General features: G+C 40.3%; 16 protein-coding genes across 22 annotated transcripts; 6 read left to right on the top strand and 10 right to left on the bottom strand.

Annotated features, from left to right (window-relative positions):
- Window positions 1-834: 834 nt before the first annotated feature.
- sema7a (semaphorin 7A (JohnMiltonHagen blood group)) lies at window positions 835-9200 on the top strand. Of its 2 annotated transcripts, XR_013935826.1 has the most exons (15): window positions 836-1009; window positions 1224-1363; window positions 2198-2239; window positions 2337-2432; window positions 2644-2746; window positions 2916-3026; window positions 3459-3601; window positions 5025-5203; window positions 5434-5542; window positions 6296-6491; window positions 6689-6801; window positions 6902-7047; window positions 7145-7197; window positions 7271-7929; window positions 8023-9198. XR_013935826.1 is itself a non-coding variant. In XM_080475864.1 (14 exons), exons 1-14 carry the CDS (start codon window positions 889-891, stop codon window positions 7660-7662), a joined length of 1944 nt encoding a protein of 647 aa, XP_080331990.1. In that variant the 5' UTR covers window positions 835-888; the 3' UTR covers window positions 7663-9200. The 2 variants fall into 2 exon arrangements, 1 of the variants encoding a protein (XP_080331990.1); XM_080475864.1 differs by having other exon boundaries at window positions 835-1009; window positions 7271-9200.
- A 4149-nt stretch (window positions 9201-13349) lies between these two features.
- Window positions 13350-17705, top strand: islr2 (immunoglobulin superfamily containing leucine-rich repeat 2). Its single transcript, XM_080474603.1, has 2 exons — window positions 13350-13579; window positions 14310-17705. Exon 2 carries the CDS (start codon window positions 14319-14321, stop codon window positions 16455-16457), a length of 2139 nt encoding a protein of 712 aa, XP_080330729.1. The 5' UTR covers window positions 13350-13579; window positions 14310-14318; the 3' UTR covers window positions 16458-17705.
- A 302-nt stretch (window positions 17706-18007) lies between these two features.
- Window positions 18008-36764, bottom strand: stra6 (signaling receptor and transporter of retinol STRA6). Its single transcript, XM_080474610.1, has 18 exons — window positions 36599-36764; window positions 33225-33634; window positions 31903-31969; window positions 30335-30417; window positions 29226-29359; window positions 28265-28431; window positions 26813-26938; window positions 26078-26148; window positions 25125-25204; window positions 24692-24753; window positions 24060-24222; window positions 23377-23452; window positions 22833-22966; window positions 22261-22378; window positions 21690-21791; window positions 21431-21594; window positions 20127-20264; window positions 18008-19101 (listed from the first exon to the last, which is right to left on the bottom strand). The coding sequence occupies exons 2-18, from the start codon at window positions 33293-33295 to the stop codon at window positions 18866-18868; spliced, it is 1992 nt and encodes a 663-aa protein (XP_080330736.1). The 5' UTR covers window positions 33296-33634; window positions 36599-36764; the 3' UTR covers window positions 18008-18865.
- A 49542-nt stretch (window positions 36765-86306) lies between these two features.
- Window positions 86307-89637, bottom strand: cyp11a1.2 (cytochrome P450 family 11 subfamily A member 1, tandem duplicate 2). The gene is made up of 9 exons (XM_080474393.1): window positions 89296-89637; window positions 88897-89052; window positions 88466-88665; window positions 88159-88362; window positions 87871-88031; window positions 87607-87773; window positions 87163-87241; window positions 86878-87069; window positions 86307-86784 (listed from the first exon to the last, which is right to left on the bottom strand). Exons 1-9 carry the CDS (start codon window positions 89565-89567, stop codon window positions 86662-86664), a joined length of 1554 nt encoding a protein of 517 aa, XP_080330519.1. The 5' UTR covers window positions 89568-89637; the 3' UTR covers window positions 86307-86661.
- Window positions 89638-89839: 202 nt separating this feature from the next.
- Window positions 89840-94178, bottom strand: stoml1 (stomatin (EPB72)-like 1). 4 transcript variants are annotated; one of them, XM_080474397.1, is made up of 7 exons: window positions 93878-94178; window positions 93193-93299; window positions 92945-93094; window positions 90862-91065; window positions 90585-90795; window positions 90297-90497; window positions 89840-90182 (listed from the first exon to the last, which is right to left on the bottom strand). In XM_080474397.1, exons 1-7 carry the CDS (start codon window positions 94011-94013, stop codon window positions 89977-89979), a joined length of 1215 nt encoding a protein of 404 aa, XP_080330523.1. In that variant the 5' UTR covers window positions 94014-94178; the 3' UTR covers window positions 89840-89976. The 4 variants fall into 4 exon arrangements, with proteins under 4 accessions (XP_080330523.1, XP_080330521.1, XP_080330520.1 ...); XM_080474395.1 differs by having other exon boundaries at window positions 90585-91065; XM_080474394.1 differs by having other exon boundaries at window positions 90297-90795; window positions 93878-94175.
- Window positions 94179-95193: 1015 nt separating this feature from the next.
- LOC308116915 (photoreceptor-specific nuclear receptor-like) lies at window positions 95194-98853 on the bottom strand. Its single transcript, XM_080475433.1, has 8 exons — window positions 98505-98853; window positions 97789-97933; window positions 97579-97682; window positions 96984-97247; window positions 96283-96470; window positions 95949-96189; window positions 95740-95845; window positions 95194-95643 (listed from the first exon to the last, which is right to left on the bottom strand). Exons 1-8 carry the CDS (start codon window positions 98590-98592, stop codon window positions 95511-95513), a joined length of 1269 nt encoding a protein of 422 aa, XP_080331559.1. The 5' UTR covers window positions 98593-98853; the 3' UTR covers window positions 95194-95510.
- A 4380-nt stretch (window positions 98854-103233) lies between these two features.
- On the bottom strand, window positions 103234-108874 carry hexa (hexosaminidase A (alpha polypeptide); the record flags this gene model as incomplete). Its single annotated transcript, XM_080474803.1, has 14 exons — window positions 103234-103516; window positions 103629-103736; window positions 103818-103908; window positions 105219-105384; window positions 105858-105930; window positions 106018-106104; window positions 106653-106833; window positions 107046-107178; window positions 107354-107455; window positions 107542-107652; window positions 107763-107809; window positions 107975-108040; window positions 108132-108236; window positions 108628-108874. The coding sequence occupies 14 exons, from the start codon at window positions 108872-108874 to the stop codon at window positions 103453-103455; spliced, it is 1581 nt and encodes a 526-aa protein (XP_080330929.1). The 3' UTR covers window positions 103234-103452.
- Window positions 108875-110177: 1303 nt separating this feature from the next.
- On the top strand, window positions 110178-122499 carry arih1 (ariadne ubiquitin-conjugating enzyme E2 binding protein homolog 1). The gene is made up of 14 exons (XM_080475601.1): window positions 110178-110838; window positions 115040-115107; window positions 115219-115366; window positions 115836-115928; window positions 116448-116503; window positions 117287-117353; window positions 117457-117563; window positions 117675-117717; window positions 117852-117923; window positions 118049-118179; window positions 118736-118793; window positions 119069-119329; window positions 119784-119896; window positions 119981-122499. Exons 1-14 carry the CDS (start codon window positions 110551-110553, stop codon window positions 120063-120065), a joined length of 1590 nt encoding a protein of 529 aa, XP_080331727.1. The 5' UTR covers window positions 110178-110550; the 3' UTR covers window positions 120066-122499.
- A 1273-nt stretch (window positions 122500-123772) lies between these two features.
- cUnh15orf39 (chromosome Un C15orf39 homolog) lies at window positions 123773-132684 on the bottom strand. Its single transcript, XM_080475123.1, has 3 exons — window positions 132485-132684; window positions 127251-130465; window positions 123773-125040 (listed from the first exon to the last, which is right to left on the bottom strand). The coding sequence occupies exons 2-3, from the start codon at window positions 130417-130419 to the stop codon at window positions 123941-123943; spliced, it is 4269 nt and encodes a 1422-aa protein (XP_080331249.1). The 5' UTR covers window positions 130420-130465; window positions 132485-132684; the 3' UTR covers window positions 123773-123940.
- Window positions 132685-141985: 9301 nt separating this feature from the next.
- ppcdc (phosphopantothenoylcysteine decarboxylase) lies at window positions 141986-146699 on the bottom strand. The gene is made up of 5 exons (XM_080475825.1): window positions 146467-146699; window positions 145982-146077; window positions 145540-145668; window positions 145281-145449; window positions 141986-143509 (listed from the first exon to the last, which is right to left on the bottom strand). Exons 1-5 carry the CDS (start codon window positions 146665-146667, stop codon window positions 143421-143423), a joined length of 684 nt encoding a protein of 227 aa, XP_080331951.1. The 5' UTR covers window positions 146668-146699; the 3' UTR covers window positions 141986-143420.
- A 35-nt stretch (window positions 146700-146734) lies between these two features.
- Window positions 146735-152944, top strand: hacd3 (3-hydroxyacyl-CoA dehydratase 3). The gene is made up of 11 exons (XM_080475293.1): window positions 146735-146986; window positions 148073-148115; window positions 148219-148292; window positions 149560-149724; window positions 150018-150063; window positions 150566-150676; window positions 150755-150882; window positions 150997-151109; window positions 151793-151899; window positions 151976-152107; window positions 152213-152944. The coding sequence occupies exons 1-11, from the start codon at window positions 146909-146911 to the stop codon at window positions 152287-152289; spliced, it is 1074 nt and encodes a 357-aa protein (XP_080331419.1). The 5' UTR covers window positions 146735-146908; the 3' UTR covers window positions 152290-152944.
- ints14 (integrator complex subunit 14) lies at window positions 152807-158855 on the bottom strand. The gene is made up of 12 exons (XM_080475292.1): window positions 158809-158855; window positions 157753-158039; window positions 157548-157655; window positions 157249-157404; window positions 156277-156395; window positions 155639-155781; window positions 155457-155549; window positions 154346-154490; window positions 154113-154246; window positions 153707-153825; window positions 153432-153497; window positions 152807-153342 (listed from the first exon to the last, which is right to left on the bottom strand). Exons 2-12 carry the CDS (start codon window positions 157972-157974, stop codon window positions 153109-153111), a joined length of 1539 nt encoding a protein of 512 aa, XP_080331418.1. The 5' UTR covers window positions 157975-158039; window positions 158809-158855; the 3' UTR covers window positions 152807-153108.
- Window positions 158856-159518: 663 nt separating this feature from the next.
- Window positions 159519-163130, top strand: LOC308116553 (sodium/potassium/calcium exchanger 2-like; the record flags this gene model as incomplete). Its single annotated transcript, XM_080474804.1, has 5 exons — window positions 159519-160643; window positions 161083-161346; window positions 161449-161538; window positions 162590-162750; window positions 162869-163130. The coding sequence occupies exons 1-5, from the start codon at window positions 159669-159671 to the stop codon at window positions 163128-163130; spliced, it is 1752 nt and encodes a 583-aa protein (XP_080330930.1). The 5' UTR covers window positions 159519-159668.
- A 1690-nt stretch (window positions 163131-164820) lies between these two features.
- On the top strand, window positions 164821-173166 carry LOC308116957 (sodium/potassium/calcium exchanger 1-like). Of its 3 annotated transcripts, none has more exons than XM_080475501.1 (10): window positions 164821-164953; window positions 165278-166451; window positions 167362-167421; window positions 167699-167801; window positions 169019-169099; window positions 169587-169675; window positions 169824-170105; window positions 170214-170303; window positions 170696-170862; window positions 170963-172583. In XM_080475501.1, the coding sequence occupies exons 2-10, from the start codon at window positions 165438-165440 to the stop codon at window positions 171210-171212; spliced, it is 2136 nt and encodes a 711-aa protein (XP_080331627.1). In that variant the 5' UTR covers window positions 164821-164953; window positions 165278-165437; the 3' UTR covers window positions 171213-172583. The 3 variants fall into 3 exon arrangements, with proteins under 3 accessions (XP_080331627.1, XP_080331626.1, XP_080331625.1); XM_080475500.1 differs by having other exon boundaries at window positions 164855-164953; window positions 167699-167807; window positions 170963-173166; XM_080475499.1 differs by having other exon boundaries at window positions 164855-164953; window positions 167699-167807; window positions 169587-169720.
- dennd4a (DENN/MADD domain containing 4A) lies at window positions 171383-194404 on the bottom strand (the record flags this gene model as incomplete). Its single annotated transcript, XM_080475498.1, has 29 exons — window positions 171383-174395; window positions 175224-175288; window positions 175387-175549; window positions 175812-175926; window positions 176252-176636; window positions 177742-177917; window positions 178031-178122; window positions 178675-178894; window positions 179004-179785; window positions 180186-180293; window positions 181672-181794; window positions 183729-183873; window positions 183975-184103; window positions 184205-184411; window positions 184945-185077; window positions 185399-185532; window positions 187111-187131; window positions 187564-187709; window positions 188139-188357; window positions 190346-190446; window positions 190815-190990; window positions 191487-191631; window positions 191742-191800; window positions 191940-192006; window positions 192098-192336; window positions 193219-193388; window positions 193487-193556; window positions 193654-193900; window positions 194094-194404. The coding sequence occupies 29 exons, from the start codon at window positions 194402-194404 to the stop codon at window positions 174259-174261; spliced, it is 5085 nt and encodes a 1694-aa protein (XP_080331624.1). The 3' UTR covers window positions 171383-174258.
- A 19678-nt stretch (window positions 194405-214082) lies between these two features.
- On the bottom strand, window positions 214083-274798 carry megf11 (multiple EGF-like-domains 11; the record flags this gene model as incomplete). Its single annotated transcript, XM_080474567.1, has 25 exons — window positions 214083-214258; window positions 214517-214723; window positions 216099-216143; window positions 217428-217491; window positions 217586-217755; window positions 218305-218541; window positions 218645-218773; window positions 218924-219052; window positions 219722-219850; window positions 220447-220575; window positions 225510-225644; window positions 226973-227119; window positions 230007-230109; window positions 230230-230393; window positions 231507-231627; window positions 237176-237350; window positions 237848-238060; window positions 240634-240770; window positions 241495-241615; window positions 241709-241955; window positions 267035-267055; window positions 267214-267306; window positions 271709-271809; window positions 272257-272358; window positions 274692-274798. The coding sequence occupies 25 exons, from the start codon at window positions 274796-274798 to the stop codon at window positions 214083-214085; spliced, it is 3402 nt and encodes a 1133-aa protein (XP_080330693.1).
- Between the last annotated feature and the right edge of the window lie 13560 nt (window positions 274799-288358).

Consider the following 288358-nt stretch of genomic DNA (forward strand, 5'->3'; position numbering starts at 1 on the left):
GCAAGAAAATGAGTCTCTGGAGAAAAGCCATGCATGCACATATAGCAATGATACTTTTCACGAAAACTAATTACCCAAATTGCCTAAAATCATCATGGATGATTGGTCATCATCCAAGGACCAACTGATTCGATTTTGGGATGTTAACGATTAATAGTTTCCGAATAAATCCAGTCTGCTCGCACACTGGTAACCCCCCCCAGTCTCAGCCAATCACATACCAGCTTTAACACAACACAAGAGAATGTGAACCAACAGAACATCGTTTAATGATTAAATTAAATTAACTTTGCAAGGTGGCATTGACAAGACCCCAAGTGCCCGTTCTAGTTTTCCGAGTTGTGCCTGCACTAGTGGTGGTGGTGGTGGGGGGGGGGGGGGGGGGGGGGGGGGGGGGGGGGGGGGGGGGGGGGCAAAGTTATTCATTCATTTATTTATCTATTTTTTCCTTCCGTTTTTTTTCACAGAGGAACTAGTCCCGCAACACTGGGAGGACTAACACAAAAAAGCACATTAAAACATGCTGACTTTTGTTAACCGTTTCCGAAAAACTTTCGAAAAAACTGCAAATAAATTGAGCTCCAACAAGAGGCAGGCACACAAAATTTGGAATCTGGAATTTTTTTTCTAGGTGCATTTGTTGTCCTGTGTGACTTCAGCCTGAACTATATACCCAATTATAATGATCATGATATCTAATTTAGCACCTGCTTTTTATTCAATCTGACGTGTTTGCGTCACCGTCACCGTGAAGAAGTGCGTCGTCGATGCGTGCGCGCAATGGGGAGGAGGCGTAGAGACTAAAAAAAACAAAAAACGACCGTGACTGCAGCTCACACACAAGAAGCATCAGGAGAAGGAGGATAACAGAACTGCTCAAGACCGAAAATGAAGCGATTACTGTTAGGATATATTTGGCTTGGAGCGGAATTTCAACTCCTCCTTAGTGCAGGTTTGAAAGACACACCGACGCTTGGTTTGAGAAATAGTCCCAGACTTCTGAGCAAAGGTAAGGTGTCACATTCCCACCGCAGTGACTCAGGTAGCCGACCGTTAGGCTATCGATTCACAGACACGATGAGCTCTTTAGTTTTTGCTGAAATTATTTTAAGATCACCCTAAAAAAGACTCCAACATTGCCATTTTCATGGTTCAGTAAAACTTGCACACATATATTCGCCCACGTCCATGTGATAACGTGACTTTTTTTTTTTTTTCTTCAGATATTTTCACGGCTGCATTTGAATATCAAACTATTCAGGACCACAGTGTGTTGCTCTATCAGGAGGACTCTAAGGAACTTTATGTTGGAGGAACCGATTTTGTCTTGAAACTTGATGTGGATGATTATAGCATCACAGAGGTGGGTGTTCTTTTTGTGGCATTTATTTATTTATTTACATATGTATGTATGTATGTATTTATTTATACCATCCGTTGTAGTTCCTGTACTTCGAATGCTCATTTCTGTGTACTCCCAGCTTGATTTCTGTGCAGTTTTTGAGCAGGGCTGTGCCGTTTGAAGTTCATCTGGGTTTATAATTAGATGCTATTGTAACAGATGGCCTTCACAAACCCTATTGTTGCTCAAGGAGTCTGTCAGTCTGCCTGCTAGCTCCCACTGATATGGCGGTCTGAAGAATGCAAATATGTGCCTGCAAGCTGCTGATTAAACCCGACTGAAGATACCTCACAGACACATCCACATGACATGCTCAAGTGTGTGAGGATCTGGAGAACTCTGTCAGACAACCCCTGCTAATCCTAATCCTGAATTCTTAAGTTTGTTTAGGACTGCCGAGTACCGGGCAGAGAGACGGATCCTATTTTCATTAAGCGATGAGAGTCCTGCTGCAGCATGCAGTGAGGCGCTTTATCCTTGTAAAGGAAATCTGACACAAAATCTATAAAAGCTGTAAATTTTTTGTCCTGAATCGATCGCCCTGCTACTGTACAAATGCATAGGTCAAACCTCAGCACAGTTCGTTTTCAGTTAGTTTGTTTTATTTATTTATTTATTTATTTTCCATCACTTTAGTATGGCATTGCTTAATAAAATTAAACATGTTTTGGTGTTTGTGTACAAAAATACATTTTGCACAATAACCATTTGATTACGGAAAACTTGGAAAACGGAATTCTGTTCTGACTTGAAACTCAAGTTTTGCCTTTGTCTTCCAAATGATATCTTTTGCAGACATTCCCTCTGAGAACAACAGGGCAACAGCAGTGTGAAGAGGTTAGTTGCTTTAAACTAAAGTGCAACAACCATGGCGTGCTATATAGTGACTTTTCATCCAAAAATATGTCTCTGGTTTGTGCTCTTTGTGTTGTAGAACCCCTGTGAAAATGTCGTCACTGTCATTGAGAAGTTTCAGGACAGCTTATTTGTCTGTGGGACGAATGGACACAGACCCCAGTGCTGGAAACTTGTGAGTGCTCGCAAGCAACACTGAATGTCATGTACAGTCACATCTGTATAACATATTGGTGTTTTCTTTTTTGTGGCCAGCTAATTTTACTGGCAGCAGCCCTGCAAAGTTGATTTAAAGTGTCTCGCGCTTGTGGTTCTAATTAAGCTTGAATTGCTCGGGTGTCTCGGTCTTTTACCATTTTACAAGTTCATTATCTGTCATTCTGCAGTTTCCTTCAGTGCAAAACGAGACTCTTGAAATAACGGAGAGTTATGAGGGGACTGGCATCTCTCCATTTGTCCACACTCAGAACTACCTGTCGCTCTCAGTAGGTATGTCAGTAAACGCGGCTTCTTGCATAACTGCTTTACGCTTGGTTTTCAAAAGTGCATGCAGACTTGCATAATAACAGAGTTGGCAGGTGGTAGCATTTAGACAAAAATGTACTGCATAATTTAATATCTTCACATCTTTAATGTGATATGTCCTGGTTATTTTTAGAGGGGGATCTATATGCAGCGGCACCTTTGGATGAAGATGGAAGTTCATTACAGTTCAGAAGAAAAGCAGGCGGCCGGACAAATGTCTGGATGTACGACAGCTGGGTCTCAGGTGAGTAAATGTCTCCAGTTAAATAATGCATGATGACTATTGCGCTTTAAGTCCATTAGTACTGTGATGTGGCCGCATATAAATCATTCGCATGGAAGGAGAGTTGCAAGTGTGATGTATTATTTACATGGGAATGATAGACTAGTGTCATTTTCTTCCCCAAAAAAATAGTTTTTTTTGCTTTATGTGACAGAGGGTATCTTTTAGAATAAGAAATGTGGTGAAGACCAACAGCAACATCAGCTCTAATCATTCAATAACACTGACAAGCCCACAACTCCTTGTCCACCTTTTGGAAAAGTGTGTTATCTTTAGCTTTGTTTGGACGTTCTGAACTTCTTGTCCGCTGCCTCCCATCTCCATGCTGTAACTCAAACAGTGGGATGGTTTACTAAAAACAACTTTTTTCATTTTTTTTTTTTTCCCCCACAGAACCCACATTTATCTCAGCATCCTGGGTAAAACAAGAGGATGATCCTGACAATGACAAAATTTACATCTTTTTCCGTGAAAAGAACTCAGACCCAAGCCCGGAGGCTGACCCCTGGATATCTCGTGTTGGCAGAGTTTGTAAGGTACGATAGAAACCAACGACCCATTTGTTTATATCACTGACAAACAAAACAGAGGCGCTCTTTTAAATGGGAAATACAAATCCTGAGGCGAAAAACTTGAGGAGTACGGGCGGACCGGACAGGGATGGGCAGGCAGACAAGCTGGGCAGGTGGGTGGGACGGCAAACAAGGGCAGAACAGAAACACTGAACACGGGGAGGGACTGTACCACCGCCATCAGGAAATATGAGGAAACACAAAAACAAGGCAACGCATAAAAATAATAGAACTATAACAACCGTTGGAGCCAAACTATAATGTCTACTCCATTAAACATAATAAGAATATTTGTCTTGTTAAAGAGCAGTATGTCACAGTTTTTTTAAGCTACTATTACTACATGGTATCGGGTTAGTTTCTGTAAACATAAACGGCTTCATAAATTACTTCATGAATCACTAAATTGAAATTAGAGATGAACATGTAGTTTCCTTTTCACACATGTAGATCAGCACATCTCTTACTATATACAGAGCTAAATATTTAATATGTAGATTTTTTACCAAGTTGAAAATGCATTAGGTATGAATACAAATATCCACAACTGATAATATGTTGTAAAAACATACTAGCAACCCCATTTATATGGGTTTAATTCTATTTTTGCTTTAGTCCGTTTTCCTTTTAAGTTTATTTTGAGGAGAAAACATCTATATGTGTATATGTTTGCCTTCTTCGCTTTTTATTCATGTCTAGTTTCTACCTAACATCGCAACTGATAAATGATTCAATATTTTTAAAAGAGCATTTGCTGCTTTTCTTACAACAATCCTCCTTGATTCACCAGAGAAATAAACCCAAAACAAAATGCCACCATCTCTCAAGTCGGTGCCATTTCATGGTGGCGATGATTTTGTGTCTCATAGGAACAATGGTTAGATAAGCCTCCATTAGCTGTTTAATGGCGGTGAAGTTTGATAGGATGTTTGGAGAGTGACTAACCCAGTTGTTTTATGAGTGCAATAGCAGGAAATGACAGGTTTACATGTCATTAAAGTATTGAGTTAATGTAGTCATGCAACCATCTGCTGCAGGGTGTTGCCCCTCCTACTATTCAAACCAACAAATCATTCTTTCTTAAAGAACTTCCCTCTGGGAATAATCAAGCTATTCTATTCTATTCTATTCTATTCTATTCTATCCCATTAGCCTTAATCTTTTTGGATTTACAACTGTCAATGCTGTACTTGTGGTGTAAAAAGTATTTTTAACCTCCCTGTTTTACACCTGTATAAACCCAAACTTGTCTTAGAAGCAATCAGGTGTTTTGTATCCAAACGTCGCCTTATATGTCCTTATATGTCCTGTCAGTCATAATAATTGATTCATGGGTGCATTTTGAGAAAAGTCTCCTTGATGTAATTTGTTTGTCTGATTTTTGCAGGTCGATGAAGGTGGATCAAAAATATTCTTCCAAAACATGTGGACATCTTTTCTCAAGGCTCGGCTTGTCTGTGGCTTTCCTGACGAGTCGCTGTACTTCACCCGTCTTCAAGACATCTTTGTTATGCACGCTGAGAACTGGCATGACACCAAAGTCTATGCGCTGTTCACAAGCAGCTGGTTAGACATTTTCCCTTCCTCTACTGTATTTTAGAATCTAAGCAACAACACAAGTAACACACACTGACATCATGGATCTCCTCCCTATGTGTAATACTGTAAAGACAAATCCACCATCTATAATGTTTGTCCAACTGCCTCACGTCACACCCATGTTTAACTCTGTGACCTTTACAAATCTGCACTAATCATGATTTCCATGATAACCTCAGTTTTCTTGTTTTCTCCAGGAACTCCACAGCAGTTTGCGTCTACTCAATAGGAATGATTGAAGACGTATTTGAGAATTCAACTTTCAAGGGCTATGACAACGACATCCCTCAGCCGAGGCCAGGAACAGTAAGGACTTGTTTTGTTGCTATGCCGCTTTGCTGAGACAGAACCTCCTCCACTGGTTTTATTCTGGTATTTCTATTTGAGTTTTCACTCACACTCACTGTTGCCAGTTTATCGTATGTCGCGTGACTCGGTGTAATTTGGCGCCCAAATAAACACAAGCTGCATAAATCAGTGGACGCACGGAAAACGTTTCTGTGCGTTGCTTCAACATGTTCATTGTTTCCATCTAGCTATTGTAGTTATTTTCAAAAAGCCTGTTTGAATGTTACCATGTTTCCATGGAGCTAAAATGGGATCCTGAATGTATTATGGACAGAGTTTCCTTTCATTGTAGTAAAATAAAAATAACTCAACCCCCCAACTATTCAGTTTACATCTTGAAGCTGTGACTGAACTTATTCACTGAGCTCTGATTTGCCAAAACACGACACTGAAGCCACATTCTGATGGTCACACCAACGTGAAAAAGCAGGAACATACCAAATTAATAAAAAAGTGCCTTTTTATGGTTTCCTTCACTATTTTAACAACTTTAAAGAAGGCAAAACCTTGTAGGGTCGCCCCTCTGATCTCTAGTGCCCCCTTGGAAGGGGGGTGGGGGGGGTGGGTCCCTCTCCAAGGGGGCCAGTGAGTTCCAAAGTGAACTCACTGCCTTAAGAAACTGCTTTCCTGTCAGGTTTGTATACCTTAACCTGAATGACCCGCGCTCACCGCTTCTAAGCAAAGTAAACTTTGTGTCTGTGTGCTTTACAGTGCGTGAGCAACAGCAGGAGTCTGCCACAGGCCACCATCAACATCGTAAAGGATTACCCTGAAATGACGGACTGGGTTCACTCTCTGCATTATACTGCCCCATTCTACGTAAGCAGCAACAACTACACCAAGATAGTTGTGGACCGAGTCCAGGCCGCAGACCAGAACATGTACAATGTGCTGTTTCTGGCCACAGGTATGTTGCACTCGAGCAAAATCTACACAGGTCAGCACAGACTCAGGTTTTCATATTTGCACCTACCTACTTTGTCCGTCTGCTGAATTGCCATGTCATCATTTATTGTCTGTTGGCTTTTTGGTTTGTTAGGCGTATATGGAAAATAGAAAATCAGCATTATCGCTCCTGAAATAACATGTTAATTTGCTTTTCAGACTCTGGAAATATCCACAAAGTCTTGGAGGCTGGATCGGAACCTTTCATCATCTCCCAAACACAGCTCTCCAACACATCAACCGTACAAGTGATGAAGCTTGACACTCAAAAGGTACAGACGCTATGAATAGATCTTTATAAATATTCTATATTGTTGAGTTCTGGCGCAGTAAAATCTTAAGTATTTTCCTCGCTACTTTACTTTTGTTCAGAAAAGGTTAGTTGTAGGTTTTTTGGAGAAAATCTCGACTGTGGACCTCCAGAGGTGTCAGGAGTACAACAGCTCCTGTGCAGACTGTGTTCTGGCTCGGGATCCTTACTGCGCCTGGACTGCATCTGGATGCGCCCCGACCTTCGTGTGAGTGTGACGAGCTTCCAGGAGTCGCACACGTTTTTTGACGTCTTTTGATTTGCAAACTGACGCAGGTTAACATTCCCTTGATTCTGGTTCACAGCGGAGCCATTCAGAATATTGTGAACGGCGGAATAAATGTGTGCTCAACAGAAGGTAACGAACACGAAGTCATGTACACGTTTATTTATGGTTCATCGAGGTTGATTACTCATTTGTTTGTTTTTAGAAGTGAAGCCCATGAACCGAAGCAAACGGGAAACAATGTCACCACGGCCACTGAATTCGAGGACGATGCATTCAGTCCCGAAGAACGTCCCATTCTATCTGTCCTGTCCCATAGACTCTTACCACGCCGTGTACACCTGGGAGCACAGCGGCCGCAGCAGCCCCTGTCTGCAGATGCTGTCCAATTGCCTGCACCTCATTCCTTCCATGGCGCAAGAGAACTACGGCGACTATAAGTGTGTTTCTGTTGAAAGAGACTACAGGAAAGTGATAAAAGAATATCAGCTTATTGAACAAAGTCCTCCTTTTGAAAGAAGTGAGGCCTCAGCGCTTGTTCCTCGGATTGCCTGGATCACACTTCTGGCTGAGGCTGTGTGGGAGATTATCAAATAAGAGTCGTCACAAATCATTTTAAATTCCCATGACTTTCTCTTTCAATGGACTCTCTGTTAGAAACCTTAAGCTTCATGCAGTCGCAGCACAAGTACTCTCTGGTCTTTTGTCTTTGCCTTTTCTAACCAGGCCAGGCCGGAGGCACGACTGAGGGAAATCCTCCTCAACACCAGCTGAACAATTCCAACAGGAACAACCCTGCTGTGTTTGTGCTTCGGGTGACACAGCTGTGTTTGGCAGAATAGTTCGGAAACCCTCCACAGCCAGGTTCGTTTATTTTAAACCCCGAAAGAAAATGAGCTGATGAAGGTGGAGAGCAGCATGGCAGAGCACGTTCTAATAGTTTCTAATGGGTTGCAGTTGGATCAGCTGATGATCAAAGAGCATTCCGCATTGCACTCCAAGGAAGGAGCAAGACATACCGGTATTCTGAGGTTTCAGACTGTGTGTAACCACATCCCTGGAAGAATGCACTCCTCTCAAATGAAAAGATATTTGGAGGAAAAGCTTCTGGTCAGGGAGTACTTCATAGCAGCAGTGTTGGTATGTGAGCTGTTTATTCTGAGGCGAGCTTCTCATTTTTAACCAGAAGAAAAAAAAGGCTTAAGTTCCTGTGCAAATGTCCTCTTTTTTTCTACTTATACACCGTAATGACATAAGGGAAGGGCACGGGCAGCACTGAACATTCTCTGCGTTTTCCTGCTCCGTTCACACCAGCCAATAACAGTCGGTGGTGCATGTCGGCATTCGCAAGATTTGCAATTGAAACGTTAAGCGACTGATCAGATGATGTGAAGCCGACGGTTCAAATCAAACTGGACTTAAAACTATAAACACTGGAAATGTTTTCCTCAACTTCTGACCCTGACGTCGGAGGTCGATGCAGATTTCAGGTGGTTGGCGGGCCTGGGGGTTCTGGCTTTGCACATCTGCCCGGGATGTTTTAAAGGAGCTACTTTTTAACACTTGTTTATATAAAAAGCAAGACTGAGTAACTATCATCAAAAAGTAGCCATTTAATCCAACACTGGAGATATTAATCAACGCTAAAGTAAAATACTGTACAAGTGAAAGTAATACGGTTGGTCACTTTCACCAACAAAAGCAATAACATACGTACATCCACGTTGTTTTTTTGTTTTTTTAAAGCTGCTTTCTCCAAATTACTGTTGCCTGAGCTGAAGTCTTTCCCAGCTCACACTTGTCAAGTTCGCTAACATTTAGCAACCGAAGTTAAATTATTTCGGATTGTGTTGGAAACTCTCTGAATGTAATGAAGTCCTCATTTGTGTCTTTTATTTGTATTTGCAAGAGACTGAAAATGCTATTTCTTCTTTCCAAAGTTGCATAGTCTCAATGCTCTTCTTTAGATTTTTGAAAACTACAGAGAAAGATATATTTATTTTGTAATTTGTATTTTGGGTACGATATTGTGCAGTTTCATACTGGAGAGTTTTATACATTCAAGCAATATATGTCCTTATTTAAAAGAGTTATGCTGTATAAAGTATATAAATAAATGACGTTATAATTATCATTTGTATTGGTGATATTTTGGAGTTATTTACAAAATGAAGATGAACATTTCATTGCGTATACTCTCCCTCTCACAAACCCACTATTAAGTATCTTTTGTTGAAGCAATGTGTCTGTTTTAGAAGGAAATTCCTAAGTAAACTGAATTCTAGTAAGTGAGCTGCAATTAACAGTGAAGAAAATTGCAAAGATCGTTATTTTAATCTGTCTGATAATGAGGGCTTTACTGCATGTCCTGTCCTGGGGGAAAGGGAGGAAGAAAAAAAATAATCATCTTGGGATTATTTGGCTGAACTTGAATGGACTTTTTGCAGATCGTCTTTCAGATAACCTGATTCAAGTTTAATGCTTCAAAGAAAGACTGAACGTAAACAACATCTGCCAAGAGTCTCTGAATCACATTCGTTGTGGCTGAAAACTCTTTAGTTACATATATCTTGAAGCACAATAACATTGTGTTTTGGCATCCATATTCTGTGACCAAACCCTGTTTCTGTTGGATTTTGTGAGTGCATTAGTCATTCTTACTTGAAAGGAAAGCTTAGTGCCAAACCGTGACACGAGAGGGCAAACATTGTGAGGAATCCCCTCTCTGCTTCGTTGACTCATCAAAGACCACAAATCATTGTCAGTTGTGGTGATATCCAGCAAAAACAGGCGTTTTACAGATTCAGAGTCAGCACGACTTCTCGTTAAAGGCTGCTTTGTCGACTCGTGTCTGGATGTCGGCCTCAGGTCACTTTTAATGAAGGTTCTTAAGTCTCTGGCTTGAGCCGGAGCTGACGTAACACCTGATCTCAGTGCTAAGTGTTTCCTGAAGTGTCTTCATGGCCTCGATAGTTGGCTGCTGGGATGAGGTAGTGTTTGGGTGGGAATCTAAAGTCTGTTTTTTTTATCTTTGTTTTTCAATGACCTGTTGGGTAAGAGTCATTCCAGAACCTCCCTCTTTAGCTAAATTAAAAGTCTGTAGCCAGCTTATTTAGTAGCACATTTAAATGGAAGTTACATCAACAAATTAGATGATGAAATAAATGAGAGAATAATTTAAATTAAAAAAAAGATACCTATATATATGGAAAAGCAATAACATAAGCATGAAAAAAAGGATAGACAAACAGAACAGTTTATTGCAGCCTGTGGGATGATAAGGCAAAGTTTCAGCCATCTTCTATACAGCGTAGAAAATAAAGCAGGATCCACCCGGGACAGTCTGAGTCTACTCTGTTTATTGCCGGACAAACACAGACAGACGGTCACACACTTAAAAGCTAAAGGCATTCATTTAGCTGGAATGTGTGTTCATCCTCTGTGGGACAGGAGACAGAACAGACAGTAGCCTGACTGATGAATTTAGAGTTGCCGTTACAACTTAGAGATAAAGAACACATTTTAAAGTCTAATCCTAACCCTGACCGGATAAACAGGTGATATATATAAACACACATTGTAGAAGCAGAAGTTTTATAAGTTTCCATCTTTCTGTGTCCCCTTCAGTTGAGCTTACGTTTGGCTGTGTGTGGCCCCTGAACTGAAATGTATATGACTAAATGAAATCGGTCATGTTTACAACCCTGACGTAGTCAGATTATCTTATGGCAGGTCATTTAAGCCTCACATTAACATATTTGCCTTATTTTATTATCAAGCAGGAAGTTATAGAATGGAAACAACAGTGTAAGAAGTTCTTTGTGATAGCCTGTTCCTTGACCTTAATCCCAAGAGGATTTTCTTCTTGACTCCTATATCCTATGCCTGGACAGTGCCACACTGCAATCAAAACCAACAGGCAGGGTGACGGAAGCTTTTCAGTCACCCTGTCCTGCTGTAGTGTTAGGAGATCTTGACTCTGAAAGACCTTGCAGTTCAAAGTTTCCTGTTATGTCAGGAAGGAAACTGAAAAAAAAGGAACTCCGGAAGTGACAGTGACAAACAAATATAAGCACAAGTAATTTACTTCTTAATTAAGGGAATTGTGTCGTGGTTCAGTGACACCCGACCCTGTCACACCCAAAACTTGGAATGTTTTAAATGCTTGTCTGAAAAGAAAGAGGTTTGGCAGATGATGTTTGACTAGGTGAGGTGGTGCATGTTGGCCTGAGCCTGAGGAACTGCTGCTGATTTATTGTATTTTTAATATTTTAGGATAACATATGCTTCTATGAAACATTATTTACTGTCCTTTCTAACAGTGTTTTCAGAGAAAGCTCATTGTGATTAATTATCTGGGCAACTCTACCTTTTTGAAATCGACTGTACATGGTACTGACCAGGAAGCCATGTAACATTAACTTTGTGCTTCAACGTGATTGTTGTGTACCCACAGATAAAGTTAGAAAGAAGTAAATGTAATATTTAAAATAAGAATAATGCTGTCATGTTGAACATTTATGAGGGAAGAAAAAATGTGCATTAAAAATTCAACTACAACTCTGTGTTTTCCTGGGAAAACTGAAGAATCTCAATAAGCATTTCATAACAGTGCCACAGATCATGACAGCTGAAATCAGTCCTACGTTTCCAGATACTTTCATTCGAGTTTTTCTTTGTTTCATAATATGACAATTGCAACGCTGCACATTTCTCAAAGGGGTCATATTATGCTAAATTAATTTTCTAATGGTTTTCCAACAAACATATGCATCCCCATACCTGGATATGATGCCCCAGAAGTGAAGAAAGTGAAGAAATGTTGAATACAACGTTTTCGACCAACGAGACCCATGTGAAATTGTTGAAAAGCTGTATGATCTGACCCCTTCAAAAGTTATATTAAATAGTTTTTAGCAGATTTGACGCTGCTACAGAATCACCAGCAGGTGGCAGCAGTTAACTAGAAAACAGAAGACAACTCTTCAAAACACTATCCAGGTTTAGGGGGCAAGGCCGTAGCTGTAAGGTAGTGTGTGTGTGTGTGTGTGTGTGTGTGTGTGTGTGGGGGGGGGGGGGGGGGGGGAATTAAATGACTTTTTTTATGGAAAAGTTTCCAGCATTGTAATATATCACAATTACATAGCATGAAAACTGGTTGAAATGGAAAAAAATACTTATTTTAGGCATTCATCTACAACAGATTTTTATTGTATTGATCTGTACAACTTATGAACCATAACGTGCACTTTTCATCATGAAAGCTGCGCATAATGCGCACGACACGTAACGCACATCGCGTAAAATACGCACCACACGTGGAGTTCACCACCTGGAAAAATGACAACATGTAAATAAACCAGGTGAACTGCTATCATGGGTAAACTAATACTGACCCTTTTTTATTTGTTTTGTTTTGCTTCTGATCAGTTGATTCAAAAATATGACAATGCACTTGCAGTCTGTCAGCCTCCTTGTTGTTTTCTTCTGGGCGGAAACTCATAGAGAAGGTTCCCCGCTCAAGTAAAGGCTTGTCCTCTATGTGTGGAGTTTGCGTTCTCTCTCTCTCTCTCTCTGTTTTCACAATGGAAACTATAAGTTACCCACAGGTGTGAATATGTGTGACAGTTTTTGTTTGGGTTTGCGCTTTTAATAGACTGGAGATCTGTCCAAATTGACCCCGGAGGCTGTAGTGCCCTCTGAACTGTATAAATAGAAGATGGGTGTGGGTGTGTGAAGTGCAGAAACAAGTTCCACTACTGTAGGTTCACAAGAAGGGGGCAGCATTTGACCAAGAAATAAGGCCAGTGATTCCGTGCAATTCGACAAGCAATTCATTAAGGTCTGCATTGACTGAAGATTGTAAAACAAACAAACACACACACACACACACACTTTGCGTCAAACACTGGATTAAATGCAAAAAAATTGCAGATAAACTAAATATAAGGTAAGGGTTTACATTTGAAGTATGCTCAGGTTTAACATCATTAAACGTCTGTTGCAGCATTAATAGTAATGTTACTTTAAATCGGTCAGTGTGTGCAAACTCTTGTCTGAGTCCTTTAATTAAAAACAATATCCTGCAGCCAAGCAGGTCAAAGAGTAGACTTCGGTCAGAGCGATAAATTAAACATCGGATCCTTAAATTATGGATTTTCTTGGAGGGCGGAGGACCTTGAGCTTCTGTATCTTTAATAGTGAGCAGAAAGAAAGATGGGAGAGGCTGCGCGTTCACGGTTGCTTTTCTCACTCCGCAGCGGCGGGAGCGCGCAGTGGATCCCACTGCCTGAAGAGTGAAACGCGCCGTCGGTACTGCAACAGCGACTCACCGGGGGAAAAAAATGATCCCTCCACCGTCGTTCATCAGCGGTGTCCTGGTCTGCGAACGCCATGTGAACGGACCCACGACGTTCGAGGATTTTACTTTTTCCCACCAATAAACTTGTTTCACGGGACTTTCAACTGCGAGATTGTATAGTAAGGCACAGGAATCCAAGTTGATACTGTTCAGGTAAGATGATTCAATGCATAACAAGGAAGTTGGTGATGCTTAAAGATTTAATAATAGAGACCTTGAGCAGCGTCCGGATCGAAGATTAGATAAAGACAAATCACGATGTGGAAGGCTCCAATCGGATAAATTGAGGATTTTTTTTTTGTTTAGTACTCAATGCTTAGCAAACAAATAAATTAACGAAACGAATGTAAAATTGCAGTTTGCCTTTGGCGGAAAGTAAAATGCTGAGTTAATGAAAGGTTAGAAAAATAAAGACGGTTTCAGCACCACAGACAGCGCTTGTCCGGACTGGATAGTGAGACGCGCTCAGAGCAGGAGAGTCCGTCTACGACCCTGAAATCTGCGCACATATCACCCACAGCATCGTTTTGAAGGCAGACGGACATTCATAACACTATATTAGTACAACAGTTTCGGTTTTTGCATAAAAAATTGGCAAATGTAAACTTTGCCTTTGAAGTTTTTCTTTTGTGTTTTCAATTGGGAGCGATTTCAATCAGCTTGTGTTTTCTGTCGCTTCATTTTTTTTTTTTACCAGGTTGCATTGCGTTTACACGTTTTGCAAGACTTGAATAAGCAGACGCAAATGAGTTATACGGGGTATATGGAAGCATAGTGTAATGGGCACAATGGACACTGTTAATCTAAGATGTCTTATGAAACAAACAAACAAAAAACAAGGGTTGGTGATTGTTATTTAATGTCTACTGCTTGATGCTTACAGGTGCGGAAAATGGCGAAAGGACTCCTGCCGCTCCTTGCCTTGTGGACTTTAGTGATCGGCATCGTGCAGTGCTGTCCAGAGCAATGCAGCTGCCAAGATAAATTTGCTCACCACTTTGCAGAATGCGCTTACAAAGACCTGCTGGAGGTACCTGTTGGTCTCCCCTCCAATGTCACCACTGTGAGCCTCTCCGCCAACAAGATCAAAATTCTGAAAAGTAAAAGCTTCATCAACGTCACGCAGACCACCTCTCTCTGGCTGGCTCACAATGAGATCGTCACGATAGAAAGAGACTCGCTGGCCCCCCTGAATCAGCTTCGCAACCTGGATATCAGCCACAACAAGATTGTGAACTTTCCATGGGAAGATCTGCTAAACCTCACAGTACTCAACCTTCTGAAAATGAACAACAATGAAATGGTGAACCTTCCAAAGGATGCCTTTTCCACACTCACAGAACTGCGATCCCTCCGCATCAACAACAACAGGTTCACCACCATTGTGCAGGGAACCTTCAGCGCTCTCTCCTCCTTGTCCCACCTTCAGATTTTTAAGAACCCTTTCACCTGCACCTGCAGTCTGGAGTGGTTGAGGGATTGGATTGCAACAACAAAAATTTCTGTCACTGAACAAAATACAATTGTGTGTGATGCCCCAGAAAACCTGAGAGGCGTGATGGTCACAAATATTCCGAAACTGGACTGCGATGCTCCTGCTGTCACTATAACATCCCAGCCAAACATCGAGGATTCAGATCTCAATGAAGGTGTCATGGTCATCTTAAACTGCGTGACAAAAGGAAGCCCCATGCCACAGGTCAGCTGGGAGGTAACTGTTGGAGATCAAAATTATGTATTTCCTTTGCCCCCCACTGTAGAAATGAATGACAAGCCCATTAATGATAAGACAACCAGCGACAAATTCCTTGTTTTCCGAAACGGCTCCCTTATTATTCCTGGCATGAGTAAAAAAGAGAACGGTAATTACAGCTGCTCTGCAGTGAATGACTTGGGCAAGGCTGAGAGTGGGGTGAGAGTGGTCCTGACCGGAAACCAGAAACAAGAAGGCAATTCGATTCCTGATTCAACAATAGACAAGATCCGTCCTTCCAGTAAGAAGCCCTCAGACCCCATGATCTCTAAAAACAACGTGATCACCTGGGGCAAAGCTGAAGAAAAGATGAAAAGTGAACCTGATGGTTCAAAAGACAAAAGTGACAAGACTGAACAGGCTGTTAAGGACCCCACTTTTGCAAGCCGATGTGGTGTCAGAGACAGCAGTGAATACATCTCCAACCACGCCTTTAACATGAGCTTAGATGACCTGAAGCAGTATACTTTTGATTTTGGTGTTCTTGCATTAGAAGTGTCCGAGACAGAGGCCAAAGTGCAGCTAAACCCGCTGCAGATTCCCAGCAGCAAAATGAACCTCCATCTCAGTCAACCTGAAAACCAGGAGACTGTGAATAAAGAACCTGCTGGTTTGTACCAGTCATCCAGCAAGACCACCCTCGACATACTCTACCTCTGTGTGGACACTGGGAACGGTCACTCCATAGTTGAGTGGTCCAAGATAGAGGAGGGGAAAAATGCCTACCATTTCCACGGTTTACAGCCTGGCACCAATTACACACTTTGTCTCACCTATGGGGGGCAGGACTGCCAAGTCCAAGTCGTCTTCACAACTAGAAAGAAGATCCCCTCCCTGCTTATCATTGTGGTCGTCAGCATTTTCCTATTGGGTCTGGCTACTGTCCCCCTGCTGGGAGCCACCTGCTGCCATTTACTGTACAAGTATCAAGGAAAGACCTACAAGTTGATCATGAAGGCTCAGAATCCCGATCAGATGGAGAAACAAATGAAAGATTTCGACCCGCGCGCCTCTTTTGTGGAGTCGGAAAAAACCTTCAACCCGAGCGAGTTGGGCTCCGGGGAGGGAGCGGGGGAGGCCGAGGGCGAAGAGGAGGGCGACGGAGAGGGAGAGGCTGAGGGGAGCGTGGTGACCGAGTCCATCCCCGGATCCTCATCCAAAACCAACCCGGAGGAGTTCGAAGTGGGCTCGGAGTACAGTGACAGACTACCGCTGGGAGCCGAGGCCGTCAACATCTCGGAGGAAATCAACGGCAACTACAAGCAGCCAAGCCGCTGACCCGCTGACCTGTCTGCCAGTGTATTGTAAAAAAAATAGTATTGTCCTTTTTAAGTAGCCTACAGTCAAGCAGGTAACTCACACACATCGATACACGTGAAAACGGTGGCGTCTTATTTAAAGAAAAGGTGCATTATTAGTTATTTTACCTCAACAACTCTTATGATCACAGAGATTGGACGTTTGATTTATGTGACGTCTGTAGTCAACTGTACGGTTTAAGGAGCAAACGTTTACAAAGCAAGCACAGTTTGATACGGTTTATCCGACCTTAAAACAGAAAAGCAGTAAAAATGTCCCCTTTCTTGTTGGACGGACGCACGCAGGAGCGCAAACTGTGACCGGACGAGGCGCGCGACTAGGGTAAAAAAAATTAAAAATGAAATAAAAATAAAAAATGAAATTAAATAAATGGCAATAAAAGTTTACATACCGTTTAAAAGAATAGATAAACAGCTAAAAGTGCCATACCAATTAAAGCCATTTGATATGAACTGACATCAGGGACCAGCATCGCTTTTCTCAACTTGGCAGAGTTGCGGAGGAGTCTGCTCGCACAAGACCTTACCTACCACCGGCTCAGGGCTCAGCACTCCAGCTCCGCTTCTTTTGTCCGCCAAACTAGTCACAGATTTTGAGCGATTTCACATTTTTGAAACGATCCGGGATGTGTATATTCCGACTTGTGCGCGCACTGTTTCCTCCTCGTGCCTGCGCGGCGCACGGCGCGCAAGGCGGCCACCTGTCCGCTCCCCATTGAGGACCAACAGGGATTATTCTTGAACGCTTTCAGCTGTGTATTGCGTGACTTAAAATCACAGTTAAATTTCCGACTATTTCACGTAATTTAAGGCTTTAAAAATGTGCGCCTTTAAACCTCCGAACCAACGGGTGCTTGCTGTTCTCTCGCTTTTTACAACGAACGTGTCCATGGCATGTCACACGTATTTCCTTGTGTGGTTTTTATTAGTGTAGTCTTTAGGACTGTAGATGTGACTGTCTACCTGTGATGATGTAAAGCCATGTGAATCGGAAGTATTTTTCTTTTTTTTTCCTTTTCTTTTTACTACGGTAAGTTTTAACGGAGTCTAGAACAAAAGGGCGCAGTGAGCGCCTGGAGGCTTCACTGTCTTGTAATCTGATGCATATAGTGAGTTTTTGTGAACAATGTTGTAAAACGAAAACAAAACACGTGACCTTTTAAGATTTTTGATATAATTTTATGTAAGTGGAATTAATAAAACATATGAATTTATATTGAGTGTTGGATTTGCCTGGGTTGCAGTGATTCTTTAGAAAATAGGTTTAGCCTATATTGTCTGTTTTCAAACTATAAGGCAATATTATCGAGCATATGATTAAATGACGCTCCTTCAAGAATTGCATTCGGTCTATAAAACCTTCAAATTTCTGAAATGTATTGGATTGTCATGCCGTCTTCCAAAAAGCAACATAGACGTTGAGCCGGACACGTTTTCAGGGTTACAGTTGTTATAATAGTCGGTAGGCAAGTTTAAATAAATTGATGCAAAGAGCCGCATTGATTTTTTCAGTTTACTTAGATAATCAGAAAATACTGTTAAGACGTTGTGCTATTCTATTAAAATGACACCTTATATCGGAGAAATTATCCATCGAAAGAAAACACACTTGATTCCGTTTTATTTTGAGTCGATCACAACACAAGTGGTTTTTTTCTTCTCCTTCCTCAAACTGCATTTTCAGTGAAGATGCACCTACAGACAATCGGCAAAACAAGACAAAACAAGAGAAATTGCTGGAAGCAGCAAGTGGTTTTTGTGTATTTAATGAGCTAGAAATAGAACAGAAAATATATAGTTGATTTTTTTTCTGATAATTCCTATTCCACAGGTTAATTACACAAAATGTGTACAATGGGAAAAAATACAATATCCATTGTGTCAAAATAACTCATTTTGTATATGCATAAATAGTCAAATATACTCTCTGCTTCTCTTTGTGTGCCTGTGTGTGAATAAATATCCTCTTTAGAATGATGCTAAAGTGGACTTCAGATTTAGATGTTTAGTTTGGGTTATTCTTAATTTTGCAAAAAGAAAATCCATGATTAACCTAAAGGTTGATCATGTACCAATGTGCATAAACCCAAAATAAACACCTAAGTGTGTGGAATATGTGAAATGACACTGTTTAAGTGGGTAATCAGTGTCACAAACCCCTTTCTCATCAGACTGAAGACATCTCACATTAAGAGAAAAAACAAAGACACAAATTTCAGACAAATAAGAAAATCTTGATGAAGATTTCTACACAAGGCACAGAGCTATGAGGCACTTATTTCACCAAATGCAGACAGGTTTGGACCTCTTGTATCCAAACCGATACAAGCATCGGCAGCCAGTGCGTAATGAGCGTCTCAATCCTGTTCAGTTGCTTGCGGTGGCCTCTTCCTTGGCTGCGGCCTCCTTTTTGCTCCCCTCCTTTGTGCTTCGGTTGAGGCTTCCATTGACGAAGCTTTCTGCTGTCTGACGCTGGAAGTGCTTCCTGGTGCCCACCAGGGAAGGGTTGTTGACCAGGGTGTACAGGAGCTGCCAGTGCCCCCGGGCTCTCCTGGCACTGGACACTTTGTGCAGTTTTTTCTCCTGCTGGACCAGCTGGATCCCTGAGGACACGTAAACATCGAGGGTATGTCATTTATACACAAAAAAAGTGTTGTATATTAATAACCTTTTATAATTTGAAGCAGAAATGGGGAAACAACTCTTTTGTAGGCCACCTAGGACCAGCAACAGAAAGAGTAATAATAGAAAGCAATCATATTTTAATCCTCTAAGCATGCGGGAGCATATTGGACCTGCCATTTATGCACTGAAAGCTTAAGCCCCTTGGGCAACATGAATATGTAACAGGCAATTAGTGTAGCTCATCGGTGTAATCAGCTACTGGAGAAGTAATCTCTGTACCACAATAGATTATCCCGATAATGCATTGTTTTATCCACACGAACAAGCGACATCTCCACAGACTCATCTGGAACCAGATTCCACAACAGTGCACAAGTCCTCATGCCTTTACCCCCTAATGTCTCAATGTAACCTGTATCAGCGTATGTGTGGGCAGCCATCATTCACCTCCTGTTTGTGTCAGGAGCGTCACTGCCGTTAGGCAGTCAACATGACAGCTGCTTGTTTACATCACAGTAGCTTATTGTATGTAAAAGATACACCTTTTTATCACATGTTAGAAAAATAGCGAAAAGGAACTACATTGTCTTTCAATGACAGAGACTGAAGGTTCACAGTGATGATGACAGCTGATTCATTTGTGACAAATATGATTAAGTCCTGCAGCAGAACTGAAAATTATTCCAGGGTGAGACTCAATTTGCTCTTGGCTTATTAGATTAGACAATCTGTGAACTTTCATTTTGGTGCGTGCAAGTCTGTGTTATGATCTGATTATGCAGAATTACAGCGACCTGCTATTATATTTTAAACAACACTGTAGAAATGAAAGATGCCACAGTGCATTTAATGTATATATTAGGATGGGAACACATTTGTGTTATAGTTGTAACTTTTTTTTTTTTTACTGCAATTGTGCACTATTGAGGAACTTTATCCTAAAGTCCAATGTGAATAAATCTGTAGTGTGTGCGATGTGGAGGATACATTTTGTGCCACAAACCCTCTTCAGCATCCCGTGTCCTCTGTCCAGATTTGTTCTCCTGGCCCACTGACTGCAGCAGCATCCCACAGAAGGCCTTCATCACAGGGTGGGACTGGCTCACCTCAATCTTCAGATAATGAGCATAACAGCGGTAGGCTGCAGACAGACACAGGAAGGGAGGGATCACTCATGGCCAAAAGTAATAAACACATAGGGCTGCACCCCATGTTGGCTTTGAGGCAATCACACATAATGGAGGTACAATCACACTTCTTTTTTTTCTTTTTTTTTTTGAAACCACCTGCTTTTCCTGACAACAGATGTCTTGAATCTGCAGCCATTTCAGAGAGCGGTGTGCAATTAGAGTCCATGCACTGCACAGAATACAGATATCATAGAAGCATACCGAGTTGATAGGAGGCTAAAGTGAATAGCATGTAAATTCACAGCCAATAGGTGAAGCACAAAAAGTAGATTTGTTTTTTTCATGGAAAATTGCTTATGTGTGGCACACAGCATACACAAGCATAAAAGTGAGTGCACATTAATGCAAATATATAATTAAGTAGTGAAGCTGTGAGGGAAATGTAGAATATGACTGAGGTGTTTTGAACTGCAAAACAGTATCTTGGAAGGTTTTTGTGAACACACATGCAACACACAAATGAATGACTGTTAAACCTGTTTTATAGTTGAGACAGTTGACATACAAACTATCCATCTATTACATGGGCAGGATGGATTACATTGGGGGGGCTACACTACTGTGCAGGGCCAAGCCATCTTCTTAATTCGCCCCAATGTGTATGATATAATAAAAGCAGTATGTCACATGCTTTTAATGACGGATTGTTTCTGCTCTGGATCAGTCAAGTTCTTGTATGTCTTTGGTTGTTGTGTCGGATAAAGTTGATTCAAACTCATCTAGATTTCACTTATACAGCTTTGATTAAACAGTCCCTAAAGCACTTTGCAATGTTCACCCAGTAACACACACACACACCAATCGTGGCAGCTGCCATGCAGATCAATCGATTGGGAGCAATTTGGGGTTCAGTGTCTTGCTCAAAGAAACTTCAACTAATGGACAGGAGGAGATGGGTGAGCAAACCTTTAACCGGCTGAAAGATGACCTGCTCTGCCAGCTGAGCCACAGCCATCCCATAAAGTATTCTGGATTTCTCACCGACTCCTTGTGGGCCGGTCAGGGACAACCAAAGGGCTGCATGTAGCCCAGTGCATGTACAATACCCAGGTCTATCTGTGACACTTATCTACCAGGCAGTGACATGATGCCCATGTTGTTCATCATCTGTACTCACCTGGATCGAATGCTTCCACATTGCGGTTTAGAAGACTAATATCCATGCGTCCCATGTGGACAATATTGAACAGGGCTGTAATGATCAAGCGCCAGACTGCCAGCAGCACCCCAATCAGAACATTGACTGGAAACAGCAGGTATGTCAGCAGGAACAGATTACCCCTGAAATGTAAATTGAAATGCATCAAACATAAAGAGGAAAAGCAAAACAGTTGGTTGTAAACATAACTTATGTGAGAGTAAATACAGTAAGTAACCTGTTGTTTAGGTCTCGTGTGCCTGCTGTCTTTTTGATGAAGCAAAACCTCGCGGTGATGTGTTGAATTAACACAGCCAGAATAATCATCAACCAAAAGGGCCTGGAAGAGCAAAAATCAACAATTAGAAGTGAAAAAATGTGCAAATAGCTAAAAGGACACAACTGGAGTCAAGTTCAGTTTAAGTTGAGCACAGCACTAGTGATTTTATGTTTAAATATCCAGTTACTCTCTAGTTTTGCAAACCAGCTTACTTTAAAAATTTAGTCAGTCACCATCACACTCACAATTATTTCAGTTTTAATACAATAATATCAACCCTTCACTTATTTCTTTATCTCCACTAAAACTAAAAGGAAAACATATTATTTTAAAAAGGCATCCCCCTGATCCCAAGATGTTTCCTGCTGCTGTGCTGCCCCTGAAGCTCTCTGGCGCCCCCCAGAGAACGTTGAAAGCCAAAACTCTTTAACGTGTAAGATGTTTTATCGGTAAGACTCTAAAAATGAATAAAATTAGAGATTTGACAGAGATGACCGTGAGCCGCTTTTTCCGTTGTGAAGACACTCACCACATACTCCACAAGATCTGGAAGAGAATCAGATTCTGTCCGTGCAGGACAGGTATGATTACGAGGAAGACAGCGATCAGAAGACAAAGGAAGAAGACCAAAGTCTGGATAATCATGCCTGCAGGGGAGAGATCAGAGCTTCAGGCCTCACCACCAACACCTCAGCCCAGCATAGAAACAAACCTACATCAGAGATTATCTTGCTGCTCTAATATGGTCCTAGCTGAGTCACAGAAAGGAACATTTAAACAGTTTTAAGGAGGATAAAAACAAAAGCTAATGTCATGTAACCTTTAAATTAATCACTCAAAAACTTTCCCTGAGCTGAAAAAAAAAACAGTTTTATGCCAAGAGCATGAATTAAATGTGTAAAAACAGTCTTGCATTCAGAAGGAACATTTTTTCCTCTCTATTCAGTCCAAAACAAACCATTTGATGCACATTCATTCTGAAGACACACACATGTACACTTGATTGTAATCTTCAAATTCAGTCAGTGAACTAAGACAGGTTTTTGATTTTGAATGATAAAGTTATTCTCATTTTCAGTTACAGTCAATGTGTAGCCGTACCATAGAAGACATGAGCTGCCGTGTAGCTCGTGTATCCCATCCAGCAGACGAGTGCAGGCCGGGAAGCCCTGATATTTCTCTGGCAGTTATAAACATTGTAGATATCTCCTCTGTACAGCCCCTTTAGGTTCGACCTGCACCAAGAAAAACACAGCCATTACAAAGCAGTTCCACGCCATTCAAAAATGGGTTCATCACTAAACGCACATATTACACAATGAATTGAAGAAGTGATTTATTGGCGGATACAACTGGAACACAATTCAATTCTAGTCTTGGAAATCCATTTATTGTAATCCACTGTAATTTATGGTGATTGCACAGTGTTTCATTTTTCATCCTAATAGCCATTTTCAATTGTAGCAGCAGTTTACACTGGGTGCAATTCTCTGTCTACATGATTAGTACTTTATTATGTTAAAATAACCATGCAATTATAATGAAGGAACCAGAATGCAAAGCACATTCGCAATTACTGGAAAATGTGGGAGGAGATCAGTGGTTAAGAAAGCGAGCGATTAAACTGCTTTGTTAGAAGACATACCGATGCAGAACCATTGATCGCATGAGCATAGCCAGGTTGACCAAGCCAGACAGGGTCATCGCTGAGATATAGCACACTGCAGGACACAACAGCACACAACATTTAGAATGTTTACTGAAGAAGGATGTCATTTAACGGAAGCTTACATTCAATGAAAATACCACTATAATAGACACCAATCAGCCAGGACATTATATTATTAGTCTCACATCCAACACATTGTGATCCAATGTGGAGTTTGCCATCTTTGTTTCGTAGCAGTTTGAGCTCCAGTAGCTCATCTGTTGGATGGGACCACAGGGTCCAGCCTTCACTCCCCATGTGCATAAATGAACCTTGTGCCTGGTCCACTGCATCTCTGTATAGATAAAATACCACTATAGACTAGGAGAACCCCTACAGCTGCATCTTTATTGATGCTCTATCCTCACCATCGAGCCATTCTAATTTGGCACTTTGTCAGATTCACTCAAATCAAATTCACTTGTCCATTTTTAACACTTCGAGGTGTTATAATAAAGAGATAATCAGTATAATTTATTTCACTCGTCAGTGGTCATAATGATATGGCTGACTGATATACGTGTAACAAGTATAAGTGATCATGGAAAAGACTGATACGATAAACACTCTGCATCAACGTCTTCACTCATCGGCTGCTTCCACTCTTTGGTTTCACCCACCTTCTACACACCACATGTAAAAAACCACAAGTCGGACCACTTCATGTTTGTCTGGAGACAGAATTATCTTGAAGCCGGCTAAAAGGTTTGCAACATCTTCATCCACTCCCAAACGGGCAGTCTGGAGAGTTGGCACCACTCCTATGATCAGTACCAGACCCACCTAAGAGATAACAAACAGGATGTTCATTCATTACCGCAAAACCTTCCATCCAGCTTGGCTGTGTGCTGGTTGAAAGAATGCAGTACTTAGAACTGACCTCAGGGTCATAAAACAGCATAAACAATTGCCTGATAATATTTGGAGGTTTCTGAATCAAAGTCAAAGTCAGGAGGGGCGCTGCTCTGTCAAGAATTAAGATGTAGGTATCTCGTTTAATTTTAGTCAGAGACGTTTGACGTTCTGGACTCTGCATATAAAGAATATGTATGTTACAACAAAATATTTAAGTTAGTATCTAATATAACCTAAGCCACATTTTATGATTGGCATTGGAAGATATTCCCTCTCCATTTGAGCCATCTTATTCACAGTTAACCTTAACTACACCTACCAAGAGCAGTGGGATCGTTGCAGTGAAGTTTATGCTCTAGTTTACATCACATGGATTATGAGGTGTGATGGTTGTTACCTGATACATGACAATAAAAGACACAACTGCAGATACAGCCAGCTTCAGAGGAAATCGGAAAGCTGCATGAGAGGAGAGAAATGTTGGAAAACTACTTTCAGACACAACAAGTGTGGCACATAACGCACAAAAGCATCATAGTGTAACAACCAAAAATAAATCAAAGCACAACTGTGTAATTCAGTAAAGTATTAGCTTTTATATTACATGTTCAACGTTCATTCAAACACTTTCTGCCCTTCTACATATCCTCACACTCCATGTTTGCGTAGTTTATGTACAAAAGCTTTACCTATGCTATAGTGTACGTGTGAAGTTCCAACAAAATGGCAAAGATAAACACTCATATTTGGACATAATTGTGAGTAAATCTTTGAAATACCATCAGAAGAAAAATACAGGCATAAAAAAAAGATCGAGATTAGATATTTACCATCCTCTGGTGTATAAATGTACGACTTCACAGCACCAGTTATTCTTTGGAGGAGTTTGGGTTTGTCTGTGCGCGATGTGCTGAAGAATAGAATAACAAGTTACTGTCTGAACCTGCTAATGAGATTCAAACACACAGTGTTTTGTCATGTCATGTCATGTTTGTAAATCAAAATGTAGAAAAGATGCCTTGAGCCTATAGATAGCTTATTTGCTTGCAGGTACTGAATGTATTGTTTTACTCAATAAGGGAATTATCTTTAATAACGATTAAAGTTTCAGTTTCAGCCCACTTGGTTTGGTTGAAAAATCTGGGAAATCTTACATCAGTGCTTCAAAGTTGATATTTCTTGTTTACTTCTTTAATGCTTTGTGGAAATGCACCAGATTAAAGCATCCTCACTTAAACAGATCGATGCCCAATTTACCAGATCTAATATGTTCAATGTCCACTTAACTATTGATATATTAGGAAACAAAATAGTTTTTTTCCCCGAACTTTGGACATTAGCCAGGCTTGGAAACACTGATTTAATGTCGTATGTCTTTCGATAACAGTAGTAGAAAAACAAACAAACAATAAAACCCCAAAACAAATCAAATGCCTGGTCTGGACCCTGTTTTCTTCTTGTGCATGGCACTAAATTATAATCTAGTACTATTCAATTAAATTTGATATCTAAACGTCTTATTTCATTGCCTACACAGAAACCAGAAAACACTTTTTTTGTCCTTTCATGTCCATGTTGGCAAGAATGACAATAAATCTGAATTTGATTTCTATTTGTCTCCCTCCTTGTTGGCTGTATCCTGCCTTTAGCAAAGAATCAAAGGTGAATTCAGGACTGAATATTACCTTAGTAAAACCCAGCTTTGCTTTATACTTGAACTAAAAGCTAAAGATAATGGGACAAAAAAGAGACACGGGTTGCATTATAACAAATGAAATCTCACCTGCTTTTGGTGGATTTCTTCTTACTGAGGATTTTCTTCACATAGTCTCTGTAGTAGCTGCTGCTGAGATCCTAAAAGAACAAAAACTGTGATATTAGATGATATGAAACGTACAAATAAATAACTGATTTGACTTTGTTTGACACAGACGCAACAGTTTGATATTTCTGAACTCCCCAGCAGTAATCTTCAAATAAAACCATCTTTCTAAGCATTGAGGTATGGAAAAAGCCTCCTCATGATGAGGTTTACGGAGTCAGGTGTGTTCCTGTGCAGGAGGTTGGGGGTGAAGCGATTTAAACTCTTGGCAATGGCTTCTCACAGTTCTGTCACGCCCGTGCCGAGATTAGCAGCACATAAACACGGCATTGTGTCTCCTCAGTGAAAAACACAAGGCAACCTTTTCATAATCTGATCAAGAACATAACGTAAACCAATTACGTCAAATCTGCTTAAAATGATTAGCCCGCTGGTGCGTGGTGATGGACTCCACATTTTCCCTCAGCCTAGACTGTACGAACATGGTAAGCCCCGTGATTAGCAGGCAGCTTACAGAGGTTTCTCATGTGCAAAGATTTGGATGAAACGCGCATTTTAGTGAGATTTCTTTTTTTAAAAAGGTCAAGCTTACATGAGCTTAGACTATTAATCAACAAATTCGAGTCGGTTACATAACTCTGCCTGGGGAGCTGTGCAGAAAATCTGAAGGCGAGTTATCCCAGGAACTGCACTCACCTCTGTAGCACTGTGCTTTTCAGTGCCCTTCAAGCCCTTAAACAGAAGGAGCGGGTACTGGAAACTGAGGAATGCCAAGCAAGCAATTTGGGGCAGGCTGGAGAACAGGGAGTAGTATTTATGGATCTGTAAAGAGATAGAAAACAAGACTTTAAACTACCTCGTAATGTCACGTGAGAACATTTGCAAAGAAGGAATATTTCAAGCCCACTGACTCTAGACATCACTAGTTCACCCTTCTCCCTGCTGGAAATACACGGTCTATAAAACTTAAAAATAATGTTGTTTTTTTTACCCCCAGGCAGAAACCCACTCCCAAACCCCTCCCAACAAATATTGATGTGCATCAAACCCCCCAATCCCTTATTTACACTAATCATTTATTTTCTTTTATATTCCGTTTTTATTGATTTTGCACTCCCGGCCTGAGAAGCATTTCTTGTTGTTTCTGAAACAATAACTATACATTTAATTCAATTAATTGTATTGTTCTTTTATGCTGAGCGTCAGATTGGACCCTCACTGCAACAAAGAGAGCTCAGACATCCATTGACAAGAGACTGTATGTGTGCCTCACTTCCTGAAGTCCATTTTAGATATTTCTGACTAAGTTAACATGGGTCATGCAGTGTCGTAGAGTAATGGTTCGCATTGTCACTTCATAGTGAAAATATCTCTGGATCTGGTCTTTTCTTTGTGGAGTTTCTATACCCTTCCTGTTAATGCCAGGGCTTTCTCTGGTTATTCCAGTTTAGTTTATCAGTCCAATAATAAGCGCTGGAGGTAAATTGATGACTGTGAATTGCCTGTAGGTGTGTTCTTGTCTGTTTCTCTGTTTGCCCTGTGATGGTCAAACCTTTTTACATCGTCAGCTGGGATTGGCTCAAGCTAATGTGACCTGGAATGTGATACAGTGGCTTAGAAAATGGATGGATGGATGGATAGTTGCCACCCAAATGACAGCATTAAATGAAATGATTTTATGGAGAATGCTAATTATAAGAATAGATGTCAGAATGAAAGAAAAAACAACAACATTGCACAAAGTGTAGCCTGGATGTGTAAGACACACTAATTGGATTAACTGTGAGAAAAGGTTCTTGATTAAGACATGCAGACGCTGGAACTAATTGTTTTGAGGAATAGCTATTCACAGCTGTCAGGGGTCCAACGTGTTGGATGGGGATTGGGTCAGGTTCAATACTCAAACTGTGTGTCTTTAAACACCAGTATGCTTCTTTTCAAATACCATTTCTTACATATACTACAGAGCAACTTTGTTTGGTAGTCAACGAGTTTCCAAGCCAGAACAAACCTGCATTGTTTTGAGAAATAATCCTAACTCCTCAGACACACACATGAAAGAAATACTGGCAGGCGATTCTTCACTAATCTTCTGCTATGACAATCTGATTTAAATGAAAAAGGCAATGAGTGGCAATCTTTGCTTACCAGAGAAGTTTTGGGACAATCAATTTTTTGCCAGACCAGAATACCAAAGTGTGTCCATGATAGTAGGCTGCCCAACACATAGCCGACTTTATTATGTAAGGTGCCACATGCCAGGAGTGGGTAGTATAATGCGGGGTAGTAAAAGACTCCCAGGATCACCCAGTTTTCTGCAAATGAAACACAAGCGTGTCAAGACTGAAAACATCTAAAGACATTTGCATTAGTTGGACACTGACTAAACAACATTAGAAAATATTTCAACAAGTTACAATATTCAATTTTACTTCCATAGTTATTTACTAACTTTCCAAGAAACAGTACCCTGATGTAATAATTGGTTTTAGGAGCATTCATCAAATAGCCGCTGCACATTGGCTGGAAGGACTGTAGAAAGGTCAGGATTGAGTACGTCTGCTGGTTTGGTCAATCAAGTCTACTGCAGGAAGATGGTAAATGCAATCTTCATATACACTTAGTATTTTTATTTTGCAAGATATAAAAGAAATAATTCCTTTTCCTAGTTTCGTCTGCTATGCTGTGTTCCTGTTTGCCTGTTTGAAAACTTTCTATAGATAAAACAATTAAAAAAACAAACAGCTGCTGCACATGTGACTCTGCTAAACCCTCCACTGTACGGGAATTGTGTAAAGTAGCAGGAGTCAAACTCCTCACAGTTGTTTCTTATGGAAGTTAAAGCTTCTTGTAAAGCTTACTGTCAAAAGTCTGTGTCGAAAGTACAAAAACAAACCAGATACATGTGAACAAATCAATCTCTTTACGTAACACAGATGAAGCAAAAATAATCCTATGTCTTTAATCTCCAAACATGATTATTCTATTTCACCTCATTTTCTTAAAAATCGCAATTTACATAAATGCTAAAAATGTCTGTAGTTATATTACAGTCAGTGTACAAAGTGTCAGGCGGACGAGAGTGCTGGAGGAACCAAGAGAATCTCACGTTTGTTCTGGGAGTCTGTGGTGAAGGGAAGGGGATTTGGAGATACGACAAGGCCCCACAGTTTGCACAAGAGCACTCCGAACACAGCCACTGCCAGGCCCTTGTGCTGCGTATGGTCCAGGAAGTTGACCGGACTGTGAACGAAGCAGCAGGTATTTAGAGCTCACGTGTTAGCAGACTCACATTTGGATGAAACACTTCTTGAGAAATCATCAAACATGAATGTAGGACTATATTTCGATTTGCTGTTTCCGACATTTATAAGCGGTTTCCAAATGAAACTCACCTCAGTCGTTTCTCATTCATACTTCTTAGCTTCTGTCAAGCCATAAAAGTTTTACTCGGCATGAAACTGCTCATCATTACAGCGTTTATCATGCAGTTCAATAAGCACCACAAATAGAACAGATTTAAGAGTTAATGGTCTCAACGTCACTTTGGTCTTTGATTTAAAAAAAAATAAATCTAATAAATCTATGAATAAAAAAATGCCTGCACTGTATATTCTGTATTGAATCTGTATCCAGTCTCCACTTCTTCGACCAACAGTTAGCTTTTCATTGATTTTCTTATGTCATTTAAAAAACCAACCCTGAATGCATAAGTTTATACAGTTGAAAACCCAACTGCAAAAATGGCTTTGATTTGGAAAATCATAATGTATATAACTTCATGCACTAAGACAGGGGTCTGCAACCTGCATATCTGGAGCCACACAAGGCTCTTCAGCCTCTGTAACGGCTCCTAGAAGTGTTCATAAAATGCCATATAGCTAAATTAAACAGTCTATTTTCTTAATTTCCACTTTTGGCAAGATTGGTTTCTTTTGCTCTCACGGATAAAGGCACAAATGAATATCTTTTTCAATTAAGTACTGCTTCACAATCTACAGTCTTGATATAGAAAAACTAAAGCTGGACTTTTCAAAATTTCTGAAGGTGAAATATATTTTGCCACTCGGTTCATATTTGCTTTCATGCAATTGACTATATATCTGTGGATTTAAAGGTTGCAGTCCCCTGCAACCCAAATCAAAGAAACCCAAAGATAAATTCAATTAAATTAACATCACTTGATTACAGTTAAAAACATAATAAAATCAGCCTCACCTGAGTAAACCTGGGAGTCCTTTCTGTCTGTAGCCCACCTTCGTCCGCCTTGCTAAGATTGCGAGGATCAGCATAACCACCACCTGCAGGAGATTCCATCTCAGTTAGCCTCATCTGCAGAGTTTCTCTGCGGAACCCCCCAACCCCCCCCCCCCCCCCCCCCCCCCCCCAAACCTCAGTCATCAGCATCTAACATTGATACACGAGGGGGAGTCCAAGCTTACAAAAGACCACACAGACGGAGCCTATAATGAGTGCTCCACCCTGATGTGGTCTGAATGAGTCGTCATCAGTCAGGACCACTGACCAGAGAGTCCAGTGACCTGGTGTGACCTGTGACACATTTAGGGAACACATGTTCTTTAAAGTGGGATCGGTCTTTTTGAGAGGGCTGTTTAAAGGATTCAAACAGGAAACAAGAAAATAGAACAAAGCAGAAAGCAAAGTCATATTTACTTGGCAGAAGAAAGATTAAAAGATAAAAAAAAAAAGAATACAATCAATCTACAAATGTACCTACAATGACACAGAGAATCTGGGAAAATCTGCAGCTGAAGATCAAATATTCAGTCTTTCAAGCTTATTTTTGTTCTGGAAATTACTGCAAGAGCTTATAAACAATGAAAGACATTCTTCTCTGCAACTACAGTTCACACAGCAATCCACAGATGTGCAAAGAAGAAGCCAAATGAGACCACAATCCAAAAATATTGGCCTCTTCTCTAACGGTTTTTCTTTGGTTCAAACAAGTAAAATAAGATTTAAAGCACTTCACAAGCAAATGACAAAGATTAGATACTTCCATGAACACATAAGCATATTGATACACACCGGAACACATCCATGTATAAATCCTATTGAGAACTAACGCTAATTCAAAATGGACTGAGGTGAAACATAAAACTTGTCAAGCGTAATCGATCAAAATTTGAGAAATTCTCCCGACCAAACATGTCTTTTAGAGACGGCCTTGTTGCAAGGCGACGATAATTCACATTTTGCATTCAACCTCAGCGCGGCTCCACAGAAGATCGTAGCAGAATTCGGACGGCTAAACTACTGCTGCACAGTTCTTTCACCAATAGAAAACCTCTGATGCTTTATAAATTAAAAACCCTGGTAAATCAGAGGATTTAGGATTCTGGATAAGGCAATATGGCACCGTTCCAACTTTTCTTTCTAGAAGATGCCATAAACCTAAAAATATACTGACATTTCCATGTAATTACAAATGGTCTTAATTTGCTTCAGCCCACTGCTTGCTGGGATCAGTGTTATCACCTCACAACTCTTAACTTGATAAAGTTATGGGTTTTTATAATCTATTCTAAAAATAAAATACATGGGGAAAAAATAACCCCAAAGCTCTCTGGCACCTCCCATGACAGCCCCACCCCCCCACTTTGTAAACCACTGCTCTAAATAACAAAGAAACAATAGAGATCAAAGTCCTAACATCTAATGCAAGACATCATTAAAAACACTTTTCACCTGATAGCAGACTGGTTAATATATGTACTGAATGAATGGCAGCTTTACATGATGTCACATTAATCCAACAGACTTACAGATATGGCGGTGATGCATATGTGATACAGCCTGTCATCAGCAGTAGGGTCACATGGGGGAATTATTCTAAAAAGAAGAAGAGAACAATACATTCACACATGAGCAAAACAATTAATCTGCATGTTAAAACTCGAGGCTTTGGGGCTGACCTTCAGTATCCCTCGCTAAACTTTTCACATGTCCCTGTCAGGAACACTTGTGGCTGGAAACTTTGCTGCTGAAATCCCGCAGCAGAGATTTGCATTTAAACGGATTGGTATCAGCGTGACACGGGAAAACAACAAATGCCTATGTTCACGTTCCTGTGCACTAGAAGAGCAGGAATGCCTGGTCACGGGGTGCTAATCACAATTCAGACAAGGGCTCATACATCAACTCGTAGTGAGATTTATTTACGACAATACTGCACATATGAACGCTCATTTGTATACGTAAAGATGGCAGCCTTCAGGATTAAGGTTTAAATACCTCCCACTGGTCCAAACAATGTGAACATTTGTAACTGGGAAATCAAAGCGAGGGACGGTAATAACTTAAGGGTAAAGTCTAAATTCACATTTCCATAATGAGAGTGGGCTGAGGAGGATGTTTTAATGTTTCCACTGGTTAACTAGAAGTGATAACCAGAATTCGTCAGATGAACTGTCAGCTTCACATTACAACTTTTTCCATCAAACATAGTAATTGTTCCAAACGGATCTCTGCACCGTACAAACAACGTACCAATACATGAAGGTGGACACTTCAATAACACAGACTGATGCTATAGGCCAGCCCACAGGAAGTCTTGCAAAGTGTTTTTAATGACAAAGAAGATCATTATGAACGGATTTATCATTTGTTGCATTTTTAGTTGCAGAGAGAAAAATCTAGAGTTCAAAGAAAGGACGGGATTTGGGATCTGCATTCTGCACCAAATTAATGACATGCTCTTAGAATTAGACTTCTTCTCTTTGTAAAGTGAAGATTTGAGACTGGGGCGTATGTGACTCCTTACACTCTGCACGATACGGCATTTTGACATTTTCTGGAGGAAAAATATGTAACTTAGCATGTTTCAACAACTTAAACTGTTTGTTTTTTTGTTTTTTTCATCAAATGTACTCTAATGTTCTATGAAATTCTCATCCAACATCTGGAAAAACAAACATTTCCAGGTCTACCTGCAACATCAGAACATGCAAATGATATCTGTCCAACTTGGTAAATCTAAGATCATTAAATAATACCACTAATCAATTTAAATAAACTTTCCCAGATGTAAAAACTGAAGGTACTTAAATGTGAATCTTCACAAAAAAGTACCAACAAATGTACTTACTCTTTTACAATTTTGGGTGGTGGAGGACCCAGGTCTGGATACTCATAGTCCAGTAGGTAATCCTTATCCATTGTGCTTCCCCTTTCTTGAACAGGTCCCACAACTTTGGAAGTGAGAGCTCTTTAAATTAGAGCCTGTAGTGACACACAGCAGTGATCTCACTTGTCTGGAGGGGGAAGGCGCTTCCCAGGTCGCGCGGCGGACTCAGTTGCTGCTGCAGAGGAGTCCTTGTTTCCTAATGTTTGGTCGACTTTGACTGGCGGTCTGCTGCCCTCCTCACGGCCCGTATTCAGGTGCTCCGGTCCCACCGTGGTGCTGAGAGTAATGTGACAGGTTCTGGCTGCTGCGGCGGGCTGCCTCCACCCTGCAAAGGCCCGTTTTCAGCTGAGGGTTGCCACCACACCAGGAGCCTGCGGAAAAGAGGGGGGCAGTGTGTGAAAGGAGGGAAAAATGTGGATCTGGGAAGCCAATCTGAAAGGCCACCGGCGGCTTACGGGGATTACATCCACTTTTTGAGTTGTGTTATTGGACCTGCGATCAGGTGTACAGTGTTATAAAACTCCGGCTCGGCGTCTGTGTGGGCAGCTGGAAGCATCAGTTATCAGACGTTCACGTCGATAACAGGAACATACTCCGGTTGTTTCCTTCGGTCACGGTTCAGTTACTGAAGCAAAAGGTTACCCAAACTAAACCACTGCATCATGGAACCAAATGAAACAGAATGAAGCAGATCGGGCTGATCCCTACATCACTAATCAGTTGATAAGGATCAAAGAAAAGTTCACTCACCACAGCACTTTGTCTTCTGCAGATAATAAAGATAAGCACATATAGATATGTTTCCTAACCAGAGACCTGCAACTTCTTTCTGCCACACCAGGATCCAGTTTTACTAATATCCAATGTCCAAAGAACATTTTGTTAGCAACAGATAAAGATCGCACAAACAGAATATGTTAGGGGCTGAAGCGAGATTTCTAGCAGTGTAAATGATACGTGAATGAAACTGATGTAACAATAGGTGGTATAGCCGCACTGCCCAGAGGACAGGAATTTATCTAGGCTAGATCTTTACACCATAACACTGGTGTGTTGGAATTGCTGCGGGACAAAATGTTCATCTGTGAATATAGGCTGCTCACCCCCCCCCCCCCAACACCACCACCATTTTTCTTTTTAAACCAACAATCGAATATGCTTAATTCAACTCCAACATTATTTCCAGTTACTGCTAGTGAAACTTTAAAAACTGATTTATTTTGCAATATGTTGTAATCACTAACACTTTCTGATTAGCTTTTTTTTTTTTTAACTCCAGGGTCTAATATTATACTGAATTTCTCTTATATTACAGAACTGAGATAATCTGGAGAAATTGCCATCATATTCTGACTAAACGGTGGGTTTTTTTTCATTGGGAGAGATTTTACCAAAGTAATCAATAATCCAAAAAGGTTGTAGTTCAAGCTTCTAAAAACATCATATGATTTGTTAAAGGTCTTGAAATTCTCTGGACTGAGTGACCCAGGTTATCGTGGGACAACAGGTTGGATCTTGTCCTCAGTGATGAGTCCAGTAAAAACTCTGTTATATATTTACAAACTAAATCCTGACTGAAGCCCTCTGCCAAAACCCGCAATTAATTTGATAGATAAATAAGGTGAATGAAATATTATTACGTTCGCTATGTGAAAGGCTGCTCCTTTGGACTCAGACTTTATTATTGATCGCAAAGAGCCTCCAGCTTAAACATGTGAATGTTATAAAGACAGACTGAGGTCAAGGGTCCAGCAAAAGTCTTAACTTAACTGAGCTTAAATTATTTTCTCGATGAACAAAGCGAGAGCAAAAGGCTTAACATCAGCACAAGGAATTTATGCAAAATCCTCACCATCAACATTGAGAATGCACGTACTCTTCGCTGCGTGTCTGCAGCCATCGGCCTCTGCTCTCCGGTGCAGCTGCCTGAGACTAAGTCAGTTCCGCAACAGTGGCTCCACGTCAGTGGACACTCATCACGCCAGATTACAGTGGCACAACTTTAAATCGCTGCAAAATTTCCCTTCTAACACTCTCGAGAAAACACAGTTTCTCAAGCGTAGTAAGCCACCAAATCAAATGTGCTCCTAAAGAAAACGCAGCCCACCAAATAAAGGGGTCAATGAACAAAGAATGCTTTGAACAGTTGAATCACAGAGGGCCAGTTTGATTGAGCCAGACAGTTCACTTGTATCAGGTTTAGGGAGTCGGGTCCAACAGCCTTTTGGTGGGAGCGACAGTATATCAGGCAGGAGACAAATTGTTAAAACAAACTAAAGCACAAATTCACATATTAGTTTTAACAATGCAAACTGCATCACCATTTGGCACAAGTCTCTCTCTCTCTCTCTCTCTTTTTTTTTTTATCCATCCATCTGCTTTTTTTTCCCAACTTAAGGTCACAAGAGTCAATCCCAGCTGACTGTGAGTGGAGGTTTGGTACATCGTGGACAAGTCGCCAGTAGGAGGGAGGCAATTGCACAAAGACATTTAAGACCTACAGGAGGGTCAGTCACCACAGTGGGAGTTAAACCTACGGGCCCAGAGAACTTCCCATGCATGCACAGGGAGTACATGCAAACTCCTCAAAGAGATAACATAGTGGTATTACTTTATTTGTTGGTTGCACCTTAAAAGTGCTTGGCTCATCCTAAAATTCTTCAAGTCCTCCAGAACACATGGTGCTGCTGATTGGCACTCTCCCCATTACTGATCACGACATTATCAATCAGGCTCCCAAATTAAGCGTCACCTTGTTTCCATTTCGCAGTTTCACTGGATGCAGAGCAGCCGTGCAGGCTGGGTGCTCGTGCCCTCGCAGTGCGTGCTGAGCAGCTGCAGGAGCCGGGTTGGATTCGGTTTCAAACAGACATCACGGACACATTTCATGGCTTTGAAGTGGAGCTTGAGCCTCAGAACAAAAGACGGTTCCAGCCTGAGAGCTGCGGCAGGTAACCTCACCTGTGCCTCTTTGACGCACATGCACGGGGTCTGTCTGATGACGTCTCCATGGCGATTTGCTTCGCTTTATTCTCGTGCATTTAATACGTTTGGTTTCAACGCGAAACTATGCAGACACTTCGCGCAATCTCGCATATTTCAGATGACGTGCAGTGGCGTAATCGGCTGGACGTGCTGTGGGTTAGTTCAGCCACCGGTGCGCTGCAGGCTGGTCCGGCGTGCCAAGTCGATTTATAATGCTAAAGGTTTTATTTTCATTCTATCAACCTGCATGTGTGCGTCATCCTAAAGAAATGGCACTTAATTCGCTCAGTCCATCAATGCCCACTCCCCTCAGAGATACACTAAACGTGAATTTAAAGTCAGGAACTTACCTCGTGTGCGTCTGTGCCGCCTATCTCTGAGTTAAGAAAACTTCAAATGACTTTTCCCTCATGACTCCTCTCTCCCTACACCCACCTTGTGAAAGTTCAATAATTGCATAAACAAAAGAGCAGTCTCAAAAGCAACTTCCCATTTTCTAGACACCTCATCCAGTGTGAATGTGAGACTTTGGACTGTCTCTATCTTGTTGTGGTGAAACCGTCATAAAAGTGCTGCTGCATGCAAACTTATGAAGAAGCTGTTGTGAAATATACTGGTGATTAATGTGGCTAAGTTCATAATTGCAAGTTATTTTATTTAATTAATTTGTCATTTTATTTATATTTTTTCAGTGCTTTCTTTCTGAGTTTTAACTTAATCTTTACTGTGTTTATGACCATTTACCTGGAAGTTGTTTTACAAAGGTGAATTATTCCTGTCCTAATTGAACCAATTCACCAAACACATGTGATTAATGTGGAATCATGTTTTAAAAATTTTACAGCAGTTTTTGTGCAATGCAGGAGCTTCCCTATTCATATATGACTGCTACTGAGGTGACCAGTGTACAGTTTACTCAGCTGTGGTACTCAAACATGGATCCTTCTGTATGAGCAGTTCAGCTGGCACTTAAAGTTGTGCAGACCTGGGAGGGTAACAAGAGCATAAGCTTAAAATGAATTGAGTTGAACTAAAGTCACTTGTTGAGAAGTTTATTTCCAGTCGCCTGTCTGTGAGACATCAGTGGCTTAAATTTATTATATTGTTCTTATATTGTATTTGTTTTCAATTCTGCTTTATTAATTTGTTTAGCCACCAGTTTTACATTGCCTCTGGCCCTTATTAGTTTTGTTTTATCACCTGATCAGGAATCTGTGAAGCACTTTCAATTCCATTGTGAAAAGTTGTCGTATAACTTTTCCTATTAGGATTAGGGCTGTAGACTTTATGTGCCGAGTTTGCATGTTCTTTTGTGTAGGTGGGTTTTCTCTGGTTTCTCCGGCTTGCAATCCAGCTGAAGTCAACTGACGGCTGAAAACTGCCTGCAGCTGTGTGTGTGTGTGCGCATGTGCATGCGTGACAATTTATTGAGCAATATTTATTTTGCAAACTGATCTGCAGTAAATTATATTTCCATGCTCTGTGCACTCACGCCAACGTATTTGGCCAATTAGATGGCACCCTACTGCTTTGGATGCCTGACCACGAGGTAAATGTGATTGGCTGTCGTCAAAAAGTGCAGTTACAACTGCTGTAAAAGAATACTATTATTTAAATGTATTATTGCAAATTAATAAAATCCTATATTGTAATACTCAACATCATTGCATTTTGTGTTTTCACCTGATATTGTGTAGGCTGCCTTCCTTAGCCCATAATCAGCTGGCCAATGATTGTGTTTCGGCAGGCAAAGAATTTGTTGGATCTGCCTTCCTGATGTTGAGGTACAAATCTGAAGTGTTGACTCTTCCCAAGGAGACCAAACGCCTTTCTCCACATAGCAGGCCGGGATGACTTGTGAGTTCATCCCTCTCTTACTTTTTGGCTCCTGTGACTGAGTCTTAATTATTCTGACTCCAAAAATGACTGAAAAATGGAAAAGTGTGTGACCACCAGGGACAGGTCCAGATTTTATGGGAGGTACCAAGAGTTAAATGAAGGAGCCCACTCAAACCCCATGAAAGCAGAAATACACTAATTGAACAATTAAGAAGTGTATATACTTCTTCACTTTGCTTTCACTGGCTCGATGTATTTTATGTGCTCATAAAGAAGAGACATCTGACTTTTAATGCTCCACTTGGAGGGACATGTCTGGTTACACTGTACTCATCAACATCTTCGTCTTCACTGCAGTTAGTAAGCTCTTCTTTTTCATATAATGTGACATTTATTTCCCATGACAAACAGAATTATCTGCGAAGTCAAAGACGTAATCTAGTCCTACACTTCGTTTTTAAGCTTCATTTCCTTTCTCTGATAAAATGACAGGTGGGACATTCCTTCAATGATCAACACTTTGAACCAATGAAAATAATGTGCCCATTATGTTGCCAGCCAGATTAAATGCCACACCCTGCCATCGTTGTAGCTCCGCCCTCGGTTGTCATAAATATGAACTCACTTAAAAAAAATTGTTCCCATTTAAATGAGTAACTTATCACGATCTGTTTTCTTTTTATGGATGCAGGAAATCCTATCTGCTTATATATGCGAATTACGAACTCTGCACTGGAACATTTTTAATTTCATCTACATTTTGGGTTATTTTTATTCCGTTTTTCACACCATATATATATTAGAATTTAATCAAAGGTGAAATCGATATGAATTGAGTAATAGTAAGAAATATTGCTTCACTATTAAATCATAGCTGCTGTAGGCCTCCTGAGTGCAGGGGGCTAATTACTGGGGATATTTTTCTCCCGCTCAGTCTGCTGCAACGCCTCCGTCATAATCAATGAGGCTTGTAACACTCAATTAGAACATAATTGGATTTGTGCATGTTCGAGGTGGAAAAGCGCACATTTGAGCAGACATGAAAGAATAGCTTATCTCTGTAGACGGCTGCAATGAAGCTGAATTGGTCCGGCCAATTGTAAATTTCAGAAGAACTGAAGTCAGTGGAGACACATTACAACACCTCCTTTAGCACTGAACCCTCAGGTTGGTTTGATTTGCGAGGATTCAGACATATTTGATTTACAATCCACACATGAACCTAGTAAGTGTAAGGTTCATTCATACGGATGCATTCTGTCTCATTTTAGATGAAATAATACATGGCAACAACTGACTTTACATCATTCAGATGTTAAAATGACTGAAACCCAAGTGGAGCTGGTATGTAAGGTATCCTCTCTTTATGCAGAGAAATACATACATTACATTTGTAAAATATATATATATATATATATATATATATATATATATATATATATATGTGTGTGTGTGTGTGTGTGTGTGTGTGTGTGTATACATACAAGTTAGTTTTCCTTAAGTTTTTATATCATATATATATATATTTGGACCTACCTGTATGAGGCCTAACAACCACACATTTGGATACCAGTATAGGTAGATGTAATTGTTTGTAGTTTTCAGTGAGTTTTATTTACCAAGCGGTTTTTTTTTTCTGTCTCTGGCTGTTGCAGGACTCCAAGTGGCCATAGTGTAACTTGATACATCTTGTTCTAGTTTCAGTTTGATGCTTCACTTCTTTTGCTTTGCTTCTTCTGCATTATTTCAGAAATTATAAGAAACACTGTCCATATTCAGAGTGGTGGGTATTAATGTAACCTCTGCACTTTGCACGCTACCTCATGGTTTATGAAGTAACATGGCTGTACAAAGTAGCAGCTGATTGCTCTCTGTCCTGCTGGTTTATAGATTTGTGCACATGGAGATGATATTGTATACGGTTTCAAATGTCTTCACAAGAATTATCTATGCATGTGAAAGAGGGCATGATATTGGTTCCATATGGTGCTGTCGTGATAGAACTGTGATGTTGTCTGGGTGATTAAAAACACTTAATGCTTTTTATCTTCCACAGAAAAAGTAACAGGAGCAGTATTTTAGAAATTGGCTTTTTAAGTAGTTTTTGTGTGTCTGATGTCTGAGCTGTTATCACCAGGTGTGACGTAACTTTGAAATAATCAGTGGTCAATATAGTCTAATGAAGTTGGTCTCCATCTGATCAGCCAAATATTTTGATGTTCAGTGCTTGAAATTTGCAATATATCTTGCAGCCCTGATCTGAAATGATGTAGTTTATGGTTTTAGGTATCAGATTTTTTGTGTGATTTATAAAATATTTAGTGCCCGTGCTTTTTTTAATCAATAAATTAAGATGAACTATCTTGTTTACAAAGAGGTCCAATACAAATTATGCAACTGTATACAATATGCTCTTATTTACCACCCATCATATCGTTACCATCCGTCTACATCATCAGGATTTAGTTCTGTGAGGTTTAAAAAATGTAAACTGAGAATAATTACTTGGAAGAGTAAAATAATACATTGCAATGTTTTACATTTTACAGATGACATTGCATCAATGGTTACAATGAAAGTATTATACACAATTGTGTCGTTACAATAAGTCCTTGGTAAATAAGGAGACCCCAACCAGAGGCCAAAGTAAGTGTGGCAGAGAGAAGATGGGACAGAGACGTAACAGGGTAAGAGGTGACGTCTTAGACAGATCCTCAGTCCATGACAGGGCTAACACACATACACACACACAAACACCGATGGACAATCTACACACACACACATTTACATCTACAGCCATGTCAGGGTCACCACTTACATTCATATCTTTGGACTTTGGAAGAAGGTCATGATATGCAGTAAAAAAAAAAAAAGAAAAAAAATGCAAACGTGTGGGAAGCAAATTGTAACTATTGCAGCACAATTACCAAGAAATCCAGACTTCTGTTGTGAATTGTAACGTCTGATATCTTAAAGAAGCAGAAGGTACATAAAGCAAACTACTACCACAATAATGTAGTTGTCTCATTGAGTAAATATTTATTTCAGCTACATTGAGATGTAATTAGTAAAAACTGAAACACTTTCCGGCCATATAATGGATTTTAATAACACTGTCTTGTGGTAGATGAGCTTGCTTATTGCATTCTGACACATAATATTGAACCTAAACAGCCATTTAAAAAAAAAAAATAATCAATTTCCGTCATACAGGTCGTTTCTTGTTTGATGTATTACCGTACTGTTATTGTTGTCGGCTGACGGTGGAAGATTTATTTCAGTGTTTATGAGCGCTGAGGATCGGCCGTTATATCTAAGGAGTCTGTGACAAGTACAAATCTTCCTGATAGTTATTAAAGTGGTCATGATCACTTTGCCACAGACGCTGGTGTGCAGCACCCAGTTTTTCACCTTCCCACTGCAATTGCCTGACAAGCACCTTGAATTTATAGCAGCAAGGCAGTTTGAGCTGCCGGGTAATAATCCCCCTTATAGACCCGTTTGGAGAACACCTTGACAAAGACAACACACACACACACACACACACACACACGCACACACACACACACACACACACACACACACACACACACACACACACACACACACACACACACACACACACACACACACACACACACACACACACACACACACACACACACACACACACACACACACACACACCCTAGGATTTAATTTGATCCTCATGATGTGTTTATTTTAAATGACAGCTTATGCCTGCTTTTTCTATAACTTTTAGACAGTCGCTATGAGCATGCGGACTTGAACTGATAAATAAATCTTTTATCAGATTTATTTTAACTTTCAAACAACGCGTCTCAACTGGGAGCAAATACAAACGTTCTCCACCGAAGTGTGGGGTGGGCTTTCCCTGAGGAGCAGGTAGCTTTGGGATGGGGCGGAAGTGTGGAGGTCTGGTCGATGCATCCGCATGTGCTTTAGTTTGTAGCGTGGATGTGATGGATGATGTCCTTGCCATGGCCTCTGTCTTGTCACATGTGTGTTGTTGGGTGGTCTGTATGAGCATAAATTTAAAGGCGTTGGCACCGTGCTGATGGGGGTCGTGTGTGAGGGATTATTGGTTTGCTGTAGAAATTCGGATGCAGCCTTATCTTATGACCTTAAAAGCTGGAAGGGGAAAGTTCAATCACGCTGGTATTTTCTTGGACACGGAAGCAACATTCTGTTAATTTTGTCTCTTCACTTTACCCCTAAAGATTTATTTTAGATCCAGTGTTTCTTACAAGACATTGCCATTTCTGACTAAATACGCCCACGTAAGGAATTTGTGGTTGTCTGAGTTGGGAATTTCCCTCCAAAGCAGCTCTGTTTCGTTCTCTGATGGGAGATTTGCATATTTCACATCTCGTCTTTAACTGTGTGATAAAAAATTCACACCAGCAGGCCTCACAGAATCGCTCTCAAACTGAAGGCTTCGCCAAAGTCTCTCAGAAGAGCTAATTGAGGGCAGAGGAGGTTTGTTTCTCTAAGCACGCTGGGGTTTGTTACAAATGCGTTCTGTGATATTTTGTGTGTTTTGTTGTGTTGGTAATATCTTCACATGTAAGTACACATATTTGCCTTTTCTCTGACATCCGTGTGTAGTACAAATGGAAACAAGGCCCATTACAGCTTTTCTTTTTTTTTAAGGAGTGTTTATAGCGTTATTGGATTTTTTTAAAAATTACAACATTTGATGTCTTACATTGCAAATATAAAATGCTTTTTCCACAGGGTTCATACATCTAATATATGGGTATTTTGTTGTTCAGCCCAGCATCATTCCTGCCACAGGGCCCGAGTTTGGCCACTCTTGATCAGAGAAAAGAGCTTTGTGGTCTGTAAAGCGTTAGATTTTTCTGATGAATAATGTATTCATAGTCTGAGGCTGCAGACACGTCTCACTGTGTGTTCAGAGAGGCTTGACTTTCACACGTCTTTGCTGGAATGAGGCTGAATCGGGAGCTTGTCTCGGCTATCAACATCTGTGGGGAATATCCCGCAAAAAACAGCACAGGAAATTTTTTTTTTCTTTGCAATGTTTGACATTTTTCGGCTAGTTGTTGGCTTTTGTGGCTTTATGATGCTGTCTGTGTAAATACCTACACATATGATAAACTCAAGTGCTCTGCATTTTCGTGTCTCTCGATCTTGACAAAGGATATTCTGAACTTGCATAATGAAAGGAGAAGACAAACCATGGCTGCACGGGGTTCTAATGGTTCCAAATTTTGTCTCACAGATAGAATAGCAATTGGGGTTGAGAGCCTTTCTATAAATAGTTTGGATGTTTTCCATGCATTTGAGGTGAATTGTCCACATTGACACCTCCAGGTCTGTCTCTGCGTTTGCCCCGTGATGGCCAGATGACTTGTTATGTGGTCAGATGAGGCTAATCCATCCACCACTGCTTTATCCAACACAAGGTTGCAGGGGACTGGAGCCAATAACGGCTGACTATGGACAATGGTACACGCTTCAAAAATGTGCAGTCCTTCAGAGGGAGAACGCAGACAAACAGTCAAAGACACTTATAATCACACTTAGAGTTTTAAACTCACTAATTAGACTCAAACATAAGTTTTGTGTGAAGAAAAGTAGCTGGGAAAACCAGCAAAATCTTCATAGAAAGGCTCCCGAACCCAGGACCTTCTTGCTATGAGGCAAGAGTGCTCCCCGATTCGTCGTATTTAGTATCGACAAAAAACAAAATTGTACTGATTAAAAGGTCGCGACTCTTAATTTTGAAGGATTAGCCTAATTAATCTGTGCATGTCAAATCCTTTATTTGGAAAAAAAACAAACAATCTAGAACACACATAATGAAAATAGCACACTATATGACATTAATAATAAATTTAGAAATTAAAGGAGGATGCGACTGAGTATTTTTTCAAAGTAAATGTTATTGCAACAAGTTAAAATAAGATCTTGATATTCTGTTGGCTCACTCAACATCAGAGGCTTTTGTCTTCCAGCCAGGGAGTCTTCATTACTTCTACAGCAGCAATTATTGCAGCTGAATGGGATCAATACTGAAGATCACGTTGCTTCCATCGAGCACCAAAGCAATCACATCTGTTTTCCTCTCATGCTAAAAGCTTCTGAAGCAAAGAAAGAGGGTTTCTTTTCTGACTAGATCTTTTGTCATTGGAAGGCGTTTGACCCATACTTGAAATGTGCCGCTGTTGTTGTTTTAAGTTATGACAGAACCTTATAATGAGTTTTATCATATAGACAATATTCCAACACGATATCCCCAATGTCTTAGCTCGGGCTGAATCCTCAAAGGTTTACGTGTTCACTGTGATCAGTCCTGTCAGTGTTAATTCATCACAGTGGCTGAAGCTTTGAAGGCGGTGGAGTGGTCACTGCGATGATTTGTAAAAGTCAGCCGGGCACAAATGGCCCTACGACTGAGAATCTGGGTGTCAACTCAATCCCCGCGAGACTGTGGTGTGGTTACACAGCGCAGGTTCCCTGCAAAGATCACTCACGCTGGCCCCCATTTGCCAAGAAGACCACTCTGCACATGTCATTGAGTGAGTGAACAAAGACACATGCAGGCGTCTGACTCCAAAGCGAGAATGCTGGCAGTCATTAACACGATTTCTGTAAACATAATTTGACACAAAAAAGAGATGTATGAAGTGAAGTTTTGCTGTTGATTCCACAGTCAGGCTTTAAATGCTTCTGTTATTAATTGATGTAAAAAAAATCTAAAGGGATGTGCTGCTACTTTTGCTCACGTTTGTTCAATTTGATTTGCCTCGCCTCCCTGACATCAGTCCCTTAAAAAAATGTGTTTACCCGTTCCCATTTTAGTATCTCATTGTCATTTTGTCCTTTTAATTTGGTATATTGCTTGTTGTTATTATCAGTGCAGCACAGTTCCATGTTGATTCTTTTCCCAGTATATCCGGGAGTATTCATCCTGTAGTTTGTTTCTGCATTTTTAATGACTTCCCTGCTGCATTATCAGTTTTGATATCCACCTGCTGTCACAGTGACATCATGGTATTGATTCCCTTGGCAATGGCCACGGCCAACTGAGTCATATTTCCCGTAGAGGGCTGACGATAAGCCAGTAAAGAACCCCCGCCCCCCCTGTGGGCATTGTACGCGCAGGGTAAAATACATCATGTCGCCTCTGGTTTGTCACCTTTTTTTTTTTTTTTCCATTACAAGCTTTTGAAATCCTCCTTCAAAGGTGATTTCTGACACTTTTCATAACATCACAGCACTTACCTTCCCTCAGTGGGATGCTCAAGATATGATTGGATGATTTTAAAAAAGGAAAAAAAACGCTCCTCCTTGAGTCTAAGGATTCACGCAGCTCTCTCTCACATGACCTACACCTTAATTAGTATGGCAACAGATTGTCATTTGCATGCACGCACCCCTGTGAGTTGATGGGAGGTGATGTACATATGGGGAAAGGATAGCGACACTTCAGGGCCAGTTTGCTTAACAGACCCTGAAGGTACACACTCTCTAGAAGAGATGTCATTTTAGCCACTTATTCATCGTTTAGAAATTACATAACGTGTTTTACAGTGTAGGAACAGGGATAGAAAATTTTACAATAAAAAAAAGTAATTATTGATAAACTATATATATATATATATATGTGTGTGTGTGTGTGTGTGTGTGTGTGTTCACATTTACAATTTGGCTGCATCTTAAATCCCAAACCCTTCAAAAAGTCATTATTTTTCCAACCGCGCCTCATTCCCGACAAAAGATCCTCTTTATACCTGCTGGGAGTTTCTTTCTCTTGAGAACAGAGCTGCACCGCGCTGTTAGACTCCTCCTTTCATTCAGCAGCCAACAGCATTTAGACATTATATGCCTGTGGCTGTTTGCTTTAATATAAAAATGCCACGTGTGTCACAGACACCCAGCTTTGTTCTTACTTTGATGTAACATCTATTCGAGAGTATCAGTTTGGGATTTTCTTAGTCATAACACATGAGGTGTATGTCAGGGGTTTTATGCCTCCACTGAATTTTGCGTCAATGCGAGTATGAAGACAATCGTAGGAGAAGGTTCTGCTTCAGTTTGAAATATAAAATGAGAAACATAACAGCAAAATGTCATTATGGAGCAATATCCATGTATTTTTGTGGGTTTAATTGTTCGCTTTAAGGTTCCCTGAAATAATAATGATTAAAAAAAAAAAAGAAAAAAGTTTCAGGCTCATCTTAATGATCAACTTCTATGAATATGAAGCGTTTTATTTTTTTTTGCATAATGGCAATATATTGTTTCACTCCAGATTTATTTTAATAGTTTTTGCCCCGAGTCAAATGCATTATTTCAGCAGAAAGAGCTCAATTTAGACCCAAAGATCATCATCTGTATTATCTGTTAATGTGGCTGTCGGTGATACGCATGCACTCATCCAGTTTAATATCGCACATCATTGTTCATTCTGTCATTAGCCACGAACTGCAGCTCATGCAAATGTTCTCTGCAGTGATTTGCATCTGATCAATGCTCCACAGCTCTATTGTTCACTCCAGAGTATGCTGTTCTTTTTTATCTGGAGCATTCATTTTCTACCATGTGTTAGCTCGTATAACATATATTTCCGTGATAAAATAGCAGCCGCAGACACCTGGAGAAAATGGTTATTTTCCTGCGGTCCACATCGACTGCTCCTGAGCACTCGGTGTCTTGTTGATTGACAGGTAGAATCCCTAAAAGCCTCTGCTGACATGTTATTGCTCTGGGTCAGGAGCAGACAAACAGGAGTTAGCCTCCATATCTACTCTTTGCTGCCTCTATTTTTTTTTTTCTTCCCTGTCCACTATCTTTCTCCCTCCTTAGAAAATTTCTCTCCCTGCTCTGAATTATTGACTCAACAGGAGTCCCATGAGTCTGTGTTAGCGGTGTGTTGGTGTCTGTCTGCAGCAGCACAAAGCTCGTGTCAAATCTTTACAACCAAGGCAATAATTCTACTATTAAAGCATTGAACTGACGTACAGAAACCGGTCTGTCTAAGCATGTCTTTATACTGGATGCTTTCATTATAATTATACTATGTTAATATTCAAATAGCTGCTTGAAGATAAATTCAAGTGTCCAGCAAACCTTAAAAAAGCCAGACACACACACACACACACACACACACACACACACACACACACACACACACACACACACACACACTAGCAATATAACAGACCCAATAACTTCAATTAATTTCATTTAGTTAAATAATTTCACTTGAAATCTCATTTCCCACACTCCAGTCTAGTTGTGGATTAGTGCTGCTGATATTACTTCACTGTTTACTATTTGAAACTTATGAAATACTGTGTTTCCAAAAGGGTTTCATAAAGGAGGTTTGAGTGGAATCACTTCTCTCTGTTTCCTGATACTGACTCACTTGTTTGTGTTTTAAAATCTGTACCTTTTGCAATTTCAGTCAACTGCATGGAACTGGTTCCAACATTTATCAGTAAGTTGATAAAGTAGTGACATGTGAAACAAGAGAAAAACGCTGAGTTGTTGTGTTTGGAAGGTAAACACATCCAGGGTGTGATATGTGAAGAAACACAATGGGGATGTCTCTGATGGGTTGGGGAGGGGACATGTCCAATATGACCGTTGCTCATTCCATGTTCCTGGAGGCCCAAAGTGCTCTATGTTTTAGTTTTAACCCTGCTGCAACATGCCTGATTGTGATGATGGGCTTATTTTACGGAGCTGTTTATTAGATAATAAATAAAGTTGGGTCCGTTGGAGACTACTGCAGTGGACTGTATTTTGTTTTGTGCACTATTTAACTATTGTATATTTTTGTACACATTTTTAGCACCCAACATAAATGTATTGAAATCCAAGAAGAATCATATATCTGTCATATATGAGCATTGCGGGTCTTTTTTTTTTCTTTTCTTTTAAAGCCATCCATCTTCTTACAGCTTCATCTAGTTCAAGGTCACTGTGGGAGCGAAACAGAGTCTCCATGGACCTGAAGCCCGTTTCTGGCCTGTATAGATATCTACCCATCTGATTCCGAAATCCCAAAGGAAAGTCTTCAACTTGCACTTCTCTTAAAATGCTATTTATTACCTATATATGACAACATTAAGATAAAAAGCCAATTTCTCACCATCAACTATAATATGTTATTTAGCTTGGCTTCATGTTTGGCTTGATTTTGTTGTATTGCGTGACATTAGATTTGGTAGCACTGATTTACTTGAATTTTAAAATTTAACTGCGTTTCGTCTGGCCTCCTGGAGAGGAAATTACTGTGAGAGGGCAGTTTTTATCCCCTTCTGTGATAAGTATATTTCAAAGAAGAACAGATGCATGATAGATTTTTCCAATCATTTGCTTTTGCAACACAAGCAGAGATATCAGTGGGACACAGGGGGGCTTTGGTCTTCCTTCCTTTGGGAAAATAAAATAACCCTACCAATAAAGTATATTACTTGGGCCCCCGACAAATAATTGCTCTTAAGGTTTCTGGGTTTTTTTTAAGCTACATTTTTGCAGATCTTAGAGATGAATATGTATAATGGACTGAGCATATATCTTCTTTGTGTGCAAATACTAATCATACTAAATGTAATTGTGCAATTTGTGGAATGATTTCATTTAGTTTGAATGTATTTCATACTAATAATAAATACATGAACAGCAGATCAATTTACTGCATTATTATTTCAGATGTAATGTTACTGTACTAATAAGCATGCACAACAATCTACTCTGAAGTTATCCAGGGTTGAGATTGAAGGTGAAGGTTTGTCTTAATGTTTGGTTATCTGTAGAGGTTGATGGGCTCAGCCACTTTGTGACGGCTCGGTTTTCCTCTTATCTGTTTATACTGAGAAACCTGATCGTGTGCCTGGAAACTGCAGGTTGTGCAGGGGAATGTCGATGCATGCAGCGCTGAACAAGACATTACTGCTGAAGACGAATGCTGCTTCATTGTGCTCAACTAATTATTCCAGTGACAAGTGTGACACCGAGCCCCCCACCCTCGCTTTGACCCGGGCCGTGAGCAGCATTGTGCACCTCAAGGTTGCCATCTGATGTGACTTTGAATTGGCTTGAAGCCCCGCTATGAAAAGCTGCTGCTGCACATTCAACAGTGCGTGTTGGGGAAATTACCTGTTGCTTAGGAACTATTGTGACCTGATGCATGAGAGCTGACTTAGCCAAGGTCTTTCAACACAGGAATCTTTCCACAGGAATCTTTCTGACATAAAGTCAAACCTCGATTATTTATCATTCCCATGTGCAGCATGACCTGCTGAGGAGTTCCTTCTTCTGACTATTTCAACAAGATTTTGTAACTGTTGGACCGGCCCGTGTGCACCATCTCAGGAGAGCATGAATGTCTTGTTTTGCTATTGTGTGCATGTTTGTGAATGATAATGGGTTCATAAGGTGTTACTCATTCTCTCCCTAACATATTGTAACAGCGTTTCCTCTATTTGCACATTTTACAGCCGTTGAGACGAATGTGTGATCGTGCCATATTTCCATGTTATTTAGGATGTAGAGGACGAAGCGGTTCAGAGAAGCCGCCCACATTTAGCTCTGACGCCGAGGTTATTGTTGTTACTATGCGTGGTGATTTAAAAAAAGGCTCAAACAATATTAGCATCATATCTGTATTCACTTTTATTCTATTCTAACAAAGCTGGTGCTGGAATACACCATCCAATAGTTATGCTTAAACATTAAGATTAGTGTTGCTTGTGCAAAGTCTGTGAAAATGTATGCGCAACAACGATTGTGTAACAGATATCAATTTAAATATTTCTAACAATTCTGGGAGAAAAAAAAGTAAAGCTAACAATGTTTTGACAAAATGTATGAATATCATGTATTTTTTCCTCCCTGGTAATTTCAAAAAGACCCAAATGTAATGAAGTAAAAGTATTCAAATACCCGTCAATAGCACCCTGAGGTTGAATGTTCATTTGCCCCATAAAGGGTTAAATGTTTTATATATTTGAAGATGATGAAATGTGATATGGATTACATGAGCCAGATCAGAAAACGTAAAACAAAATGTTGCTTAATCTCATTCGGAGATTAACCTCATTAAGAGGTTAAAATAACATTTCCAGAGTTGTGAAATGGCAAAATAGCAAGTAGATTAAAAATTGCACATTTTCTTGTTGACATGACAATGACATGTGACTTCATAGTGAACATTAATGAAGGAATGGTTTATTTTTGGTCATAGCACAAAACATTTCAAGTCAAAAGCAAGCACGCTTTAAATGAAAAAGGAAATCATTGTGTATGTAATTAAATATCCATACTGGTATGACATCTAACAAATGTATTACAGATGATAAAACTGAGCACATGACACAAGAGAGTGATCCATCAATAATTTACATACATCTTACCGTCATATGAAGGAATTTCCAACCTTAACATGATTGGTAAATAATATCACAGAATTAATTTTTTTTTTTTTTTAAATTGTACAATAAAAAAGAAATACAAAGAGTCGCAAAACCATAATAAAGCAGACACATTTCTGTCCTGGTAGGTTATTGTTTGCAGTCGGTTCCTTTTTAAAAGCAGCTTAATTGATGTCATGTAAATGCCCAGAGGCAGGAAAAATATTGTGCTTGATTTGTGAATACCAGTGAAGTAGTGTAAAACTCGGGACCCCCCCCCCCCCCCCCCCTGCTGTGAGGAAAAGCGCTGGTCGAATGAAGACGGCAGATGCAGCCGCCATCAGTGGGGGCAGCATCAGAAGAACAGCAGCACTTCAAATGAAATAGGCATACAGTCATAAATTTTTCATCTCCAACCGGCTTTGAGGCGGTAGAGGGGGCAGGCCAGCCAGGCTCCCATTGAAGGCTTCTCTCAACAAACGAAGGGGCTCTCCGAGACAAAAGGCAGCTGGGGGAAGGGCACTTGTAACGAGAAACAATAATAATCTTTTGTTTACACTGGGTGAACAAAGAAGCTGTAAATAAAGTCGATGTTAAACATGAACATTTGCAAGCGGGAGCGACTAAAATCACAAATTCGGAGGCAACTCGGAGACGAAGCATTTTTATTTCTCACGATAACGACTGAGACAACAAGTAACCCGAATAAATAGTTAAGTCACAACAATTTGACTATTATTGCGGTTTCCTTCATCTTTGAAGAAGGAACTGAACACATTGAAATAGAATTACATTAAATGATATTGTTATTCAGTTGTCTGATATCCTATATGATTTTACGCCATCTTTTTTTTCTGTATTTAATATTGACTTTGATGGAAAAGTCCAATATGGTTGATTGGAAAAAAAAGAAAATCCCTATTATTGTGGATAGTTTAATTTTTATTAATGAGACAGTATTCCGTATTTATAGCACAGTCCATTTTATTGGATGCTATACAATGAATAATATTGAATGCCTCTACAGGTAAAAGTCACGCTGTGTCTTTTAAATTTAACCCTTTAACACATATTTAACACGCTTCTAGTCTTATTGCAGTTGAGGTGACGTAGGTTTCCTACTAATGCCGGTTTATGCATCGTCTACACATTCACCGGAATCTAGAAGTCTGATGTTGCTGATTTGAATCACGCATCTATTGTATGTGCTATACTCAAACTAACGGGCTAACAAATATATATATTATATATGTATGTGTGTCCTGCTTTATTGTTTCCTGTGTTTTATCCAACTCTTAATACCTGAGGTGAGTCAGAGATCTGAACCTCCACCACTAAAAGCATCACTGGTTAACCCCCCCCCCCATTCAATCCCATAAGCAGACAGAAGAGCTGCAGAACGGCTGCAAATTTAATGACTGATTTTCTCGGCGTCCTCCGGGTGCAGACTCTGTCTGGATGCTAATGCAGCCTGACGTCTCCATCCTTGTTTAAACTTCCCATGTTCTCCTGAATATCATACTGCAACAACAGTTTACAGGAAAGTTCAAGACAATGACTCGCGTGAACATGACTGGACCACTTTTTATCTGTACTCCAGTCTGATTCTGACCACTTACAGAAACTGGAGCACAGAGATGCTGTAACGCAGTGGTTTCCAACCTTCCTTCACTTGAAGCTCCATCAGATTGCCTCGACAAAGGTCTTGGACATCACTCTGATCTCTGACTTGTAAAACATTACAGTCAAGCCAATGCAGACAAATACTAACGAAGCACTTTCATGATAAAAGCACTGTGCAATTCCCAAGATCACTCTAGATTCAAGAAAGCATCTTATTAGTGTGTTTTTTTTCAACAATTCTCTGGCTAATCAATCTTATATATTGATTAGATATCTTTGATCATAAGGTGACCCTCTCTACCACACAAGCTACAGCCACACAAGAATAGTGTTGCTCTTTTTTTTATAGAGCAATTATTTATATTAAAAAAGAAAAAAGTTTAATCGTAACTGCTTTAACAAATCTTTTCCTATTCTTCACATCCCACTGGATCATATGAGATCAAAACAAACACAATTGTTCCTGATTCTGCCGATCACAGCAAATGAGTCCCATTTTTATTAAATGCTTATATCGGCATCTCTTTAATCGTAAGAGTTTGCCAGGCTATGGTGGAAACGTGCATGCAGTGGTGGTCGAGATCCAGCAGCGGTATCTCAAGCGAAGCATTTGTTCATGAGATTAGGGCCAGCATGGTGTCACAAGGGCAGTCAGGCCTCGAGCTGTATGACTGGAGGCAGGTGGCACGTTTCCTACATCCTCACTAAGAGGGATTAGGCCTCGGAAGGTAGAGGGCGCATATTTGATTAGCCCGTTCAGAGGTTTTGGAGGATGCAGGGCTGTTCATGTGATTAGCTTGGTATTTTGAGCCGCGGTTTTATGAACCTGTTTTATAACATATTGTGAAATAAAAACTGTGTAATTTTCCCAAAGGAGTCATTTTAGGTCTCTGTCTGCTCAGGAATGTTTAAAAAAAGGTGGCCAGACATCACATTTAGAAACTCGGAAAATAGACCTCCCTGAAAAAAGGATGATGTTACATCTCAGCTGTTGAATGAATGAATGACGCTTCTGTGTTTGATGTAAAGTACTAAACCCTTTGTGTCTTCTTGAGTCGCAGTTGTGTAGCTTTCTCTTTCGAAAGACTCCCTCAGAACTTAAACTCAGTCTTCTCGGCACATCAGACATACTATTATTCACCTGAAACATTGAAGAGTATGAATCCTGTGGGTGGAGGAGTCAGATTGTGACCTGTTACGGCCATCAGCCCACACACAGCCTCTCCCCGGAGGAGAGCCTCTTCATTGAGCTGCGCAAGCCGCCTGCCTACAGGGAGCGTGAGGCAAAGAGTACAGCACCAGCAAATAGGATGAAGTTATTGAGTAATGTTGTGTCGGCTCAGCCTCAGATTGTACATCACGTTACTTTGCGCCAAGAGCACAGAACATGATACGTCTGGGTCAAGTTTTACCAACACGTTTACAAACGCCCTTTGAGTTTCAGCATGTATGAGGCATGCTACAAGTTCTTTGGCAATCTCACTGTTTGTAACTCCAGAGAATGTTAATCTATGAATGAGAGCTTTTCATATGCGACAGGGACGTGAAATTTAACTCTTTATGGTCAAAGATTGATGAAACGGCTTTAAATGCTCTGCTCAGCCATGGTGTAGTCGTATATAGGATTACATCAATTAGCCTCATGTGGCTGATAGTTTAAAAGGAGACAGGGCTTGTTTCTTGATTTAAAGAATGGAATGAATAAATCTCCTGAATGAATCTTTACTTGAAATGATATGCTGTGTCCTGCATGGCAAGTGGGATCTTTAACCATTTCAAAGATGTTTACAATTTTCACGAGTTCATAAAAGAATCTTCTTTTTGTTGATTTATGGTTTGATTGATTTATATGAGGAGTTTGTTTGTCTAAGAGGTACGATTTAGTCAGAATCTACATATATTTCCATGTGCTGCACAACTGCTACAGCGATTGATATTAAGTTTTATAGTTAAAAACTTCCACTATATTTCATTGAAGTAACAAAAATCACTTGATGTCAATTACTGTGTTGGTAAGATGAGGTGTTCTCCTGGTAAATAGGTCTTAAAAAGTGTGTTTGTCTTATATATTTTTCCTTAGACCCTAAATATATTTGCTGTTCTTCTCTTTTGAATGCCTAATATATTCTTTTACACTTTGTATTCCATGAAGAAGTAAAAGTATGACCAACATCCAGATTAGGGATGCACCGATATGCCAAATGTAGCCGATACCGATCTCTGGTATGGCCGTTAACTGATATTTACCGATATCAATGTATCTTAATTACTGCCCTCAAACGATTAGAGTTTTTAATATCAGCTGTTTATTGAGCTTTGGCTGACGGACGGGTTACAAGGCAAAGCAAATTTATTTATATTGCACCATTCAGACACGAGGCAATGCACAGTGCTTTACAAAGGAGCCAGTCTCCTCATTAAATATGATAAATTGCTGTAGTCTTGTATGTTTGTGTCAAGTATTTCTTTATTTCTTTATTTATTCTTATTTCCACACATTAAATATCTCCAAGCAAAACTTAAAATCCTCATCAAGTCTGATGATGGAAAATTCAGAACTTTATAAAACCGCATTCCTGCTTTGCAGATTGCTCACCTTTCAAGTACTGAGGGATAATAATGCCACTCAGAATAACATTATTCCTGATGTAAAAAACAGTGGTGGGGGGCGTCTGATAAACTGTTTCACCTCACCAACCTCCAATGTATTGCTACATACCGTATAAACTTGTGATTTCCATGAAACCAAATATAAAGAATGGCTTTGTATTGATCTGCTGACCAGGCCAGAGAAAAGCTTCCATGCAGCTGATGGTTGTCGAGCATGGCTGCGCTCGTTCATGGGGTGTGGTTTGTGCCTGTTAAGTGACGCTATAATTACATGTGTGCCTGAATGGGGATCTCGATGAGTGTGGAGTGTGATCGCTGTGTATGTGGAGGGAATACTGATGGTCCAGCTAAGGAGACGTAATATTTCTGAAAACCCTTCCCTTTGTTCGAGTCCCTGCTTTATTTGCGTTTGGCTGCCTCCTCCCCTTTGCAGCAAAGGAAGCCCATTGGCGGACGGCAAAGTCACCAGCTGACAGTCGGGACCGCAACACTTTTAACTGTTGCTAAGGTGCTTTGAATGGTTTGTCGACCGTTTGCAGAAGTATCCATGTTCACCTGGTGAATGCTCGAAGATGAAGTGGACACACACCAGATTACTCAGTTCCTCGTCTGAGAGCGAGACAGACAGTCTTCTCTATCACTTGCTGTCTGGGCTGTTGATGTCTTCGGGCAACATTTGTTATTGAGATTTGACCCACATCGTGTTTGGTTTCTTTATGTTCAGTGTCCTTTACATTCGCTGCCAAGAGAAATTTGGCGAGCACGCCAGCATGCTGTCAAATAGGCCTGTTATAAATGGAACTGGAAAAAAAAATCCCAGGTTCACCCTCAGTTCAGAGCTCATGTAAAAGAAAAGCTATTTCTGCTGCAGCTGCGCACATCAGTGAAGGCTGGAGTCACAGGAGCTTCCTTTTAAAACCCACTTATGTTTTTATGCAGTTACGAAGATACTGCAGCCTTACATGCATTTTGATAAATTGATTCATCTGGGACTCACTGACATGTTTTAGTGTTTGAATTTATTTACTTTTCATTTAGCATTAAAATGAGAACGAATGCATCACTCAATCAACTGCACAGACTTGAGCATCTAAAATAATGAATATAATAATTTTTCCATTATTTGTGCATTCAACTTACAATTTAATAAGGTCAAAGAGTTTTATAATTTTGATGTATTGCCTCTTTTAAAGGAATGGGAAAACCACCTGATTTTATGACATATTCCAATATATTGAAATATATTTTTTTGATGACTGTAGAGCTGAAATGATAAAGAATAAACTCAAAATTTTATGATATTTAAAATGTACGTTTAAAGGGAATCTGTGTGTGTGTGTGTGTGTGTGTGTGTGTGTGTGTGTGTGTGTGTGTGTGTGTGTGTGTGTGTGTGTGTGTGTGTGTGTGTGTGTGTGTGTGTGTGTGTGTGTGTGTGTGTGTGTGTGTGTGTGTGTGTGTGTGTGTGTGTGTGTGTGTGAGATCATTAACACGCTTTTAGTGTTTAAATGATGTTGAAATAAATCACTCAGAATGCCTCAAGAAGAATTAAAATCTCCGTCAAACAAGCAACAAAATATGTCTCAAATCCAGATTAACCACAATGTGATTATGAAACATAAATAGAAATGTTAATGCTTCTCCTTGTCTGCGGTGAAGGGATTAAGAGTGGCTGCCATTCATTTTCTCTGTGACTTAACAACCCTGCAGCCTTTCCACCTACAGTGTGGAGCTGATCCAGGTCCGCTCACCTATCCACACAAAAACACCCTCCTTGTTTCTTTCTGCAGAACAAACCGGTGAAGACAGTATAGGTGAACGTGGCTGAACTCTGACAAGCCATGTTTTGTTGTACTTTTCTGTAAACCTTCTTCCCCTCCACCTGTCAGCTGACTGGTATGACGAACTCTCACGCTCAGTCCATGCTCGCCGCCACTTCCTCCGTCAGCTCAGTCAAACCCCATCAGCACTACTACTCCACTACTGATCCTCCGCTTCAAATTCAGGTTCACCTCTCGACCACACACCATCATTACGTCTGACTGTAGAGAAGAGACGGGAGCCGCTGGCCCCGTCTGCGATTCTGGGGGAGCTCATCATCCCGTTCCTCTGCAGCAGCGTGAGGCTGGGCTGCCTGGGACTGTTGGTATTGAGCAGGGAGGAGCGCCCCGGGCACAATCCATCAAAAGGGAGCCGTTTGCACTGTGGGAATAGACATGAATAATCTATGCTTTCTTTACCCTTTCTTGTGTAACTATGCAGTTCACATTACTTTCTCCCTTGCGCTTTCTTTAAATGTGTGAGTATTGTGTTTTGACATATAATGTAGATTTTTGGAAATTTTAAGTTTAAAGTTATGACCAAAACATTGAATATTTATTAAACACTAATCTCCTAAAAATGTACCAGAATGAAAAGCATTTAATGTTTTGTCTTTTGTCATTTTTGTTTTAATATTTATTCTAACAGTGATCAGGGTTTCATCAGAATGACCAAATGAAATATTGTGTAAGTATGATAGAATAATAATCAAGACAAAAACGAGGAACGTTAAGGCTTATTCTTCAATTTACTTTGTTTTAATCTGTGTTTCTGCTACTTTAGATGTATATTGTACCTTTCTCAGGACTGAACACGATAGATGAAATCAGAAAGCTAAAAATAGACCAGACATTTTTCAGGCTAAATCAAGTCAAGTGAATCTAGTGTGTAAAGAGCAGATTTTATGGATGAATTGGGCTTTGGGGGGCTCCTAGTTTTCAGTTTTTTTATGATGGTCATAAACATTGATTTGTGCACCCTTATTAATGGAGGACTCTCTTGAGAGCTCTGTGCTATAATCACTGTTTGTGAGATTCTCCTTTTTTTTTTTTAATACCCCCAAGACAAACGTAAGCTTCAGACCAGCCATCCGCACTATTTCTTGTCAGGTGAATTATGCAGTGGATGCTGCTGCTAAGGATTTCTCATTGTGGACAGGTTTACAGTTTAATGGACTACTGCCCCACTGTGGCAGGAATATAACTGTGCCTAAGTGCCACACTGGCTCTGATTTCCTCTGTTTACCTTTCAGTTGAGGCCTCTCTGATCAGGAGGTCAGTGACTTTTCACAGCAGCTCCACTTCACGTCTCGTGGTTTGAGGTGGGCTCGTGTCTTTTCCTATCCCACATGAGCGATTAGATGCGTTTATTAAAATTCCTGCCTTCCCCTTGTATTTAGTAGGTGAATGGATTGGTCCTTTGGCAGTGATGAATATCAAGTGAAATGCAAAGTGGGATTTACAGGCTTTGGATTCGAGCAATTAAGAAGTCAGCAAATCATTTGGCTTTAATTAGATCTTGGAATATCTGATAAGATATCTCGTCTCAGTTTTCCTTTTTTCCCGGCGAGATGAAAAAATGCTAACTTAATCAAGGGAAGTGAGAATTTCATTTTAACTGAATCATTGAATTGATCTCCTGCTCACCAGGCGGTATTGCTTAGCACGAGTTTAAATGCCGGCATGTGATAGTGCATATCTTAAACTTTCCAGCAGAGATGTCCCATGCTTGCAGATTAGGCTGCGTAAGATATTTGTGGTGCTCTCTCTACCCCCTGTCTCACGCTCTCCTCCCTTCAATACATCAATCTTGCATCTATAGGTAACCATGCAGACTTTGGACAAGCCCAGTGAAGCTTCCACAGCAGATCGTCTGCCCATCGTGTCCCATATTGTCCGTCACTGCCACTCAGACGAGTCGTTCAGGAAACCCCCCCCCCCCGCCTCCATGAGCAGTATAATCAATATGCTCTGGCTGTATTGTGCAGCTGGTGGGCGAGGCTGGCCGCCTCTGACAGAGAGGGTAAATGCACACCAGCACGCGGGCACATCCTCTAATGCACTAATGCACCTCAGGGGCCTGACATCAATTAAGATGGACAACTGTCCCGTGTATCAGAGGCTAAATGCATTGCTCACAGCCAAAATCTGCAAGGTGAATTATTGCGTGGTGCGAGGTGACTTCACCACCAACTGGACCTCTGTAGATAAAACAATGTGCATAGAAAATACATTTTTAAACCGTGTCACTTGTGCTAATCTTCTTAAGATGAAAATGTTTTCTCTTTGAAATTATTTAATTTGTTTCATTGCCAAAAATCAAATGTGACGCTGATTCCTTCATTATAGCCAGGAGCCCGTTAGTTTTGCATAAAGGTTCTGAATAAGGGGAAACAATTACGTGCCAGACCTTTTCTTGTGCAAGAGCTTCCTGACCTGCATCCGTTCCTCATTCATTCATTATTCACTACCTCACAAGCGCTCAATACTTTACACAGTCGTCAGCATGAAGAGGTTTCAAAGACCCAATGACAAAAAGCATCAACAGCTACCCAGTCACAACGTGCTGAGTTTATGAAGCACAAAGTGTGATCAATTAATATCTACACTGCTTTTATGGTTTAATTTGTTGTAAACGGTGGCTTCAGATACAGTCATTCAGTCTGTTCTGTCTCTCATTGGCAACAGGCTTGGAGTCAAACATGAGTCAGCCACAAAACTAATTTATGACCACAAGAAGGTTTAACACTGATTTTGACATTGATGCATTGGATAATTTAATACAAGATATTAATTTTGGGATTTTATTTCTTTAGCGCCAGTGTTTTCACAAGCATATGGTTTAACTGCAGAAATCTGATGTCGGAGGAGAAAGCAGATCACTGGGAGACTGATACATTTTGATCATGTAGTTTTATAGCTTTACATCTGCACGTTCAAATATTATTGGATAAAAGTTCAGGTTAGAGATTTATTTTTCATTTCTTTAACATGCAAATTACACAATGGCAACACTTCCATGTACAGAAACAAATAGAGCCTATTGGAACTGGTTAAGTCTTCAAGCAAAGAGCTTGACACACTCTCACACAACACATGCATTTTAATGGTAACTAGCAGTTTATTCTCATGGCTTAACTGCTCGTAATTCACATTAAAATATTTTGTTTTGTCTATGATTGCACACTGAACTATGATCTAACTGAATGCTTTTGTCTTGATGGCTATGAATGATCCTAGAGATCTTTATTTATTGCCTACATTTCCTCAACTAATCAGCCACATGGTTTTACACTTTACAGCTACAGAAAATCTACTCATTTTGCTTTCATTCAAAAATCCATGGAAGAAGCCATCCTGGCCTGTATTTCCAAAAACCTTTGTTGTTAATGCGTCGAGTCATTTCTCTTCTATTTCTCATGATTTAAGATTTCCTTGGAAGTATACTCCAATAACGAGAGGTTTTCTTATTAAACGATGAAGTCACATTCTGTAAACATCCAATTGACTGTAATTGGAATGGTAAAGCATACATTGTGTCTCCATTTCTGTGTGTATGTACGCTTGCTCCCATGAAACCTCTGAGTTGAAGTCAAATGTTTTCAGGCCTTTTAAAAGTGCAGTCTGGTTAAGAGCTAGTCTTTCTATTCTACTAAAAAAAATACAAAGAAATACAAGTGACGCACACATTTTCAATGACCTTCTCCTGACCACCCTCATGATGGGGCAGGTTACATCTTTACAAAATATATAATTTTTTGGGGGGGGTTAATATAATGAGCTTAACTCTTTTGTAATTATCATCATGAAGTTTAAACTAATAATTCTTTGTACACCTGTGATTTTTACCTAAGGTAGTACCAAGCCTTTTAACTCTTAGCAACCAAAGTATTCTCTAATTTTGAGCTGTGTTTTTCAAAGGTCATATCTTAAACCAGAATGTACAATTTGATTATGTCCATAAATGTTTTGGCCCGAATTTTTAAAAACATGTCCGAATGATGGAACAGTGGTTATTGCAATTTACATAATTGATTTAGCTAATGTTGAACTGGATGTCCTAACATTCATGATTATGTGCCGATGCTCCATCTCACTCATGTCTTGTGATTTTCTACTCTTTGGTGTCATACCAATACGTCTCGACTGGTTCATATACAGGACTCTGTCCCGTCTGGACACACAGGAGCTCTTCCGTGTCTTACCCTCCTGCTTCCAGGGATCTAATAATAGTAAAGCAGTTGCTAAGGTGCAAATGCTGCAACTCGATGTTTTATTTATTTTGTTCGCTCAAATGGTTTTCCTAGCCTCGTGTCAGAACCTTAATCTGTAGCAGGGATGGCAGACGACACCCACATCATGTTTTCATTTATGCCTTTTGTGAGAGGGGATAGTCATTACAAATTCATATTATTCTCGAAAATAGAGAGCAATACTCCATTTCCACAGCAGCCGTGTTCCTGTCACTCAATTTAACGTTAAGGGCAGATCCAGTATGATGGCAGCTGAACTTTTTTGATATTTATAGATTGTGTTGGGGGGAGAAAAAAAAATTACAAAACTAAAATATTCCCTTCAAAAATGATTGGAAATAAATTTTGATATTTTTTGATATGTCATTTGATTTAAAAAATTTAATTCTTCTTTCATTCTTTTCCTCCGCACATGCAGTAACATTAGCTCGGACTGCATTATGTCGTCTTGTATCACGTTTCTGCTTCCACCCTGCACACCTCACTGCACTGAGCTGACTTGTATGTTTTCATGCTCGTTTTGGTCGACTCTTAATTGTTTCCCCCCGTAAACTTTCTCCAGAAAGACAGTCATGTATCTATAAGTCACCAGATAAAATCACTGCTCCGTGTTTCTCTTGATGGCTGTAACTGAGTGCAGAGATGGGCAGGGCATGGCTGATGGCCCAGACTCATGGCGGGGATCTGGAGTCTGGAGAAGCGGCATGTCTTCCTCTCCTCGCTCAGAGAGCTCCGTTTGCTGCTTGCTATCACCGTCTGTCACGCCACAGAGCGCCATTGGTCACACACACACTCCCTCCTCATACATTTTTCTGTGCTGGCCACTGTGGCACAAGCCTCTCTTGCATGCTCAACACCTCAAAGGGGAAACATGTCATTCCTCTCTCTTCACATGGTGCTAAAAAGGCCCTGCATCCCCCAAGGAACCCCTGCTCTTCCTCTGCTGATCGATCGGCTGAAGCCTCGCCTTCATTCATCTTCCTATCTATCCGTCTTCCTGCCTTTATGCCTTGCCATCCATCTGCAGTCTGCACCACTTGCTTACTGAAAATGTCTTGATAGCCTTTTACAGTGATCAATTAGTGTTGTACATCTTTGTTTAGAATATAAATAATGAATCTTAGTGGTTTTAACAGTAATCTAAAAAGCTGGTCATCCTGCCCCCAGTATGTTATCAGCACACACAGTGATTGAGATACCCTCCCACGGATGTAAATTCTCATGCTGTAATGTATTCAGCCTGTTTGGATTTTGCTTTTCCATGCAGTTCTCTTCCTTGGATTGCTTTTTTCCTCTGCCTACTACCCCCACATGAGGCGTATTGATCGTTCCAGTACACTAATTATCCTGCTTGGCCTTGAATCTCCCGATGAACCGCAGTCAGCTTTTGATTGACAAGCAGAGATATCTTACATTACAGTCAAAAAAGGAGAAAAATGGATTTGATTTCGATAAGTGAGAGTTGTTAGGATTTGAATGTACGTATGTGCATTTTTTTTCAATCTCCCCTTTAATATTCTTATCTGGTATGTATATGTTGATGGATGTGAGTGTATAGGTTTATGTGTTTTTGCATAAATAAACATAATAAAAATCTATGTATTCATGATTAGTGTATCTTCTGTCTCTTCCTGTGCTTTCAGCGCTCTTAACTTGTCGAGTCAGCATCGGATTGTGGCTGTGTATGTATGAGGAAACTATTTACACATGCATTCATGCATATGTGACCATTCTGTACGTGTGTGTAGGTCGGTGTGTTTGTGTATGTAAGAGTGCGCGTGCACGAGCTTGTGGGCAGCAGCACAGGTTGGTACGTCCTGCTCTGCCACCATCTGTGCTCAGGGAGGCATCAGCCCACTTCATCCACACAGACCTATTCCTATAGCTGCACAGCTCTGGGGGTGTTTGTTTAGATTATGAACATGCTTTTTCTTCTAACGACAAATATCGATGCGAGTATATCTGTGATAGCCGAACTGCCATGTCAATGGTGTGACACTGACTGAGATTTCTTCTTGTGCCAAGGTCAATATTATTTGGATGAATTATGTTATCAGTCTATCTGAAATTCATACTACAATCACTGGTGTCATGTGCCATCTGTTTTCAGCTTGAAGCTTGTGTTTTGCTTCTGTGTGAAGTCAGAGAGGAGTTTGGTAAACCATGTTATGTCAGAGAGATCCCACACTGAAAAATCACAGTAACGAAGTCTGAAATGTGAAAAATACTACTCAAGTGTATTTGTAGTGATTATAAGTGTATGTTGGTGAATTGGTGAATGCTTACCTCTGCTGCCATATTGGAACGAGTCAAAAAATTACATGTTCTTCAAGAAACCAGTGTTTTTTAGTTGTATTTCTTTTTATCTTGATTTCTTTGTTGAATGAGAGTGTCGTTGTTACTTTTATGCCCAAGAGTCGTACGTTTCAATTATAGATTGTTTACAAAGTCCAGGATGTATTTTGCTGATGAATTGTTTTTATTGCAAATGGGGTTCATTTTATTTCACCCTTATAGTGATCAATACTATTTCACCAGCAGACTGGAAAAAACACACGAGTGTGCTTTTAAGTCTCAGTAAAGCAGAGCTACCAACACTCATAGATGAAGTTTAAAAATGATGTGCACATTTCATGTTACCTTATGGTGGCTTGTACAACTGTCTTGAATCAAATTGAATTTATGAGTTTAATGATACCAGTTTCTAAATGTTTTTATTTTTAATATCATCTTAGAAAAAATATTTGGTGCCTATCTCACTTCACTTCAACATCAGATGAATTATGTATTGGCACTACATTATTATTCCACATGCAGCCTTACAATGATTGAAGCTTCAGGTGCATATGTAATTGCCTTGCATAATGATGTGAGATTGGGAATCAATAAGCAGCTCTGGGGCCAGTGTCACCGGTGACCTTTGTGTGTGCTAAGAGGAGCTTCAGCCAATGACGTTCTGAGCTAGAAGGTCCCCGTGGACCAGCGCTCATCGAGCAGTGTGTAAGTGACACTCTTGGCAATCCGTGTGCTTTTCTAAACAGTGTGCATCCTGGCAGAGCGTATAGATGCATAGGAGCAGGACTGCAGTGTATGTTCAGCAAGAGCTATGGCTCCACGTCAACATGTTCATACCTTTACATGTCAGTGAGACAATTCTTTATCAAATAAATTGCTGATGAAAAGCACTTAGGTGACATCCAATGGTACTGGTTTGAAAATTAGATGACTGTGTGTCTTATCTTCAAAGATTGTTTTTATGTACCATTGATAAAATGGTTATTAGTGACCTTTTACTGAATGCTGATAATAAGTGGAAGGATTGCTCATTATAGCTGAAGTATGAAAGGAACAAGTAAATATTTCAACTGATTCATGTCAAAACAAATGAGAAAGAGGCTCCGTCGGTGATGGTTATGCCCAAACACTACGCCTTGAACTAGTGGCAACTGAAGGCAGGTAAATATACATTATAATTCAAGTCTATTTTTCATTTGCAAAGGTTTTGGTTCGCCTTCATGGTAACGAACAAACACATCTTAAAACAATTATGCTTGAGAAGAAATCTGCCCATTTGAATCTATGTGAGGAGCTAAAGATGAAACTCAAAACTACCAAAGTGAGTTTAATAAATTGTAACATAAATTTAAAAAAACCACAGCAATGTTTTATTAAAAGTTTATTTCAGATGTTTCTTTCTTTGAAATTTGAACAGTAATTTTGATACTTTTGTTTCACAACAAAGCCAGAAAACATTGCAATGGGTTCTGGGACAAGTGACTGAAAACCAGCACTGATTGCAAACATGAATAATTCATTTGCATGCAGACCAGCTTCATAAACCCTAATGAGCTGAAACATCTGTCTGTTTGGAGCATACTGCGACCCCTCTAACCCCTCTCCAGCCCAATCTTTGCCTGACCTGTCTGGCACCGCCTCTCTTCCTCACCTGCAGCCACCCTCAGAATTTCAGGCTTCTCTCTGCCTGGGAGTAAAGCTTGGACGTGCTCAGTGTATGAGGATGCACACCCCAGCGTCGGCACCATCTGCCAGCTCCCCTCAGGGCACTAGCCAGGTGCTGGGCATACTCTCGCCCCAGCTATGCCACAACAGCACTGCCTGCTGAGATCAGCCTGGCTGTGCCAACTGTTGATCGTCATGTTCTCTCACTCTCGCCCAGAGACTCTCTATTAACCCAGGGAATGGCTGAGCTTAATATAGACTCACAGTGGACTAAAGATGGACACATGAATGTGTGTAAATTATTGATGAATGCAGATCTTTTCCTGGAGCCACATGCAGTCATTGTTGCAGCTTGCTGTGTTCCTCTCCTGTGTTTTGGTGCATGTCTCCCAGGTTGCTTCCCTTGAGATGCAGACTGTGTGGCGGCTCGGTTACCATTTTGTGGAAGTGCACAGTGCTGCCATGTTTACCGGAGGTGACGCAGGGCTTCGAAATGAATCAGTGTTTAGGACTCATGTCAGACATGCACAAGTGAGAAAATGAAATTAAACTGTTGCTTAATCAGGGTTATTTACGTGGTTGTGAATGTGTGAAATATTCTAGAAGCGTTGAGTGTTAATGTCGTATGTATGTTGTTAATGCGTTCACACCTCTCCTCAACCAGGAGCTGTCTGTCTACTGGAGCTGGAGTCAGAAATAGAGCTGAAGGAGAAAAGAGTGAAGGAAGGTGAGAGAGCAGTTTAATCAGCAGTAACGTTACTGCATTTGGCCTAAGACTTTCAGAATCTAATTTTGCGGTCTCATACACAACAAACTGTGAAGCAGCAACTGTGATACCTTTCCATCAGGAGCAGCCTAAGCTCTGAAACAGTTTTACTGTAGTTCTTCTGTTGATTGGACGACACATGCCAACCTTAACTCCCCAGGGTAACAATGAAATTGGCTGGTTATGACCCAGTCACCATTTCACCAATTTTGATAGACACTTCAACCTGCAAACCAGGAAACAGCCTGCATATCTTCCATATCTGCAGGTCATCTGACTCAATCGTCCAGCTGTCACAGTTTCTCTCACTATTTTGTCCAGCTTGTAACTTCTAAACCTTGAGGACAAATGTGTGTCATTTTGTTTTAGCTTATCGGTTTATAGGATTTTAAGGACTTGTTTCCTGGGATTGCTAATGTTTCATTGAGGTTAAAATATGATAATTTCATGAAAAATTCATGAAAAAACAGGTTTTTCAGTTTCTAGTTTAATTTTGTTCTTACATGTATGTTTTGCAACACGGCCAATCAAGTAGTCTTTTGACAGTGTTTTCTCATTCTCTGTTGTGTATATGTATGCTACATGCAAAAATGCTAAACTATCTGGGAACCAGCCTTCATACACTGTAATAAGTCAACCTTGTTTTCAATCTTTTTCTTCATATAAGCAGTAATAGGGCCGCTGGCCTCACTCCTCAGCTCAGGTACTAAGAAACATGTGGCCCACTTGCCTGGAGAGATACTAAACGCGCTTTATTGCTGTTTAATAATTGCCTTTTCAACATTATTATCGTAATGAAGCCCCTTTTATGGGATTGGAGAAAATATCATTTACTGGCTCTCAGGAGTAAAGTGGCAATCTTGGATGTGATGTGTCTCGTCACCTATGTGCCCAGTCTGCGCTTCTCCTGCTGTTTGCCTCCTTTTATGAGGCCTGATTCATTGGCAAGCTGTAGCCGTATGATATTAATAGATCTCAGCGCTGTCATAGTGGCTCTCCTGTGTGTTGTTCTCATGATGTTCTTGGACAGAAGCTTACAAAACGATGTCCTACCGATCATCGTGTGAGAGTTTCGACTTTGCAAAGAATTTGTCATAACCAGAGATTCTTAGTGTCATCATCCAAACTGGGCCTTTTGCTCAAGGTCAAAATGTACAGCTGCTTGAAAAGGGACTTCATACATAATGTATACAATATAGCATTCATTGCTAATTAGCACTAACAGGAAAGGATGCCCCCTGAATTCCCCTGATTTAATTCTGATTTGCATAAATATAATGGGGCACATGAGAGTGTAAAGCCCAACGTCTGTCCTCCCCAAGGGGAGGAGGAGAGGTGTTACTCGGCTCTGCATGCTCAAGTGATAATTGTGAGAGAGCTGGTATTCTGATGCCCGAACCAGAACGTAGACTGTGTGAAGTGAACAAAGAGACTCTGGCTAACAAACTGTGATCCTGACACTTTGCTCTGTGGAAAGATGAAACTCTCAGCACCTGCAAATACACTTCTTTAATGTGCTGACATAATATTATTTTTTTAGTTTGCTGGGAATCCGATTCATAGGCAAACTATATTAGATTAATTCATATTTCAACATCTTAACTATAAAATGTTTTGCAGGATTGGTACCAGTTTTGTTTTTTTGGGGGTGAAATTATTCAGAGTATTGTTACATTTCTGTAGCACATACCACTACAAGTTGAATATAAAGTGGGATTGTTTCTTGACTTTTTTGCAGATGATTGTTGTTACAACCTAAAACATAGACCTTATTGCAAATAAGACTTGTTTTGCATGAAAGAAAATGTAAATTATTCAAATTGAGTTTTAAAAGGATATATCTTTCTTTAAATACAAAATTTGAATGTTTTACCTTATAGTTGCTGAAAAGCTGTTATTGTGGTGCCAGAACTATAAAGTAGATGGTGGAATAAGAAAATGTCCAACTTACTGTGATTCTGACACAGAATTTCATTGACAAATGAAACTCTATGTATCCTCATATATACCTTTTTCAAAATGGGCAAACCTATTTTTTGGTTGATAAATGAGCTTTTTCCGCTGGATCTAAAGACAAGCCCATAGATAGATGATTTGCTGTTAAACAAATTCAATATTTCCACAAGATAAATGTCAATACTAATGAGAGCAAATCAAGATCAAACACTGGTGATTTATCTTTGAGTATGAATGTAAAAGCCTTTGATGGAGGAGTCTTTACCAGTTGTGCTACCTAAAACTGGAAATCATTAAATGGGGGTTGAATGATGGTGGTGATTTTGGGGGTGGGGAGGATTTGTGATTTGAGGGAGTGGTGATACATTATTCACATGGGGTTGGGGCTTTAAGTGCCAAATTAATTTGTTTTTTCTTTCCAGCTGGACGGCAGAATAAATGGGCGCTGTCAGACGTGTCGTAAAGTGCTGCGCATTCATTTAGACAAGTGTTATTGCTGCATGGGAGCAATACGGTTCTAGCGAAGCAGGCCAACCTGGTGGGTGGAAGCTGTGTAATTATCTCTGGTTCCTATGATGGCAATGATTGCTGAAACACCAAAGTGGTCCCGGAGCACAGCAGGTGTGACTGTCAGGCGGCAGGTTGGTGGGCCTGTTGGCAGATGTGTCCACTTATGAACAGTTCAGGTGGCTTTGTCTGTACGAACCAGCACCTATGGTTTTGTGACGACACCGGCACATCAGTGTGGATTCATGCAAACGAACAGCAATGGAGTAAAGGCAAATTTGATTTATCATATGATTTTTAATAAGTAACTGAAACCAAAAGAGTCCCAACGGATCAAGCACCATATATTACCGACAGAACTATTCAATACATTGAGCAGTACATTGGGCTTGTTTTTTTTTAAGCTTGTCATGTTTCGCATCATTGTACAATGTTTTTGGGGAGAAGTATTAAGCAGATTGGATTTGACAGATATGGCGTGGCACTGATTAAAGCGGGCCAAGCAGATGTTTTCATTATTTTTCCTGCCATTGCTCCTAAGCAACCCTGCCAACGTGCAAATATAGAAACACAGACATCTGCTGAGTTTCAAAGGACCTGCAGAACAGGAAACGAATACTAATGTGACTGGACCGCATTTATCTGTTTGACATTCAAAAGGGCTAAACGCTCTGCTTGTTCTCTGTGATACAGAAGAAACTTTGAAACATGATGGACTTTGAGGGGTTTTAGTCTGATAGTGTGACAGATGTTTGCCAAGAGATACGGCTGCTATTGATGCTCTCACACAGCGTTGACTGACAGAGATACAGAAAGAAGTTCAGAATGAGAAAATAAAGTAGTTGCAATATCTCTATTTGTTATCTCTATTTAGTTCAACACAACATTTAATGACTTCCTTACAGACTTGGTTTGCACTGGTTTCATTAAGCCATTATCCCACAAAGATAATTTTCCCATACATTTTCAAAATATCTGAAACATTCATGGATTTGTATTGTCCTCATGTGAGTCACAGGGCCTTGCAAACTTTTCACTTGAACTAAAAAGAAGAAATGTTTCAAGAGAATGTACTGTTATTTCCCAAATCCCTCTCAATTCAATTATTTGTTCAAAAATATAGTTTATCAATCTATCCTTTGTCCTGCAGCGTCTTCGCTTCCTTCATGTGCTCCAATTTGTTCAATGTGTGATGACAAAAATAATTGATTTTCCATTTTCAGCAATTCCAAATTTCCCAAAACTATTGCACATCGATTGCAAGACATTCATGAGCACCCAAAGCTTTCTCTTTTCATCTAGTAATTGGAGGGAAAGTTATGCAACAGGTATGTGAACTGCACAACAATTGTAAAGTACCAATTCAGTGTGGTTCCAACAAATTTATCTTATTTCTTACCTCTAAATAGTTGTCAGTTTTTGCAAACCAGTGAGATCAAGGCTTTATCTGCTGCACCACTTTAGTAAACAAACATGCTTGGAAACAAGAAATGCAGTTGATATGGATTCTGTAGTGAATCTCCGGGCGAATTTTCATCAGTACAATAAACATTGAAACAGTACATGGTTGTTGTTGTTGTTGTTGTTGTTGTCATGTCTGCCTTAAATCAGACTGACAAGATAGTCAGAACAAGACTGTTTCCTTCTCAAACTGGTGAAGATCCCGTTTGAGATGATCAACACTCACTCGGCTGACTAATGAGCTGGATTCAGCACGGTCAATAGGTTGGGTTGGACGTCTTTGTTAGACAGGCCTGCCGCACCCCCCCCATCTTTTCAGGCAGCTCCCAGGGGAGGCCTCACAGACTGCCTAATTGAATCAAGTACACATGGTGCCTCCCCTTTCACAGCCTGGCCCCTCCCTGCTTGAGAGGAGGAGAGCTTCAGCTTTGATGCTTTTGTTCTCCTCAGCACCATGGACAGCACTGGGGGAGGCTTCGCTGCAACTGGTTACCTGCTGATGGATGCACAGGCACATCATCACTGGCGCATCGTTGCAGCTGTTTGTGCTACACTTGTGTGCCGATGCAAAAGATTAGTGCATTAGACCCTACAACGCTGTAAATTGCTTGTCTATCATAGGAGAGACTGCCCGAGCCCAACCTGAAAAGTATCGGGACGTATAACAGCCCATTTAATCTGCATTTGATCGAACACAGAGTAACATCCCAGCACTATTATTCATGTGTCAGTGGGCAGGTGGCCTGGGCAAGCAGAACAAACTAAGGCTCAGACAGGACTGTGTGACTGCGCATAGCTTAGCGACATATATTTCCTCAGTGATTTTCTCCTTTCTTCCTCAAACACACTCGGAGGCAGACTACATGGACACAGTGCTCATCACAGTTCAGCACCCTCGTTTCAGTAAGACAGATTGGAGTTGTGCTTCAAGGAAAAGTCTGCTTATTAGATTCCCCCGAGAGGCCAGGTTAATGAAGGATCCATTTGTTAGGTAGCGTTCAAATTGCAAGATGCAGAGCAGGCTTTGGAAAGGGGCCTGTCCCTGAGAAGCATACAGCCTCCTCCAGACTGAGGCTAATTCCTATAAATGTCATGTACGATTTATATTTTCGTAAACATGCCTCTTATACATCGTTGAACTTTTGAACTTTGATCAAATTATAAATAAAGTCCAGTACAGAGGATTATTGCCGTCCTACATTGGCTGGAATTCAAGATTCAACCATATTTCTGCAGCTTTACAGTGGAATATTTAGCAGGATCAGTAGACTGTAGTAAAGGCGCAATTGTTCTTGTGTAAAATCATTCAGACTATTACATCTGAATATTAGGTAAGGCTATGATTTGTTGCTGTACAGCAAACACTGAATCAGATACAGTTTTGTTCTCTGTAAGTATTGCATGCTTCTGGATATACCTTCACGTTGTTGTCTTTTCACAGCAAGTCTCATTATAGATATTCCTCTTTACAGTCCACTAATGGTAAAGACAGAAAGATTGATTACATTTTTTTTTATCTAGACATGGCCTTACTTATTATTAAGGCTGTTTGAGTGGATCACTGTGTGGATGTTTTACAATCGGGTCACACGTTATGTAAAAAACAAAAATCATGCAAGAGCTTGACTGAAGCAGAACAGGAATAATAAAGTTTCATCTGTACTACTTTATCCAACTCGGGGCTGCTGGGTGCTGGAGCTGATCCCAGCTGACACTGGGCAAAGGCAGCAGTCACCCTGGTCAGGCCTGAGTCCATCATTGGTTAAACACGGAGACAAAGACAATCAGCTATAGTCTCACTTTAAGATGAGATGTCCTAGACACAATGAAGCGCACCATGTACGTTCAAGTTGATCATGTCTGAGTTCCACGTCACCTCCTTGGCAACATTATGAGGTACAAGTACAGTTTCTCCACATCTTAGATCAAAACTGTGGCTGTAACCCCAAATTAACTATGGGTTATCTTGTCATAATAAAAAAAAAAATGTAATATCCAAATTGAGTTTAAAAACAAGACCCATAAATATTTCACTTGACTCCATTTCCATCCAGTAACTCGATGATTATGTTCTGCCTGGAAAGCACCGTCAAAATGAACTCTGGTCAGCTGTGTGTAAAAGGCTAAAATGTAATTGTGGGGAACAGCTGGATTAGTTCAGGCAATGTATGGGTTCGTAATGATATTAGACGGGAGTCTGGAGAATACCTTCCAGCACGCAGCTCTCATTTTGATGAGCAACCGGAAGACGTGACTGAGATATATTCAATCTCACATTGTGCAGCTTCGGTTTGCTGCAGCGCTGACTTGGGAACTGTTGGTCTTTTCTCGTCATGAGGTTTAGACAAGCGTGGGGTAGCACCTTCTTCATCCTGTTTTGTTCTTAAGTCTAATTAATTAAAAAAGAAAAAAAAAAGTGGTGTTGGGTAAAACAGTTTCAAAAACATATTTAATACAGTTCTGTCAATTTCTTGAATTACCTTGATCAGGTATGTAGAGCGAAGTGTTCCCTACATTCATCACATGCATCATTCTTTGCTCATATAGCCATATTTAAAACATGTACTGAATGCCAACCTAGATGAGCTTTCAAAAGTGTTTTTACAACATTAATCAATATCCACTCAGAGTACAGATTTCAAATTCATCAGGCTTTCTAATATGATATTGATTTAGTGCAATGGCTGCTCTGAAAAGAATCTGATTTTTTTTTTTTGTTCCATCACTCAGAACAAACACAAGCTTCACGTGAAGTCGGATAGATCTGCTGTGTAAAGTATTTCTACTCTTCCTTTGTGTGTTGTACGACTCAAAAGCGTATGATATGAATGTCAAACAGGAATAACAAGAAGTGTTGCCGTATTCTCTTCCTTTGTATTTTGTTTATTTCACCTATCCATCCACTGCTGTCTAAAGTAAAGATCTTTTTTTGACAAGGTTGTTATTGTTTTCAGAGTATATCGCCACAGCAACTATTGCACTGATAACAGTAAGCCTGTGTGGAGTGTTTTATGTATTTTTTATTGGCAGGGTTGCGATACTCCCCACAGGCCGGGCCCCGGGTTCAGATGCAGCGTAATGTATGCAGTCCTACTCCAGCAGAGCTGCAGCGTACAGTAATTTGCGGGGCCCCTGCCGCCGGGCACTGTTGTGGTTTGAGAGTATTGCAGGCTGAGGGGACGTAACGAAGTGAGGAACTGGTCCTGAATAGTAATAGCTTTACAGACACTTCTCACATATTGTAGCTGTGCAGTTTAGACAACAGTAAGGGCATCCCATTCCAGTGTCTGTCTACTCTTCACACCCAGAGGTCTGGAGCTGTGATCAGCTGAGGGCAGATGAAGTGAAGACACAGCGACATCTAGTGGCGTTTTAGTGTCACTTTGACGTTACTCTTGTTTGAGGCCATTTGTTGTTGACATTCTTTTGTTTATTCCTGATGTATAGAGAATGTTTTGTCAGACAATGTTTAGTTAGTTAGTGCAGTCTCATCAGAAACAGTGTCGGCTACTTTTTCTCAAACTTCCAAAAAAACATTTTTTTCATGCATTTTTGTAACAAACTACAACAGATTGCACCATTTAAACAATTATCCTTGAATGTCTGACTCCTCTTTATTTCCTTAAAAACGATTTTTCTACTACGCACGGCTGATTTCCCATTTCTGTGTTTAGTCTACTTTCAAATGCAGACACAGCTATTCTTCTTTTGTCAGAGAAACTGAAGACGTCAAGGAATCAACAAGGCCAGCAGGCATTTGGCACTGTCTACAATGTGGAAGCCTTAAAGTGAAATGCAGGCAGACTGATGTAGTGCATGCTGGCCTTGACAGACAAAAGCAGAAAGGAAGGCTATGGAGCAATCAAGGCGAGTGTGGGAGGGCGGATCAGGAGGGAAGGCGGTTCAGTCTGGCTCTAAATACAAGAGCTGAGTGCTGGAAAGACCTTGACGACTGAGGGTCATCACACAACAAGGTTCTGACGACTGTTGTAGCGCCGCCACAAGCACAATCTTTTCATTATTTCTCCTCAATGTGAACAAGAAAACACAAATGGCAGCCATTTAATAAACAAAAATATACATTTTCTAAAAAGCCTATCCATCACTGTACTTTCAACTGTTGGAGGCTGCTCATTAAAATAGACTCCTCAGATGGTATGGTGTTAAGGGAAATTGTAAAACTTACTTTTATATACATTTATTTGCTTTTATTTACATATGTGTACCGAGTGGGTTGCACATGTTTATTTGAAAATCCTTTACAAGTACTGTCAATATTGAAAAGACCTCTTTATTATATTTTTTTCTAAGGCTGTCATTAATATACCCTTGTTGGGTTGGGAGAAACAGAAATGATTATGTAAATTCCCAAATACACCAGGACAAAAGAATAATTACGACAGCTCTTGCTGGTCCCATTTACTGGTGTTATTTACTGCTAATTTCCCAGTTGTTTACTTCGTTCTGCTGCTGTTCCCTGATAAGGAAGTAGTGGGCTTGCAGAGAGCTCTGTGCCGTATGTTTTATTGTGCAGGTTGAGCTGGGCTGCTCTGTTTGAAGTGCTTGTATCTGTACGCCACAGCCGGAGGAAACTGTGTGGCAGATTTGCAGCTATTCTCGTATTCCCACCTCAGCCGAACGTGTAACCTCACAATCACCCCTGAATACAGATTCACTGCTGCGGCTTCACAATGAAGCTGTTTCGCAGTGTCAGCTATTGTTTAGCTTGTCTTGTATGTGCTCAGCTCGAGCTAATGGCCTGTCATCAGTCCATCTACGCAGTGCCGTCTATCAGGAAACCCGACTGAATAGCCAAACCTGCTCATTATTATCAGAGCAATGTCCTGCACAAAAAGGGTGGAAGGGTTAACATCTCCATTATGTGCCTTATCTGATTTTAGAAATGTAAATGAGGCACCCAGAGCACGATAAGTCACCCAGTTCTTTGCTGCTTGTGGTCAATATGGAGCGAATGAAGGTCTTTAACCCTTTGATGCACCCTGAGCTCAAGCTGTTAATTCCTTTACTCATGATTGATAGTCTTTTCTGTTGTTTCATGGATGCTATGAGAGATGAGTGCATCTTAAACAGCACTCTAAATATCCCTCATCGTGGCAGTAATGTACACACTCGAATGAGAAGAATCTGTAGTGTTATTATTGGGGTCCATTGACCCTTCCCTCTACGGCACTTACTCTCCTGGCTTGTTCCGTCGTGAGATGCAGGTCACTGGCTTTCAGAAACAAAGCACTCCCGAGATATTCATCTACCAACCAGACCCGGACTGGAAGTCTGGGTTTCTCTCTGAGCTCTGTAATCACACCACCTGCCTGAGTGACCTCAGCCCCGTGTTTCAGGAAGGAATGTATGGCCAGGCGTTGACGTCATCGCATTGTTTGTTTGCTCATATAAATTGAGTCCTAGTGACAGTCTTGCTAAAAAAAGTGAATGATGCGTCGCACTACAAGCACACCCACTGCTCTCTGCAGGCTTCATACCCTTTTCCAGCACTTTTAGGGTGTTGGGTGATTTTAATTTCAAACAAAAATGCTTAATTCATTTGGGTAGAAAAGTGTCATCTGCTCATGTTTTTTCTCCCCCCAACTATCTGCCTTCAAATGTCAACAAACATTATTACAAAATTAAATGTTTGGGAATCTGGCGTATCCAGATACTGTTGCAGATATTTCCTGTCACTCTCCAGCGATCTTTTGAATCACACATTAACGATTTGATGTTTCTCGGAACTATTTGGCAGCAAGCTGGCTTTAGTAAATGTCAACCGTTGTGTTAGTCATTAAGCTTCGGTTGTATAGCATTTTTGGAAAGGTCATGTCGAGCCAGCGGGGAGAACCGTCACTGATACTCTGCTGTGCTGCGGTGGCCTGGATATCAGCCCGCTGTGGGGCGGCCTCCAGGGCTGGTTCAGATGGTTTCATTCTCACCTGAAGGTCAGTGGCACTTCAGCTGCATGTTTGGTGAATTCATAGGAGAAATGCATAATTTTTCCAATGTAAACACTGTTTTTCATTCAGAACAGGAATAAATCCATTACTCATGTCAGGTTAAATCTGTAACAAAATGCATTTTCTTTGTTATAAGTACTTTACTTTTGTTTATATGGTTTTATTCTTGTACATTGACGACATGAAACAAATCCTTTAACATGGTAGTGATTGTTTGTATCTTATTTTACTGTTCTAGAAAGTTTTGATGAAAGATTTTGTTGTCCATGTAAAATAACTTTTTTTGAGCATAACAAATTACAGCAATTCAAATCATTTTGAGATTATGTATTTTTACGCACACGGTGGGGTGAATTGGAATGAAAGATTATTGAAATAGTGTTTGTGTGTGTGTTGTTTTTTTTTTGTCTCGTGAAAAATATAAAGAGTGACGATTTAGGTTGTTTGATAACTTTTCAGAATAAGACACCTTGTGGATACTTTCCACTGCTGCATCACTGATCTGTGGAATTTGAAATGTTTAAATTCCACAGATCAGTGATGCAGCAGTGGAAAGTATCTCATTTGCAAACATGCAAAATACCACAGGTGTGTTTTTTTTGGAGGGGATATTTCTTTACGTAAGAACTAACACATAAAGCAAAATAAACCGGAAGTTGGATAACAGTTTGTTTTTGACAGATTTGTTTCTATCTGATTAGTATGCGTTGTTGTTCTTGGAAGAACTCATCCCCCAAACTATCCATCCAGCTCGTTGTCAGCCCTGCTTTTACGTGCGTGCCCCTCTTTGTTTATGGAGCCTTGATGGTTTCACAGCAGCACTGCCATAATTGACGGACGTTGATTTACAGATAATCCCTTGCTCCCACTGTGGACCTGACGGGGAGTGGCATCGGCTGTCAGCCTCACGCGTCCTTGAGTCAAAGCTGTGTGTTGTCCTTGACACACACCATTCTCCCTCATCGCTCTTTATTCTCTCTACATTGCCATACTAAAATTTAAAAAAAAAAGATTTTATTCTGCTGACTTGGCACGGGTATCATCACATTCAGGGTGAAATGTAATTTTCTCAAGGAGAGGTCTGTAATTTAATTTCACTGCTATAAAACGTATTTTAGTCTCAGCTGGTTGCACCTAAAACCATTGTGTGTTATTGCTCTCTAAACTGAAACACAGATCAATTATTAAGATTTTATTAAATACAGAATTTAATAAAATCTTACCAGGTGTATCTCAGTGCTGCAATCAATAAAAGCTTTATTGTTTGGTGTGTGGACGATCATGGAGACTGATATTTAACAGCCTGTATCATTTCTCTATTGTCTTCATTTCCAGTAAATCTTTGCATTTTGAAAGCTGTATTTAAACATAACGTGTTCATATCCTTATAACAACTGATAAATGGGTTTTCATTGTACATCAGCATAAAAGAGTTTCAGGAACTGTGTTCACATCATCTGATCTTATTGATACTCTACATGAAAGTTAGCACTCAAATATAAATATATACAGCTTACAGAAGGGTATTGATAGAAAAAAGTTAAATAGAAATAAACTATAAAAAATTAAGTACACTTCTGAAACATCAGGATTAAAATTACTCTGTGTGTGCATGCATACATGCGTGCAACTATTAAATACACTACTCAAATTCATTATAATATACAATTAAATGCACTATTAGGTTTACCTGAACTAAAATTAAAGCTCCAACATATTTACCAATAGTTTTTTGCGTTTACAAAAAAAAAAAATCACTAGCATTCGACAATGTTTGTGATAATTAAAAAAAAAAAAAACAACTCTTAGAGATCTCTGCAGCGGCTCACACATAAACAGTCAGTCAAACTAACTTCATGTGGTAACACACAGAGACCAACCATTTGAACCAGTAACCCATCCCCCCCCCATTTCTGCTTCAGTTGAATGCGGTTGTCAACAGCTCTTTTACCTCTACGTCCATTAGCACACTACAAGTGTTTTCCGGTCCACTTGTCTTGGGTGTATGGGGGGGGGCAAGAGACGCCGCAGAGGGATCGTGACTTGAAAGAAAAAAAATAGGACAGAGAAGCTGGTGAAGTGAAATAGATTTTTTTGTTTATTTTTTTTTCAAACCGTGAAGTCTGGGTCAGATGAAGGACTGACGGGAAAAAGTAAAGCATGGTGGTGGACGGGAAAGGTGGAATATGTGTTGTGGGGGAGGCAGAGAAGGCTCCTGGGAGCCGCCTTGTCCTCGCAGGCTAATTGAAGCTCTGTGTGGCAGCAAACTCTGAGCTGTCACTCCCATGAAGTGCACATTGGCCACATTTTGCAGGCAGTGAGCTGAATTTTGATGATGTTCGAGAAAGGCCAGCCCACATGTGGGCACTGGACGCCCCACCCTTCCCCACTGAACCACACACACACGTACACGCACACATCCCAGTCCCCTCCTCAGCTCTCCATTGATCATAATGTAAAAGGGTTAGAGGTATTCTGAACACGAGCCGGGCCTGAAAATACACCCACTTGTGAATGGAAATGATTTTGCGCTAAGGATTTGGGGAAATTTGTGGAGGAATCTCATACATGATAATGTGATGTTCGACTGCTGGAAGTGTTTTCACTTGTACAGGTTTTCCCTTGTAGGATTAGAGAAGATTATGTCTTCTAGCAGAGCACATAGCTACAAGCTCCCAGTGAATTATTAATCATGGATTAAAGCACTCGTTTAGGCAAATATTGAACTAAAATGTGAACAGAGTAGAATTTTTATATGAAAACGCTCTCTATTTATGCTCATAGTTGTTATCGGCTGTTAACTGCATCAGGCTGTAATCTGCACTTGCATCATTGGCGGAAATGACTATTGGACAGGGGAGTCTAGTATACGTACCTTAGGGGAAAATATATTTGCCTGATGACTGATTTAGAGCATCTCTTCCTAAAAAATCCTTTTGACAAATTTTTGTGTTCACTGTCTGACTCCCTCAAACCTTATCGCCAACACTGACATGAAAATCCCCTTCCTCTCCATTCATTGGACATTGTACCAAGTTCAAGTTCTGAAGATGTCATGTCGAACACAATCCATTGCTAAAATTGCTAAAACACCAACAAAAGGACAAAAGGTAAAAGCATTGCACTGCATGAAATTTCATTATTTAATTTACTCTAAATCAAACCTTGTGCCATTAGTGTGTGTGTGCTGTTCACCAGTAATCAACCTTCCAGTTAGGGCAGTGATTGATCCACAACTATTGATATTTTCATCCTATTTGCATGTAATTAGAAAATAGCATACAATTAGTAAAGTAATAAAATGCTAACTATTTAAATAACTCCTGTCATACATGCAAAGTAGCTGAGGGTGATTCACAAGTTATCCCTCATCTTAATTTACTGCTGCATCAAATTTGACACAGAGCAGTATTTTATCTGAGTTTATAAGCCTGAGAAAATATCCCCCTTCATTACCCACTTTATCTATTTGTAGATTGAAAGGAGCTGAAGGTGATATGAGCCAACAGGAGAGTCGTGTTTGTCAGAACAAAAGCCAGTTTAAAAACCAGTTTAAACCAAATTTATTCAGATGTGATATTTTGAAAATCTTCTCCCTCCAGTTTGTCATTTGCAAACTGTTTTATAATCAAAATGTATTTCCCCTTCCTGATGTTGTTAATACATGCTCACTGGGAGCCACAGGTGCTGCACAGCATGTTGGAACTCATTAATCAGCCCCCATCAATCTGTTTATCCAGGCAGAGACATAATTCTTTAGGGGGCTGGTATTTACTGAGCAGGAACCTCCCTTTGATTTCATTGATCGTTACACACCGTCTCGGTGCATAAATATCAGGACACATGTCATTTTCATAACACTTGAATGCAAACAGCGATAGCGGCCCAAGCTCAACAGCGTAGGAAAACTGAAGCTCCTATTTCAGTCGAAGTATCAAAATTAAAATAAACGAGAACACTGATTATTATATCATGTTATGCAAATGGATACTTTAATCCTTTTGTATGACTTTTACTGTGAAAAGACAATCAACACCGAGTTGATGGTGTTTTGGATTCATACAAGATGGACATAATAATATATAGTGTGTGGATGTTTTAATTAACCCCTTATTGGCCAAGTCAACAATTTGGTAACTCACATTTCTTCCCAAACAACAATGAGACTTTGATGAAAGTGACAGAAAACATTGTAAAATAGTTCTGCTTATGACTGATATTTAGATTTTTTTTTCTCGAGATAATGCATAACTCCTATTTTGATTGACAATAGTAAAATAATGTAGCAATTCAGACCACTGGCACTCGCTCTACAATGATTTCAATGATGAAGTGCCGAAGAAAAAATGAAACTCGAGAAATAAACTTGGCCCTCTCGAAATTATATATGTAGTAAATGAATGCAGTTGTATTGTCCTAACATGGTTTCCCTGGGGGCTTCGTAGAATTTGAAATACAATATGAGAGTATTTTGTACATAACAATGGTCCTTTGCATTGGCCTGGACTGTTGCTAAGGCTTGTGTTGTGGTTACAGGTTGACTGATGCCGAGCTCAAACTTTCCAATCCACCATCTGGGATTCTTCTTCTGAGGAGGATATAAAAATCTTTGTTGGATGAAGGCATCAAAAAACATCAAATCACACAGCAACCCTGGAGCTGTAAGGGTAGGATGGGACTGTGTGGGGGTGTTTATGTTCCACTGAAAGTCTGTAGTCTGTTCTCTGAATATGTGCTGCGTGGTAACCAACTTTAATGAAAGTGTGTATTGTTTGAGCAACACTCGCACTCAAGGGTCTTTAGAGCCGTCGACTGAGAGCTCTCATGTTTTGGAGTGGGACGTGTAGCCCACTGATGTAGCTGGATGTTCAACAGATGAAGAGGCAGAGCAGGGCTGCCTCAGCAAACTGTGAATTTGAAAGGTCACAGCCACAATGTATTTGGACAAAAGCTTTCATTTGATGTGAAAGCACAGCTGGTAGGTGTAATGTTACTACAATTTATTCCTCCTACTGTGTCAGGCTTAACTTTTTAACTATTGTATGATAAACATTCAACACCTACCATGTTTGGAATTATGATGTCTCATTTCGTCATTATTATTCAACAATATGTTGCTACTACTACCAATAGTAACGATAATTCATATATCACAAATACAAAAACGGCTACTACTAGTAATAGTAACAATAGTATCACGTAATTATCACTTAATCTATCATTCTAATACAAACATGTTGCAAATACTGGTGAATGTAGAAATAATTTCCTTTTAAATGTTGTTGTTTTTTTTTTTTTTTTTTAATGTCCTTACAAGCTGTAATGACTATTCTAAAAAAAACAAACTTGTAATCACCCCTTCCTTTGACACAGAGAAATTCATTCAAAGTGGTGTTATCGCGGGTGGTAGTAACACACTACAAATCAATAAAAAATATTTGTTCACCAATTTATTCCAATTTGAAAAAAAAATGTTTCAATCACATCTTTCTCACTGGGTCACATGCAGCTTTGTTCCAACAAAATCACTCACTCAATTCAAACCCTGATTTGATTGGACAGAAACATACCAGGTGAAATAAAACAAAACAAAAAAAAAGCAGAAAAAAATCATAGGCTTAGTGTCGAGGATTGTGGTTTGCTGCTACACTATTCTGTCGGCCAGTGGTTCTAAACTTTCCATGCCGTGTACCACCTGAGAAAATATTGAACTTAAGAGGGGCAAACACATTATTAATGTAGCAAATTTGTTTGACATCTTGTTGAAATGATTGAAAAACGTTACGAGTTCTCCACTTTCAGAGGGAAACATACAACCTCCCGTCACATGATGCCCTGGCACAGATTCTGCCAAAATGCCAGTCTCTCCAAACCGGTGCGAAACCTGGGTGTCGGACCGCAGCACAGCAGGAACAGCAGATACCAGCTGAGAGGGCAGAAGCCACTGAGGGCAACAAACCCAACATAAACCACACATACCAAGTACGTCATCCACACAAGCGGTATGTATGTGATTATCATGACAGTAATGAAAATGATTCGTGTTTCAAAAAAGATATGCATTAAGTGTTACCCTTCACTGACTTTATCACGTGTGTATCTGCATCAGGCTTCCCCTCCATGGCTTTGAGGACGATCCCCACATGGCAGAGATCTCTGACCTCCAAACTAAGGTGAATGGACATGATCAATTGCTTAACTGTTCAATCAATCAGCGGGGCAATCCACACTGTCACGTCCAGTTAGTGACCAGCGACGTAGGAAGGCAGATGAGATAGGACACAATGCTGACACTTGTGACAAAATGGTGACGAGTGGAATAGATTAACATTTCTTAGTCTGATTGCTCTCGAGGACGACCAAGCTGATGAAGCTGAAACTTTGTGTGATTTATGCATAACTTGACATTTTCCTTCCCTCGCTGTGTCTTTTACTATTTAATTTGTATTCAGTGTCTTATATCAGTGGATTGGTGGAAATTTCATTTGTTTGTGCATTTTATGGTGACTTATTAAATAATAATAAAAAAAATTGCATGTGTAAGTCAGTCACATGAAGACAGCCATAATGATCAGGGCTGTGAAAAACTTAATTAGATATTTCACCCTCACACTTCTGTCTCGCTGTTTTCTGTCTGCCAAACGGTTTTCCTGAAATACCTGTATGCATGACAGCAATGCCACTTTAGTATCTTCAGATCATACTGGGAAGAGGACTCCTAGAAATCATCAGCAGAGATTTCCCTCCTGTTTTTTGACACATAAAAGGACTTTCCAGACTCATCATGGGGAGCTGTCCTTCGCCATCACGCCTGTGGGCCCCCAGCAGAGACCACCATCTCATCTACAGTCATGATTGTCACCTCATCCCTGCCCTTTCAATTAGATGCTCAATTTCACCCTGGTGTCCCACGGGAGTCACAACCACACCATCTGAGATTGGAAATCCCCCCCCCCCCAATCGACACCCCCTTATGCATGCGGCTGGACCCCGCTCTTAGGCTGCTTTTACTTGTATCTATTCAACATGATGGAGGAGGTATGTGACAGAGCAGAGGACAATGAGAGTATGCTGTTTAACAATGTCTCTATACAGGAAGATCTTCTGATATCAGCTCTGTAACAATACAGGCTATACAGCTCTATAACCCCTTTATGTTTTTCCTTCATTTGTCCATCTTGCTGAAATACTAAATTCAGCACATTCAGTTTTGTCATTGCACTCATTGGAATATAGGTTTTCACTGTATCATGTTCTTTGAATCCACTAGGATTTATTCAAAATACAAAAAACCTTTACAATCTGCAGTGTTGTGTTCTATTGTATTTCAAAAGCAACATTCATAAATAGTTTAATGACCAAACCTTTAACAGTAAATTATATAAACGCCCCACATCGCTGTTTGGCCTAAAGTTATGTCCTGTGTCTCTTCCTGATGTAAAACCAGGATAAATTATCAAGACGCTGAGCCTTGTGAAAACCTGTTCATGAAATATAAATCTGCTGCAGGAGTGTTTTTGTTCACAGGAATATCCTGTTGACTGCATCCTGAAGGAGTATAAAAACATGCAGGGTTGAGGAGACATCTAGTGGTGATCACACCAGTCGACGTCAACTCTTTTCTGAGCTTCTGGGTGTATATTGTCTTCAGCTCTGGGACACTGTTACCAAAATAAACTGCAAAACTGCCTGAAAAGAAAATTACACTTTTTATTGTTCATGGTAACTTTTCAGCATTTTGCAGCAGTCGTCATAGTACATATAAATCTTAAAGGTACATTATGCAATATATTATTTTATTTTAAAATTTTGAGAGAAAAAAACTGACTGAATAGTAAACACAATTCAGTGTGTTTTGTTGTTACTTATTAAACAACAATATATTAAAACTCTGATAGGAATTCATACAGGTTTGAAAACAAACTGGATACTACACCGGATCAATACTGCCACCTTATGTGCATAAAAGACATTACTTACAGTTTACATTCGCACCTTCCACTATATTTTGTCAGTCTCTGGAAAATAAGTATCTCCCCTACTGCCAAGTAGAAATAAAATGCAACAGAAAGATTTTTGTCTCTATTTGTAAATAGCTATTCTATTATCTTAAAAATCATACTCAAAATCAGGTTCATACTCATAGATGAAGCCGTCATGAAAGGCCTGTATCTAGAAATAGTTCAATCTGTCCGTCTTCTATACCACTTTAATCGACTTTTATTAGGGTTGCCGGTTGCCGTTGGACTGACTTTGATCGAGGGCAGCCCACATTACTGCCATTACTGCTGTTGCTTTGCTACAACTAGACTGTTTACTAGAATCTTTCCTTCAGGAGGTGGAAAACTATCGTTCAGCAATGAGTCGCATGGCACAAGACATCATAACATTGAGGACCCAGGTGGTGCTTTTGGAGGCAGAAAACAGCCAGCTCCGCACCGACTTGACTCTGCACCAGAGCCTCAGCCAGAATCTGCTGGATGACACCGGCATTGACGTCATGACCAAGGCACAGATTGCTGATAGAATTGGTAGGTAGACGTCAGATAGGCAGGGCACTGCCCCTTACAGTCAGTACTCAACAATACCAATGTTTTGTCAACACCCACAAATTAGAAATTTTCTTAGAAGTTGAGTTTAAAGACAGAAGAATGTGCTGAGTCATTATTTTCAGACAGTTAATCATCCAGCCAGATTATTCCAAGTTTCGTCCGACTTAAGGTCATTTCACTGGCAGATGAAGTCACGACGGAGAGGAAGGCTCCCTGTGCGTTTGTTAATCCTTGTGAGTGTCTATTCCCAAGCAGACTGTGCAGTTTTGTGATAAGACGGCTCATTTAGGCCATGGACCCTGATAAGCACTGTGGGTAGTACAACCCTTATCTCCTGAAGGACAGTTTGTGACCCTCAGTAAAAGGAAGTTTCCCGAAGGTCTCTTCGCCAGTATAAAAGCGGAGCGACTGGATTTAAGTCACATCTAATAGAAAATCATTTCAATTCCAAAAACGTTATTGACTGATGGTTCAATTTTATTTCTTTCAAACCTGCTCTGCAACGCCAGCATGTCAGTCATCTAAACTGTAAATGTTATTGAAAATATTGAACATACATTTCAAACGTCAATTATACTTGCTTTTCCTATTGTACATACATCTACAACAGAAAGTACAGACACGCGTACAACTGACAGATCTAATTGTGACATTACCCAGACTCATGCTGCACTGTGTGATTATTCTATCCTTTGGAAGCAACTGTGAAATTGAGTGAGGCAAATAAGGAAACCTTGCAAAGGGGCAGGATCCAGCAGCTGCAGAATGAGCTGATCAGGGTGAGAAGATGCACCAATCATAAAATAAACATGAAATTTACAGGTGAGATCAGTGTCGGTGGTTTATTACATTTCTGTCTTGTTGAATATGCAGAAGAATGACATGGAAAAGGAGCTGATTAAGCTGCAGAGAGTCCACCGGCAGCAACAGGAGGCTCTGCAGCGTCAACACAGACATCTGACCAAGATGGCGACTTTAGAGGACACGGTGAAACAGCAAGAAAAGGTGACCAGTCCCCAACACAGTCCGCTTTACACCTCTTGGTAGATTGTTTCTTACTCAGAAAGAGTCGATAAAGTAAAATGTTGGGATAAAATCTTTCTACATTTAGATCATTGAAAAGATGGAGAGAGCCTTGGATCACACACTCAGAGAGACAAATAAACAAGGAAAGGACAAAAAGCTTCAGAAGAAAGCGCAAAGAGGTACAGTATGTGAACTGGTTGGTTGACGGTGTACATTTATTTAGAAAACAATTTGAAATATCTGGAAAATTCTGACCTCTTTTTTAACACTTTCAGATGAGGCCGATCACAAAAAGGTGGAGGTGGAGTCGGCCTTGGCAGCAGAAAACAGCCGTCTTAGAAAAGAACTGGACAGGATTCATCAGACAGCCCCCGTCATCATACAGCAGCCGGCACAGGTACTCGCTGAATAAATTAAACATTCTGGACAGCATTCAGGACTGACTACAGATTAGAGGGCTCTTGTTTTGAGCAATACATTATATTTTGATCAGGCATTGTCTAGTCTTAACCGATGTGTGTGTGATACACCCCTCAGACAAAAGAGACACTGTCAGTACAGGAGATCCTGCGTTTAATAAGCAAACTGGAGGAAGCCGAGGCAAGGATCAAAACGCTGGAAGGCCAAGTAGGCAAAGAAATCTGATTTATATACATTTCATACTACTGTTCAGTTGTTCTATTGATGGGTAAGTACATGCTTTTTCCTTTGTTTCAATCTGTACAGCTCGAGGAGAACGCTGTGTTATGGGGGAGACAGAAGCAGGAAATGTTGATTAAACTGAGTGAGCAGAGACACGGGTTTGTCCGAACGTCCACAACAATCCTTCATAATGTTCCTTCAATCAGTTAGCTGGTTACTTTAATGACTAGAGAAGAAAGAGGAAGCGGAAATCCACAAAGTTAATGCAAAGTCACATTAATGACCTGGAAAAATTATATATTATAGGATTATATTAATCCCCATTTTCTTTTCAAATTAAATATATGGAATCATATATAAATATATACATAGTTGTGTCGGTTGAGGGGCAACACGGTGCTGTGGCTGTGGTTGGTTTTACTTCTTATACTCCAGTTTCCCTGAACAGTCCAATAACATGGATGTGAGGTCAATTTGTGGTTTTAAATTGCCTGTAAATATATTGTCAACATGTGTAATTGATTTTTCTGGGATGGAGTTGTAACCTGGCCAAAGTGCACCTTGCCTTCATCCATACTCATATGGGATTGTCTTCAAAACCCCACAACCCTGAATTGAATAAAGCTGTATTAAAAAAAAAAAATAAATCAGATCTGTTTTATTGTTTATTATCAGATTGCACAGATTAGTTTTCTGACATATTTCTTCCATGTACATGTGGATTAGGGTACATTGCATCATGGCTTTACAGCATTTTGTACATGCAGAAACATCTCTTTCAATCAAATTACACACTCACAGGTAATACACATGACATATATTTATTGCTAGATTACTGAGGTAAATGTCTCATGTACCTTTTGGATTTATTCCTAAAGTATTGTTTTCTTGCTCTCCTTCAATACCTGATGTTGGAGGATGTTTTTCAGTGTTTATACTGTGGTGCTTTACACAACTCCAGTTACACTGTGAAAAAAGCTGCCGGAATGAGCTTCACTTACCACCAAGTCTTTTGATTCTTGACATTACCGGCCAGCTTGTAGAGGTTTGATTGTCAACATTATGGGCTTGTCAGGCAAAAGAATGAGCTCAAAGGTGCTCTGCACTTCCACATGACGCTGTTTCTCCACTCTGAAGTTTTCCAGCATCTGCAACGTAAAAGACAAAACACGCCGTTGATATATGTGATGTGTAAGGATATCCCAAAATATAGTGGCATTTTCTTTTACTGTATTTCTCACATGGATAAGAAAGATTTGCATCTCCGTTTCAGCGATCCTGCGTCCTAAACACTGGCGGGGGCCAAAACCGAAGCCCAGGCTTCTGAAGTAGTGTGTTTCAGTCCTCAGCCAACGAGAGGGCAGATACTGCTCAGGACGAACAAACACCTTGGGGTCTCTGCCCATTGCATAAAGTCCGAGCTGAACCAGGGTCTTAAAAAAAAACAAAAAAAGGACATTTATTAGGGGCAGTTTCTCACAAAACACTCTCAAAAACAAAAATTTTCACATCTTATTGCCTCTTACCCCAGCTGGGATGTGGTAGTTTTGAATGATTATATCCTCTGCAATGTATCTTTGCAAGCTCACAGCTACTGGATGTAACCTGAGGTATGAGGAAAAAATAAGCATTTTTTTAAAAAATACTAATACATTAAAGTATGCATTTATTTTCACAGTTGCGAAAATAAGTTTAAATAATAAAATAATTTTAGAAGCAATTATTTAAAAAAAATTTCCACGGAAATTAAAAACAAAAAAATCACATAAAAATAGTGAGTTATAAAATAATAGCAAATAATAGGTTCAATACGCAGTATCTAACCCCTTTATAAGCACAGAGCAATGGAAAAATATATTAATGAGGGTTAGACCGACTTTTCGTAAAATAATTAAGGATTTTTGTCAAATATCTCTGACGATGTTGTGAACATCACTAACAATAACATCTCACATGGGAATTTTCTTCACCTCAGTGTTTCCTTCAGAGCGCCTTTGACCAGAGGAATCCGCTTCAGCATCTCCATCATGTCTCCATGACTTTCAGCCCGAGCTGCAGCCACTTCGGCCCGCAGCTCCTCCTGAAGGTTGGGGTGTCTGGCTAATTCATACAGCGTCCACTGCAGCGTTATAGAAGTCTGCAATACGGCAACAAAATAACCTTTATAGACCTAAACAAAGTCCCATGTCAGAAAAAATTTTATAAATTATACTGATCTTTCTTTATTTTCTTACCGTATCTACTCCTCCCGCCATGAGCTCAGTGACACTGGCCTTGATGTCTTCAATGGACAGTTTGTCCAGCATGAGGAGGCTGGCCAAGACCCCGGGGTACTTCTTTGGAGTGCCTGCTTCCTGGCGCAGCTGCCTGTAGATGTTCTGGATGCAGCGGTCGGCTGAAGCACCAAATAAAATATGCAATAAGAAGCTTCACTGCGGGACCCAAATGAAGCCAGGTTTTCAAAATGTCAGGACTATAACCCTCTGTTACTAATCTGCTCATTTTCGTCCTCTGTGTCCCACCTTGGTTGAATATCCCGTCCCAAGCCTCCACATGATCCCGCCACAGCTTGGCTCCAACCAGCTTCAGCAGACTGGGGGGGATGTAGAGCATGGGTGAGGTCGTCTTAAACATGAGGGTGATGCAGTCGATGAAGTTCTGAGCTTCGGGGTCGATGTAATCCAGCATCAAACCAAGACGCTCGCCGTACAGCACAGCGCTCACAGCTGCGTAGGACAAAGCAATCATAACACAAAGCAACATGAGAGGAATAATCTGAGCGCTATAAACCTTGAGTTTATTCGTGGAACAATAACACTCCAGTCTTACATTCGAGCGCATATTTAAAGAGCTCTTGGGAGAGGTCAGTGGTCCATTTGTTCTGACCACTTCGCGCTATCTTTTTGTGAACTCGGCCCACAAAATCCTGGCCCACTTCATCCAGTAAGGGCACAAAGTTTTCCAGCATCTTCAAAGAAATCACCTCTTTGTTGAGAATGACACGGTTTGATCTCCAGTCTTCTCCATTCCTGTGGGGAAAAAAAATGTCTCTTGGTCATTTAAATCCACGTAAATTCGATAATACTTATAGATCTAAAACCAAAACATCTGAATTTTCTTGGTTTATTTCTTTATTAGGCCTTTAGTTAACCAGGGGATCACGAGGGGCCATAGCTTCTTACAAAAAGAAGCAAGAGATTTAAACTTTACATATCTGTAAAGAGAGACAAAAGAAGAAGAGGGGTATTTGTAGCACTTACTTCAGTAAAACTCCATATTTGCGATTTCTGTAGTCTCTGTATGAAGTCCACGCTTCAACTTTGAGCCTTTTCGGGTAGTGGCCCTCTGCCTTGAACAGGATGGCAGCATCCTCAGGGTTGATGATATTCACACTGTCATAATAACCTATTTTTTCTCTGACACGTGGATAGAAAGAAGAACAAGAGGTAAAAATGCTACATCAGGCATTTGTTTTTAAAAATATGAGACCTTGTAGCGTGTATGTCACAATCGTTTTTTTTTTCATTCGTTCATGTTTGGACTACAACATTGCGTCACTCCGGTTATTCAACATCATATATGTTTTGTCTGATGATCTGCCTTATGCAGAAGAGTTTATCATTTCTTTAGATATACGAGACCGTCTCGACTTGCCGTACCTGTAAATGGGTCCGAAAGTGTTGAAGTTCTGCAGCATGATGCGGTGAAGGTTTCTGAAGCCGTCCAGTTTCCAGAAATTGTACAAGTTGACGACGCCGTTCTTCCAAAGTCCGGGAATCTTATTAAAAGGCCTGACGATGGCGCCACTTTCCGAGTAGACCTGTCTGATCATCGGCGTGCTGCTGCTGTGTCGCACACTTGGAGCTGCCGGATCTTCTACCCAGGACAGAGGCAATGTCACCTGGCGGCGCCACACACTCCACCTGGCCATGTTAAAACCAAGTGTTCACTCTGCTCTACCTTCCAGCTGCTCCTCTGGCTCTCCCAGGGACATCTGCTGCGAGGGAAGGAGGCAGGAGGCTGGTCTACGGTCGGCCCCCCTTGCTGTGCTGATCAAGGCTCTCCGGTAAATTTGACAGCCTCACAGGACATACAGCTCATTTTGTCTGTATACGGCACTGTAGAGCTCTGAACTGCATACTTTTATCTCTTTTGATAGCTTCTTACAATGTTTTTATAAACACAGTGCGTCAGATGCTCAAGGGACATTAAAAAAAATTATGTTTACTTCGACTTGTAGGGGTAAAAAAAACCAACCATAACCCAAATTCACTTCATGACAGATGTAATAATTATACATGAAAAACATTTTACAGTACAAGTGAATATTTAATAAATAACTACTGTGGATGCTGTTTGAGTAGTTTTATGACTTCTTCCAGCTTCATTGCCTTCGTAACGTCTCCCTGAACTCTGAGCCTGCCGCTGGTGTAAGCAGAGAAAGGCTGGAGCGTCCCTTCAAACATGGCCAGGAGGTCACAGTCAGTCATGCTCAGAGTCACATCCGGCTCCTGAACCAAGGACCCTGCTCCAGCTGCACCCCTACCTACAGAACACAAATGGGATGCAGAGATGTTTTATATGATCTTGTTGTTAAAAAAGTATTTTACACATTTAGCACAGTTTGCATTCGTTCGAAGATCCATCTAGGATTCATCACCTTGGCTCAGGTCCATGTAGTAGCTGTGCTCTCGTCCATCTCCTGAGCTGATGTGAAATTGGAAGCTGGCTCCAACCTGGTGAACCAAAGACTCTGAGAGCAGCGGCTTGACCCTGCTGAGCAGCTCTTCAACAGAACCTGGTTTGATGGTGACGGCCTTAGAGGCACCGCTGGCCTCATCTATAAATGTCAGGCAGTCATCTGCAGAGAAAACGGTATAAATTGACATCTGACACATCCGTATTGAGTGCAAAAGAGCCAAAACAAGTTGTGGTGGTTTGGTTTTACCCTGGTGAGGCTGTGAACTCCCATTGTGGCTCAGAAAGTGCATAGCCAACTGTTGAATTGGGCCGGTGATGCCTTCGAGTCCAGGTACAGAAGGAGGCATCATGAGGGGCACAGAGGGGGCTTCTTCTGGAGGTTTGAGTAGAGAGCCCAGTGTAAGCTCTACCCTATCCACCTCCAGGCCCCAGGGACGAGTCATCTCATTAATGTCCACCTGGAGAGAAAAGCACAAAGTTTCAGCACAAAAAGATGCAGCAAAAACCCAACAGAGCACACTCACCCCAAGATATTCCCCAAGTTTCACTCTCTCGGTCTGGATCTCTCGGACAGTCTTTTTAGCCAGACTGTGGGTCAAAGCGTTCTGCGCCGTCATCCTGGTGGAGGCGTTCAAATCCTGGACTGACAACACTGACATGACGGGGTTCCAGATCCTGAACTGGATGTCTGCGCCCACCAACACCGTGCCACCATCCCGAGTTGTGACCTATATTAACAAAATAAAATTAACTTGGACTTATTGGGGAAACAATAAAGGGAGAATACTGTGGTGTGGTGGCGAGAGCTCTCGTTTCATTATAAGGTAGTGGGTTCGGATTATGTGGAGTATGTGGAGTGTGATTATTCTCCTGGTTGAATGGAAAAACCTCACAAACTCACATTGCCCATAAGTGTCAATGTGACCATGTGTGATTGTATGCCTCTCTGAAGGTAGAGTATTGACCACATAGTTGACTGTGATTTGTTCCAGTGGGTCAAAAGAAGAATTTAATTGATTATTATGTCATCTGATTAAAAACAATAGTCTATGAAATAATGTGGCTAAAGAGAGAACAGAAACATTGAGACTGTTGAGGAATATTCACAGATTGAAGCTGCACACCAGAAGTAATGATACACATTCTCAAATATGACATCTTAAAAATCAATTAACAAATGTTGGTTGCGAGGACTGAAACATCCATAAACAAAAAAACTAAAATCAAATCAAATGGGAACTTGTGAGCTCTCCCTGTATCCAGTTTTCAACTGCTAGTCATGCATCAAGACTGCCGCCTGTAGGACAAAGTAAAACACACACAACCAACAGGAATGTTGACGAAATTTACAAAAGCCTACGCAATTGTTTTTTTTTGTTTTTTTTTAAATATATTTGGACATATGGATATTTAATGTCAAATTTAACAATACTGAGAAATCTAAATAATATAAACAATTAAAACTGAAGAAAATACTTTTCAAAACTTTCTGTAAAATGTAAATAAAAAAAAGCCATTTCAAGCGAGGAATAAATTATTAGGACACCCCCACATTTATTCCCACCTATAATAGCTAAAATCCCACACAGTTGTATCACATTACATTAGAACATCGTAACTGAGCATTTTGAAGGCGGCTTGCCTTATTTAATCCTCAAATGTAGTTTGGTGTGCTCCTGACTGTTGAACGGAGAGTGAACACCACGGTGTGAGCCAAAGAACTGCCTGAGGTCATCGGATAGAAAATTGTAGCAGCATATGCGTCTGCTAAGTGATTTATAAAGCTCTCAAAACAATTTGAAATCATCTATTCCACTGTACGGAAGATAGTCAATAAGTGGAGGACGTTCAAAACTGCCAACATGCCGAGGTCTGGCTGTCTGAGCAAGTTCACTCCATTCACCCAGAGCACAAGATGCCAAAAGATGTCTCCAAAACCCTAAAGTTTGATCACAGAATTTAGTTATTTCAGCCACTGAGGGTAACACCAACTATTGATGGGTAGGGTGTCCTTAAATCACTCTTTTCCAGAGATGATTAGACATCAATATGTGAACAATTCCTGATAATGAACTGAACATTTACTTTTGACTTAAGTTGAATACTATCACAGATTCAGATCGTATCAAAGTCATGAAGCAAGAGAATCGACCCTAAAAATAAAGAATAAAATCTTGTCATGTGATAAGAAGTTACACATTCAGGATTCTTTAGAAATTAGCAATGATGTATTGAAAAGATAAATAGAGTAAGCAAGAGCTTTATGTAATGTGTATGAAATATGTTAAGTGGGTTTTTGACATTATTGTAACGATACATTCAGTGAATATTCAGGTAATTTGCCTACAAAATAAATTGCTGTATATCAGGTCACATCATAAAGGAACGCTCGAAGTATCTGTAATGTCCACCGTAGAGGAGACCTGTCCCTTTTCTCTCCTTTTTTAGGCTTTCCACACCCAAACCTTCCTATTGCTAACCTGAGGAAATCTATCGTTTGATCCTGAGCTTTTATTTGTTCCTTTAACCTTGGATACCCTGATGTCTTTGCTTCCTTACGTTTGTTAAGCTAATTTATTTTTTTCATTTTAGAGTGGGGTGGTTTACCTGACAAGGAGGGGTGTTGAAAGCACGGGTCCGCAGGTCCACTCTTTGCCACTGATCAATGAGGGGCAAAACAAGGACAATACCGGGGCCCTTGGGAGGGCAAACTCGACCCAGACGGAACACGACTATCCTCTGGTAGTTTGGGACCGTCTACAGGGAAAAGACAAGTTGGTAATTCATTATTTAGAAAGTAGTTTGTTAAAGTACATTTGCCATGTGTGTTGTATAATGAAACTATTACCACTTACTTTCAGTACAAACCATCCTGATATCGGAAAAGTTATGAAGGTGCAGATATAAATAAGGAAGATGACAATGAGGTTAAAGATCCACGACAACCATCCCTGAGAGGTGTCTGGGAGAAAAGAAAGCAGAAAAAGTTTTCATATCAGTAAGGGATGAGAACAACTTCTTAACCTGTAATAATTCTTTACTGATTTGATTTCCGACTTTATAATTCAACAAATTGTCTGGATTGGCAAGGTTTGTAAAGATGAGTCACCAGATAGGAAAGGTCTCATAATATATGGTTGGGCTTTCACAAATGTAAATATTTGAATAGAAATCGAATGAATAACACATTATATATGTTTTGTGTTTTTTTAAACGGAATATTAAAATAATATTTATCAGACGTCTTTTAAAAACTGTCATGTATAAGTTGTGATAAGTTTTTATAATTGAAACCAAAGATATACTTTAGAATTTCTATCCACTGCTGTGAAAATACATTTTATTTTCAAATAGCTTTACAGCTTTAAGAGCAGTGCTGTGTAGCTCGCTGGTGTGGCAGAGCTTGCTGCATCTTATATATATTAACTATAAAGTGCATTTATGTGTGTTGTGTTTTGCCTGGCTGTCAGGTGTAAAGTTTAAGATGGCTCTCTTTGTTATTTGCGTTGTACTTTCAGGATCACTTGTGCAGTTACCTACCAGTGAAGTCGTTGTCGGAGATTTTGGGGATGTAGTCAAAGGAGCGTGTGAAGCTCTTGGAGTCCGTAAACAAACCAGAAGTCCTCGGAGTAACGGAGTCCCTCTGAGGGAGCAGCTCATACGACTTCCTGAACATCGTGAGTTCACTTCAATTCATTCATCCTCCTCATCTGTGGATGTGATGGAGAAACTGTCTGTTTGATATGAACAAGGCACTCTGTGTGCGCTTTGTTTATTCCACTTTATCTAAAACCACAAAGCATTTCCGTGTTGTGTTGCAGCTCTTCTTCTTGGAGTCTGTGAGTACTCATCAGATAACTTGGTTATCACTGCCCCCTAACGTTGTTGTGGCCACACTGCAGTTTATTTTTTCATTTAAAAAAACCCAACCGAAATCCGAAAGATGTTTAATGCCAGGTATGTTCAACATACGAGGAACTTGTTTGGGGTTTTTTTGTGCAGCACTAATTCACAACAATAGACATAAACACTTACACTTACATATAATAATATAACATTTACACATATTAAACTAAAACTAATCAGACTTTATTCATGCCCTGAGGGGAATTAATTTTTTTCTGCATTGACACATCCTGTTTCTAGAATGCGGTGGACAGCCACATTGCGGTGCTCTGGAGAGTTGATGGGGTGCTTTGGTCTTTCTCAGGGAACCACAGCGGTGATCTGTCTGCAGTGGGAATCAAACTCTGCATCCGAAGTCAGTTTCTTTTTGTTCCCTCCAGGCCACAACTGTCCTTCTGAGAGGTTTGTCCAAACTTCTCGCAAATTGGACCACAGACCTTCTGTGGATAAAGCATAAAAATTCCTCTTCATTCTATTCTATCCTATCTTTACTTAACCAAAGACAAACTCTACCCAGTTGAGAAAGACCCTCAGTGAGGGCCCAGCTTTCACTGGACTTCACTGGCATCACTGTATTTGGTAGGCTGGATGACATTTTCCCTCAGTGGATGATTCCTTAAGTTTGTTCTTTCTTACTTTACATCCCAGTGCTAGCGATTCTTTTGAAAAGAACATGGAAACCATTTTTGATTCTTCACCATGAAAAACCGTGTGCAAAAAAAAATGGTATCAATTATGAAATATGAAAAGTGTATCTAGTGGAGCCCTAACTGACCAAAATGTCAGCTATAACATAATTTAATGTCCAAAATGTATAAAGATATGACTATTTTCATGAATCCGTAACTATTTTCATGAAGTGCTTGTTGGGTATATATTCTTGTCACATGTCTTCTGTTTTACTTATCCAGTTTCCACACACAGATGACCAGAAATGAACACAAATACTGATGCATATACAAAAGTTACATTTTTATTTAATACAAATAAATGCAGTCTTGGTCGGTGTCTAGTTACAGTTTCAAAATGCTTTCTTTTTTCCAGTAGCTTTTCTATAAACATGAGTAATATTTACCACATCACGAAGACCACTCAGATGCTCTAATGAATCAACAGTGTAAAAGCTTGTTCACCTGACATTATGCTTTTTTTCCAGCGTTTTGTTCTCTGATGCAAAAACAAATGATCATAACAGGAATCGTAACCAGAATATAAACAACCTATACCCTGAAAGTAAACTGTTTCAAAGGCTGTTTTATAGTTGTGTTTAGTTTTTGAACATGTCACAGAGCAGTTTCTCCATGGGTGTGCTCCCAATTGTCCTGTGGAAGAACAGCTGCTCTATTTTATCCGAAGTCACAAAGTGGAGCGATGGCAGCAGCAGCAACAGTCTCCCAAACCTTGTTGAACAAGAACAAAATAGAAAGAGCTTCATGTTTCTGAACGGGCACAATACAGACAAACGTTATCAGTATAAAAAGGAAATCAATGTTTACCTCACACTCTGGCTGGGGTACATTGAATGGATGTGTTGGCCCAACAGCACCTGGGACTGGTCCTGCAGATTCTCCACCTGCTCTGGGTCTTTAAGGCTTCGTGTCTCTACATCAATGAGTCGAACAATATCGATAAGCTATATGAGCCATGCAATAACTAAACAATAATAATTACAATATTAAATGATTGTCATCAGATTCTATCTTACCAGGCTTGAACAGTACAATGGCCTTCAGGCAGGCGAACTCAGTCGGGTCAACAGCCAGGGACTTGAAGCGTCCGAAGATCTCTTCCAGAATCTGAAGGTCAGCGGTGTGAGGGCTGCTCCTGGTCTGCTGTGAGGGTGAAACATCTGGCAGAGACAGGAGGGGACAGCTGTCCATTGGCAGAGACCACTGGATGGCACACAGAAGGAACATCTCGCTCCAAGCTTCTTCAAGAAGAATCACCTGGGAGTTGAAAACCAGCGTTTCATATCAGTGTCACAATCAATTCATCTGTGTACAAACAGAAACTACAAATATTGCGTCAGTCCGCCTCACCTGGTCTCGGAATGGCAAATGAGCAAATACTGGTAGATTTTTCGCCCACTTGACTGACATGAAGAGGAGTCGTGCTGATGTCTCATAAACACTCTCTGAGCAGCCGGAGGTGTACGGAGACAGGCGACAGTCAAAGGGAGTCTGCTCCCTCTCTGAGTCGTTTGTTGTCACATCGATATTTTCCTCCACTGTGCATTGAAGAGAAACAATCACAGAAATCTTAAGTTGGAATCCTGCTGAAGTGAACATAGTATGAAAAATTTGTTGAAGTATTACTACAATTGAACTTGTCACTACTCGTTAAATTGTACAAAATTATGAGTGATAATATTGTCAATAAAAATACTCAAGTGAAAGAGCAAAATGCAAATCAAACGTATTTGTTAGTTTTAACTGCATTTAATTCCACTGTAACATGCATTCGATTCAATTGACCTGCGCAACAAAGAGTATTTCCTTATGAAGTATATAACACCTATAAAGTGATTAATAGATTAAAATTAAGATTAATAATGTCCGAATATTCAAATACTTGATTATGATGACAGACTCGCCAAAATCACATAGTGAGAAATAACTCATAAAAGTACACAAAATACTACTTGATTGCAGCAATGTGAGGAAGCCACATGTAGCATTGAGTACATTTTCTAAATGATCTCTATTTCTTGAATAGTTTTCTCCTTGCTTTACTGCCTCACCATCCTCTGGCTCCAGTTTGGCGCAGGTCTCTGCAGTCAGCAGGCTGACCATGAAGCGGTGGCTGTTGTTCTGGTTGTTGCCGGGCTGTGTGGTGGCCGGAGTGTTGACAGATGAAGTGACCATTGGTCTGCAGATAACCGAGGAGTAAGTGTCGGGGGAGTTGAGTTCCTGCGTTGTGGCCAGGTGCTCCTTTTTCGTGTCCATATCGATGGAGTCCAGACTGACGTGAGCTGTGCTCCGAGGTTGTCTCTCATTCTGCACCGCTGCCAAAGTCACAGATGAACAATGTACTTTAGATCAGGAGTTTGTAGAGATGTGAGTAAGTATGTTTTTCATTTCAAATGTCCAGTAAAGCTTCACATAATGTCTAAAACTGTAATAACTATCTAGCTTCCTCATTTTACACACAATTCAGTCCTAAAAATGTCTTGAATTTCTTTTTTCACAGTGAATTCTCATTAAAAGTAAAGATTTAAACGTATGCTTGCAAAAGGCATGACTCTGATTATCAGATTATTCCTGCTGCTACCCCTCACAGTCTCGCCTGCAACACTTTGAACAGCTTTGCTTTAATACATTTGTCTTATGACTCACCATCTTTATTCATGCCAGCATGAAGACACTTCTTTAGTCTACAGGCTTGGCACTGGTTGCGATGAGCCTTGTCAACAGGACACCTGCCTGTACCTGCTTGACACCTGAATTGTCAACAAAATCAACCTTTTCTTTAGTGAAGACAACATGAACATTACAATTAGATACAGTTCTTTCGATGTCTACACTCAGCTGTGACCTTCTGCTCACCTGTAGATGAGTCTCCGCCTCACGCTGCGTTTGAAAAAGCCACTGCAGCCGTTGCAGGCATAGATGCCGTAGTGTTTTCCACTGCTTGAATCGGAGCACACTTTACAGAGCAGGCCGTGGCCAAGTCCTTTACCGGGGCTTTTTTCTGGAGAGAGGAGATTAATGAACACCTTGAATATGTTCAAATGTCTTGGAATGTTGGGATAAAATGTGGAGATAAAGTTTTCATTACCACCCTTTCTTTGTATTTTGATCTTTTATACTTTAGTGAAAACTATTTTACTCTCATGATAAATTCACTTGAAAAAAACTGAAGCATTAATAGTGGTGGAATAAACCAATTACAAACACTCACGTGACAGTAATTAAGTATGTAATATGGTGTGGATTACACCACAGTTTTGCTTTGTTACTTTTAAAATCACAAGTTAATAAATGCATTTTCATACCATTTGATCTGCATGTATAAAAAAACCTGCAATAAATTTTTTTCTATATGCGTTTACAAAAGTAATTGCCATAGTGTAATGTTTGTAAAGTCAGCTTCTGGCAAAGCAATAGATAAAAAAAAAAAGTATATTTATATATATACCTGAATAGCTTATTTCATACAATACCATACAGCAGTACTTCTCATCAAGTACATTTAAAGCCATGAAACATTCATTGCGATTGAGTACACATTTCCCCTCGGCTCATTACAGTGAATCGCTCACCTGCTTCAGTCCCATTGAAGCTTTGTTGTGTGAAGTTACTGGAGGAATCTGATGAGAACATTTTCATCTTTATCAGGTGGTCCTCCATTATGAAGTCAGTCTCAGTAACTCGTTGAAGCTGAATGAAAGAAGAATAATCCAACAAGTACCTCCTATTCTATACTGATTGATTTCTGCCGTGCCTCGATGAAACTTCTGACATGACAACCCAATCTATATGCAGAAGATGTCGAATTCGTCCTTCTTTTCTTTCAGGTTAACTCTGTGATCCAGTGCTGTTGTCCTCCTGTTGGTTGTTTCTGGTGTGATGTGGGGTCAGAGGAGTTACAAGTTGCCCTCCCTGTGCCAGAATGAGTGCGAGAGCTTGAGTTGTCTGGGGGCTTTCTCGAGGGAGACAAGGAGATTACCACCAGGCGCTGTGTAAGCAAATGCTGATTTGTCATCCTCTTAATCTTTACTGTCTATAAGAGTAAATCAATCAGTCACACCTCTTACAGGAACTAACAAAACGACAACTATTTAAAAAGCCAAAGGATCTGTGCTCCTTTCCCCTCTCAGTCAGAGCAGAAATTCTTTTCTGAAAACTCCAACTGAGTAGCAAGTCAGCATACACCACCAGGAGCCTGAAGATTTATTTAATCAACTTTTTAAAATGTATTTTGTGGTGTCATGCCATATTTTATTCTTAGATGTGTGGACTTCATTTAGGTTATGCTTGGGGTTTTGAGTCATGTACTACATATGCTTTTTCTGTGACACTACAAATGTCTGGCTCACGTCAAAGTAAATCTGTTTTACATTTACATTTAAAAGTAATGAGTATCAAGCTTACAGAAACCTCATTAGGAATCAGCCTCTATCACTACTGTCAAATGTAGTGGTATTATTGATATTGTTAAAATACAAGCTATTTTACATTACCTTTACAGGACACTTAAAAGAACTAAAAGAAAAAAGAATGACAGTTTTCAGGAGGTGAGAGTATCTAAGGTACATGATGATACTGGGTCAAACTGAAACTTCCTATATATATATATATATATGGAGTGAGGAGAGTTGTTGCTGGCAGGGGATAACAGGGTCTGTTCATATGCCAGCTTGACTTGTTCCACTAGTGTTAAGGAAGTTTGGGGATCTGTAAATTCAAACATCTAACCAAGAGCAAATCTGGCTAAAGCCATCAGTCCACAACACCCATTCGAATTTTAGAAGTTGACTGTCAACTCCTGTGAGCAATAGTGAAATTATCAGTATCTCTGTCCTAAGTAGATTTAACATATTTATAATCATCCAGTTCAAAGTTGTCGCCATGTTATTTGGGTCTGACACTGAACTTCCCTTGGTTCCATATTGGCTATGTCAAAGGCACTAATGGCCTCCAGAGAATATACCCTCTCCAAATCAGAAAAGTAGCTTAACCCTCCGTGAAATGTGGTCTAATTCTTAGAGGGGGATCACGAAAGAGGGTGATGAGAAGAAAAACAATTAGCACAGAGATTCAAAGAGCAGCAACAAGTTGACCCTTAATTCCTTTGTTCTGCCATATGGTGCCTGCTTTCTGAAGTCTCCGCACCACTAATTAGTGACTCAAGTTGCAAATTACAGTAAATGAAACCTGAGGTACAATACCATATGGCCTGTCTTCCTTTTCAGTGAAGGCATCAAGTAATGGTTTGCGGTACAGAAATACACAGTGGATCAACAAGTGTGCCTGCTATTTTCTGTGCTATTAAACATGCCATGTTCTTCTGGTTAAATAGATCAAAAAGTGCCACAAACACTAGAGATATTGAGATCAGCTTTGTCTACGGACTGATTTATACGGTGGTCGTAATCCTTATTAAGTCACTCTTGATTTTAAGTGGAAAACAAAGAGTTGAAAAGGAGATTTTTTCTGTTGGTTTAAACTGTATAAAGGGATTACAAACTTGGGGCATGTCACACTTGTACCTACATGGAGCAGTGGGCCAGGGAACCTTTTAGGGGTCAAAGGTCTGCCATACCCTCACTCTAACCCTCTAACCTCCACAACCCCTGATGGGTGCAGGATGGAGTTCAGTTTCCATCCAATGTGTGTTTTTTCTTCTATGCTCACGTACACTATGAGCAACTCCATCCAGACATCACTACATCCCTGAGGCGTCTGCGAGCCGAGAAGAGATTGAGCTTTTGTCTACTTGCTGTCTCTCCACCAGTATCGAAGAAGAGCAGCTGGCATTTTGACCAAATAAGCTGAGCGAGACGAATACCCATTCTTACGGTATAGAGAAAACGTTGGCCTTAATCATAATTCAGTGTTGTCCCGTTCTTAACAAATATTTTTCCATTTAGTTCTTTAGATATGCAAGTCGCCGTCTTAAAGTCACAGTGTTGGTGGTTCGATTGCCCTGCATTTGCCCCATACATAAAACTGTCATTGGGCAAAATGCTGAACTCCAAGTTTCTCCTAATGGTGTGTGAGCTCTTTGCATGGTAGCCAGTTACCATTGGTGTGTTAATGTGTTCATGAAAGGATTGATGTGATCCAGTAAAGTGCATCAAGACAGCTGAAATCCATTTACTGAGAAAATTATTGCAGAAAATGAGATGAAATTTCAAATGGGGAGGCTCAATCAGCTTCGATCCTCACACCAGAGATGGCCTTTGTTTTGCCTATGTACCATATATCTTCTTTAAACCTTAAAGCGTGGCTTTTCTATTTATTCAATGCCCCTTCGATACAGCGATGAAATTAAGAATAAACTGTAAGTTGGCAATACACATAATGGGACAGAAGGCGATTAGAAAGGCCACACTGTCAATGATTAACAGAGCTTTGAAAAGCAATGCAAGTTTAATAATGTCATATGACAATACAGAACAAGTATAAAATAACCCACACATTTATATTTATGCTATACAATTGGTTGCCTTTTAATCAACTCATGACCAAACAGCATCTGAAGCAACTCATGGGCTTGATACACTTACACTGACCTAAGCAGTGCTGAGTATGATAATCTAAAGTCCCATGTCAGATTATGTAACACAGGTGTTACTCACATGTCAGAGACATCTGATCATGTTTTTCATGATAGCAGACTCTGACATGCAGACTCTGACATAACGGTGGATTTTTATAATTTGTTTTATGAAAAAGATTGATGACAGTTTTCAGACCACTTCAGCTTCAGTTTGTAACAACGGATTTTGGATCTCATTACAATATTATGTGGGTTATTATCTGAAGTTGTAACGGCCCTCCGTATATTTGTCAATCTTTTCCTCCTGCCAAACTCTCCAGGTATTGGCACTAAAACATTGCTGTGTTGAAGTGTCGTCCTCCAGGGATAATGGTCACGTTTCTTCCCTCTGCAGCCCGGTGATTGTTGTGCAGACACAATACAATCTTTAGCAGCACGCCGCCGTGACCTGATTGGATGATTATGTATTTAGTGGAAAGTATTGTGATGACTGAGCCCTGCAGGTGATCGAACGCGCGTCACAATATAAAGTCCTTGCATCAGTTGCTTGTCAGATCAAGCAGATCAGCCAGTTATTGCATTAACCCCTAAACACATGGATAGTATTTCATAATGCGCCATAACAACCTTGCATGATTTGAGTTTTGGATCATTTTTGATTAATTTCTGCACTTCATGAAAGCCCTGAGGCAAACATCTGAGGCGTGCATGTGCGAGACAAACTTGTATTGCCCTTCAGAGGATGTCCTTGAACGGCAGTTCACAAACCTTTGCATCAGTCTAAGCAGCTTTTTGATATAATCTGCTTGAATGTCAGCTATTGTCAAAGAGTGAGATTAACTTTTAGATTTGTCACCAGTCTCTTTGTGCATCGACAGCAGGTGCTTTGAGGCTGCTAAAAGATAAAATATCATTCAACTGGTAAAGTATTATTTACTGTTTTCACTTCGACAGCAAGTGTTTTCTTTTGATTAAAAAAAAATTCATATTCAATACAAAGTGTAAAAAGTTTGATTAATATCACTGAAGTAAATCAGTTTTTGTTCAAACCACAAGGGAATGAATAAAGCACCTACAGTAAATAAAGCAATACGACGATGTGAGATAATCACATTGATGTCTTATTAGCAGTATAAGCTGTGGTAACGCCGCGCTCAGCATATCTGCTTGATTCCAAGTGGCGACATAGAATGGTAAACCAAGCCCGCTTAAGCTTTATTATGTTCAGTTCAGCATTTCCTGTGGTCCCCCCCAAGTCAGACGAAGTAGAAGGATTGAGGTGTCAGCAATATGGCCTCCGGGGATTGCCCCGCCTTGCCATCTGCTGCCATTACTGTAATGCACACGATGAGAAAATCAGTTGTCTCAGTCCATATCAAAGTCACATCCCCTCAGCTCATCAGGTACATAAACATTAGTGACAGCTACGGTCAGATCTGTAACTACTGGGGGGGAAATCGAGGTTATATTTGCTTATGTCTTGCAAATAGAAGGCTCTGATTGGTTGGCAGAAAGAAGGTAACAGATAATGTGTGTAAATTGAAGATCAGTAAGCTGCAACAATGCAGATCCTTATTTGGCCTCTAGAGTGAGACAGACATTTGTAGCAGGTGACCAACCTTTTTTTTTTTCAGAATGCCCTTTACCTAGGTAAAGATGTGCATCAAGCCAGTTTTGTGCGTATGCTTTTGTGTTAGTTTTTCTTGTGTGTTTTCCAGAGCAAACATTTCATTTTCTTACTGATAATAAAAAACATATCACCGGGTCTCAACACCATTATTTTATTAGATGTTTTTGTAAAGGTGAAATGCAAGCTACAGCATACTGGCAGTCTGCTCAATGCAGTCAATAAGTACAATTATTTACATTTTTCACCAATATTTTTTCAAATAAGAATATACTTTTTTTTTTTTAAAGTAAGATATAAGCAATATTATAAATCCCTGAGAAAACCTTAGACAGAAACAAGACCGTTTTTGCCATGTTTAAATTCCTTGATACTCATACTTGCAGTGCCCAACATCAAGCGGTTCTGCCTGGATGCCACGTCTGAAGAAGAAGTAAAGCAGAAGCATCAGTTATTCTGAGAAAGTGTCAAATGTCTAAGCTCATAGGTTGATTATACTGAATTAGGACTGATCAGAAAAGATTGAAAAATTACCTCAGTAACCTGCAGCGAAATTCATTCAATCGAGGTAAGGCCATATCCACACTGAGTGTTTGGTTCTCGTCACTCCACAGCCTCTCTGCTGTAGCACTTGCTCTCAGCCTGTAGTTTTAGGTGCAACAATTGATTATTCTAAACATCAGGATGCTCGTTTTACTAAATCTGTCGCAGCAAAGGTCATACCAAAGGCGTGGAGTAAGATTGGTAGCATCTACATATTCTCCCCACATGCAAGCTTCACCTCCTATCACCAGCTTCTTCTGTTCCTCTGTGCCTGTGAAAGGAAGAGAAGATTTGTGTTATTGACCAGATAAATTGGCATTAAGGACTGGATACGTTTACTGATAATCACACAATGACAACCAAGCTTCACATTTACCACATCAAGTCAAAACTGAGCAATGTACAGTTGAAGGGTGTCTTTTTGAAATTGACTTTCATGAGACATGGTTCCAGATGTGCACACCAGACCATATGCTCGTGGTTTCCTAAATTAAATAAAAATTAGGAGCCATGAACACGATCTACAATCTCTGATTTCCCAAAACACTACAGCAACTCCAAATGGTGGACAAACCGATTATTAGCAACACAGAAAGGCAGCAGCATTTAAAATAGAAGCAACAGACATTCTTATTGTAAGATGGGTTTTTTTTCACAGCGCAGATAAAGCGGTATACCCCTTAACCCTCACGGCTGGCCCCCAGATGTTCATCCAGAGTGTAAAGGCTCTTCATGTGACTGTGCAAAGAATTTTATGTTAAGTGTCGCAATATACAATACAGTTCTCTGCAATTTTTCTTCTCTGGTAGTATAAAATGTATCTGTGTGAAAAGCATAAATACGCAGCATTTATTTGTCACGCTTGTCTGATGGCAGCAGCATAAGTGAAACTCTGTACAGGAACACTTCCACATTCAACTGGAGGCATGCATGTGCATAGATACAGAAACAGAAGAAAACTGCATGTCAGAAAGCTGCATGTTATCCATGAAGTTACAGAGGTTGCCTGCAAGCACCGAGAGCTTGTCCCCAATATACTACATACAACAGCAATGTGAATTCCACATATAAATTCTGAATTGAGCTTTGGTTCAGTTGTGTTCACACAGGGTATTTCCATTGTGCAAAAACATTTAAAAAATGAATAGTAATATTCATAATTATTCATAAACAGAATTGCTATTTGGACGTGTTGACAGATCACGTCATAAATAACTGCTGCATAAACATCTACTGCCATCTAGTGGTATTACAGCATATGACACTTCAAATCAACAGTAGGCGCTGGCCATGTACTTTACGCTCAATAGTTAGTTCAGTACTAAAGGTGATACAGTAAAACAGCTCTGGAGGTTTAAACTTGACTAAAAATCATATCATGCAGCAGAGATCATTGAAAATGCAGAATATCATGTGGTATTTTGACGATTCCAACTTTCATTAGGTAGGTAAAAGTGTGCCTCACGAAGAAAGTGTACAGCTTTTATTAGATCTCGCAGGTATCTGTCAATTATCACAAACAATAAAACAAAACAAAACAAAACACTTCAACTAACCACAGCACACAGTTTCTTTTCTGACCCTTGAAAGCGAGGGGCCACACACTGTAGTAGCTGGCCCACTTGTGAGGCTGGTCCAAGTACCAGGGAGCAGCCAGAATCACTCTCAGCCCTGCCTTAGTTACTTTGCGCATTTTGCACAAGTAACAGCCCGCTTTCCATACCTCCACCACTGAGAGAGAACTATGCTGGAAAACAAAGCTCAAGACTATCAGCCTAATATGAAGAACCTGGATGACAGATTAAATGATCTTATCACATCACACAGTGTTTGATGGTGTCAGTCAATAGAATGAAAAAATACATTTATGGGAAAAAATAAACATTCCCACTGAATTCACATTGTATATAAATCAAAGAAGGAATTCAATTGATGGGGATACTTCGACAGTCCGAAATACTATAAATGAATAAACAAATCAAGACAGGTAGCACTGACATAGCACATGTTTAGATATCTACACCTGCACCGAGTATCCCAATGCAATATTGAGGAAACATATGATGGGAATACAATGAAATGGAAAGGCCCATTTTCATAAGGTTTGCATTCATGGTCATTCTCAAAAGGATTATTGTGAATATAAGAAATGAAAATAAATGACACCATCCAACACCCCAAAATAGTGCATTTTAGGTTAGTTCGAGGTCGGTTATGTACTTGTTTGTGGTTGTCAAAAACGTCCTGCCACACTATTGAAGTCTTCTTGAGAGCAGAAGTGATGTTCACAATGCTGAAAATGGATTCATAAAATAATTTTGGGGTCAGTGTACTTTTCTTGTTTCTAACCTTTCTTTGTTACCTTTCATTTACAACTTACTTCTCGATGTAGAAACTTTCCAGTTTTGCAAAGTCTGTTCCAAATCCCATCTTCTGCATGAACATACCTATATCAGGATTTGATTTCCTACAGAAACCAACAGTGGAATTTGTTTGACATTATTTGATAATAATGATTGCTCTTTCAAAAGCTTTCTATTGAGCTTCAATCAATAGCACGCTTTTAAAGTGATCTGTAAACTATAAATGATAATTATCATCATAATAATACATTTTATTCATAGGCGCTTTTCAAATGTCAACATAATGAAACTCCTCAGGTGCTCAGTGACAATGTAGTTCTACTTAAAGCTTCAGGTCCATTACTATGTGGTGCACCCAATGGAAATTGTAATGTTCTCCTTTATACATTATCTGTAAAATGATCTGCTTTTTCTGTGGAATTAACAGGTGGAATTTACTGATCCGGGTCCTCATTTAGGATTCCCCTCGCTTGGGATGAGATTTGCAAATGAGCTCAGACTATAAATGCTCCACTTTGTGGCAACAATTTAATGAGACAAACGTGACTGCATAAAAAATAAAGATAACAATATAGAATATCAGCAGGATGAAGCAAAGAAATCTTGATTGGCATCAGATGATATTTCATTAATCTCCCAAATGTTTTCTTACCAGCAGGAAAAGTTAACTTCATCCCCTCCTAAGTGGATATAGGAATCAGGAAACACTGAAGTCACTTCTTTAAGTAGTGTCCACATGAACTTGTATGTGGAGGATAATGCTGGATTAACTGGGCCAACAGTTCCTGACGGGGTATTCCCGCTGTAGCAGGGTGTCAACAGATCGGGCTGGCCTAGGAAATAGATGTAATTAGATTTAGGTTAACATTTTTCTTCAAGATGAATCAACTAATTAAAGGCCATGTCGTATCACATATTCATTTGGCAAACATTATTCCTGTTCAGCAGAACCCGGTCATGGTGCCAGGGACCATTTCAACTGACCAGCAACCTACATGAAACTCTCCACAAGGTCTGTGTCTTTCAAAATGCTTCTCATTCGTACCTCGCCCCCAAGATCTGGTGTGACCTGGTGAATCAAACTCAGGAATCACCCTTATTCCTCGCATCCTGGCGTATGAGATCACCCGTCTCACATCTGACTGCGTGTAGATGTGAGTCATCGGGTGGAAAGCCCCCTGTATCAGCGCCAGAGGCAAAATCGTCAGGATGAATGTTACTTTTCAGTATTTCCCCGTCTCATTAATCCACACACAGTGCTTCTATTTAACTGCACGAACAAAAAATACAGAAAGTTCATAATATACATGTTTTGTTTTTTTTCCATGACAGGTCTTTTCATTTACGACATACCTTTTTGGACAGGTCTGGGAAGGCCAGACTCTGGTAAGGGAAGGAGGGGTCATCAACAATGTGCCAATGAAACACATTGAACTTGTTGTAGGCCATTGCATCCTGAGGAGACACATACATGTAAGTCCAACAGACAACGAGTGTGATCAATGAAGGCTGACGTTTAAATCGTGGCATCTAATGATTACCAGAGTTTTTAAAATGATCTGTAATGGCAAATAATGACGTGAAGTGTCCAACATCATTCCACGGAACTGAAACCGGGGAAAGTCTTCGATGTCTGTCTTATTCACATAATACTGAAAAAGGAAAAAAGGAATTATCCGAACACTACATCAAGAGCAAGTTACCCAATTTAAGAAGGACTTACTTTGGAGGCTTTGTGAGAATTTGGAAAAGTCTGACTTACTATGTCATAGTCATCTTGATACACCAACTGACTGAAGGTTTCCAGACCTGTGGTTTTTCATAAGATATAATCAGCAATCATTCTAATATACATTGAGGAGGATTCACAGTACAGGCCATTTATTAAATCTCTCACAACATCAGGTGATCGTGATTATACCTGCATTATTATTCTGCTGATTTGTTTTTCAAAGATGTGTTATTTGTCATTACCTCTTAGAGCCCCCCACACAGTTTCAGCTTTCAGAAATGCTCGTCCACCAGAGACATTCAACTTGTCTGGTGTACAAATAGGAGACAGACCAACGTTGTTCAAGTTTTATGGACCCAACACACTCAGTTATATGGTGATCTAAACATTTACGCTTACATTTCTCTGAGGAACCCTCCTTCGGGTAACCATCACAGTCACTATGACCAACGGTGACTTCAACAATGAAAGGCTTATTTTCACTGAATGGCAGAATCCCATATCCTGTAGGTTAAAAGAAATGTGTGACCATGTTTACAAAAAGAGCCATTATTCCACAAGCTATGGTATCTTTGAAAACACAAACATGAGGCGGTGCTGCTCTGCTCCATTGTCCTGCAGGCTGGTTGACTGAACTGCTGTCTCTACAAAGCCCATTGACGTGGGCCAACGACAACGACAAACAAAACATTTAAAACACACCCACAGTGAGACTATTATGCTTTTTTTTTTTAAATTAGGTTTAAAATTAATGATCACTAGACAAAATACTCCTATTCCAATAGTAGTATTTAAAAACCAGCGTAAAAACACACAAAACAAATTGTAAATATTTAAACTAAAAGTTGTTGTCCTGTTTTATTTTGTCACACTATTGTTTCATGGTATAACGTACCAGAAGTGTTGTCAGGAAAGATAAGATTGAAGTATCTCTTGAACGCAGCATCCAGAACAGAGCAGGCCTCCTGTGCTGCTGACTCCCGTCCGTAAGCAAAGTACAAAGTGTGGGGGTCCAGAGGGTATCTCTCACTGAAGGAGAGCAACTTCTGTGGTAACGGCCACACTCCCTCCGCCGTGTGAGTTCCAAACTGCAGGAAAATCAGCAGAAGGAAAGCAAAACTTCCAGATGCCAGTGAATGCATGTCGCCTGCTGAGCAGCACTGGCTGGCTGCAGGCGAACAGGCTCGGGCAGGTGTTTACGAGCGACCCGTCACGTGGTTCAACCAGCAGCACGCGCCTGTTGTACGTTTCTATTGAGATGATTATTTTTCATTTTGAGTGAGTGAATGAATGAATGGATGTTTTATTTTAGGACATAGCTCAAAACATTTTATATGCAAACACTAACAAAAGTACTGTAAATGACTTACAAGTTTTGTGGAATAACTTTAACAAGACCTGGAAACAAACAACAAAAAATATATTTTCATTTTATCCTCAGTGTAAAACAGGTGTGTGGAACATAAGGGCCGTGGGCCAAATCCGGCCCCAAGAGACTCCAATCCAGCGCGCCAAACTTAACAAAGTTGAAATTCATCTTTTAGGATTTGGAATATAAGAATTATAATTAACATCTGCTGATATTTTAATCACAGTTTTCATCAGCTACAGCTAAGGGGTAATTTTGTTAGAGAAGTTGGTAGTCATAAGTTTACTTTTTTTTTAATTCATTTATTTATTTGAAAAAGAAGAGAATATAACACATACTTACAATAAATAAAACCTTACTGGACAGAAGAGGAAAGAAGCCCAGGGGTCTTCAATGGAATCATCCCCATCAATAAACAATACAGTAATGAAAATAAAAAAAAATTAAAAAGGGCCAAGGAACAACAAGCAGAGAAAACTAACAAAGGAGTTAATAAAATCGATCACCACACATCATATCAACTCAGAATCAGAGGAATACTATTTGGATTGGAGATAATTAAGTAATTTAGTCTTAAAAGGGGCCACAGAGGAAGCCAATTTAAATTACTTGTCCATAGAGTTTCAGGTTTGGGGCCCACAAATGTTGATGAACGGTCGATAAAGTGGTTCATGAAGTTTTTTTGGGTCGCTATATATTAGGCTACTATTTTACAGATCAGCTCTGATTGTGATCACACGCCGATGTATGTATGCGCCCTAGAACTAAAGGGAGTTTGACCCTGTTTATAGTGAAATCAATCAGACCTCACCAGCCTAGCCTACATAGATAACTCCAAAAACAACAGTTTTTCCACGTCTAAAAGTCAAGTCTGTTTGTAATAGTGAACACATTACAAGCACAGTTACATTGAAGTTAGTATGAGTGTTGATATAGTTTGTCATTCATCTGCAGATTTCCGTGAGGCTGAAATGTTGGCCACTTTTGCCTCTCTTTGTGTGCTCTATCGTTCTTAGTTCCCAGGGGCGTGAACGCACCACAAGCGGTGCTGTTGGTTTCTTCATCCGTTTAATATTATGAGGAGGAAGTGCTGACGTGATACACTTTTCCACTGAGTTAAATGTATTTAAATACAATACATTGCTGTTCGGAATCAGTCTGGGGTGTATTAAATGCGTGGGTATTTCGTTAAAAAAATAAAAATAAAAAAAGTTTGTCAGGTAATATTGTACTCGAGCCCGACCGGGCAGGCTGACGTCAGGCCGCCGTCAGTGGGTGACGCCGTCTCTCTTTGTTGGCTTAGCAGCGGCGACGTTTTGTTGTTATTTTCGCCGCAGCTGAAAAACGGTCTCGGATAATTGTTTTGCTTTTCATATTCTCCCGCAGTCAACGTCTCACACACCGTAGAGCTTTAGGTGTGCTGGTCATTAGCTGATAACCGCCCTAGGAATGGACTCAGACGAGGGTTATAACTATGAATACGACGACGAGGAGGAGGAATGTAGCGAGGACAGCGGCGAAGAGGAGCCCGAGGACGACACCCTGGAGCTCGGGGAGGTGGAGTTGGTCGATCCCGTGGTGGCTGGTGGAGATCGAGACGAGTGCAGCGAGACTGGCGGAGGGGGCCACGGCCCTGGCGAGGAGGAGGAGGAGGACTACCGTTTCGAGGTTTTGACTGCCGAGCAGATCCTCCAGCATATGGTGGAGTGCATCAGGGAGGTCAACGAGGTCATCCAGGTAGGTATTCTGGTATGTCAGCGCCAAGAATGACCGTGGTCCGGGCTTCCGAGAAGCGTAAACAGGCCATGGACATTAGCTTAGCCGTTAGGAGTAGTTTACTTGCTGGAAGTTGACAGTGACACAACAGTGTTGAGTTTTGCATGCGACTAGTATCGTTTATTTCCGCACCAGCGCCTTTTTGTTGCGTCGATATGAAGATAAAAACAGTATCAACGTTAAATGTCCTCTAAGAGTGTGAATATGGGAGTTTTGCTCCAGGAAGTAGTCTAATCCCGATTGAGAAGTTGGTAGCAACGTCTGCTATGCTAACTGTAGCCGTTAGTTAGCTAGCTCCTTTTCAAGCCAACTCTGACTGGTGATGCTGAAGTCGGATTCCGACGCGTAACCTCCGGTTGGAGAGGCAAGGATAAAACTTGCTCCTCCAATGGTCAAATACTTTCGATTCAACTCGTTTTAATGCCGTTAGATGTCGCATATCAAACCTTAATACTAAAACAAAGTCTACTGATAAATACCGGAAGCAAGTCCATTTACATTCTCACAGCTAAAAAGTACACGATGATCAAATCTGTACCGTATTGTTTTAACAAGCACAGATTTACTTCTGATTTAGATTACCGAGTTTGCGTGTAGAAAGTTCGGTTCAGTAGAGTTTCTTTCTTCTGCTTGGTATTATTTGTCGAGATCATCTCTCCCAGCGTTATATTTCGTAGTTTTCACAATATTGGCTCTAACATTATTAAAGAACCGTATACATCGCATATCGGAATTTCTCAGTTTTAGATTGTGTAGAAATGGAGAACGCTGTAGGTTACGTTTTTTTGTATTTTGCCCCTTAAAGTGACTAATCGTCAGCTATGAACGAGAGGCTAACTTCAGCCTCCTATCTCATCCGTTAGCCAGCTTAGCCTCCTTAATGGAAAACCTCAGCGTCTTGTGTTTTAAGTATCAGGATATTTTCCAGCTAACATTTGAATATCAACACGAGTGCGTGGACAGAGCAGTTGATGCTAGACTTTACTAAAATAAAGAAATAGTGGTTCCGGTCACGTAATTTTTTTAACGTAAGTGCAGACGCTTGGCCGCCGAGTTGGTTAGCAAGTTACGTGCTAGGTCAGTTAGACCAACGTAAACCAACAATTATTTTACAAAACAAAACTTTGGATGCATCACAAGATGTTGCATGTGGACGGCAGAAGTAAATGGTGCTGAAACACAGTGGATCGCTTCGTTTTAAAATCTAGCGTTATCCCGGGCCTCCATTTCCTTTCACGTAGCTTCATTTGGGCTCATTATAAAATGGAAAGTGGCATTAATAGACGCTATGTAGGTATTTAAGGAGGAAATCCTGTTATATTTCTGCGAATCGACCCATCAGTACCCCTCCAGTAACGAGTATATTACCTACACCAGGTATATAATACATTTATGGATACAGCACGGCCGCATGGCAGTTACATATACTGGCATGGTGATTCTTCTAAAAATAGTTGTTGTGTCTTGGTACACAATTTTCATCAATTAATCACACCAACATATACTTTTTGAGAGTGAATTTTAACAAATCTGATGGCAAATTCCATTGTACAGTATATATAATTAAAGCACTGCTTTACTTAGATGTTCTCTTGTTGAAGTACTTTCACGTGTAAAAAGTACATTACTGATCCTTCGAGGCTGAACTTACAAGGAGCCAAGCTTTTTGTTCATACACAGCAAATTGAAAAAATGAACACAAGTTTGCAGGAAAACACTACATTCCAACTTTATTCAACTGCATCCACAACTGTCCATTTCAAGATCAGTATAAATTCAATACTCAATCCAGTCAGCATCTCTCAATAAGACTTGAAGTATTTACATTTCAGGATTCATGGAGGTAGAAATAATTGCAGGTCTTTTGTGAAGTGTGTTTAAGTATGTTACTCACCTCTGTCTTAATTTACGAATTTATGCCATAATTCCCTGTCTTAAGTTTTTATCTGCTTTATTGCATGTAAAGTCATTGTGAAGTTAATCCATTTAGTCAGACTTATTTTTGCTTATTCAGGTCCGAGGTGGATGCAGTTCCCCCGAACATCTTCTCAATGTTTATCTGTTTTTGGAGACGCATTTTAAGTCAGTTTTACAACTGTGTTGGTGCCCTTTAGTGCAACAGCTTCATTTACAGTAAATTTGATAAACAACTTTACATTGGCATAAATTATTGAATGATTTTCACATTCATTTCCAAAGATGGCATCAAATAAGTATTGTTTGTCTTCACAGTTTGTGGGAAAAAATCCCTCACCTATTCAGGTTGTAGCTAACGACCTAATGTGCTCCCCTTAAATGTTGAAACTGTTATTTGCTGTATTATATGCTACTACTGCACAGTTTTTACAGTTTCTTAAAAAGGTGAGAAAAACATTGCATGGCAAATACTGCAGAACAGAGAAGGTATTATTTTCACCCAGGCAAAGAAACCTGAAAAAGAAATACAAGGTATATGGTAAGCCAATTGGAATTTGTAGCGATTTTGTTACTGGGTTCGGAACGGAGACTATATTTTGGTGATTTGACTTGTTTTTAGGTTTCGGCTTCTTAAAAACTGTGGAACATGTTTCTTATGCATTAATACTATGTTAGGTGTGTGAAGGCGAAGTACAAAACCAGGAATGGAATTCCTTTGAAAGAAACTTCACAAAAAGTTGAGTATTTGGGGTATTTTAGCTGAAGGCAACAAGGTGGTGGACATGCTCTTTTATTGATGGTAAAAGTAAAAACACACAGGTTCATGGCCATATGAGGGGTAGAAAAATTTGGCAATCAGCAGGTAACGCATAAACCAAAATTTAATGAAACTTTGTACTTCCTTTTCAGAAATGAAGCATTTTTGAGACTGAGACTATCAGTACATTCATTTTAATGTTTACGTATTAACATCGCTGAATCATTATCAATTATTACACACTCTACCTATTGAATAACGTCGCTATGATTTTGATTTTGATTTTTTTGGGCAATTTTGTATGACTTCACTTCCAGATAAGATTTTTTTAAATTTTTTAAACCTTTAGCTGTAAGTTTTGTCCAAACATAACAAGATACCAATTTTAGAACTGCAAATAGAAAACAGCAGTTAAACACTGGCAGCACGTCAAGAGTTAACCATGGAATGCAGAGATGTTGCTGCTCCAAGTGTACTAAGATTGTGTACCATCTTCTGTCATATCAATAAAATTAAAATGCTAAAGATAGTATGATCCATATTGCACATGGTAATATAAAACCAACGGTCAATCAGAATTTTCAGTTTGAATGTTCATTTCGATGCAGCCTGAGGTCCCAGTCGATCGATCTCACGAAGTAAGATCACCCTATCACAAAGTGATCTTGTACATCCTGTTCAGGGTTATTGAATCATGAACTGCCTGTGAAAAAGGTCCGATGTGGGATGAATTAAAAGCTTTTATGCAGTTAGGAATCATTTGCCGAGTTCAGTTCCTGCTGTTAACTACGTTGGGTTAGACGAGAAGTGCCATTCCTTTTCGTGGAAGATCCCTGCAATGAATGCAATCTTTTGTAAATAGTTTTTATAAGGGTTTACTTCAGATGAGAATTGGGTCCAACTTCTTTTTTAACTTCTAGAGTTTGTGAATGTTGCTCCTGGCCCATGCATGCAGCAGTTTTGTTCCTACTGTGTTTTGGTGGGTGTGTTCAACAAATTCTGAGTTGATGGGCACTTACAGGAACACTATGCAAATCATCACTACTCATGCCGACATACTTCCCATCCCAACAAGTTTGTGCAATTGTGCCTGCAAATGACTGTACATTTTGTACTCACAGTCGACAAAGCACCTCTTCATATTTACCATTAAGTTTTGTTTTCTACTACGCGTTCGGTTGGAACGCATAGAAGCAATCAACTATTGCAGATAAGATTGATATCAGCTTAAGAGTGGTTTATGGTAGTATTGTGCTGGATTTTAGTTTGATGAAGGAAGTTCATGTAACTGTTGTTCATCGTTGCCATAATACACGTGTAGACAATCATTTAAAATACCTTAATGCCATCTAAAAATCTGTTTCCCAACTTTTTTTTCCACGAGAAAACATTTGAGTGTGTATTAAGTTTTTGTAATAAACACGGGCAGTTGTTGAGCATGACTGTTTTCCATTGATTTCTGACCAACTATTTATTTTCTTTATCTAGAATCCTGCAACAATAACGCGCATCCTTCTCAGTCACTTCAACTGGGACAAAGAAAAGCTAATGGAAAGGTGAGCTGTACTCCTAATTTGTCACCTGTAATTTGCTTAAAAAGTTTCTCTGCATGTTTTTAACTCTGATTTGGTTTTGGTGTTGTTTTCTCCTTCTGTCTAACTTTAAAGGTATTTTGATGGTAATCTGGACAAGCTTTTCTCTGAGTGTCATGTCATTAATCCAAGTAAGAAGCCCCGAATCCGTCCTCCAATCAACACTAGATCATCTGCACAGGACATGCCATGTCAGATCTGCTATCTGAACTTTCCCAACTCAGTGAGTCCCTCGTGGCAGCAGCCTATGCAGCACTAGCAGAATGTGTGTTCAGTTCTACTGTTACAAGAGTGTTTTTCCTTCAACTTCACATACATTTTTCTAATTACACAACACGGATATCGGCAATATATTGGCGTTTGTCAAGCATGAGGACTCCTCATTGAGGCTGTGTTGTTTATAACGTTTACACACAATAGGGACAAATAAAGATGTGAATTTTGCTGATGTCACCAAATAGGATAACGCCACCTTTTCAAGACACTAGAATAACAAATCTGTAGTTTGAGCAGTATGAAAAAATTAAGTATTTTTCTCTTTGAATTGATTTGATTTTATAAAGGTAATACAGTTTTTTTCCACGTATATTGTTAGATGATTACTTGTTATTTTAAGTTGACTAAAGTTCCAAAACTTTGTGCTTCATTATCTGTTCTTATAACAAAGTGAACTCAATACCTCTCTTTTGCAGTACTTTACAGGCCTGGAGTGTGGACACAAGTTCTGCATGCAGTGCTGGGGTGATTATCTGACCACCAAAATCATAGAGGAAGGAATGGGACAGGTACTGGCTTGATTCTCCTTTTTTCTTTTTATTACAAAGTGACTGGTCAGTGCGCTGTGGTTTTCAGTTTCCAATCTGTGTTTTATTTGTGTTGAAATGGAATTAACAGGCCATACATCTGCACCTGTAGCTCCCATCTTGCCTCCAGTCACAGGCTGTCGCTATCCACTTTCCACTATATTGGCATCACGCTGCGAAACAGAGTGAACACTATCAGAATCATAGACAAATGTTTGCCAGAATACTCTTGTTTTTGCAGGTTTTAATATTTTCTTCAATTAAGTTTTCCCATCTTTGCTTGTTTTGTCAATTGAGAATTATTTTCCAAATGATTTGTTACAATCTGTATGAAATCAGCTACAGGGTTGTCTTCTGCTTCTGTTTAAAAGTATGAAACATTATAATTTATGTCATTCTCAGCGACAACATTCCCTCTGCACCAGTTTACTGTCACAAATCCCTTTTCAGTCATTTGATGGCCGTCTGACTAATAATTTGCCTTCTGTGTTGTCTTCTCAGACCATTTCTTGTCCTGCTCATAGTTGTGACATTTTGGTTGATGACAACACAGTCATGTGAGTATCTGTTTCTGTGTATATATTTGTTTCATGTTGTTACACTGGTCAGCAAAGCTAAGCATCACTCAAATAGTGGGCAGTTAAAGTAAAAACAAATAGAACATTTAATACTTTGAATATTTTTTGGTAATAAAAAAAAAAAGCAACTTGCAGCAACACGGCTCTAAAACAATTCAAACATTTCAATCATAGAAGTAAACAAACAATAATCAAAATCATGTCATAGGTTGACCTGGGACTTTAGATTGTCTTCATTCCTATATTACTTCCAGCGAACTCAAGGCTGTTGGCAGAGTTTCTACCTAACATTCTCCCTCCTTACGTGTCCCAAGTGAGATCACTTCTTTCCTACTTTGCAATGTTAATATTCAACTTGGAAGTACTGCGAAATATACTTTCACAGACACTAATCTCTTGTAGCAGCTCTTAAGCTGACAGTAATGGTCTTAACCTACATTCTGAATATCAGGTCGTGAGACACCTCAGTTTATCAGTTTATGGCCCTTGTAAACATTGACATTATAGGCTCTGTACATACCGATTTATTTCATTAGATGTGTCTTTTATCTAACTGGGTTGCAGTAACTTTTGTTTGTCTGATACTTAAATATGTGATACAAACATTCTCACTGTAAATATTGTGCCTTTTTATATGGATGCTTGACAAAATATGGCTTTTACTCAGTTTCTGTTTCCTTTATTTTCATGTGTGAGACAGTGATTTTGATACCAGTAACCTATCTTGAATATTACTTAATACATGATTTAAAATTTCCATAGGCGCCTCATAACGGATTCCAAAGTGAAGTTGAAGTACCAGCATTTAATCACGAATAGTTTTGTAGAGGTAAGCCTCAAAAGCCTTCTTCACCTATCAGATCATATTCTTTGTGCTCTGCTTTAAGGTGTAGCTGCTCTGTGTTGAACCTCCCAACTTTCATTTTTTTAAGTGCAATCGACTGTTAAAGTGGTGCCCTGCACCAGACTGCCATCACGTTGTCAAAGTCCAGTACCCAGATGCCAAGCCAGTAAGGTGCAAGTGTGGCCGCCAGTTCTGGTAAGCCTGCCTTTTTAGACTATTGTAAACAGACAGTGTTTGTTCGCTCAGAAACTAACTGTCAAGAGTGAATATCTTGACATTTGTTTGATAATGGACCCGTTGTTGCAGCTTCAACTGTGGAGAGAATTGGCATGATCCTGTGAAGTGTAAGGTATGTGAAATGAGGATTTGTGTTTGTTTGTTTTCATGTTTCTAACAATATCTTCTTCTCTCTGCTTTTGACAAGTTGTGTTCAGGCCTTGGTTTGCATGATTATTTCTGACCCATACCATAATGCTTTTGTAGTGGCTGAGAAAATGGATCAAGAAATGTGATGACGACAGTGAAACTTCCAACTGGATTGCAGCAAATACCAAGGTATTAAAGTGGTTTTCTTCTTCTTTTGTTTCACAAATAAATGGTATCTGTAAATGTAATAATGATCTGCAGGTCTAGATGTTTCTTTGTAAGATATTGTCAATCTTTTGAACGCCCCACCCCAGGAGTGTCCAAAATGCCATGTGACCATTGAGAAGGATGGTGGCTGCAATCACATGGTGTGTCGGAACCAGAACTGCAAAGCTGAGTTCTGCTGGGTGTGTCTGGGTCCATGGGAGCCTCACGGCTCTGCCTGGTAAGAAACCTGATGATCATGATCAAGATGCTTAATTTCAGTGGTGTTCTAGTTCTGATTTGTTGCTTCAGTGTCCTCTGAAAATGATTTTAATCCTGTGTTAAGGACTAAATGTCATAGAATACTGACTACATACACAGGACTCCCCACAATCCTTTTTTCTCCTTTTTGGATTTATGTTTCAATAATAAAAAATTAAAATCAGCAGTTTGTTAATAGTTGTTTAATACTGTGTTTTTTTATCAACTGCAAATTAAGTGGTTCATTAAAGATTAATTTAAACTACCTTGGCGGGGTGAGCTATACAGCCACTTATATATAATTTATACATGCATTAGAGACCTGAGACTGTTCTCCACCAATGGATCTGTTGGGGAAAAACAATGGAGCCGTGAAATACACCCACCGACTGCAATAGAAGGAGCTATCATGTGACAGTTGAAACAAAACTACATGCTGATTAGAGTTGGGCATAAGGAATTAGCAGAGTCAGTTTAAAGAACCATATAGAAACATACTTCCTGCCATGACCTACATTATTCTGAAAACTTTCCAGGTACAACTGCAATCGCTACAATGAAGATGATGCAAAGGCAGCCAGAGATGCTCAAGAGGTAACAAATTATATTACTACTGTAGAAATGGTTTCCATTTTTGCCTAAATAGTCACAAATAAGTAACTTTCAAATGTACGTAATCAAACGTTAGACTCTTCAGTCTGCAACAGAAACCAATAGCTATTTATGTAAATAATCATGAAGTGCATTTCCTTGACGTTCCATCAATATCCAGTTTGATTTTAGTCTGTTGCTGATGATTTAGATTTCAGTGAGTTGGAGAAATGGTTAAAATATATGCTGGAATTCAAACCCGTTCCCTGTCGTTGCAGCGCTCCAGAGCAGCCCTGCAGAGGTACCTGTTTTACTGCAACCGCTACATGAACCACATGCAGAGTCTGCGCTTCGAGCACAAGCTCTATGCTCAGGTCAAGCAGAAGATGGAGGAGATGCAGCAACACAACATGTCCTGGATTGAAGTGCAGTTTCTGAAGAAGGCTGTGGACGTGCTGTGCCAGTGCCGCTCCACGCTCATGTTCACCTACGTCTTTGCCTTCTACCTCAAGAAGAACAACCAGTCCATTATTTTTGAGGTACGATACAAGAAGGCATGTAAGCGATGGTGTGTAGAATGCAGACATTTGCCAGGCCGGTTGGTTATTGCAAACACTGGAAGAGTGAAGTAACATTTGAAATGCGATTTTATACTGAGGGAGTTTGTTGTGCAATAATATATGAAATCCAAGAACACAGATGGAAGCCCGCCTGAAAATCCCTTTTAATTCTGTGATGCACAAGTTCCCCTTCATTAATATGTTCACCGTATTTATTCAACATGTTTCCTTAGCGTCGATTTTTCTCTTAAGAAAACATCCTACATTGATTATATCGACTTGTTCTCTTTGATTGGAAGAGGGTGGTCCACTCAGCCAAGGTCATATTAGTTTCACATTTGTTTCCTTTAGATTGAAAAAGGGGGCACATTATCAAAGATCAAGGACTTCTGTAAGCTGTGCCAATGAATTGTGTTGTGGATATCGTTTTCAGAACAACCAGGCAGACCTGGAAAACGCCACCGAGGTGCTGTCAGGCTACCTAGAGCGGGATATCTCCCAGGACTCTTTGCAGGACATCAAGCAGAAAGTACAAGATAAGTACAGGTCAGTGAAAGAGGAAATGCATGAAGGTCTGTCACAATGAAGATGAGTCTTCATGGACACTCACAGAATATCTTGTGTTTCTAGATACTGTGAGAGCAGGCGAAGAGTGCTGCTACAGCACGTGCATGAAGGCTATGAGAAGGACCTGTGGGAGTACATTGAGGATTGAGGACACGTCCCAATGCAACGGACTCTTGAGTATCTTGACAAACTAGAGCGCTGATGCAATTAAACAGGGCAGCACGGGCCTTCTGCCGCCTCTCCTTTGGCAAACCAACCACTTTTGCGTCATTTCTCCTTGGATTTGTTTAACAAAATCTTCAAAGTAAATTATATTTAAAGGAAAGGTAGAATAATAAAATGAAAGTGTACTACAGTATTGTTAGCAACAGAGTGGAGTCTTGAGAAAGCAGAAAATCCATCTTAAACAAGTACATCCTTTGGCTTGTATTGTAATACCTCCCCCGAAAGATCTTATTTTCCTTTGTTGTTTTTTTTTTGTTTTTTTTTTGCTTGTGAACCTTTTCTGTTTTGATTTTTGATTTTGATTTTCCCATTAGTGTGAAAATGTTTTCAACACAGCTTTAATTGTCCTGGCCATGTCTGCAATATGTGGTGAGATCCTTGTCTGGGTGGCTGAATGTTGACAGGCTGATTGCAACGGGGCAAAGACATTTCAGAGGGGAAAAGAAGAAAACGCATAAAAAGAACAAAATAGCAAGTCTGTATTTTTCAATTTGTAAATAGTCCATATGCATGGAAGTTAAAGAGCAAGAGTGGCACGTGTTTGCATAATTTTGAAATATTTATTCTTTACCAATAATTAAAAGGTGTACTTTTGCCATGTAGGTTGAGTTTGTTTACGCCCTTCTTAAACTTGGAGGTTGGAGGAGTTTGGCAATAAGGCGTTCGTCCTATCATCCTCAGTCTCTTCAGAGCAGTGCACAAATGACACCTTATCAGCGACTTAAAACGGAGACTGATAGAAAGATAAAGGACTCGGTGAAAGTCCACGATCCAGCGAGAAAAGATTTTACAGGTCAAAGGTTAAGGTAGAATGCACCGGCCCCGTGTCCCTCTATGCTAACCTTTTTCCGTACCCTTAGTTATTTTTGGGGGGAGTTGTTTAACATTTAAGAACATTACTAATTATTTTTAAGCGCCAAACTGAGTGACATTCACTCTTTTGTTTTTCTTTTTTTCTCTTTCCTGACGTGGCTTAAGGCAACACTCCGAAAGCTCCACTTGCACCTTGGCGATTGGAAGAGGTGATAGAATGTACTGACGGCACAGCTTTTTCTAGTGCTGCTAATTGGGCTCGATCGCTGTCAAACAGGGTCAGGCGTCGGCTTCACTCTCGCAGGGATTATTTGAACGGCATGAGGCTGGTGGCAGCAGCGCCTCTGGAGGGATCTCCTGCCTTGCAGTGAGGCTGAACTTTGCTTTAAACCAAGATGCGCAGATGGACTAGGGGGTGATCCTTAAGCAGATGAGGAATATAGGACAAACTTCTAAAGGTTGTAAGAGTGTTTTGTAACGCTGTTATGCTTTTTGCATTAAAGACTTTTTTTTCTTTTTTTTTTGCAAATGGGTTGAGGGTTCAACATTGAAATGTCAGTGCCCCACCTGGTTTTTGCATTGTTCTGTGTGGTGGGTGCTCTGATTGTCAAGCGCTCTGCTTGCTCATTCATGTCTCTGCAATGTGGATGTCTTCAGAAGACTGACTGGGGGGGGTGGGAGTGGGTGGGGGTGGGCGTGGGGGGGGGCATGAATAAACAAGCACTGATGCAAGTTAGAAGATGAGAAGATGACACCAAAGTGTCAGCCGTCATGGAAACACATCCTTTGCCCCAGTTTCAGATCTTTGGGGAATTCTCTCCCAAATGCTTCTTATGTGTTCAAACTTATTATTTTATCCTAGCAAATTATAAACTGTATTGTTTATTTGAATAAATGTCATGAGAAATCTCATTTTTGGGAGTACTGTGTGTCATTAGAGTAGGTTTGATCTCAAGCATATTAATTACCCAAAACATCCATAATGCATTTCTGCGCTATGTATTTTGCGATGTAGTGTACCACAGACCTTGGCAGAGCTGTGTCTTCCAGAATAGGGTGGACTTAATTTGGTAACTTTAAATAATTTTGATTTTAGATGAAAATGTTACCTTTTTTTGCACCAGGTTTCTTTGGAGATTGTACGATAAAAGATGAGGTGGTTGTATGTCACTTTTGAAACAATTCTGTCTGAAGTCAATGAACCAATGATGACACAAAGTGAATGGATAAAAGATGGGCTATTTTCTCTTTAAGTTTTCTTGCAGTAACACCAGCTACACCTGTGATCATCCTAGGCTAACATGCACTCCAGGGCTCATTCTGTTTTCATCCGTGTCTGCCAGTAGTTCATGAACATTTCAACTTAACATTTGAAGTAACGGTCGCCGCTACTTACATTAAATTGAGGCATCCAAAAACTTTTAATACTTTTCTACATATCTTTTCTTTATGCTATCAAAAGGTGTTTTATTTCCTTTTAGTGTAAAAATGTGGGGAAAAATAGATGTCTGTTTTGGAGAAAATATTAAAGTGCAAAATGTTGCAAACATCGTTCTGGCTGGTTGTTTGACGGCGAACCCAAGCCTCTGTTGTGGAAGCATTTTTTTTTTTCATTTAAACAAACAAATAAACTGCCACAGTTGAGTATGGGATGTGTTTAAAACTGTATTAAATAACCCCAGTGTGTATTGTGTCACTTAAGTCGACTTAATTCCAAATAGCTGGCATGAAGTGGTTTAAGAAAACATTTACAGCCAGCTTTGTAACCACAGCATAGAGTAAAAGGTTCGAATTGAAACCTAAAACAATTTTTTTTGTCTGAAAAGAATAAAAAAAAAAAAAAGGGAATGTTTTGATGTTTGTTACAGTAGAGAATTTCAAGAAACTCCTTATCACTTTTTATTTGCATCCACAGTGACGCTACATCAATTCATTAAGTCCTTTTAACAAATCTAAATTAGACAGTTGTGACCTAAACATTAGGTAAGCAAGTTTTTAACCAGAAGTTCCTCAGTTCAAATCCAACTAGTGAAGTTTCTTAACTCACGACTGCTCAGATTGCATCAGAAAGAGCATCCGGTATAAAACCTCAAACATGCAGATCACATGATTCGCTGCTGCGACCCCCGTGAATTAACTGCCGAAACACTCAAGTTTCATGAATGGCAGGGTTGTCTGACTGCAGGAATCCCAAAAGCTTGCAAACAATGTATGTTGTATCCCGAGGAGTTGCTGAGAATTGGAGGCAAACATGAAATAAAATAAAGCAGTGATGCACACATTTATTTAAGACGATTGTGAGAATAATGCTCTTAAGGGTTCAATCATCTGAAGTCTTACACAATTCAAATGATCCGAGGTTCAGTATGAAGGTTCACAGTGATTCAGTACAACTTGATGTGAGAATATTGAGCCTCTTGTGTGGCTTGGCTCAGCTTTAGTTACAAAAGCATAAACACCAACCACCAGTCTTTAAGGTCAAAATCACTCTACTACAATCACAAGACTGGCTCTGTACTTATGTAAACCTATTTAAATGTGCCTGCCACTGCTTCACAGAAAAACATCGCCTTTGTGTGAACTACCGTATTTAACTATTCTTAAAAAATCCCAAACTATATGCACACATTGTAAATATCAACACAAACATGGATAAAACCATCGTAAAAAATATAAATACCTAACTTAATGGGTGCTTAAAGTTCATTCATATTAAGTGAGTGGGCTGATGTGTCTTTTCAATTGTCTAAGGCACAAGTTTCACATTGCTCACAGAATTTGATTTTGACAAAAGATAGAAGACACTCTGCATCCGAGACGATAAAAACTTAAGACACATCGGATACAAATCTCGTCTCTGCACTCAAGTGAAAAGACGTTTTTTTTTTTTTTTTTTAATGAGGTCACCTTAACCTCACAAAACAAAACATTCCGTCCTTCCTGAAGCAGGCCACGCTGACATCAATCCATTTATAAACATAAAACCTAGTCTTCGATTTTGAGCCAGCCTTTTTTGTAATCTATCAGCAGTTCTAAGTAGTACTTCCACTCTGGCTCACTGTCATACCGGACCTCAAATACAGTCTTCAGAGGGTTGGTGTGAGCTTCGTGGATGCGGAGCACCTCTCCCTGGTACCACACCTCGGATTTGTCATCCTCCTCGTACAGATGGCGGATTCTCTTGCCCACCAGGTCTGGGTAGTAGAGCCTCATGGCTCTGCGGGCCCCCTGGACAGCCGAGCGTAGGACCCATCGCTTCCTGTGCTCGGCGCTGTGGCAGGCAGACAAGTAGGGACAGTATTTGATCTTCAGCAGTGACCTGCGTTTTCTTTTTGAAGAGCTGCTGAGGGGTCTCAAGGCGTGAGGGAGGCCCTCTGCTCTCTGCCACCGGTGGGTCACTGTGGTCGTCGTCTCGCCGATCACTCCTTTCCCATCACCAGTCTGCAACGGAGAGGGATCAGCAAATGTCCCAAGCTCTGGCACAGCTTGGTAACGTGCCTTTTTTCTGTTGAAGCCTCCGCTGAGCATCCTCTTCAGTTTGAGAATCACGCCCGGATGCTTCTTGGGTCTGACCAAAGTGGAGGACTGATCGACGGGCCACAAGCTTGACAATTTCTCTGATTCTTTATCCCTGTGAGACAGGTCATCAGACGTTAAGGGACATGTCCATGAGTTTTCAGCAGCTGGGCTTTGTGAAATGTGCGAGGACTCCTGCTCTGCAGCCGTATGGTCAGATTCCCTGTTGTCAGTCTCCTGGCACTCATGAGTACCTGGATATTCCTCTTGAAACGAGTCCAGAACGCCTCCAGTCACAGTCTGTTCTATGTCTGCTGCCGCCGCCTCCTCCTCCTCATCCGACAAACTGTTGTCTAGAAACATGCGCCTGGAACTACTCTTTACTCTGCTTTTGCCTCTATTCTTATTCCACTGTGGTTGTGTTTCCTGGTCCTTCATGTCTCTGTGTGTTTGTGTTTCACTGGGTGATGCTGCCGAGGCAGTGGAGTCTGAAAATACAGCAGGCATACAGCTGTCGGAGGCTTCATGGCCTACATCTTGCTCTCGGCGGTCCGGCTCCACACCTGATTCTGAAACACAGAGTATGGAAATTCGAATTAGTTGAAAAAAGAGGGGATTTGTTTAGTAAGTAGGGAAACATTACAGCAAATGAATTCCCTTTCTTCACAAACGATCCCTAGAAGCATCAACCAGCCTCCACAATGTCCACTTCCAACATGCAGGATGAAATAATCGACGCTCTCAGACCACCTATTCAGCAGACAAGAGCAGTGAGAGAAACTATTCTATTATTATCAGCTGACACATGGTGATTGGACAGCATGATCCTCCACCGTGAAACACCCTTTGAGCAGAGGCAGAAGACAATAAAAAAGTATTTGTGGGAGTAAACAGGCAAGCTGGAAAAAAGTCGGCTGCTAAGCAGGGATGCGATCAGTCGAGATCAAACAGTGATGCAGAGAGAAGCAGCGAAATGTTCAAACACTAAAATCCTGTTCTTGCAACCTCGCGTGAACTAATACAGCCAGCAATGAGTAAAAATTCAATGAAGCCCCATTTAGAATGTCTTCAATCATCTTTAGCGTTCTTTTTGACTAAATATTACACACGACTCCTTTAGAACAACAGAAAATAGACAAAGCACTTATTTACCACAAGGTTTGCATAAATAGGACCGTCACTAACAATGTATAGTGTATGGTGTGCTGAGACTGCTGAAGTGGTGCAAACCTCCCACACACACACACACTTCAAACTTATGCACTCACACAACAGGTTTAGTGCCACATGTAAGCGACAGGAATCACCGTCTTCTGAAAAACCCTCCTTTCCACCGATTGTATTCACCCCCCCCCCCCCCCCCCCCCCCCCCCCACTTCCTTCCTCTGGTGATGCCTTCTGCCACCCTGCCTCAGAATCTTAAAGGTTGTGTCAGTAACAAATGCACAAGGAAGAGTCTCAGTGTTTTATGAGCAGCCGAGCAGACCCCCCCCCCCCCCCCCCCCCCTTTGCAGAATGCAGTCATTCAGCTTCATGTGATTCTTTATTGAGGGTTAGCAGAAAGGCAGCCTGGTTTCTAGTCGGAACAGAAAGCAAAGCATAGGAAGCTTGAGGGACAACATAAAAGAAAAAAAAAAATCAATATACCTGGACTTGATTTTGGACATCTGGTGAAGTTGGTTCTGTGAAAAAATTAATTTTATATTGAATAATTATGTCTTGCTGTGCATTTTCCTTCACAAAAATGGGGAGAAATGCAGACAATACAGAGCAAAAAGGCTGTTTGAGGAAAATATATGTGAAACATAATATAATAAATTAGAGCAGGATCATCTAATAACATGGTGAACCCAAAGGGGTTTTCCAGAAATCTGCAAGCTCAGGCAACTGTTTGTGTGTCACATGGTCAAATAACGAAGCCATTGTATCCTTGCAAATTCTGATAGTCTTGACATCTGACTTGAAGCACATAAAAACCAAAGTTCTGCAGGAACAATACCAAGTAAATCAGTCAGTTTTGTTTATATATTCACAGTAGTCTGAAAAAAATAACTGTGCAAACTAAATGCTGTGTCAGTGATGAGAACTGTTAAAAACGTAGAAGAATATTCCTGGCACAGTCATGAACACTTGTTTATTGTCAGTGTAACTCAAATATGTGTCAAGCTTTGCCCCTTGAGGGGTTATTAGCACTCACACACTAATTCAAACGCCTGTATTGTGAAAAGTCTCTTATGCCAGGGACTAAAAGACTAAGTAGTATCAAACAATTCCAGATGTGTACAAGAGTCAGAGTTGCTTTAAAGTCACCATGAAATGAAAAGTGTCATTTTCAGAGCTTATTGTTGTCTTTTAATTGTCATATACTGGTATTATATATGAAGTATTCCTTCACCAAATGGTTAAATTTTTTTCTCTATAAAACAGTTAGAAGTGTTTCATTCTGCACACAAGGGTGTTTAATAATTTAGCATCCATATAAGATGCATATGCAGCCTTATGCCATTTCCTCTGCGCCGACAAATGGGTTTGTATCACATAAATTAGGCTAAAGGTATAAAGAATTAAAAAAATAATTAAATATTCCAGTTCTTGTGCAAGAAATCCAGAATATATGCAAGCTAAAATTAAATTGGGGGGAAAAAAATTGTTGGTTAAAGTTATGCGAGTACAACTCATACATCGTCTGTACGGGACCTTGAATGTCTAAAGTAAAGTCTACTTAACCAAATTGTTCCTGTCAGCATTTAGACCCGTGCAGTGACCAACGTGTACTCACCTAGATGTTTGCATACGTAGGTGTAGTACAAAATGTTGACCATGTCGGCGTAGATGTCAGGCAGTTGTTTGAGGGACATCAGCCTCCTGAGTCTGGAGGAACAGGCTCGCTTATGAAGCTGGATGAGGATCTTCTCCTCGGACAGCGTGGTGGGCCGCAGCCCCACTTTGTGCTCCTGCAGGACCTGGTCAATGAAGCTGCCCTGGACCATCGGAAACAGCAGCTCCTTCACCACCAGCATGGGGAGAAACACGGTTCCTGTCCGATAGACGTGCGGGAAAGGACAGCGGCCCTGGGCGTTGTACTCGTTCAACCGCTGGAGGACCTCCTGAAGGGCCAGCTTCATCTCCTCATTGGTCCACACCTCTCTGGCCTTCACCCCTAATAAGCAGGACACTTGCTGAACTTTAGTTGAGGGAGACTTGGGTTCAGTCATTTGTAGCTGAGACAACCAGTTTTTGAGCTCCGGCTCTGAAGAAGCCGACACAGATTTGGACAGTAGCTTGCAGAGAGAATGGTGCAACTCCAGAAAGTGCTTGCGAACTGGCGTGTGAATCTCTAATTTTGGCCCAGGTTCAGCTGTCGGCTGTGCAAGTGGCCTCGCTGATGGCAAAACAGTAGAACGAGACAGAGTACCATCACGAAGAACAATGTTGTACCTATTAAGTTTAAGACACTGAGGAGGAATGTTCTTGAAATCCAGTTTGATCTGGGGAATCTGGATAGCTATAGGTTGATGGCCTGCCTGTTTGTACAGGGAGTGTGCATCACCGTGACAGGATGAGTTCACCAGTGGCAACACGAAAGGTTTGGTTTCTTCTGAAGTTTCGTACTGAGCTGCTAATGGTGGTTCAACGCCTCGCTCATCAGATTCGTGTGTCCTTTTAGGCAGCATGGACTCACTGTCAGAGGGATCACCGTCACTGAGCTCTTTTTTGATAATCACTTCACTGTAATCGGTGTGAGGAACACAAGTTTCTTCTGAGTGATCCATATCAGATGGCTCTACTTTTTCTACTTTGATATTTTGGACTTTTTGTAGCACAGTATCTGGGTGGATTTCTCCAGAACCCACATCAGCAGCAGGATCCCGCTCATCTCTATCAGGCGTCTTTTCCTTAGCATCCGATATGGGTCTGACTTCAGGCTGCTCAGGGGAGTGGACGGGTCTCTGTGGTATTCCGCTGGGAATTGGCCTCCGAGAGGCCTGTAGGTATGGTGCTAAGCTGAAGACAGTGTCAATAACTGGCATTGGAGGAAAGTTGGATATATTTTCTACTTGGAGATTTGTCATCTTTTGTTTCTTGGCGAGTTCCACTTCATATATATCCTTATCCTCCTGTTTTATTTTGATGGGTGGTGTTACTTGTGAAAAACTTCTTTTCAGGTCATTTTTGTGATCTGTGGCTTCTGAAGGCGGCACAGAGCCCCTTTGTCTGTTTGCGGTGTCAACAACAGGGGAAAACAGTTTTCGGAGCTTCGCATGACTGGGTCCAGCTGTCTGGATTTGATCTGAATCGTGACCGGGTGTATGGGACTTCCACCCAGCTGGGGGAACAGGGAGGCTCTTGGGCTGTATTGGGTAAGCTTCACAAGAGGAGTAGTCCACATGTCTGTCTCTGATTAAGCCAGCAGGGGGAAACACAGCTGGGTCCAAGTGCATGCCAGTGAGCGGAGAGAAAAACCTGCCAATTTGAATGTTGGCTGGTGAGACAGCGGGTTGGCTCACAAGTCTAGTAGGACTTGGTTGGTCCATAAGTAAGAACGGCGATGAAGCTTTAACGTGATCCCCACGCAGGCTGGTCTTGGGTTTGCTATTGTGAGGACTGGCCGCCGTGGCCATGGAAAGATGTCTGTGCTGGCTGGACGGGGAATCATTTATGCAACTGGCGTGAAAACCAGGTGATGGATGTTGCCTTTTTAGGGGTGATCTGATTTGGCTTGCATCTAAATGAAATCTTGGAACTGCATAATATGGATACTCAAAGCCCGGCATAAAAGAATGGGTTGGCAACATTTCAGTGCTATGGAAAGGGATTTCAGCATGAAGTGACTGAGGCACAATGTAATGTTCCTGAGAGTGTGCGATTGGGTGTTTATGAATAACAGGGATATCTTCTCTTTTCTTACTGCCACTATCTTTACACTGCGCCCTGTTCTCTCCCTCCACATTTGCCTGAGGGTAGTAAAACACTGGGTGCTGTGCAAGCTGGCCATATTTGGACATGGGAGAATGATAAACCTCTGAGGTCATACGCTCATATGTAGGATGGGAGGAGTATAGGCCAGGGTAGCCTCTGGGGGAATTCTGTAACAACTGGCCGTGCTCGCCTAAAGAACCAAACAGTGAACGAGTTGGGGCACAGGAGTAACTACTGTAGGATGGTTCAATAATAGTGGGCAAAGTCCTCGTTCTATCTGGGCTGTATGCCTCCACCGTGATCCTCTTCTGCGGGTTTTCACTGGGCGCAATCTGTAAACCTCTTTGCTGCAGCAGAGTGTCTTGTGTTTTCAGCTGCATCGGGGATAATTCAGTGTAGTGAGCACCACTTTGCATCCATTCGTGCTCATATACAATGTTTGGTATACTTGGATTACCACGCTCCGCACTGTATGTTGGCCCAATCATGCAGCCCAGTTCATTACAGCAGTGGGTGGGTCTGTAGACTGGCTTAGGAATGGCTAAGTAAACAGAGTTTTCAGAATGAGAAGGTGAATTTTCACATCCACTTTTTTGTTTTCCAATTCCTCCGGACACAGCGGCTGCAGGACCGCTGACCTCGGGACTTTTAGTGTACAGCATGAAGCCCAGTTTCGATGGTGTGTGTCGCAAAGAGGAAGAATGACAATGGCTTTCATCTGAAGAAGTGCTGTCTTGCCTGTAAATGATGTGGTTTTGCCCCATCATACCAGAGAGGTGACTCAACTGATTTCTGCCATCAAGCAGGGTTGTATTTGAGTGGCTCCAAGGGGGACTGAATCTTGCTCCGTCTTTTCCTCTGGGGTCATATGCGGTGTACGCGCCACCGTACTTCAACGCCTGCTTATCCAGGAGACCAGACATGTTTGGTTGTTTTGACAGTCCTGTGGATGGTAGCGTCCCATTGAATATTGGGATCTTGCTCCGAAGTACCGGGTCAGTGATCGTCTGCATGGATTCGCTGCCCATTGTGTGGTTGCTTTGTTATGATGGTGCGATTGATTTTCCTCCAGACCTGAGAATATGAAAACAAATGGGACACTTAATATCTACTCAAAAGAAGTTCATTTTTCTTCTCACCTCATACACAAAATTGGACAGCATGAGAAAAAAATAAAAAATCCACTATGCACAACAGAGTCTCCATTGGATAAACACCAGCTTGAGGCATCTTTGCAACCTTGAGGGATCTCGTGGCTTATCACACATATGTCACATAAACCCTCATCAGCTGATGCACATGAACAGCTGAAGACAGATGCAGCAAGTAGAAGAAAAGTTTAAATCTGAGGATTGTGCATGGATAAGTTATGACTTAATGTCCATGCAAAGAACATTGAGGACCGAGAGAGGGGAGGAATAACATAAATTAGGAATCAATGAGCCACAAGTTACTCTCACCAAATAGTTTCTCACCGAGTCACCTCCAGTCCTACCAGTTCGTTTAGTGACATATTAAAATGCATATCATTGAAAACAAGACAACTTGATAGCTGCAGGATGTGTTAGTGTGAAATGATGTGCACTTCTTATCATTGATTTACATCTTCAGCCTCAGAGTGGACTTGACGTTTCTGCACCTTGTTACCGCAATGTTCTTTTCACACACATTTCTGCAGTCTGAATACTTGTAAATACTTTTAATTTTATGATTCTGGTCAATTTATATATATCACATTTCATTGTGTTCATCTCAATTCGGATTACTCCAAATCACTTATTTTATCAATCACATACATGTCATAGTGCTTCTAAAATATGAAGAGCTTATTGGGGGGGAGGAGATTCTTTTTAGATTTTGTATTTTGCCCGTGTTTGTATGCAGCTAGACTCCACTGACTTGTTTCAATCATTTTGACCTTCTGCCAGAAGATTAAGAATTAACATTCACAACTAAAACTCCAGATCTCAAGCAAAACGGAACATTGCTACATCTATAAACTCAGAATTTATAGCAGAGCCAGTTTACTGGATCACACTTGTGTCATGCAAGTGTACCTGATGAAATGGCCTGCCGGAGTACATGTTATTGTTCTAACCTCCACTTGAAATGTGATGACTTTATTTATTTATCGACTTCCTGTCAAATTGTGAATGCATCCATGTCAAAACACATGCATCTAGTTCTCACTGCAACATCACACTGAGGCTTATAATGCAGTTCTGATGGCAGCAGAGCGAACACAGATTATCTACTACTGTCTTTGACTAAAGTACAGAATGGGCTGATGCGAGAAGAGAGAGAGTGTGTGTGTGTGTGTGTGTGTGTGTGTGTGTGTGTGTGTGTGTGTGTGTGTGTGTGTGTGTGTGTGTGTGTGTGTGTGTGTGTGTGTGTGTGTGTGTGTGTGTGTGTGTGTGTGTGTGTGTGTGTGTGTGTGTGTGTGTGTGTGTGAGCAAGGGTGATGGAGTGTGAGAAAGAAAGGGAATGTGTATAACAATGATTAAAAAAAAGAAGAAGAAAGAAAACACTTCATTCCTGCGCTCCTCACAGTCGTTAATCATTTATTTGTCAGCCAATTAGACAGCCGGGTCAAGAATGCTGGGAGATGTCAGCATGTTCACATGGCACTAGGAGGCAGCTTCCTCCCGGAGCTCTTAAATTCACCAATAAAAAAAAAACGGAACTTCAAAACTCGCGTCTTCCCGTTTTCTTTCTTTCCTCGCGCCTCCAGCCGTTAAAACGTAGGAGAACACACACGCGCGCGCGCGCGCGCGCACTCTGCTTTGCAAGAGCTCCCCGGGTAGATGCGATGCAAATCATATGAACATAAACCTCACGCATTCTTTCGATCACGGTGTGACTCATTTCCATACGAGCTGCGAAAGACTCATTAACCGCGGGTCCAAACTCAAAACCACAGTGCGGCGCAGAGGAGGACGCATGAGGCGACTGTATGAGATACTTTCACACCCTCAGGCTGACTGACAGGAGTCCAACTTTCTGCGTGTTTTTCTTTTGTTGTTTGTTTGTTTTTGTTTGTGTGCGCCTGCTTTATCAATACCGCGAGTGATCAGGAATCTACGTTTGTCTTACCTCCTCGCTGTTACAGTGAAAGATTCCCACGAAGATTCCATGTATCACTGCTTATAAGAAAAAAAAAAGAGGGGAGGTGTGGGGGGGGGGGGGGGGCTGATTTTTTTGTTTTCTCTGTTTCTGTTGTCCTCTCGATCCGGATGCGCACAAATCCCCCTGATGAAGCCAGGCTCTGCCAAAGTCCACGAGGCTTTAAGAGAAGTTAACAAACTGAAGGAAAGACAAAAGGGAGGAGGAGGAAGAGGAGGAGGAGGAGGAGGATGGTCTTTGATCAATAGGCGGAGTCACACCCTCCAGTCAATCCACGGCTTGTTTTCAACACGTGATGCTTTCCCGCTGGTGGCTTTTTATTGACCGGATCCTCAAACTAAACTGAAATGAAGATGCAGCTCAGAGCCGCTCAGTTTTTCAACGACGCCATATCGAGTTTCCTCTTTCTTCAAGAGCGGAAATGCCTTGTCAATCTTTTGTTTTGTGTGTGTGTGTGTGTGTGTGTGTGTGTGTGTGTGTGTGTGTGTGTGTGTGTGTGTGTGTGTGTGTGTGTGTGTGTGTGTGTGTGTGAGACAGTTTCACGGAGCTGCAGATGCGTCATATTAGGTCTCATCAGGACCTGAATACTTGAATAATGTCAGGGGGGAGTTATATGAGATCAAAGTGCTTTGTGCAAAAGGGGATTGTTGAAACTATCAGCTTTAATTGACTGTGTAGCTTTCAGATGGAGGCATTATAAAGTCTGATGACCACAAGTGGCCACAGGACTTCCTGTAGTGCATTTACAATGAAGTGCTCTTGTGCTTTGTGAACCGTCATGTGGAGGGTGTATGTCGCTCTTCACAATAGCATACAGTTTTCTCACCATCTGAACCTCCAGTGCTCCACCCTAAGGACATCACTGGTCTTCCTGATGAGCTTGTTGAGTCAGTTGGCATCTTGCGCCTCAGTCACCAAACACAAACGTGACTCAGAAAACATCTGTAGCATCTCATATGGAACAAATGCTACTCCTTAAATGGTTCTGTAATGTGGATGTATCAGAGGAGTCTGCAGCGATTGGATTTAGGACAATTTGCTTTTTTGCCCTCTGTTTCTGTCCTCTCTTACTATCCCCCAACCAAACCTCCTAGCCTGGTTCTGCAGGTTTCTGGGTTTTTCCTTTCCACCGTCACCTATGCTTGCTCATGTTGGGATGTGCTGAATCTCAATCTTTCTCAATGCTTCTCAAGAAGCCGAAGTAAAGAGAACTCTTGAGAATGGTAATGCTCGATGCAGATGGAGTCTCTTCTCAGATCCTCTTCACAGATCCCAAACTCTGAGCCAGTCCCATGCCTCTGATTAACATCATGTCTTGTGAGTTCCTCCTTTATAGTATCCTGTGTGGTGAGCTCAGACTCAGATAATACAAACTCTCCATCTTCTAGTATTTACCCATTGGATTGTATTCCTACCTCTAAGTCACTTCTGCTAAATGTCCCGGTTCGCAATTATGAGTCATCCAGCTTGCTCTGGACGGTATTCTCTGCCCAGGCCGCTATCAGGCATCATGTTCCTGCAGACCTCCAGGCATGGATGTTAATGTTCCTTTCTATTGTTTCTTTGGAAAGTTTGGAAGACTGCATAACTCAGACTGGCACATTCTCTTAAGCATGAACATGGCGTGCATCGATGATGTTTACACTGATGTATTTTCCTGCGACGCCTCCGTCCCGGGACGCATTCGCAACACATGACTGAAGTGGTTTGGGTGAAAGCACTTTGGTGCCTGTTCATACTCGTCTTTATGGCTCGCCACTTGTGATCAGATGACAGGAAACGCTTGTTAAGAAGGTTCACAGCTCTATCACGGAAAAACAGACAACCTCACACAACATTCATGATATGACTAGATGTCCTTTTTAAACTCATCATCATACACATGGCATATGCCACAGGAATACATGTCTTTTTAATCATCAACATGCTCATGTGAATTTTTCCTCAACAGTTTGCGTTTTCTCCCTCTGCGCGCTTTTTAATCTGGAGGCTTCACTTTCCAAAAGCATGCATTTGAAGTTAATTGGTAGCCCTTCCTCGACCCCAGCATTCTGCGACCCAAAGCTGGAAAAGTAGTGAAGATGGTTCAAAATGTATGCTGTACAGAACATTTATACTCCCATGGTGTTCTAGTGTCTCATATGAAACATATGTTTCTCTTTAAATGATTCTGGAATGTTGATGTATCACATGCTCCTACACTTGGGAATTGATGGAATCGGTGCCTGCAGAAGTGGGGTCCCATTACTGATGGAAACCATATGATATGGGAGGTTCTCATGAATACTGAGCAATACACAAAGCTATATAAGGGAGCTTTGAGCTGGGATTCGGGGAGAGACTCATTCTGACTCCAAGTTGTCTCCCAGCCAAACCATGGTGCCTGATCGATACTGGCCTTCTTTGTAATAAACCAATTTTTATGCAATCAAACTGGTGTTTATCACCTGCACATCATTGATGTCTGAGAAACTACACATCCTCAGCATGGTGTGACAGATGTTAAGAACCTGGATCCGAATTTGAAAATAGAAGCAGCTCTTTTATAGTAACCCTTTGCGCAAGTTGTGGCAAAAAAACCTGACTGATTTGAAAGTCAGCTCACCTAAAAGTGCAGTAAACTTCATCTGATCGTCACAGGGCTCCATCACCGTGTTTACACCTGACATTGGAATACATGGAGAAATGCTGGTGTAGTGGTAAGTGCTCTCATCTGACCCCGTTCAAGCCCAAGCCTGGAAGCCTGGAAGCCTGGAAGCCTGGAAGCCTGGAAGCCTGGAAGCCTGGAAGCCCTTCTGTGTCTCCCCACTTTGACCTGCAGTCTGCTCAGATTGACCCCAGCACCCTGCGACCCAAAGCTGGTTGGAAATGTGTGTCAAGTCAGGAGCATTTCCACTCTTATTTGACTCACACATCTTTTTACATGTTTTTAGCATCCACTGCACAGGAACAAATCAACGACAGAAATTTCAACACATTGTCGTGGTGAAATTATATCTTGGCCTTATACTCATTATATTTTAACATCATTGGCCTTGTACTCGTTATACTTTGTAGGCTTCATATCTTCCTGGCTTTAGACGAGGGAAGACTCCCTCACTCCTTTGTCCAGCTGAATTTCAACTAACAAAGGTTCCTTCTTCCAGCAACAGCCTTATCTGTGTGAGAACTATGAACTCCAAGGTGAGCCACTTGTTGTGGCCAAACTCTCTGTGGTTCTATTGTACTACTTACCCCTCCTTTCCCTGCTGTTCTTATTAAGACCCACAGACATAGCCTGGGTCACACTTGATCTTGCAGACCGCTGATTGCACTCTGTATGATTCTGTTTAAGGCCTCAATGAAATACACTTGACTGAGAAACCCTGCTTTAACAGTTTATTCCAAACAGCACCGACAACAACAGCAGAATATCCACAACAACATGGAAACCGAAGTGTTGAAAACTGAAACTGCAGCATTGTTTCAGTTGTACAACTTTCTTGCTGCTCTCTGTATAAAGCTGTTTGGAGGCTCACTCTATGTATGGAGACACACTGGCCTTGAGATGCTCATTAAAGGCCAGGAACAGGCCGGCTATTTAGTTTTTTTTCTCTAATTTATTGTGTCACCATTTAAATAATTCAGCTGAATTAAAAAAAAAACAACCCAAAAAACAGACTTTGGAAAATATTTCATTGGAACCATGTGATATGTATAGTTATCATCTGAGTATAATGTTTAAAAAACATGTGATAATCTGAGCTCAGGTAAATAAGACCAGCTGAACATACACAGCAAATACAAGTTCAAAACTTGTAACGTTCCCATGAGCTGAGGCTGATAAAAAAAAAAAAAAGAAAAAAGAAAAACAACGACCTTATATGACATTGGGTGATTATTTTATATATGAATTTCTGTGGATTCATATTGAAATGAAACGATGGGGGTGAAAAGTGATCACCATGGGTTTTGGCGTCAAAGAAGCACAACAGGAGGGTCAAGAAAGCCGTTATTGTCCTCATACAAACATCTTCACTATGTGATGGGCTGTGCTGCATCTGAAGGTCCACTGGCAAGACAGAATATGAAAACACAAATTGGAACACTGAACCGAACAAACGCAACACTGTACAAGGGTGAATAAAGAAATCAAACAAATGATCAAAGTAAGCTACAGATTGATCAATTACCAGCGTTTTGAGTTTGGATGTGTGAATTGTTCAGTTTTTATTGTTTGGAAGTATATTGTTTGCTCACAACAGACCCTCCGGTTTACTAACATAACTTAAACCCATTTTGGCTAAATTCAGAAATGACATCACCACAAGGAACCATGTTTAATTTCTCTATGACTCTATGTTGCCTGTAGCTAATTCATTAACCACTGGCCGTATTTGTTGTCCCACATTATTTTCAAAACGATGTGAATTTTAGTTGAGTCTCAATTTGGGTCAAGACTAAATGAAAGATTGGAGCCTGTGAGCTGGGATGCACTTTGCCAACATTACCTGCAGCACAAACATAAATTCATAGCATCCTTTGGACAGCACCAAGTCCTTAATTGTTCTTTTTGGTCAATCATAGTACAGAGAAAAATAAGCAATGAATTAAATCTAAAGCCCCTCAGCATTGTAAACCAACCCAAACATGGACAAAACATGCTGTGAAAGGGGCTTTATCGCACAGAATTACTGTTTGTTGACCTAATCCTAATGTAGTTAATGGTTTACCTTAGCTGAACAAAGTTAAAATCAGGTCAGCCTTTACCTCAAGGACACTGTTTTACTTCTTGCCATTAATCATGTTGTGCAGTTTCGCTGAACCATGAGTCACGGCATGGAACAGAACTACTGGGTTGCGGCAGTGGTCAATAAGAATAGAGTTACACAGCAGTAATGTTTAAATGAGCAACCTGGTCAATAGTTACAGTGAGATGCTTAATCAGAAAACCAAATTCTTCCACTCTGTTGATTTGCTCTCTGACTGACTTAATGTCTTGTTGCACTTGCATCATACCTGTCCCTTTCCACCTGAGAGATGGAGGCCAATTTGTGGGTCCCTTGAGGCTTCCACAGTTTAGTCTAGACAAGTTGGTGGCTTTCGTTGGTCCCGGAGGTCCTCACATGTAAAGAGGTGCATGTTGGGGGGGGGGGGGGGGGTTGAGGAGAATAGGCAGGTTTAAAAGAAATAAAAATCTCTTTGGAGACTTCTCACATGTCCCACATTTCCAGTTGCCATGGTGTTACGGCTTGAGGCTAACCAACACATGGCGTCAAGGGACGAGACAAATCCTCAAACAAAAACTGATGTGCATACTCAACTGGGAGAGAGGTGGTGCAGCTTTGTTGAACATAAACAGGAGAAAATGGCTTAAAAATTCTTAAAGACTGAATTCCCGCAAACAAACCTGTTACAGATTTCTAGGCCTGCCAGTGATGACACAACAATCTAATTTCCCTTTGTGCATTTCCCCTCTGTTGAATACACTTGCCCTACACCTACATAATCTTTAACAAATATTCCAAAGATGTTTTTCTTCAACTATCAGTGTGGATCGGGTTCAAGATCTAATATAAGATTGTATATAATGTGTATATATTGCTCAACTTCTTAAAGTGCCATTCATTTAATTAGAGTTTTTGTGTATGTTGTGTATCTTTCTTTCAGGCTTAATTTAAATAGTCAATTTCAAGTTGCACCATTTATATGATAGTCAGCTCACAACACTGCATTCAAATCACATGTAAAAAGAAAATGCACATTTGATTATTTAACAAATGCACAAGGTCAAAGTTAAGGGCATTTTATTTCATTATATGTACTTTATTGTGAATTTGATATATTTTTATAGAACAGACACTCAAAAATCTAAATTTTCTCTTTTTTCCCTGTACGTTTGCACATAATTTCTTTTTAGTATAAATTTCAGTATAAAACCAAGATGCAGCACGTTGATTTCTATCTCGCCCTGAGTGAATCCATTAGATGTTTACCACTTTTAAATGCCTCAGAGTCGATAAGAACAATCGTGGTGACACAGAGCAGCTGATCTCTCAGGGTATACGGCGTCTGATGAAACACTCTTGATTATCTCCAGAGGACTGAAACAAACGTGTTTAGATTGGAGACTGCTCGAGTTGCATCAGACACTCTGAATGTGCAAACATATTGACACATAGATGTAGACTTATTTGCTAATGCAAAAAAAATCAAATGAATATGTTTGACGTGTCACACAGTTTATAAGAAACATTGGTTATAATTTCCTGTTACAGACAGCATCCTGTGCGACATGACCAAAATAGAATTAGTCTTATCTGAACTGTACTTAAATGGAACAAACTAAATTTTTTATTATAACTATGATTCAGAAATGTTTTGCTATATTCGCTGTTGTGCTCGAATCAGGTCACCTGACAGCGTTTCTTTTTCATTAAACACACAAGCAGGATGTAACCAATGCATGCTTTATATGGTATATCCCAATTTTAATGTGATTCAATCTGTCTTCAATTATATTGCAGAAATAGTACCACAGTGATAACCAAACAAAAGAACAAAGAAAGAGTATGTACAAGAGAAGAAGGAACAATTCATACAAAGGGAAAAGTAGAGACAATAACATGGCATCTAAAAAGTAATTAAAACATGAATCCACCAAAAAGAAAGGTAAGAAATGTTAAAAACAAAAACAGATTCAATACATATAAAAATTATTGATATGAAAAAAACAAGTTGTGAGGTATAAATCAGAGAAATAGGAGAAGACCTATCATACCCTGTATGCATTAGCAGCAGGTTGACAGTGTTCTTGAGGGCTGGCTGTGTGGCGAGTACTTATTGTTCCCAGGACCTGGAACTTTGTGCTCTTTGTTGAGGCTTTGGTTGTAATTGTAATAATTATTGAGACATAACACAATCAGCAATTTATTTCCATGCAAGTGTGACTCACAGAAATAGATAGAAATTTCAGCTAAGCCGACAATCATTGTCATTAAAAATAAGAAAGATACAAACATAAAGTCCTTATGCGTGCTGCAGTGTGATTCTCCTGTACCTCAACAGTTGAAGTCAGAGTTCTGCCTCTTTGTGTATTCTTGCATATCCCAAACAAAGAGGCTCTAGTTTGATTACACTATTTGGAATACTTGTTTGATAAGCATGTCCAGCGGATGGAAATAAAACATGTATGCTTTGTCTTCAAGAGGGCCCCTTTGAGAATTTCCCATTGCTTGTGCTTGCAGCTTATCAGATATTTTCAGGAAAAGTTCCTGACTGTTAGAATGCGGCATTCATTCCCATTAAACACACCTGCAGACTGCAAACTCCTCCACAGTGCCTTCAAGGCCACAAGACACTCCCCTTGTCAATTTGGCTGATGTAATGTTGCTCTGGCTTCATTAATAGATTCAGCAGCCAATAGCAGCAGGACAGGTTATGGCTCAGGGATGCTTTTTTTCATTTAGGGAGCCATTCACACAGCTCCATGTGCCACGATGACTCGACAGCGCAACAGTAAAAAAGCCCCCAGCTATTTGCAAACCAAATTTCATCCGGCTCTACTGGATTTAGTGGGAACACACAGAAACATGGATGAAAATACTCGTCGAGGCAAAAAGCCGAGAATCTTAGTCCGGTCCAAGTGATGTCGCTGAATCTTCCCCAATGCTTCTCTAAAAACACAAGTGGAGTGAAGAAGGTGAACAAAGACTCGGGGAGATATGCAGTGCTCCATGCAAATAGAGTTTAATCTCACTCAGACAAATAAACCAGCACTCGATCTGGACCTCTGACTGAACTCATGCCCTCTTTTTATAGTTTGCTGGGTCCCTCTCTGATTACTATGTTAGGGTGAGCTTTAGGCCTCACAATCAAAATATCATCTTTCCACCTTCTCGTAATTAACCGTGTCAGCCTTCTGAGTTTTTGGCCCTTGGCCCATTACGGTTTTAATTACGGCAGTTATTTTCTTGTTTTTACTTGTGTCACAGAACTTCCCCATTCCTCTTACTGCATCTTATGTTCCACTGCACGTGTTGACACCATTATCTGTGAAGGCTGAGTCTTCTTATTGAAAAAAAACAACAAAACACAACGACGTACAAACACATTGTAATACATGCTTCACTGTAAGTAAATTACCTGATTATACCAACAATCAATGCACACACACATTATTAATTAGTTATATATATAGGCACCGCTCTTCCGTTGTATAGGGGGCTAAAGAGGTTACAGGGCTGTTTGGGAAATTGGAGCACAAACTTAATGTTGGATATGACATGAAACAAAATGCTTCCTATAGAAAGAGACAGAAATCAAGACAACTTACCGGAGGCTTAATTCTCCCACCAGAAACAAACACCCACAGATAACATATGTCATAAGAATAGATGCTTTATTTTTTTTCACACAACACAGAAAAGCACAAAAGCATCTCACATGTGTTTGGAACGAGGCTCCAGTTCTTTCTTAAAAGGAAGAGAGATATCAGTCTTTGGGTATTGATGACAGTAAGACATGACTTAGTGTTCGATAACCAGGGAATAACATTTATGACTCACCTGAGGTGTGTGTGATGACTTGTGTTTCCAGCGTGTTATAAAACCAACCTTGACAGAAAAACAAATTTTGAAAATAAACTTTGCACCAAAGCAAAGCGATACTAGGTTGTAAAAACATCTCTTAATGATTTATGAAGCATATAGTTCAAATTAGTTTACTCTAACACCTTTGCAAAAGCCATCTGCATTTGTTTTTCTGTTTTTTTTTAACACAGAAGACAATGAGCTCACTGCATATTTCAGCTCACTGATAAACACACACATGTTGTCGGGGTTGATTTATTATCATCTTGTCAATTTTTTTCCTGGACACAGTCCAGGCAGATACACTTCCTTTTGGAGGGTTTAAAGAAAGATAAACATGTCTTCAAGTAAAGGGAGACTGTGTTTCTTCACTTGTGACCTTTCTTACTTGAGGTTATTTGTAAAAGAACTCAGTAAGACATATTTGAAGAGATCGAAAGATTTTATTTAATTTTTTTAACAAAAATGGTGAAGATGTTGTGCACGGCCCTGTCAACACAACAAAATGAAGTGGGAAGAGCACCTTCTCGTTACCGAGTCTCAGACATCCACATTTTAATAAGTAATTGTATTTGTTGGTGCAGTGAAGCTGGCCTGTTCTGTTGTAACATATCACATATCTATAGATCTCTACAGACTCTATGACAAACGTATGGTGAACTTTATACTGTTGTCATTTATCTTTGTATCATTAATATTATTATATTAATATTTTGACTATATACAACGCTCAAACACAATTCAAACCCATGTTCTTAAGATGTAATGTGATGGAATAATGCACGATTTCCTCTTAACCCTACGTGATAAGTAAAATGTCACCTCTACTGATAATTGCTAATAATGATATCTGATACACCTCAGAAATCTTTCTCCACATTTTTAAGGTATTTTTTATTTTAAAAAAAAAACAAACAAGAAAAGTTTCCCTTGTGATTTGTATCTTTTTTTTATTTGAAATTATGATGTATTAATTTTCATAATTTGGATCGAAACTGATATGACAAGTTTGTCACAAGCTGCTGGCCCAGCCTCACCCATTTCCAAAGAATTGGCTGCAATACAAATGACTTTGCCAAGAATATCAAAGAGACAAACAAACAATGTCGAACACGATGAGCCCAGTCATCTGAATGATAAGATGAATGTACTCCCATTTATTGAATGCTGTTATTCCTGCGGCAGCATTCCTTTTTGTACAATCAGAGGTGCGACTTTGATGATTTAGGAAAGATGAGGGCTTCAAAGATGAAATAGGAGTTTGTCAAAACACTAAACAGTGGAAAGTTCTCCTTTGCTACCTCCTGCTGGCAATTGACCAGTCAGGAAGCAGTTCAACAAGTCGTCAACACAGATTTTTTGGGGGAATATTAGAAAGGCCTTGGTGAATGCCTCCAAGACAGAAAGTATATACACTATGGGCATTGGCAGGGGCACAAAATTAAGAATGGACAACTAATGGTGCGTGTATGGAGCAAGGCTTTTGTTCAGTTACCATTGGGGAAAGGCTGATTCATCCGTTGGGAGTATCCAGAAAATAACAAGAAACCGCCAACAACTCTGCCTCATAAAGATCTGAAGAGCAATGACAAATAATGTTCTCATCACCTAAACATGATTGCTCAGCATGCTCTGTTGATGCAACTTCTACTCACATGATAATACTGTTTTTGTCATCGAGAACAAGACAAAGTTCTTTTTCAGTTGAACTGCAATGAAACATTATGATACAGGACAACATGGGGAGATGCGAGTTCACCATGCAAGTGCTACCAAACTTCTCTAATTTCCCAGTTGGACAGTTTTCTGATGTATTTTTTTCCACCAAGTACTGGGTGAAAAACATCCCAGATCAAACCCGAACTCAAGATCCTCACATATCAGGGTGACATGATGAAGATCACTGAGGTGTTTTAGACTGAACTTAAACTGCATACTGGCCATTACCAATCTGCTGTGTGTTAACACAAATGAATAGATTTATCAACATCTATGTTAATTATAATAACCCAGAAACATAACAACACAGTGAATTCACAAGACATTCCTACACAACCAAACAATAGGCTGTTTAGTATTCTGGTTGAAGTGTTTGACATTTATATGGAGTTGTTGAGGCCTGTGTATTCATAAGAATATTAAATGTGCAGTGCACTAACAAATGTGACTATACTGGGACACTGCGAACGCACACACACGCCTAAAAAATGTAATAAGTGAGCGTTTTCCTTGCATGTGTATGAGCTGGAAAAGCCAATAACTTGAAGGTAAAAGCCGCCATCGTGTTGATTTTTATTGGTCTTCAGTTTCAGCTGGAATTTAAAGCATGACGCCATTCACGTTTTCTCACATGATGCGTCTGGTTTCTGAAGATACTGTTTGACAACACTGACAATAGTCGATACTTCTGCCATGGCACCTTTACCTGCGGAAAAGAACAAAGTTAAAAGTCACTCAAACATTTCTAAGTCGAAAAATGAAGCGTCAGTCATGTGAACAATAGCACATCAAAAAACGTGTTTAACTGCAGAGAAGAGCGTTCTGCTTGCTCACACAGCTTTTGGTATAATGCTAAACCAGTTAATCCTGGGAGGGATTAGTCACTAACCATTCATTCAACCATTAACAAAAATGATCTTTCATTGTCAAAACAGTTCATGCCCGATGCCCAATGACTCAGCTGGAAATGAAAGAAAAGGTTTCTTTTGTTCTTCCAGCAAAGTTACAGCAACAAACAGCTAAATCGGATGCCAGGAGCTGGCCGATTGAAACGCCTTGACACACTGATTTATACAGTTTTAGAAGGAGAGGATGAAAAACCACCTCGTCTCACTTGACCACTCAACCTAATGTTGACTTTAATGCTGTCTAGTGGTCTATGGAAACTACACCGGGCCACAATGACTTCATGAAGGACATTGTCCATCTCTGAAAATTCAAGAACTATTCTATGAGTCATGCAGACAAACAGAAGCTGGTGATCATGTGATCATCGGGTCTAACAAAATGATCCACTCGTGACTGAATGCTATTAAAGTCTCACCTCTGCACTACTGTAGCATTGATATTACACAAAACCATGGATTTAGTCAGTAGTAGTAATCAATTAAAACATCGGTCAGTGGGTCTCAGACTACATTATACAAGGTTCTTTCTTCATGAACTTTATCACACGACACCCTCTGACAAAACAATGAGTTTTTAAATTTGAGGAATAAAACATGCCATTAAAATGTCCATTCTCCTCATATCTTTGATCACGAGCTTGCAGAGAAGAATGTTTTTTAACAAAATCAATATTTGCGTCACTACTTTCTGTAAAAATCCACTTCAGATAACTGCTCTTATATGACTGCTGTTAAAACCAGATTGGTGAAATCAGCTTTGGTTATTGAATGTCATTCAGGATCAAGTTCCCGAAGCCACAGCTTGGGCCAGTGTCATTCAAAGCAGTTTGAGACTGATAATAAGTCCAGTAGTAGCCAAATCATCGCCGAGGCAAATCAGTGGAGGAAGCAAATGTTTTTGGGCAGATACTCTCTTTAGCAACTGCACATTGTAAATCAATATTTGCAACACAAGCTGATATAAAAACATGTCATCCTCCACCATTGGATGACAGTCGTGACAAAGATGGGAGGACACCGCTGAAACACGTCAAAAAGGTATGTTGGAAAAAGGCTCTTGGCTGAAGGGAACATAATACCTTTAAATCTTTGTAACTGTTGTGGTGAATCATTTTAATTAGGACACTTCATTTCTCAGTTTTGGGCAATATAATTGGGATGGCAATATAGAAAGGAAAGAATGGGAATATTTTCATAAAAAAAACCTTTGTGTAATTAGACATAACACACATATTATGAACAAGAGAAGGAAAAGAAGACAGCTGTCGAAGGAAGGAAAAGAAGCAGAAACAAAGTGAAAAGCCTTTGTTCAGTAAAATCTACAACAAGACTGTCTCCTGACAACCTGATGTTTCTCCTGCAGGTGATGGTGATCATACTCAACGTCCCTGCAGGCAAGTGTCAAGTAAACACAGACCAAACTACAGTATAATTTAAGGAATAGAAATTTAAAAAGGGAACAAATGAAAAGTTATATATAAAAAAAGATTTTGTCAAATGGTGGAACCAACATTTTACAGTCTGTATATGGAAATATTGAACATCAGTTCCCCTAGCATTACAGCCCACCTTCATCTCCGCACACCAGCTTCTTCGCTATACAGGGGATTTCCACATATCCGAACTCCTGGAGCCTGGACACCTGCTGGGCTGTAATGGGATGCAGCCACATAGCAGTATTCATGGCAGGGCAAAAGAGGAGGGGACGATTGGTATCCCAGGCTCTCACCACGCACGTCTATAAAACAATAAACACAACTTAACCTGGAAATGTTTGCATATGAATTATATGATAAACAATTTCTTCATCATATTTTAATGTTCTCACCAGTAAATTGTCACAAATGCCACTAGCAATCTTCCCCAGACTGTTGGCATCAAGAGGGGCAATGACAAATAGGTCTGCCCAGCGCCTCAGTTCAATATGTAGCACAGGGTCCGATCTCTGAGTCCACAGCTACAGAGGAGAAGCAGTTTGGTACAAATTAACAAGACTCTTTCACTTATTCTCTGGAATATGGGATGCTTGGTTGAACACATCTCCTCTTGCACAGCCTTGTTTTTCCACTAACAAAAATTCTTCATATATTCCATTGAAAGAGTTAGAAGGGATCTACATGTAAGCTGCTGGAAAGGGATAGAGTTGGGGTTAGTAATTTTAGGAATGTTTTACAGTCTCGTTGATACATTCACAGCAACCCATTCAAGAGTCTCTGCTATAGACAAATACAAATGACAGAAAAATACATTTAAATCATGTTTAATATTACCTCCCACTCATCTTTGTCACTGTAGATTTTGACTGATATTTCTGCAGGGTTGTAGAAGTGCTTGGCATGCTCTGTGGTGACCACTCTTACATCCACCTAAACCATAAAACAGGACAAACACATTCACATGCACTTTAGTTTCACCAGATAAACATCATATCCCCCTATGAGATACAACAAGGTACTACTGTGCAATTCACTATATTGATGGTGAATTATTTTTTTTTTACCTTTGTAACCAAAATTGTTGCGCTTTTTTGGTGTTTAATGGTGATTTTATTAATGCAAATATGAGATTTTTTTTTTAACAATCTTGTCCTTGATATTGAAGTTAAATTTGCATGAAGCTGCGTAACACCACCACCTAGAGGTAAATGTGAGTTTGTGCGCACCATGACATGTTGAGAAGCAATGAACGTGTTGGAAATAAAAAAAACAACGAACACATGACTGTCGATAACAGAGTCGTGCAGGTAGCGGCTCACCCCGGGGAGCTGAAGCAGCTGTGCCACCAGCAGAGGCAGTTTTAAAGCTGCGACGCTTCCGGTAACACCAACAAGCACACAAAACGTCCCAGGGGGTTTCAACAAGTCCGTTTTTGAACACAAAACGTCTTCACCTGTCTGCATATTCACTCTACACGGCGAACTACGTGCTTGACGAGCTGCCGTGCGCCGCGCTGTCATGGGCCCTGGCTGTGTCTGCCATCCACTTCCACTTCCGTAAACATTCGCCACGGGCCAATCAGCAGGGGACAGCACAGTACGTCATGACGCAAGCAGCTTCGAAAGCCCGTGCACGCCTGGAGTATATTCTGGGTATTTTGCCGAAGCCTTTCGCTGAACAGCTAGCATGACCCGAGGAGACTCCTGTCAGTATTAGACCAGCTTGAAACATCTCAGGAAGAACTGAAAACAAGGCGTCGCCATGCCGCTCACTCCTCTTGTTTACTGGGCTCAACGACACGAAGAAGTTACCCTGCGCGTGGAGCTGACGGACGCTCAGGTGAGTTAACAGGTTGTGACGGCACATCAGCACAGCGCTGTCTCACAATCTAATCTTACACTACAGGCGACTAATAATAAGAAAATGAAGGCTACAAGCTGTTGTAAATACTTCTTTGTTGTGACGTTACATCGTGCGCAGATAAATAAGAAAATCCCCTGAATTGATGGTTCATAATGGCACAGCTCTCTGCTCAGGCCCCTCAGTATCTGGCGACATCAACTTTCAACAAAGGTTTTGGGTTTTTTAATCACTTTTGTGAACGAGTGAAGGGAAGGATTAAGGAGCCGCATTCATAGAGATAAAAATGCGTTGCAGGGGCAACGTGTGAGTTTACAGGTGGGGCTATAACACGCGAGGGGCAGGTGGAGTGTTACCTGACTTCTGGCTGCAACCAGGTCTTGGAATCAAACTGATTTCTTTGCACAGCATATTTTTATTTTAATATATGAAATGTGTCGACACGTACGTGCATGAACAGATTGGACCCCGTAAACGGCCCATTGCATTTACTCAGAAGTGTTTACAAATAAAGGAAATACTCTCGTATTGAAATGTTATTTGTATCCATGAACATATTCTATAATCGGCATCAATGTGTATATATTAAAGGTAGGTATGTGTGTGTTTAGAGGTTTTTCATCTACATCAGTGCCCTAATGGAGAGAGCTTCACACAGCAGGAGAAGTCAGGATCATGGGGATCCTTTTCCCTAGTTTTGTGCACATTCTTCAGAAAACGTCATGATGAGAGGAAATAAGCAGGGAGTGAAGCTGTACACAGAATTTAATTTAAGTATATCATTATTGAGTAACAATTACAGCAATGTACAGTATATAAAGATTGAAATTATGGTAAATAACTCGCAGGAGGAGAGTTTTTGCATTTAACAGCCTCCCAAACTCCAGAGGATTGCAATTACTATGGTATACATTCTATTCTATTGTCTATTGTATTCTTTATTGATTGATGTTTCGATTGTAGTGTGGATCTGCTTCGTCCCGATTTCTTTCTTTAATGCTATTTCGTTTTTGTCACCATGCACAAGAAGTGCTTTAATTTTCTGTATTTTGTTCCTACCCCCAGAACATTCACGTCCATGTGCATGAAAATGTCCTCCACTTTGCAGGTAACAGACTTTCATTGATATTGCCCAAGTGTCCCTGAGGAAGAAAAAAAACATTTTAAAATACATGATTTGCAACATTTGTTTTTTTTATCTTATCTTGTAGCTCAGGGACATGGTGCAAAGGGACAAAATGAATACGAGTTCAACTTGGAGTTTTTTTTACCGGTGAAGCCAGAGGTACGTATTTATTTTATTGGTTTTTCTCACTGGTGTGGTTATTAATCATTTTCTTTTCACATTCTTTTCCACAGTTCCAGCCACACCCAGTTGACAAATCACACCCACACACACACACACACACACACACACACACACACACACACACACACACACACACACACACACACACACACACACACACACACACACTTCCACTTCTCATGTGATGTGTTGCTGAAGTTGCTTGTTTTCTGCTCTCATTCGTTCAACCTTCAAAATCATGTTCCTTTTTTTGTTGTTGCTTCTTTGTTAATTCATGTTCCTGCTTGAAAACCACGTTACTGTCTAGATAGAGCTGCCCAGACTGGTTTAATCTAATAACAGTTGGAAAGTATTTGGATCAGTGTGATAACTGTAAATAATAACTAACAAGGGTATTGTATATATCTGTACTACTTGTTGGTGAAACAAACAAGTTGTTCATTCTTTGTTGTCTGTCTCTCAGTCTCCATCAGATGTATTTGTCATGGTAAATTTAAAGGAGCTAAAGCAAATTCGAGTAAAACTGTAGATGTGGTCATTGGTGTCTTAAATGATGCTGTTTATTTTGTCTCATAACATTATTCATTATTTATTTATTTCTTTACCACAATGTCACACATCCAACAATGATTTTGACTTGTGCATGAATGATGCAAGCCTTTTCTTAAGTTTACGTTGTTGAGAAGGTGAGAATAATGGAATGAGTTTGCAGAATCTAGTATTTGACCTATTTACAACATAATACATGCGTTGTGATAAAGATTCACTTCAGGAAGCTTTCGGAGACCATATTCATGGAAGAGAACATTTTATGGAGAGTTTGGCATCAACCATGAAACGACTCTTATCGCTTTCTTTTGTAGTGTCAGAGGTTTAGCAGTGTAAGTACAGTATGTATCGTTCTAGATAACGTAACAATAGTTCAAGTGAGGCTCGGACAGAGATCCGTACAGTGATACAAGTGCCTCTATTGGGACCAACTGTCTCATTTCTAATAATAGCCCTACAATTTTAGACAATTCTTTAACTAGTTCTTTAATATGCTTTTTAAAACGTATGGATTCCAAAACATTTTATGGAATCAACTTTTTAATATCTATACCATCTGTTTTTGTGTTCATGACCCGATCATTGTGCTTTTGACTGTTTCAGCGGAGAAATAATATAAAAGCTCTTTGATAATATTTAATAATTTATTACATTTAAACCAATTAACCATTTAAACATGAACCTGCGTTCCCAGGTCAGTCACAAGTCCACGCAGCGGCAGGTTAACATTACCGTGCGGAAAGAGCAACGAGGCTGGTGGGAAAGACTGACCATGCAGGAGCGTCGACCTGTCTTCTTAACGCCCGACTTCGACCGCTGGCTGGACGAGTCAGATGCTGAGATGGAGATCCGGGAAAAGGTGTGGTTAACTTTGTGTTGTTGCATCAATAGTGATCCGCTCACATTTGAAAGCTTTTTTTTTTTAAAGATCCCATACTTGTTGCACAAGGTGTGAAAAGGAGCAAAGTCGGGTCGTTTTTCAGATCGAGAGATGAATGGACAGAAAGTTGTGTATACATCAAATAAAAGTTGGGGCAATTTAATTTTCCATTGACTGGGGGTTTTGAAACACACTCATTTAGTTGAAGGTGGCACCACCGACCTGAAAGAATGATTGAATTCTAAAAAAATGTTTTGTTTTTTTTGAACAAGGAGGAGAAAAGGAACCGGCTCAAGGCTGCGAGGCATAAAGAAGAAGGTGAGAAACATTTTGACCAGACGTACTGAGATATAGAGCCAAGTCCCTCCATATCTCAGCTCTTTACACCACAGCGGATTCAAAATCTAACAATCTGTAGGATTCAAACCTGCAAACATCACATCCCAGATTTGCTCTCTAAAGGCCGGCACACACTGCAGGATAATTGGGTTTTAGTCCCGATCTCCCCGTCCCGAGCATCGGGAGCCCAGGCCCGATGGTCAGATGTCTGCAAAAAAACAAAAGTTGTGTCTGATTTTTTTTTTTGCGGTGTGGGGAGTGTTAAGACTGATTTTCTCGGTTCCGATCCAATTGGAAGGTCTCGAAAGGAGCGATATATAATAAATAATGAACATGTTCAACATTTGTTCGGTGGCAAAGCGCCGAGCTGAAACGTCCAAAACTGGGTCCGCGTATGATGAATATTATTCATCATTGTGGCTGTGTTCTGCTAAACGTGGATCAGCCGCCTCGTATTCAACATTTTCTTGTAATCTTTCAGGTTTTGTCAGTTTGAAAACAGGATATTTGTTCGTTTACAACTTGGTCCAGTTTCTTGGTTTTTCGTGGATCTTCGTCAACATGACCGTGCGTCTTTTTATGTTTGGACAAGGTGAGAATCAGCACGTTCTTGCAGTTGTTTTTGTCGATGGATCGTCGGTCGAGTCACAGAAACCTGCTCTCGTTTCAGATTCTTTCTACGACACATTTCACACCATGTCGGATGTGATGTTCTTTTGCCAGATTCTGGCATCCGTAGAAGTTCTCAACGCCGCTTTCGGCGTCGTCCACACAGGCGTGGTTCCAACTCTTATACAGGTACCCGTTCTTTTAGTTTGTGTTTAGCATCTCACACAAATCGTGTGTCTTTTTGCAAATACCATCATCTCATGTTCATGACGAGTGCGTCTGTCGCTTTTCTTTGTGCATCAGGTGGTCGGAAGGAATTTCATCCTCTTCATCATTTTTGGTAGTTTGGAGCAAATGCACAACCGGCCAGTCGTCTTCTTCGTGTTCTACTTGTGGAGTGCTATTGAGATTGTCAGGCAAGTACCTCTTTACTTTATTATTGTAGGCGGAAAATACAAGCCGACATACTTTTTAGGCTATTTTCTTCTCAGTAATACTTTTAAACATAAAACAGCCCCGAAATATAACACACGTCTGCACTACAGGCAAGCTGTCAGTTAAAGGCACATTTCTTTTATCCATTCAAGAGAAATTAACCTTTTAAAGTTGAGTATTAACCATAGCGGTTACTTTTTAAAGTGTTGGTGTCACGAATGTAGATGCAGAGGAAACACACGAAGGAAGTATGAAGAAGGTAAAATTAGCTGTTAGAACTTCCTCCTTCCTAAAATGAAAAGCTGTCACTTCAAATTTAAAAGAAATAATAATAATTTGTAGCATCTCACGTTATGCGTTTGACCCGGTCTTATGTTTTACTTCCTTCAAGTTAAACCAAGAAATGATGTGTGACTGAAAACAGAAAATGAGTTTTGTGACCTGTTACTTCAGTAGTATTGACAAAAATGACTTTGTTAGATATGAATAGTAGGGAAGTTCAGGCAATTTTTACTCTAAAAGGAGCATTTCTGTACTGTGTTTTACAATTGACGTCTACTATTCACTAAACAGCATCAGCTTTTTAATAACCAGCATCCCTTCAGGTCATTGGGCAATACGATAATGCTTAAGTCCAACCGTGTTGCTGTTTTATTTTTTTCAGGTATCCATTCTACATGCTGGGCTGTCTCAACACAAACTGGAAAACTCTAACCTGGCTGCGGTACACCGTTTGGATACCACTGTACCCGTTAGGTGTTTTAGCCGAAGGTAAGGTTGGTCACTTTATGAAACGTTTACAATTCCTCAATGCAAGTACTGAAAAGAGTCTCTCAACCCTTTGCAGCTGTTGCAGTGATAGAATCCGTCCCCATCTTTGACCAAACCAAACTCTTCAGCATTCCTCTGCCGAAAGCAATCGGCACCTCTCTCAACTTCTCGTACTTCTTGTACTTTTATCTTGTTCTCATGTTTCTGGGTAAGTCCGTAAATCAGGATTTATTAACATCTTTTACTTTTACATTCTGAGGTCACAATTCTTGTACTGATATTGATCTGCCCATTTCTGCTTTTTTTTTTCCAGGACTTCTTATCAACTTCCGGCACCTGTACAAGCAGAGGCAGAAGCGTTTCCGAACCAAAAAGAGGAAAGCTAACTGAAATTGAGCCACGACGACATTCCTCAAACACCTTCGCTGCCTGCTCAATTCTGAAATTTGTTATTTGACCTTTGTGGTTAAAAATCGGGTTTCAGACATTTAGTTTGGCCTATTATAAAATCAGTTCTTTCAAACAGACGTCCAGTTTAAGATTTAACAGCATTTCATCACTGCATATGTCATTCTGGTCGCACTCATTACTAAACGGTTTCTCTGAAATCAGATGTAGACTTTAAAGCTCTTATAAAGTCACAGGTTTTGATATTCTCCATTTTACTGTTCCGTATTTGTTTGACCCCCCCCCCCCCCCCCATTGCAGTGGTATTTTTTACAGTAACAATCACTGATAAGGATAATCTGCAGTTCTGACACGTAAAGTCATTGGTGTGAAGAAAGCGACCTTATTCATAGTCATTAAGTTGTTATGATTCCAGATACACCCGACTAATAAACCTCAGGAAAAAACGTGCTGGTACATCACGTTAACTCAATAATAAGCTCTTATGAGCATATTAATTAAATGTTCTGTCAGTCCGCTGTTTATTTTCAGAGTTACTCCTTCCAATGTTTCCTGTGCGTGTGGGCAGTTATCCAACCCTGAATAAAAATGAAGTTTTAATGTGGTCTTTCTGAAAAAAGTCCTACAAAGACACATTAAAAAACAAAACAAATATATGTACATGTTGACATTTACATCATACTCGTTTCCACAAACAAGTGAAGTGTCCCTGTGAGTTCTTCAGGCGTGTGAAATACACCCGATGCCGTCCCACACAGGCGTCCATATTTCACTGCTGATTCAAGCCAACTGGGATGTGCCTCAGCTTGAGAAGTCGGTGTGCATGGGAGCTATGTTGTGATCAAAAGCGGCGTACTGGGAGTCACCAGTGCTGGCCAGCTTGAGCTGCTGTGCAGCGTGGGTGAGCTGGAACGCGGCGTCGGGGTGGGCCGAGTCTGGCAGCAAGGTGCACTCCCTCTCCAAGAGTTCGGCCACTCCTTTCAGAAGCTCCCAGAAGCCGAACGCCAAGGCGGCTTTCCGCAGGCGGTTCAGCTCCTGCACAGATCCGAAGACGAAGCAGTAATTAATTTCCTTGAAAAGCCCTGGCTTCGTTCCCATCTCCACCCCATTTTGGCCCAACTCACCTTGTAGAAAGTCTGCGTTTTATCAGGCAGTTTCCTTGCATTCCTCAGGATCTTCTGGACGTCAGTCTATACAGTTAAAGCATAAAAACACTTGTTAACGACGACAACAAATTAATCTCATGTTTAAATTAGGAAATTCTTCAAGCTGAAGCTGTTGTGAAAGCTCTTAACATTCAGTGTAAGGGAGCTTTTCCGGTATCTATCGAAATGCTACCTTCGATCTCTGGAGATCGCCACACAACTGCAGATTCTTACAGTGTAGTATTTGACCTCACCTGCAGTCCGCTGGCTTTAATCCACACGGTGACGTTCTGGGCGTAACTTCGTTTGGCCTGCGGCGTCACAGGGAAAGGGCTCTTGCTGTCATCCTCTCCATACGGGTTTTCTGCAGCTTCTGAAATGGATGAAAGTTTATGGGACACATGAATCAGTTGGATAACCCCGTCAAAATCAGAACAGTTGTAAGAGAGCTGGCTCAATTATCGACTCCTCTGTGGAGCACACGTGCAGTGACGTTTGCACTCATGCAGTCATTTACGTATGACTGTGACAGGTTAAGGTCCTCTAACAAACAAAAGTCTTAAAGAGGATGCTTAAGAGACTATTGTGAACATTTACAAAGGTTTTAGTTTAACTTGATGGGAACCGTCACACCGACACGGCAAAAGAGAGGAAAGTTACCTGAGATTGGTCCCAGGTGGGAGATCTTTCCCAGCCACGGCAGAGGCTCTGAACCGGGCTCAAACAGAGACATCATCAGGTTGGATTTCTTTTTGCTGTCTGCTTGTGCGTACAGCATACCGAACCAGTCTGGCCTGGCAAACAAACATTTGAAACATTTCTCAATAAAATGTAACAACGGTCAATGTTGGGAGTGAACGCGATCAGACTAAGACAACTTCAAAGAATCTCACCCCAGCTGAACCAGCGCCACCATGCCCTCCACCTTCAGACTTCCATGCAGTAGCACACAAAAGTTGGGACTTTTTCCTGCCATTTGAGTTGCGGAGGGTTCCTCCTCAAGCTCCTCTGTGGCACCAGTACCGACTTCATCCACGTCTGGAATTAAGGGAAAAATATCATGTTTATTGAAGCAGTGACATCATAAGAACTCGATCTTTTTGTTTCACATTTCCAAATACTGTATTATTACGTGGAATTTAAAAATGCCGTAACATTAACCAACTAGTACAGGGGTGGCCAACCAGTCACAGACCAAGAGGCACAAAAATGATCTTGGTACTACAAATGTGATGGTACTTCCAGAATTGGCCTCTGGCTTCTAAATTACATTTTTCTTTAACTCTGGAAGAAAAGTAACATTTTCAAATAGATTGTCCATTATTCTAACACCTTTTCTTATAAGAGCCCAATAGATAATATGTCTGTCTACCTTTGAGTATAGGGAGAATTGTTACATCTCTTGTTTGTCTTTTTTAGTTGTTTGTTCAAGAATCTCAATGTGTTTATCGACTGAGGTGAGTTCTTGCTCCATTAGTACCCAGTCGAGATCATTATCAGCTCCATCCCAACGCTGTGTGAGTTTGGAAATCTCAAAAGCCACACTATAATATTTTATGTTAGGTAATGACAAACCTCTTCTCTTCTTAGTCACTTAATTTATCTAGACAAATTTGAGTTGTTTTTTTTTCCATCCCAGAGAATTTTCTTTTTTTAAAATACTTTTTCAAATGTTGGTAGAAGTTCTTTTGGAATGCATATGGGTAGCATCCCAGTTAGATCATTTATTTGTGGCGCCACAACCACTTTGATAATATTCCCTTTACCCCGTAATGACAAGTGTAATTTACTCCAAATTAAAAAAAAGCTTATGGGTCTATAATTGACTAGGCCTGTGGTATACTATTTCATCATGTAATACCAACAGCAAAACACCAGATTGTTACAATACTCACAACTATATAGCCAGAGTCATCAAGTACAATCTTAGGGTGTAAAGATAATTTAGGAGACCTGGAAGTGATAGTATGGATATGTATGTAGATTAAAAACATTCAAGCCAACCTTTGTTAACAGCAATAGGAAGAACCAAGTGTCTGGATGTAACAGGCGGACTCGAGATGTCAGCGATTTCTAGGAAACCCACGATTTCCAAATCTGCAAAACATAGAAAAGAATCATAAAATGTATGGAGAATACATTTTTACTTTAAACGCTAATCGTGAAGTTTGAAGCAGGGTGAGTACCTGTGCTGACAGTTTGCGGCATGGGCTCCACCTCGTCGTCCACTATGACTGGCTCGGGACGAGGGAACACCTGAACGTCTGACGACAGGTTACCACAATGCAGAACCGCGTGGAACGGAGAGTACGCTAAATCGATCAGCCGTCTGCAGTTACAGAAAGACAAACTGAATGTTTCTTAAATAAGATAAGCGTTTTCCTCATACAGTACTTTCTCTTGAAGTATGGCATTGGATGAGTACACTAGACAGTATTAGTATATAGAATTTTCACAGCTCCATGAGGTGTATCCATCATTCATTTCTCCCTGCTCACTGTTTAGAGAAAAGGTAACATGTTTATGTGAAGTTTACATCCCACAGTCACTACGACACTGAACTCAGACAATCCCACTGAGACGTCACAGTATCCTTTCTAAGAGTGTGGACGGTAGAACTGTCACAACACGTCTTTCTGTTTGAATATTTGTATGAAAGCACCTGTTGTTAACATTACTATTTACAGTCATCTTATTTATTATTATTCTACAAAACCTTTTAGTCAAATGGAGACCTAAAAAGTGTGCTTCAATTTTGGAATGTGTATGAGTAGGAAAAATGGAAACAATCTTGAATCTGTCTTGTATATTCTCAGAATCATACCCAAACATGCTCTGTACACTCTTCATGCATAGTGGTCCGTCCACAGTGAAGATCTGCCCATCCCCTCCACTGAGGCGAAGTAGCTCCTCCAAGTTGTCCATAGCGTCAGTCATCTGCAACTGCAGTTACAAAAGACACAAGGTCTCATTATTAGACAGCAAACCTGCATTCATTAAATCATAATTTTGGGGTGGGAGGTGCATTTAAAATGTGTTCCTGCAAACAACAAATAATGATCCTGATGGGTGTGTTAGGGATGATAAAAGAGAGGAGTACAGGAGTTTATTGAGAAACTTTGCTGGCTAGTGCCTTCTGCACCTCTAAGTCTTTGGGAAGTCGAGGTAAACACTGAGGTGGTTGACATGGAGGCTGTACACTTGTAACTGTGCATCAGGTTGTGGCTGGACGAGACAAGTGTCACCAAACACTTGTACAACAGAGCCGACCGTACTTCCTGGTGAGGCTACAGCCTTTGAACATCTACAGGAAACTCTGTATGTTCTATTCATCTGTGGTGGCCTTGTTTTACACAGTGATGAGTGTGGGAGGCAGCACACCAGAGAATGACTCATCCATGGTGGCGATGTAGCTCAGGTGGGCCGGCTCTGTGGTGAGCACAGAGCTGCACACTCTGGTGACAGTTACAGAGAAGACAAGTCTGGACAAATGACTGGACATCATGGCCACTGGCGGTCACCCTCTGCACAGTGTCATCAGCAACTCTAGTAGCTTGTTCAGTGGAATGCTGCTGCTCACCAGATTGCAGGTCTAATAAAAACTCCTTTGTCCCTGGTGCATCACAATGTACAACTCTTTTACCCACTGATATAATAGTTTCTCATTATTCTCAAACATTTCCTTCAAATATCTTATATAAATATATTGTGTTTTGAAATTATTATTCTAAAAGTATATAACAATTAGGCCAGTGACTCTGGTGAGAAGCCAGTAACAAAAAGGATGATTCAGTACCTCCTCTGCATTGGCTACAGACATGATGAACAGTTTGGTTGGAAAAGGGAAAGGGAGAGGAAACTTCTTGTCATCTCCACGCTGCTTCATTGTTTGGAGCGAGTGTCTCAGGGAACCTTTTCCAATACCAAGAGATCCATCAGTGACAAGTACCAACTAAAAGACACAGAAGGGAAAAACATAAAAATGCAAGAAATAGACACCGAGAGCTGAAATCGCTGTAAGGAAATTATTCAAATAAATATCAGTTTCAAGAGTTAATGATAAATCCCGATAGTGTTTGAATACAGTTAAATTACCTGACAGGGACATGCGCTTCCCCACTCCTGCTGTACTACGTTACTGACACCATTAAGTGCTGATTCAATACAAGTCTTGTCATAGTCTTCCAGCCTGCTCAGAGCCTCCTGCACACAAAAAACACATAATTAATCCTTTAAATCTCCTTCTGACCCCCATTTAAACAGAGTGTCTTTAAAGTTGAATGCTGTAAGTTCAATTTACCTGCAAAGCATTATAGTCCCTGGTGAAAGGCACCAAGAGCTCCCAGAGGGAAGAAAAGGCCATCAGTGATGTGAACTCCAAGCGATAGTTTGAGGCCATATGCTCAAACAACATGTTGAGGCCATGGACAGCAAGGTTCTTCCTCTGAAACTCTTCGCTGCCATCCAGACACACTGGCCGCGTCATGGACAGGGATACGTCCATCAACACCACAGTAGGCATGGTTCTCTGCTCTGGTAGATCCCCAAGATTACAGCGTGCCTCAACTGTCCTCCAAAGTGCTTCGTCTGGAGGACAAGACAGAAATGTATGATTAATGCCAGCAGTGTGTTTGAGACCACTTGGGAAAAAAACAAACCTGGGTGTGCTTTCTGATATAAACATAATGCAGTCATACATATAGAAATTGCACCTGACACAAATTATTGGGATTGTTTTTTTCATAATCATAATCAGATTTTAATTACAATCTGCTTGAAGATCCTTAATTCAGTTTATTTGCTTGCTCATTTAAATCAAATCATATACATTACATTCATAGGGCAGTTATAATCTTCAAAACATGTATGCAACTGAATTACCCTATTGTTTACATCGGTATGCTTTACAAAACATGCCTTTATACTTTACCATTACTTTATTGTCAAGTCAGAAACTATCAGATTTGTATACATATTTATACTGACGTGCTTGATTGTTTTACAATTTAATATAATAATATTAACACATTCATGTGAAGTAACTTGTCGTGAACATGATCGTTGGTCAGCATTGTACATCATTTATTTGAGCTGCAATATAAGTTGTACATTCAGTGTTACTTCGTGTCTTTATGCGTGTTTATTGAAACTGTACAAACATTAGTAACGACGACGTCTGGACAGAAGAAATGAGCTAACGTTGGCTAGTTATTCGGCTGAATTAGCATTTTGCGACGCAAAGTGATGATAAACGAAACTGTCTGGTTTAGCATTAAATGATTTGTGAAAAGTAACCACTAAAAAAAATTAAGTAACTAGTTTAGATGAGAAATAAACGTAATAAAATAGTACGTGCCATTCAACTCTTCACTAGGATCCAGTGGTACGAGTGCCGTGTGCACCCGTAATATCCGTCCGGGCGGCAGGGGGTGTACTTTGTAAGGAATAAATAGTTCCTATGATATATTTACTTTCTTGCAAGTCGAAGATAAATCACCAGAGAAAACAAGTGACGGTAATTCAACATATTCGTCTTCGTCATAGATAAAATATATTTATAAAGTGTAAGGTATAAAGTTTTGGTTATTTCCTCGTACAAAAACGCGTTAATAAGATCGGCGCATGTGAAAAAAAAAAATATTTACGGAACTCAAAAACAGTTTGTACGACGTGTTAAAAGTTGAGTTGAAAATGATCAGTGCCCAAGATCAAGAAATATATTCCCATATTTTTTTCTTTTTACTGGATTTTTCCTCGAGAACATCAGCACATCAGATTGTTGTGATTTCAGCATATTGTCGTAGTAAATCACTCAAACCACATTTCAATGCTTACATTAATATTATTACCACCCCATGTCAGGTTGTTTTATCAAATATGATGTAGTTTCTGTGGAATTTTGCTTTGTCATCTTTTACATTTTTTCTATTTACTTCTTTATATATGTTTAAAGGATTTTGTATACCCAGCTTCTATAGAGATCAGTCTGCTATTATTTGAATAGAAATGAACAATTATAGACCTCCTCTTCTGAAGCTTAATCTGATTGTCATTTCATCTCTACAGAATTAGCTTTCCCAACTGAACAAGGATGTTAAGGAAATCCATACACTGAAGTATTGGACTTTGCTTCCCAATGGTCTGTTAGTCCGAAGGCTGGACTTTGAATTTAATGCGGATCATTTTTAAACAGTGTCACTGTTTCTTCAAGACAACATGAAGCACACAGGAACAGAGAGACTACCACTAAATTTTTGCTCCTGGGTTTACCTCTGTATCCTCGTCCAGTTCACCATCAGTGCCAAACTGCATATGCCGTTGCCAACGACTCAGATTGATGAGGATTTAGGAAAAGACTCAACAGAGAAGTTGAAAGAGGTGGATACTGAAAGGCTGGTGGCACAACTCACAGCTGCAAATGATGTAGAACCGGCTGATCAAACAACAACAGAAATACATGTGGAAAATCAAAGTGATGCTTCAGATTTCACATCAGTCACTACCATTAAATCTCCATTGTTGCCAATCACAAATGTGGGTCTTGAACCAGCATCAACACCCACACCTTTTTCAGCACTATCAAGCCCAGAAAACCCGTCACACGAGAAGAATCAATACCCAAAAGATCTTTTTTCTCTTGAAGAACGCAGACGAGGCTGGGTGATCCTGCACATTGTTGGGATGCTGTACATGTTCTTGGCTCTTGTAGTTGTGTGCAAAGAGTTCTTTGTCCCTTCAGTGAAAGTAATAACAGACAAGTTGGCCATTTCTGATGATGTGGCAGGAGCCACTGTCATGGCTGCAGGGAGATCCATCCCAAAGTTTTTTGCATTTTTACTAGGGGTCGTGGTTGCACACAGCAAAGTGGGTATCGGCACAATTGTCGGCCCAGCTGTGTATAACATTTTTTTTGTGATTGGAATGTGTGCTTTGTTTTCACGGGAGATTATTCACCTGACCTGTAGGCCTTTTTTTAGGGATATGTCATTCTATATATTTCTCCTCATCTTAATAATAGTGTTCTTCTTGGACAATGTCATCATGTGGTGGGAGAGCATGATGCTGGTGGCTGGTTACACTGTTTATGTAACCTTCTTGAAGTTTGATGCACAGTTGGAGCGACTGTTCAAAACCCACCTCCGCAAACACGAGAACCTTGTAAAATTCATCGCTGTGGAGGAACTGGAAACTGTAAGCATTTGTGTGAAATTTCTCATGTCTAACAAAAATCAAGTCTTGCTTATTCCCACTGTGTTTTTATTTGATGATGTCACGTTTAGACGATGTCCGATTTTAATTTCCTTGCTAATTATTGTGGCACATAATTCACTTAACCATTGTTAGTTAAATATTAAACTGAAGGTAATGATACTCACACACACTGTTTGTACACACGTGTTTCCACCTGTGTCAAAAACAATAAAAAGGCTTGCATGAGCTAATTTTTCATAATGTACTCATTTTGAACTGCAGTGATACAACCATGAAAAACTCGTAACATCAGCAGAGAAAAAGCTGGGGAAAGGAATAGCCAGAGAGTGCTTTCCAAATAAAAAACCCCAGTCGGTCAATCATTGTGCAGATGCCTTTTTACTATTGCTGGTCATCATCCACAAAATGCCTCCTATAGGATGATGTGCCTGCAGGGGAACCTGAGCCTAGAGGATCTGAAGACTCCGGCACAGACAGAGGCAAGAAAAACAGTGATGACTGCTGCGAAAATTGGAATGAGAATGAAAGCAAAGAAGAGAAGGAAGAAGAAGAAGAAGAAGCAACGCAAGATAAACCGCTGTCTTTAAAGTGGCCTGACGCACCCTGTGAGCAAGCCGCCTTTCTCTTCCTCTTCCCCATAGTCCTCCCTCTGTGGCTCACACTTCCTGATGTTCGAAACCAGGTGACTATGGGTTGTAGCTCATGATTTCTTGTGTGCTTTCTTTATTTGTTTGTTTGTTTGTGTTGTTCATGTTTTGTTTTGTTTTTTGTTTGTTTTTTACAGAAATCCAGGAGATTCTTTGTGATTACCTTTCTGGCTTCCATTCTGTGGATTGCTGTCTTCATGTACTTCATTTTGTGGTTTGGTCATCAGGTCAGTTAATGCAAACAGCCTTAATTGAAAAAGAAAAAGTGTAAATTCTACAATTCTAAGAACTGTGAGGAAGTTCTCTCATAATAAACTATTATTAGGGATTGTTTTCTGGGGGCATTTCCTTAACAGTAGAGTGTTACAAAGTTGGTTTCACCTGTTTAGGACAGAAAAGTGTTGTTGTTTTTAAATGTAATCACTTTACAGTTAGATCCTTTATTGACCATCCATCCTGGGGAAAATATTTTTCTGCATTTGATCCATCCAATTCCTAGTGAACAAAATGCTGTTATGTCTTGACTGATGTGACTGATCAGTGGGATCCAAAGCAATTTCTTCTCCTTAAAGGGACCATTACAGTGACGTATCAGTATTTTGTACGTTGTTTCAGACTCTTGCGGATTTATCATTGCTCTTGGGAACCTATCTTTACACGTGTCCTGGGAGATGCTGCAATACACATATTTTTGCTTTAAATTACAAGAAACCATTTAGAAACAAAGCTCTTCACAAAAAACTAATGCTGACGACTCCACCCTGACTTGATAATAAACTAATGCACTGTTTTAGTCTATCAAGTATGCAATGAAACCAAGACTTTAATTTTTTACACAATAAAGGAACAGTAAGAAAAAACATTCACAAACACACTAGAAGCAAACACATTTCGAACACATTTTATTGGTAGACTAAAATAAGAATAGTAAATTAAAAGTGGGGGGGAATTAATGGGAACAGAGGAAGCAGATAAATGAGGCTGAATAAAAGTAATCAATAAAAAAGTCAATTAAAGTACAATACTAATTAATCAATAAAAGTAATATATAAATAAGACAAATTAGGAACAAAAATGGATAGATGGATGACTTCTCAGTAATTATGAATCTGAAACTAATTAAAAGAAAGGAAATGAAAGCCTGGATAAAAAGTAATCTCTTAGTTTCATCATAACCTTCTGCAGTTGTTCAAGTGAATCAGTGAAGTTGAAACTAAGATGAAACAAGTACTGTATCTTAATAACTATTTCCATTGAACGTTACTCTTGTTTTTATAGGTGGGAGAAACTGTTGGAATCCCACATCACATTATGACCGTTCTGGTCGGAGGGAGCGCCAACCCTGACCTCATCACCAGTGTGATTGTGGCTCGTAAAGGCCTGGGGGACATGGCAGTGTCCAGCTCTGTGGGCAGCAACATCTTCGACATCACTGTTGGGTGAGCTTCGATTCCCTGATGTGTCCCGACTGAAGCTGATAGAAACCAAACACTCAGTTAATTGAGTTCTTTGTCTCCCATTATTCTGCGTTTCCTCCTCTGTCACCTTCTTCCAAAGTCTGCCAGTCTCGTGGCTCCTGTTTTCATCCATCCACGGCTCGGCTTCAGTGGCTGTCAGCAGCAACGGGCTCGTCTGTGCCTGCGTGCTGCTCTTTCTCATGCTCCTCTTCGCCATCGTCCTCATACCGTCCTGTAAGTGGAGGATGAATAAAGTCCTGGGATCCACGATGATCCTGCTCTACGTCGTCTTCCTGGCCATTAGCTTTCTGCTACAGTATCGCATTATTGTTTGTCCTGTTGGCGGGGGAGACAGGACGTAAAATCTCGCATTCTACTGAAAACACTTAACATTTCCTATTCAAATTTCTCTCAAATATCTATTTGTGGATTTTGGCCGTTGGCCTGGGTAGAATCATAAAAGACTTTCAAAATTTGGCATGTAAATGTCTACATCTGTATGATGTCTGCAGTTACAGATCAGCATTTTCTTGTCAGGGACCAATAGATAGATGCACATTTTAAATGATCACATGTCTGGAGTTTCAAAATTATTATTTAGCAGTCAAATATGCAAATATAAACATTTCCCTTAAAAATCTATTCAATTGGGTAGTAACTTTTTACAATGTTTTTGGGTTTTTTAACCAATGTATAGCTTTTCTTTTTTTTTTAGAAATGTAACATTTTTTAATAGTTCCAGGTAACTTTTTTGCATCCCTGTTCTTTTTGAATTCATATTTCACAACACATACACACATTTCTTTGTCAATGTGAAAGAAAATATGAAAAAAACATGAACATATGACTTGTTGAAACAAACTTTCTTTGGGTGTCGACATTCTAACAAGTAAATTGATTAGAATTCTCTCGATTGACCTTGCAAACCTTAAAAAAGTGAATAATACGAAGTATGCTTTTACTTTCGAGTAAAACTGTAGCAATGTAACAAATGTAACTGTAGTTGTTCTTGCATGTGGTCAAGGGGGCCTTTTTCTACTTCTGTTTACATTTCAAAATATTTTTGCATTCATGTATTGTTATAGATTTAATGCAAAATACATATCTTTGCCACTCTGCTGGTGTTTTAACTGTTTCTATAATACATACACATTGTGACCATGTTTGTTTTGTAAAATGAAATAAAAAATTTATAAAGTCATTCAAATTTCTTCTGATTTGTACACAGTTATTTTAGCATGGTTATATTCAATTCAGAATGCAATTAACTTTCAGTTCTTTATTGGAAAATTTTAATTAGCTAATAGTACAGCTCAAAACTTGCATAATGCTACGTGGCTACATATTACAAATATGTATTTTGTAAATAAAATGTTTTATTCATGTCCCGACTCATAATGAGACTTTATAGTAAATAAGGTAAAGGCCAACGATTCATTGAGAAGTCAAACAGAGGAGCACAAAACTTTGAACTATATTTAATTAGAAATTCCAATTTTCTATGAACTCTGTAGGTAATCAGTAATACCTAATAAATTCTATATTATCCAGATCCCCATTACACACATGTACACTAAATATTGGAGAGTATATGTTAATGTGCAGCACTGCTTCCTGACCGGTGGACACACTGTGCATCCTGATAAACAGTTCCACGGTGATAAGCTCAGATTAAAGAGATATACGTGCTACTTAAAAAACTAAATAATTTTATACAATACTTTTAATTGTACATTGATTAAGATATTTGCATTTTACATTTTAGACTAAAATGTAAATGTTTGCCCCCTCATTAGAAATGTTTTATTATGATGCTAAGCGTTGGTTACAAATGTTAGATTATTCATAATTGATTGTTTTTCTGTTGTGTACTTATGCAGTATAAAACAATTATAGGTATATGATTATAATAAGTAACATTAACTGATGGGAAACTACAAATATCTTGCATTAAATAAAATATTCCAGAGGCATACTCACGAAGTGAGAGCGAGACAATGCACATTAATCCTCTTAGAAGACTTCAGGTATTAGGTATTATGCTGATCCATTGTGAAGACTTGTTCTGTGTCCTACATAACCCTTTGGTCATTGCCAAGAGTCTGTGATTGTGTCACCACATCTGACTGAAGAAACTTGCTCTTGGACATTGTTGCTCCCTGCAAGTCAAAGGATAGGTTATATGGTAAGTCTGCATCTGTCGTTAAATACAAATACTTTATTTGATGTCTTGGTGTTGATAAGGGAATAAGTCCAGACCCTTAAAACAGTCCATATTGTTTATATTCATTCTACTGTGGACTCTTTCCTACTTTGTATACTTGAATTTTGCCTTCAGTATTTTGCTTAATGACCGTTTGAAAAGGACTTGACATTAATACTTAGTACACAACTATACACAAAGAGTTTTAATGAATTGTTTAAATGCATTGACACGTAGAAAACTGGTATTCTGGATACTGTCTTATGTCATTAGAGTCTTGATGATTTTTTTTTAACTTTACTGTAGGCTGGACTTTCTGAAGAGTCACGGATGTGACATGAATCACACTGCTGAGGTTGTGAATTCTGTCAACCCGTGGTCTGCCGGGGAGAGAGCCGGACTCTGCCAAAGCCCATTGATGCATCCTAATTTAACCTAGCCAGTAGTGCGACTGCTTTGGAGGACAATGTATTGTACAAGGAGGAAGCGCCTGCAGCTGAGCCGAGTTCTTTTTCTCCTCTCCGGGGTGTTCCTCTGTACGCTCTACCAGCTGACCATCAGTGCCAGGCTCTATGAGTCTCTCTCAATGCCTCAGATTGGAGGAGACTTTGGAGAAGGTTCAACAGAGGGGCTTGAGGAGGCCACAGCAGAGACTCCAGGGCTGGAGGAGCCTCTTACTGCAGCATATGAAGTCGAGCCCACAGATCAGACAACACCAGAGATGCATGTGGTACATCGCACAGATACAACTGCAGATTTCAAAAGTGCTGCCCCTACTGACTCTCCATTGTTGCCAACCACCAACAGGACTCTTGTGCGTTGCATATTTGTGTCTCCTGAACCTCCACCGCCCACACCCGCTCCTCCAAAACCCCCAGCAGAAGCGCCACATATGAAGGGCGATTACCCCGTGGACATCTTTTCTATTGAGGACCGCCGACGAGGCTGGGTGTTCCTCCACATCCTGGGAATGATGTACATGTTTGTGTCTCTTGCGATCGTGTGCGATGAGTTCTTTGTTCCTGCTCTCGGGGTCATAACAGACAAGTTGGCCATCTCTGATGATGTGGCAGGAGCCACCTTCATGGCTGCCGGCGGCTCTGCCCCTGAACTCTTCACCTCATTGATCGGTGTCTTCATTGCCCACAGCAACGTGGGTATCGGCACTATTGTTGGGTCAGCTGTGTTCAACATTTTGTTTGTGATTGGGATGTGCGCTTTGTTTTCGCGGGAGGTTCTTCATCTGACCTGGTGGCCTCTTTTCAGGGATGTATCCTTCTATATATTTGACCTCATCTTACTCATCATCTTTTTCTTGGACAATGTCATCATGTGGTGGGAGAGCATGATGTTGGTGGGCGGTTACACTGTTTATGTCATTTTCATGAAGTTTAATGCACAATTAGAGCAAGCGTTCAAGACACAACTTTACAAGCACAAGAGCATTGTGAAAATCATCACTGTGGAAGAACCAGAAAAGGTAAGTGCTCCTGTGTTCACAGAACTGTGCAGGGCTCGTGTAAACAACTGCAATTACTTCTTTCCTTACTTGACAGAGTAATGGTTTGGTCTTCAGGTATTTATTTTTGCAAGGGTTCGGGTTACTTTATATTACTTCAGTTTTACAATGTAGCCCTTCAAAATAAAGAACAGCATATCCTGCACAATAATTTATACTCAACAAAATATACAATAAACAGTTTTGCTGTTGATATAACTCAAAAGAAACTTTGTCACATCATAGGATACTCGATAGATACATATCTCATTCATATTTACTGCTGTTTCTTGCTTTAGGTTTTTTTTTTTATAGACACAAAAGCCAACATTTGTAATTATTCACAATTTCTCTACACTTGCTTGGAGTGTTTTATAGCCACCATGCTCAGATAGTGAAATGACACTAGTCACAGATACTTGGAAAAACATTGACTAACCAAAGCTGATCAGCCACAGCAAGCTAATCCTTTGAAGAGTTACTGCACACCTCTGTTCACACTGTGGCGTCAACATAACTAGTGACTGTGATCAAGTAGGAATTCACACAAAGTATTCATTAAAACAGTTTCTGTTGAGATTAATATGCTGCTGAAAGTACATTTCATGTATTCAAACATAACCATTCATTAATGAGACTTTTAAATGTTACATAATCCCACTGTTATGTTTATTTTCACCTTTATGAGGTGTCGGACAGATTATTAAACTCTTCATGATCATGGCTTTTAGCTGCATGCCTTTTACTTTCATGTAAATATATTACATATAGTCAGTGTGTGTAAAATATGAAAATACCATTGTGTACCAGTGTTTTTTGTGCTTAGGCTGATATGTAATGATGAAATGAAATATCTCTGCTTTACTGATTAATGAATGATTGTTGCACACAGACAGATGAGGAGAGTGAAGATAAAGCACCTCCTGCTCCAGAGGACAAGAATCGGTTAAAGGTAAAAAAAAAAAAAAAATCAATAAATCATTCAGCTAATTAACTGCAAGCAGAAAAACACAAACCAACATCTTCATACCCGAATGGTTAAAAGAAAATTACTTTTCACCTCCATTTCATACATAAATACTGTATGTCTCTGCTGTTCACACGTGCAGATTCATGTCCAGGTTAAGAAAATAGAAAGTCACAATCACTTCAGCATGACTGTCTAACTGTGATGTCTCACTGTCTGTACTGTGAGGAGCTGTCTTAACCTCGGTAATCTCTTTCCACAGTTGAAGCCTTCCCTTCAAAGAGGAGGGAGTTCAGCATCTCTGCACAACAGCACCATGAGAAACACCATTTTCCAACTCATGATTCACACGTTAGACCCTCTTGGTGAGGGTGAGTACACGTTCAATCTGCGGCGTCTGTCTGGGAAAGATGTCCTTCTCATGGCAACATGGATTAGCAAACTGTCCCATATGAAGGCAGCACTAAGTCCAGATTGATACTAATCAGATAAATACCTACCTCAGTCTATAGATGGATCCATTTGTGAGTCCACAATGAATCATGGGAGAGAAGTGACACAGTGAATGAATTATTCATAAGAAGAAAATTACACTTGTCACTGTGTTTAAATTTATTGATTTATTACAAATGCCTAATTTTCAATTGAATGTATTTAAATATAATTTGGGAGACCGTAATCAAGGCTGGTTAACATGGGCTGGCCCTGTTTGATGCAAACAGCTGTTCATGATACATTTTCAAGTGTGTCCAAATGCATCATTCTTATGATACCAAAACATATCTTGATCTGCTCTGTTTGCCTGCAGGCGTGATGCAGTCAAGTGCATCTCAGTTTACCTAAGGCCTCCCTTTTTGTCATTTTGCAGGCCTCAGGGCACCAAACTGTTCTCTACTTCAGCAAAATAATCTGATTTAAATGATCTTATAAAAACTGGATCACATTCAGCCGTCCACTGTATCTCTTTCTTTATGTACAATCAGTCAGTTTGGTCTATTGGAGAGACTTTCCCATTTTTACCTGCAGCTTAACTCAACCATTTCTTTCAAACAAATCTTTTTTTTTTTTTCAGTCCAGCATGTTTCTGACAGTTTGCGATCCTAATTAGAAGTAATAACCGACATTAGATATTCTCTCTTTCAATGTGTTTCCTGGAAGTACTAGAATGCACCGCTTTATTGGCTTTATAAGGTCACATTAAATACAGACGGCTGGACATCCTGCTGTTTTCTTTATCATTTATATGTTTCTTGTACAGTAATTTCTGTCAGGGTGAATGTGTGATGCTACTTTATTTATTGTGTAAGAGTTAATTTGTTGAACATGTCGTGTTGCTTTTTTTTTTAGTTTACTGATTGTTGTTATTAGTTTTAATTTTTAATGTTAGTTTATTTTAGCTTTGTTGTGGATCTTTCTCTTCTTTATCGCACTGAACCGTGCTGCTGTAAAGTTTGTACTGCTGATGATGCTATTGCTGTACACCTATTAACATTAGTTGTTATCTACTCAGCACTGTTCCAGGAACATGATTGAGTAACCCAACATACCTTTCTCAGACTGTTTTTGCTCTGATTGTTTGTAGGGAAATTTAAGGAAAAAGCCGAGATTCTGAATAATGTGGCCAGACGGAAGGCCGAGGGCAAATCTCAAGACAAAAGTGAAGGTAAAACATGGAAAAATGCGATGGTCCTCTATTGAACTGGAGCTCTTCTTCTATTACACAGTAAAACGCTTCTAAACTAATTGATTCAAAAACTAATTACCAATCAGATGTGTATAATTCTCTCCATTATAATGTGATATAATATTTTGCATGGATTTCTTTCCGGTGCATATTGTTGGTTGGTGTTCAGAAGTCAAATGACATTAAGTACACACTGGTTTGTGTTTCTAAAACACAACAATATATCCCACTGGATGCAGTGTACTGCTAACTAAAATGCACACGCAGCTAAAGTACATAAAATTACATGTAATAAAATCCAATGCATATTCATGCTGTTAAGACGGTTAATTCAGTCAATTATCCCATACTTTATGTAAATCCTAGCACCACATTCGTTTCTGTAAAGGCGGCTGCACAATCTAAATATAACTAGGAATTGTCATAGAGAACTGATTGAGTCAGAGTCTGGGATTCCTTTTCACAGATGGTGGTGAGAAATCCGAGGACAAGAAAGAGCCAGAGGCTGCCCCGGCTCCAGAGGCAGAGAAGAAGGAGCAGCCAGAGGACAAGAAGGTACACTCCACAAAGCCCAGAAGTCAGTCTTTGATACCTGTCTATGTAAGAATCAATGTCCAGAGCTACGGCTTTTGTCAAGCTGCCACTTCAAGCAAGTCTGGTCGTTGCTTTTTACTTCTTTTGTCCATTTTAATGTCTTTCTTAGGACAATGTTCCAGCAGATCAGGACAATCCGGGAGGCTCGGAAGGCTCTGTCAGTGATGAGGAGGACAGTGATGAGGACAGCGATGAGGACAGCGATGACTCCAGTGAGGACAACGATGATGATGATGAAGTGGAGGAAAAGGAGGAGGAGGCCGATGAGGAAAAAGAAGACGAGCCTCTGTCTTTAGAGTGGCCCGACACGAGACGTAAACAAGCCACCTACCTCTTCCTGTTACCCATCGTCTTTCCTCTGTGGCTTACGGTTCCTGATGTTCGAAACCAGGTGAGAGACAGAGACGCTCAAGAGCAACAGTTACATCTTCTTTTTTTTTTTCTTCTTTTTTTTTTTACCACTGAATTTCACTTTTACATCACTGACATTGTCCCACAGAAATCCAGGAGGTTCTTTGCGTTCACCTTTCTGGGCTCTATCGTGTGGATCGCTGTCTTCTCCTACCTCATGGTGTGGTGGGCTCATCAGGTCAGTCGCAACAAGATGTCCTGAATGATTCACACACAGAGGCCATTTCTGTCTCACAATGTACAAAGATTTTAGATGCTGATGTTAAACGAAAATAAATCCAAAATGTAATGGTTCTCCAAGCTCTTCTTTATATTGCTTCATTCTCAGTCAGGTCAATGGGGTCTGAAGGGTAGAAATACTTTAAAGGTAGGGTTAGTTTGTCAAATAAAGGCTGCAATCAGAAGATAGATTTCAAAAAGAGCAGAGATCAGGCATTGTACACTTTGGATATGTTGTCATTAAAACATGTGACTTTGTCTTTTGCTGTTTGTGAAAACTGACACATCCTTTTTCTTTCTGAGAAAAACACAATGTGCCTTTCCATTTTGAGTTCTGCTTTACTCACCCAGGTGGGTGAGACCATCGGCATTTCGGAGGAGATCATGGGTCTGACTATCCTGGCTGCAGGCACCTCCATCCCTGACCTCATCACCAGCGTGATCGTGGCTCGTAAAGGCCTGGGAGACATGGCAGTGTCCAGCTCTGTGGGCAGCAACATCTTTGACATCACTGTTGGGTGAGCTTCGGTTTTTATGTCGCAATTGGAAAGAAAACAAAACACAAAAAACTGATGATTTCACTGATCCATTCTACTGCCATTTTTCTTCCCTTCACAGCCTCCCTGTCCCCTGGCTCTTGTACTCGTCTTTCCACGGCTTTGCTCCGGTGGCCGTCAGCAGCAACGGCCTCTTCTGTGCCATTGTGCTGCTCTTCCTCATGCTCCTCTTCGTCATCATCTCTATTGCAACCTGTAAATGGAAGATGAATAAGGTGCTGGGCTCCACCATGTTCTTACTCTACTTTATCTTCCTGGTGCTCAGCGTAATGCTGGAGGATCGCATCATCATCTGTCCCGTTTCCATCTAAAAGTGGGAAATCGAGCAAAATCTACTGCAGCTCCTCTTTCTCTTTGCAACCTGGAGTAGGACTGTTGAACTCCACATGTTCGGGTCTCCTGAGTGTTTATAGGGACTCAAACCATCAAATCATGCTTCTGTAGTTGCTCTGCATCGATACCGGTGTTACGTCTGGGGTCTCAGCAGCAATACTAATATCTCACTGGGCTACGACATATTACAAAAGAATTTATGAAAGACTTTCCAAAATAGCTGAAAACCTACACAATTATGCTGTGTGGGTCACAGGGCCTCACAAAACTTGTTGCTTGATCTTTGATGTTTGCATGCACAACTTTTTTCCCCCCAAAATTCTCTCATAGTTATTGCACCACAAAATCAGTTTGATTTCAGAAAATTAGAAAGTGCAAGAAATAAGCGTGTGGCGTTTCCTCATCCAGCAGCTTCTGCGCTTCTTTCATAAGCTCCATTTTGCTTCATGTCTGTTGATTAACTGATTGTTTCATTGGGGAGTGTTCATATAGTGAAGAATTTCCATTTGCCTGGCACAGCTGGTGCAACAGTTACACTGCATTTGTGCATTTGTTGCAAGGCAGCCGCAATTGCCAAAACTTTATACTTTGATCTGGCTATTGTTGTGTGAATGATGAACGCGACATGTGTGCAAACTTCAGATTCATTTTGATCAGAATTTCATCAGGAGTTTGTGTAACAGTCGTCAAACATTTGAGCGATATACTATTCACCAATTATCGTGATTCCAATGTGAAAATACAACTTTTCTCACATTCTTGTGTCTCCAGTTAGTCACGAGTCGTCGCAGCCCATTGGCAAATAGGGCCTTTACTACTAAATACTTGTTGCAACAGTGGCAGCTTTCACATTTATTTTTTCACTTTATCAGGGGATGCAGGACTATATGATGAGTGTGTAATTTTTGCAGTGTAAGAATGACCACTGACAGGGTGACAAACACTTTTTCACTGTTTACATGATCAATAAAAAGAAAGTAGAAGTCGAGAGTTTGTGCTGAAGTTGAAAGAGATAGGTTTCTACATGTGAATTTTGTAAAATATGTAAGTATGCAAATGCACCAACATTTGTTTTATGACATTCATTAGAAAGATCCTGAGCTTGGTTGAATTTGTAGTGGAAATGTCAGGAATAGTGTTCAGGAAAAGCAAAAAAAAAATCAGAACGGACTTTTATAGAATAAACAAGTTTATTCATTAAAGAAGGCAAACTATAGATCCAGTCAGAGCAGAAATTAGTTGGGGTTTTTTTAATACGTAAAAATTGTACAAATCAGTATCTGTGTTACAAATGATAAATAATACTCCGGAAACATTGTTCCAGCCGACAAATAAACAACACGTAGACATAAAATTACATTTTGGTCATCATTGTGGATTTGTTTTTTTTATCACTAATTACAAAGTGGGTGAATGCTAATTTACATGATGAGAGATTGTGTTTTTTTTCCTCAGTGAGCACAGCCTTATCTGATCCAGCATTGTATCGTCAAATGTCATCCTGAAGTCCAGTGATAAGCTGTGCAGCCGTGTCACATTACAAACAGTCGAGGCAGGGCAGCTTGTTAGTTCATGGTGAAAAACAGTATTAAGACAGTGAAAGTGATTGACTGAGAGCAGGTCAGAGCTGCTGTTCGAACCCGACTCCTTTGACGTATACATCTATTAATATGGTCAGTGCAAAGAAAGCCACACCACCATCTCTGAGGAGGTGGCTGGCTATTAAAAGTGGTTAAAATGTCATTTCATCCTGTGTTGGTCACAAATAACAGTGCATTGTTGTCTAAATATCTAAAACTGACATCCACACTGTACTGTGAAGACCCAAAGAAAATATACAAAATACTAGAGCCAAATACTCTTCACTTGTTCATGGATTCATCATTGTACTTGTAAATTCTTTATCAAAAGACGTGTCGATTGAACCAACAGAAAACATTCCTTTTCTCTCGTTTTCATTGTTTCTATTTTTGAAGGAAATCCACCCTTGTAACACACATAAATAATTTAATTACAACTTTAAAAATGGTATTGCTTAAAAAAATGTAAATAAATCAGATATAACACTCCATTTTGAGCTTTTTTTGGTACATTGTACAAATAACATTGAACAAATAAACTTTGTGCATATACATTATTCCAAGTTCCCTTCTTTAAAAAAAAAAAAAAAGTCTAAAACAATGGAATTGAATTATAAAGTAAATTTCTAATATGCTGATTATTGTTTTAATTCAAAATGCTGAAATGTTCCTTTATTTGAGATTTCTGACACACGCTAATTTATTACAAATCATTAATGTCATTGCAATTTTTTAACTGGAGGTTGTAATTATTACAATTAGTATTTAAGATGCTTTAAACTTCCCAGTTTATATGTTATAATCAAAGGGAGCAGACAAGGATAAGGATGATTTTTTTTTTCTCTTGCTTTAAATGAGTTAATCCAAGGAAAATGTTGGACAACAAATCTAATAAGATGCTGGGAGAAAGCTGCTGGGCCACTGCAGTTCATACCTCAGAAGAAATGGCAAGAGCTTATCTTGTCAAAGTGCTTCGTAAAAACACAAATTTAGAATAGAAGTACATGTTACAGACCCCCCCCCCCCCCCCCCCCCCCCCCACACACACACACTCACTCACTCACTCAACAACAGTCTTCACAAGGTCACCAGGACCACTGAGGAGGTTTGACAGTGTGACTTTACATCTACTTTTACGTACATATTCACAGCTTAAACTGAGACGAAGGCATAAGATAGTTTCTATAACAACTGTACAAACACATTACTATAGTTGTGCTGAAAATACGGTAGATTTTATAGATATTTACAAACACAAAGCCTGTCACTTCATGCCTCTCAGCTCTGACAGTGGAGCAGAAACTGGCAGTGGCTTTACATTGACTGTGATTTCCCGTTGTGCTTTAATAGAGCGCTGCGCTCCGGTCAGGTGTGCTGGTCCTGAGTCTGAGGGGCAGTATGAAGTTGACGGTGGTTGCAGGAATAACGTACTGAGACAGAGTGCTCATAAATTGGGCTCTCCAAAAGTCCTCCTGCACTCCATGACCCCTGCTCCGGGGGGCCGGTCACAGTTGTGTGTCAGTTTAACCTGGTTTGGGGTGAGGCGGTCATAGGCCAACTTGTATTCCCGGTCAAAAGCATCTGCAATGAAAAAACAGCTTATTAGAAAAAGGTTAAAAAAAAAAAAAAAAAAAAAAAAAAGGTCTCATAGCACACTGGAATCCCTGAAAACCACTAAAACTTTAAAGTTATTAGTTGTTACTTTTCACAAATGATGACCTTTTCTTTAAAGCCTCTCAGTGGTGGACTGGCCACAATGTGACACTGGGTACCAGAAAGTCTCAGGTTTGAGCTCTGCTGTAGTTAAGATTCTCTGGTTGTGTCCTTGAGTGAGACTTTTTACTCCACATCTCTTTTAGGAAGTAAGTGGTGTGGCTTCTCTGAGTATTCAAGATGAAAAATAATGTGCTGAACACTTAGCCGCCATTGACTGGGGAGGGAAAGTGCAGTCCGTGTAGCAGTTGGGTCTATTACCGAGTATCACACAGTGTCAAGAGCCAAGAAGTCTGTAGATGAGTGCTGGCAGCACTCAGAGAGCGTCGATAAAGTCATTTTCTTTCTTTCTCAGAAACTACAGATGACACACACGCACACACACTCCAGATATTGAAAAAAACCCAACCTGGTTTTTCCAGATTTCACATGAGACATTATGCAAATGAGTGTGCCAAGATGATAGCACCCCATGACGAGTTGGAGCAACAAAAAAACTGAATGTATTTTGAGAGAATCTCCAGGTACTACAACGGATAAGTTGGAAAAATCACCAGCTCGTGAAGCGACAGGGATCGTCAGGATATCCCAAAGTTTTCAACACATATTAAGACTTTTACTACATATTTGTACAGTGGTTACACAATCCATGCTGTCACTACCACCAAAGGCTGAATCTCAGCGTGTTGAACTTACTGATGTTAATGTTGTTCTTTCCCAAAGCCACGAGAGCGAGGAACAATAAATCTCTGTAGAGGCTCCTTTTAAGAAGGCGAAAAGAAAAAAGTCATTAATTACAGTTTCCATTTGTTACGTCCTCCATGGGCGACTTTGAATGCTCCAATCTTCTTTTCCCCACCTCTGTCTTTTAAAACCCAACTCTGGCCCCAGCTGCTGGATGACGTGACTCATGGGGTGATACACGTCGCTCTTCTTAATGCTCCTCACAAAACCCTGCAGTAGCTCCACCGTGAACAGTTGGCCTTCCTCACAAAGCCCCGAGCGAACCAAAGAGTTGGCGCCTGCAAAGGCGGAGAGAGAAGAGTCACCCCGATCAAAGCCTCATTCATCGCCATCAATCAAAATAAAACTCTGAAGGCACTGATGAAGATGACACGACTAAAAAGAGTGCTGAGCTGAATTATGCATGATGCTTCAGTTCTTTAATATGCATCATCTAATTTGAATGTAAATATTTGACCTTACCGGCGGAATAATAAGCCTGAAAATCTTGTTTAATATTTTATTCTACAGACTGTGGTAGTAAATAAAGAAACCACTCACAGTGTGTGTTCCACAGAACGTAGCAGGGCTGAACTTTGTCCTGGTGCAGTTTCGGGTTGTCCCACATGATCCTCACCAGAACCTGCTTACTGTCCTCAGAGGATATGACGTGAGTCTATGAGTGAAAAACATGCAAGAAAACAATCATTTAGAGCCTTTATTGCTTTTAATGGCTGAAAGTTGCTATTTTAAATTCTTAATGATGAAGATGCTTGAGAAAATGTATCTTGCTGTTGTTTTTAATTTCTTTTTAATGAACACTAGGTGTCGCCAGAGTACAAAGAGTCACTTGTTCCACTTGTGAATAAAATATGCTTATATAATATCGCTGTAAAGTGTTATTTTTGGTCCAACACACACACACACACACACACACACACACACACACACACACACACACACACACACACACACACACACACACACACACACACACACACCTGGTCTCCATTGCTACAATGCTGGGATGCCACTATGAGAGCCGGCAGGTTGCTGGGCAGCTCCAGCCTCCTGAAGTACCACACGAGGTTCCAGAAGACGATGGGGTGCTGGTCAACAACACTCAGGGACGAGAGCGCCTGGTCACCCTCGTTCACCAGCAGACTCTCCAGCTCCTTCCAAAGCACCAGAGGGCTCAAGTAGGGCACTGTTACTGGAGAGGACGCTGAGGCTCGGCCAGAGACTGGCACTGAGCTGCCACAGCGCTTCTCCTCCTGTGGGGGAGCCGCAGACGGCTGAGCTGCACAGTCTGCAGACGCTTCGGCCTCGGGAATGAGCGGCACAGACGTGTCCTCCTCTTTAACAGGATTACTTGTCTTAGAGGACCTGAGGGGAGACAGAATAGATCTGGTCAAAGAGGCCACAGAGATAAAAGTTGATTTGTCTGCATTTCAACGCATGTGTTTATGTCGATGGGTTTTTATTTATCTGGCGGGGACCTTAGTCCTTTAACAAACTTACACTATGATGAATTATTGCCCAAATGGACAAAAAGCCTTTTTTCTTTATTTATTTATGAACATGTGCAAAAAAAAAAAAAACAAGCAAGAGAAACAAACAGAATGAATACAAACCAAATAGAGGAGATCACTTGACACACATTCTAATTTGACAAGATATGTGTTACATGGTCGAAAAGGGGGGAGGAAGAAGTTTAACTTTTTTAATCTTACCCCTTGTATTTGGATAGTTTTGAATTTGATCAGGTCAGTTAAAGTTTAAAGTTTTCGACTAAGAACAGTGAATTGGTGAGATCCCGAAAGCCAACATTGTGTACGATACTCATTACTCTTTTTGTAATTTAATGAGTCTTTGTAAGTGTTTCCCCAGGCCTCCACACCGTGAGTTAAATAATGTAGCACCAGTGAATTGTAAAGAATGTGAAGTGATTTATCAGCTAACAGGTCCTTTGCTTTGGCCAGGACTGAGATGTTTCCTCATACTTTCTTTTGGACATGTTTTATGTGAGGTTTCCAGCTAATTTTGTCGGTCAATTGTTACTCCAAGGAATTTGTTTGAATCACCCTTTCAATATCTACCCCCTCAATCTGTACCTTTATCTGATTATTTATTTTATATGCATGATCATGCAACCAAAGCAGAAATCATTGAACATATTCATGAAGACAAGTTAGATCAAGACTGAAATTAGAGTTAAATAAGTACTACTCGTGGCTGATATGAGAATAAGTCTGCAAGAAATTAATTTAAGTCAGTGTCCCTTTAAGCTGTAAAACCAACGCGTGTACGAAGCCGTTTCTATTGAACACAATAGATACCACACAAATCTTTATCAGGAAGGAGAAATATAAGACATCATTGACATAACACTTCACATAAATACTAAATTTAAAAGTAAAGAATGAAAGCCCATGATTAATTATTCAAAGGGTTTGGTTCTGTGAGTTACAGTATGAAGTGAACGTATTACCTGCTCTGTGGTCTGAGATCTTTGATTTCCACATTCAGGAAAGGCAGGAACGCCGTGCCGCAGAAAGGACAAGTGCTGTTGAGGTTGGAATCATTGGCAGTCCACCCTGCCATTATCTCCTCATCATACACCAGACAGTCACATGTCTTACAGAGCGAGCAGCTAGACATCAGAACCTACAGAGGAGAGTATCGACACCAGGGAGGAATGATCAGTTATTAAACTCCAAGTCAGTCGGCTGGCAAGTGTCTGATCGGGGATTTTCTTTTTTTTTATGTGAGCACCTCACCTCTACGGTGTAATTAGGAGAGGGTTGGAAGCGGCTGGTGTCGGGGGAGGAATCTGGAGTATGAAGAGCTTTAGAGGGAAGTGCCAAACCTCCTGGAAATGAAGGAGGATTACACAATTAGACAAGCAAACAGAGGCCAAGACGTAACAGCTATCAAAGATATACCTCTCTGGATTAAATATGATCAAATTAGACAAGTACATAAAAGCAATTACCTTTTGTTGTCAAATGTTGTCCATAATTGCTCAATTGTGTTTATATTTTATAGGTTTAATAAACCGTGTCTGTGTCTGTGAGTGTGTGCACGTGAGTGTGCATGCACGTGTGCATTTACCCTTGTTTATGTTTAGCATGGAGCCCGTGGCTGGGTGCAGAAAAGCCTACACACACTGAATCAACACTGATGCCTGTTGGCCTAGTTTCCAACACGACACACAAGTATTTCCATCACCAAGACCGGCTCTTATTCTAAATTTAGATTATCAAGATGCGTTTGACTTCAAACCAATGCAATACAACACCGCAGTGAAACACAAAAGGCTACAATCGCTGTGGTCTTTTAAAAATCAATCAATGACATTTAAAAACTAACAACTTTACTTTTTTATAGACCGTGCTGAGTGGTTAACGGATGTGCAACAAACCAGAGAAAGAGTTGTGTCTGAACACTCTGTTGGGGGTGCTTGGGCTGCACAGGCTGGTGTGAGAAGCCCCAACAGGGCTTCTCTTGACTCGGGACACATTGGCATGCTGGGGGGAGGTAAAGCCATCTGGGTCCAGACAGGAGTCATTATCGAGCAGTGAGGAGCAGTCTACCTCTCCTGAGGTCAGTGAGGACACACTCATGCGATCACAGTTTATATCCTGCAGGGGAGATTGAAGAAGTAAAGTTTCATATTCCTGGAATTCGCCAAACAGGATTCAGATTGTGTTGGAAATATTTGCTGGTGAAAAAAAATGAAACTGCACTCACTTGCGTCAAAGATGTCTGGGAGGACAAACGAGAGTAGAGGCGACTCGCCTTCTCGGCCACGCCCTTCCCTGCTGATATGACGCTGCTCTTGAAGATGTCCAAAGTTGGGGTGAAAAGCGAGTCCCTAGAGAATGAGGAGGCGGAGGGAGTCGGCGAGGATGGCGAAACCAGTGAGGACGGCCTCTCCCGATCCTTGTTACAGACACCCAGAGGAAGCGAGGGCGATGTCCTCAGCCTCTCCTTGGATTTGACGGGTAGGGGGAGATGAGTGTTTGAGCGGCGCAGAGTGGCAGGTTGCGGCGAGGCGTGAGGCGACGAAGCGCGAAACAAAGGGCTCGATGGGTTCTGCAGGTCCATGCTGGGTGTCCGGCTGCTCAGCGGACTGTTTCCATTGTTCATGTACGTCTCGATCTCCTCAGCCAGGTCGCGGCGGGCAGTGGGCGTGTTGCCGTTGTCCTGATCACCGTCTTGTACTGATGCTGTCGCTATCAGCGACAAGGGATCGAACCCCGTTTCAATACCTGTCCGCCTCGCTGTCCCCCCACTGCAGCTGGCACTGCGTTCCACCAGAGGTTTCTGTTTATCAGAGTCTGCATCCTCCTCCTCGACTCCGTGCAGCCGGTCAGCAGAATGGTGTTTAGCTGAGCTGAGGAGAGGAACGGTGAGTCTCAGGGCTCCCGCTCCACCAGACAAGTCGAGGGAACTCGGCCTCTCAGTTTTTGGTAAAACTGTACATGAAAGAGCGTCATTCGATGGACTGGAAACCATCCTGCTCCCGTTGACTGTAAAAAAAAACCGAACACATTTCAAAACATTAAGTTGGGCGTGGGGAATTAGTCCTCTTCACAAGACTGATGAAAAGCCTCATCAAATTAGCCAGGGCGACTGATTAAGACGATTAGAGCAGAAATTATATCAGACACTGGATTTCAGTGCTTGCAACAAAAGTAAAGACAAATCCTGTCAGAGCGACAATCACCTGCTTATATAACACTCATCCATCAGCCAAAGCTTGTTTCAGGAAAAAAAAAAAACCAAAATACAACAGCAAATGGATGAGTAGAGCGTGCATTACACCCACGCTGCGACAAGATAACCCTGATAGCTCTCATTCTGCAGTAAGCCGTGATACGCTTTTTAGAAAGTGTCAAACATGAGAGATTAAAATCCTCTTCAACTCACTGGACTGTCTCATTTTGTAGTCCACAACAGTCGTGTTGTCACTCTCTCTGCCGCACGACCTCTCCTCCTCTTTCGACAAGGAATCGTAACCTTGGTCTGATTGTCCACCTGCAAATATAAGTATAAAAAAAGATTTATTCATCAGAGAGTAATTAACAATATTTCCCCTCACTTGTTTTGTCTTTTTCATTGGGGAGCAGTTGAATAGATTGAACCTGCTCGAATCGTCTCAGTGGACATTTTCTAAGACACAACTGATCTAAGAGTTTTTCTTCAAAAGAGCCCGGTGACATTCCCCACAGCTCATAGCACGCAACACTCCCAGAATAGAAAAGCAAGAGCAGCATGAAAAGAAAAAAAAGCCTTTCTAAAGCTTGCATCACACTTGCAAGGTCAAAGCCTAGAAAACCACAAACCTACTCCAATTAGTTTTTCTATCCAGGAATTTTGTGGAAGGTGGGACACAGGGTGCTGTAGTGGTGAGCACTCTCACTGTAGTATCATATTTTAAAAAAAAAAGTATTGTATCAGATTCTGTCTTCTCTTTGTTTGCACTGTGATAAACTGGTGATCTTTCCAGGGTGTAGTATGCTTGGTTGGATGGCTGGATGGTTGGTTGGTTGCACTAAAGAAAAGATTTTCAAAGCCCTGTAGAGCGTGAACCAATCCCTCAACTCTCACTGTCTGTCCACATTGCACCTACAGTGAATTCAATTCTGAAAGTGTGTTTAAATTAATTTCCTTTTTATTCTAAGCCAGATTTTTTGCACAAAAACTGAGATGAAGGAACTCATGCTGGGAAGAAATGTTCCAATGCATACGGCTGAAGCACACCCCGAAGCTATCTGTCGCCCCACATTACACTTTGTAAACCACTGAACTAGAGTTGAGCCAGCCTCATTGCTCGTAAAAGAAATGCACATTTCTAATATACCCCTAAAGGCCATGTTGATTGTGTTTTTTAAAAGATACGTATAAACAAGGTGTCACAAATCTGACTCCTCTGATAGCAGCAAAGATGCAATAAAGCAAAAAGCTGCATATTGCTGTATCAGTCATCATCTGCATAGCCTTTTCAGTGTCTTGTTTGAGTTTTTTTCATCGTGACTCAGAGATCTCACAGGAATGTAATCTGCTTTTGAAGCAACATTTCAACATATTTTTGCAAGATTTGATTTACATGTTAATTAAATCTTTTGACTGTGCACACTGACTGTTATAACACTCTCAGGCACCAAAGCCTTTCATTTCTTTCAGTTAGAGTCAGATGATTGACAGAGTGCAGAATGTGTGGAGCACAGTAATGTCAAAACAGCCTATTGGGTACCATTTATGCAGGAAAATACAAAATTACAGTTTATGAGTCACGTGATTTGGCCTCTTATAAGGTGGCAAATGGAATCCAATCAATTCAAACAGAGAGAGGAAGAGAAACTGACTAGAGTGTGAAATACAGAATCGAAGTGGTGCTGCTGTATCTTCTCACCTGTACTAAATCCATCATCGCTGGAGTCCATTTTAGTGAAGTCTGTATCAATGGAGACGCGCTCAGCGGAGTCATTCGCACTGTCCAAGCTGCCATGACTGACTGTGTCAAGGTCACTGCCGTCTGAGGGGAGATAACAGGGAAGAAGGGAGGATGAGAGGCTAAACAAATGACAGTACCAACAGGATTATGAGAGCAGAGTTCAGCTCCTGTAATGTACACACACTCGCTGAACTGTGGTGCAATCATTATCTTCCACAGCGAAGATGCAGGAATGTTCTGAATCCCTCGGCCGTCATCATGACTGAATGGCATCCCAATTTATGTCTCAAATCAAAAATTAATGAGGGTTGAATAAATCGCATTAAAGGAAACATTTGCATTTTGAAAGGTGTAAATGCACAGCTGAATGATTGCTAAAATACCTCAAAGATCAGAACTCATGTTCACATTACCATAAAGTCAATGATATTAAAATGAATACAACAACAATGGGGGAAATAAGCAGCGCAAAGCAAGATGTTTTCATTAGAAGCCTTAATACAACGTGTAATCATTAAGTAATCAGTCTCTTTGTTATGTTGTGGGAATTAGCGACTGACATCAGGAAGACCTGTGAGCAGTATGTGCCGAGGTGGAAAACCTCTTCTCTCTGTTTAATTAGTGTCATTAGACGAATGCAGACTGGGAAGTATTTTGTGCTCCAGGAGGCTGGAGCCGCTATAAACCTTTTAATGAGACCAGGAAAGAGCCTTGAAGAAAAGCCAGCTCCCACAGGAGCTTCACACTCATTTACATGTATTCATTAGGAAACACGGTAACTAGGAAAAAATTAACACTGTCACTCTCTAATTTCTTTAATTTACTGGCAAATGCAAAGTCATCACTGGAGAGCATAAAGCAGCCCTAAACATCCTAAAACTTGATTATCTATGGGTATTAAGCAATGCCTGCTGGTTCCTGTTCTGCAGTGTCTATATGCAGTCAGTGTGGGAATACTTGATGTACTATATCTGTTCTCATACTACAATGTAAAGGCTTTCTAAGAAATGTTCTTTTATAGCAATCATTTATTTAATAATGTATCAGCAGGATGTATTTTCTTTTCTTTTTTTAAATAACATATGATAACAGCTACTTTGAAATGATAAGTTATGAATCAATAATAACACACACTGAAGGAGAGAGATTTCATCCCTTTAATATTAACAAAAAGTAGTTTTCCTTTGAGGCAATCGGCTTAGTAAAGTGTTGAAGAATTCATAAAGAATTGGAAATCTTTGTAAATATAAAAAACATGTGCGCCTTTCAACTGAATGTTTCCTCTGATATATTTTTCAAGATGCTTAATTGGAAAGGCAAAACACACCATTAATTATATAACATACTACATTTTGAATTGTTTGAAATTTTACCCACAGCCACAAATAAATTAAAACATGAAAATAACACAAAGTCAAGCATGGCACCTTAAAAAAATTAATAATGGGGTGAAGAGGTGAAGAAAAAGGGAAGAAATAAAAAAACGCTCATGTCTTCTAGATAGTTCTCGCACTGACACAGAGAATGAGAGATTTCTTGGACTACTGACAGAAAGTTGTTTTTAAAAAGGATAAAGTGTGTTTAGGCCTCTGTACTTTGGGTCAATGTTATTTGATTGGTAGTTGCAGTGGTTGAGATTGGACCCAGTGAGTAAACGTATACCCACTCGTCACGTAGAGTACTGCACTGTGTAGTAGCGTCAGCCATTCTTGTGTTGTGATGTTTTCGGCAGCTTCCTTGATTGACTCAACACACTACGTTGTGGTGAAAACTTGTACTGCAAGTCTACACAAGCCTGAATGACCACTGTGTGTAAGGTGAGATTGTGAATGTGGTTTTGTATTGTTCTGATAATTATTTTAAGCTATAAGTGTTGACGTAAGGGGGAAAAAATCCTATATTTTACCTTTAAGGATGCTGGTGGGTCGTGTCATGATATTTATCATTTACAGACGGGTGTGATATGAGGGGACTCTTCAGATTTCTTTGAAAAAGAAGAATGTTGGTTTTCTTACCTGAAAGCTGAGGATCTCTGAGTGGGTTCTGTTGTTTTCTGCCTGCTTGTTTGAACTGAAGCACGCCGAAAATAACATTCCTCAGCTTTCCCCACAGAAAGTAGCCTCCTCTGGTAGTGGAGGGCCAGGTACTCTCTAAAACCGCCTTGAAAAAGTTACAATACATTTTAAGATTTTTAAGAATGTTGAGTTGAATTAGCTTACTGCTTGCTGTATTTATGCTTGTTTGTTTGTACCAGCACGTACCTTGTTGTAGTAGCCGTAGGTAATCGCATTGGGTTGTACTCCCGCTTTCTTCATCTCAAACAGCACTTTGACGGCCAACACTGGCTGGCTGTACTGACCACACAACTGCAGTAGCACGCGGTAACACACCTTCAACAAAAGAAGCGTCATTAACAATAATAAATGTACTTGGTGCTTGATTATGAAAATACCCGACAAATCCACTCTTTAGATCTGTGTCATTATCTTACCTCGTCTGGAGCCTGCAGCTTCTTGTCCTGCATCTTCCTCAGCACATCGTAGGCTGTGCGCAGAGCTCGAACCTTGGAGTGGCAGTTGCCAACAAAGCCTGGCAGGCAGATGAACCACAGGCCATAGCAGTGACGCAACAGACACTTGGACCACATCTGAGGCATCGACGAGTAGGTTTTGGCCATCTTTTGAGCTGATTTAATCTCCTGCAACACAATGGAAAAAAAATAAAAGGAATAAATGGACTTACATGAGCATAGAATAACATTTTAGTTCAAATCCATTTGTTTGTTCACATTCACATGATGTATGTGTACCATTTAAAAAAATTGTTAATAATAAAACCAGATAAAATTGTTTTCTTTGTACACATTGTGCTTTAACATTATTCGTTTTTTATTATTGTGAGTTTCACACAAATTAATGGTATACTCGTCAGAAGTTCTCAAGAGGTGTCACTGTACTGCAGTGGTTAGCACTGTAATCTCACAGCTGGCAAATTCATGGTTTGATTCCTGTGTGGAGTTTGCATGACCTCCTTGTGTTTATGTGGATTGTTTTTCTTGGTACACCAGTGGTTCTCTATTTGTCCTCTGGTGGGCAGGCGACCTGTCCAGGGATTACCATCCCTTCACACATAGCCAGCTCAGCTTGGCTCCAGCTTTCAGTCAACCTTGAGTTGGATTCAGCAAAATAGAAGATGGATGGATCTCTCTCAAGCAAATCTCATGTGGCTGACCTGTTTAGAGCGTCTGAAGATGGCTGTCGGGCTAGCTGGGCTGCCGTGACGCGAGGCGGTGCCCGCTGATAATGGATTTGGCCCCTCCAGTGGCTCCAGAAGCTCAGCATTCAGTACAGGAAAGGCAGAGTAGCTGCAAGAAAACAAGATAAAGTTCAACAGAGCTCAATCTCCTAAATACTATACCAAGCAAAATGGCACATCAGTACAACTGTTTGTGTGTGATTACCTGGAAGCCTGAACAGTGAGATAGAAACCAAAAGCAAAGTGTTCCAGCTCAAAAACATATCACTAAACCTGACAAACAACAGTGATAAAAGCTTCAGCAAGATTCGAGCTACATTTATCCTTTGGGAGCAGCATTTGTGCAACACATAGAAAACGTGTGAGACAGAGCAAAAGAGAAGAGTCTGTTTTGTGTCTGTTTGATAAAGATCAATATGCAGGGTGGTACCTATAGCACAGCGGGTGCTCTTCTCCCTGTGGAAGAGGAGGCAGCTCTGGGGGGTTGATATATACAGTGTGCTCGCTGCGGTGGGATTCATCCAGTTCGATCAGTCTGGTGTCTTCTGGCCTTTCACTGTCAATCTGTTTTGCAAAACAAACACACATCCATCTTTATTTTACATTTCTGCTTTTAAGTTTCACTGCACGAGACAAATGCTAATGCTGATGAATGCTGCCCTCGTGAGTGTTTGACTCCAAGTGGACCTTCAGATATGAGGGTCTGTGAAGACAAACAGATGCCTCTAATGAGCCTTGTAACATCGTAAAATATGGCCTATGCCCCAATTTCATTTATCTAAAGGGCACTGCCAAGGCAGAGGCTGTAGCCTATGAATCCTCCAAGACTAAATTATTCCAGTGACCTGGACAAAATTGATGCTATGTCGCTCAGGGGACATGAAATCATTTAGCTGTACCACTTTGGCAGCAGGACTTGATACTAAACTGCCACATTTGTTTCAGCGCTTAACCGACTGATCCGCGTTTGGAGAGGGTCGTACGAAGCCTTGCTGTCTGCCTCAGGACAGCAGCAACACGAAGCCGCACAGCAAAAGCATGCATGTTTCTTTTTCTGAAAATAAATAAATAAATCAGCACCAAAAAGCATTTGACTGGGAGATCACAAAAAGCCTTTTGAGCTGGTGTTCAGTTGCTGGATTTCTCTGGCTTGATTGCCAGTTTATCTCAGACATGGGTTAAACAAAACATGAATATTATGACAGCATTTGAATATTTCCCCAGTGTTCCTGCATTACAGGGTTTGTTCCACTCAGTTGAGTGGATGATTCAGTCGACTGACTCCCACTGACCTATTTGCCCTCGCTTCAATTCTGCTCAGTGTTTCTCTGTTTGCTGCCCTTCCTCTTGCACCCAGGAGGTCTTTCCCAATAGCACATTTGTTGTCAACCTCAGCAGCAATGACGCTGAATGAATCAGTGCTTCCACTTCCCAATATTAACCGCAACAACTTTTAATACGGAGGCTCTAACTGTTGGTGCAGGATGTAAATGGTGACTTCCTCCTGATTGCACAAATGTGCAATCACACACAGAGAGGGGGGAAGATGTTTTTCTGGACGGGAGGCAGATGTTTTGTGTGTTTTTGTGTGCGCAACAAAGGATGCTAAGAGGTTCTGTTCATCAAAGCTGTCAAATCTTCAAAAAATTTGCACACGCTAACAATGAGTGCTTCTTCCCACGGGATTTCAGAAAAAAAAAAAAAACACAAAAAAAACCCCCCTAACAACATTTTAGTAAATACGGATTATCACCGCGGTGCGTTTGTCTTCCAATTTCGTCGAATTCTTAGATTTCATGGACGCTGACGTCAGGAGATCACACAGTAATCTCAACAAGCACATATAATTAATGCTGTTATGTTAGAGCTGGAGGAAGGACCAGTAGGAGGCAGTTCTCATTTCTTCCTAATGAAACCTGGTTCAATAATGCAGCTTCCTGACAGCTTATGCACATCCTCACATTTAGGCTTCCCACACTTTAAATCACTTTGATGTAATAACAAATGCACAACCCTGGAAGTAGAGGACCGAAATGGTGTGTTACTGTTTAGGCTCATACTGCAAACTGCTGCCTCTAACATGAGGAGATTGACTAAAAACAACAAAAGGCAGATAAAGCCACATTTCTTCTTTTGGCTTACCTTGCTTCCAGTGGTGAATAACTGAGAGGCAGCGACCATGATACCAAATGATAGAGCAGAAAGAGATACAAAAGGCAGAAAATTAGAGAACAGAACAACACAAGGACATAGAATTGGTTTAACCAGACAGAAAAGAGTGAGTAAGGAAGTATAGACGGGAACGGCTTAGTGACGATGTTATTTCGAGCCTTATGGGATATGTTAATTGTGTTTTGTTAATAGTTATTATTTATTTATTAACGCATTCCAATTAAATCGAAAGCCACCATAAGATCTTAAATGAGAAGACAGCATGAGATTAATCATCCCTCTAAATGGATCAGAAAGTTTGCTAATGAGTGGCGGCCAGACTAAATACTGTTCACTGAGCTGTTGTCCTCGTATAGCACAATGATTGTGATGTATTGTACCTGACACAGAAAATCTGTAGTAAAGATTTAGAGCAAACCTCACCTTATCAACACACTCGTCAAAGAAAGCCAGGCTTGTATCTTTATCACTGACAAAGGAGCACTCTTCTATGAAACGACTGAACATCTGCGTCTTACTCATGAGGGAGTAAAACCTCTGATGTGAGCGATCTCGGCTCTTCAGAAAGCCTGTAAAACACAAATAACAAACCGATTTATATTGGTGACATTATGAATTCAGACTTTTACTTCTAAAGCTGTTTCAGAATACTGAAGTGCAGACCAAGACAACATTTACAGGAAATAAATACTAAAAAAAGTTGTCCTTCCCGCTGCTCCGCTTACATAACAGCGCACAGATGTGCTGGGACATTGTGCTATTAATCATAGCGGCTTCTCTGACTTGTCATCCAAGCCTAATTTCCACCGAGGCTTAAGTTAAATCACCAGATCCGTCACAGTAGTGATTTAGGGCAAACTTTGATGCAGCACCTCTCAGACCTTAACCCCCTAACCTACTCCAGCACTAAATCAGTGGGGAATGAGAACAGTAACGTGTCAACATGGTTTTTGATTACAAGCAGTTTGAAACATTACAGGCTGCAGCTGCAAAAATACCTTGGATGTCGAACAGAGAGCTGGCATCAGTGGTCTTCTCAGAGGGGGCTTGGGTGATGGGCAGGAGATAGGAACGGTAGCCTCTCAATATGGCTGCCATGAACCGCAGGAAGGCCTCCTGGATCTCCAGCTCCAGGGTGTGGAGGCTCTTTCCACCGTTAAGTTCACTGTCCATCATTGTGTGGTCCATCTGTGCATCTTCAAGGTTTAAATGGCCGCCTGAAAGCCCAAAACAATAGACACTAACAGTTTGACAACAAAGAATGCACTACTACCCTGTTTGTTTATAATACCTAGAGGCTACCTGGTTGATCCTACCAAAAGCATAACAAAGTCAAAGTTCACACAGCCGATACAGTAATACTATGAATGGCTCGTTGAATAGTTATGATTCCACAACTGTCATGTTTGGTCCAACTAAAATGAAGCCTAATTCGATGGTGCTCCAAGTGTAATTTCATCAGTCCTCACATGTATTCAAAACTGAGGTAATCACCAAGCTAATGTTGAGTCCATTTATTAAAAAGCACATCTCCAAAGGAACCCTAGTGCAGCTGATTTTGAATATCTTATATTACACAAGTCAGAAATTCTTGATTCTTGCATCAGATTATCAACTTTTTTCACATTTACATTATTGATGTGAACAATAAAAGAATTTCAGCCACTGTTTTGACTTCTTACTGCATTGATTAAGCTATTGAGTGAGTATTGGGCTGTATAAAATATTACGCACAATGATTTAATATGCACTTCATTGCAACAGGGCAATCACATAACATTGTTGTTCAAGTATAAATATCTATCCAGCTTTTTTTTTACAAGGCTCATCACAGCAAGTCATTGTAATTAGCACTGTAGACATGGATAGTTTTCACACTGGATATAAATTGGGGTTCAAACTCGGGTTCAACACTATTCCACATCAAGTTATAACCTAGTGTGCCAAGGAAGCATTCATCGCAATTGGTAAAACATTGAAGTAGTCAGTATGTGCAAAGCAAACCTGACTAAAGAGAAAACGTTCCCATTTTTCCAACTCCAGTAGAGTCAACACTACCCCTGACCCCAACAATGTTTATACTTAAACACAAGATTCAAATGAATGAGTAAGCATCTTTTTTTCAAGAGGATCATAAGGATTTATTGAACTAGATTAGGTGTGGTCGCAATCCAATATTGGGAACTGAGTGCACCAACATCACTATGACTTTCAATAAATAATGGCTTAAGTTAAAACCTTTCCCACCATGTGCTGAGTGCACAGAAGATTTAGGCACAGTACTTTGATTGTTCTAAAATAAAAGGATCAAAGCTGCTTGAAGTCCTCCACCGAGGATCCTAAATGTCTCTACAAAATTTAAGAGCGATCTGATCAATAGTGCTTCAGATATTTCTGTCTCGATCAAAGTGCTGAAAAGACAAGCCAACGTTTCCATCTGTACGGCCATAAAATAAAAGCATTGGTAAAAATTGGGCAAAAATACATCACATGACATTACTTTGTTATAATTCTAGCTGAACTGAGGTTCAACAGAAACAAAACAAGAAAGCCAAACATTAATCTGATAATAAAGAGCCATTTCATAGCATTATTGTATTGCTGTTTATCTAAAACTAACTGTTGTATTTTACAAAATACCATAATAGATATTTATATATTCAAAACTATATAATTTCTTATAGTTTTTATTATCCTGTAAATATACTCTGTACTCCTGTAAATACACTCTGTACCGTTCACAGGACTGGACCGTGCACCTTACCCCCTACACCCCCCACCCTCCTTCTTGCACTATATTCTGCCCTTTTTAACTGCTGCACTGTCACTGGAGTTGTTTTTAATCTCACTGTACCTGTACAAGTGACAATAAAAGGCATTCTATTCTATTCTATTCTATTATATATTCAACGACACGATATTCAAATAAGTGGAAGAACAAATTCTTGGAATCACAGAGTAATTAAAGTATAGGAGGTCCAATGTAGAAGAGAGCTTACACAATTAGGAATAGCTGGCACAATGTACACAAGATCTCCAGAGACAAAGTAAACTGCATGAGCTCTTTTAATGTCCCAGTGTTTGCATCCAGTAAGTTTCAGCTTACAAAGTTAACGGTTCAGGCTGACTCAACAGACCCATGTAGACAACCTAAATTATTCACGACAGCACTTTATGATATGACACAGCAGCAGACTGGACTCACCCTCAGTGAGCTGCTGATGGATCTTATTCAGAGTATTTAGAAGGTGTTTGCAGGCTCTCCTCGGCAAGATTTTCCACGTTAAAGCCTTCTTGTCGTCTTTTCTGAAAGCATAGCATATGGTCTTCGTTACGCAGGAGGACAGTGGAGAAACATTGCATGAAGAAATAAGGAAGGAGACAGATTCACTGACATCCGCATTGACAATTTAATCTCTCCGCAAAACAACTTTTGAATTGATGTTGGAGACCACTGAAACCCCCGCGGGCTTATGTGTACAGTAAGAATAGTTCACATTCCAGCTCCTATCGTTACATAAGAGAGGCTCTTGCTGACAGACACTGATAACCTTGGAAGTCAACACCGGGGAACGATAAAAATCCCAGCCATGGAAGAGGGATTTTTACTTGGGCACCTTTAAAGCTGAACGAGGCTGTCTATCATGCATGGGCTACTGTCAGAGGTCACTTACTGAGAGATGGTGTTGGTGTCGAGATCAACGCAGCTGATGTCAGCCGGAGGGACGTACAGGTCAAAGTATCTGGAGTCCACACCTACGATGAAAGGGCACGGCGCACTGAGCACATCTGCCAGGGCCAGAGGGCACAGAGGAATGTAGGGGCATGGCCAGTGAAAGGGAAAAATCATCTGAAAGAGAGAACACACACACGTCCATCACGATCACCATCATCAGTTGAGACACTGCAGGGAGACTAACTTAATCTGTATAACATTTTAGCCATATAAAGAAAACATTACACATTTAATTTAAGAAAATATCTTAAAAGAACATACATCATATGTCAAAGGACCATTTTAAACCCTTTTATCTATATGCTGTTGCAGTTTACAAGATTTTACATGAGTAACACCCGTAACTCAGTGACTGAAACTGATATAATATTAAAGCACTGCAAGTTATTCAAAGCTGAAGTTATTTTGAACAAAAGGGGCAGAAGCTTTTACTCCTTGAACAATTTTGAACAATTCTACAGCCATCAATCCATTTTCAATAAATGCATTTGATCGAGTCACATTAGCATCACAATGATTACAATGAATGTATTTAAACTGTAGTCCTGTAGGTAAATATATATTACTGACAACCTTCAGTGTTAGTGTCATAAGAGAGCATGAGTCTTACAGAAACAAGGGCCTCAGTGACACTGGTGAGGACATCCGGACGCAGAGAATGAACCAGGATCTTGTGCTCTGTGACCGCCAGCACAAGCAAAGTGGCGGCATTCTTTGGGCCCAGATTCAGCAATAATGTGGACAGGCTTCCTCCACTGCCGCAAAAGAAAGCACAGAAATGATATCAACATTGTTTGAACAGTGAAACAGAAGTGAAAGTTAAATGTTTCTGTCACAATTTTGCAACTTGCTGAGGTTTCACTACCTGAGCGGCAGTGGAGAGGACACAGGTTGGCTCAGAATCAGGCTGTCATGTGGAGATAACTGTGAATGACACAAAAAATGCATTAGTGTTTTTGCATACTAATGGATTGGATGAGCTTATAAAGAGTTTATGTCAAACCAAATAGAGGAGCCACTAAAAATAGAAGTGATTTCTTTGCTTATAAAGTTTTAGGCTCACCTGCACAAGAATACGAGGTCTCTGAATCGAGGGAAACGGCACATTGTGCATGAAGTGAGAAATGTGTCTGTAGAAATGAAAGTTATCAATTAGTCTCGCAAAGGGAGCATTTAAGTGTTTGAAAGACTCAAATAAAAACATCTGTAAAACTTGCTAACTTTTCAATGGGGAGGGCATGTGGTCCAGAGATGGCGTATCGGTAAAGGAAAGTGAGAAAGCTCCTGAAGGACTGAAAGAAGGGCCAGTGGGAGAGCAGGCAGATGCTCTTATTGCTGTAAACATTCCTGGTCCCCTCAGGTCCGAGATCAGAGCTTGGCAGGCCGAGCTGCGCGCACTGACGCTCTGACAGGTTCTCCTCTGAGTAAGGCTCATAAAACTGAATCGCTGCTCCGTACACCTGCGCACAAAAGGATCACAGTTGAAGTGTGATGATTTGCTTGAAGAATACAGTAAATGCTCGGGGGGACGGACACTTGTTAAAACCTTAATGCAAAGTTAACGAAGATAAAACCGAGCCCTTTGACTGTGCATACCGAGATAAGAAGTAGTGGCAGCTTCACAAGAGAATTGTCATCTTAATAAATCAGCTGAATCATGCTCAGTCCTTTGAAGTTCCCTCTTTCAAATAAATAAACAAATTAATTCAGGCATGGAGTGTCATGAGACTATAGTCTGCAGACTAGAGGTGGCAGGCAGGAAGAAATGAGCACTGAGGCATTCAGTATTTAAAACCTGCGCACCAGCCCAAGTGGTGCATGAGCCATCCATTATTCAGAAGATGAGCTATGAAAAAAGATTTTTTTATGCTGCATTGCTCTGAAAGGCTAGCGGGCTTTAAGTATTCCAAACATAGCCTTTAGACCATTTTTGATTGCAGTCAGAGTCAAGAAGTTGATTAGGATTGTCTGTTTTCGTAGAAATACCAGCGCAGTTTATCAACAAACTAATGCATCACAGATCCTAATGCACAGGGGGAGAAAGAGAGATATAAAGCCGGAATGGAGCTGAAAAGAGGCTATTAAAGGAGAATTTGTGTATTTAAAATGCTGAAAAAGAAATGTGAACTTCTGGGGAACCCCGTAATCAATGATGATGTCACAGAAACAGCCAGATTTTACAGAGAGTGGTATTTTTCTTGGCAATGTCACAATGCGACTTTGTATTAGTCTGTGTTTGGCATCGTGCTTGTGACTGCAAAAGTATCAGAGACGATGCAAAAAAGACAGCAGGAGAATTGAGCACAGTTACTGGAGGAAGCAATACGTGCCAAAGGCTCTACCTTTTCTCCAGAGGCCCCGGTAAGCACAAATGTGGAGAAAACAGGCAGGGAGTGTTTGGTGTGTGCTGGCCAGCACTCAATCATTGCCCCCATGGGCAGGCAGAACATAGGCACCGACTCAGGCAGTGGGAACGACTCGTAGTCATCCTCGGGGTACCTACACAACAGACCTGCGTACACGTACACAAACCATTTTCACACAGTCAGTGTTGCTGCTACTACTGAAACAATCTTTTATTCAGCAACATATTTCAGTGCAATAGTTCACCTGCTTTGTATGCAATTGCATTTGCCTTAGCCAGAGACTTCTTGTAACAAAGGTAGACTGAGGATCCCCACTGGAACAATAGAGAGGGATCGACAAAAACACTTTGTAAATCACATCTACAAACATGCTTTATTTATATGTATGAATATTGTATTGCTTCGCCCCACCATGCTGCTGTTGAGGTTCTTGTCCACCTTGCAGAAGGTGTGGGGGGGCGTCTCCCCCTTCCCAGGAATGATGATGCAGACATCAGTGACAGCCAGAGAAGTGTGGGGCTGGCTCTTTGGAGCGCGGCGGTAGGTGATGTAGATGCGCTGAGAGGACGAGCTGCTGATGTTGGCGGGGCGGCCTGAGGGTGTGGTCTGGACTATGTGACATCCAGGCTTCAGCTTCTCCTTCCACTCATACAGGATCCTGGAGTACAAGGCAGCGCTGAAGTGAGTCTTCATATAACGTTTCCGAAAACTGGATAGCTTTGATAAATTACAGATTTAAGAGATGTCTAACTAGAGGATATGGTTAAGAGCCGATTACAGTGACCTGAGGCAGAGAGGTGATTAGTGGCAGTGGGTGAGTGAAGGGTCAGTGAGGAAGGATTACTTCTTACCCGAGATCTGTCAGTGGAGGCTTATCTCGGCCTCGCTTGAAGCACAAGAAGATCTGCTGGCCCCTGAGGCTGGCTCCATTGAGCTCTGCAGAGAGGCCTGAGGGGGTGCTTTCTACGCAGGTGAAACCTGGGGGTACCTCTTCGCCCAGGGAGCGGATCACCACAGCGACATCTGTGATGGGGGCTTTGGGTTTTACTGACTTGGGACCGGCATCGTCAAAGTGCAGGTCTTCCTCCAGAGGCTTGGATGAGTCAGTGAGGCCGGCAACCACAAAGTAGTCAGCTACACGAGGCCCTTTATCCTCCATCATGTCCCATTCCCACAGTGTGGGGCTGTAAAAGCAGAGAAATGAGCGGGACTTCCATTATACATTTTAATGTCACAGCAAAATTTGCTCTATCCTGAAAACAAGCAAGAAATTGCTTTTTGTCATCAAAAGTGAGACAATCTCAGCTTTTTAAGTTTGCAAAAACTGTAACCTCTTTAAGTTCCCTCCCTGAGTACCCCCGTCTTAAACTTGAAATATAATGCGGCAAGAAAAATGCAGGCATCACTTACATTACAAGAAGAAGAAATAACAGCACATAATGAGAACATCTGGAAGCATTTACCGTACATTCCTGTCTGCAAAAACACGATACTTCACCAAGGAATAAAGAAGGGCTGGCGACCATTGACCTTGCTATAAGCCATGACCAGTTACATAAAATAAAACACATGCCTCGGTGGAGGAAACAAAGAAAAACAACATGTGCAGACGGCACAAGAACAAGGGGCTGAAACACAGCATTCAGGAAAAAGGTGCATTGTAGTGCAGCAAGCAACTTTTTCAGGGCTTTTCGCAAGTGAAGATTCAGACGGCGAGTATTCCGGGCTCAACAATGTCATGAAAGAGCGAGGAATAGAGGGAGCGTCTCTGAATCAGCTTGTTATGGCTTTATCACAAAGCAGGGAGCCCTGGAAGCCCTCTCAGCACTGGGCCAGCGTTTTGTACTGCAGCTGAGGAGCCTGCTTTATCTCTCTCAGCAGTTCCTCCACACTCACGAGCAAACTGATAAACAGCTGCCTATTTCTCCACTGGGATATGTGGGAGTTAGTATAAAGTCATCCTCCGTGTTGGACGTGTCACTTGTTAGGAACCCGTGGCGCACAAGAGGCTGTGACCATATCTCACCTTCTTAAGACTTTGTCTTCTACGGACTTTAAAGCTAATGGGCCCGTGTGTTGTTCCTCCCCTGTGGCTCTGTACTAAGACCGACAGCCAGTCGCTGCTTACAAGCTCCCAGTGTGGAAGTGGCTGTTAACACAAGGACATGAAAAGAATGAATCTATAAAAGATAATCAATGTTGTGCAGGGGAACGAGAGCAATTCAGAGTCAGTAAGTACTCCAATAAGAATTACAGTATCTGCTTGAACTTCTGGTCATAAATCAAGAGGCTTTCAACTGATTTATCTGTAAGTTTGAATCCAGTGGACTTTTTTTTTCTTCTTCTTCTTCTGTTTTATAACCCTGTTTGTCCAGCACATCAAAAACAGGGTGTTTATGAATTATGACTCAACAACACAAAGTCGCTCATGGTTCCTGAAGTGTTTTTATCTACATTTGTTTATGTCTAATTTTCTCTTATTAGCTGATGGCTGTTTTGATGTTGCTTGGGCTCTGCTGTGTGAAGCCTTCTGGGTAAACTTGAATCAACAACAGAAAAATCTTCTCATCTCTTTCTGGTATCCTTGAACACTGCATTATGTCTTCAGTAGTGGGTTTCACTTCCTGGCAAATGAGGATTATAGAACAGCAGCCCTTACAGGAGTGTTTCTCAACCCCTGGTTTTGGGATGATTGAGCATCGTCAGCCTCCCGCTTTATCAAAACAACTCATTCATTTGAATCAGATGTGCTGTAACAGGACTACTTACGAAACATGTGGGGCAGTGGGACCCAAGGACCAGACCGAGAAATGTTGCTTAACATGTTTCCATGCCGACACACCTGATTCCAACAAGTGGGTCGTCATCGAGCTCTGCAGAAGCCTGATAACACCTTGTTCCATTGTAAAGGACAAACCTGATGGACAGCGAATTCTAAGGCTCAAGGCAAAGAAACATCGCATTGAAATGTCTTTTTTTATATGTTCGCTCAAGCTTTTTCAGTTTTCTCATGAGTCTCTTTTGTCAGTTTTGCTTCAAATTTTCACACTTTCAGGGGAGGTCATTAACATGTATTTCTGATGAAAAGAGATTGAATGGTACTTCTTTCTTCATATGACAGTTTATACCACGAGATGCTTCTCTAAAAGCATAAAAAGGGCAGAGAGACAGCTGCTGCTGGGCACAAGGCTCAAGGCTGAGGATGAAGTTCTTTTCTTAATCACTCATCGATATAATTTTTCACCGGTGGTAAGAAAAAAAAATGCAGTCAAATGCAAACAATATTGAGTCCCAAGGTTTCCTACATGCCATTTTCAATCTTGTCCAACTGGTAGTGGGTTTTATTGATTTTGCCGCATAATTTTACTTCATTTCATTATCCTGGATATTTGCACGTGTGTTTTGTAAGTGTTTCTACATGTGCACAAATACATATAGATATGTGTATGTTTGTGAATAATTTTTCTCTTTTTGTTTCGTCAATCTTTTATTAAACAATATTTATTATATTTTAATGTCTAAAAGCACTGAAAGAAACACTTAGAAACACTTTATTAGAATATCTGCTTTTCTGCTTCTGCATCGTTTTTCAGTGATGGAAAGTGAAGGAGGATGCTTTGGACTGAGGCCGCTGGAAAAGACTGTAAGCTGCAGTGACTCCACAGTGAAGCGAGAGCAAGTCAATGAAAAAGATTTTTCAGTGAACCGAGATAAATGATGACCCTTTTCTTACATGAAATAGATTATATAAGTAGACGTCTCTCTGAATGCAGAAAATGGCAGAGAGGAAGGCAGCTGGTCACAGAGCTTGAGACTGAGAAATAAAAATATCTCGCAAACAAATGTTAAAGTCCAATAATACAAATCATTAGAGATATCTACAAACGTGAAACGTGTATCTTTTCACAATGTCACCTCTCAGTTTGCAATTTTCAATTTGACTAATGGCAAAAGTAGTTTGAAGGGGCACTACTTAAAGTTTAAGCCGTGTATCTCTTGAACATTGAATCACTTTAGTACCAATATGCTCAGTTTACTTTTTTCAGCTCGTCTCTTCTGCTGGTATAACTACAGTGGTACCAATTGGGACCAGTGAATGAATGGTGTATACCTGGTGTTTACACAGATACACACCTGTACTCGCTTCAGATAATCTTGTGTTAGCTCTTCCTTGTTTCTTGGACTGAATCAATACACCATATTAAGATTTTAGGATTTTAGGATATATTGATCTACTGCAAACTAAAATCATGAAACTATTACACTTGTAAATTGAATCAACTACACATAGAAAACAGTGTTTTTCTCTCTCAGAGTATTAGTCAGTGAAAGATGATATGGCATGACTTCTCGCTCTATGTGAGATTGATTATAATATTACATGTCTTCCCGATAGCAGATAATGTCTGCCATTAAAACACATCCCGCCAGTCCTCCCCATACTCAAGGTTATCAAGTATCATGAGGCAATGTACTCTTAAGACAGTTCACTGGCGGGTCACAAATTGTGCCTCGTCACCATAAAATCTTCAACAAACATGGTCAGGATGGAGACAGCCAAACACATTCATGACGGACAACAATTTCTTTTGTAATCTGTGTTTACAATGGATTTCATCAAATTATCTAACAGGCCAAAGGCCAACATATTTCCACTCATCTCATCCGCCTCCTCTGTAAGCGCAGCAGTACTCTTCAGCCTGTAAAATACCTGCTCCCAGTACACGTCGCATGAACACTGCTAAATATACAGCTGGTAGCATGACAGATGTGTCGCATAATACTTGGAAGGTTTGGGATTAAATATAGATGTAATCTCCAGCTCCAACTACCACGGCATCCACTGAGTCTCTTCCTCCCCCTCAACAGGAAGCGCAGGCCTAAAATTAAATCTAATCTTCTCTATAGCAACAACATTAAAAGTGAGCAGTGAACTGCAGATTGAACATTTCTCCCTCTGATGCTGAAATCTGCATCCGAGTGCTTCTGCTTACTTTTAACTAGAATCCTGTGGGCTAATGGGTAGTTCTGTTGAAATCACAAATGGGTAGAGTTCAGTAAACAAATATTTTGATGATCTACCTTGAGAAATGTTTTGAGGCCTTGGCATTGACAGTAAACATAAGTAAATCTGTTTCCATCAGATTCAATACTTTAGCTTCAATGTGATTTTCAACCCTCTCCCTACTTCTTTTGTTGCAGGCAATCCTGCATTAGTTGAAGACTGGAAGTGAGTCACTCTCAATCTCCAAAGAAACTGCAATCTCTTCATTCACCACAGATTTTTTTTTTCACAACAACACGACAAATAAAGACATGGCGGATTTCCTCTTCGAGCCAGCTAGCAAACGAACTTCCCTATTCGTAGGCACTACTGTTGTTGTGAGTCACCTTCAACCATCAGCAGGACAAAATTTGTAAAGCCGCAATGTTCCCCAACACTTGGCTCAGTTTGGCCCTTCAGGAATCACAAACATGACATTTTTCTCACACTGTCAGAGAGCAGCACATTGTTCTGCTTCCTCTGATTGCACTGCTCCATTCAGCATAACGCACAGTGTTCTTTCTAGTTTGGTTTATGCCTGCAATTTCTACGTCTACTACCTCTGCACCACATTTAAAATCCATTTTACTTATTGCATATTATGCATTTATCGCGTCGTGAACTTGCCTGGAGAGTAAAATAAACCTTTTGTGATAATTGCTTGTAATGCTTGTGAGATTAAGAAGTGAAGCTAAATTGACCGCGGGTATACTGTAAATGTGTGATAGGCTGCTCTGTCTCTCTGTGTTTGCCATGTGAGCTGTCCAGGGTGAAGTCTTCCTTATCCCACAGTTACCTGGAATTGGGTCCAGAACTGTATAAAGACAAATGGATGTTTAAAAAGCTCAATTTCACCCCCCAAAATGTTTGCTCAAAAAATTTTATTGATGTTTTCAATCAGAATATTTCATCTTAAGAACATGCCTGGCTTGTTTAATAAACATCAAATGGCCACTATGTAATATGCCATACCATGCCCCTGTTGTTTATGTACTCTGTTCACAGAAGATATCAGGACTGTTGTTTTGTCTCATTCTGCAATTTATCTGAGGATGAATTGAATCATGTTTCTCTCTTCAGTTTGAAATATCAAGGCCTTTGAGAATCACACTGCTGTTGTAAACAAGGCCTGAAGAGACAGAAGCAGGGGCTGCTGGACAGTCCGAGGCTGTGGGGATTAGAGGACCGTGACAACAGCAGGGGGGCAGGGAGGAAGTACCACAACATTTCACTCAGCATCTGTTCCCTCTTAGCCACGGAGACAACCCTCACCCACATCAGCCATTTGCATTCCTTATGTTTGACAGGGGGAACCCTGGCTGCCTGATGAGGAAACCACACACACCCAGGATAAACACAGAGAAGAGATGAGAGAGAAAATACTCCGAGGTGATGCTGGAAAGAGCAAAATGTTCCAGAGCCCTGCGTGATGGGCGCAGAGAGCGCACACCGGCAGCAGAGGGCAAATAAAGCGAGGAGCTTATCCTGTGAAAAATACAAATGGACACAATAACAGAGGGGATTTCTCTGGTGCCCACCTCAGAAGAAGCCATCTTACGGAGCATCTACACGGGATGCAATGGAATACTCCTCCATATGACTTCGCAGTAACCAATGGGCGCATTATGTGTACAGCAAATCAAACACACACAGCAACGCACCAACGTGGGGAATTAAATTATAGGAGCAATGCTTAAAGCTTCAAACAATAACGTAACAAGCTTACCTGAATGTGAATCGTGCAAATCAATAAGCCGGCGTCCAAATAACAACTGAAAGCATCACGAATAAATACCACCACCAACAAGTGCTCGATTTCAGGTTATTAAAAAACACAACAAAACAACCACCTCGATGAGACAAAAGCAGAGTGTGAACGTCGTGTATTTCTACTCCCAATATAAATAAAATAATTAAAGGAATTCTACTCACATCACGACGATGTATAGAGACGATCTGTCGAGTATATGCGTGCAGGTCGGAATAAAGAAATGTCAGATTTCTGTAGAGGAGGAATATTTATCCGTTTGTTGTTATATTTATTTTGAATCCGTTTGCCCAAAATAACAATAACAATATCACTGAGTGGGGTTGGACGGGTCTGGATCGACTGTGTACTCTCGAGCGCCGCTTTATCCAGACTTGCGCGCGTCACGTGACTGATTACAACCCTCCTCTACGTCACCGGTGACGCTGCTCGCGGCTGAACGCTGAGAGAGGAAATCTGAGCAGCTCAGGTGAGCGTCACACATCACACAGTTGATTTCTTCGATAAATTATTGGAGTTTCGTGATTCTGGGCATCATAATTCATCTTATTCAATTATGTGTTTGACCAGAGGGTCTCTGACCCCCCCCCCCCCCCCCCCCCTCCTCCTCATGTTCCACCAATATTAACCGGAAGCTGTTATTTTAGTGATATAACAATTTTAAACAGAACACTTGGGAATTTGGTAATATCACTCAATCTCACAAATGTATCTGAAAAATAAAACTTATTTTTAATGGACGAAATATTTCAAATTTTCTATTTAAAGACTTGGTCAGCTGTTTGGTTTTGCAACCAACTGACAACTGTTGTGTATTTATGGGGGAAAAGCTCAAGTGGATAGAAATTATAGGCTCACTAGAGAACATGAAGTTAAACTTTTTGTTGAATATTGTTTTAGAAAACATATATGCATAAATTAAAAGTTATAAAGATGATTCTCATACTCTATGTCTTTCTTTAAGGACTTTCTATCATAAATAAACGTACAATAATGGGAAATGTTATTGTAAAGAAACTTGTCAGTATTGTAGAAGACTATAGTTCATATGAAGAGCTGTAACACTTTTATGAGTTTTTGGTTTCTTTTTTTTTGTGTTATTTAATTTTTGCTTACTGCAACTGTGCCTTTACTTACATGTGTTGCTGTTGAAGTCATCAGTATTTCAGTGCTTTCTTGCTTGTATAATATTGATAAATATAATGATATGATAAAACAAAACATCAGCACATCTTTTCAGAGATGTACATTCAAGCCATGGCAGATGATTCAAAATATGTGGGTCAATCCTTGCCAATACGAAAAAGGCAAAGAACAAACACCTGAAATCATCACAAACTGCAATCCTTCAATACATTTCAGACACTTAAGCAATACTGACTCATACTATACAATATTACTGGGATTGTTTTGCACAACACAGTTGCATAAAAGTAAAATTGGTAAATGAAACACAAGCTATTGAATTAATTTCTGTTTAGTCTCAATGGAATGAATTACTTGTAATGTCTTAAATGGTCATACAAAAGGAATAAGTAAAGTTTAGATTGCAGGTTAATATTAATACACGTATATCTTAAAACTGCACCAATGTGTTTTTACTGCTTATATATATCAAAACAGCGATATACCCAAAAAATGTTTTACCCTTTGTAAACAAATTACTTGAAAATTTAAAATTTAAACCTGTTTTAAACTAACCAAAATTACTCATAATTTACCATTGTAGAATGAAATTCTCTGAATCAGATTATTTCTTACTGGGCTTCAGTATCAGATTGGTGACACACTACTAAGCACCACTGTCCCACTTTATGGTGAAATAACAATACAAATAATTCTATGTGACTTCCTAAAACTATTGTGTATAATTGAAAAGGCACATTTGCACTAGTATTTATCCTCCAAAGCAAACGTTCATTCATTTTTTTTTCTTTCTATTTTTAAAGTAAAAATGATCAATTAATTGCATTAAATGTGAAGCCATGCTCTACCAAGAGCAAAGGGGCCAAACATAACATCAGAAAATATCTCAACGAGTAAAATGATTTCTTTGATTATTCTGTAATAACAATATACTAACTTGGAAGCGTTACCAATGCAGTAACATGATTAATAAGAGATAATTCAGAAGTTTTATTTTCTTTCTTCGAAGTCAACCGAAATGTGTTCGGTGCCACGTGTGATCTCCAACCAATTGTAGACACTTATTGTGAGACAGATGACACCTCCAATTTATGTGGATTTTAAAATCAATTGTTTATTAGGTCATATTTGGTTCACATTATTACACAAGTGCTAAACAGAATGAGAGAGAGAGAGAGAGAGAGAGAGAGAGAGAGAGAGAGAGAGAGAGAGAGAGAGAGACAGAGAGACAGAGAGAGAGAGAGACAGAGAGACAGAGAGAGAGAGAGACAGAGATTACCTCGTCACTTCTGGTTACTCAGGATATAATCCCAGGAGACTTAGCGTTGGGCTTTCATCATCTGCCTCCACTGGTTAAGTTAAAGGGAGAAAACAACAGACAAGCCAACAATACACAGGATCTTTCCAAATGTGACTCTTTACAGTTTCTGCCCCATGATGGCTTTTTGGTGGCCTGACAATTCCTTTATTCATATTTGTTTACTCCAAACATTACACAGCTGTCTTATCAAAGGCAATATAACATTTTTGATTTTAAATTCAAGCGTGGAACCCTCATGCTCTGTTTGTGTTGATGTTTTCAAACATGGAGATCCCTTTAAGATTTCCATCCCAGTATGCTTTTGTGTGTGTATCCTGGCTTTTATATTAAACCACCGAGAAACTTAAAATGAAATACAATGAATTTCATCGACCCTAAACAAAATCGAAGGGTTTCACTTCAGTTTTGACTGTAAATGTATAATTTCACTGCCATCAAAGCAGCTGTGGACATTCACCCGGGGGACACATGCAAACTGAAATTGGCTGGTTGTTTTGTGGACAAGGACAAAATGTCCTCATTGTCCTGCCCTCTACTGCCCTTCTGTGGTGATTGTCAAGACATACAGATCATACAAATAAACAATATGGGATTTCCTAATACCAGATTATCATTACAGATAGATTGTATTATCAGATATCTTGCTGTGTCATCTCAATGTTGAATTGATGGAAGATAAATATCAAGAGTACTGAGGAGGCAGTTTCTTGACAATAACAGGTCAGACAGCGGCTGAATCATCGTGTCAGATATAGTATTACCTTTAGAGATATGACAATTTTAGATGACAAAATGAGATATAAGAGAGGCAGAGTGGAATAAGTGTTGAATAACCACATTATATATTGGATGGTTACTTTCCTCCCATGACTGGAGATCTTTTATTGGGTAAAATATGAAAAATACAACTCTGCCTGGAGAGTCTGAATAACGGCTTGAATGCTCAGTCAGCAGCCGCAGCAGACTGTGTCAGAGTTTTCATTAGTCTGTGTGAGATTGAATCACACACAGACTGAAAGCCCCAGAATAAATCTATCTATCTATCAATTGAGGATATCTGTACAGAAAATGTAAAATAATATTTGTGTTTGTCTGAAGTGCAGGTTTTGTATGTACAGGTCAGATCGGTGAGGTGATAGTTGTTTTTAAATTCTTGTGGGGTTTTTTGACACACCTGTTGTGCATCTATAAACTTAACTGTTAGGGTAAAGATTCTTTCACTTCATATTGTCCACAATAAAAACCAACAAATCTGTTAAACCGAACTGAAATCTTCAATTACTGTTGTTGATAGCTTCTAGTTATATCTATATTCACTAGAGACGTCCAAGGATATCACGAGAGTAAAGGGTGAAACACGGTAAGTACACCGAGTGAAACAGCCTGAAGGCCTGAAATAATGAAGTCGCCTCCAAAAAACCCTCAAATTTAGAATTTACATGTTTTTTTTAGGCACTGTATGAAGCATCTCCTACGATACTGAAACTACCCAATTTCCCTTCTGGGATTAATACATTGGTTCTCATTCTGATTTCCCTCTGTCTGCCTGATACAGTAAATTACTTTTATAGTTACACTATTACCGTCTGTGAATTGACTGTGTCCTAGTTATGACCGTGCTTTTCCACATAACCAGCAGGAGTGGAAAAGGCATTTGTGCAAAGAACAAGTGGTTGATTATTTAACGTGTGTTTGCTGCTACGTTGTGTACATACAGATAATTTCCCACCCCCCATGACAAATAAGCTCCTACAGAAATATCACCTTTCATGTTACTGATGGGTCTATCATCGTCACCTTTTGTGATGCAACGATCTTTCTGCATTTCTTACACGCTCCTTGCTTTCTAAAACATGAGGCAGTTCAGTCGTGTTGCCTTTGCAGGAACATTAATCGGCAGCGCTGGCTTCACATGACGTGTATTAATCTTAGTGGGACGCTGGGTATGAGCTCAGGAGCCATAGATCAGAAGCAGAAGCATTAAATGTCTGCAGGTGTTAGCCTCCATGAAATAACAAGGAGGATTTAAAGATGACAGTAACCACAAGACTGTTGCTGTCAGGAGGAGGAAACAGAGCATCTAGGAGGGAAAAAAAAAACCCTGGGACATAAAACAAATTAACAATTAACTGCTAGAAGACATTAATCAATGAACAGTGTCATTATCATTGTACAATCACAACAGTAAAGCCAGGTTGTTATGATCTAATTCATTGGTTTTGCAAAGTGTGTGGCAAACTTCCCATGAGGGCAGAGAGGTTCAGGTGCAGGAACAAATCTGAGGTTCCTGGGAAAGCTTTTTCCCAGCATTAAAAAAAAAACCACATATATATTTTCAATTTTGAAAAGAAGTCACATTCAAAAAGTCTAGGGTGAAATGGTTAAAAATGTCCTAAATAAGTTTTTCAAATTTATGGATGAAATATGGTTCCATGTGAAACCATGGCTGTATCAGTGTACAACAGTTCCAGACTATGTTTGAAATGAGTTACGCAGTATTTCAACAAAGATGTTAAATGTTATGCCGTTTGTTGTGTAAAAGAGGAAGATACAAGATGGTTCAAGCTGTATGAACAGAACTTTCAACATATTGACTGGATGTAAAATTTACACAACACGATTTTAATACTGATAGAAAACACATGGACAGAGCGTGACAGACATAGAAGCCAGTTGTTGTTGTTGTTGTTGTTGTTGTTTTTACATAAACAGCTTTTTCTGCTGTCACTTGAGTATACAATAAATGAGAACCAGCTGTGGTTGAGCGTTGTGATCCAAGCAGCAACGTAAAATCTTACGTTAATCTGTACCTTTTGTTTTATTGGATTATAGACAAATGTTTTACTGGACATTCCTGCATACAACCATGTTGATCTAACTGCTATTGTGGAGTGGTACTTGATGGTTTGAGAAATAATGTAACCAGGAAGGTCAATGCTTTTATTCAACCACATGACTGACAGGAGACCATCGCTGGCTGGTCACCAGTCTGTACCAGTTTGACCACATTCTTAGTATCTTCCATATGCTCTTTTGGAGTGCATCGTTCTTCAAAGACATCCACGGAATAAATTTTAACCAAACATATAACTGTGGTCTGCATGTTGAAGCAGAAAAAGCATTCTTCAGTCTTCAGCCAACGGTTCTTTCGTGCTGCAAAACAACTTTGCGTGCAGCCTACATTATGATTGTGTGTGTGTGTGTGTGTGTGTGTGTGTGTGTGTGTGTGTGTGTGTGTGTGTGTGTGTGTGTGTGTGTGTGTGTGTGTGTGTACACTGGCATATACCAATAGGTGGGACAAAGTGAGGGATGGACGTTGTCCTTCATGTGTGATGCATGGGAGTATAGCCTTATGCTGAAAATTGGAGTTTGGCCGAGTAAAGGCACGTGTCACATGAGAGAGTGACATATAGATGAACTATACATTTCCAAAGCTGATAGCTGTGAGGGAAAAAAAAATAAAAGTTTAGGTCCCACCGAGATTTGAACTCGGATCGCTGGATTCAGAGTCCAGAGTGCTAACCATTACACCATGGAACCACGTGACACAATTGCTCGAATAAATAGATATTATTTTTTGCTTTAATATGATATTTTGTAGGTTAATTATTTGTGGTCACATTTACAGTTTAGAGCCTCCCATGAACAACTGAATCTTGATCACTCAACATTAATAAGAGTGTTTGATTTCTTACACCGACCTGCCTTGTTGATCTTGATGCCTCCTGGTGGTCACGAGAAGAAACTGCAGTCTGTCGTGCCTGGTAATTCCTGTCTGTTTTCTGCTCTCTTGACCTTTGATTCAGTCGGACTCTGTTTCAGATATTTCCATACAACAAACATGGTGTTATTTTATGTAAGATCAATACTTTCCTTGTACTTTAGGCCTGTATTTGGTTTTGTTGACTCTGTTAAGCTGGCTAATTTCTTTGCCCTTTCTATTGTATAAACACATTACAGCCCTGTGTCAGCCAAAATACCAGTTTGTGATGATTTTCCATTTTCAAATCTGAAAACACTGGTAAAATACAGTATTGTTTTGGGGGTTTTTTTTTAGCTTGTCTTATGATGCAAAAATAAGACATTATTTCCATTGAAGGTCGACTCTGTAGTGTAGACCATACGTTTTCCAACACGCCTGCAGTAAGGATTTGTTATAAGGTCAACTAGAAGGTGCAACACTGGATTTAATGATCGTGTTGTACAGTCAGTCCTTTGTAACAAACAATCTCCCAACTGATCGATTGCTGTCAGTTATTATGTAAAGCTGTCACCCTTCTTTTTGTTGTAAAACGGGAAATAAAATCAAAATCTTAAAGTGGAAGTATAGGACTCGACTAATTGTGTCCTAAAAAAAACAAAAAGATGACGAAATAAATGTTTATTTCTCATCAGTAGACTAAATATTAAAAAGAGCCTTCAGTAGCAGTCTTTGATTTTATCCGTTTTTGGTTCCCTCCCCCTGGTTAATATTTTGGTCGCCCCTGCACTGGTCTTTTGAAATTCTCTGGATCCGCCCCTCCAACACAGAGCATCATGAAATATGAAAAAAAAAAGGCAATTTTATAGCAGAAATCTGTCAGGTAGAATCTGTCAGGAGTGTGGATTGTTGTGATACTCTTTCTGTATTTGTTCTTGCAGAAACAACAACTATGTCTGTTCAGAGACATTACTGTCGGAGTAGTGCGAAAAACAATAATCCTCATAGACTTTTACTCCCTTTTCTTTCTTCTTAGATTGATTTAAACAAATCTTTTGCACATTGAAGTGCTGGTCCAGTTTCACTCTATCAAAGGACTTATTTAGTTATTGTGCAGATTTATGTGAACCAGGATATATTTAGAGCCACATTAGGCAGCAGTCATAGTGGCAGATGGAGTGAAAATGATCGGCCTGACTGGGATGAATACTGATTGTGCATTAAGTAAAGATCCAGCTCTGGTCCAATGGATCCGCAGAGTTCCTGTAGCTGGACGTGACCACAATAACGATCTGCAGCTGAGCACTGCTGTGGATTTAGCCACAGCAGCGCACAGTCAAATAGTGCCCATTCAAATATGATCACGGTCACAAAGGTACCGATTCTGCTCAGAGAAAATGTTACTGTAAAAATACAACCAGTAGCAGATGTAGTCACTTCAGCTGTCATCTCAAATGTTCTCTGTTGACCTCACTTTGCCTCCGTTGCACACAAATCTAGCGCCCTGCCTCTCAGCAGCCGAGTCAGACTGAAGAGAAAGTGACAGGTCATGCGGTAGCGGTGTGGTCAGCACCCAGGTGCAGCCTGACAGGGCATGTAGAAGCTTGACCCCTCGGCCTGTGACAGCTCCTGCGAAAGACACAACTGACAGGCCTAATGCAGCAGAACGGATTGGTGTTGGTCTTTGTTTGTAACTCGGCATTTTTTTTCTTCAGTACAAGGACTTTCAAAGTGTAGAAGGAAGTTGGGTTTTGTTTTTTGTTTTTCTCACAAGAATGAGATATTTTTTTGCTTCCAGATGTTTTTCCGTTGGGATCCAGAAACAATAAAAAAGCATCACATACTTTGTCTGTAGTTCTTGAAGTTTGTGGTGGGCCTCTCCGCCTGGGGCGGTCAACAGAGAACTGTGCGGGGGCGCAGCAGGAGAAACACCAGGGGGATGCTTTGTTTCCAATACGATTTTTTTTTCTTCAGACTTACAATAAAAAGAAAATAAGAGGAAGGTATAACAAAATAAATGGATAAAAAAAAAGTCATAATTAATTTAATCAAATTGAAATATATAATAAGTTTCATTGCAAAGCCATCGTGTAACATAAGTGGTTAAACTCATCATCATACAATATTATCTCTTTTACATTTATAATAAACTCAACTGGAAAAAAACGTTCTGGAGAAATTAGACTAGTGTTAATATTTGAAAAACAAATTTATTCGGTCCTGAAACAAAATGCATAGAAACAGTTGGATGTCACTTTAATAATTCCTCCTATGTTCACACTCGGGATGATTTTACAGAAGAATATACTCCAGTTCTTTCTTTTTTTTCTGTCTGTTTCAAATGAAACTTATATGAGGGTGCAGTGAACTGCGCCAAACAAATCAAAGTTGTATCTTTCAAAGTTTGACTTTTGAGCAGCAAATTCCCTCTTTTCATTTTTCCCTCACAGGGACTCTATGTCTCGCAGCGGTGGAGGAGAAAAAAGAAATAGTTTATACAACGAAACTGTGGGACAAATTGCACTTATTTATCTCACGACTGTAACAGGCAGTTTGATTTTTTAAATCCATCTTTAACTCCTTATTCTATGATTCTTCTTGAACTCCAGTAAAGCTTTTGGTGTAATTTTTAGCTCAAGCACTGGACTCTTAATGCTGGAGTATCCTTTCACCTGCACTGTGACCATGAGAAAGAGTCAGCTGGGACTGGCTGGACAAGTGGCTGCAAGCACATAAAATATCTATTAAAAGTGACTTAAAAAGTAGCACAGGATATGCATTTCAAACATTATATGACATCTTTTCTTCTTCAGATAATTTCAGGATTTTTTATCTTTTATATTTTTCATGCACATGTACACTCAAATACTATAGTTTAGTTTGTGCTACATTTAGTTTTTTAATGTTACTAAAACATTAAAAGAAAAGCTTTATGCTGGAACCAACTTCAATGTGAATATCAGTGAAAATATATTACAAATTCAGAATAACTCATTATACAAGGGTTAGTTCTGATGGTCTGACTTGATCTGATCGAACAAGACATGTTCAATGTGTGCTGATATTCAGTATAACAGCACTGAGACTTTACACGCTTGGTTGTGTCACTCCACCTTAATGGAACTAATAACAGTTGACTCTGTGTTGCTGGTGTCATACAGTGAATATGAGCAGGTTTTTTTTTTTCTCTGGTTGCACATTAAAGTACACGACTGAAAGGAACAGAACCCACAGTCGTGTTGAAACAAATAGTTTGCATTGTTTTTAGCTGTGGATTAGTGGCGTCCCTATTTTATGTTAATGAGACAAAACAAATGAAGAAATAAATTCCATTTTAATTGCTGTCAACTAACAAATGGTGTTTATCTATCTGTTGCGTGAAAGCTATATCACCCGTATGGTCAAATATCAGCACAGCCGTGTACGACTGCAATGTAGTCGCAGGCTGCTATTACTCAGAACTCCTTCTCTCTCGTGGGATACTGCTAAGTTATTTAAACATTCAACAGCTGACACAAACTGCAGTAGAAATAAAGGAGGGGGAAAGTGTTCTCAGCCGCAATGATTAATTTTAAACTTAATGTAAAATGTAAATGTGTTTAAAAGGAAAACAAAATGTCTTTCTGTGAGACAGCTGACACTGCTAAATTAGAAAGGAAGGAGCCCAGATGTGCACAGATGTGGATGTGTCAGCGAGAATCTAGTCAAGGCTTATAGTAGAGGAGTGGGGACATGCAGGGCATATTTAATAGCACACGTCTCATTGAAAATTTAATGGAGTGGTTCAGAATGGCTCAAGAAGGTTCACAAAATTCAAAAGACGGAAATAAAAAAATGTTTTTCTGTGGCAGTGACTCAGCTGAAAGGTATCGGCTTTCATAGCCGCCTCTCCAGAATCTTCTTTTTAGGAAGCTGCCATGCACTGAGTTTTCACACAGTTTGAACTCTTCTCTGTTTAGTGTTTGCCCAGCTTCCAGTCTGACATCCAACTTTAACCAAGACTCTGTTATGTTGCTGTCTTCATCTCCCTGCTCTGTCTGGGCTGTGAGGAAGTCACATGAAGTACTTCTGTACTGAAAGGAGATTCAACAAGCTACAAAATCGGCATCTCTACTGAGTGCTCACCTGGCTGCCGTCTGACCTCGTTTAAAAAAAATAAAAAAAAATAAATTTATACCTCCCTCTAAAGTACCCGCTTGGATTTGGTCCATTACCTCCTTGACTTACAGGCTGCATTTGGTTTCAGCAGGGCATCACTCAGGGCTTGTTGGCTGTCATTTGGTTGCCATGTCCATCTTCTTTGGGGCTCAGGAAATCTGCTATTTACTGCCGAGAATCAATCAAAACTCCTCTACGGTGGTGAGCTGGCACACGGTAACTTCTTCAAGTTCAAATGATATGACATTCATGCCTACTTCCAGTAATAACGTCACTTTACTCTCGCTGCATCTATCAGTTACACACACACACGCACGCACGCACGCACGCACGCACGCACGCACACACACACACACACACACACACACACACACACACACACACACACACACACACACACACACACACACACACACACACACAGTAGTTTAACATGACATTTAAAGCACAGTGTTTTTACAGCACATGTTGCCTGCTTTCATGATTTAATGTAGGTTAGGTTGAGGTTGAAATCATTAGAAACACAAGCCAGCAGGAAAGACTGCCATTCAGTCAGTGCTTTTATGTATTGTGGCACTGACTCTGTACTGGGCGGTAGTGTTTTAGACGACAGCAACTCTCCTCTCATAGCGAGAATACCTACATTTGTATCTCAGGTGGAGCTCGGCTCTGTCTGTGTGGAGCGGACATGTTTTCCCTGTGCATGCAAGAGTTTTTCATTCTCCTAGTTTGGGAGTCACCGGCTCAGGAGCTCCTACTACTACGGTTACCACATCAGCTTTAACCCTCCACATCTGTTCCAGCTGTTCCTTCCTTCAAGCTTAGAATGTCACAAAGTGTCATCAGCAGGTTGAACAGAGATACAGAGACCGGAAGAGTCACAGAGAGACATAGAAGTGGACGTCCTTTGGCCATGTCCCACGCTGATGACTGCTTCATGGTGAACGGTGCCCTGCGGAACTGGATAATGAGTGTCACTCAATTCCAGGCACATTTAAGGGACGTGAAAGGCACCAAGAGTGATGTCAGACCATTGGAAACCATTTACATCAACATGCTCTGCAAGCCAGACCACCTGCAAGAGTACCTGACCACACCGCCAGGCACAGGCCTCATCGTCTTGCGTGGACCCGGGAGCATTTCGCTGGACAGCAGGAGACGTCGTTGTCAAGCTGGAATTGATGCTCAAGTTATTGAGACGCTGAGTTTTGGTTGTGATATACCCACCACTGCTTGAGATGAGGAAATCCCTGTTGCTTGCCTCTATTTCACCACCCAACCTTTATGATATAATATCACTGGAGCATGAACTTTTTATGTGTTCCATAAATTTAACTCGAAAGCCAAATATCCCTGACTTTTTGTGACTGATATATGTACGTTGTCTTTGTCAGCTTTCCACAGTTTCAGATGTCCTCTAGCTTCATAACTGTACATTTATTGCAGGACCTTGTGATATACAGTATGTCAAAATTGGAACAAAGTACTAAAAATGCCCTTCCTACGTGTAAAGTGTGGCTTCATAAACAAAATTTTTCAGTCTGATATGCAATTTTTAATACATCTTCAAAATCAAAGTCAGTACGAGGTTTGAAGTCCACCAACACAAAATAAAAGGTGAATGTGATGGATTAAAGACTATTTATATTCCTCTGTAATCAAGTGGAAGGTACTCACAGGACGCACAGTGTGAATTATGTCATTCTCAATTCTGTACTTACTCTGCTCATTATCATGAGGAAACAAATGTCCCCCATCTGGGAATTTTTGAATAACATGTGGCCTTGACAAAATGTGACGTAAACCAACCATAAAACTAGTAATAATAAAAATACTTGCCAGCTCGACTACAAGACTAATTATTAACTCAATAAGTGTGGTATTAACCTGACTGAAACACGTGTCTGATGGCAGAATAGGCATTTAATTTGAAACGTATGTACCAAAACAACAACCAGCTTTGATATGACAGCAACTAGAAAAACCTCCCTCAGAGGAGAAACAGTCATGGAAAGTATGATCCACTGTCACCACACTGCTCAAGGATGGCATAATGTCCAGCACTAATGAAACACTGTCTGTGCATCGATTGTCAACATGTTATTGCTTCTACAGAGGGTGAAATGGGATTCACATAGTGAATGAGCAAATTCAATTCAATAAAAAAAGAGGTTATTTAGCCTGATACAAACATAAAATCTTTTATAAATGGTCTTTTTTACATATGATTCCCTTTGTCAATTTGTCAATACTGCACAGGGTATTTGTGGGTCATAAATTGGTCAGATGAAATATTATTTTCAATTTACAACTTGAAAGAGAGAGAGAGAGAGAGAGAGAGAGAGAGAGAGAGAGAGAGAGAGAGAGAGAGAGAGAGAGAGAGAGAGAGAGAGAGAGAGAGAGAGAGCGAGAGAGAGAGAGAGAGAGACTTTTTAAGTGACTTCAGAAACTTCACAAAATGACACTGATAATCTCACAAGAAGATAAATTGTGTTATCTACATCAGTGGATATCCATTATCTGATCATGCTCATCTTTTTTTCTTTTTTTTTTAATAGAATCACATTGATTAAAAAAAAACAAAAACACCATCACTCATATAAATAAATATTAAGAAAAGCAAATAGCTTCATAAATACAAAACATAAATGTTGAAAGCAATTCATTTTAACACCCAATAATTTAAAAATGTAAAGTAACATTGGCAAGAAAAAAACCTTTCACATAAAAAATCAACACAAGATTGAATCACTTTATCAGTGTGTGTGTGTGTGTGTGTGTGTTGGGTGGGGGGGGGGGGGGGGGGGGGGGGGGGGGGTTGGGTGGGGGGGGGGGTCCAAACTTTCCTGTATGTGTGTAACTCTTGTTACTGCAATAAATGTATGGTGACCTGAATACATGTCCAGATATTCTGGACCTCATTAACACTAAAACTTAAAGAAGCTTTTAAGTTACAGACAGATCTCACATTAGTATAAACTATGTGGCCATTATTGGATAACAGTGGATAAACAACCATTATAATATTTTACTATTTATCCATGCGTCCTCAGTTGACTCTCAACACCCAGTTTTCCTGGTTCATATCCCAGTGAGAAGTAATTTTCCACTTTGACTGATCATTTCATTACCTCAGAGCAGATGATCTGCAGCAGCTGCACACGCTGATGTCTATACATAGTAAATCTTCACTTTGACATGGTCAAGGCTGCAATACCTTCCTTCCTCCGGGGAAAATCACTTCCGTCTGTGGGATATTACAAACACTTGGCTGCTCTTGAATAGTAAACCTATCTTGTGTGCTGAAAATGAGTGTGAGGATAGCTCCATCCTTGTGAATAAACTGTCTACCCAATCCATGTATACTGCCTTCAGCACTGTTAGGAACCATTTCGTTCCAGTTCAGGAGGTCCGTAAAGAGTCCGAGCAGCAGGCTGAGTGAGCTGTTGTATAAGAAAATAAAAGGGGTGAATGGTCGCTGGTGTGTGGGGCACTCCTCCCTCCCCTCCCTCCTTGGGGGTGCCACAGAAAGAGTGTAAGTTTGGGAGGCTGAGAGCCCAGATGAGCTGCGGCTGTCCCTCCATCTCAACAAGATCCCAGTATCAAACACACACTGAGACAAAGGGAGGGCCTGGTTGAAAGTTGTCTGAACTTTTCCTGGATGCCGGCACGCTGTCAGGGGCCAGGTGGAGGGTGTTGCTCTCTAGAGGAGGGAGCTGGGGCTTTCTGGGGGTGGCGGAGGTGTGTGTGTGGGGCTGTGACGCATGGGCAGTATGTCATAGTGGCTGGGGATGTGGGTGTTGCGGGGAAGGTCATAGGGGTTCTGGGAGAAGCCAGTGGCCATCCCATTGGGTCCCTGCAGGATGCTCACCGTTGGCTCTGTGATAGTTAGGGGAAAGAAGGAAGGGGGGGAGAGTGGAAGAGGAACATGAGAAAGAATGAAGATGAAAAGCGGCAGGCAAAGGCTAAGGAACAAAGAGAAAGGAGAGGTGCATGCAGTAGAAAAGCAGCTCAGATTTCCTCTTATCAAGGCTTACAAAGTCTGTACAGGCTCACAGCAGGACACACGAGCAGAGAAACCATAAGCTGCAGGACCCTGCTGAGCTCCACACACCAGAGCAACAACAACGGACTCACCAACATCATAGACATTCCTGCTCACACTGCCCAGGAGGGTGGCAGTGCCTCCAAAGGGCACTTCACGGTGGGAGGGGGATTTCATCTCCACATAGCTGCTCTCTGTGTGCTTGCAAGCCAGCCCTGGTGGGTCTCTAATGGTGGCGTATGGATTCTCACTATTCAGGGAGCATGAGCTGTTGCTGCACATGGAGCCCTTGATGTAATCTGCAGTAACCGCAAGACAAGGACATATTCAGTATCAACAAAGAAGCAATTGTGACTGACTTACAACAGTGGTGTGAATCCCGGGCTTCAATATAGAATCCCTAAAATTTAAACCAGTTTCAAGGCGAGGCCAGCAGAATGGTAATGAAAGTTGTTGCCATTCAGAAGAAGTTGAACTTCTTGTCTCTGACAGGTGGATGGTGGTACATAGTAATAGAGTACAAAGAAGAGAGAGGAAGACTCATCTCATCCATAACAGTCTCATCAGGCTGATAAGAGGCCTCATTAGAGACCGCAGCAAAGCTCCTTCAAACCACTCTTTACACCCTTGGGTCCCTCACATTCACCACCAACTGCAGTGTGAGAGACGAAATGACGTATCAGGCACTGAGCCACAGAGAGCAATTACTGTTGGAATAAAACCTCAGCCCACCACGATCTTGTCCAAAGTGCGGGCAGTTTTCACATAAATCATGGCGACTATAAGCATGTGGGACTTTGGGGTCAGAGAAATAACGACCTCAGCGGGGAACAAAAATCCAGATGGGAAAATTGGTATTGAGCAAAAAAAGGATTTTGTCATTTTGGTGCCAATGAAGCTGAACAGGATGCTCCATGCAGTACATGTCTGCACCCACACACAAACACATACACATATATTATACGTATACAACTCACACAAGCACACTCACAGACTTGCATCTTTATCTTTGTTGAATCCTCTCATTGACATGATGCATTACCTGGTCCTTCACCCTAACCTTCACAAGTAAATGTTTAACCCTGCACTCTAATGTCACTCTTAACTTAAGTGTATTGTCTTAGTCACTTCTTAACTCTTGAGTACATTTGAATCGGTGAGGCTTGCTGCAATTTGCCTACCTGTATTCAGGCTCTCATAATAATAAGAAAGAAATAATAAGAAATAAAGGGTGGACGAGCCAGCAGGCACGCACGCGTTATAATAGCTTTATAGGATCTTTAAATAGACTTACATTGATTTCCTGCAGACTGAACTCAGCTGTAAGGCTTACAGCTGAGTTCAGACAAGACCTTTCCCCTGACCTCAGCCTCCAAACAATAATTAATGACTCCCCTGCAACGATTTAAATATTTGTCCATTCGGTGACACGGGTCCTTGCAGGTCAGTGTGCAATCAGGCCAATGTGCCCAAAAGTAGGAAAGAACAAGAACAAGAACAAGAACAAGAACAAGAACACACACACACACACACACACACACACACACACACACACACACACACACACACACACACACACACACACACACACACACACACACACACACACACACACACACACACACACACACACACACACACACACACCAACTGTTCCACCTGTTAATTATTTACCTTTTCTGGAGCCTCTTTGTGTCTGTGTCTCACCCTGCTGAACATCTGTAACAAATGTCACAACATAAAAGCCAAACATCACATACAGATTCCCCCCATTGTGTCAAGATTGACAGGTGGTGTGCCATTAAAGTACAATGCCGTATAATCTAATTTCATGTTCACAATGAGCAAAATAATGATGAGGGGTTATTGGACAGTTCACCTGCTTGCTTTCATTTTCTCCTCCGGCTCACAAACTCACTGATTGAGTCTTTAATCAGAGCACACTTCCTGTTTTCATATCAGCAGTCCAGTATTAAGTATTCTTAACCTCGCACTGGCATTGTGAAGATAAATTATATATTTGAACAACATGTATTTGATCATTGTGAAAGTTTTCATATTGAACTTTTTGGTATTTCCATTTCAATAAAAATTCTTATTCATCCAGTAGTTGCATTTTGTTTTACGTAACCCTTCACTTCAATCTCTATTTGAGTCTCATCAAAACAGCAACTTAAACATATCATCCATTACTATACGAAATAACTATATAGTTGTAAATAGCGATAAGAATATCACAGCGTGTTTATTTGCATACAACATCCATTGCCTTTGTCTTCAAATTGCTTGCCAATCCTGGTTCTCCTGGATTTTTTGCCCTGCACATTTGAGACGTTTTACTGCACTACACCTGATTTAAATGAATGGATCATTAACTGGCTTCTGCAGAGCTCGATGATGAGTCAGTCAGGTGAATTGAGATGCTGGAAGAAGGAGATGTCTAAAACGTGCAGGGCAGAGTGCCCACTGATGATCAGGGTTGGGAAACACTATTTGTTTATATAGTTACAATTCTGTCTTTTAGATGTTATTATGCATACATGACAGTCTCCACATAACTCTAGTTTTTAACACAAATCATTATTTTTCACTGATTAGAACCAAAGCACATTATATTTCAAGTCATTTTAAATCAGAATACGGCGTTCAAATGCCAACACTATGATTTCTATAATTCAGTCTAAGGGTGAAATATCTAACCTGATGTAAGCCATCATAGAAAAATGTGTCACTGGGAGAAGTGAAAGAGAACTAATGAGTTCACAATGACCTCTATTCATCTTTGCACCTCCGTTTTCTCTGTCCAACCCGCATATCTTATCAAAATCAGAGCAAAGGTTGTGTCAAACAAGAGACCCCTTGTTCATCGTCATTCACAGCAGGCTGATGCCAATGAAAGGTCTGCACTAATGACACATGCATCCTTGGACTTAACTTGACAATTCAGCAAAGCCCAGATTTAGTTTGTGTGTGGTGGGGTGATAACAGAGAGGAAAAACTGACCTAGGTCATTGAGGTTGCAGTAGGCTCTCCATTCAGAGCCGTTCCTGCTTTTCAGAGTGCTCGACTGCAACAAGAAAAACACAGTGCGTTGTTGCCTCAATACGGTTGGAAGTGACTGACATGTGAAATGGCAACACAGGCATGAAGAAAAGCCATACTTTGAGGGTCAGAGTGCCTTCCAGGTTACTGGAAATGGTTGAGACCACATTGCATTGCGCCACAGTGTGGTAACTGGGGTTGGAGAAGCACTGTCCACTGCTGCTGCTGCTGTTCTGGCTCTGATTGACCTCAGGAGCGCTGGTCCTCATCGCTACAGTGCTGCCACACTCTGAGGGTTCACAAGATGCTTGTTATTTCTTTGCACACAATGATTCAAGTTCAGACAGTTTTATCTATCCTTCACCATTATAATACAAAACTGCTGCTGTCTTCCACTTGCTACAAGACTTAATGAAGTAATGAAAAAAGCAACGACTGGACGTTTTTCTACTGTTTCAACAACAAGTAATACAGCTGTGCTTCTTGTGCTTCTTGTGCATATGATAATATGGAGATATACTGCTAGTTTATTATCAGTGAACTTCTTCCAACATCCTGAGGTAACTGGAAAGCAGCAGGAGCAGGCATTAGGTAACAATAAAATCTGAATTAACTTTTTTATTTGTGCAGCTTCCCTTGTTTTAAACAGTGTGAGTGACAACAAGGGACTGTTGCATCATGTGTCATACAAGAGATCTAATACCCTCCTGTTCTTTCACCACACAAATGTTATTAATTATCACATTGCATGGGGTGTATTCAGTTTTAATGTACACTTCTATTGATAGATTAACATGCAGTTATTCAACCATAGCAGACAGACACCCGAATATCTTACCAGACAGAGAATAGTCAGTGTTGGTGATGTGCATTGCTTGTGAGTAGGACACACTGGGCTGTATCTCGTGCCCCTTGTCCCTCTGCCGTTGTCTGTACCATACAAACAGACTAAGCATGGCCATGATGATGAGGAGGAGAAAGATGATGCCCATGACAGCCCCTGCTGACTGGCGCTCTGAGCCTCGAGCCGGACTGATTTTGGTGTATGGGTTCAGCTCCTCCATCATGAGAGCTGCTACAGAGAAACCACAGGAAGAGAGTTGTTTAAACAATGTGTACACATCTGTGTTCAAGTGACAAAACCCTGCACCACCTCAACTGACTCAATCACCTCTCACCTTGATCACAACGGATGCCTTTATATCCAGAGCTGCAGTAGCAGGTTCCAGTCACATAGTCGCAGGTAGCATTGTTCAGACACTCACACAGCTGCTGGCAGCCGTACCCAAATGTACCGGCAGGACACTCTGCATGACAGAGAGCCACATTAGTGCATCCATCAAAATTAAAGCACTTACAGGGAGGAAGCCAAAGTGTTTGCACAACACATGCACACAACCACACTCATCCACAGCGTAATTTTGCACAGAGCTAAAATGTGCCTGGGACCACTCAACTCTGCTCACAGCTCGTCCCGATGAAGCCGGTTCGGCAAGCGCACTGGCCAGAAATGTGGTCGCAGTCAGCGCCGTTTTGGCAGCGGCAGACCTCGGCACAGTCCCTGCCGTAAAACCCTGAAGGACAGCCTGGGACAGAGATGTACAAAATGATGGTGCCGGGAGGGGTGGAGAAAACAAAGAGAGTGGAAGACAACGTAAAGAGTCAAGGTTATATTGCAAGGGAACAGGAAAATCAATACCATTCAGTGTCTCCACTGCATACTCAATAGGGGACAATGTGAATGAATGGCAATGAAACATTTCCTGCTTCAGCAGAAAATGCAGTTATGCTGTTAACATAACCTTAAGGTGGAATAAAAAAAAAAAAAGCAGAGAGCTGGCAAGAGGAAGTCTCTGAGAGAGAGGAAAACTGTTCAAATAAATGTAATTTTCATGCACAATAGCAAGAGCCCATTGTCACAAACAATGCTGAAAAACCCTCGGGGTGAAAGATAATGGAATTCAAATTAGCGGACTGATGTTGATGATCTGCACTGTCCCTGAATGAGTGACTAGAATGTGATATGAGGACATTATTGAAGTGACCATTAGTATGATTTTAATGTTTCTCTGTCTTCAAAAAAACGAAACAAAACAACAACAGTGTGCTGAATGAAAACTTAATATTATCTCATTACACTGCTTTCTTAATAAATGGAGAATTTCTCAGTTGTCATCCGGTGCAGTTTTACTCGGCTGCCAGTAGATGACACTGTGTGTCTATTAACTGGTGTAAAAAAAAAAAAAAAAACTCACGCTGTGTGCAGTAGAGACCGGTCCAGCCTGGGCTGCACCTGCACTCCCCATCATAGGCACTGCACTGGGCTCCGTTGTGACAGTTACACGAGTTGAGACAATCAGGGCCCCAGTGCCCAGAGGGACAGGCTGCAGACGCCAGAGACACAGTCAAGCTCATCATCACACACTCTCCTAAACATTCTCCCAACTTTTAGAAATGCATCTTTGAAACAAAACGCACTTAAGCGCGAGCACATGTAGAAATTCACTGCAGATTCATACAGTTTGAAACAGAAAATTAAAAATCCTTGTAATCCAATAGGATCGTAACCCTCCTTGGGCACATAACTTTGTGTTATAGGTGCAGACTTTGATGCCAAGCGACTATCCATCAAGCAACATAAGTAATTTTTATTTACTTTAAGCAGCTAATGCATTTAATAGAAAACACACACATCAATTTTCCATGGCAGGGCGGGTCAAAATAGTGCTAATGATCTTTGGCATACAGTGCTTTAAATCAAAGAGCATAATGTATTACAACAATCATTTAGGCAAGCAATGTGTTTTACATCAGCTGGGGCTGAGGGTAGTTCTTGGAGTGTGTGGGGTCATGAAAATGATTAATGTGTATGAAGGTAAGGGCGAGAAAGAAACCAGGAGTGGAGACAGACAATGAGAAGGGGTGTGGGGGGGATTTGGGAAAATCTGTAAATAAAATGCAGGTTGGAGAGAAGTCCTACCCTGAGAGCAGTCCTCTCCAATCCAGCCAGGGAAGCACTGGCAGGAGCCATCGATGGGGTTGCAGGTGCCGTTGTTGGTGCAGAGGCAGATCTCAGCACAAGCCCTCCCGTACCTGCCGCTTGGGCACACTGCAAAAGATTTAAAAAAAAACCAACTAATCGAAACCCTTCAACACATAAACAAGTCTGATCTGCGTATTATCACTCACTTGCAAAGACTGGTGAAAATCCATTAACATTAATGACATCAAACTTGGGCACAGCACATTACTGTGAGCACGTTTATACAAACAAACTCATTCAGTGAAAGGTTGTCTAAACATATTCCTCTAATGGATGATATTGTTCTATTTGAGTGGACATGAAGTGAAGTGATCTGTTTAGACAAAAGGAGGAGTCAATCACTGCCTCCTGTGGCCCAGCTGTCCTATTTCCACTCACTGGGGTGGAATGACTGATGTGCCACAGAATTAAAATAGACCATGTACACAGACCACCGTATACATTTTTTATGAAATTAATATTTCAATGCACTCTGGCACTCTTCAATAAAAGATATCATCTCCAATGAAACCTTCATTGTGTTTTCTTGTTGGACCGTGGGACAAATTGTACCAAGGTGTATCTAACCATCAAGGATCAGGAAGCTGCAGAGCCAGCAGATACATTAACGCTCTCATATAAAGAGAATAGCCCGGTGTTAGAAGTATCTGATAAGGTGGCTCGCTGTGAAAGAGATGGGTCTGACTTATTTTTATGAGGAGTGATTTTAATGATTACATTTCAACTGGCTTTCCCCTTTTCTTGAGAGCTCTTTCAAGCTCCTTCAAGCAGGTTGTCATTAAGCCATGAGGTTGGCTTCCCAATTCTGATGCTTCTGGGGATTCAAGCCTCTACTCACCAGGAGAGCTTCATTAGGCCGGGACTTTGTACGCTGGACAGAGGACAAGTGAGGACGCCAGTGGGGTTCAGCAAGACGAGAGCGTGCATGTTGCCGGCCACCTTCGTTACTCATCGCCCATCGCCTGCTCACCAGTAATTGCAGTCCAGACAAATTAGGAACGGCTCTCGTTTATACTTTTCCCTCTTCTTTCAGCTAAGCTATTAAACTTTTATTTTTAAGACATTGCTCAAAGCCATGAAAGAGAATTCAAAAATCCCCCATCGTCTTTCTGTAATTTATAAAAAGAAAATGGTAAATTATTAGAAGAAAAAATCTACAGTACATTTGAATGTAGGTTTCTTCTATCATTACTTTGATAGAAAGCAGACTTTTCACTGTGCTGCGATGGCCACAGAGTATCTGATGTTTGAGAAGCGACACCTTTTGCAACACATCAGGTGATGTTAAAAAATGAATATTGAATATTCAAGGTTTAATATCACCTGATATCCAATATTCAGCTCAAGAGAAGGTCGGTGATCTAGCAAAATCCAACACAGTGCACAGAAAATAAAACAATTTAACATGCAGTGACATCTGTTTTTCACCCTTTTTAGGATTCGTATGTGTAAATAGGCAGATCGGAATTCTAAGGCGCTATTGAACTATATTTCTATACTTGAAGACTTCAAAGTGGAAAGAAATATAAAGACACTATTGTGTGATAATTATACAATCAAATACAATCTCTTGCAAAGTGGCATGAAACCAATCAAAATCACATATTTTTGATATTTCTCAATAAGCTTTAGCCTCCCAAAAGACTTCAGATACATTATTTTCACATTTATAAATTTTTTGATAATTAATCCATCAATCAGGCGCACTAGCTGGAATTAGGAGACACTTTGCTGATGTAAAGGGGCCAAAAATGTTTATGCTAATACAAGATACAACAAAAACGACTCACATCTCAATTATGAGAACAACTGTGTTTCAAATATTGACGATTTTCCTTCAGTTTACCACAGTGAGCTTGGAAGACAACAAACAGATGCTCCAGTTATGGTCACTTTCCCTTTGTGTAATATAACTAACAAAATAAGTCCTAGAACTCTCTTATGACACTTTTTACACTATATTAAGAGTGAATAAAAAATCTTTTAAGACTTAACTATGTTTTTTCATTGACATATTTTCTTGTTAATGTACATCTTCACAGATATGCACAGACGCATCAAATTCAATTGTCAGATCTAAAAATGTAACTTCGTAATGAAACACTTCCCAGAGCGAAAGCAAGACTTAGCGTGGAAGTAAGGCGCTGAGGGAGAAATCGCTTCAGATGTTTTCGGACAACATTGTCAACAAGGTCCTCCTATGTGATTCAAACATTGCCAAGGCAATACACAAAAGACAGGTCGCCTTGAAATTAAGTTTAACGAGAAGCACAGATGTGTACACACGTTGTTTATTTCTGCCTGCACGTTCACAAGAAGCAATTTACATGCCGCTCTTTCTGGAGAATTAGGCAGAGGGACAGCAGCGTTTACCTAACGTATTCTTTGTGTGAAAAAGTGGGTCTCAGCAATTTTCAAGCTTCTGTTGAAGGTTGATTTTTTATTTATTTATTTTTTAGTCTGGAGTGCACTGATAAAAGCTATTATTCAAAGTTTCAAGGCAGCGATGCCACTGGGAGTGGCAGCAGGTCATCCGTTGATCGCATTAGAATCAATGAGCAAAGCAAGGACTGCAAGAATATGTGTACAGGTGTGCTCAGTAAATACCAACCAAATAACAGGCCTGTTTCATAACAACAAATACTTCTTTTCCCATTTAGACACAGTAGTGTTTTATACCGGGTTAAAGTGAGAAGACCTTTTCAAACCGAAACTTCACATTGAAACAATTTGACAGTGAGTGAAACAGAAGGAAGATGTTAAAAAAAAGGTCATGGAGGACTGCGAGATCTGATCGGTTCTCAAAAACTACTTATAGACATTAAGCCAGATCATAACCTGTATGTTGGGATGAACTGCAGAGACTGCACAGCATTTAGAGTTGGTGGTTGTGAAAAAACAAAAGAACAAAAACAACAAAAAAAACAAGAACTTTTTTTGTTGAATTAGAAGTCTCTCACTTTATCGAGCTCTGCACACTGGTTGAAGGAAATGACGTCTGTTAGTGGTACACAACTGGAGCATCTGTGCCTATGTGAATCCAAAGCACATTAGATTTCATAGAACGTTCGGCCATTTATTTTTTTGCAGGGTGTCATATGTACATATGTAGTTAAGACTCCAATTTGCTAAGGAAAATGTGCAATTTGATCTGGAATTCATCTTCATTTGTTTGTGTCTTTACTTTAGCCTCTCTGCAGAAGCTCAATTCAGCCTTCAGAAAAGTAGATGTAAATAAACTATTTTTCAAGCGGACTATTATCCTGCAGGTCAAGGTAACAAACGTGACACTTAAAATTAAATTAATCATTTTAGCAACTAAAATTTGCATATTTGACTAGGCCACCGACTACAAGCGATTCATGTTTCTGATCACAGTCCTTGGTGAGCCAACAATTGCTAAATCTGTCCGGTGTTTTCTTTGCTGTAAAAGCTAAAAACAGTTGTGAAATGTCAGCGATCTTAATTATGGTTTTCCATCCATCCATCCTCAATCTCATTTTAAACTCCTTAGGATCACAGAGCACCGGAGTCCATCCCAGCTGACTGAGTGAAGGCGGAATAAATCATGGACAAGCCATCAGTCCATCACAGGGAAAACACAGAGAGACAGGCAGTCACACACACTCACATTCACACCTGCAGACAATATAAATCAGTGGTGTCAAACTCATTTAACTTCAGGGGCCACGTACAGCCACATTTAATCTCCAGTGGGCCGGACTGATAAAATAGTAACTTAGTAACCTTTTTTTTTTCCAAAACCAAATAATTTGTACGGAAAATTACAATAATCTCAATATAAAACCAATTAGAATTTGAATTTCCTTGTATGAAACACAGTGAAACGTCCTAAAAAATCATGTCCTATGATCAATAGTTTGCTACATTTGGCTCGGCATGGCTCAGTTGATAGAGCGTTTATCTCCAAAAAGGTTGCAGGTTCGATTCCCATCTCCACCTGTCCAAATGCCCAAGTGTCCTTGGGCAAGACACTGAACCCCAAAACTGCTCCCAGTTGAGTGACAGCGCCTTGCATGACTGCGGCCTCCATTGGTGTGTTTGTGCGTGAATGGGTGATGTAAAGCCCATTGGGGCTGCTGACGCAGCTGAAAGGTGCTATATGGCTGAAGTCCACTTGCGGGCCGGTTTTAGTCTTGCGGGCCTTATGTTTGACACCCCTGATTTCAAGTGACTGGTTGAGTTTTGATTGCAACCGTATAAGAGAAGTACCTGCTACCCATGGTTCTGAAGCCTGTCTATAGTGGCATCCTGTCGCTTTCACGAAGGTACTGTGCAAGTTATTTTAAATTTTCTTTGCACAGCAGACAGTCTTCTCAACTGGCTCTGGTCTTGCAGTTTGAGATGACAAATGGGACCCTTAGATAAAAGACTTTTTCTATATAATACCTATTAAATATGTGTCACATTCTTCTCTGTCACCTGTTTGACACCTTTAAGTGCAGGTGATTTAAGTCGAGTAGGCTAATCATAGATGAATCAAAAAAAGACAGGAGTTTAATTCAATGTGGACAGACCCATTTCCTTTTACTACACCTGTATGTTTTATATGTGGCGAGAAATTAGCAAAAAACAAACATAAAAGAAATGTGGAAAGGACTAAATAGCTAAATATAGTCACAAAAATATCAATGACACTTAATTGTAGTTATTCATGATCATAAATACAGCATAAACTATATGTTTGGGATATATGGCAAAAAAACTTAGTGACGTTTTTAAGCTGTGTTAACTTCATTTTCAAGGCTGAGTTTGTTTTGCAGCTTCAGACAGATTTTATTCGATGGCAGGAAGGAAAAAAGCTTTTTTGGTTATCAGAGTTGCAGATCGCTTGTCATTTTCTTTCCTGCTTCTACATTGTTTAGCAGCTTTGTATTTTGTGTGTGTTTGTTGTATCTTTTTTATCACCTTAATCAGATTTTTAGATTTAAAAAAAAATAAAATAAAAAAAATAAAAACCGACATGAAAAGCGACTTGCCTTGGTTACACAGAGACCCCGAGAAGCCGGACAGGCACTCACAGTGACCCGTGATGTGATGGCACGGCCCGGTGCTGTGCACACACTGCGGACACGACTGGCTGCAGCGGTGCCCGTAGAACCCCGGAGAGCAGCCTGCAAAGCAGGGAACACAGAGGAAATCGGAACAAAAGCTATATCATAATGAAACAAAGCACATCAAGAGCAATCAACGGAGCGCAGAAAAAAAAATCAAGGCCAAACGAATTACAGCAGAAAAGACAGTTAAGGGACAGCAAACGGAGGGAGGCTGCAGAAAAAGTCCGCTTTTATTCAAATCACTGCCTATTCATCTGCTGCCAGTGATGGAATAGTCAAAGAGTTAAGTGAGTCGTGAAAATCTGTTTAATGTCAAGTCTTAAAAGTAACTTAGTGATCTATATATGGCAAGAAAGTGCACAGTTGGGCTAATAATACAGGGAAGATTTTCAAAAGCTAGAGTAAAGGTTACCATACTCACATTTTTTACTCAAACTAACAGTGCATCCACAATGAGAGATATTTCCATGTCAGTACGGTGAGAGACTTAGAGATTCATGTCTCGTTTCTATTTTTATAGACAGTGATTTGGATAAAATTTCTGTTGCAATGCCTCTTTTCTCATGGGACGATCAGGTATTTTTCCAAAATAGAAACCTTTTAGGAACTGAAAAACAGCCTCAGTTTTAGTTTGACAGACATGCAACGCTAAGTTTACCCCGCAGGTTCTGATTTTATTTTAAGCACCTGGTGTAATACATTTTTATCAACCACTGAAGAAGCATGTAATCCTTCAATTAAAATCTCAGAGACAAAAATGGTAAAAACCGCAGTTCTGAGGTTTTTACCTGACGCTCAAATTATCTGTGTAAATATTGAACCTGGGAGTAATCATTTTCCTCTCTCTTGCTCTTTTTCCCCTCGCTCAAACGCACACAAACGTGCTTGTTTAAACCAACTCGCTTACCTGCCACTCATATTGATGTTTACAGGTTTATGATTGTGAATCTCACTCCCAATCAGTGAGCTGATCACTTGAGAGCAGCTTCAGACGGACCCCCATTCAAAAGTCACAGCCAGCACTCCCAGCGAGCGTGCCCTTTGATGAGCCTTAGGCGAGGACTGCGAATCTCCCACTGGGAGCTTGTTGTCAGAGGGGCCGAGGAGCATGCCTGTGTATATGTGTGTGTGTGTGTGTATGTCTAACGGGATACCAGCGGGGCAAAGACACTGTGATTAAGTGATCACAGTGATGAAGAGTTTACACTCAAGCAGTTATGACCGACGGCTAAGTGCTTCTCCTCAGCCTGCTCACCCTTTAGCAATTCTTCCAAGAGCAAAGCGAGGTCAGTACCGCTGTGGAGTTTGTCACAGTGTCACTCTCGGGGTCAACTTAAAGGTTCTGCTTAAAGGAATTTATCTTTGAGGAAGCGATAGAGGCTCACTTCTTTTGCAGGAGGTCCCTCTGTATCCAGGTGCACAGACACATGTGCCGTCCTCAGGAGAGCAGGATCCTCCGTTCTGACAGGAACAGCTGACTGAACAGTTGGGTCCCCAGAAGCCTTGTGAGCACACATTGTCACAGTGGATTCCTGCAGGCACATTACACATCACGAATATTCAGTGAATCCACACTAAGAAGGCTAAAGACTGGTATGCCAAAATATTCTAAATAGCATGCCATCTGTAATAAACACATAATTAAAGGACAGCGTTCAGAAGGCCTGATCATAGCACATCTATGCAGGGTTATTCAGCCAGCATGGATATTCTATTGAATAAACATAACTGCTGTTTGGAGTCTGTTTTCCTGCCTTTATTTTATTTTTAATTTTTTTTTTAGTTCAGCCCATCTTTTGCACTCTGTTTCTCCTTTCCAAATGTATTTTATTTTTGATCTGACTGAGGCTCCCTGCCAGTGCACTGTGTTGATTAACAGGGTTGGGTCTCCAGAGAGGCCGAGCTTGTCTCCCATTCTCTTTCAGCAGAGACGGGTTAGTGTGCAGAGCTGAAGGGAAGTACTCAGGCTACAAGAGCACAGTCTGGAAGTGTCACAGTGTGTTTTGTGCAACTCAAACCAACGAATGCAAAACACTGCATCCATACATAGATCTCACTGTGCTTGTGAACGCATCAGGATGATCACATTTTGCCTCACCCGCACATCAAGGCTTTTTAAAAGACGGGAAAGGAAGGGTAAAGAAGTCACACATGTGCTGTAATACTTACACACAGTTTTGTAAAAGGAAATACACTGTACATCACTGTGATTGCACATGCACACACTTAAGAGTCACACTCTCACACACTTGCATGCAAACTCCGCCACCTTTCAAGCTCCAGCCCTCACTTCGAAGCCTCATTTGAAATTTTCTTTGAATGAGAATATCTGAGAATAGTGCAGCCATTAAAGCAGCATTACTGCAGTACCTTTGAATTAAACCTGCGCTAAACTCTTGGGACTAATGTCATACAATAACCAAAGCACCGAATGGCTGGCGTGGAAGCGTTGAGGAGAGGAAACATCGGCGCTGATGAGATAGGGCGGCTCGGTACCAGTGATTTAGTCAGAAGCCAGGCTGTGGACTTCAAAAGGAAGGCAAGGCTTGTGCAAGTGTGTTTGAGGTTCTGCTAGGCCAGGCAGGAAGAAAAAAAAAAAAAAAAAAAAAAAAAACAGTGACTGCCTTTACTGTCAGAAAATGAATGCGGACAGAGCATCACATTTTTCAGTCTAATGGTGACAAACAGAGGGGCTTTGGCTGCCTAGTGAAGGAGAAGAAGAAAAAGTGAGAGAAGCCAGAACTGAAGTCTCTTCAAAGGAGCCTTTTCGCTGAGAAGTGCCAGAGGTCTCACCATCCAATTTGTACATAGCGAGCAGAGCAATGCAAACCTCTCTCTCCCTTTTCGACGCTCTCAGTGCATGTAAACACACACTCACATTACCTGCTCTATGACATGGACGAGAACCTCTTCAAATATGAAAGGCAAAGTCCTGTTTAACATGTACTAGCATGGACCTACCGCATCAAATGGCTCGTCTGGGCCCTCTTTAAAACCTCTGTTGGCTGATGTCAGGATTACGACAGCGAGGCAACAGCTGTGTGGGTCACAGGCAGTTTAACCACTTAGATGCACATATTCTGCGAGTCAAGCTTCTTGACAATTTACACAAACTACACAGTAAAACTAACAACGAGCTGACAGCTAAATAAACGCCTCACCAACACCGGATCACAGTTGGCGATGCAGTGTTGACAGTATAAAACTGCTCTGGAGAGTGCGTAAATAGCCATTTTGTTGGATGCCTGACTTATTTCTGTGGTGAATTCGAAGTAGTCCCCACTCGAGGTGCTTCTTACTTCAGCGAGACTATTGTCAAGCCTCCTCGATTCAAGTATGTATGTATGTGTGTTTGTTCGACCCATTGGGCTGCACACTGCCCCCAGCCCTGCACCCTGGTGACTCAATTAAGGCTGACAGATGGTCCCGACCTGTGCAGGATTCAGAGCATGAGAGGCCCATTTTGCCGGCTCCGTTCTTGCAGATAATAAAACCCACATTGTTTCCCAGAATAAATGCCCTGAGCTCAGGAGGCTGAATGGAGTGGGCTGCTGAGAGCCCACAGGCTTGACCTTTCCTACTGAATTTTTTCTCTCCCCGACTGCACCTCTCTACCCAAAGCTCAGAGACCAGGTCCTCGGCTGGCCCCCCTGAATTTGACATTCAGATGCGACACTTCATTTTTGAGCATAATGACTCTCACCCTCGCTGTGACATTCACACTTTCCCACCTCCAGCTTTTTTCCCCCTGTAAGCAAAAGCTTTAAATGACAGGGAAAAGAAAGTGGACATATGTTCGAGTTAAACTAAAAATGAGCATCTCGAGGGGATCAGAGTTGAAATGGGGAGACTGCTTTGGGTAGGAAAGAGCGAAAGCTCAAATAAATACTTTCTTCAATCAGAAAACAAACAAACTGAAACTTTATATAATAATTACCAGACCCAAAAATAAGAAAAAAAAATATCATAGACTTTGTCTAATAATCATGAGAGCCTTCTGAGCCAATTATTTGATTCCGACTCCAAATATTCATATGATGAGTCAGTTCAGTTGTTGGGTACAACCAATAATAGATGCAATATAAGCATGATTGCATAGCAGCATCCACTGTGTCAGGCAGAAGAATTAATTTAGAGCTCATTTCTCAACATCGCTCACTCGGCGACGCCACCGGCTCAGTGGCAAAACAAATTGAACATTTAATTAACAAAACACTGCTGAGACATTCTGTAAACATACTGTACAACACAAATCATGAACGCTGCAGCATATTTTCCAATTTTAGTAAATGAATGTCTCTGACAAGCATGCTGTATCTTTGACTTTGCGCTGATGAGCATAACAAATAAATCCTGTTCATATCTAAGAGTTTATTTATCCTGTTACTGTCAGTTGCGAGAATAAGAAGCAGTATTTACCTGTCCAGCCGGGGTAGCAGCGACAGTAGCCGCTCACAGGGTCACAGCCATCAGCATGGCTGCAGTCACAGCGTTCCCGACACTCCAACCCATACGTGCCATCCTGGCAACGATAAAAACCTCAACAGTTACACCTTTAAAGCGTCACACCAGGGCACAATGAATTGTTAGAAGTTGTCCAAAAGTTTGATGGCTATATGTTGCCGATAAAACAAGGACTTACAGGACAGGACTCTTCGCAGTGCTCCCCCCTCCACCCTGGAGAACAGGTACAGGTGCCGTCTATGGGGTCACAAGCGGCTCCATTGCTACATAAGCATGTTTGGTTACAGCCCAGACCCCACGTACCACTGGAACAGAGGAGGGAGCAGTCCACACCCTGCCAGCCTTCAGTGAGAAAACACAGAACACGTCATACACTCAGAGCAGCACTTTATATTTACCACCACTTTATAAAACACACATAAAAAATGGGGGGCTTATCCTCGCATACGCTACAAATTGCTTATCCTCGCATACGCTACAAATTCCTGATCTACAAGGAACCAGCTCCGGGAGAGATTATTATAAATCTGGGTGGCTCTTCAGCAAAAGACGACTCTTACTGACAACTTCTTAGTCTCTGAACACTATAAAGATGTACACATTAAGATCAAATCCAATACATCTATTTACATTGTTTATTAAATACATTACACATTGTTTCATTACATCATTGTGGCTAGATTCTAACATTTTTCTTCAGTGGAACAATGCTGACTTTATGTTCTTGAACAAAATGTCTCAAAGGCCACTTTAAAGTATTGTTCACAATTTTCAGGGTGAATCATTATGCTGCCTATTTATAAACATTTCTTCTGATGAAATGTCAAAATCAAACCACCAGAACAGACAGTGTGGTCCAGCTTAGTCTGGAAACACGCTGCACACAACTTTGTTAACATTGTTTCGTGAATGAAAAAATGAAAAATGAAAGCACACTTGTGACCACCAAACATGCTGTGTAAGTGAAATTCATTTACCATCCAAACTGAGGCACGTCAGCACCTTGATTTCAAGACCTCTAGGCGCTCCCTCTTTATTTTACCTTTTTTTTTCTCAAGTGCTTTCCACCCCGTTTTGTGCACCTCAAATAAAAATCTCAGGGAAAAGAATGAGCTGCTCATAACCTGAGATCAGGGGTCTCAAGCATGGGCCAAAAGGTCAGGGCAATCACACATTTATGGTTATGACACTCTGCTGGCACAGAATTTCTGGTTGTGAAAATAATTTATAGAAAAATAGCTTAGGGTGTGCATCATTGATTAAACTGAAAATTGGCCATAAAATAAATGAAGGGCAGGGATTTTCTGGCAGTGGGTTACAGTATGCAGGCTACAAATCTTCATCCATTTAGAATCCAGCTTATTAGATCATACAGTATACGGTGGAGTCAGTGTAGCAGAACTCATATGTGGGGAACTTGCTGTGAACATCCACCTCGAGTCAATTATGCTGTACCTTCCCTGCAGATGCAGGAGCCATCGACAGGAGAGCAGGACGCATGATTATGGCAGGAACATGTGGACATGCAGCTCGGCCCAAACAGACCAGGAGGACACAGTGTGGCACAATCCTCACCCTGTACAGGAAGAAACACAAAGTCATGAAGCTACAAATCAACGTGGAAATAAATGCTGACTCTGTCAGACCAAAAATAGGAATAATACAGTCTGAACAGAAGCAGACAGGAAGACAGTAAAGGTTCCCTGCACCTTGCCATCGCTTACTGAACTGTTTACTTAGAGCCTTCATACTGTATCTGTTCACAAAAAGGAGCAGCGGAACTGTAAAATTGAATGGATTCATTATTGTGACTGAAGTTTCAAGGAAGACCCACACTTGATCAACCCAAGCTATCCCTTCCGAGCCTCCAATTATACACTCTATATATTCTGAAAGCACTTACTTGCAGCCATGCTTTGGTTTTTTTTGCAGCATTGCTTCCTCATCCCTCAACTTCTCTCTACAGTACTTGTCCCTTTCTCCCATTAGGGAGAGTCTCACCCCTTTTCAGCAGAAAGACTGGCAGACCTCCAAAGCTGAGGAATCCAGACCCTTCACCCATCTTTCACCAACCAAGCAATGACTAAATCTGGCATTCCGTCTAACCATCCTCACTTCATTTTTAAAACTATCTCAGTAAACTAAAGAAACATTAAATCCTGGACTTTGCCTTGAGATGTCAGCAGGTATTGATGCACCTTTTTAAACTGGATGCTAAAGGCTGACAATGAGGGTTCAACCCAAAAAAGATCAATCAATCACAGTAGAAAGCATATAGCACATTGTAATAAGTTAGTATGCAGTATATAACTGCAGCAATATAGCTCAAATTGAAAATTCCTTTTTTATGTTTCCATCTTTTTAAATGTGTGTTTGCTTGAGAAAAACATTGATGTTGATTTGTATTCTTCTTGCCATTGTTTTAATAGTGTCTTTACATAATATAATAATATAGATTATTGATATTTACACAGCTTTTTTCCAGTGTGTCCCCATGTTTCCCTTTATATCAACATATCATGTGCATGTGCTGGTAAAATCCTCAATATCAAGCATTTCTTTTGTTCTAATATTGATCATTGTGAAATCAGGTGAAAAACAGGAAAAACAGGAAAAACATCTGAACTTATTAAGTATTTTATCAACTATAAATAGTGTATTTGGTTTTCATGATTTACAGGGTAAAATTATGAAGAACAAGACAAAGATGATCAGCTTACATATACTCGATTTCAAATATTACAGTTTTACTTACAGAATTAAATTACAGAAGAATTATACTTTTATTCAAAATAGTGTCTAATTGACAGAACCTTGACAGCCTGAAGTTTTGAGGAGTGTCGAGTGATTTTACTTCTCTGATTTATAAATTTGTACATTGAAAATATAAGAAAATGTAAAAAGTATATGATGTACTTGTGTGCAGATGTGTCTGATGTATGACTGAAAATGATTGAAGAATATTTTTCGATGCAAAATGTGTCATTTCCTTGCTTTCATGAGCTGCCTGTAACAGCACCTGATGCAGCTTTACATGATAAAATCAGCATGCTGGACGACAATAACTGGCTTCTTATTGTGTTTGTAACACGGCAGGATCTTTTCCTGAAGTGTCTTTCTCGGCCGCTCGCTGGGGAAGCCAACCTCTGAATTTTAAAACCTTCAGTGCGCTACAGTGATTTTGTAGACAGAAGCAAGTCGGATCAGTATGACTAAAAATGATTAAAATTTCAGGATGGAATCGGTTAGGTCTTAAAAGTCTCACCCACTATCAATCATCTGTTATATTCTAACAACCTACGATGCTCCGTCCACTAAGTAGCAACTGCTACTGATCCTACCTGCATAAAAGATGGGTGGACTGTGACCCGTATGTCTTAAAGCTCATGGTGAAAACATGATGTGCATAACAACTATCTGAACCTTTCCCCCAAGAACACGCAGTTGGTGGTGGCATGCATGGCAATACAAACTGGGCTCAACGGGCTAAACACTAACAAATACCACAGTGAGATGGATGGACAGGTGATAACAGGATCCCAGAGGCATTGCTGTCAAACTGCTTACAAGTCCCGTTTCAGCATTTATGACAACACCAACAGGAGAGGGACAGCCACCATGCTGGTGCAGGCTGAGCGTGAACTATCTGGCAAAGGACACGGAGTACTCCTTCTATGTCCTCTACAGCCTGCTGTCATTAGAATTTCTCTGCTTTAAAGGCTGAGCACAGCCCACCTTCACGAGTCTCGTCCCTCCTTCAGCCGGAGATCACAGCTAGTCTACGGGTTCTCACACCCTCCCGTTCAAACCCCGTCTTGAGTGACAGGTGACACAATGATTTAGAGTTCCAATTAGAGGCCCAGAGGAGTCCTGAGTGGCTCCTGCTTCGCTCACCAGAGAGCTGGGGGACCGCTGGCTGCTCACTGCTCTCATTATCATTTTGAACTCAGTTTAAACAGAGGCAGGAGGAGATGTGCCAGTGGACGCCAGGGGCAGAACACACATCTTAAAACATCTCCTCTCCCCGTACGCCACATAAAAGCGGCTGTCTGTGAATGAAATTTTTATCAATCGGTTGCAATAACCTTTGTTCTGCTGGAAATGACAGCTTCAAGACTGCTAACAATAGCAGTTCAGTTACAGTTGTTAAATGTGGAGAGAAGTTCGACCAGCCAGGAGGATGGCCGGGCAAATATGAGCCGGGAAGGGAGGGGTGACTTGGGGGTGGGGGGCTTGAGCTTTCTATAGCACAGAGCACAGGCAATTTACTGGTGACTGGACCCATGGATAAAACGTCATGCAGCCACAAATGACCACATGGATTTTATTGCATCCATGGCTGCGTTGAATTCCACTTGGTTTCACCCTCATGGTGAGGAAACCAGTGGTTGGTCTGCTCTCGAGAGGGGAAAGGCGGCTCTCTCATTAGTCGACTGATTCATGTTCCTTCGGAGCTTGGAAGGATAGAAGTCTGTATGTGGAGAATCATTATTAATACACGGACTGTCAGTCCATTGCACGGGAGCAGCAGGACCTTACATAACTACACAGCCGACGGAGGCAGCAACCAAACCTGAGCCACTGAGAGGCAGCCAGGTCGTCCTTGGCCAAGGCACTAAATTCATATCTATTAGTATCTTAATGTAATTGGAGTGCTTTTTGTTTCCCCAGAAAGGCAATGGCTGACACAACATTGATCAGGCTGGTACCCATTGAGGCTAGATGCAAATGGCACCACTAATTACCAATCAGTCTCACTCCTTAACAGTTCATCTAACTGCTGGATGAGTGACTGCAGTTTAAAATTCATGCAGCACGACAGAAAATGAACCCGTGAACCTTTTGATGAGGCAAGAAAGCCCTGAGAGAAAGTGAAATGATTTGTTTTCACCACCTACAAAGGCAGACCGGAATCAATTACTCATGCATTCATATTTCAGATACAGCAGTATCAACAGAATCTGTAGAAACAGTCGACATAGGGGAGAAGGGCTACCCTGTATACGTACATGCTGCAGATTGCAAGGGACAAAGCCTGAATAGGTAACATGTAATCACTTTGTCCCAGTCAAAAAGAGCATGTCCAATTACTAGAGCTAAATCAAGCGTGCAGGTGCTCAGTCTGCTCCAACACTTTGCTTGGTTTGCCCCCCGATGGGACTCCAGAACAAAGATGCAGTAGGAAGGCTTAGTCTTATCAGCTGTTCCCTGGGGAAGGGACTTCACTTGCAATCATAGCTTCAACACCATCATCAGCCACATTTTAAAAGCTTCACTTGATAATAATCATGAGCCATGCATGTGACACACTTGCAGGTAGCGGCTACGCAGCTCTACCTTCTAACAAAGTGTCTGTGTTATCTGCACAGCAGCAGCCGCTTTGTTAAAACTACAAAAAAACAACAACAAAAAAAAAGCTACCGTGAACACTCACACCCACCCTCATCCACACGCACACAAACACACCAATCCTCCATATGAGGCGTGTCTGTTCCCATCTGACTGCCTCCTTTTCTATCCAGCTCCTGCCCTCTAGGTCTGTTTAATGGATCTGGCAGCCCTTCCCAGAAGCCGCCAAAGAGAACAGGTGGAGCAAATTAAGACACAGTCTGCGGCCTCGCTCGGTAGCTCAATTCACCACGGTGGCCCGCTGTAAGACACAGGCAATTTCCACTGAAATGTAATGTTGGCAGAAATGTACCCTCTCGGTCTCTGTTGCTCTGTAACTTCAGATTGCAAGACAAGAAATACAATGGGAAAACTGATTGAAGTTACCCAACTAATTTGACAGTTGTAAAAGGGGACAATACGGCTGCACGGAAAGCGACCAAAATGGAAACACATATAGGTCAAAGATTCAATTTTCTCCAAATTGGCCGAGGAATAGAGATCTAAGCTCGCTCTCCACTTGTACGCGACGCTGCCAGTCAGGACTGATGAACCATGTTTCTGGAATACACACAACTGGTGGCAGGGTTGTTACCACAGAATGAATCATTTAGAGGAGAATTTCTTCGAGTGCCAGAGCACACGTTCATAAAAAGGCAATAATAAAATGTCTCACCTTACTCTTGAGTTTTTGTGTACAAACAGCTTTAAAAATAAACCTCGGACCACTTCCAAAACATTACAACCACAATGACACAAACATGGGACAACACTTATAATAACATGACCGATAAATCAAAGCTGCAACCTCCATATCTAAATTTCTCACAGGGGAAACATGAAGTATGTTACTCTTACTACGTTTTTATCATGCAAAACTACACTTTTAACAAAAGTAACAAAGGATACAAAGAGAAAAGTAAAAATGATAAACATTTGTGAGGCAAATGACCATATTTGGTAACTTTCACATGATTTCGCATTAACAATAACATTAATTTCAGATGTTCCATGTGTTTGGACGAGTAAATCATTTTGGGTAATTTTTCAGATTTAAATTCATAACACATACATTTGGAGGACAGCAGGACTCAGTTATCTGAAGATTGTGACAACAGGCTGGTAGAACCTTTTCCAGATATTTACTGAGACATTTTTCCAATTAAGTATAATTTATTAGATATAGATTTAAGTGTTTTGCTCTTTTCAATAAATTTGATTAAACAGAAATTTCATAAAGTAGTGTTCACATCCTTCACTATATCCTCACATCCTTGTTTATTTCATAGTCGGTCTTCTAAACTTCCTGAGAACTTCAACAAGTGCAATTTAAAGGTTAATCTCCCAGTATTCTATAATTACGGTAACGAATTGGCAAATTTCAAATAGAAACGCAAAAAACTATTTAATGTGTCGGAATTGTTTGCATTGTTTGACAATTCTTAAGTTTGTTGCATCTTAAGTCTTAAAGCGCTTTCTTTTTTAGCCTCCTTTTATTTCAGTTGCTCTGCTAAATGTTGGCTTGTGTAATATAATTATCCGACTGACTTGACATTATGGTGTTTAGAACAGAGATTTACATTTCATGGGACTAAGTAAAGGTCATATTAAACATAAAAAAAGAATGATAGTAAAACATATACAATTAAATCCAAAATAATAGTGCAACACTGCCATAGAAGTGGCTCCTGGTGTGAGTACTATATTAAATAGCAGTGAGGTTACATGATACTCACCATAAACCCAGGGGCACATATACAGGAACCTGTGACAGGATGACAGTCGGCTCCATTGGCACAGCTGCAAGACAGCATGCATCCCTCTCCGTAGAACCCGGGCGGGCAGGTCTCATTACAGTAAAGCCCTGTCCATCCCGCAGAGCAGGTGCATTCACCAGAAAGAGGATGGCAGCTACGGTATAATGAGAGAGAAATATGGGACAACAACGGGAAGAAAAGGAGTGAGGTGAAGTTTTTGCTCTGCGAGTATCAACACTTCATTCCTGAGCTAGATCAAAGTGAGAAGTCTGCGCCAACAGCAATTCATCCATCTATGTGTCTACGTGCTTGTTTCAGGATAGATGAGGTGTCCCTTATCTCCTTCTTTCTGTAATGACTTCTATGGCCGATACCCAACTCCTGCCGGAATCAGGGCATTAACACTGCATTAACTATGAATGCTGCTGAGAAATTATGAATGAAGCAAAGGTCGCGATTAAAAGCTAACTGGATGACACGGCTGAAGGGTGTCCAGACTTCAGAATGAGCACTGGCTTAGAGCTAAGAAGAGACAAAATTGAGCTGCAGAAGTCTTTATTCATATAGAGCTACGGGGGGGGGGGGGGGCTTTTGCTTCAGGGCTTGGTCAGAGTAAAGCTGTGTGTGGCCTTGCACTGATGTCTCACTTACCTCACAGTGTTGGTGGTATTACAGGGGCAGTACTTGTCACAGATGAGGCCGTACAGGCCTGGAGGACAGAATCTCTCTTGGCAATTAGGACCTTTAAACCCTGTTTCACATAGACAGGCTCCATTGATATGGTGACACTTGGCTCCATTCTGACACTCACACCTCTGGTTACACTGCGGACCGTAGGTGCCTACAGGACAGTCATCCTGACATCTGCAGGAAAATTACACAGCAATGACACACTCTTTTAAATTGGTGCTATAAAAATATCAGGTACATGTTGAAAAATTTTAGTGTAGGAACATGAAATTCAGGAGGAGAAGCGCTGTACATGTAGTTCATAAAAATACTATATAGATTACAGCTGCAACAAATCAACAAGAATGCAGATTTGCTAAAAAGGAATCTTGACATTTTTAACCAATGAAATGTTTTTGATTCCAGTTTGTTGTTTTCTGTCATATGTAATAATTTGAATATCTTTGGATTTTAAAACTCTTCTCAGACAAAAACAGACATTTATGAACATCACTTTCAGTTTTTAAGAGCTGTATTAGAAATGTTTAATTATAAACAATAAACTATGTGATTGACAGATATTTAGCTTGCTAAAGTGTTTGAAAAGGTTGCAAGCTGTATTCAGTTTAAGTCAGTGTTTCTGGGTTCTGATGATAATGACACACTGTGCTGCGTCCATGTTCATCTATCAAACTGATTCGTATGAATGGATAATTATTTGGCATCTGCACATCTTAATGACCAGCCATTCAGTAGAAGCAGGTGTTTTGGAGCAGGGACACATACAAAACATGCACCAAAGCATAGATGAGGATGAGAAGACGGTGCCCAGTTTACACTTGTTATACTAGTATCATTGCCCCTGGCAACAGTATTGTTATTACAATTGAAAACATTAACTTTTGGATGTCTATTTTAAAAGATTGTATTATTTATGTGAAGCATCCCTATATGCCCTCTGCTTTAACTTCTCAATTTAGCTGAGAGCGCATGACAAAAAACACTCAATAATTGTTTTTACTAATGACACAGCTGTTTCAAGATATGAAGGCGTTGAAAAAAAATTAATTCCTCAATCATCAGATAAACTGAAAGATTTGAAGCCTGTCTCATTCATTCTTCATATGTGTAATTTATGAGTCGTCAAAATCAAAAATTCAGATCACAATCTATTTTTCGTTTCTGTTTTTTTATTCACCAGATGCCATAGTAATGACAATTACAATATCTAAAATGTAACTTTTTCTATTATATGTTATGAGAGCAAAATAATTGCCAAAACAATTAAATTTTCAATGGTTTTCATTTTTTTGACATGTTCCCATTTATAGACGTGTTTCCCCTGAGAAAGTACTTAAAGTTATTTAGACAGACTCAGTGTGCGCCTAGATTATAATCTGTGATAAACAGCAATATTAAATATTCTTATGAGATTACTTTTTATGAAGCGTGAAAATGTAACCCAAAAACAATATGAGTTAAGTTTGCACAGGGGAAACTTTGAGTAACAATTTAGACAGAGTGGTTATTATATATTTGAATAAAAACAGCACTGAAAATCCAACTCGAATACAGTTGAATGTATACAGTCTATGTATCATTAATAATTCATGTTTCAATATTAGCTTTGGAAATATTTTGTGAAAGCCCAGGCCAATGTGTTGAGAGAGTGCCTGTTAAGGAGGCCCCGAGAGCACCTCCGACTGCGAGCACTTCAGGATCTCTGCAGGGGTTGAATGCAGACTTGATAATCGTCATCATCCACAGAAATTAATATTGTTGAAGACTTTCTTCAGATAAAACACTAAAGTACCCCCCCCCCCCCCCCCCCCCCCCCCCGCCCACAATTTTTTTTTTTCCTTCAATAAAATATACTGACTTAACATTTCGATCCTGGTGGAGTTTTGGTCTCAGGAGTCCAACAAAGCTATTACAAATAGCTCAATTACATTATAAAGTGGCCACGTTATGTTTCATGTTTAAATTACACCAGCTTTACTTTTATCAGGGGACAATGGTATTATTATACCAGACAGGAGAGGGTGGGGGCTTACGCAATCTGAGATTATTCCTGGCAGGTTAATTCACCTGCCACTGACAAAATGAATGAGGGCAATTTTGCAAAATAATAAAGTAAAGGAAAGGTCTTGTAAAGGAAGTGTTTCCATCCAAGAGACAATTGCTTTAGCCGAGCTAATAAACCCAGGCTGCTCTGGGCTGCTCTGGCAGGCACAGGGAGCTGAAAAGATCTGTGGATTTCAATGAGACCTTAATATAAGCCCATTACTTATAATTAATGAGCAGAATCCAAACAGCATGTAGCCTATGGTGAGATCAATGGACAGGCTGGGAGTGGATGAGCATGAAGGCTGAAGACATGAAACCTTGCTGGCCAGCATGAAGTACAAGATTAATTAAACATACACATCCCTATTACAAGCTTCCAATCCGCCTTCAGATGGACTAATGGGCATTTATACATGCTTATTTCTCTTGAGCGTGAAATTATTCGAGCATTTCCTTTATCTTTCACAGAACAGCCAGGTTTGTGGCTCATTTAGAAGTCAACAAAGAGAATAGGTCAATGTTTAATGTGTGGCTGTCTGCATGAAACCATTCTTTTGCATTAAATACTAATATCAATAAATCATGCCTTTGTCTGACCCATTTTCAAAGTAGGAGGACAAAAGTTTGTACCAAGTACTTCACAAAAGGCTTTTATGCATAATAATGGAGTGGCCTCTCTGCCAGGAGTGTCAACCGCGTACCTGCGGCCGCTGAAGCCAGCTGCGCACTGGCACTGCCCCGTGACGTGGTCGCAGAGTCCGCCGTTACGACAGGAACAGTCTTTGCTACAGTTGATGCCGTACTTGCCAGGAGGGCAGTGGTGAGCACAAACCGAACCCTTTGAAAAGCAGCCAACAAAAGCACCACATGAGACACATCGCTCATGATTAAACCTCATCAGCGCTGAAGAGCCTGAAAATAAACTCTTTACACATGCTACTGATGTTTAGACGACTCACACACAGTGTTAAATGGTGGTTCATCTATTTGAGACTGTGGTTATCAAAGTGTGGAGACCCAGAATGAGGAGATCATTGCTTTTTATAGTCTATGGATCCTAACAGCTGTTAACAATAATAGGGTAAATTATTATAATGCGATGATATGAAAAAACATCAAGAAGTCTGGTGTTCTACCTATAATTACAACTTGGCTTGAGACAGAGTGTGAAGTGGGAGAGTTGCGGGAAATAATGTTAAATCACACTAAATACTTGTGATTAGAACATAATGTTGTTGTACAGATTGTTCACACATCAACTAAAGAAAGTCAGTCTGCTTCAAAGTTGAATTCAGAGGCAACGTCCAAAGTTGTCAGTCTTTCTTTTTTTCTCTCTGAACTACTTTTTCTTTCTTCCAGGCAGCAAAAAATCCCCCAGGTTTATTCAAAACTGAGTGACGTATTGATCCTCAGCTTACTGTTCTCATTGTGTTTGACTGCTGTAAGACTACCTAAGGGACTTTTCTGTGTTTTCCTGGAACACCTATGACATTCAGACTTTTTTGTTCCCCACCCGACGTTTCTTTCTCATTGCGTTCTCAGTTTTTGCTCGTGTTACCTACCGTCCAGCCAGAAGGGCAGGAACAATCTCCGGTGATGTGGTGGCATGTTCCTCCGTTCTGACAGGGGCAGCGTTGCTCACACTGAGGCCCGTGACTACCGGAGGGGCAGCGCTGTCCGCAGCTGTCGCCACACACATTGACAGTCAAATGTTTCGCACACATTTTCAGACATTAACATGGAAGACTAAAGAATAAACATGTTTCTTGTACTCACAAAGCCCCCGTGTACCCCGGTGCGCAGATGCACTCTCCCGTCTCGTGGTTGCAGGTGGCACCATTGAGACACTGGCAGGTTAAATGGCACAGCTTGCCATAGTAACCGTGCTCACAGGGCTCTTCACAACGCCATCCCTGGTACCCATCAGTGCAGACACAGGCACCTGTGATGGGGTTACACTTTGCCCCATTTTGGCACTGGCATCGATTACTGCAGTGTGGTCCCCAGAAGTCACTCTCACAGCCTGCAGGCACACAGATAAGTGGCATCTAACAATTCAGAGTGACAACAAAAAGTAACACAACATGCACAATGACCCACCCACCCATCCATCCATCCATCCATCCATCCATCCATCCATCCATCCATCCATCCATCCATCCATCCATCCAACCATCCATCCATCCATCCATGGATTGTGGTCCAAAGTCTCAGACACTTTGCCAGTTATGTAACAGCATTCTCTCTTGGGAAAATTTGAATTAATTATGGTTATGTAAGAGCAAAAAATAAATAAAAGTCATAATATTACTTGTAATTGAATTTCTATGGTGCATGCAATAGCTCGTCATTAATAATAAATGTTAACAGAATTACTGTTTCCTACTAATTACTTCTTGTTATAGTGTGAAAATTGCTTAATGCTCCACTGGCTTACTGAGTGCCTACATTGTCAGTTTTCTCTGAATGCAATAAAAAGTCATAGTTTCGATGTGTCTAAAAGGTTTTTGTTTGTTTCTTATCTTACACTCCTACAAATGTGGGATGTTATTTTTTTACTGTCAACAAACGGAAAAAGATCAAAAACCTGCTGTAAACTGAAGCCAAAATATTATCTGTGCAGCCACGGGCTGATCTAACCTATTCGTTTGTGCCACAGGCATCGATTAAAAACACATCAGTGAGCCTGAGAAAAACATGGGTCTTCATTACCAGAAACATCACACTGGCACTGAAGTTTATGATCTGATACTACATACTGTACATCAGCCAGCTGCTGCAGCGTGATACTCAGCATACAAACAATGGCACAAGATCATTTGAATGCTTGTTAAAGGGGTACGTAAAGGTATTTATAGGCTTTTCTAATGTCTTATTTTATTTCCATCTTCAGTAGGATATAAATTTGGGGTTGATGCTCACAGAGGATCCAGAGGCCAAATGTAGGCTTTTGAGAGATATGTATGATCAAACATTATAGGTTTTTGTCTTTTCGTCGATTTGTTTCCTCAACAGTAACAGAAACAATAAAATTATATTTAATTTGTTGATTCACTGTTTGTATCCATGATGGGGGTGAAAGGGGAGCAGGCATATACAATTAATAATGCTGCCAGGCAACCATTAATCATCAATCTCTCACATTCAGAGAAACGTACATATAAACACAGAAGAAACATAGAAACTCCACACAGATAACATGAAGTTCACAAATCAAAGCCTGATGCTTCACTTCCCACTAACAAACACTGCAATTATTGCAAAACTTGTTTTACACAAATTCAAAACTGCCAAACATGCACAAAGTAAAATTCATGTCTCCTGTCAATATGAGTGTTACACAGCATTAATCAAACACTAACCACATGGCAGATCAAACAAGGGACTAAAAAAAGCTCCCGGCTTGATAAACAGCACACAAATAACACTTTTACCTTCTAGACAGATAACATGATCAAATAATAAAACTTTATAACTGTATTTATTCATATTGACTAAATATATTACAGGGAACGTTTGGCTGATGATCTGATTTCCAGAAAAATTTGATATGAATAAATTGTTCACTGTACGTTTGAGTAAAAATAACATTTAATGATGTGATGCATGTGATGTATTCCTGAGTTCAGGATTTATATACACATTTTTGCGAGTCGGTCAGTTGAGAAATTGCCATATCCAGCTTTTTAAAAGGTGATTTGAGGTGTATGGTATATACATGCATGACTAAGTTCATCCTGTAACAGCAGAGTCAGTAGTTCAATCGTAGGCTTCACCCCTTTCACTTGCCAAACTGCTATTGAGCAAGGCACTGACCTCTAAGTTTGTATCCACAATAAAAAAAAAATTCAAAAAGGTTTAAAACAATTTTTTAAACCTGCAGAAACTACATCTTCTCTACAAATGAAGGCTGCCACTGATGTGTCGCTTTAATATTTAGATATTTAGGTTTAAATTGATGGAGTGGCCACTGGTCCAAGGTGTACCCTGTCTTTGCAAGCTGGGATTGACTAAAGCACACACCTGTACTTAATGAAGCCGGCTAACACAGCGGAATGAATGAGTGATTTATTTTTCAATGTAAATAACATTAAGTTGGACATGTCCTCTTTGTTACATTGTTTTCTTGATGTCTACTTCTGCATTACAGGAGCTATTCATCAGTTTTGGCATTGTCCATTATGACATGGTGTAACAGTTTTTTTCCATTAAAAAAAAAAAACAACAACATACTGACACGATAAGATCACATCACTTTCATGATTGAAGTTTCTACAGAAAGTTGGCGCATAAGGCAAAGCAAGGCAAATTTATTTATATAGCACCATTCAGACACAAGGCAATTCACAGTGCATTACAAAGAAATAAAATAAATATATTAAAACGCATTTAATCTATGGAAAAACATTAAATAGGAGGATCATGCAAAAAAGAAAAAAGCTGAATTGTGTTGTCAAGTCAAGTTTGATAACAGTATGATGCTTTAGGTCAGGGGTGTCAAACACATTTTAGTTCAGGGGCCACAGACATCCCAGTATCAGCTAGAGTGGGCCAGACTGGTAAAATAGTGCTGTAACAATCTTAAAATTTTAACTTTAAAGTTTTTCTTTGTTGTGGCGCGGAGTATACGTGACGGAAATGTCTATATTTTCGCAAACCACAAAATGTACTACCAAAAATGATAAAGTCCATTTTAAAGATATGTTCTGGTGCAAAACGTGAAATGTCCCAAAAAACTTCACCTATAACTGTTTTGCATTATGGATCTTTTTACAAACTCACGCTGACAGCATGGTTTTGAGGTGAGTTAGGAGCAACGAGGTGGTTAATTTTCAGGCCATCATCACTGACATCTCAGCTCAGGTTTCAGTGTTGTGTTGTGTCTGCTACCCGTAAGAAATCAAATGTTTTCTTTGAAATCTGTACAATTTGCTTGGTGGTTTGTCGGGTCGGATTAGAACCTCTTGGTTTCGGTTTTGACCCACGGACCTTATGTTTGACACCACTGCTTTAGATACTGAACAACAACAGCTTTTCTGGTCATCCACACTATAATGACTAGATGTTAAAATCCCCTTTAATCTTTGTTACTACAAGCAACCCTGTTCTCAAATCATGAAAAGTAACGTGTCATGAGACTTGTATTAAATACATGCATGCCTCTCTGATGTTTAATGTAATTCCTGTTTCATCTCTCGTTAAACTCCTTTACTACCAACACACTAACTGAGACCATCAAACAGGTGTTGATCACAGTTGTGTTACTAAGAAATTGGTAGTGAAATAGACAGAGCAAAGTGAGAATATGTGATGGTGATGTACCACAGCATTCACTGGGAGAAGTCTTCATAACACCCTGATTTTAATCTGCAAAACAGGGAAGCACATGTGCAGGCTGTTCACACCTCTTGGTGACTACAGGAAAAAGCAAAGGAAGCCTCAAAGACGAACATGGAATGAGTCATTTTTCATATATAACAGTTTGGTACTTTAATGTTTTTTAACACCTTCATCAGGTGCAACTTTGGCAGCAAGCTGTCAGAATGGGCAGTGAGGGGAAAACAAAAAATCCTGGACAGAGTGAAATTATTAAACTGCTGTGATTCTGCCTATAAAATCCCACTTTTCAAACTTTCTTTAACGCTGTGACTTTTGGTAACGGAAGTAGTATTGCAGAAATACTTAAATAGTAGTAATAAATGAAATACACCACAGAGAATTAGGGAGGCCAAGCAGTACCAACAATCTTGGGGCCAAAGGGTTTACTGTTCCTGCATGATTTTTAATTTCTGAGAAAAAACAAACAAAATGAAAAACTGAATGAAAAGGAATATTTAGTTAAAAGACATATTTTCAGAAAACAAAATTGATAATAAAGGAAAAAAAGACAGATTTCAGTTGCAGTTTCAGAATAAACTCAATATAAACACAAGATACTTCATGCAACTAACATGCAAGACACAAGCTATTCTTCTTACTGCCTGTAGGAACAAGATATTTTAATGTGAAAAACATGAGGAGGTCTTGCTTTTCAAAAAAAAAAACAGCTACTTGGTGTGAGATGAAGCACATGTGAAATGAGTTGGAGGGTTAAAGACATGAAAGGCACACAAAAATCCCACAGGTGTCATCCTGATGAACTACAAAACCTTCTATTGGGCGATGTGTTTGATCTGAACGGAAATCAAAGTATTAACAAGAAAAAAGTTAGAAAAGTACAAGCTTTGCGTCATTATGCGACGTGACAAGGTGATGCCTGCGGAGATGAGGAAAATCCCACATACCAAAGGAAACTGGTCGGTTCAGAATAACTCAATGAATCTCACAAAGTGCAGGGAAACAGTTCATTTCCAGGGTTAAATGAACAACGAGCTTCTATGTGATGAACAATCAGCTCTGACGGGGAGAGCAGTCTTCACTTCCACCAGAGTAATTGTTGTTGGGGTTTAGCGATGATTAAAGCGACTGGTAATGCCTTATGTCTCCCTGTCATCAGCAACAGCAGCTGTATTTTCTCACACAAATGCCCTGCTTGAGATCCCGGCTGGCACAACAGCCAGGAGGGTGAATATTCCACTATTGATTCCCCCATCACTGCAATCTCAGTTGTAAATATAAAGACACTACGCCCCTTTCCTTGTACGCTCACTTTGCCAGAGCTATGATCAGACAGGGCCAGAGCTTAATGAACCCTGTTTTGTGCTCGACACTGAAGCCTGTTTTTCCAGGTGCACAGCAGGAAGATGATCAGCCCTTCCCTGATAGAGACAGGTCTGCCATGAAGGGGGTCCTGAAACACTGGGTTAGAACAGTATTATCTTTGTGGTTGGACTGACTGGAAGCCACATTACAGGGCTCACACTGATTTGATCTAATCTGCTGCTGGCCTCCTCTCTGGCATGAATGAGCTCCCTGAAGGTTCAGACTGCTGCCACGCAAACGACCCAGGCACATTAAACCTGAGGAGTGTGCGGGCGGCTGTGGTAATGGATGAGCAGTTTAGCTGCAACTTGGTTTTGCACTCCATAAGCACTCGTCAGAGCTCCCTCAGCACAACTGAAAAATAGGCAGTGTCTACATAACTCGAGGCGTCATCACCTCTGGTTTGCGCACAAATCTTGACCACATTATTACAAAGTCCAGCGAATATCTTACGCGTATAACTAAAAATATGTCAGTAAAATTAAAGAAAGGAAAAAATCTGGGGAGGCAGAGAAAACAGAAATAAACTAAAATCTATCCAGCACTTAATTTGCAGACTTTTCTGGTGCTTAGGAACTCAACCAATGTTGCCATTTGAAGTTTTAAACCTTCTTTAGCTTGCAGTCGGAGGCCTCAGCACATTGAGAGCAAAGCCCATTATCTCGCTGTCTCTCTCCTGCACAGAGGTTCTCAAACTTTACCCAGTAGCCTCTCACTTCCCAGCTCTGACAGCATTTAACTGTGATTAAGGAGTCAGAGTTCATGATGAGCTGCCGGCAAAAACAGAGAGAAACAGCTGAAGGAAAGTAGCATGTAGCATTGAAGGCTTCAGCTTCTGGAGAGCACAGCTAAATTGCGTGCAGTGATGAGGACCCCTGTGGGTTGTGGTGTGTAGGCAACGAATCCCACACAAGTCTGCAGCTAGAGAAGTTGCTGTCCAACCCATTAACTGGTTTGGCCCGGGTCACTGTACCTCACCATACACTCGGCAGCCCAGGCTCTCAGTGCTCATAATGCATAACAGTGAGAATGTGGATAACCTCACACACGGGGAAAGGTCCAATCCCAAGATGCTGGGTAAAATCCCCTTGGCTGGAACAAAAGAGATCACGACAACGGCTCCCGGCAGGTAGTAAACTTCTGAAGGTGGTGTCCAAGAACGAAGGGGCTGAGAGAGCCATCATGGTGGTGCTGAGCTTTGAAGTGTGCTCAAGTGACTGTATAATCAGAGGCTAACTGCAACCGGATTAAAACCAAACAGCTTTCAGCAGCTGACTTCATTCAGAACTTCTCCTGAACTTGGCCTCTGCTGCAAAATGTTTGTCACTGTTTGTCTATGAGGAGAAGTGTGTGCCACAGAAAGCTGCCGTAAGCTTCTCAGAGCTAAATGCAAAATGAGAGCCTGAGTCAATCTCTTTAAACACAGAATATCTCCCCACATTCAAACAGCAACAGAGTTTTATACTTCATTTATTCAGTTGGATGCAAGGCAAAAGAAACAAAAAAAACTTCAATTACAATCACGTCTGGTATGAACACTGGCCACTTGAGGTGGTCGGTGCAGACGGCTGCTCGCTGCTTTGCCAGCTCTAACTGGGAAAAACCATTATATTGCGGCTGGAATATTTGGCATGAAAGTCGACTTTGCTTCCAGCCGCCTGAGTCACTCACTGTCACATAACTATTATTAACACACACACTGTTGACGCTTGAGAAATAACTTAACTAACGACATTAGGAGGCAAAACGCTCAGACTCCAGAGAACCTTTTTAGTCGTTACTTACTTTTTAGCAGAGCTCGTTGCAAAGCAAAACAACGTGACTCATTGTCTTGATGAGTCTCCTGCACTTCCTCCTGAGAGGAATGCACCTCCGAGTCCATACTGTCTGATTCAGACTGTGTACCGCCGGCTTTGTTCTCTTTCATTCGGTCTTCTTTTTTCCCTTTTTTTTTTTTTTGACAGATCTGAATTTTCAAATTACACATCATGGCCAGAATTAATGACGACAAGTCACCACTTACAAATGGCATAAAATGGCAAGCTTTCATTGGGCATTTTAGGTATTGAAATCTCTCTTCTTTTTTTTTTTAAAGGAACAATGAAATAATTCTTTCAGCAATTTATTCTGACACAAGAATATGGAATATTCCCCTATTCAACCAATATGAGCTATTTTGTAATTGGAGTCATTCAATAATAAAGAAATAAATAAAACGACTCAACATGCAGCTATTCATCACAGCTCTCCGACTCAATGACACAGAGGAATAGAGAGAAAAGCAACAGAATGGTACCAGAGTCTTGAGTGAAAGTGATGATTGTGTAAAGTGGTAAATTTGCCCTGAGTGATGAATGTCTCTCAGCTTTCTTAAACTTGGGGCAGTAAAAGCTGTCAATATGCTACAAGACAGGGCCTACTGCCTCCCCCATGTTCTGCTGACACCTATTATGCTGTTATTTATTAGATCCCAGAAAAAGACAGACACAACAAGGAAGAAAAAAAAAAGTTTCAATACAGCCATGAGAGCTTGACAAATGAATTTCTAAATATACAGAAGAAACTGCCAATAGTCATGGGGCACGTTCTGCTGAATTGGAATAACAGCGTGCTGCAGCTTCTGCTGTTGGGGCGTGTCTTTTGTCCTGCCCTAATTCATCTTAGCTGAACCCCTGTGCGTCCATATTTCCCCCAGGGGGAAGAGCAGCAATGGACCGAGCGACAACACAGCGACTCTCTAAGCAGTTTGCTGCTCACACAGTTCACTATAATGCACCATATGCTCCCTCCTGAACCCACCTCACATGCGGATAAGAAGTAACAAGATCGGACTCTTGCCCATTTGAAACCAGAAAAACTACTGACTAAATAAGTTAATTGTTTTAGGACTATGCATTACTGATTAAAAAGTCTGGCCTGGTTGTTTATCCCAAGAAGGATCTGATCATTTGTCTGAGTTGTGCTCAGGATGTGAACCAGGATCAATAAGAGGTTTGCAGGTGCCAGCCGGCTCCTCTGCAGCACAGCTCTAACAGGGTTAACAGGTCTTCAGTGGTGGACTAAGACAGACAAGGCCAAGTCACCCAACACTTTATTCTAAACAAGCACTTAGAAGTGATGCTCTCTCTCTCTCTCTTTCTCTCTCTAATAAAGCTGGGGACATTGAGCAGTAATGCAAGCAGCCTGCGAGAGAAGCTTCGCCCCAGTGCAGTAAACCACTCACTTGTTCAACAGAACCTGACACAGCTCATGAAAGCTTCTGGATCAGCAAATTGTTACACAGCCCACTGCTCCTTCCAATTAATAATTTACCCTTCACCCTGTCCCGCAGAAAACAAACTCTGTGTTCTCTTTCTACAGGACAACAACAACAAAAAAAATCAGTCTGAGAAGAGATGTTTTTTTTTTTCTTTGTGCACAGCTTCACACAGTGACTGGAGTATAAATAAAGACCTGATCGTCGAGCCCCACAGACACAACACACACACCACTCAGTCACTGGAAGTGATGTGGCTGCTCAAAAATAGTGTCAAACCAATAAAACCAACTGTTGCCACACTTAATTTGCACACATTGATTTCCTATTTTCAATTATTAATTCTAATTAGAATGAAGTAGAATCTGCCATAGGGCAACAGCAGTCAATGTAAAGGGGTGCAGTCACAAAGTCACGGAGTGGAGACTAATTTAGGTTCATATAATGCCAATACAGGCAAACCCCCACCCCCACCCTAACCCCAACCCCCAACCCCGCCCGATACCTCCACATCCACTTCCCCTACATATGCTGACACCTCAGAGGAAAACCCTCAACTATTAAATTGAATGTAGTGGCTTACATGACCTAACCAGATGGAAATTTTAACAATTGATAAGAAAAAGAGCACTGTTTAAATATGTGTGCATCAGTAGATATAAGTTAATAGTCTCATACATTTATATGTGCTGGATTACATGTGTGTTTCAACAAATATGAGTAAATATTTGTATGTATTCTCAATATGATAGAATGTGGTCTGACTATTCAGTACCAGTGACAGTGGAACAGGTGGGTGGGGGTAAGAGTAACCTAATTCTTCCTTAAAGAGAGCAAAGAAAACACTAACCTTGAAGGAGTCAAGTCACAGTTCGAGTTGCTTATAAAGACAACAGATGCTACAATAAGCAACTAAAGTAGCAATTTAAAAAAAAAAACTAACTATGAGATGAAATTTAAACAGAGTAAAAGGATGAAAATGCCGTCAGCATTATAGACCCTCATCTTGTATTTTCTGAGGGTCTTGGCTAAAATGATAAGATTATATTTTGTAATTCATATATTTGTTCACTTTGCGTGCAGTGATGTGAGAGGACGTTGTGTATTTTAATTAAACAAATGCGACTGATGTGATTTGCATAAGTGGTCGTAATAAACAAGGTGCTAAACTACAGAAAGCTGCAGCTGATGAATTTGTGTACATGCAACTAATTAGTGCACAGTATGTGTACATAGTGGGGCTTCTGTAGTTCATCCAGCAGCAGATTATGACTTACTCCAAATATCAATGTGTAGTATTTCATCAGAGGAGGGAGAGCAAGTTGTAGGTGAATTTAGGACTTGCTATCAGGGGGTGAAGGCTTGAAAGAGATTTTTTAAGCCAGTCTGTTTCAAAATCTACATGACATCAATTATCTATGTATATTCCAGGCTGCTGTACTGAAAAAAAAAAGGGTTATAAAAGCAGCTTCTGTTTGTTGCATCGTGGAAAAAAAACCAAAAAAACTCCACAAAATCACTAGCGCAGCATGCCACTCTATACAAACAACATAACATCCCGCAGCCTGCAGCGATAAGGGCGAGCCCCTCTGAGATCCACCACACTGCACATTCAGCCGAACACAAAAGCTTTCATTTTACACTGTATCGGACACAACTGGCCATTATGCACACATTATCAACCCTAAGTAGTCAATGTAGCAGATACATGTTACTGTTGAAAAATAGTCCTAATAGTTTCATTTATTTCACATTTTCAGTTGTAACGATTACTACTTAAAACCCAAATATAATAACCAGTTGCGGCATGTTTGTTTTTCTAAATGACATGAAAAGTGGAGAGCGAACTGGAATGAAACAAAACAAAAAAAGAGCATTTTGGTATCATCCTTCAAAGACAGCATGGCAACAATTAATGATCATGTTCATTATTAATTTGCTGATTACTATCTGCCAATTACTAATCTGCTATTCATTTGGTCTAGCAATTTTAGGCAATTCTGAAAACCATCCATCAGTGACATCAATGTTAAAAGTGGATGTGACATGAAACTGCTTGCTGAATATCGAAGTGTCACAAATTCTCTTAAAGCTGTTTAGTGTGGATGAAAATTATCATGATCAAGGCGCGACAGCTACAGAATATTTTGTGTGATTGGATGAAAAATAATTGTAGCAAATATTTATTTGCCACAATTGTTGCCAGGTGCATAGTTGTGTCTAAAAATGTGAATATCATTCAAAGAATAATCATTTTGGGGGGCAGTTCTTTCTACATTCACAACAAATAAACCAAAAACTTTGAAGTGATGTTAAATTGTAATTATTAAAGTTGTGATTTTTAGTGGAAAAAGAATTGGAAAAACATCTGATTATATAAACTTTTCTAACATTTTGAGATACACTTTTGCCTATGCAATTTCTCATTCGACCAGGTAGGCGGTATCTCAAAGCTAAATCAATCGGGTCAACTAGATTTGCTCAAATTCCTTGGAAGATTTGGCTTTATCAGTTGATGCTGTTACAAGACATATGATCAAGTCCAACTGACCTGATTAAATTTGCTTTGAGATTAAATGTAGTATTAGCTGAAATAAAATAAACAAAGACTTGAAACTTTTCAGTTTATCTAAACTAACTCCACAATATGTACCTTTCACAGTTTGACTTAAGACAGGCAAACTTATTTTTAATATATCACATTTTTTTGAGAAGCACCTGTATATAACTGTTTACTAAATTGATTAATTGTTTCCGTCAAACCAATACAGCACTTGTTCACAAGTCTGTCGTAAAGTAAATAGCGAGACAGGTGGCCACCCACGCTCACATGCAGACCCCAGGACAGTTTAGAAACTTCAATTCACCTAAAACGCATGACTATGGGAGCAAACCCATAGGACCCAGCGATAACCCAGGAACAAACAAGGACAACACACAGATTCTACAGAGAAAATATCAATAACTGTCTTCTCGCTGTGAGACAAAGGGGCTAGTTACTACGTACAAGGAGTGATGGGGGAGCATTTTAAAATTGAACTACTGCAGGACTGACCCATCACACTTTAGGAGAGAAACTTCAGGCTCACACTCACCCTGCACGCCTGTTTGACTCAGCAAATACCACATTTTCATTAAATTCCAGATTTCTTGTTTTTTCAAAATAGCATACATTGTCAATGGCAGATAAAGGTTTGTATTTTGAAAGTGAAAACTAAATTGTTATTATAGTCTTGCAATTAATCAACATTATAATACATAATTACTTTTATAATAGTATTCTCTCCAAAAACACGACATAAAGCTGGATGATTCAAATATTTATATTATTTCTGCATTATGCTTAATGCTCTTTTGTTATATGTCATTTCATTTTTATACTGCGTACCCATCTCCCAACATCTGCTCTGTTTATAAGTCTCGTTAAAAGTCATAATAGTGTAGAATTGTATAATTATGACCGTATGTTCAACCTACAACAAACCTGTAGAGTGACTCCATTTGGCCCACAGAAGCACGTATCCATGCAGGCACACTCATTCACCCAAAAAGGAACTTAATTGAAAAGTTAAAAAATAAAATGTAACAGGTGAAACAAATATGTAACACTTGAGTGTTTCACAGTGGAAAAGGCTTCAGGACATCCAGTGAAATGTCTAAAATCACTCCACCAGCATAATTCACTTCACAGCTGACTGGCCAGTTTGACTGGTTTGTTGCGGAAATATATCAACCTCAAATGAAATACTTTGGTCAGGAGAAGACAGTAAAGGAGAGATCTGGGATGTTTCTGCGGGTAAGTTTTTCTATTATAAATGAGAAGAATCCAAACTTTCACACCCATAAGCTGCTACCTGTGAAATTGGATACATTACGCCGCTACGTCTCAAACTTCACGAAGATCGGAAGGAGCACAGATACTGAAGGAAGAAAGATGTTTGGGAAGTGAGCAATGTTGCTCCTCTTAAGGATGTTGGATGATGAATTTTTACAGATGGATGCCGAAAACTTTCTCCTGCAAAGTTAAACAAACAGGACAAATGGTTCAAAGTTTGAAACTGGGTGAAATGTGAATATCTAGCTGGATGCCAAGCTTATAAATTATGGGTAACATCCTGTCAGACTTGATCCTGACTAAAACACAGTCGTGATCGAAATTGTGTTTTCTGAGGCCTTGTCAAGTCAAAAGCACAATGACAATGACATTACAACTAATGGTAAGGGTATGGTGAGTATCACTGACTATATATCACTGACCATATCCTCATTATTGCACAAGTTAAAAGGTGAGGTATTTTAAGTTGCACATTTTCTAATCGGGTAGATAAATTACAATGGACAAGCGTAAGGGTTTCAGCAAACTTAATAATTGTGATGGTTTAATGGCAGGGTCAGAGCATCTCATAAACTGCTGGGATCCATCTCTGTCAAAAGTATTCCAAGGAAGGTAAAGTAATGAACCGGTGACATGACAGGCTGCTCAGGCTCACTGATATATGTGGGGAGTGACGGCTGGCCCACTGAGTCTGATCATACAGAAGAGCTGTATCTCAAACTGATGCAGAAATAATGCTGATTCTGACATGATGGAGGACACAGAGCATCACAATCAGTTGTATACAAGACATACCTAGAGCTTGGTAGCAATGTATTAATATCATGTAGTAATATCTTAAGGTAATAGATGTTTTAGCGCAGAGATATAAAAAAACCAACGGGTGTCCTGCAGGACCTGGGAAATGCAGGATTGAGAAAGTGGAACGACGATGAGAAGATTATGTGCTACACCAACCATAACTGTAATACTAAGTGAAAAATTGATAGTCAGAGTCTGTAATTAAACTCAACATTTGAAATACTGAAAGTTATACAACCTCACAGACACTCGCATTTACACCTATGGACAGAAGGTCAACAATTACCTCTAATGCATGCTTTCTAACTGGAAAAAAACCGAATACCCAAAAGAAAACTCACACCGGATTAACATACAATCTCCACACGGAAAGACTTAAGTTGCTTTAGTTATAAAATAGACCAAGCATACATTTTTGTTCCAATATTAAGATGTACATGTATGTATGTATGTATGTATGTATGTATGTATGTATGTATGTATGTATGTATGTATGTATGTATGTATGTATGTATGTATGTATGTATTTATTTATTTATTTATTAATTTATTACAAACTTAGGTTGTTTTTTGTGGGGTTTTTGGAGCACATGTTGGAAATAAAGGTCTTCAATTGAAGGATCAATTAGCCTTTAAGAAGAAGATAGTCTCACTATGTTGTAGTGTGGGTTTAAATGCAATGCCATAATTTAGTGTTACTATTTAAGCCTCCAGTGTAGTGTGAAAGTGTGTTCCAGTTATAGTAATAGGCTGATTTTTCATTATAAACTGTTGTGTCTCCTTGTCTTTTTTTCTGCAGGTCAGTTTTGCATGTTTAGTTTTTGGCCTAAGCTGCATACGGTGCAGTTATAAAATTGTGACCTTTTTTTTATGGGCTCAGAATTTTTGTTTTTGTAGTTAGCTTCGTTGGTTTAATAAAAACAAAACATCTGTCCTCATGCCTGCAGCTCAGCCTGTGACAGCAGCCCTGATATATTTGCTCTGAGTCTAGCATGCAAGCTTTATGGGTTTCATTCTTGGTATCAATAATATGTCAAGGATCTCGAGAATTTCTTAAGAAAAACACTAATCTAACCAAAACAGCGTCTGAGAGGACTGGATTCCAAAGCATTCGACTGGGTCAGTAGGACGCAAGACGCCCTTTTCAAAATATGATGTTTTTCAATATTTGAGAAGAAATCATCAAGATGTAGATAGTAAACATAATAATCTATAAAAACACACAATTTATCACATTATGAGAACTCGAGATTCAAAACTGTTTAAAATCTGCAGACGATCATTTACAAAAAACAATCAAATAAAACAAACTATCAATGTGTAATGCAAACAAACTAAAGGAGTCAACGCTATAAGATACGATCTAAAGTATCCTGCACTGACAGAATATGTACAAAGCCTTGTCAACACTAGCAGCTACATTTACAAACATCCAAGTTTGTTTTTTTTCTTTTGCAGTGCATGACTAAAACACAACAGGTGTAGAAAAATGTTTCTCCAAATGTTTCCCGTATCTGTGTGCATGATTATTTAATTTTTTACAAAACAGTACCTGCACAGAGAAGTAATAAAAGTGGAGTCAAAGAGCACCGAAAACCCATCGACCGGCTCAGAGAGGTGGATGAATGCAAATGCAGTGAAAATTATTAGTTTTTTCCATCCATCAACCGTGGCTATTTTCCTTCTGGCGGTGTGTTGCGCAAGCAAACAACGCCTGTCAGGTGTTTACTCAAAACAGCGATTTTATGCGTCTGACATGTCACAGCATATGGATACGTCCCTCAAGGTAAACACAAACGTGATTTAGCTTAAAGACAGACAATCAGCGCGTCCATCCACCTACCACATTAATCGCAACAATACAGAAACACATACGCTCGCGGAAACACAAGGATAATTGCTTTTTAATGATCTCACATTATGCAAATGCTCATCATGAAGCCATTAATCTTTGAGGGAGTTTCTACCTGCTTGACCACCACTGATGCCAAAAGACTGGCATACAATAGATGTGAAAAGTTGTGAAGCAGATACTTTAATGGGCATCCATCCATGCAGCCATGTGTTTTTCTTTTCATTATGATGCCAGAAAATATCACTTATACTTTAACAGAAATCTCCATTAGTAGGCAAACTCCTTTTGTCTCATTGATATTTGTCTAAAAATGCACAACATATGTTATAAGAGCCTGTTTAAACCAACTACATTGGCAGTAACTCCTGTGAAATATTTAAATATATCGGAAAAATAGAAGGTTGAGAAGTACAGCAGTGCATTATGCTCAATTAGGTAAGTAGAGAAGCGGGACTGGATGGATGGATAGCTGGTGCAATAAAAAGGGACAGGGACAGGAAAAACATCTCCAGCCTTTGATTAACTTAGAAAAAAAACCCTGTAGATTGGGATGTTTTTTCTTTTTTTCTACCCTCTCGCCGAGATAATATGAACCCTTTGGAGATTTCACCCAAAAGAAAAAAAAAAAAAAAAAAAAAAGGAAATCCTGGAGTTCATCTCAAATGAACCGCTGGCTCTGAAAGCAACGTTGTTATCCTAGTCTGTGAAACTCTCTCGGTCCATGAATTATTCCCTCCGATTCTCAAAGTCAAAGTGAAGTATATACAACAGCAACTTAGAGAGTATTGTGTGAGCGAGTGACAGAAAGAGAGAGAGAGAGAGAGAGAGAGAGAGAGAGAGAGAGAGAGAGAGAGAGAGAGAGAGAGAGAGAGAGAGAGAGAGAGAGAGAGAGAGAGAGAGAGAGAGAGTTACATTTGAGAGGCAGCCAAGAAAAGAATTGAGCTATCTGGGGGACTCTGGGTCAACGTGGGGCATAAATCCTGAATCTCTGACCACATGACATTTACTATGAGTGAAGAAACAAAGTCTGAAATATCTAAAACACAGATCTAATCACTGGTCAATTTTGATTAAAAGTTGAGGGCAAACAATTGGCACATGAGAAAGAAAAAAATCCGTTTAAAAACCTTATTTCAGAGTCAGTGGAAGGACCAGTGATATTGATCCACAGACCATAACCCTCTTTTTGTTCTGATGCGGAGGGCAAGTTTGTCATTCATGCTACAGTACGGCTGCCTGCGCCTGAAATGGAAGTGAGTCCCAGAATTATAATACGTGCTGATGTTTAAAGTGTAAGACTGGCAGAATCACATGGTGTCAGTTTCTTTGCAAACCCAATTCCTCACGGGGGATTCATCACTTTGAGGATGCGGGCGCCTGAACCAGTAAGTCAGCATTTTCTGTCTTTTATCCATCCAAACTCAATTGAAAGGTCTTAATGAAGCACACGCTACAGGACAAGATGAACTCCTGTAGGGCTGCATGTCTGCAGCTCAAACTTAACGTTGTAATAGGTGGTGATGCCAATTCAACGACACATCTGGTGCCTCTGACCTTGTTTTTTTTTTTTTTGTGTGTGTGTCTGTGTGTGTGTGATTTTATTCCAGCTTTGCTCACTAATTTTGAATCAGTTTCTGTAAGACACAGATTGGACTCTCATGACTGCATCCTTGTGTCTGGTAATGATTACATTTCCTCTAAAAAAAAAATTCCTTTGATCCTTATCATCCAGATGCCCTTTTTGTCAATGTTTAGATCCCAGGCTACATCTCTTTGTTCCACTTAGTAAGCCCGAGCTATGTGATAGCGTCTCTTCGCGTTTTGTCCTTTCCCTTTTTCCTCTGTGGCAAAAGCCACCAATTTAATTGAATTTCTGGGCTTTTAATGTCTGCATTACTCTAATCAGAGAGGAGACGAGTAGAGTTGTTTATCTCGACCTTGGCAGAATTAGCAGAGGGTATTTGTGGAGATGTTAATAACTATTCCGCGAGATCGTAACCTGAGCTTGTATTGATCAACTAGTCAAAGGTGCTTATAGACATTCCTGACACTGGCGTGCACTCAGGCACCAAGGGGGGGGGGGGGGGGGGGGGGGGTATTTCTGGTGACAAACTGCAGTACACTCACACCAAAAATCCACAACATTGTGGATTTTTTGTTATTGTTTTTTTTACAAAAACAATACAAGTGTGGTAGATAAATTTTATATGAGTTGACCTCGCCACAGTTTTTCGTCATTCCCTTTGTGGGTGTCTAATCTTGAGATCCTCACGCTGGATAGTTCGTCAGTCATCGACAGTGGAGAGATAGAGCCTCTATGAAAGCAAGGTGCAGGGAATTCTGCTTTCTCACACAAACAACATGCGATATAACCTTCTGAGAGGGTGGCACGACTGCAGGCGAGGCAGAACATAGTGGAATGCAAAATACATCCCCAAATACCCTGGGGCCTGGAGGCAAATTTGATTAAAAGTTTGTTTTTCTTCACTCTCAACAAACGGAGGAGCTCGTCGATGCGGCACTGACAGTTAATTGGACTTGGCAGGGCCACGAGTTCATTCGTCAGCATTGTGTGGGGCTTGCCTAGGAGGAGCAGGACAATCGATGTCCCTCAGGACGGCCTGTAATCACTGCAACACTCCAATGAAGTCCAGGGTTAAACATCAGGAGATTGCAGGTGCACCAGAGGATCTGAGAAAGACTGCTAATATGCTCCCTTTCCCAAAGCAAACCAAGGACACTGCAACACAGCACCCAACGGACTGTGGTGATCCCTGACAATAGAGCTGCCTCAAGCTGGTATTCTGACCAACATCACTGAGATCACGTCCAAGGTCCAGGAAAATACTAAATGTGGGTATTAAAGAATACTACATGCCAAAGTCTGTGATTCTTCATCCCAGTATCAGAACTTCAGTCTGAGAGTTCTGAAATGATTAACAGGATATGAAAGCAGAGAAATCTTATTGTAGTCATTTCCCTATGCGTTTCTATAATATCATCCTCATCAGCTTTCCTGGGTAGTTTTAGGACATTCTGCCATTTAAAAAAAAAAAAATCACTCAACAAAACAATAAAAGTAATCACATTGTGGTCGTACTTACCACAACAGATAAATATTCCAACCAACTGAGGGAGTTGAAAGTACTGACTTTTTTATGGGGCCTGAACGCTCACATCTAAGTAAGGACCCACTGGGGAAATCCAGAAAAATAAGTAGCAATGCAATGAGGTGGGAAAAAAAAATACTAATATTCAAGAAAACAGTGACTTTTTTTGATCTTTCCTTTTTTATTGCACAGTACTGAGTAATTGTTTCCCTTCGGGGCTCTAAACTGGACAGAGAAGGAAAATGATGAAGACTGAAGAGGAGATGATTTGTCTGTGCTGGGGAGCCTTAAGCACACATCACTGTGACACCCTTTGGAGCAATAACAGGTGTGCGAAATTATGTCTACCACACACTGAACTGTACAAAGGTCATTAAAAGCAACGATTAATAAAAATAAAAAAAAATCTCCCAAATCTTTGGAAACAAACTTCATAAACACGGCAATGAACCACAAAATCAAGTGTGACTTATGGAGTGTGAAATGAGCCTAAAACAGCTTTGTTCTACATTAGTATTCGGGAGATATCTTATCTCTCTAAACTGTTATCATAGCATTTCGGCTATTTTAGACACACTGACCTTCTCTTAAGGACAGGAGATAAGGCTTTTTGATGTCCTTATTAAATCAAGCCATCTATGCAGCCTCTCAGAGCTGCGTAGTGCGCTCTATGAGCTCTTAACTCTCTCTCTCACTGACTAATGACAAGCATCACGGTGGTGATGACCGGCTGTGCTGCGCGTTGTATCATCCTTAACCATCACCACCATGTGCCATGATATCCACTGGCTCTTTGTACACAGGTTCTACGCAAATGAATCACGCACGCACGCACGCACGCACGCACGCACGCACGCACGCACGCACGCACGCACGCACGCACGCACGCACGCACGCACGCACGCACGCACGCACGCATGCACTCTTACTTTAGGCATTCTCCCAAAGGTAATGGACCAGTGAACTCTTGGAGAATATAAATCCTGCTTAATGGGATAGTACAAAAAAAACTTCAGAGCAAGGCAAAGTCAATCTGCATACTTGGCCAATGAGGCTTATATGTACAATAAAAACCTATGGTGTGTGTGTGTGTGTGTGTGTGTGTGTGTGTGTGTGTGTGTGTGTGTGTGTGTGTGTGTGTGTGTGTGTGTGTGATTTGCATTTGAATACATCCTGTGCTGAAAAGGCCGGTGGATATCACAGCACATTATAGTGACGGTTAAGAATGATACAACATGCAGGAAATCCAGTCATCACACGCCACAGGGGTGGGGGGCGCAGACAGGGGGTGTGCATGTGAGTGTGTGTGTGTGTGTGTGTGTGTGTGTGTGTGTGTGTGTGTGTGTGTGTGTGTGTGTGTGTGTGTGTGTGTGTGTGTGTGTGTGTGTACTAATACTATAACTAATACTAATACTATATGTGCATATAATAACAGTATTGGAAAGAACTGTGTTTGCGACTTGAAGTTTTACAAAATCATTTGCTTTCATATATAAGCGTGCGCATGTGTGTGTGTTTATTTGCGTGTGTGTTTGCCAGTGTGCGCGCGTGCGTGCTTGTGTGCTTGTAGTCAGCAGTAAAGAATGCTGTCAGCTACAGTGAGTGTGCCACAATTCATTTGATGGACTCAATATCCGTCAGCTGAAGTCTCAGCACAGTGATTTACGCCACACATAAGTCACACGAGTCACTATGAGACGTGCAGGGAAAGGCCTGAGAGGCAGGCTGTCCGAGCCACATCCAGAGACCGGGCAGGCAGAGCCGGTGCAGCCATATCCACGATTAATGTATTCTGTTTACAAAATGGACTCTTCCTGTTTTTAACCCTTTATAGGGCACTCACTGAAACAGAGCGTGACTCAAATTTCAAGACTTTGTAACTTTTTTATTTTTGTCACAATTAGTGTTTTAGTATGAAAGACACCAGCTAATTACTTATAACTTCTTAAAAAACTTTAAAACCTATCTTGAATACCAGCCAGGGTTGAGAAGTGCAGGAGGCAATCCCAGCTAACAATGGGATCAGTCCACCCTGCTCAGGTCAGCAGTCCATCACAAGGCAAACAGAGAATAAGTCTCATGTGCAATATCACAATGTCCCCATGTTTACTTTGCTCAGACTGTGAATTTTTACATTGACACTTACCTTTACCTTTACTTTACACATTTGTAGATTTGCGATCTTACGACTCTGCATATTCTGCTGTTCATCCTGCCGTGTTAACTGCAGCTTTAATAGACCGCTCTTTTATATGTACAATACTGCCTTAACTACATCTGCAGCCACTGCTCACACCGTTTCTGGCAGCAGGCCTGCCACTGTACATAATCTGTACATAATCTCTATTCTTTTCTTACTCTTTTCATTGGGCTGTTCTTGCCCACCTAATTTCCACCCTGGGGATAAATAAAAAGAAAAGTGTTTGTTTGTTTGTTTTATTTTCTGATTCTTTAAAGACAACTACACACTCACACCACTTTCACACCAACAGGCAATGTAGGGTCACCGACGATTTTTAAGATTTTTCGAAATTTAGGCACACTAATCACTTTAGCTTCACTTACAGATTCTAGAAATAATTCTCAAGCAATGCTTCTTTCAATGTTTAGCACAACTATCTAATCATGTATTTTAGCGATCGTTATCAATATATTGTAGTTCGTTTCCCCCCAAAAATTGGATGAAATGAAGAGGCTACCAAATATTTTCACTTGCTAGATAAATTGTAAAACTGTCATGAAATACAGTGAATTATGAGTCCGTTGTGAAAGAGAAAGGGAAAGGCAGAGGTTTTGTAAAAATGTTGTCTTAGCTGAAGACTTTGGTTCAAACCATTAGTGATGATAATAATCGTGATAGTGAGGTCCCTTCAAAAGCAACACTGCAGCACCCAAGGCTGCAACATGTCTTCCAAAAAAAAAAGCATTTGTATTTAAAGCTACCATGTGGAGTTTTCTGCCAGCAAGCAGCAATAATTCATTGTTACTCACCAAATCACACTGTGTGTATCCTTAACAACTAACAATGTGTCACACAGATGTCCTCCCTGATAAAACTTTTACAAAACAGACTTCTTAAATATTTTAAATCATGCATAGCCTGCATCCACATTTAATAACCAGCTATCTTTTTCACTATTTTTGTTTAACACATGCTTACTTTTCTTGGTTCCAGCTGTCATTCATTCAGTGGAGGGAATAGCTTGAAACCAGCAACACATTTGTGTTGGATACAAACAAAGAAGCTGTGACATTATTGCATTTGTGATATTCAAAGATATCTATAGCTTGTAACTGTAAAAGTTAGAGTGAGTTGTGGAGTAAAAGAAAACTTAGGGGAAAGCGGTGCAATAGATACTTGTTCAGTGCATGCTGTCGTCAGTAACGCGGTTTTGACAGTCCATAAACGCTCCCGGTGAACAGTGCTATATACCAAAACAAAGGTCTGTCAGTGCAGTGGGGCTAAACTTCATTGATACGCAGACACACTGAAACATGCACAGAGGCACGAGGCACTATAGATCGGTCCATCTTCTGTCCCCTCGAGAAATACCGTTGCCTGGGAGCTTTGATCTATCAACACGAACGAGGCGGTTGGCATCGACCGTAACAAGCAGCAAGCAACTCCCTTCAGAATGATACAGTTGGAATATTTAAATCCTCCCAAAAATGTCTTTTCTTGCTTGTGAAATGAGGAATTCAATAGATTTTAAAACTTGATGTGGGGATGTCGCCTTACGTTTCCTTTTTGTTTTGTTGTTGTTGATGTGGGCCCCATCTTCTCAAAGAAAAGTGACGTGTTGCTTTCATCCGTGTGTGGAACCTTGTGCACACGTGTGCACAGACACATTTTTATAGTCCCCATGTGCAGGAATAATGAAAAGAGAAGTTTTGAAAGCAAAATATAGCGATATTTGGAGTGATGTAGCGATGAGAGTAAAGCAGTGTGTGCCTCTGTCATATTCGATGTATTTCAGCCTTTTGGTCTTTGACAGCGACGCATGTCTGTGTCCTGCTGTTGTGGGATTGGAAGAGAACCATCTGGCTCTGAAGATCTTCTGAGAATAATGTGTAAATCCTGTCGACACAAGCCAGAGGGACTCCTCACCAGTGTTTCTTTAAGCCAAAATGAAGTTTAGCAGCACAGTTCTGGTTGGGTTACTCTTTCATACTGCAGCCGGGCTGGCTGGTGCACTGTCGTCCACAATGAAATGAGCTAAAGCAACTGAAGTATAATTATCTGCCATTTCTGGTTGACCCTGACCACTGTGATCACACATCACGGTCTTAAATCTAATTAAATAAATCACTGATTTATAACCTTAAAATAAATACCGTCACTTTTTTTTTTTTAAGCGTCCAATTAAAATAAAGTAAGCAATGTGTAGCATCTTTTCTGGTGCAGTATCCCATGAAAAAAAGCATTCATAGGACACATTCATCAATTAATCATGTGTACAACATCCAGAGCAAAGGCTACTTTACCATCTGAATACATCGGGGAGGAATATGTTACCTCGTGGACCATGGCTGACCAACCACATTAGATTTGGCTATTAAGTGTGATAGATTTCTTCTTAGAACACAAAGGATGTTTTGTGGTTAACAAAGCTAAACTACTCCGCAGACTTTCCTGATACTTATCTGAGTCGCATTGATTTTGTAGAATCTCTGCAAAAGTGGGCAAACATTTTCCACCACGAAAAGGAAGGAGAAAACTGAAGACAGAAGAAACAGTAAAAGCTCCATATTTATGTCCGCTTCTTGTCCTTCAGTGCTTGAAACGTATCATTATCCAACTGAAGCACATGAAATCAATGATAACGCTTCATTGCACCTAATATTTTACAAGTGATGGCAGTCATAGCTAAATACACCTTGTACATACAACATCTATCTTTATCGTTCTCCTCACCTGAAAGCTGTTATTATTCAAGCATATAGTGACCCTGTGAAACAGACTCATCACCGAACATTAAATCATATGTGTAGGGGAGTGAATGGCGATGAAGAAAAAAAAAACACTGGGTAATTTTTTTTTGCTTCAGAAGGAGCCAGTCAATTTCTAATCCCAAGAAAGTCATAACACTCTGAGGGGAAAAAACTGCTTTATAAAGTTTTGATTCAATAAACTCATAATATTCAACAACGATTTGATTTTTATCTCAGACCGTGTGTTTTTGGGAGCAATATGTACTATTTCTGTTGAAAACTACAGCCAATAATATAGTGAATAGACAGAAATGACTAAAGACATACTGCTCAGTCCCACAGGGAGAGCTCCATCTATCTGAATTGCTTTTGCAAAAATTGCTGCTGTCTCTGTTTTATTGAGCCTAATATTTTTTCAACAGTTTTTTTTTTTACATGGTAGGAATCCTTTTGAGAACATTGTTGTTTTCCAAGACAAATCCAACCAACATAAAGTATACACTGTGGAGGAGAGGGCAAACAAAGTGCATTTCAATATAACAATACAGGAAGGCAAAGCTACAAAAATAAAGAAAATAAAACACACCAAAACAAAAATTAACGGTGCAGGGCACCATTTTAATGCCCTAAAATGTTAGAGTAACGAAAAAGAAAACATTCAATCATTTCAAACATGTACAAAACCACATTCAACAAACACAATACACAAACATCAAAGCAATCACACCAACCAAAAGCAGCAATTAATCTTTCAAAACACAGTTTCTACTCTCAATCCACATGTGCAGGATGTGGAAACGAGGCAGCGTCTGCAAAACACAGTCAACAGCAAACATCCAGTTTAGCTGTTTTTATGTGTGGTCCGCTACACATCTAACCGTGCGTCCTTGAGATGAGTATGAGACACCCCAGGACGCCAAGCAGGTCACGGGGCAGGTCTGGTCTCAGTGGGACTATGGCTTCAGGCCGAGGAATAGGATGAAATGTTTTCTGGCTACAGCGGGTGGACACCAGCAGGAGAAGAAAAATTGCCGATATCTCACTTCAGCCCTTCGCCACCACTCCAAGTACAATTCACCGAATCTCTCCCACCTTACTGCCTTCTCTTCTCTGGCTACAAGCAGTTCAACTCTTTATTTTCACCACCTGACCCACATACAAAACTGCTTCCTGGTGGGTGCTGCTCCAGAAACGAGGTCCAAGCCTTTGATCCAGCTCCAGATCACAGGCTGAAAGACTGTCACTTCAGCTTTAGGCCGAACAGCATCCCACGGCAGCTCCTCATCTCCAAGCCTGGGCGACACACTTTTTTTTTTTTTTATCACATTCACACATCCTTTGTCATGTGACTAGCTCATTCTGCCCTCTCAACAGCTCCTGCACCAGGGAGTTGGCTTTCATGTGAACACAAATACCTCAACTCACACACAATAGTGGGGAAATAAACAGCAAATAAATCGTGGCATCGATTGTGTTGGAACTGATTAGGTGTTAACGTGTGTCTTTCAGCCCACAAAATACACAATATGATGCCTGCCTCCACTCACAGAAAGACTTTCATTAAACCACAGCGCCTATCTGTGCTGGTAGAAAGTAAAATTTACAGTGGAAGACAAAAAAAAAAAAAAAAAAAACATGCTCAACCATTTATACGAAGGGAAAAAGAGGGCAGATTTAATTTAAAAATTGGCACGCATTTCTCATTTCTACAGATGAAAGCTCGTAAATGAAAAGGCCTGGAATCATGCCTGGTATGGAAATCTAAAGTTATGAATAATGCCTGTGTCTCAATCATCAAGTCTGTTTCAACAAGGTGGATTAGCAGAGCACCTGCAGGCTGAAAGGTACACAAGACTGCACTCCTAACCAAGAGTGGGACAAGAGTCCCCGAGGGCCTGGACCTTACTTCCTCCCCTGTTGGAACCTTCACCACTCAGTAGGCGTGAGCAGCAGCAAACAGCTCAGGCTTGTCATTTATCCCCATGAATCCACCTCCACCAGGCTGGAGCTGCAGCACCAGCCGCTGATTTACACTCAGTTACTAATCAGGGAATGGCTCTCTTGCTAATGAAAATCATAGATCTATACAGTAACACAACTGATATGATTTTATCGGCCATTACTCATTTCTAAATATGCAACAACAGTTAAATGCCACTGGGGGTAAACAGCTAAAATTAAGAATTAGGGGTCAGAAGTGTTGACGTAGAAAATGACCACTGGGTCATGAGTAGAGTTTTTAGTCCTGCACATTTCTCTCTAGGCATAAATTTCACAAAAGAGTAAATAGATTCTTTTCTCCTGTCTGGCCTCAGGGACGCTCCAGCATTTAGCTGATTGCTGGATGAATATGTCTAACTCCACCCCCCAATCCAGTTCTGGGAGCAGAGGTAACCCCAGTAAACAGAAAGGCCAGAGCAATGGTTTGTTTCAGCTTGGCACCGATTTATTACTTCACTGAACAAGTCAAAGGCACACGTCTAATCATGATTAAGCCCATAACAGAGAGTTTGGTAGACACAGAGGGTTGCAACCATCCATCCATCCGCTATATTCATCAAGCAAATCACTTCCACTTCCAGCAAATGAAAATGAATTCATTGTGACTTACCTGTTCCATTGGCTGTGTTTGCTAAGAAGAGAGGATACAAAGCTAAGCAGCTTTGAGATAGACGGATGTTCAGGCAAAAAAAAAGATTCACAGCAAAGTCTTATGGACTAACTGGCTGTGAAAGCCATTTAGGAATAAATGAGTCTAATTGTAAGTTTAGAAGTAAAGTGCACACTCACCACTGGAGCAGTCCAGGCCTCCCCATCCAGGCTCGCACTGGCATGTATCAGGAGACACGCAGCGACCGTGGACGCACTCCTCTGTACACAGAGCTATGACACACACACAGACAGAGCCTCATCAGGGCAATTTATAATTGCATTAACACACACACACACACACACACACACACACACACACACACACACACACACACACACACACACACACACACACACACACACACACACACACACACACACACACACACACACACACACTCACAAGCAGAGTGTAAAACATCATTAAACCACCAATAAACAGCATAATGAAAACCACCAAGATAACAGCTGAAAGAAAATGGGCCATAAAATTGAACACTCAATATCTGCCTAATATCATCAAGGGACTAAATCTTTGCTATGACACTCATATTCAACATCCATCTCCACTACTTGACACTGAGCTAAATGATTTCTTAGGAGACCGAGTCCATGGTCAACATCGCGGTTTATAACATAGCATCACTTTCCACAATGAGTTGTTATCAGCAGGCTGAACCATGAAGGGACAAGTTGTAAATCGTCTCTAATTTGATCAGCCAGCGCTTTGTCATATAGTGATACTTTAATGTCGCAGTTCCAGGCACTGCAGTGTTTACTAAGTGCACAGTTTTCTTGATCATTCATATCGAGTAACACAGCACCCAATTGATTGGCCTGGCATTAGTATTCCTGGGAGCATGTTCACAAGTGTTGGAAGTTTTTTCTTTTTGCCGGATGATAAAGTGACCTACATGGAGTTTTATGTTTGCTATACTGTTTTGAACCAAAAAGGAAAAGTATCACAAAAATAGGAACTTAGCATGAATAAATATATTCCCGCCAAGGTCATCTGACCAGCAGGGTTAAGACAGGCAGGTTCTTATCTGAGGAAGGAGACAGTCAGGCCAATAGAACAAGAGAGAAGCCCCCGCCTGATGGGAATCAGCAGTCCACTAACATGGCCTGTGGAGAAATGATACACAGTCCAAGGGCAGCCGAGCAGACAATCCGTCCCTTTAACTGATCAGACCTCATCCAATACTACAACCAAGTTCTGCTTCTTTTTGTTCTCTACTTTTGTTTTGACACTTGGCTAAAAACTGAACAAGGGCAGGACGCCAGCAATTATGAGGATTTTTTTTTTCTTTTTATACCAGAACACCTGAGGTGATATTGCAGTTCTGTGTGCTACAGTATGGCACCCATCCTGCAGGCAGGGAGGTCAGCAGGAGCTGGCTGCAGGCGCGAACAGAGCTACTATAGATTATCACTCAATCAGGCTTCGATTAGGATCCACCACCAATGGGAGGGATGCAGCAGGAGGGGAGAAACAGGAGTGAATCCCAAACACCCACAAGCCGGTGCTAATCGCAGAAATGCTCCTGAGGCAAAAATGGTAAACCAGAGATTGAAAGATAATTCGGGGCAGATTTCTGAGCATCAGTACTCTGGCAGAGAACAGTCTAATTACAGTAGCTGAGGAGAAACGGGGAAGAGCTCGAACATTTGTGCTGACGAAGGCGGTGAGATCGACTACCTGTAATCAATGAGCCCACAGTATGCAGAGTATTCAAAGAGAAGAGGAGACGAATTCAATGTCACCACGATGAGTTGATTTCATTTAGTTTCAATCAGCAAATTCTGATCAGCAAGAACAGGGAAATGCAAATGTGTCACATCCTTTAGAAAAAAAGAGGAAATATGGAAATTAAGTTTTGAATATGGGAGAAAGGATAAAGCGCACCCTTCTCCTGAGATCTGAACCGGTGTACTGAAGGGATGGCATAATAAAGTAGGAGGTAGGTCTTTCATTTTAATTGAAATTCATGAATCACTCTGCTTAACTCATGTCTAAGGAATCTGTTGGAAAATTGAGTCTTTCATCTAGATAAAAGGCTAATCTATCTCATTATGCAGAGGTGTTATCAGAACAGGGAACAATGGAGTTAATTGGTGATTGTCGCACAGTGTTAATAAATTTAATATTTTTTTCTCAGCCAAGCCACAATCTTTCAAAATGTCTGATAAAATAGATCTCTGTAGTCTAGCTCTGGTTTTGGAGAGCATTGCTACATACAGGGACCTGCTTGTTTTTGGTTTTCATTGACCAATGTGTAAAAAATTGTGATGTCACTAGTAGTTCAATCAGTCTAAGAAAGGTGCCTATAGAAGATATCAAATATCTTCCTGCAAAGCTTCTCCTTCATGCCTCCATCTCACAGAGAGATGATTTATTTTAAAAATGTGCCTTTGAAGCATGTAAGAAATCCCTCAACAAAGCCCAAATGAAAAAGAAATCAAAGGCAGAGGATCTCTGTCTGAAGAAAAAATCTCATCATCTTCCCGATCATCAAAACACAAACGAGAAACTTATCAAAACCAGACTAATTCTGCAACCAAAGTCATTTTAAAATTACTCTGCGGCACTGGACGGCCGAAAGTCAGGCAGGAGTCATCGGGTCTAAATGCTCTGCAAAAAAGTAGGGCCTCATAGCCCTCCAGAGCCTGTCAGCCTCTGAAGATATTATGAGCTGTTGTCATTAGCGAGTTCCTCTCACTTCCTCATGCACAACTGTAATAATCATGCTTATTAGGAGGGAAATGAGTTCCTCACATCCTCAACATAGGCCACATATTAAGGTAATGACTTACGACAGATCAAAGGTCACAGAAATAATAAAGACCTCGAGTCGGAAACTTCAAGCACTAATTAAGAAGAAGCGGACCAAAGTTCAACTTATCATGGAACGTCTTGAGAAAATTAAACAGAATCTCCAAACGAGAGAATAAACAAAACAGAAGAAGACACACACACAAAAAAAAAAACAGCCTTTAAGATAATGTGACTGATTCTGTGTCAGTACCATTTTCTCACTGTGATAATTTCGGTTCATCCAAGGTTTCTGCTTCCTCAGATTCTTTTAGCCGCCTTTCATTGGAGCTAATGTGAGTGCTGATGTTGTGCCATTTGACGAAAACAAAAAAAATAAAAATACTGAAAAAGGAAGCAGGAAGGATTAAAAGGAAAACATTTCTGACTGTTAATGAAACAGACTTCATGGAGAATGCTACACTAAACTAACAATACACAAGGGAGGCATATTTTACATTCAGTAAACAACAAAATGTCCTGAAATAGACGACTTGAGTTAATTTTGGGTCGATTTACTCTATAATGCCCCCTTTTGTCACTGCATGCTAAACAGCTCAGGGAGTACAAATCTCTTAATCCTGGTAGTGAGAGTGTTGGGATTAAAGGGGAACAGTTTGCAAAGGCAGCAGAAAGCAAAAACTGCCCTCTCGGCCCCTATCAAGCCGGCCTCTCCAATTCACCTGAAACGGGCTGGGTTAAAGGGGAGGCCAGCTGCTTTCCCGCTCAGCATGTTGTTGTATGAAAAAAAACACACACACACACAAAAAAAAAGCCATTAATGTGATAAAAATAGAACAGATTCCAGAGGCAGTTTCACCTAGTTAGCGCCCTAAAAAGGCTATTAATGACCACATCCCCCTATTGTCAGTTAAATGGTTAATGAATTCATTATTGATCAGGCTGCGCCTCACTCCTCAAGACCTCCATATAATCACATCGGCTCTTGCTCTTTGCTGGCTGGCTTCCTGGGGATCTGTTACCCTGAGGCTAGTAAAGCCTAGACAAGGACAAGCTCAGCGGTGGTCAAAGAGCAAACCCACAGGGCTGCAGTCATTGTATCAGAAAAACTCCCTCATGTTGCAAAAGATGTCAGTAGATGTATCAAACTGCAATTTTCCTTCCATTTAAAGAGAATAAAACATTAGTTACGGCAAGATTATCAAGAAAATATAACTCTGAGAAGTTATACGGTCTGTCTTTATTTGACCAACATGCAGAAATATTCAGTTTGATGTGAGCGTGTAAAAATAGAAATCGATGACCGTTAATGAAGCTATAAAAATGACAGTGAAGGATTGTTATCAGCTTAATGCTACAGTCCAATTTTCAGGGCTTCTGTACTTTTTAAGTTATTGAACGCTGGTGTGGTTTTACAGCGGGTGTTCTACCTCCTCACTCTGTAACCCCGAACCCCCTCGGCTCGTTAATTTTTCTCATTGTTATACAACTTCAATTAAACTATTCTTGCTGGAAGAGGACAGCCCAGGGCAGGTTATGGTGTAAAATAACGTGCCATCTTGTTAAATCAAATAAAATAATGTGCGTGTCGGCGTGCCAACAGGGTGGTCATGAGGATCAGAGAGAAGGGGAGACTGAAGCAGGGAGAGGGCAAGAGGGGAGGAGGGGAGGGGCAGCCCGGTGGGGAGTTGTGGCATTATCTGCAAGCCACCCACAGTCACAATCAATCCTCACATTTTCCTTTATATATTTTTCTTTTCATTATTTTTCTATTTCTCAAAATGTCTACCAGACAAAACTTAAAATGTCATCAGCGAGGACAAAGACATATAAAAGAGAAAGAAAAAAAAAGATACTCACGAACACATAAGTCTCCGCTCTCAAAGTAACCAGGGCAACACTGCGAGCGGCGCCTATACATGGTCCTGACTCCCCGCCGGTAAGCCGTCTTATAACTGATCCTGGGGAAACAGACACACAGAGAGAGCTACGTGATGTAAAGAGTGACCCTTTCCGAAGGGCAGCAAAACATAGAGACGCCATAAACGAGTTGATATTTTGGTAATATTGGTCTGTGAAATAAAGTGAAATAAAAAAAATTAAAAGCTCCAGGAGCTCTGCGCCTTACATAAAAGCCTGGATTTGAGAGATGAGTCTCTGTGTGCTTATTTACTTGGATGCTCACTATAAACCTTAATCGAGTAATTAAAACATAACAGCATCTTCAAAACAAGATGATTACAGGTAGAGGCATCCTGGCTCTGACCACTTCTCCATCAGCCTCTTTAACAAGGACATTTACTGTGGCCTTTATAGATATGCCTCTGATTTTGGGGGAGGGGAAAGGCCGCGCCACTGAAAAAATGAAGCAAATATGGGGACGATTTGAGGGACGCATGCAAACTCACCTGTGTCTTGTGCATTTAAACCAGTTGAGGATGTCTGTGCATCTGGTGTAATAGATCTGGTCAAACGGGTGAGCATAAGATTCCTGGACAGTCACGGCGTAGCTGAAAGGCAAACATATAAACACACCAGTGGCACAAAGAAGGACTGTACACAGGGTGTCCATCCCCATGGGGGAACAGACAAATCTACCAATACTCTGGTCTATGTCATCTCAATTATGTCAAAAAAAAAAAAAACTCAATTATTGAATTAATGAGATGATGGTTTTTGGAAAGAAAATTAAAAATTGGCTGTTTTTCCGATTTAATACGAAAATTGTTTTCTGAACAAATACAAAGCCTGTTGTTTTTCTGAATTGATCAGACAATATTTTTCTGAGAAAAAAGAAACCAGTGTTGTATGATCTGCAGGAGACGAGTGAAGGTTGCAGTGATTCTGGTGACACTGCAGAAACCAGTTAGATATTTCTGTAGTATCTTTCTTCACTGTTGCAGCAGTTTGTAACAACACTACCATCAACACTACTTAAACACAAGAGTATCTCCCAGTGTCTCAAACCCAAACAGAAATAAAACTGGATTGGATTGAACTTGAGAGTCGGGGTCATGCCTGTTTCCTACAACGGTCTAGTGAAGCTTCTGCTTGGAATGAGACACCACTGTCAATTCAATTCAATTCAATTCAACTTTATTTGTAAAGCGCTAAATCACATCAACAAACATATCAAAGCGCTCTTACAATGATAGAGTACAACAGAACCCAACTAAACCCTTCCAAAGTCCCATTAAAGCAGAAAAAACAGAGCCCATTTTCTATTTTTTCAGGAAACCATTATCTCATTAATTTATAAAACAGTCAAAAAAATGTATCATGACTATGAGAAAATTACCTAATTAATTCAAAAAAACTGAGTCGATTTTTATTTTTTCACATGAACGCTATATGCTTCTGTATGATGCCACAGCAGGATGCTGAAAGCTTTTTTTTTTAAACATCCACTTAGAATTTTAACCCATTAACATGTTGTTTGTAACTACAATTTATGAAATACAATGTTGTTTTGATCCATTTAAAACCTTATGAAAAGTCACATGTGGGGAAAAAGATGGTCTTGAAATATAACAGACTGATGTTAAAATTCCACACATTATATATATATATATATATATATATATATATATATATATATATATATAGCACTTCAATGAGTTACATACTGTATAAGAGGTTAAGCAATCATTTTATGTGTGTTTAAAGTCCTTAACTTGAAAGAGAAAGCTATGAGTGTGTTTTAAAGCTTTGTATTTTGATCAAACAAAAATATATTTTTGTATCTCTTTTCCTCTTTTGTCTTTGACTACACTTGCCGCCACTTAACGTCATCAAAAACTTCCCCTTCATCTGCTTTCATCATGAATCACCCCAAGTATACGTTTAATATTTGCATTAAAAAGGTTTTTTAAGCAGGAACATTTTATTTTATTAAACACATTTTTCTCTTCATCTTACTTATTCAAGCTTGGATGACACTTTCACTTTCGTCAAGTCACATTCTGAAAAAATTATACAGTGATATTGACCTCATCTGTCATTAGTAAGTGTTGCTGTTCATTCTGTCTGTTTCTATTTGTTCACAGCCAATATTGACCATTAACAACAAATAATTGCAATATTATTGTGCAGCCATGCATATCATTTAGCTCACAGCCGCCACATGTATTTGTTTTTTTATTTTATATTTCTGAATTTGTACTTCCAGAAATTCTTCACCAAACACTGCTGCAGTTGTATTGACGGCGGATAATACTTTGAGGAAATATAACATTTTCACCCAAAAAGAGAGGGTGGGTGACAAGGTAGATATAGTTCCAATAAAAATGATAGATTAACAGTGATATGCAAAGAAAGCACATGTTTATGATATATATAGCCAGAGGACTCTGAGGATATTGGAGGACCTTAAAGCCAAGAACACAGCCCACTTAAGAAATTCATTTAGATGCCAACAAGGTGGAACCACCATTCCTAAGTACCCTCACCTTGGTCAGGCAATAATCCAGATAATATATCTTCACAGCTTTCTTTCCTCCCCTTTGCATCGAGGACAGAAATTATTCCTGCTTATTTCTCATAAGTGACACTGCCCAGCACAGCTAATAATTATTCAGGCTCTATGGCTGTCACGATTGATTGGGATGAGAGTACATTGATCAATCTGCCTCCGTATTTCATTTGAAGCTGCAACTCCTCCCATCTCTCAGTGGTTGGCGACTTGAGCTGTGCACAATCAATACAGCTGTATGGACTTTGACAATAGATCTGGAACTTTGGTCGAGAGAAGAAACAGTAAAAAAGTTTCAGGACAGACAATGTCGGGCAGTCCAACATTCTAAATATTTTATCTACTGTGTTAGACAAATGAGAATGTCCTCACCTCTCCCAGTGGCTGCACACGTTGGGATCATCTGGGTTCAGACTGAATGCAATATCAGAGTAGCCCAGGAGGAGGAGCAGAGACAGCAGGGCAACTGGTGACCCCATCCTTCCCTAGGAGGAGGAAACATGGGGGAAAAAAACAATCAGTTAAAAAATGGACCAGCAGTGGAATTTATGCTGTAAAAAGAATTAAAATAAAAAATCATGATTGTCTTCCTTTTCGGAAAAGCACATCTGCTCATTTCAACATTTAATGTGACTGTTTACATTTACGGTGATATGCCTCATTGTTATTATAAAGTGGGGTTAGTAGATTAATACCACTCTTGTATTTATACACGACAACCAGCAGCAATTAGGTTCATTTAGCATGAAGACAAAGCTTAATATGGCCCAGGTGTGCAAAATAACAAGAAAAATCAAATTACAGCAGAGAAACAGCAAATTATTCAGTGTGTTATGTGAAGTTGCTTTGATATTCATCAAAAGTTCTAAAAATTGTAAAACTTGTATTTAAAAATATTTCAATGTCAACTTATAAGCTTTTCTTTTTTGCTCAAATTGAATATAATCCAAATTTAGATGTGCTCTCTTATGCTATAGTTCACTTACAAATCCTGGTAAAGTCAGGAAGTTGGAATGACCCAAATAAAATTCAATCAAAAAACTCATTTTAAAGTGCTGATTGGAGGATTTTGTACAGAGCCAGGTTAACTATTTTTCACATCTCCTGTCTTCATGCTAAGCTGTCTGGCTGCAAGCCATAGCCTTCATACAAAAAAACACATTCCTAAAGAATTACAGTTTCTTACCAGGTACACATTTAACTTAGTAAATATCAAACTGTTCAAATTTAGCTTTTAAAGGTGCAAAATAATATACACACATAGACATATTCGCTGGATTCCTACGGAGATGAAATCAACACAAATGTTGAGTTGTTTAGCCCAACAGGTTTTTTTCTTTTTATTATTTATTTATTAGACATAAAGGCAACACAGGAACATGTGATCAGTGGATATGGCAGTGATGGATTCTCCACATGTGCAGGCCTTCCCTGAGCAAATCGATATGGAAGACAAGTGCAAAGATAGCATATGTATGACGGACACACAGTGTTAATGCCTGAAAGTCGCATGCAGGAAAGTAACTGTACAGAGACTTATGTACAGTACTGTGGCCCTCTGAGAATAAAAATAACTCATGCATTGTATTAAAAAAGCACAAACACCTGACAAGAATCACAAAAAATCACAAAGAATCGCCATTGTGTCCCTGCTTTGCTTTAAGTGAAGTAAAAGTCTCCTGGCATGGAAGCATCGTGCGATTCGGTGTGTTACAAGGACGTGTTCAATATTTCTGAGTGACGGTATCCAATAACACAGGCATTCACATGTTCAGCTAATCTTCTCCATTGATAGCTGCATGTAGTTCACTCACATGTGAAAGAAAATCAATCAGACCTCCACTTCCTCTAAGTAGCAGTTCATCTGAGCAGGCAGAGGTTAAAGTCATGTTCATTTCCTTAACAGGACGATTAATCAAGATACACACATGTTAAAGGGTCTGGCTCCTTTCATATTCAGGCACTTCTCTGAAACAATCCTGTTAAATTGTACAGGCTCTGTGGTTGATGGACTAGAAAGCTTTTATTGTTTCGATGATTAGACCACCACCCTCGGTCATTTCTCTGAATGGCTCTGGACAAGCCCAATGCTCCAGAGCTCATCACATTTTTCAAACCTCTCTGTTCTCTGTCACAAGCTTGCGGCATGCACCCAGGAGGTGATAAAAATTAGGATTATCCTTAATACGTGGCGAAATGAAATGAATCAATGGCTTTTTAGTAGCTGTTAGAGCGATGGCCACAAGCAAATTAAGTGCCACAGAGCCTCTTGAAGGAAGAGACAGTGACAGATCTAATAGCCGGAGGCATGCGGCCTTAAGCTCACCTAATCTTGCAGCCTGTAGTCCCCGGGTGTGTTTTTTTTTTTTTTCTTCTTCTTCTTTTTTTCTTGTGGCTGCTGAGGGAGATCTGGGAGCACAAAGTGACAGAAGTGCCGCTGAGCTCAGATACACACACTCACTGGGAGAGGTGATGACAGGTCACAGATCTGTGGGAGAGAAGAAAAATAATGAGCTTATGATGACACACAGAAGACACATGCTTCCCAGCTCGCTCTCGCACGGACACACGCACACAAACTCATAAATTTCTTATGGGATCAAGAATCTCAACAGGCATATAGTTCACAAAAGCTGCTCTTGAAAGGCCAGTTTACTTGCGTGCAGCCTCCACATCCGACCACACAGTCCTCATTCTATTTTTCAGTTTCCCACCTACCTGATATCCACAGACGCACTAACTCGCCCAGAGGAATAAAAGCCTGCATTAACTCGAGAGGGGCTGATACAATGAACTCTGTTCACACTTCAAACAATACGAGAGGCTTGTTCACAGTGTGACAAGATTACTTTATCTGCGCTCATTAACGAGGCCTACACAAGCGCTATTGCAATGATAATGTAGGCTTTAAGAGAGCATTGATGTGTTTTTCATCTCTGTCACTACACTGCCCCTTAAGACTACCACAAAAGTTTGCTGCGAACCCTGAGTTAGGATGTAAACATGAGAACAACAAAATGATATGTCTGTTTTTGTTCTTGGTTGAATAAATAATTCATTTTTTTTTTTTTTTTGTATATCAACTGTTTTCAAGGCCCATCTGGACAATGAGACAGAAGACTGACAAATTATTGGTAGACTCATTATATCTTTTGTACTTACAAATATGTTCATTAAGAGAATCACAATAGAATTTCAATGTGCAGAAGCACAGTCACACAGCTGGATAACACATACACCACAATGCGCACTCGTTGTTATTACAATTTATCAACACAACGACCTCAACACTGAAATCAAACAACAATGACACATTATAAAATAAGAACATATTAAAAACATATATCATCAATTATATCATGGTTAATTTAGGTTCATTGCACTAAGATAAATACAAGTACGATTTTTCTACTTAATGTCCGATTGACTGTCAGTCAGTTACACTTTAAAGTGATGGTTTTCAGCACCATAATCTTTCATACAGCTTCATCCAAGTAAATGTCAATTAGAGCCAAAACACTGAGAGACAAACAATCATAGACACCCACCGAGGGGCAATTTACAGTACCTGGAGAAAAGTCAAAGAAGTACTTGAAGAACATGCAAACTCTCCACAGAAAAGGCCCTGGGCCAAACCTGAGCGTGCAAAGCAATAAACCAAGGTGAACCACAAAAACATGTTTTTCTATCCATGTTACGGTCATATAATCTGAGATGACAATAGAATAATTTAGGATCCTTCAAAATCCTCACTCGTCATCTGGCATGTTCAGTGCCCTCCATTAAGTGTGACTTTCATTCATTTAATTACATTGTGGTATCATTTTTGATCACAATGATCCAGATTAAATCCGGTTTATTGCCAGGTCATGTTGTCATTTGTGATCACAATACCTTCATTGAGACATTTGTGTGCAGCACAGCATGTGTTAGTAACAGCTTAGTGACTCTCAAAATGTCAAGGACAGGAAACTACTTGATATTTTGTCCAGTCTGGGCAAAGCCCTGTCTTTTTCTCTTGCTTGAATTATTTCGGAACAAATAAAACTCACTTTTTATACCATCACGCTATGTCTAAATAACGCCTGTTCATTGTTGATTCTGCATACAGCGTGTGTGAGCAAAGAGCAGTGCACAAGACAGACAAGCTACATCAATCTGATGCTTATCACTTGGGGCTCGCATACCTCCTCCCTCCTGAAATCCATGAAAACAGCTTCCTTTCTGTTTTCACTCGGAACATGTTTTTTCACTTTACACCAAACAAAATGTTCTCCGGGGACCTCATTCGTCCTAAATGAATTTCTCTCCTGCTCGTCACCACTTTGATTACTGAGAGTATGAAGCCTGTTCCATTGTTGTGCTGCTGCATCTGATCCTGCTGACAAAAGGCTGGAAAAGCAACATCTATCAGGCAGCGGATAAAGACACCAGTGCATAGGACCGGGAGTACGGAGTCACCTCGTATGTGTAGAATGAAGGGTATGTGATGATAAGGACTTTCTGAATCTTGACATGGACACCTACAGTTAACAGGAGGCACCTGCCTACAGAAACATTGACGTTGATGAGACGGAGCCACCTCTGTCCCCTGGACTGCCTATCAGCAGAGACATCTGCATGATTAAAGTCATGTGTCTTCAGCATGTGTGACTTATTAAAGAGCAATGCAATTAACCAGCCTGTCCCCTGGCTGACCAGCTCCCGCACTCTTCCATGAGTGATGCTCAGCAGGCATGACTGTCTGCGGCGAGTTAGCTCACCTCCCATCTCTGGACCCCGGCTGCTTCTCCAGCTCATCTCACAGCTCTGTTTATAACAATGCTCCTTCTTTTTTTTTGTGTTTTTTTTTTTTGTCTTGGCTGTGTTCATTTACATCTACATAATCGAAACCAGTCAACGGAAACATCGCTTGGTATTGCAATCTTGTCTGGGGCGGCACGAGAGAATGCCTGATCAGTTGCGAGCTTCAGTGTGTTACATGCCTTTGCACAATCACCCCATTATCCCACCTCTAAATTCAAGCGAAGAGCTCACATACAATTTTTATGAGGATTCTTCCAGCTACTCAATCTGTTTTGTAATCACTACTGAAGGATTCCCGCAGCAACCTAATTTGGAGTGATCTAAAGGTTACGGGTGTAACCGCGCCGCACAGAGTGCCAATGAGATAAGCCCCACTGCCGGCCATCCCCTGTCTCTTGCTGAGGGCTGCGAGTCATTAAGAGTCAGGCCTCATTAGAGAGGCCATGGTGTGGCGCTTCATAGACACCAGTTCCCCTGCTTTCAGCCACATACCTGAGTGTCTGATGTGTTAAAGGCCACAAGGAGAGAACATCAACATGCCAGGGGACGTGCTGGTTTTCTGACAAGCACAGCTGCAACACAAAGAAAACTCCATCTGAACTGTTCACACGTCTAAATATGTATACACTCCTATGCTCCATAGAAATATAGTTGTATGTGCACACATATGCTTTTGTGATTAAATACAATTTAAGGGGACTGATAAAAGAAAATGCCCGCTCCGGTACTGTACTATGCATTTTTATATCTCCAACAGTGAAGACAAATAGTTAATTCAGTTTTTACAAAGCATCTGCTGTTTAATACCTGTTACAGCTTTAATGAGGTATTATTAAATCAAGCTTTATTTATTACATACTGGTAAATGTTTTTGTTATTATTTCATCTGTGAAAATGACAGACTCCAGTTGAAAAACAATTGTAATGTAAAATATGTCATTATTTTGAGATGCTGTAATTGTTATTTTCATGATGCAGTTATGAATCACAAAATAAAAGAGGCATGAAATAATTCATTTTATCTGTGATCACATGTATATTCCACTTGTTCGAATTTGATTTAAGGACAAATAATGTTTTTCCACTGTATTCTACTTTTTGGCTGCACCTGTACTATAGTAGAATGTTTAAAATGAAATATTTTATTACAAAAAGGGTTCATTCATAACTAATGGAATCTACCTAATAAAGATTACTCATTTTGAATAATTCAAGAGTACTTACTGGAAGAGAAGATGGTATTGATTGTATTCCATTGAATGGATATTATAATCTATATAAGCATTGTATGAATATATCTGCATTATGGCTGTTATAAATTATCGGAATGCCTCTTTTTTTCTGTATTTACCCAGCTCTTCTGTATCTTTCCTCTCTATAAGCACATCTCTTCAGACAGACCAAATACATGCACTGGTATGGCGAGTGTGCAGAAGACATAAAGCTCAAGAGGGTGTTTGTCATTGCATTTATGGGAGTTTCAGTAATGCTGACAGCATGAAGTGGAGCCAAGGCGGCAATGTCTTATACCTGATCTCTCTCCTGGGTACTTTACTTTTTATTACACTTCAATGATTAGGAATACCAGCTTGACATGATCCAGCTCAGGATTCATTTCACAATCTACCAATCTCAGACTGGACCCTCCAGCCGTAATGCTGCTTAGTTATGGTTATGGACATTAGCAGATCAACTCAACTGGGCTTAGAAGATCTTAGACAGGACTGAGACGCCAGCCTGTTTCAGTTTTTGCATTCAGGCAGAGTAAAGACAGACATAAGGGAGAGAAAAAAAGATGTGCAATATTCAGATTATCAGAATGCACAACATTCTTATGCATGCAGTTCACAGTTTTGCCAGAGAAAGTCCTGATACTTGGCCACAACAGCACAAGACAGTACAATGTGTCTCTGCTGAAATAGATGGGAGAATATAAAATATCTTATTTTTATTCAAATCAACTGAGCTATGCTATCTGCTTTTTTTCTGCTTTTTTTTTTACTTTAGGTCAAACTTGTTTATGCGTTTATCGAGTACAGAAACAGATGAGAGAAATAACAAAAACAACACAACTGGGGAATCGATATTTAAGTGACACAAAATCATTTTTAAAAAATTTTTTCTCCTTTCTTTTTAAATGTAATTTTGCCAAGTAAACCTATGTGGGATGGATGTCCTGACACTGATTTCATTGTTACAACATATCCCACATTGCAACCCAGTACTATCTTTTATTCAGCCTTCTGTGATTGTTATATGCCCACATCTTGTACACTTGACATCCCCAGTTTGCAACTGGCTTTAAACGTGTTCTCTGAGCCCAATCTGATGGCGCCTCAGTAATTGTGTGAGAGGCAACCAAGCTGCACAGCAGACAAATATTCCCACACTCTCAGTAATATGTCAATTCTTATTCATCAATTCCAGGGCCAAATCTTTGTTTGAAAGTCAATTTGGTGGATTTGAACAATTTCACTGAACAAATAATTCACTCAGAGATTGAACTACAGTACGAGGTTGCAGCATTTTGTTTCCAAATAAACACTCTCTTTGGAAATGTTAGCGTGTGATTTCCCAATCTTAAAAGGTTTGCATTGATTTAGTAAATTGTGTCCAAGATATACATAGATACAGATACATTGTTATTGTACTTAAGTAGTGAATTCAGGTGTCTGTACCTTACGCCCTAAAACTTAACACACATATCTGTACTTTCTACTCCTTACATCCTCTCTGGACGGTGTCTTAATGTGAGAGACACAACAACACAGAGAGAAAACCAACTGCAGAGAGCACCGGCATGAACTTGAAAGATATTAATGAAAGTCCAACTGGTCGAATCTTTTTTATTCTTGAGAAACTTGTTTAATTAGAAACTCTAATCTGGGTCATTGCTAATGATTAAACTGGTAAACCCATGGTGACTTAACATAGTTTCAGCCCTGTAATTAGGGTGAAGGATGGTGTGTTTCTAAATTTTGCTTTTATAGTTAATATTAAACAAGTTAACTCAGTTATATTTTTTGCACAAATATCTGACCTTCTGCTTAACCCTTTATATTACACCCATTACAATAACCAAAAGTTGATGTTTTGTAACAAGCATCATTGTATAAAAATCAAACGTGAATATTAAAAAATGTGGATATGACTCAAAATACACATTAAGGACATGTGTGAAAATAAGCATATTATTAGAAATACGGAAATGATTAGGGCCAACAATCACTTTAGATTATTGTATTTTTGAGTATATGCACCATCCGGGTACAGAGGGTAAGCAGCACCTATCTCAATGTATTGCACAATTATTTAATCATGTATTATGTGGCTGTCGTCAATTTGTCACAGTGAGTTTGGAGAAAACTGGAGGTTACCAATTATGGTCACTTGCCTGATAAAGAGTGAAGTAATGAATGTTAAATTTCACACTGACAGCACTTTTTCTACTGCTTCAGCAGTTTTACAATGTAAGTCTCACACACACACACACACACACACACACACACACACACACACACACACACACACGCACACACACACACACACACGCACACACACACACACACACCTGTCATGCAAGGCGCTCAGCTAAGATTTTGAGAATTAAATAATAATTATTATTATTATTATTATAAATATTGTTGTTGTTGTTATTATTATTATTATTATTATTATTATTATTATTATTATTATTATTATTATTATTATTATTATTATTATTATTATTATTATTATTATTATTATTATCATTATTATCATTATTATTATTATACAATTCTATAATTCACATCTTAGTAAATGTACACCAGAAATAAATACATGACTAAATAACTAAGTAATTAAGAGACAGACCACTGCCAAAGCCACACCCTCATGCACGAACACTTCAGAATTTGCCCGTTTGTGCTTTGGTGTCATATGTATTTCAGTTTTAGAATACATGTGACCCTAAAAACTCAAACTATAAGAATGATCTTAAAACATTCAGTGTGGATAACATCATGAGCTTCACCAGGGGCCACAGAAATCCACAAAGAAGAATTTAACACTGTGTGTTCATCAGGAAGCGGTCCCAGGAATCTCTCACGCCTGAGAAACAGCTACGGCACAACTTTCATGACTGTGATTTCTGCTGGGTTGTTGTGGCACCTGGGAAACTGCTGTGCGTCGTTTAACAGGAGCTTAATTCTGCCCACATGGTTTATTCATGTGGCGACCACCGATATCACGACTCTCATAAATCACGCAGTGCGGCATGCTGGACGTCCACGCGCCCGGGCAGGGCTCACTAATCTCAACACCATCTTTCATCTGAATAACCTTGCCTTACTGCAGGGCAGGCCAACACCAGACACAGCCCAGTGGAGGGAAGCTTCCTCATACTTTTATTTCTTTCAATCTGGGCACAAAGACTTTGTGCAGCCTGTCAGAGCAGACAAACACTGTCCTGTGCACTACCAGGCAGGAGTCTGCCCACTCTTAACCGCGGGCAATAATGAGAAATTGCTTCATGGACATCAGAGAAACTAATCTAGTCTAACGTTAGCTTTATGAATGTAGAATCAGACACACAGGGGAGGACAGCAGCCGAGCCGGTCCAACCATCTGTTCAGAAGAGGTTCAAAGAAAGAGCAGAAATTGGGAAATTAATGTGAGTAAACATGATCATCAAATATAGATAATAAAATAGAGAAAACAGCAATGTTGCCCTCATTTTTTTTCTGTGGCTTTTCTACTGTCGAACATGATCACATTTTTGTGTAATTAATTGTATTTTAGCACCTTACATTACACAATCCACAGCCATAAACATGTCACCAATTACAACCTCTAAGCATACTTGTTTGTTTTAAAAAAATATTTGCAGGAAAAACTAATTAGTGAAACAACACTTAATGAACCAAAATAACAATGTACTTGATGTCACATAGTTCTGCCTGCCACTCAGAATAGTCGCTGTGCTTCGCCGCACGCTTTTAATACCAAACCCCAGGCTTCGCATTGACAGCCAAATGTGTTGCGGTGCCCTCTGCTCTACGTCTGTCCTCTCCGCACGGCCAAGCTACGGCCTCCTGCTGCCACCAGGAGGAGGCACCAGCCAGCTCCTCCATGCACCAGCAAGGCTGCGCTTCCCCTCCTCGCACAGACAATTAGCCACCCTGTGACTGATTGCATGTAATGAGAGCTGCTGGAGAACAGTTGGACACATTTGGACAAATGATCTTGTGAATATTAGCTTGTTGAACCTTCTGCTCCCTCCTGCCCCGATCATTTTTAGCGCAAATTACAAACCGAACCGTTCCGTTAGTCAGCGGTCCTCTGGTAGGGGAAAGGGCACACAAATCACGTTTGCTTAGTGGCCAAGATGGTTATTGCTGTACTTCGGCTTTACAGCTTCTGCAGAGCAAGGGCCAAACTCAGTAGAGATGTGGTGGTGTGGACAGAAAAAAAAACAACAACAAATGAACAGAGGTAGAGGGAAAGAGGCGCCGAACAGGCGAGCAGAGCGAAGCCGAGCAGCTCGCCATGAAATGCTGAAACAACAGCGCAGCTGCCAGGGCAATTTTACACCCCGATAGTTTCACACCTCAGCCACCATCCCCTTCCAACTCTGAACCTTGTGTCTTCTTCGTGTCTTCATTTATTTTGTGTCAGTGTCCAAGATGTGAGAAGCCATGCAGTGAGAAACTCGTCCCAAATGTCACAGGGTAAGCGGTGTGTGAAGCAGACAGGGGAGCGCGAGGAGGAGAAAAGCCACCGTGCGCGGATGCGCTTTGCTTTCTGTGCACACAATCTCCCCGAGATCACTGAGGACTTCACGTTACACTTAGGAAAACAGAGAGCATAAAATGCTATACTGATATGGGCGCTTCAGCCGAAGGACGAGTCAGGTACTCTGCTTACAGAAGAAGTCCTTCCAATGATGCCCACTCCATGACAAGTGCCCTGAGAGTACACACCTGTTATCAGAAGGTGTACACAAACTCTCATAGTAAAAGTAAATAAAAGAGTATCCACACTAGTATTGTGTCTGCAGCTGAGCCCTTATTGACATGATTAGCTCACTAAGACTGACGTGTCAAGCAGCATTTCACAGCTCCTTCAGTTAAACTTGAGCACCCAGTCGGATGATTTAATAGATAACATACTGCACACCTGAAGGGTCGTACTCGTCACAATGATCGCGGGACTAATCAGAGAGGCTGAGAAATGTAAGAAAATGAAATGTAGAAATGAGCTGGTTTATATTTGTGTTACTGTTTTTCTGTGTTCTTTGTTTGGTCATGAAATATTGTGTAACCTGAAGGAGCTACTGAACGCAATGCAGGTGAGGTAGAGATTTAGAGAAGACGTGAGTCTGTGGTGTCACCGATGACCTCTGACCTCACAGTGAGAAGGTCATAGGTTGCAGTAAGGCGGCCTTTACGTGTGAACTTTGAGTGTTTGGCCCCCAAAAACATGTGAGGTTAATTGGTGGGGTGGTTTTAAAATGCCCATATGTGTGTATGTGAGTGTGTGACCGTCTGTCTCTCTGTGTTTGTCCTGTGATGGACCGGCGACCTGTCCAGGATTTACTTTCCCTCCGACCAGAGTCAACTGGAAATTAAACATTACAGGATGGAAGGATCGTAATCGACAAGGTGACTCGAATAATCACGTTTCCATTTAGGGAGAAGTAAAAAAAGACGTTACAATTGTCAAAAAGTTATCTTTAAAAGTGCAAGAAACATTCTTTACAACCATGTGTGTACTCCATTACAATCAGGGAATCAGTCCAGTCTGCGGCAAACTTCACAGACATGAAACTGCCGGTGGGATTTCTCACGACAAGAGTCTGTGTAGGTGTAGGAGGAATTTATTATCTAAAAATAACAAATTAAATTAAAACCAGACTATTTATGTTGAGCTAAAAGCTACATCTCCTCCATCGCTCTCCATATCGGAGGTGCACTCCCTCTGATAGTGTAGCACATTAACCTTCCGGATCACTTGTCAGTGAATGGAAGAGGAATGACTTACCATCATGATTATTAAATCTGAAAATATACTCCGGCAGCATGTACGATACAACCAGGTGATCTCAATTTGGTGATATGAGAGCTCCATCAGCTGGATTTGCATTAAAGATGTATGCCCAATTTTTGCCACCGTGACCTTTTAAATGTCCTTGAATCCACTTGAGCAAAATACGCCTACTTAGGGTGAATACATTAAAAAAGATGAACAAAAGAGAGGCTCTGCTCGGCCTGCATGATGAATCCAAGAAGAACACGTCTGTTTTCATCACTGACATGACAGACAAAAAAGAAACCAAAATGTAGGCTGACTGATAAAAAAGAAAGAAAAAAAGAAAAGCCCATGATTGTGATAAAAGTTTGTTGATTCAATAATTAAGATACAGACTATAAACACTAGTTCAGGGCTCTGCTACCAGCGGGTCTGGAGCCACATGCGGCTCTTTAGCTCTTCTGTAGGGGCTCCCTGCAGATTTGACAAAATCAGTATGTAAATATTTAAATGTAAGAATTATTTTTGATTTTGTTGCACAGCGGACGAGCTTTCAAGCGCTCCCATCTTGTAACAAATGTGAGAACAGAATGGTTCAATACTTTGTTAGTTGAAATATGTGTCACGTCCCACTATGCCGACTGACCGCTGCCCGTCACAGCAGGTGGTGAATGTTGAGTTTAGGACCGATCTCACAGTGAGCTGATGATAAACAGATCCAAAGGAAGAAAAAGTTTTCGAGAGAAAAATAATATATAATAGAGAATTTTCATTTGCCGCCAATGATGCTAGTTTACGTGTATGCTGGATGTTTACAGAGACATGTCCAAACCACATAAAAGCCTTAAAAGAGCCCAATGCAGCTAAAACAGGTTTTTTTTTTTAAAAAGATGAATAAATTAATTAACTTAAAAAAGTGCACAAACTGAGAAATCGAGTTACAACAGCTAAAAAAAAAAAAAAAAAAAAAAGCAAATTGGTGAAAGCCATGAAAAATACATTTCTAAAAAGAAAAGTTTATCGGGGTGAAACAGCTTAAGTAGGTACAGTTATAAATGTTTGTGGTCTTAACTGTAACTGTAAATTAATACGTTTAGAGGCTTTTTTATCTTCATTTTGAACGTTGAAGTGTGTTTTGCGCCTCCAGAAGAATTTTATCCGATGGGAAGTGGGCAAAAACTGTTCTTTTGCTCATAAAGTTTACATGACTGTGCACTGCACTGAAGACACGATGCACTGAAATGTATTCTCTATAAATCATGCGCTTCATTAAAGGACCGCATTGTTAAAACTTATCCTGCACTGTATCACACAAGGATATAATTATGTCATATATTACATTTTTACGAAAATATCAGCGTAACGCAAATAAAAATGTCACGTACTACAAACAATATTGTGGCAATACATACATCATGCTACAAGAGCTGCACATCTTTTATAATAATATATGTCAAATAAAATACTTTTTGCGTATTTTGGTTCTCCTCTGATCTAACAATGTAAATTCAATACACCAGGGACACGGCACACAGAGTTTGAGCTCCCTCCCACTCCTCCCCCATTTTGAAGGCGTACATGCTTCATCACATCCTAAGTAGTAATTATAGGTTGAGTGGACTTCCTAATGTTATTCACATTATAAGATATCATTGTTAATGGTTGTTGGGATCTATAGGATCTATACAAAAACCACATATCTTTTTTGCTAGTTAGATATAGCCTGAAATACTGTATATGCTATATGTTATATATAGTCTGCAGCTCGCATGTCTGTTATAGTAAAGTGTATTTATTCAATTTATTTCATCGGATTTTATCTCTGTTAATCTGACAACAATGCCAGTTATAAATTCTATGTTTCGATTGGGGGGAAATTACATTTTTTCTTAAATCAGTGTAGAAGATTAGTTTCACCCTCCACTTTTCTAAAAGATTTCTTCTCACACATCAAAGGGCAGAGAAAAAAAGTCATGCTGAGAAAAGGTATCAGTGGGCCCCTGACCCCCCCGATCTACTGCACCCCCAATAAATATATAGCGCTCTGGTGAACCCCAGGGGAGGCCAGCTGAGCTGTGTTTGCTTTTCCCTTCTTTTCTTTTTTTTTTTACATTTCAGAAGTGGAACATTTGTTGAATTAGTTGTTTTTAGTTATTTTTCTTTGATTTTTCTGCTTTTGTACTTCCAACTTCTGGCCTTTTGCCAACAGGTATAATTTGATG

Source organism: Lipophrys pholis (genome assembly GCF_963383615.2).
Source record: "Lipophrys pholis genome assembly, chromosome: 11".
NCBI classification, from domain to species: Eukaryota; Metazoa; Chordata; class Actinopteri; order Blenniiformes; family Blenniidae; genus Lipophrys; species Lipophrys pholis.

What these genes read in the sequence shown, in the direction of transcription:
- LOC308116915 (XM_080475433.1), bottom strand. Translation starts at nt 98,592, where the DNA reads ATGGAGGACCACCTGATAAAGATGAAAATGTTCTCATCAGATTCCTCC. An exon ending in CTTCAATGGGACTGAAGCAG is followed by an intron (nt 97,934 to 98,504) that starts GTGAGCGATTCA and finishes TCCTCTCTCCAG; the next exon opens with AAAAAAGCCCCGGTAAAGGA. An exon ending in AGGCGGAGACTCATCTACAG is followed by an intron (nt 97,683 to 97,788) that starts GTGAGCAGAAGG and finishes TTGACAATTCAG; the next exon opens with GTGTCAAGCAGGTACAGGCA.
- arih1 (XM_080475601.1), top strand. Translation starts at nt 110,551, where the DNA reads ATGGACTCAGACGAGGGTTATAACTATGAATACGACGACGAGGAGGAG. An exon ending in AAAGAAAAGCTAATGGAAAG is followed by an intron (nt 115,108 to 115,218) that starts GTGAGCTGTACT and finishes CTAACTTTAAAG; the next exon opens with GTATTTTGATGGTAATCTGG. An exon ending in ATCTGAACTTTCCCAACTCA is followed by an intron (nt 115,367 to 115,835) that starts GTGAGTCCCTCG and finishes TCTCTTTTGCAG; the next exon opens with TACTTTACAGGCCTGGAGTG.
- ppcdc (XM_080475825.1), bottom strand. Translation starts at nt 146,667, where the DNA reads ATGACAGCGCGGCGCACGGCAGCTCGTCAAGCACGTAGTTCGCCGTGT. An exon ending in GTGACAAAGATGAGTGGGAG is followed by an intron (nt 145,669 to 145,981) that starts GTAATATTAAAC and finishes TCTCCTCTGTAG; the next exon opens with CTGTGGACTCAGAGATCGGA. An exon ending in GCTGGTGTGCGGAGATGAAG is followed by an intron (nt 143,510 to 145,280) that starts GTGGGCTGTAAT and finishes TCTTTTCCGCAG; the next exon opens with GTAAAGGTGCCATGGCAGAA.
- stoml1 (XM_080474394.1), bottom strand. Translation starts at nt 94,013, where the DNA reads ATGTTCAGGAAGTCGTATGAGCTGCTCCCTCAGAGGGACTCCGTTACT. An exon ending in CAGGATGGTTTGTACTGAAA is followed by an intron (nt 93,095 to 93,192) that starts GTAAGTGGTAAT and finishes TTTTCCCTGTAG; the next exon opens with ACGGTCCCAAACTACCAGAG. An exon ending in AACTTGGGGAATATCTTGGG is followed by an intron (nt 90,796 to 90,861) that starts GTGAGTGTGCTC and finishes TTTTCTCTCCAG; the next exon opens with GTGGACATTAATGAGATGAC.
- stra6 (XM_080474610.1), bottom strand. Translation starts at nt 33,295, where the DNA reads ATGGATAAGGATTACCTACTGGACTATGAGTATCCAGACCTGGGTCCT. An exon ending in CACAGACTCCCAGAACAAAC is followed by an intron (nt 28,432 to 29,225) that starts GTGAGATTCTCT and finishes TTTCATTTGCAG; the next exon opens with AAAACTGGGTGATCCTGGGA. An exon ending in ACACGAGACCTAAACAACAG is followed by an intron (nt 21,595 to 21,689) that starts GTTACTTACTGT and finishes TTTACATTTCAG; the next exon opens with GGGTAATCTGTTCCTGCTGA.
- LOC308116957 (XM_080475499.1), top strand. Translation starts at nt 165,438, where the DNA reads ATGTATTGTACAAGGAGGAAGCGCCTGCAGCTGAGCCGAGTTCTTTTT. An exon ending in ATCTCAAGACAAAAGTGAAG is followed by an intron (nt 169,100 to 169,586) that starts GTAAAACATGGA and finishes TCCTTTTCACAG; the next exon opens with ATGGTGGTGAGAAATCCGAG. An exon ending in TGGTGTGGTGGGCTCATCAG is followed by an intron (nt 170,304 to 170,695) that starts GTCAGTCGCAAC and finishes TTACTCACCCAG; the next exon opens with GTGGGTGAGACCATCGGCAT.
- cyp11a1.2 (XM_080474393.1), bottom strand. Translation starts at nt 89,567, where the DNA reads ATGGCCAGGTGGAGTGTGTGGCGCCGCCAGGTGACATTGCCTCTGTCC. An exon ending in ACTTTCGGACCCATTTACAG is followed by an intron (nt 89,053 to 89,295) that starts GTACGGCAAGTC and finishes TCCACGTGTCAG; the next exon opens with AGAAAAAATAGGTTATTATG. An exon ending in GGACGGGATATTCAACCAAG is followed by an intron (nt 88,032 to 88,158) that starts GTGGGACACAGA and finishes TTGGTGCTTCAG; the next exon opens with CCGACCGCTGCATCCAGAAC.
- sema7a (XM_080475864.1), top strand. Translation starts at nt 889, where the DNA reads ATGAAGCGATTACTGTTAGGATATATTTGGCTTGGAGCGGAATTTCAA. An exon ending in ATGATTATAGCATCACAGAG is followed by an intron (nt 1,364 to 2,197) that starts GTGGGTGTTCTT and finishes TATCTTTTGCAG; the next exon opens with ACATTCCCTCTGAGAACAAC. An exon ending in GACCCCAGTGCTGGAAACTT is followed by an intron (nt 2,433 to 2,643) that starts GTGAGTGCTCGC and finishes GTCATTCTGCAG; the next exon opens with TTTCCTTCAGTGCAAAACGA.
- hacd3 (XM_080475293.1), top strand. Translation starts at nt 146,909, where the DNA reads ATGCCGCTCACTCCTCTTGTTTACTGGGCTCAACGACACGAAGAAGTT. An exon ending in TTTTACCGGTGAAGCCAGAG is followed by an intron (nt 148,293 to 149,559) that starts GTACGTATTTAT and finishes CTGCGTTCCCAG; the next exon opens with GTCAGTCACAAGTCCACGCA. An exon ending in TGCGAGGCATAAAGAAGAAG is followed by an intron (nt 150,064 to 150,565) that starts GTGAGAAACATT and finishes GTAATCTTTCAG; the next exon opens with GTTTTGTCAGTTTGAAAACA.
- cUnh15orf39 (XM_080475123.1), bottom strand. Translation starts at nt 130,419, where the DNA reads ATGGGCAGCGAATCCATGCAGACGATCACTGACCCGGTACTTCGGAGC. An exon ending in CTACGTATGCAAACATCTAG is followed by an intron (nt 125,041 to 127,250) that starts GTGAGTACACGT and finishes TCTGTGTTTCAG; the next exon opens with AATCAGGTGTGGAGCCGGAC.
- ints14 (XM_080475292.1), bottom strand. Translation starts at nt 157,974, where the DNA reads ATGCCTACTGTGGTGTTGATGGACGTATCCCTGTCCATGACGCGGCCA. An exon ending in GGGACTATAATGCTTTGCAG is followed by an intron (nt 157,656 to 157,752) that starts GTAAATTGAACT and finishes TTTTGTGTGCAG; the next exon opens with GAGGCTCTGAGCAGGCTGGA. An exon ending in CCACCTGGGACCAATCTCAG is followed by an intron (nt 153,826 to 154,112) that starts GTAACTTTCCTC and finishes CATCCATTTCAG; the next exon opens with AAGCTGCAGAAAACCCGTAT.
- islr2 (XM_080474603.1), top strand. Translation starts at nt 14,319, where the DNA reads ATGGCGAAAGGACTCCTGCCGCTCCTTGCCTTGTGGACTTTAGTGATC.